This window comes from Aythya fuligula, chromosome 1 (genome assembly GCF_009819795.1).
Source record: "Aythya fuligula isolate bAytFul2 chromosome 1, bAytFul2.pri, whole genome shotgun sequence".
Taxonomy (NCBI): domain Eukaryota; kingdom Metazoa; phylum Chordata; class Aves; order Anseriformes; family Anatidae; genus Aythya; species Aythya fuligula.
The window spans coordinates 176,915,067-177,200,030 of NC_045559.1; the positions used below are offsets into that span (position 1 = coordinate 176,915,067).

The following is a 284,964-nucleotide window of genomic DNA, read 5'->3' on the forward strand; positions in this document are numbered from 1 at the left end:
TGCCTAGAGCTCCTGGTGTCCCTCTGCCTCCTGGACAGAGGAACTGGAAGTCATGGAAGGGAACATGCACAGCATTGCCATTCCCTGTCTGTTTGGTTTTTGAGGTTGTTGTTATCCACTGCTATTGTTCCATGTGGCACCAGTGATACTGCTAGGAGCGATCTGAGGAGTATCCCTGAGTTTCATCAGGGACCCAACTTAAATGTCTCTATGGTAATGCACGTAGCATGGGGAATAACCAAGAGGAGTTAGAGATCTGCTTGGTAGAGCACCATGGGGACAAAGCCCTGGAGGGAAGAAGGACCCAAGAAAGCTGGTTAATATTCAAGGAACACCTCCTCCAAGCTCAGGAGCAATGCATCTCAACAAAGAGGAAGCTGGGAAAGAACGCCACATGGCCTGCATGGAGGCCTGCATGGATGAACAAGAAGCTCCTGGCCAAACACAAGTAGAAAATGGAAGCTTACAGAGGGTGGAAACAAGACAGATCCTCCTGGAAACTATGAATGGATTGAGAGCAGCCCTGAGGAGAAGGACCAGGAGGTGTTGGTTGTCAAGAAGCTCGACACGAGCCAGCAGTGTGTGCTTGCAGCCCAGAAAGCCAACCATATACTGGGCTGCACCAAAAATGGTGTGGCCAGCAGGGTGAGGGTGTGATTGTCCCCCTCTGCTCTGCTCTTGTGAGACCTGGAGTGCTGCCTTCAGCTCTGGGGCCTTCCATGTAAGAAGGACATGGACCTACTAGAACAAGTCCAGAGGAGGGCCATGAAGATGATCAAGGGGCTGGGGCACCTCTCCTATGAAGACAAGATGAGGGAGTTGGGGTTGATCAGTGTGGAGAAGGCTCTGGGGAAACTTTATAGTGGCCTTCTATTGCCTGAAGGGGGCCTGCAGGAAAGCTGTGGAGGGAATCTGTTGGGGAGTGGAGGGGTAGGACAAGGGGAAATGGATTAAAACTAAACGAGGGGAGATTTGGATTAGATGTTAGGAGGAGATTCTTAACTGTGAGGGTGGTGAGGCCCTGGCACAGGCTGCCCAGAGGAGCTGTGGCTGCCCCATCCCTGGAGGTGCTCAAGGCCAGGCTGGATGGGGCTTTGGGCATGTGGGAGGTGTCCCTGCCCATGGCAGGGGGGTGGGACTGGGTGGTCCTTGAGGTCCCTTCCAACCCCACCCATTCTGTGATTCTGCAATACCCTCAGGGCGCACCCACCCTCCCACGGCCTGAAACGATACGAGCACGATGCTATTTATTAATATTTTTGTATTTATTTTAACGAATAGATATTGTAATGCACACACTCGGGGACGTGAATTCTCTCTGTGGTGTTTCCCCTAACCCCTCCCCTCCCGGCCGCCATTTTGGGCGTCCCCGGGGCGGGCTCCCGCAGCCTCCACCCCCGTCCCCTCCGTTGGCGGCCGGGGCCGTTTGTCCGCCGCGGGCCGCCGTCGGTGCAGGGGGGCCGGGGGAGGGCAGCGGGAGGAGCCGGGGCAGGAGCGGGGCCGGTGGGGGTCGAGCCATGAGCGAGAAGGGCGAGCTGGACCTGAGCGGGGCCAAGCACAACACCGGCATGTGGCTTGTCAAGGTGAGCGGGGCGCGGGCCCGGGAGCCGCTCGGTGCCATCTTAGGGCTGGAGGCGGCTCCTGGGGGCAGGCAGCAGGCACTGGGCGTCCTCCTGAGGGGATGTGAGAGGGGAAGGGGCTTCCCTAATGCTGGGTCTGGGTGCTGAGGGGTGTGACACAGCCAAAGGGCTCGGTGTGCCTCTAAAATAGCGCTGGGGGGGGGGGTCAGAAGTGCTGCACAGCAGGGCCAGGCTGGGGGTGGTGGGTTTCTACATCCTCCTTCCTCTTTTTTGCTGATAGCTGAGTGCTTGGTTTCAGGAGACTGCTGGAAAGTGCTTGGTGCTCTGCTTGGGAAGGATGTAGCTGGCCTAGAAGCAGCTCGGAGGACAGCACGAGGAGTGATCAGAGGAATGGTGTCTGTGCAGGGAATTCCTGAATATGCTGTTACCTTTCGTGCTAGGAAGGTGATTGATTTCTTGGCTATACATACAGACTGGGGGGTGAGAGGCTGAAGAGCAGTCCCACAGAAAGGGATGTGGGGGTTGTGGTCCCAGCGAGCTGAACAGGAGCCAGCAGCGTGCCCTGGCAGCCAGGAGGGCCAACCGTACCCTGGGGTGCACCAGGCCCAGCACTGCCAGCCGGGTGAGGGAAGGGATTGTCCTCCAGCACTGTGTGCAGCTCTGGTGCCACGGTGTAAGGAGGGCACAAAGCTGTCAGTGCCCAAAGGAGCGGCTGAGGTCCCTGGGTTTGCTCAGCCCCGAGCAGAGCAGGCTGAGGGGAGGCCTCATGGCTGCCTGCAGCTCCCTCACGAGGGGAGCGGAGGGGCAGGCGCTGAGCTCTGCTCTCTGGGGACAGCGACAGGACCCGAGGGAACGGCATGGAGCTGGGACAGGGGAGGGTCAGGCTGGGGGTTAGGGAAAGGGTCTGCACCCAGAGGGTGGGCGGGCACTGGGACAGGCTCCCCAGGGATGTATGTAGTCACACCACCAAGCCTGCTGGAGTTCAAGAAGTGTTTGGGCTGCGCACTTAGTCATAAGGTCTGAATTTTTGGGTAGACCTGTGTGGAGCCAGGAGTTGGACTCAGTGATCCTCATGGGTCCCTTCCATCTTGGGATACTTTGTGATTCTGTGAAATCTTACAGATGTCTGTAATGTAGTAAGTGACATTACAGGTGGATAGGAGAAACGTGCATAGGAGAAGGTGAGTAGGTAAGAGTCGGTAATACAGCAAGAATGAGGGGTGAGACAAATTAATTCATGTGGTGGGCATGAAGAACAAACAAAGCAGGTACTGTTTTGCACAATATTTAAGTTTTGGAGCTTTTTTTGCAGTAGGAAGGTGTGATTGACATTAGACAAACTTGTTCCAGGATAATGTACTGAGGTATTAAAAGTGAAGGTGCTCCCCTACTTCAAGACCACTGAGTCAAAGATCACAGAAAGCATCCTAATTCCCACATGCTGTGGAACATTCCTGTTCTTGTCATCTTCTGCTCTTCCTGAAGCACCTGCTGCTGGCCACGTGTGGGGAGAGGATGCTGAACTGGGCTGACCTTCAGTCTGCTATGGTTTGCTGGTTCCTGCGGCGAGGCGGGAGCTCTCAGGCACAACAGAGCTTGCAGTTGTCACGGCTCTGTGAGCACGGGCTATTGCCTGCTTTAATGAGAAAAATGAACTAAAAGGAACGCTGAAATACAGCAAACTTTGCTAGACCAAAGCAAGGTGCGTGCAGGATTTTATCCTTTAAATCCTTCGGACCTGAACTTGGAGACAACCAGCCTGTTACTGGGATCTTCAACACGCAGAGTGGTGGCAGCGTGTAGCACCAGTACTTGCTGCCCTCGCTAGGTGGGATAACGAGGCTGACTTTAGCCTTGCTTTCAGGGAGAGAGCAATCAGGTCTGCTGGAGGAGGGGGGAAAAAAGCTTATTTAATCGCCCTTTAGCATGTATTATGCTAGCACGGGAAGTATTCCAGAGGGACTACTTAACAGGCAATAAAAAATGTGGTCATGAGTATTTTAGAAGCACGAGACACAAGAAACACAGTGGGCTGTTTTAGTACAAAACCAGAAGGCAACTTCGATAACTTTGTTTTGTGTTTTTAGGGAAAGCTGAGAGCATCATGACAACTGTTGGGTATGCATCGGTAGCAAAGCGAAGCCCATTTAGTGTTAGCCGTTAGGGTTGTTAATTACTTGCTCCCTGTGCGATGTGTTTGTGTTATCTTTATTTGTTGTAATTTAATCTGCTGTATTCATTTATATTTTAAAGGATGAGAGCTTTAACTTCTTGTTTATATGGTCAAAAGAAAACAGAATCACAGGTCCTGAGATCAGCCTTACTTGATTTCCGATACATGCAGCATGCAGATAACTAGATAACTTCATCGAATGCAGAATATAGGCAGGAGTTTATTAAAGGTGGGGGCTGCTTCTGTGTTTTGTTCCAAAGGTAGCCAAGCAGTTGAGAAAAAGCTGAGAGAAGGCGCGCGGAGCAGGGGCCCTTTTGTTGTACAGCACCTGCAGGGCTCCTCGTGTGCTGGAGCCCTGGTGTTCCTGTGAGGTGAGCAGCAGGAAGAGAACAGCAGTCGTAAGGGGTCTTGAAATGGTGTTACTTAGGATGACAGATTTCTTTTGTTGTTATCTTGTATGTGTTTTTGGAGAGAGTTTTTATCTAGAACCCCAGATTAAAGGCCACTTGCCTACAAGATTTCAAGTGCTCTGTCAGAAGGGCAGTTCCTCTGTCCCCACATCGCTCGTTCCGTGACTCCGTGTTTTTCCAACTCCTGTTTAGGATTCTTTGAAATTTCTTTTTGTTCTGTATAAAACAGAACGGCCACTCTCGTTTTCGGTACATTTATTTTCAGATGTTGTTCATTGTTACATTTTCTGTACATCATCTTAAAGATTGTGAAAGCTGCCTGTTGTCAGGAAGTTACACTTTTATCATGCTAAACTTAAAAGAAACTGGCCAGTTAAGACTTCTGTAGCGTGTAAGACATTCCTTTCCTCTCCTGTGGTTGCTTACACCATTAGCATGGAGCTAGCAATTTCTGAGATCATTTTAATGGTTTTGAGAGTGCCGTCTCATTTGAACTGAAGTAACCACGAGCAGATAGAAATAATCCTTTGATCTCAGCCCTTCACAACCCCTTTTCTTCTTTTTCTCTGTGTAGCCATTGAATCCCGATGGGCTGGCAGAAAGGTAATGATTAATTGCACTCTTTGAGGCAGCTGAAAGGCGCGGGATTGATCTGCAGCCTCCCAGCCTGAATAAATTCCCTGTCTGATCCTATTATGTGGCAAGTCAGCGACGTTAATGGCAGCAGAATCCTTCAGTCCTTCTCCACTGATAATGTGTGTCTGCCTTATCACCTGGCAGTATAAATTAGACAGAGATGAGGTGCGAGCACATCATAATATTGCCATTGAGTCAGCCAGAGCACGTGCCACAGCATTTATCTTGTCTTTAGAGAGAAAATGAGGCCTGATTTGGCATGAAATCTGCTGTAGGAAGTCACCACTTCAAAAACTATGAAAAAATATATCAGTACAGTGTGCCCATTCAGTGCTTTGTCACGCATTTGTGACGGGTTTGACCCAGTGCCAGCCTGGATTGACATTGTTTGGCTGAATGGTTGGAGGGCATGAGGATTTCCTAGGTATTCCCCAGTTATCGGGGTGCTGTGAGACTGAAGGCAAGTGTTAAGCCCCAGTACTAAGATGTTTTCTGTGGGTTTTGTTTGCTTGTTTTGATTTAAGGAAGGATGCAGGATAAACGCAAGGTTGTTATTAAATTAGTCAGAGCTTTGGGAACTTTGCAGGCTACTGTTTGTCAGCGAGTTCCTGGGATAGACTTCGCTTCCTCAGTGTGGAGTAAAACTTTGCTTACTTCTGTTCTCTGCAAGACAAAAATCAGGCTGCAGAGAAACAAGTTGGTGCCTGAAACATACCAAGGGCAGCATGTGGTATGTTCCTGTTTCTCAGTGGCTGCACCTCACAATGTTTTTCGACATGGTCACGGATGTTTTCAGTAGCTGAGGACTGCGTGAGCTTTGTGGTGCCAGGAATGTGAACTAAGCCAGGACTGCGAAATTAAAGAATGTGAATTTGTCCAGGTGTGTCGTGAGCACGTAAAGAAGGAAGTTATTAAATTCTGGTGTTAAAATACTTTTTTGGTACGTGGTATTGGAACAGTACAGGGATTTCTCCTTTAATAATTCACTATTTTGGGTCTTTGAGGTACGTCCTTGCAGTGACTGCTACATCCTGAGCAGAGAGGAAGGGTTTCTGGGAAGCAGGAACTTCTGTTAGGCTGCTTTCAGCTATTTGCTTTAGAAAAGAAATAAGTAATTCTCATATCACTTGAACATCTTACAGATAGCTGCAAACAGTGGGATATGATTGCCCTTGCTGTCTCGGGTCTATTCCATCTCTTGATGGAATCAAGGAAGCTCCTCGTGCCCCTGGGGCTGAACTGGCGGGGGGCTGAAGGCACCAAATGCAGGGGCTGGGTGGGGAGCTGCTCCCCAGGGTGAGGCTGTGGCACCTTCTGAAGTCCTGTGGAAATGTGCACTCCTCTAGTCAGCGCTCAGCTTTTTGCTAAACAGAGATGGAGGATGTTGACACAAACACTTAACCTTCCGATTTCACATACTAAATGTTATTCATCTGCCTCAAGCTCGTCTGCTCTGTGAGAAGAACCCGGTAAGGCTGCCGAGCGCTGGGCGCGTTGTCCTGGCATCCTCATCCCCAGAAAAACGAGGCGCTGCTGCAGAGGCACAGCCCTGCCTGCTGGGATGCGTGTGGGAGGCTGAGGAGCGTGGGTGGACGGACACCAGCTGCAGCGAGGCACGAGGCTGGCCGTGGAAGCGCTGGGTTTCAGAGCCTGGCTTACCCCGCAGTACTGAGCTGGTCTTTTCTGGCCAGGGAGCAGAGAGGCGGGCTATGATTTCAGCTCACACTGCGGTAGGAAAAGGAGAAAGCCAGCCTTCGGCTTGTTGGTTCATTACTTGTGCCCTGAGGCACCTTGCTGCCCACCAAGAGCCCAGGCTGCCTGAGGCTGTGGATACCAAAAACTTTGTAATTGAAGGGATCCATGTGGCTCCCAAGCTCTAAACCTCCTCTTCTGCAGCACCTTTTGGTCTCTGAGCTGCCTGTCTTCTCACAGTCCTCATAGTTGTGGTGGTGGTGTTTTTTTCCCAAAGAGATGAGAGTTTCTAGTGAATATTTAAAAGTATAGTTTTATCTGGTAGGATTACTGAGACTCCTTCATTTAAGAACACGATGCTGATCTTTTTTGCTTTTTATGATTGCATAATAGTATTTGAGATTCAAGATAGTCCAGTTTTTCCCTCATTTGGGACAAATGTACTGTACGCAGGCCTTATCTTTATGCTGCATTGTTGGGGAGTGAATCTGTCAGGGAGTGGAGGGGTAGGACAAGGGGGAATGGATTAAAACTAAAAGAAGAGAGATTTGGATTAGATGTTGGGAGGAAATCCTTCACTCAGAGGGTGGTGAGGCCCTGGCACAGGCTGCCCAGAGGAGCTGTGGCTGCCCCATCCGTGGAGGTGCTCAAGGCCAGGCTGGATGGGGCTTTGGGCAACCTGGGCTGGTGGGAGGTGTCCCTGCCCATGGCAGGGGGCATTGGAACTACAGTCCCTTCCAATCCAAGCCATTCTGTGATTCTTTTTGCTCTCCCTACTGGAATATATTGCCTATGATGTTTAAGTGATACCATATTTTGAAGTGGTCAGTGAGAAAGCATTTAAAGTATGTGCGTGTACATAAATTATATAGAACTTTAAAATCTGCTTTTCCTGAAATCTGTCATCTTGCTTTAGGTCCCGAAATACTTGTCGCAACAATGGAGTAAAGCATCAGGAAGAGGTGAAGTGGGAAAACTAAGGATTTCCAAGTAAGCCTTTACTGTACCTTTCCTGGTTGCAATTTTTAGACTGTTGACATTGCACATAGAAGAAGCCATCAGCAGTAAAATAGATAACGTTGCACCTTTTATATTACATAGTCCTGTTTCTCACAAACACCGTGTGCATATTTCTCTGCAAACTGGAAAATACCTTCCTGTGTAGTGTTATCAATACCTAAATACATGAAATTATACTGGGGAGTGGCAGTGTGCCATCATGTGATGTCTGATTTCTTAAACCTAAGAAATATGCACATCTAACTGGAGAATCTCCTTTAATTTATGCTGTTTTGCTACTTCTGTTCTCACCTGCTGACTTCTCCCACTTATTCTTGGGCATCAGCATCCAAAAAAAAAAAAATTGAGCAGTTCGGGAGTGAAGATGAGTAACAAAACCAGAATTTGCTTTTTGCATTTTGATCAGGGAAGCTAAACTTGTGGAAGTAGATCATGGAAACTAAAACATTAAATATTTTCTTTTGCAGAAATCAAGGAAGAACAGAAGTAAGTAACTACCACATCCAAAGGCTGTGGATGTGTTATCTTTTGATTTCTAACAATTGTTTAGAGCTTTCTGGGTTCTAATATCGGATATTTTTTGTTACACCTGTAATTAAACGTTGTACCAGTGAATTGGGAGTAGAGAATTCTGTTCCTACTTATGCCCGTAAGTTTATTGTGGGACTTCTCTTTCAAGGGGGGTTCAGGTTGGATGTTAGGAAAAGGTTCTTTATGGCGGTCAGGCAGTTGGAACAGGGTCCAAGCGCTCACAGCGCCGAGCCTGCTGGAGTTCAAGAAGCATTTGGCCATCTCTCTGACACGTGGTCTGATTTTTGGGTGGTCCAGGAGGTGAGAAAAGGAGTGTTAGTTAGAATTACTTGAAAGATCTCCTAGGTCTGTCACTTTGAACTGGAAGAAACTCTGGACCAAGCAATGAGTCCCTCTGTAGGATTCTTGCTGTGCCTGGCACTGGGCATTCAGCGAGTTCCTTTATGGGCATTGCTGTGTAAATAGGGCAGGGGAGCTGGATTTGGAGTTCCCAGGCTAATAACGCTTGTGGTGCCCTAGCGCTTTTCTTGGGGACCAAGCTGGCTGTGTGAAACTGTTTAAATCACTGAATGATGCCTGCAAGCCTATTATGCCTTCCATTTTAATAAGGAAGATCAAATTATTCTCTGACTGCAAGAGAAAATAATATACTTAAAAGATGAGTAAATTCCATTAAATACATTAAAGCTTTGAATGCTTTATTTCAAAACGCAGTCAATGTGTTAAGATTCTTACCCACTCTTTTTTGGAAATGTTTTTGAAGTAGGAATGTTCTATACTACTTGTCTTTTCTCTCTTTCTGTTTCCCCATAACTCTTAGAGCTGTGTCACTGAGTCTGTTTAGTAACACTGTGGTCATTGTGACTGTTAGGTGTCATTTACTTTGAATGAAGAACTTGCCAGCATCAATGATATTGGAGGAAAACCTGCTTCTGTCAGCGCACCAAGGGAACATCCTTTTCTTCTGCAAAGCGTGGGAGGACAGACCTTAACGGTGTTCACCGAAAGTTCAGCAGGTAAGTCAGAATTTGTTACAGCCCTAGCGTACCTGATTTCAGTAAGCTGGGTGCTGAAAAGGCCAGAAGACTCAGAATAAATTTTGGCTTTGTTTTGTAGTAATCTGCATATGTATCGCTGTTGTTTTTGTGTTATCTCGTACATTTCACCTGTGGGTCTGCTGAGCAGAACACAGAGTGCAGTACATTGTGTGTTTCCTTCTCGAATTTACACTGGAAAAAGTGTTTTTGTGTTGTTTCACCTCAGAAACACATGGGAACACATTTTCCTCTTGATCTCTACCTTGAATTTAGATTTATAAAAATGATGGTTCTACCTCTGCCCAGTTGATCAGGTTCATTTTAGCAAACACATCTGTTCACCACGTTTTCTTAGAATCTAACTGTGGTTTAAGCGTATTAAATCTGAACAAGGTCCTATTACCACACACTGCAGAAGTAAGGTTACCATTTTTCTCACTGGATTCCACTTGGTTGGCCTGCCTTAAGTAAAGCTGAGGAGCTGAATGAGTGGTTAGGATGTTTGAGGTAACATGTCCTAAACTGCATGTTAGATTCAAGGTACGTGGCAGTGTTACAGTGTACAATATGTTCAGCAGACCGGCTTGCATGCAAGTCCCACGTGTTGTAGGGTTTTCAGCTGAAATTACATGGTCATGTTTTGGATGTTGGAAACAGAGAAGGAAAGTAAGATGTCTGCAGATCTCATCTTACTGTCTCCATTTCAGGTACTTAGGTTTTGGTTTCCCTAGGAGACAAACACTAATTTTTAATACTTCTGCCTTATGTGGGGCAACAAACTCCACAGCTTCTGATGTTTTCACGTTCATAGGCTGGCAGGTAATTGCTATGATGGTAGAGTGATGCTTTATCAAATAAAGGAGGGTGCAGAATCATAACTCACAGGACAGAGTTAGAATACTCAGTAAGTTTGACCACTTCCTTTTTAAAATCTATTTTACAGATTTAATGGCTGGTAATAAGGTATAAGGAGCTCGACTGTCGCTGTTGGGCTGGAAATTTAAGCTCTTCACACTACGACTCAGGCACTTTTCAGTTGCTATCCCTTTCTCTGAAACTAATTTAATCTTTTAATCGTTTTTTCACTTAAAAAAAAAAAGATCGTATTTTCATGTGCATAACATACAACACGTAAATATTGTTTTTTATATTCTATAGATTATAGATGTGGAAAGAGATAGGGGGACAAGTTTTCATGAACCTTGTAAGCATTTCAGTTGCGCCTCGTGTTTTTTTTTTGTTTGTTTCTCTGTGCCCTGCCCTCAGAACGCTTGAAAGAAGAGAGCTACTTCAGGTGTGAAGATGTTTCAAATTTGCATTCGGGTCCCTATCTTTTAGGGGAAAAAGGATCCTGGGCCAGGAACGCTTGAAAGAAGAGAGCTACTTCAGGTGTGAAGATGTTTCAAAAATTGCATTCGGGTCCCTATCTTTTAGGGGAAAAAGGATCCTGGGCCAGGAACTGGCAGGGCTCATTGAGAGGGCTTTAAACTAGGTAGGAAGGGGGATGGGGCTGAGGCTAGGATTGTTGGGGCTGTGCCAGGGGGAACAATGGCAAGGCCGGAGGATAAGGCAATGGCCCAGCTGAAGTGCATCTACACCAATGCACGCAGCATGGGTAACAAACAGGAGGAGCTGGAAGCCATCGTGCGGCAGGCAGGCTACGACTTGGTTGCCATCACGGAGACGTGATGGGACCAGTCTCATGACTGGAGTGCTGCAATGACTGGCTATAAGCTCTTCAGAAGGGACAGGCAGCATAGAAGGGGTGGTGGTGTGGCTCTCTATATTAGAGAGTCTTTCGATGTTGTAGAACGCGAGGCTGGGAATGACAAGGTCGAGTCCCTTTGGGTTAGGATAAGCAGGGACAACAAGGCTAGCGTCCTGGTCGGGGTCTGCTATAGACCGCCGAACCAGGATGAGGAGACGGATGAGGAATTCTACAGGCAACTGACAGAAGTTGCAAAATCATCAGCTCTTGTACTCGTGGGGGACTTCAACTTCCCTGACATATCCTGGAAGCACAACACAGCCCTGAGAAAGCAGTCTAGGAGGTTTCTGGAGAGCGTGGAAGATAGCTTCCTGACGCAGCTGGTTAGTGAGCCTACCAGGGGAGGTGCCCCGCTAGACCTTCTCTTCACAAACAGAGAAGGACTGGTGGAGGACGTGATCGTCGGGAGCTGTCTCGGGCAGAGTGACCACGAAATGGTGGAGTTCACTATTCTTGGCGAGGCTAGGAAGGGGACCAGTAAAACCGCTGTATTGGACTTTCGGAGGGCTGACTTTGAGCTGCTCAGGACACTGGTTGGTGGAGTCCCTTGGGAGGCGGTTCTGAAGGGCAGAGGGGTCCAGGAAGGCTGGGCGATCTTCAAGAGGGAAGTCTTCATGGCGCAGGAACGGTCTGTCCCCACGTGCCCAAAGAAGAGCTGGCGGGGAAGAAGACCGGCCTGGCTCAACAGAGAATTGTGGCTTGATCTTAGGAGGAAAAAGAGGGTTTATAAGCTTTGGAAAAGTGGGCAGGCCACTAAGGAGGACTTTAAAGAAGTAGCGAGGCTGTGCAGGGACAAAATTAGGAAGGCCAAAGCTCATCTGGAGCTCAATCTGGCTACCGCCGTTAAAGATAACAAAAAACGTTTCTATAAATACATCAACACAAAAAGGAGGACTAAGGAGAATCTCCATCCTTTACTGGATGCGGGGGGAAACTTAGTTACAAGAGATGAGGAAAAGGCGGAGGTGCTCAATGCCTTCTTTGCCTCAGTCTTTAGCGGCAATACCGGATGTTCTCTGGATACCCAGTACCCTGAGCTGGTGGAAGGGGATGGGGAGCAGGATGTGGCCCTCATTATCCATGAAGAACTGGTTGGTGACCTGCTACGGCACTTAGATGTGCACAAGTCGATGGGGCCGGATGGGATCCACCCAAGGGTACTGAGGGAACTGGCAGAGGAGCTGGCCAAGCCACTGTCCATCATTTATCAGCAGTCCTGGCTATCGGGGGAGGTCCCAATCGACTGGCGGCTAGCAAACGTGACGCCCATCTACAAGAAGGGCCGGAGGGCAGACCCGGGAAACTACAGGCCTGTCAGTTTGACCTCAGTGCCAGGAAAGCTCATGGAGCAGATCCTCCTGAGAGTCATCATGCAGCACTTGAAGGGGAAGCAGGCGATCAGGCCCAGTCAGCATGGGTTTATGAAAGGCAGGTCATGCCTGATGAACCTGATCTCCTTCTATGACAAAGTGACGCGCTGGGTGGATGAGGGAAAGGCTGTGGATGTGGTCTACCTTGACTTCAGCAAGGCTTTTGACACCGTCTCCCACAGCATTCTCCTCAAGAAACTGGCTGCTCTTGGCTTGGACTGGCGCACGCTTCGTTGGGTTAGAAACTGGCTGGATAGCCGGGCCCAAAGAGTCGTGGTGAATGGAGCCAAGTCCAGTTGGAGGCCAGTCACTAGTGGCGTCCCCCAGGGCTCGGTGCTGGGGCCGGTCCTCTTTAATATCTTCATCGATGATCTGGACGAGGGCATCGAGTGCACCCTCAGTAAGTTTGCAGATGACACCAAGTTAGGTGCGTGTGTCGATCTGCTCGAGGGTAGGAAGGCTCTGCAGGAGGATCTGGATAGGCTGCACCGATGGGCTGAGGTCAACTGCATGAAGTTTAACAAGGCCAAGTGCCGGATCCTGCACCTGGGGCGCAATAACCCCAAGCAGAGCTACAGACTGGGAGAGGAATGGTTGGAGAGCTGCCAGGCAGAGAAGGACCTGGGAGTGATGGTGGACAGTCGGCTGAATATGAGCCAGCAGTGTGCTCAGGTGGCCAAGAAGGCCAACGGCATCCTGGCTTGTATCAGGAACAGCATGACCAGCAGGGCTAGGGAGGTGATCGTCCCCCTCTACTCAGCTCTGGTGAGGCCGCACCTCGAGTACTGTGTTCAGTTTTGGGCCCCTCGCTACAAGAAGGACATCGAGGTGCTTGAGCGGGTGCAGAGAAGGGCGACGAAGCTGGTGAGGGGCCTGGAGAACAAGTCCTACGAGGAGCGGCTGAGGGAGCTGGGCTTGTTCAGCCTGGAGAAGAGGAGGCTCAGGGGCGACCTTATCGCTCTTTTTAGGTACCTCAAGAGAGGCTGTAGCGAGGTGGGGGTTGGCCTGTTCTCCCACGTGCCTGGTGACAGGACGAGGGGGAATGGGCTTAAGTTGCGCCAGGGGAGTTTTAGGTTAGATGTTAGGAAAAACTTCTTCACTGAAAGGGTTGTGAGGCACTGGAACAGGCTGCCCAGGGAAGTGGTGGAGTCACCATCCCTGGAAGTCTTCAAAAGACGTTTAGATGTAGAGCTTAGGGAAATGGTTTAGTGGAGGGCTGTTAGCGTTAGGTTGGAGGTTGGACTCGATGATCTTGAGGTCTCTTCCAACCTAGAAAATTCTGTGATTCTGTGATTCTGTGCATTCTGAGATTTTTGCATGTTTGCTATCTCATGGGATTTTGTTTTCCAAGACACTTTTTTATACAAAATACTGCTTCCAAAATCTCTCATGGTAACTTGAACGTCTGCAATGACTGCAGCTTAACTTGAATACGGAGTATTTGCCATCAGTTATAATGGAAGTCATTAGACTGTGGTAGCCAGAAGATGCCCTTTTATTTCTGTTTCACTATCTGTAATGCCATTGTCTTGAAGCCTTTAGGTACTTAGAAGCTATCCTGTTTTTATCTAATCAATTAAAAGTTTGGCATTTCTTAGCAACTCCAAGATGTTATTCAAGGACCATCGACCTAGTGAGTGGAGTAGAAGTTATAATATTAATCAGGGGCAAAGGGAATTTATTGAAGTGAGAAATATTTGGAGTGAAGCACTGAATAAGCACAGAACCTGTCAAAGTTGTTTTTGCTTGAGTTTAGCAAGCATGGCACGCAATTAGTGAGTTTTCAGGAAACCGTGTTAAACTGTGTTGCTGTTGTGTTAAAGCTGCTATTGGCAGTACAATCCAAAATAAACATTAGTGTACTTTTCTTTCTTGATTTTGTTTGTAAAAACAAACGTGACAAATATATCCCGAATTCCAGCCTGGTTGCTTTCAGACACTGTGTTCCTGCAGCCACTCTGGTCTTGGAATGTGGATCTCCAATATGGTTTGAGCTCCGTGGCCAATTTCAGCAGTGTGAGAACAGGTGTCTGAAGAGCAGAACAAACGCATGGATATACTGCCCAAAAGAAGGGCTGCTAAACTATTTAATGCCAGAAAGTCCACATGGAAAAGAACTCTTAAAGTTGTATCAGCCATGGGAAAAAGGCTCAGTAAAAGCTTATCCCTCTTTACACACCAGTCAACCCACAGTAAGAGGCAGTCCTAAGAAACAGAAAGGCATTAATTCCTATTCTCACAGACCAATGCTTGTTTTCAAGTTATAACTGGCATATTTTTGTGGAAAGCACAGGCCATCTTGCTGCTTTGTCTTTTACAAAGTGTGCTGTGTTACAGATCTGATATGCCAGCTTGAACCATGGTTCAAAGATTAAGCTGGTGTAGAACTGCAGGTGGCATTTCTGGCGATGTATCTGGAAGGATGTATTTGACGGATAATGGGGGTGAAAATGGATTAAAAAAAAAAAGTGCTTTGTGTGCTGTTGCTCTCAGTCAGTACCTTTCTTGAGGACTGAGCTCAAGATTCCCTCCTAAAATGGAGGGAATTCATATAACAGTTTCATTTCTTTTATGAAGAGGGTTTTGTTTTTTTCTGCAGCACATTAAAAGCCCTAAGGTCTTTTATGTCTGCTATCCTGATATGCTTACGTAGTGGCCATCTTCACCCAGAGGGTGGTCGGGCACTGGGACAGGCTTCTCAGGGCAGTGGTCATTGCACCAAGCCTGCTGGAGTGCAAGAAGTGTTTGGACAGTGCCCTCAGACACATGGTCTGATTATGGGTAATCCTGCTTGGAGCCAGGGGCTGGACTTGATGATCCGTGTGGTTCCCTTACAACTTGAGATATTCTGTGATTTTTCTGATTCAGAAAATGAATGAGAGATGCCAAAGTTTGCTTCTGAAATCTTCAGTAATCAGAGAGGATGCTGCAGGGAGTTCACCCATCTGACCAGTTCAGCACTTCACGTTGACTTATCCAACCACTTAGAGCAAGCAAAAGAGATGAAACTTACCAAGTAATTTAGTATTTTCTGCATGGTGTGATTTCCAGATTGCTGAGTGGGTCTCCTGTGGTTTTTGTTTTGTCTGAATCGCAATTGGTTCTAATACCTGTTGGAGTTGGAAGAAATTCGTTCTTGCATTGTAAATCTCTGCATCCTTGGCAGTCCCCAATTAGTTAATGGATGGAAACAGGCTCTTCTGAGGTGCCTTTTGTTACGTCCAAAATCTAATGAATTGCAGTTCCTTGGTCTTCTACTGCTTGTACCAGATCTGAGCTGATATAAAGTTGGATAAAGTGGATCCCATCCCAGATACTGCTGAAAAGCTGGTCTCTGCTTTCACACATGGCACTCTTTCTGTGTAAACTAGCTCTGTTTTTTCTCTTTGTTTCTTTTCTTTTGCTATTTGTGTATTTTGAAACAGCTCTAGTGAATTACAGAGAATGAGCAATATGCATTCAAAAATACTGGTTGCAAAATAACACGTTCAGCTGCTGCCCGGACAGCTGTGAGGAGTGGCTACATCGCAGTTGTGTTGGTCCAGGTTAGGAGCAGATGCTCATTTCCCAGAAATGATCCTCGGCTGATCTTCCGAAGCCTCGTTTTCTCTCCCCATCTCCTTTGCAGTGCTGTTTGCATCTGCGAGACGTTGGAGTCCTCATTGCCGGGCAGATCACCGAGACCTGCAGCGGCGTTCCTGGCGATCAGTTCAGCACAGCTAGTGGGAAGTGTGGCTTCCCTGCTGACTGCAGAGGGACCCGAAGCATGGTTGCCTCTCGCTGTCTAGGTCTTGCCGTCTAGGCTGATTTCGGTATTATTTTTGCATTAGCTCTGAACTACATTCTGTTCCATAAACATCACCATATGTACATCAACAGTTGCTATGCAACAATGCTATTTGTGCTTCCAGGCATTTTAGCTTATCTTTGTCATCAGCTATCACAGTTGTAATTTTTTGGGCGGGAGGAGAGGAGAGCGTTTTGCATATATTTCAGTGTTCTGTATCGAACAAAACGAATTTTCCTTCTGTGTATGGCTAAGAACTATGTAGGGGCAGATCATGAACTTGGTATGGGATATGCTGGATGAAAAGTGTTTTTTCTGAGCTTCCTACTGGCACTCCCCCTGGCATGAGGAAGTGCTGTGATTTGACAGTTTCTGTCTTGGTTGAAGAAAAGAGAACATGCTTTTGTTAAACATTTAACAGCAAACTTTTCAGATTGGGGCTATAAATTTATTCCCTTAACTGCTTTAATTGCCTCTTGCTTATTTTTCTGTCAGCAGGTAGTTCAGACTTGCTGGCTCTCAATACAAACAAAACACCACAGCTACGTTACAGACAGTGAGAAAAGTTTCGTACTGAGTTGTTTTTTGGGGGAAACGTGTTACTAATGTGCCATGGGAAAACACAGACCTTGGCAGGCGATTGCATCCCTCCTGTAAAGGACTGATGGATGGATAGAAAGATTTCATGCCGCAGGAAAAAATAGCGTTAAGATATTTCTGTGAAGTTGGGTGAGATGACTCATTTTATTGAAGTTTCGAATATATATTCGCAACTCCCCCTTCGTAAGTGGGATTGCCTTGATGCTTATTTTAGCGATGTTCAATTCCTTCCTCCTTGCCCCAGCTCGCTGCTGTTCGAGTAAAATGTGTTCAGAGAAATCCGTGAGGTGGGAGAATGACAGGCAGACCTTTGGTTCTTTCCGAGAAGCAGTCGTGCATGGGCCGTTTCGCTGTTTCATGCCTCGCAGAAGATCGCTGGCTCGTAACGTGACATTCATGTCCAGTTTTCTGTGTCTTCCTTCTCTTCTTTCAGAATCTCATTTCATGAAGTGCAACTGTTTTTTTTTTATGTTTTTGTAACGCCGTTCAATAATACAGATGAGTCTGCCTGAATACCAGCTCCTGGATTCCCACTGCCTTCCAGTATTCTCCTCTTGTTTGTTTTATTTTAACACAACCACTAATGTGAAAGTCCCCTTTTTGGGCTGATACATGAATCATGCCTGCTGCATGGCTTACAGTGAGCCATTGTATTCCAGTGAAAATAATTATTCAGAGTTTGAGTTTTGAAAGCAGATGTATCTAGCCATTTAAAGAAATGTTAAGGGGAGCAATGGCTAATAACAATCTGGGAAAGGTGTTTCTTTCTTTCATTAAAGCAGTTACTGCTGTAATTACATTTAATTATTTCCATAGTACTCAGAATCTTGCGATACGACTTCCAGTCTTATTAGATGCATGTTTGACTCTTCACACTTTCATCTAACTGTTATTTGGGAAGTAAATGCCCTCATCTGCTGCCTTAGTTCTGCCTGGTCAGGTGTTTGGCACGTACCCGTGTACCTCGCCAGCACTTCCTGATCTCCTCTATTTATTTGGGCTGTCACTTAACACGTATTCCAGGCTCCAAAGTGCTTTGCAGTCTTACTTGATGCTTCCTTCTTCATTTATGTGCTTCAGTCTTTTATGGGCTGGCTGGAGAGTATTCAGGTAACAGCAAGAGAGGAAAGCCTCTTGGCAAGCCTAAGATCAAAAGAAATACAAACAGCCGCTGCCTTTCAGCTCTCTGGCATTTATGCAAATTTCAAAGTATCTGTGAGGATCACGGAGAGGATGCAACCCATCATCAGAAAACCAGAATATGTGACTTGGACTGGTCTAATTACAGACAGCAGCTTGATGGGTCAAGATTTCGTAGGTATTATTGTGACACATTGTCCGTTAATAAACAGCAGTGACACTTAGAACATCTTTCTTCTCAGTCTCTGAAAAATGGAAATGATATTTGCTTACCAGCATTGTGAGGATTAGAAAATTAATGTAAAGTGGCTTCAGCTGGTTGTCAGGGGTAAGCTAATTTTCTTTTCATTTTTGCTACTAAAACTATAGCCTGTTATATCCTCAAAACATTTATATTTGTACAGGAATTAATGCTAAGAGTATATAGAATAATATATAAAGTAGATGGTACAGCTGCCCTTATCTTCTTTGTGCTGTTTGTACTCAGAAGATTTGTAAAGCAGGGACACATGACCCAATCATAACAAAAACAAATTGTCTGATGAGGAGGAAAAAAAGGGCAATTTTTTGCAAGGTTGAATATTTATTTATTGTTTGTCTCTGTTAAAGGCAAATTCACCTGCTGCATGCAGGCAGGCTCACTCACTCCTCCTGTAGACATGGTACACATTTATTGTTATTTGAATCAGAGATGCAGTAAACAATTTTTAAGTGTGATGGCTTCTTATGCAGCAGTTACGGTTAGGTGGCAAGTCTTTCATTAAAACAAAATTAAAAAGAAACAGCAGCAGTATCTGAATTTGAAAACTATCTCAGCCCAGTTAAGGGCTGATGTCTCAGTGTGTTTGCCTGTTCTTCTTTTTGCTTGTTAGGTAGGTTGTGAATGTTTCCACAACTAAATTAAAATTGAGTTAGAATATTGGGTGGGTAATAACATCATGCTGCATAAATATGCCAAATACACTCAAAAAAGTAAGTCAGTGAAAAAATAGATGCTTTTCTTCAAACAGGCTGTCCTATGTGTATGTCTGGGATGTTACCAGGGTTTATAAGTCACTTAGTGAATGCTTATGGGTGGGAAGAGGCCACATACGGACATTTTCTGAGTGAGAAGATGTATGCCTTCAGCTGCTAGGACTTCACAACAGCCTCTGCTCGGGCAGAGAAAAGCAGCATCTCTCAGATCCTTCTATTTGCATCAGTCCCTTGGCTGTCAGCCTTTTCAATGAGAAAATAGGGCCGTCAACCATGAAAGCCAGCAAGAACCAGTGGCATGAAAAAGGTTCTGTAAAACATTTCATGTTTTCAAGTTCTGTTAATACCCAGCCTGTAAATGGCAGAAATGATCAAACTAACAACTCACAAATTTCTCTCTGGATTATAGCAGTAAGTCCTCCTCGCCTGTGAGTAAATTGTCCATAATGATAGCTGTGACACGGCTGAGTTGGAAGCAAAAGACAAGTATATTTTACCATTTTTAACTGTATTGCAGATAAGTAAAAATGTTCTTCTTGTTCTCTGCCGTAGAGGAGGTGCAAAAAGAACAAATAATAGGAGAAGCAGTTGAACTTGAGGTTGAGAAATTTATGTAGGAGTTTATCTTCATAGGACTTTGTAGGTGTTAGAACTTGGTTTACCAAAATACATCCATTGGCTGCTGTCTCCTGAAAGGCTGGACTGAAATTTAATGTGGAGGGCTGTTCCTGATTTTCACTCTGCCATTCACCTGAGTGATAAGTATTATGGCAAGCCACTTTGCAACATGTGTCTTTTTTCTTTCATGCATACTGTGCATGAAAGTGCATGCATCGTTCTCTGTGGAACAGGATGTGTTTCTGATTTTTAATCAATATATTTTTATCTGACAAGTCAGGCTCTAGTACCAGCTGCGGGCCAGTGATGAGAAGGAAAGAAGACTGAAAAAAAATAAATCCTTGTGTGATCTAGAAAGCTGCAGAAAAGCTAGAGAGGAGGTTGCCCATGTTCAAAATTGGTCTAGTGACAAGCACGTTCTTTTGCAGAACTTTGTTTTTGTTTTAAATACGCAAAAATGATATTTATTTGTCTACAGAGACTGGTAAGATAAATGGCCATGGTTTATTACTTAAGCATAATCCCACAACTGATTTTCTATAGCTGTGTAACTTCATTTGTGCAGCGCTCAATTAGAGGTGTAATGGAGTTTATCCCATTTAAGTCATGAGTTTGGGTACTAAAGGGGACTTCTTGTTGCTCTGTGTGGTAATTTTTTCTTCAAAAAGCACATCTATAAACATTAATCAAATCCAGTAAGTATGGTTTTTATCCTTCTTTGCAGCCCACTTTTTAGTTGTAATTTCAAATAATCAACACAGAAATGTTATGTTTCCCTTTTTGTTCATTTGTTTGTTTTTTTTCTTTTTTTCCAGAAGGTCAATCAGACGAAAAATCTGAAAGCAGCGGTGCTGGTGAGTGCGAACACTTTCTCTGAAACACTTAAGTGATGACTTATAGCTGCAGCTTTTCAGTTTTACTTTCCAAGAAATTGGTAGCTTAAAAAAATGGTTCTTTTTGTTATATTTCTCGGGCAGAGTGTCATAAAATTGACAAACAACTTAATAAACTGTATGCTGTAACCAGAAGCTTAAATTATTAATATTTTTGATTTTAATGGAAAAAATAGAATTCTGAAGGAGAGCATTAGAAATGTAATGTTCTTTAGAATGTCATTGTAGGTTTTTATTTGGTGTTTCTCATCTATTTTTTATGTTCATTGACTCACAGATGAGTTTGGTTTCTCTCCTCTTGGTTGGAAAGTTTGTAGCCGATTTCCAAATCTTTGTTATCTGGTTTTAATTGCATAGGCTAATCAGTCAGAAAAATACTGTTCTAGTATTGTGCTTTATTCAAATTGTCTACTGCTTGCAAAAAATTTATAAATTCCTTGGAAAGAGTGAAAGAAAAAGTTGTAGTTCACTTGTGTCACCTACCAGTCACATGTTAGTCAGTCTAACAATGTCTTGAATGCAGTTAGTACTTCTAAGGCTGCTTCCCAAACTGCAATTGCTCTAGTAAAAATGGTTCTTTGCACAGTTCAAAGACGTATTTTTTATTTTTTTTAATGAAATGGTCACCATGCTTCTAGGAGATAAGATATCAGGCAGGCTTAGGAGTGTTAAGATTTCATTTCAGGTCTAAGCTAGTCTGAGCAGGCTTCTTTGACAGTGAGGTGGAAGGAGACAGCCCCATGAGGTATCTTAGAATGAGACAGGTAGGTGCAAGTGCAATTCCCCAGCAACTCAAGCAGAGCTCTCTTGGGGCTGTGAGATCCTAGGCTGCTCCTATCTCTTCTGCTAAATCCTTTGGGCTTACATTACTGAAATTGCCAGGTATTACATGACAGTACCAGAATCTTGGTGTCAAGCAGCATTTAATAAAAATTCCCCTTTTTGCTTTTATGAAAGATGTTTCAAAAATATCACTAATGTACTAGCACGAGTAAGTGCCAGGGTAAGCAAGAGCCTGTGATCCTGGGAAACTAGACACAGCTAATGTAAAACACATAGACAAATTTCAGGCTTGTTAGCAGAAGGATTACCCAGGATGCATGCAGATTAGATAGTACTGGCACTTGGAAGTAGTAATGGCAGAGACAGCAGATGGACTAGAAATAGTCTTACAACCCTGTCCTTCTTAAAAGCACTTCCTAAATATAAGTCTAATGCTAGTGGCCTTTCCAAATGTCTTCTGGAATGTAATTTTTCATACACTGGAATATGGAGATGCTTGTTTCTTCTGTGTTCTGTTTTATTTTTCATGTATTTGACTTTTATTTGAACTGCATTTAAGCTTCAGCTGCTGCCAAAAGTGTATACTTTTTGTCTTTTTTTTTTTTTTTTGGAAGGAATTCTTTTTAACACTGAGATGCTTTTTATTGTAGTGGCTTAAATCAAAAGATTTATGACTAGTTTTAGAAATGTTATATCTGCATCCTCCTACTGAATCCAAGGTATGTTTCTAGCTTGCAGTTTTCCCCATTGTTAAAGCCTGTTCCCTCTGATTATCTGGCAATAGTGATGTGACTTTAAGGTGATGAAGGGCGACTTTCTAGAGATCAGTATTTTTATACCCCTTGAACAATGAGACTCATTGCTGTGGGATGTCACATTTTAAGCAGATTTTAAGAGTTTAACTTCTGAAATGAGTCAGAATTTTAATATTTATATTGCATTTCTCTGCTGTTTTTTTTTGTTGTTGTTGTTGTTAGCACGTGTGCATGTTTTTGCTTGGCTTTGGTGTTTTTTAAAATCTGTTTTGCTTTGGTTTTGCATTTTGAATGACTTACAATTGATAAGTATTGATATGAACGATAGTTATAGATCACCAGTATTATGTAGGATATTTGTAATAACATTTATCATTGGACCAGCATTGCCACACTTCATTCCATATGGAGGGAGACAACGTGATACAGATTCAAACCAGAGTTCATGTACCCAGTATCTTGTCCTCAGTGGTGGCCGGGAAGTCTTGAGAAGAGTAAAAGAACAATGCAAAGTGTAGTGGTGCCTTCCCCAGAGTACTTCTTCCACTCTTCAGTGATTTGAAGGTCAGAGAGATAGAGCCAGGGGTGTTGGTTCTTCTCTTTAATAGGACTTCATGGATTTTTCTTCTGTGAAGTATCTCTGTTGGTTTTTGCGCCCATGTAAACTGTCAATATCCATAATACCTTGAATGATGCTAAGGTTACAGTCAAAATATTCAGGAATTAAGATATAACGTGAAACAAGTTTACCTAAACAAAATAAGAGCTCCTTCTGCATATGCAGTTTGATAATTTGAGGTCGCTCTTTCCATACAGAGATCCTATTTGGTTAGTGCATGTGGTAACACTGCTCAGGGATTCAACCAGTGCCCTAAGGCTGGGTTTTGCTGAATGTAAAAGAAAGGAGCAAATAAAGTGTCAGCTGAAGGAACGAGAAATGAGAACTGGCTCTGCTTTTTCCCATGTGATGCCAAGCAGCACCATACACTTTCTGAACAAATAATTTAAATCCGAACGTGTGTGTATAGTTCCTGTTTACTTATGGCTTCTCTTGCACCTACCCATAAGTGCTGTCAGTGGTGACAGAAGCTGTGAAAACCAAGTGTGTACGCCACTTAAAATCTGACCTACCTCCCCTCACCCCAAAGTAAAAATACCCAGAAGCTGCTGCCCTGAGTCTGTGTTGTCTTTGAGGAAAGGTATGGTAAAGAAGTGTGTTCTTCATGTGCTTATGCACTATCCTTGTGGAAGCACGTTCAAGTAATGTTGCACAGCCAGCAGTTATTATTTATACATCTATATATATATATATATAAAATCATAATATTATTATTCATAATAATACTATTATAATATTTAATATTATAATGTTGCCTAAGCTTTGAGAACATCATTTTGAAGGCACGCTATTTCTTTCATAGGGGTGTGTGTTTGTTTCAGTGATGCACACAGACTACAGATGCATATTTTTCTTCAAGGATGTGTGCATCAAGCAGCATTGCATGTCTCAAACCTGCGTCTAGCCAATTGCACTCCTATTCTTTATAAATTTCCTCTCTCAAAGTCTTTGACATTAGTTGATAGCGAATAGCAGCCATCAGTACTTCACAAGCTTTAGGACAAGGTGTTAGTCATCTCTTTCCCTATACGTGCTGGTGAGTAATACTAAAGCCTTCTAGCGAGGGGAGAGGAACCGCTGGGACCATTTCTTATTTAATTTTGGGTAGAAGGAATAAATTACCTGAGATACTGCAGACAGTGGAGCACGAACCTAGAATTAGCATTTTGCCCATTGCGAATGTACACGTTTGGCTGCATACACAAGTATCTAATGCTTGAACTGTCTGAGGATCACACTTGCTTCATTTTTCGGTGTCACAACAAAGAGTTTCAGGTATTGATTATACATACGTTGGTATGCTCAACATTCAGTGTAAGCACTTTGCTTAATGCTGAGCAGCGTTGCAGTGAAGTCAGCAAGTTTTTGGGAAAGGCACAGAGTTCTCCTGTTAGGACACAACTGCAGGAAGCTGCAGAGCGCACACTTGATTTCATCCGCTTCCAAGCAATTAATGTATATTAATTGCACTTCAAAAGCAAAATCTAACTAAGGACAAAAAATATAATGAGGAGGAGTAGAGCCATAATTCTTAATTTAAATATTAGCGCAAATCTCAGTGTTGAAGATAATTACAGAACCTGCCATTTGCAAGCTGCGGAAACAGTTTTTGTCTTGGAAATTAAACTTTGCTGTTGGCAGCTGAATGCAACAAAACTTAGATAACGGACCTCTTGGTGGTATTCCAAAAATCATAATCAGTAATGAGGCTCCATTTGGTGCTGTTAAAACAAATAAAGACGCAACCATTCCTGCGTTATGGTATGTGGAGTCAGTCTATCATCCTGGTTATAACAGATAATCTGGAGAATTACAGAGGGTGCACTGGTAGAACAGCAAAAAGGACCTACAACTTGATGTAGGTCAACGCTAATTGGAACTACTTTTTTTAAGAAACTTGCATAAATATTGCCCCTAATGTCTATTTATTTTAGAATGCTGTATGAATATTCTAATATTTGCTTTATTGAGCAGTCCTGATGAATTTAGCTTGCTTTTGATTGCATTTATGATTTGTCTCAAATATAATGAGAACAGAACCACAGAACTGAAGGGGTTGGAAGGGACCTCAAAAGATCATCGGGTCCAACCCCCCTGCCAAAGCAGGTTCCTTGGAGCAGGCTGCCCAGGTAGGCGTCCAGACAGGCCTTGAATATCTCCAGAGAAGGAGACCCCACAACCTCCCTGGGCAGCCTGTCCCAGTGCTCCGTCACCCTCACCGTGAAGTTCTTTTCACATCTTGGTGTGGAACTTCCTGGGCTCCATCTTGTGGCCATTGCCCCTCGTCCTGTCCCCACAAACCACTGAGAAGAGGTTGGCCAAATCCCTCTGTCCCCCACGCTTCAGATCTTCGTGACTCTCAAGGAATCCCAGGAATTTCAACCACGTCTGGCGTTGCAGAGGATGACTCCACAAGTTGCTTTTTGTCTTCTGCGAGGGATTTTGCTGCTGATTGGAGTTCACCCTCCTACCAGCACGGTCACATCGCACGGGCTCCATCCTCAGCCCTTTGCAGTGCTCCAGGACTAAACCAGAGCCTTGAGTGGTGGCGGATCAGAGGGGCAGAGGGAAATCTGCTGTGGCCAGTGCAAGGCTGGTGTGTAGCAGCTGTAAAGCTGGCAGGAGGCAGTTTCAAATAAGAGGTAGTTATGCACACAGAATGTAATTAAGCTATTAATTGCTTGCCAGAGGATGCGTACATGAAGATGGGGTTTACAGGGCTTTAGAAGAGACCACAGATGTGCATGAAGGAATATCCACTGAAGGGAGGGCTGAGGAGACGTCTGGTTTGAGAGAGCTTTGTGTGCCTGAGCCTGGGAACAGTCTAGCAGAGCTCATGTGGTGTTTTCCCAGAGCTAGGCGGCTTTTCCAGCCCCAGCACCTTGCCAGCAGGAGCAGTGTGTAGCTGTGCGTGTTGTCTTCCACATGCAGGCTGTCCTGGGAATTTCTGCACTATAATCTGTGGGCAAACCCTAAAATCATCATCTGTGCACAGCAGAAGAGTATCACAGGTGGATTTTTATTGTCCTAGGAGAAGGCATAAAGCAGTTTATACGTTAGATTTCTGCAGTGTAGGGGAAGAACAGGACTTGCTATTCATTTTAGAAAACGTGTAGGAAATCTCACGGGACCTGGCAGTGCTGCCGGCCTCAGATAAAGTCAGCTGGTAACCCGAGAGTGCCTTTTTCTCTGTTTAGCTGATTCTTATCTGCCTGGCTTGCAGGACCTTCAATTTGTTTCCTACGAGATGACCAGGTTCAGATTGAGAAAATGTACTGCTTTATCCCTCGTGCTTGCCAAAGGCTTTATTTAAGTAGGAAAGAGGCAATAAACGACTGGGTTTGGTGTTACAGTTGCTTATTCTGTTTACGTTTTTTGATGCTTAGGCTGTTCATTGCTAGTTTGTTTGCCTAATTTCTCCTTCCTAATTGGGAGAGTCTGTACCCACCTCTGACCTGTGGGGTTTTTTATTCATCTGTTCGCTGTGGTACAAAATCAAGAACCTTCTTTGAGTTAACGAGCAGCTTTCTGCGGAGCTACAGCAGTCGCTTTGTAGCTTGATATTTTTCTGTTAAATAAAGAAATGTATTTTTCCATTCCTCTTATTGCTGCAGAAAAAGAAAATTGTCCTCCTGATATGTGACACGTGAAAAGCCAATGGAGAATTATTAATAGCAGTAATTTCAGGATAATTAGAGTTAGTTTCTGGTGTTGTCCAACCTCACTGCTGTCCCGTGCCTTCTCCGTCAACCCGAGGTGGCTGTCACCCTCACGGAGTCCTTCTCCCCTCCTCGGTCCTGCTGCTCAGGTATCGTGAGCTGTCTCACCGCACTGCCTCCTCCCAGCCCTCGCTGCTCGGGCAGCCCCTGTGGAGCCTCATCTTCCTGGAGCTGCAGCTTTCCCTGGCAAGCAGCCTTGGATTTTAAAACCTGTTGTCATCTCCTTGCTCTTTGGTCTTCATCTCCAAAAGCTCCTGCAGCGGGTGAGGTGCCACCCTCCCTAAAGAGGATGCTGCTTCTTTCGGTGTCAAGAGTGGTGGTAGTGGAAGTGTCTTGGAAAACCATATGGATCTAGGTTTTCAGGTACCCGAAATAATGCTTGGAGTGGAACTGTGGGAGTCCCCTTTTAATGTCCAGACAGATTGTGGGCTCCATGAGTGCTCCATACACCTCTTGGATTCCCCAAAGCTGTAACGCCAGTAACCAAGGCAATGCTGTACTTATTCCTAGCATTAGCACAGGTTTTGCAGACCTGCAGAATGGCTTCATTTTGAAGTCCTCTTCTAATTGCTTGGTTCTTAAACCTTAACGTGCTGAACTCGCATGTCACTGTGTAATAATGTTTTAAATGAGTGGCTGTTGTTTACGGCTGTAATTATTGTACCAGTTCCCTGACTGGTTTTGTTTCTGAAGCAGCGGAGCAGTGCTCCTTTCTGAAGCTTAAAATGAACAAACGTGGTGTTAAATGATAATGGCAATGATGTTAAGCTGTTACCAGCGCGGATAGAAACAGCTTTTTGGTAGACTGTTGCTTTTAGCTGTGTGTGCTACTCCTACCACACACATTTTTAGGAGGAGAAGTCAACTGTCTCGTTCTGCAGGATATTATGCAATTTCTTTCAGAAAGGAAGGCAAGTGTGTTTTCTTTTGCAGAGTGCTTGCTCATCCAAGTTCCTCAGGTGCCATTAGACATCTCCCTCCTACCGTCCTTGCCGTGCTGCTTATTTTCTGACATTTTATTGTGAATGGTGATTTATAGAGGCAGTGCTTTGAGGCAGTGTTCTGTGCGATACCTCATGTATGGTACTTACGGAATGGCCATTTCAAAAGAAGCTGAAAACCATAATATTTTCTGATCTTAAATTCCTTCTACCTTATCAGTTGCTTTTGTTTCAGCCTAACCACTTACACAAGCTTCTCTCTTCGTGTGAAGATACCTTTATTTTTTAACTAGTACTCACTTTCCTGATAATCTATGAGTTCCTGCCCTGTGTTATAGGACAGCAGACAAGACTTGAGGTTAGGTAAGTTATTCATCAAAGATGAATTAATTCTTGCCTAAGAAAATAATATTTACTTTGTCATAGACCCAAATGAACCTGCCTCTCCCATCCCTGCTCCTCATTCATTACTTGAATCAGGACACCATGACCCTTCTACTTAAATAAACAAATTAATGGATGAGGCACTTCCATTATTAAATTGCAATAATTTTTGCAATTTGTCCTTATTCTGCATGTATGCTAGTGGGGAGGGGACCTGAGTTTCTTCATATCCTACCATCTTATTGAATGGAAACCTTGCAATGCTTCAAAGAAAGAGGTGAAAACAACATCACTGATTGCTGCAAATGAGGTTGTGATATTTTTTTTCCTTTTAGGATCTAAATAAATATTCTTTATCTTAGAAAAGAGATGGCCAGTTGTCACTTGCACAGTCATACCAAGTACAAATGCAAGAATACAGTTAAAAATACAACGCAAGTACATGGAAAGGTCAGTAAGGCAGTTAAGGTGCTGGGAAACACTGCTCACGGGGCAAGCAGGTACTGACAGTAGGGAGAGGAGAGCTGGAGCTTGACCTTGATGCACAGCCTGTGGGTTTCAGAGCATCAAGGCTCTCTGTAGAGACCACTCTGGAAGTGGCTGGTGATGAAGTGACTGGCTCTAGAAGTCACTGGGCAGTGAGCTGTTGGAGTCTGGCAGCATACTTCAGGGGAGCATTGCATATGTTCCTCTGCTTCCTATATTTTTTCCTAGGCACCTGCTTTTAGCCACTGCCTTTACTTACTTGCCTTGTAGGAGAGGGGAAGGTCAGAGGATCAAAAATGGGAATCGTCACCAGAGGTATGAAGAGATGGAAACAGAGTTCACAGTTATGGGTAGCACTGGGCTAGACACATCTTAATCTGACCTAGTGCAGCCACTCGGAGGTTATGTCCTCACATAAAAATAAACCAAATAGGTGAGTGCTATAATACCATGCTGCCAAGTGTGATCAAACAGCTGTTGCTTGCTCCTCCACCAATGGAGAGTATGGGCACGCAAGCGTGGGAGGAAGCAGTACAATGGGTGTTTTGATCAAATTGACATCAGTGTATACATATATTTTTTCCACGAGCATTCACAGGGGCCAGAAAGTTTTTTTTCTGCAGTGTGTGTTGGTCAGCTCTGCCTTCAGCTCCCTGGCCTTTCTCAATTGCCCATTTGATGGCCCTTTTCTCACCAGGAAAAGAGGCAGGGAGGCAAGTGGAGGTGTCTTAGAGTGAGAACAGGTTGAACCCCCTCCATGGGGAAGTTACTTTTTATTCCTACCACTGCAGTTGAAGGTAATTCACAGAAATTATAAAAATTACAGTTCCTATATGATACTTGCAGGGTTATACTGGTAAGTCATCGTGATTCAGCCCTTAATGAGAGGAATAGAAGTACTTGGTGTATATCATACTCAAAGTGATGTTGTTAAAACAACTGGTGGTATTTCTGACTTAGGCGCTTGAATTTGCACCTTTATCATTGTCATAACAGTATTAAATATGCAACTTCCAACTGAAAGACAAGGCAGAAAAGGTAAGCATGCTGTTTAACTTGCTTCCTTTTCTGGCAACCCTACAGCGTTGTAACACGAGCACCCACCTGAGTGAACATATGCAAAATAGATTTGTTATATTAAATATTTATGGAGCGAAGAGGAAACATTATGGAAGCTTTATGTGGTCAGTTTGTTTATATATAAAGCAAGCCGCTGCCATCCTGGTTTGATAAATTATTCAAGTTCATCACTAGATCAAAGCGTCTGAACAAAACCACAAATACATCGAATTATCTCATATCAGCTACAATGTGAACTGGGAAGCTTTCAAGTGTTCTTTTTTTTTTTTTGTAAATTAAGAGGGAATTAGGTACTCTGAATCAAACGCCTGGCAAATGAAAGTTTTCCAGTAAATCTTGTAAATACAAAAGCTAAGAAGATATTTCAGGTGTTTTGAATTTTACCTGTGATTACCAGCTTGTGAATAGCTCATATTCCAAAAGTATTTCCTAGAACAAATGCAGAACTGTCAAATTCTCTGCTGCTTTCTCACGGGTGAAGTCACGCTACGGTGACCAAGTGGCACTGCTTTCTGATAAGACCGTGCTAACGGTTCCTAAGAGCCCAGCTGAAAGGCAAGGCAACCACAGAAGGTTTTTATTAATTGTTTGGGATCAAAATTGATTTTATTCTCTTTTTCTTTCTTTTCAACTCTAATGGCAATTTAAATCTCAATCAAGAATTAATTATAAGTGAAGGTTATAACCAAAAGCACTTAAGTGAAAATGGATGATGTGACATCTGAGGAGCAACAGCCTCCTCCAGACTTTGTGCTCATACAGGCTGTGTGTTTGACAGCACTGAGAGCACGCTTCTTTAAAACTTGGAGATTAGTTGAGAAGCTCATTAAGATTGTCTCGTCACTTCTTTTTTTGCTCATGTAGAGAAATGAGTCCACGAAGGGCTTTTCATGTCATCGTTCTGTGTGATGACATTTCTAGTTCTTGTCCTAGCAGATCAGCAGGAATCTGAGTTTCTCTCAGGTGAGCTTTCACATTTACTTTCTGCAGAAGTCCTAGAGATTGTTTTAGGTACAAGATTAATGGTTAATGAGAATTTTTGAAGGCACCACTTTGAAAACAATTTATTGTGGTGCGTGGAGGGGAAGGAGAAGGGATCATTATGTACACAGTGATAGAGTTCTAGTTGGAATGGCTTAAGAATATAAAAGAGGTGAGCATGTAAAGAATTGTGTTTTCCTATGTATCTTTTGTAGATGGCAAATGTATGTGGACAAAGTCAGAGAAGTTCTGGGACAGGCAAACTCTTCTTCAGTTTGCATGCCTGAAATTTCAGGTGATTTGATTTTTAACAGTTTGGGAAAACTCAACTTAAAAGTACGTATTTTCCGATGCTTAACTTTGTAATACAGAGAGGTTAAAGAAGTTGATAGTTTCTAGTCTGTGGGTATTCCGGAGGGATCAGACTTCCCCACTTGATAAAACCATAGTGTATTGTTTTGCAGTCACTGCTACCTGGTCTCCCTCTGAATTCATCCCAGCAAGGGACCCAGTTACCTACAGTCATTGTGTGTTACAGGTGAACTGGGGTTTCAAATGGGATGATAAAGGGACATTGAGTTTGTATTCCCAGTCGCTATTACTGAAAATGGATTTGTTCCCTCTAAAAGCCGAGACAAAATTGTTTTCAGCCTACCAAACGTTAGCTCTTTTCCTCAGTTGTCACTTCTGGTATGCATTGCAGTGCATTTCACTTGGACAGTCCTAATGTTTATTTCCTTTTTTCTCTACAAAACGAGTATTCTGGGAAAGTTAAGAAACTGCTTGGTTGGATTTTCTGTCTTTAATGGTATTTTACTTGAATTTTGATTTCATTTGAGCTGCGAATGATGGTAGAGCCCAGGGTTGGATGAAGCTTAAACTTTGAGTTAGTGCAGCTTCTTTTTGTGTGGCGTGTTGATTTTTCAGTCTGCCTCTGTGGAGTGACTGGTTTGTAATGCTTGTGGTTAAATTAGAGCTGTTCCGCCGAAGCTATTAAAACCTTGTTTAAAATATAAATTAGCAGATTTGATAAATTGTGAAGATGAGGAGAAAGAAGATATTTATTCCATTACTTACATTGATGCATCCTAAATGCCAGCAGGTGGTCTATTCAAAACTAATATTGCGAACTGCTTTTAGAAAGCTATTGTGCAAAGCAAGGGCTCTGTTAATTGCCTGTCTTTATGAACACCAATGATTAGTAGAAAATAGTAACTTGAGCATTGTAGGATGTCATTGCTGGAAGCCTGTTATGTCAAACTTTCTGCCAAACATTTTTATTAGCCGTCTGATAACTATATGGAACCAGAAAATGTTACGTTCTCTTCAGATTCAGCTCGTTTCCCAGCACAGAAGTAATCCCTCCCCAGCATTATCTGTTGGTTCACGTGCTTTAGCAATTGTTAATGCAGCAGCACAGCTGTAAATTTGATTTTAAGCGAGTTGAAATAATGAGTTCAACTTTCAAATCGAGTTGATTAATTTTTGAACCCTCTTTCAGTGTCACGTTTTTGGCAAACCCAGTACAATAGCATGAACACTAACGACTGTTCAGAAGAATTTATTCCATTTCAAATCCAGTCTGAGAGACTTGTTAGAAGCAGAACAGATTTTCAGCCTGCCTGTTCTGTGGAAATACTCTCCCTGCTGCTTAGCAGAGCAGTTAGGTGTGTGCGTGGCAGTCAGACAAGTACACAAAAAACCCAGCTAGACTCTCCGGCTGAACGACAGCATGAAGAAAACATATTACAAACAGCACAAAGCATTCAATCTGCGTTTACAGTGGTTAGCAGGTAATTTTTTTATTAAATTCAGGCATAAAATTCTCATTCAGCTTTAAGTAAGCCAGAGATGGATGTCGTTATGAGATTTACATACCATTAGCTCACATTAACTGATTAGCAGCCGAGCTCTGTGGCACGGGGCTGGTTAGATACGGTGTTTGTGATGCCAGGACGCTGTAGTTACAGGAGGTTTGCTGGCTGCATGCTCGTTTCCTCTGCCTTTTGCAATTACTTGATAAAATGAAGTGCATCGCTGTGAACAATAGACCCTTTCGAGCAATCCAGGCTGGTCAGCAGTCTAAACCCACATTTTAAAGCCATCATGATAGCCTCAAACTTAAGAGTCTCCAGGGTGCAGACAAAGGTGTTGTCCTCCTTCAGCACGAGCCGCGTACCGTTTTCGGACTTGATGAAGTATTTGAATTGGATGATATTCGAAGACACAGAAAACTCCTCGGGAAAGCCATCCAGCCTGCTTTTGGACACCAGCACGATGCGGGATTTAATTTTTGCTATGAAATCGGGAGCGTTACAAAAGATCCTGAGACCCTGGGAACGGTCGTGGCTGTCAGTGATCTCCAGGAAAGTAGTCTCTCGAGACGCGAGCTGCTCCTTCTCCCACTTGGATTTCACTGCGTCTGATAACACCTTAAGCTGAAAAAAATCTGCTTCGTGTGCCAAAAGTTGATTTTCTCGAAACCCTTCCGGGAGCAGAAGTTCTCCATTTCGGAGGAAGTTCAGAATGTGCCTGAACAGGAGTCCATCTCTGTCTATGAAGTAATGTCCATCTGCATCGAAAGGGCACATTATCTTGCCGTTGATGATACCTTCAAGAAACGAGTCTGGATACTTGGTTAGCGTCTGTTTCTGCGTGATGTACAGATAGCCACCGACGTTCAGGGTAACCAGAGACGTTTTATAGTCCTTGTCTTGCTCTGAGCCTTCGGAGGCGCCGTGTTTTTCCTCAGATTCCTTTGCTCTTCGGTTTGATTTTCTCTCCATTCTCCAAGCGAGGACAAAAAGCCAGCAGTCCTGCTTTGTTCCCGTCAGCCTGAAAAGACGATTTTTTTTTTTTTTTTTTAAAAGCACCTTTCTTCAGCTCCGGCACGATGTTGGAATGGAAATGCTGCTAGCATTGCTTGGTCTGTCAGCTGGCTTTTGCAGTAGGTGGCGTATCAGCTGTGTATGCAGGGAGATAGCAGGAATATGACTGTAAGGGGGAATTTGCATTTAACTGTGTAAGGGAAGAAGGGCATAGAAAGCATTTCTCTCCCTCCTTTACCTTTAAGTCTCAGAAGTTTTGAGGGTTCCTGACTGAAATGAACAATGCTGTTCTGAATGACACCTTGCTTTTAGTACTTTGAATGTATTTATAGTAGCAGCTGGCCAAATCATGTGCAGTGCTTATGGTGTTAAACAGGACAGCTTCATTTATGTTTCAAGGGTTTTAATCTCCTGTTTTCCTTGTACTGCTTATGGCACCTGATGGGTGCACCAGGACAAGGCTGAAATTAAAAGCATCCCCCTTTGTAGGAGGGCGGGGGGGGGCTCATTTATCAGGTGTGTGCACATACTTCTCACTTACAGCACACGTGCACAGCACCAGGATGTTTCCCCAGCAGACGCTTTGGAAGGGATGTTGAAGACGTGTTGGGCTGACTGGTTTTAAGTTCGTGGCAACAGCTTCCATCCTCACTGAGGGGAGCATCTGCACCAGTACAAGAACTGCAGCCTAATGAGGTTTGGCTTCTTCCCTTCCCTATGCCATAGAAAAAAACTGTTTCAGGGAGGAGAGAGGTTTAAAATGGTGATTTTCTTTAACCCACCAAGGCTGTCGAGCATCAATTCCTCCCCTCTCGGTAGCAACAACTGTGGAACAAAAGGTTCGTGTGCCTACAGATCCCGTGGAGCATCGCACAGCGCTATAGCTTAGCAACACTTCTGCACGGGGGGGAAGCAGCAGAGCACGCGAACCAAATGGCTGGCTTCCCTCTGCGAGACTCTGCTCTGGGGCTCGCCTTCGGTGCCTTTTAGAAAAGGTTTCCCCTTTAAGCACTGGCAGCTCGGAGCAGGGAAGGGAAAGCTCTGCACTCCTCTGTGTGTGCATTTCCTTGGGGACAGGGAGGGGGGAGCTGCATGCAGCCAAAGCAGGGGCAGGAGCGAGCACCTACCTCGGGCTGGACGCGGGGAGGAGATCCCATCTTCTTCCAGATCTATTGTTCACTTTTACAGGTAGATTCCTCCTGCTTTGCACAATTAACGACAGAGAGACAGATTATCCCTTCAATTCTTCCACCCTATTCCTAAAGATATTATTCATACCGCTCCCACTGTCTCTAAGGCTGTTTATTGATACCGTGGAGTCATCACTGTAATATTTTATTAATTGGTAATTGAATCTAGTAGAAATAAATGCACTTTTTTTTTTTTTTACTCACTATTCTACTTGCCAGGGTGTCCCTAGCACTGATACGCTATTTTTTTTCTGCTGCTGTATGTGATATATTAGGAAGATATTATTCATTAGATTTGATTTATCAGGAATTAGTCATGGTTTTATTTTTAACTCTTTGATGCCATTGAAGCGTTTAGCATTGCTTCAGTCAGAGATTTCAACTAATTTCTTCCGATTTTTTTAAACATTTAGACTTTTTTCCAAAATTAACTTATTTCGTAATTATTGAGTGAATAATCAAGGAAATGAAAGAACAGAATAGTTTTAAGTATTTCTTCTTTTTTTGCCATTACAAGAGGCTTCTGTTCAAATTCAGTTTAATGTCAAATGATGGAAAATGTGGTTAACGTACTTAAATCATATAGAGCTACAGCGTTGAACCACGTTAGTGGCTGTTAAACCCCAAGAAAATAATTTCTATGACATTTTTGTCTTACGCTCTGATCTTAAAATACTTTTGAGCTGAAAAGTGATGTCCTGGCAGAAGTAAGCAGGGATTTCCAAGGAGAGCTGGGGTTTCTAAAGGATATGACTTTTTTTTTTTTTTTTTGTGGCAAGCTGATCTCTCTACATTTTACATGATCTTCTGAATGTTTTAACACTTGCAGTTGAAATTTTCTACTTTCCCGAACGAGTACGTATTCTTCGAAAGATCACGCAAAATCATTTTATCATATGAACCACTAAAATATTCAAAGTCTATCTGATGTGGCAAATATGCTGTGGAGATCATGAATATTTACATTCAAACCTTTGAGGCTTGAAAAATGTGGAGTTGACGTAAAACTTTCATTGTAACAAACCCATGTAACTTTACTTCACATGCGTCTGTAACATGAAATTTGAAACAGGCACATCTCTGTGAAAAGGATATTTTGAAGGTGTTTGTCTAGAAAAGCGGAATTTCCTTTTTTTCTCTCTTTGTTCTTCCTCTAAAATATTGTCCAGAAGTTCATTTTAGTAAAGGTTCACAACTTTAGAGACGTTTTCCCCAGTCTTTTCACCCCAGAGTCTTTGCGTGGTGCACCGGGAGAGCAGTGAGATGTGCTCGGTGTGTCTTGGTCCTTTCTGCTTCCAAATGGACCATGAGGGAGCGACTTGCTGCTGAATGCTGTCCTGTGCTGTGAGTGAGCTGCCTGTTTCTGCCCTGTACAGCTGAGTTGTGCTTGCTGCTGTGGGTAGGTAGCAATCCCAAAATAACCATTGCTTCACAAATCGCTGCTGTGTCACCTGGCTGCTGGGGTTGGCCATTCAAGCGGCGCTATCACACCAGTTCAGCTCCTTCTCAGGCAAGCCAGCCCAGAGACAGTGAAAATTGCAGTGCTGCTATCTGTCAGCTACACAGAAAATCAAATCTGAGAAGCAGGGCAGGGATCTGCCCCTCATTTTGTGATATGTGCTTCCTTTTGGAGAAAAAAAAAAACAGCCTTGCTCCTTCTCAGCTTCCTTCTCCTCCTGAACCTCCTGGTCTGGAAGTAGCGCTCAGTGGAGCTGAGGATTCCGTGCTGGAGCACACGACAGAGAAGTCAGCGGTTTACCAAGGGTTGAGCTTACTCATGCATCTGAACAACATCAGCTTCACTGAGAGACTGTTACAAGTGCAAATGACCCAGGTTACAGAAAACAGCTATTTTTATTTATTACAGCACAAAAGGCTATGAGGAGAGCTCTACAGCTGAAAGAGGTGGGGAATTTTAGAAGTGTGTTAGGAAACCCTCCTAATAAAGTCTGTTTGGGTTATCAAGGCAATGTGCTAGTTATTTAATGTCATAACACAGAAAATTGGCCAGGTTGTGGGATAATTAAACCGTTCAATAGTTACTGTCTCACAGTAACAGTAGCACAGGCATTCTCATCCCAGTAATAACTCCAGGATGTTGCTTAACAGCTATTGAAGACAAGCTCTACACGCTAATTAAAATTGAAGAACTTCAAACAAGGAAGTCTGAACAATTTGCATTCAAGAGTTTTAAAGGAGCTGTCTAGGAAACTCCATCAGCAGTTGCTGTTGATATTTTTCAGTAAATTTTGAGCACTGCAGTGCTCCAGGACTGAAGAAATAAATCCTGTGCCCGTGTTTGAAAGGTAAATCGGACGACTCAGGTACTCAGGAACAGAAAGTGACTATGAGAAACAGTAGAACATCTGACTTGGAAGTCAATTAGTTGAAAATTAAGGGAGAGTAATATAATGCTAATCAATGTGGGTGGAAGGAAAAGGGACTGTACCTTTTCCTTGTTGTTTTTGCAATTTATTCAGCAAGGAGGTAGTGTTTTTTTTTCTGTTAAATCTCTGAGTAGGTCCCATTTGTCAAAATACAAAAATTATATAAATTACACAATTACATAAAATACCAGAATTATCTGCCAGGTTTCAAACTGGTGCATTTAAGCAGCGAATTATCTCTAAAGTGTTGCTGTGGTTTGGTTTCTCAGTCCTATTTATTTTTAGTCAGCAGGAGACAGCTACTGATAAAGTCTGGAGATGATATAGACTGGGAATGTAGTAGACAAGGAGACGCTTACTGATGCACAATCATTTGGGTAGCTGGGTAGGGTATTTTAATATGGCCAAGTAGGAATTTTTATGCCTAGGAATACACCGTAGGTGGAGCTTGCAGTCCATATGCTTGTGGGAGGGGTAGGGCAAAGGCTCTGGCCTGTGGGCAGTGGATGCATCCCCGACAACTGAAGTGAACTGCTGTGGGAAGTGGTCAGCAAACTGGATCCTGTCCCGTTCACCATCAAGCCTGCCTGTGAGGACGATGGCTCAGGAGAGATGGTAATAAATGGAAATTTCTCAGACCAATTAAGAAGCTGAAAAACATGGCTATTAGAAGATTTGAGGAAACATGGTTTGTTAGGCTTAATAGAGGGTGAGAGTATGTAAGTGCCTGGATGGGCAGAAAACTTTTATTCCCAGCTCTTCAACTGAGCAATTACAGGTCTAACAAGATCTAGGGGCTGAAAATTAGAGCTAGGTGCAGTCGGACAGAAAAATTACCACAAAAAATCTGCAAGGCAAGCTGTCTCTTTCTTTCTTTCTCTCAAAAAATAAAATAAAAACATCTTCTGCATCGTTCCAATAAATTTCTCCAGTGCCTGTTTACTAAGATTTCCTTAAGTGTTTTCACGGAACCATGGACTAAGTGGGCTTGGAAGGGACCTTAAAGATCATCTAGATCCAGCCCCCTGCCATGGGCAGGGACACCTCCCACATGCCCAAAGCCCCATCCAGCCTGGCCTTGAGCACCTCCAGGGATGGGGCAGCCACAGCTTCTCTGGGCAGCCTGTGCCAGGGCCTCACCACCCTCTGAGTGAAGGATACCTGAGGAACTGAGGTATTTTTAAAGGGAAATTGCTACTTTCAAGCCTTATTCATCCTTTGGATTCTAGGTTAACGTGATACGAAAGTGTCAAGGTAGACATATAGCACTTTGCATGTCTTTTCATTGCAGCTCTGGCCTTGCAGCAGGTGAGAGGAGACCTGTTTCTGAAGTTACTGAGCATCAGTTGGTGATTTAAGGCTAAGTAGGCTGTGAAAGGAGTAAAAATAGTGTTTCCTCACTAGATCCTTGCATTTGGCAGTTTGTGTGCATCTTTGCAGATTTATTCCGATAGCATCTCTGGATGTTTTCAAATCCCCAGGAGAGTCCAGGGAAAGTGGGACACAACCCTCAGCTTCTGGACAGGGGATGGGTTTTGACAGCAGGCTGGGCTAGCTGGAAGGCCACCTTGTCAGACACTGTGGGCAGCCTTGTACTGGGAAGCAGCTGGAGCATTAAAAACCAAGTCCAGACCATTGGTAATTAAAAGAAGTTATCTCTGAAGACATAAACCATGAGGTAGTACTAAGGATAAGCATGGTTAATGGGTAGGTTCAAACAGCTGTTGCTTCACTTCCTGAATAGTTGGTGTGGGGGACCTATTTGGTCCACTGATACTAATTCTTCAGATTTTAAGAGTGTGGCTTCAAAATAAAAGATTTAAACTTCTTTACCAAAATGGTTGTGAGGCATTGGAACAGGCTGCCCAGGGAAGTGGTGGAGTCACCATCCCTGGAAGTCTTTAAAAGATGTTTAGATGTAGAGCTTAGGGATATGGTTTAGTGGGGACTGCTAGCGTTAGGTCAGAGGTTGGACTCGATGATCTTGAGGTCTCTTCCAACCTAGAAATTCTGTGATTCTGTGAAAATTCAGCAAGAATTTTGTGCAGAGATTGACAATGGCTTGTCGGTATTAGACAACTGGCCCAGATGGCTTGGGTAAGTACGGGCTAATCAGCCTTTTTCCATGCAGACCAAGGGAAAAATTGTCATTGAGTTGAATGGATAGAAGAGAACAGCAATAAAACGACTAGCATGGCTTTACGTGAAGGTTTTCCAGTCAAATATTTCATTTCTAGTTTCAAGTATTCAAGTCAGGTATTTAATTTCTAGTATTTTATTTCTGGTGTCGTTTATTTTGGAGCTGACAAGTCCGTCTCATGAAGCACCAGCACGTTTGCAGCCTGCTTAGCATTTCGTATTGCACGTAATCTGAAATCTTAAAACGTTCTGCCTTTTGTTTAAAAAAAAAAAGAAATACCAAGCATGGAATAAGATGAAAAACTCGCTGACAGTGATCAGAAGGCAATTACCAGTCGGAAGGCATTTGGGTTGTAGTTTGAAGGGCTTCCTCCAGCATTAGCGAGGAGGACAGTGGGAAGTGAAAATCCCTGCTTATAGGATGTGTCGTGGTTGACACAAACGCTGGTCAGACGGTGAATAAATATGGCAGGACTGTCACGGTGTGACCTGGATCACTTAATTCACAGAATCCGGTTAAAGAAAATGCATTTTAACCAAGCCAGAGGCAATTACATACCTAGGAACGGGGAATGCAGAGCACAGAGGTAAAACACGAGGTTTTGAAAGACTCCAACTAGATGCATTAGTGATATAATCAGCACTCAGCTCCATCGAGCTTGATTTTCAGAGAGCAATTGATCTTGGGGGGCAACCACCAACACGGGGCAGTTCATTGAATCCTAAAAGTGATGGGGGAATTGCCTTCTGAAAGTCGTCCTCCCTCTCTTGAATTCAGTCTGCTGAATAACCTTACGAAGGCTAAGGTGAGGTGAGATAAATTGCAACCTCATGTCCTCTATCTGTTATTTTATATCCATCTCTCGTTTAGGCAGGATGAGTACAGGAGTATTACATCCGTTTTCTGGCCTCCATATTCGTAAAATGTCAGCGAAAGATTGAACAAAGTGCAGCTATGAACCACGAAACTTTAAGTGTGGCATAAAGTGCCTTATGGGGAGATAATGCACGAGCTTTAACTACTTCATTTATTGAAAAGATGATTGAGAAGTGACTTGATTACAACGTCAAAGCGCTTTCCCAGGGTGAAAATACCAGGTACTAAAAGGCTCTTTAGCATAGTATAGAAAGACATAATAAGAACCGAATGCCAGAAGCTGGAGACAAATTCCTATTAGAAATTAAGCACCGATATTAGCAGCACTTTAGTCACACGCAGGTTGCTAGGTTCTGTGCAGAAGAAAGAAGATAAAATTTAATTGCCTGTAGTATACGGGAGTTCAGGCAAATTGGCCGGGTTGTTTCTCTTCCTCATGAACCTCAGGAACCAATAACAACAGAAATGTTTTCATAAAAATGTTGCTTTGTGTTCAAAACTACCTGCAAAAGCGTGGTATTCTTCTTCCTTAAAAGGATCTAGTGAGTTTCTAAGCCAAAGCAAGAAGTTTTAAATTAAATCATTTTTTTAAATAGTTGGTGTTGAAGTAATTGCTGTCTGCATTATTCAGGGGGAGCAGGCTTAGAGTTCCAGATGTGGTAATATTTCAGCCGATAAGGCATTGGAAAAAAATTACAGGCATCTCAGAAAGAGCCTTGTGTTACTTGACATTACTTCTTTTAAGTGTTTCTGTCCTTTCGGTGACATTGTCAGCAGGAACTGGCAGTGACGATGTGCTACCCTACACCAACAGCAAGACGAGAATGCCTTTTGGAAGGAAATCTCAGATCATGAGAGTTAATCAAGCTATTAAAGTGAAGAAACTCATATTTTCTTGTTATCCAAGGCTATTCCAAAGGTGTACATTTTACACATATTGCACTGGCTATACTCAAAAGAAACGGTAAAAATTGACACCACCACCCCCGTCCATGCACTAGAACATCGTAGTAGAAATTCAGACCCCAGAAATATTTTGCCACGGTCATTTCTTTCTTCCCTTCTGCATAAGGTTGCTCTTAGTTTTTAGACTTTTAGACTTTTTTTTTTTTTTTTTTTTTTTTTTTTTTTTTTTTTTTTAGAGTAGGCTGGTACTATTGTACTGCTCTGGTAGGCGTTGTTGCTTTAGGCAAAAAGGTGTTCACATTGGATGACAAAGTGACTGTTAGAGAGGTGAATGTGGGGAGAGCAGTATTGACTAGAACCTGGTGGGTGATCTTCTGTGTTGTGAACAGCAAGATTTTATTTCTTTTTCCCCAAGTGTTAGCATATGTATTACTTGTTTTTTATCATAATAAGATGATTTTTTTTTTCTGAAAGTAAAGATGAAATCAAAGCTTATCTTTTATACCATTACTTTAGGATATTTTGGTGGTTAGGTTCTCTTTGTGTTTTTTTTTTTTTTTTTTTTTTTTTTCTTTTCTTGGACACTGTGACTGTATTCAATGCACATTTTTGGAAAACTCTTCCTAGGTAAGTTGAGTGCAACAATCTAAAGAAAGGAAGACCGCCCAGTTACCAGCCTTTTATTTAAAATTTCATCTTTGTGATTCATTCTTGCTATGTAAAACATCTGATGGCCAAATAAAGATATGTTGGGGATACCTGCTGTGCAAGCATGTTTTGCCTGCTTCTTTCTTCGCTGTCAAAATAGCAGAGATTTCAGAATATGATTTGGGAACTTACATTATATTTCCTAAATGCTGAATTAGAATGCTGAAACAGAATTCAAATACTGACCGTGTTGGTGACTTTTATTTTAATGTCCAATTTTGCTTTGTTTTTTCCTACTAGATAAACTTTCCCTGGAAGGAATAGTGGTGCAACGTGCTGAATGCAGACCTGCAGCTAGTGAAAATTACATGAAGCTGAAAAGGTAGGACAGCTCTATTAGACATGGATATGTAATATCTTACTTCGATGCTTTTATTATTGTCTTCCTAGGGATGGACAACTTCAGCATTTTAGTGGTTTTATGTAGGATTTATATAGGATTGGAACTGTTCTTGATTATGGAGTGGATTTACGGTAAAGGAATGGAGGCTGGCGTGAGGCTTATGCCTCCCTCTGGTGTTGTCTGGTGGGGTGATGTGGACTTGTGTGTTTTGTTGTGTACAAAACTCTTATTAGAGCACTCGTATAAATGCATGTCTGTATTTAAATGTGATCAAAACAGAATTTACTGAAGCCTTAAGGGTTTGTTTGTCTGGTTATAGGAGCAGCTTCTGGTGTATAGGTGTCTGTGTGGATTGTCCAAAGTGAATTCCACTGAACATTTAAAACTGTGCCATGCTAGACAAAGAGCACCTCTGGGAAGATATTTTAAATAGCCGGAATAGGAAAGAATTTAGGGAGAAGTGCTCATCCTAAACTGGGATGCTTGATAGAAAAAGTAATGGAAGTGACATGGAAATCACAAGACACAAATTTTACAGTCTCAGTGACTTTGGAAAATTTCATGCAGTGCATCTAGAAGTCACCATGTGATTCATGTATCATTTGCATAATTAACTGGCGATGCTCTCTATTAATAAATCAGATTTGGAATTCAATCATGCACTATATTAAATACATACTTATATATTTTAAATGTGAGTTTTCATTACATCATCCTCTTACGTTGTTAGTTGGTTGTATATGGAGAAATGCAAGGCAGGACATTTCAGAAAGACAATTGCCAGTGTTACAGACTTGATTTAAAAACCTTCAAAATAAATGCAGAAAAGGCAAAATGATGTTTTGATGTTTTTCCCCAATTCCTGATCTGTTTGCTGTGCATCGTATACCACATTTACAGCATCTTATGTTTTATTAACTTCCTCTGCGATCCAAACTGCTCCAGTATTTCCTGATTGTGTTTATTCAATTCGGAGACGTTATGTTCTAGCTGCTGGCACATCAGTGCCATAACTTTGCTCATGTGCAGTGAGCTAGTTCATTTCAGACTGTGTTCTCTGATTGCTGTCATGATTTTTGTCATCAGTGTGAAATGGAGTATGAAGCAAAGGCGATGTTACTAGAACAGGACTCATTTCAATCTGGCTAATTTAAATGTATATGAATATCGTCTGTGCAATGTATTTGCTTCATAATTGTTTTAATCACAGGTTGCTTGATCCAAGCGCTTTTCTGCATTTTGTACACAGCCTTCTGTTCCTCAGCAGAAAAGCTTCCATGGTAAGGCCACAGCAGGAGGCCAAAACCAAACTGACACATTACCCAAACTTCACATTTTTCAGCACATGCATACCCCTTCTGATCTCTGATTTTCTTTGTGTGTAGAGCTCCTACAGGAGCAACAAAGATACAAACCATGAAAGCAGGTTCTGTCTTTGGAAGCGCTGAGAAGCTGAAAACTGACTGCACCCTTTTTTTTTTATTATTTTTTTCCTTTGCTGTGGAGGAATTGTCAGGCTGTCTATGCCTAGTTTCTAACTTTGCACGTTGTTAGAAGAAAAAAATAATCTCATCTGGTGGAAATCAGCGTGAGATTTAGCAGATCTAGCAGTCAGAGCCTCAGAAGAAATTGGTTTATGTCCAAATACCGTTTCTGGTATTTCAGCAGCAGAATCTAACTTTTCTCTCCCTTTCTATTCTCTCCCACCCTCAGCATGGTGCAGTGTGTATTTGTACTGGGGGAAAAAAATAAAAGCGAGAGCATTGAAGATAAACCACATAAATTATAGAATTGTGTTATATTAAACCATTTTTATTCCCTTTTTTATTTACTATTGTGCTGTACGTGAGAGAGACTCTCCAAAGGTGGAATTGATAATATTGAGAAAACAGCAAATCTGTTGTGTAGGCTTCGAGTGCTACAACAGCAAATTGACTTTGGGAAGGAAATAAAATTAAATGATAAGTGCAGTTGCTTCAAACTTGGGAGACCTGGAAAATGAAGTTAAGCTGCACACTCCAATAACTCTCATCGTTTGTTTTCCGAGAGCTGGCAGTGACCAAAAGGAATTAGATGCCTCCCTGGTATCGAACGAAGACACGGATCCCTTCTCTTTTACCCTCTGGATCTGGGTCAAGGAAATAGGCTAATGGGGACGACGTGCTGCCTCCCGTTTGGTTTCTGTCCTGTTTTGTCGAGTTTTGACTGGAGGACGGAGCGATGGTCTTGTGACGGGCCTGCCAGCAGTTAGGTGGGAGATGAGTGTGATACGTGGGTTTTAGGATGGGTAATGAAAGCACAGAATTAGACACATGCATAGGGGTGAAAATGTTGTCAAGCCTAGCAGATGATGGCTGGTTTTCCCTTTGGTTTGATTATGGGAAGGCTGTAGACAGCTTAAGTTCAGAACCATTTAAATACAAGGTGCAGAGGGGTCTCCTGTCAGGAAGGTTGAACAGAAGTTGCGTGACCTTCACTTGGTGTTACCTATTTTGTTATTTATTATCAGGTTTTGTTGTTGGCAGATTTATTTGTTCCATTTCCCTGAACTTCAGGCCCTAGAAGGGGAACAAATGCCATGAAACACTCGCAGCACCCGAGGCAGGCTGCCTTCCCCTAGGCAGCCTCCAGATCCGCCCAGCTGGTCCCACCCAAACTGGATTATGTTCTCCATCTCACCGTGGTCGGCTTTACACCACGAGGAGGTGTTGTCTGTCACTTAATGTTGTCTCTTAAGCTTAAGAGATGTTCATTTGCATTACTTTCATTCCGTGGTCCCAGCGTTTCATTGCCTTGGAGTTAATGACTTCCCCAAGAGAGAGGCCCCCCAGGAGGCTAGAACTGGGCACAGGGAGAGAGGAGGCCCCCAAGCAATTGCAAGGTGGTAGCTGGGGACCAGACTAACAGCTCTCGGAGGAGGCTTTGAAGGCACGTGCAAGTGCTGCTCAAGTAGATGATGAATGTGGTGTTTGATAGAGCTTCCCCAGCAGCAGTGCACGGCACGCAGAAACTGGGAGAAAATCCCAGTCCCTGTTTCATTCTCAGTGCCCTCCTCAAACGCTGATTGCCTTTCACGGGTTTTTTGGAGGCTCTGGCTCAGGTATACGTAATCTGAATTACTGAACTCTCCCAAACTGCGTGCCGGATTAAAAAAAAAGGAGTCAGAAAAAAGATTTCGGAAGGCGAGACTTGACATTTAAAACTGCAGTGGGGTTGTAATCTCCACGATTCTCTCAAACAACTTAAAATACAACTTGAATTATTAGTAGTGAAAGCGGCGTTTGCCAACGTGGCAGCTCGTAACGAGGTTACACGAATTTTGTGTCGTCTTGCTTTTTCTGTTCAAAGGTTTCTACAGAGAATGTGATGGAAATCCATAGAAAAAACTCCTGGAATAAACATGTATTGGGGGCTTTTAGGCAAAATACACTGTTCTGGAATAATTTATCATCTTCCACCTTCGAAAAGCCACATTTCTTTATAATCATATTAGATAGGTTGCCAGTAGTCCTGACATTTGCTGGTCTAGGCCAGGCAAGTGAAATGTAATTAGTGTAGACCAGCTGAACTATTTGCTTGTCTTCTCAAAAACTACTGCTGAGAGTATTGACTGGCAGTTCAGAATATTGCTGAAAATGAACATTAAGCCAGCTTTTTCTTTCCTCCTTTTTTTTTTTCCCCATGTACCCCCTACTAGGAAAAGAAAATGAATAATTTGACCAGCATGCCACTTCGTATATATTTTGGTAGATGTGCTCAGTTGGCTGCGCATTCCCTTTCAAAATAAATATGTATGAAGAAATGCGTGCGTTTTGCGCAGCAGCTGACGTGCTCCTCAGGTTGCCTGCAGTGGGAGGCCGTTCTCACGCCCAGCTGAGGCTGCCTCTCCTGGAGTCGGTGTCACCACGATTTTCGAGCACTGGAGATCAGTTTCTTCGGCTTGAAATGAAATTCAGCTTAGTTCATGAAGGTGTTCCCTAAGATGTCTTAAGTAACTCACCCAATACCGTTCCAGTTGTGAACCATTGGACTGCGACGTCTTAAATGCTTGATTTCTTGGTCCATTTTTTTCAGATTTTTGGAATAAAGGAAGGAAGAGAAGCAAGTTAGAAAAACAGGGTCAAAGTGAGATGAGTGGAGCAGCGTGGAGGAGCAGTTATTCCTCTGTTCAGAGTTGGTAGAGTTGATTTTGTTGGTTTGCTATGTATTGCGTTGTAATCTTAGGATCTTTTCTCTTTTCCCTTCCATTTTGTGTGTCATCTTCTACTGTTCTTACAAGTGCTGTTCAGAGATTGGATTTTAATAGGCCTGTTACATTACCATGCTATTTGGTGCAGTGATCTGAAACAGTTGTCATTTTGGGCTCTGCTTCTGCCATTATAATAATGTTAATAAATAGGGAATAACGTACTGTTTGTAACACAGCAGGTAATTTATCACATTTCTCTTAAACTCGCATAGGTCAACAGAACTTTTATGCCCCATCATTGTCTTCAGCTTCTCTTAGCCCGGTGTATACAGGCTATTTTAGGAGAAGAAAGAAAAAAACATCAATTTCTTTTGTTCAATACACTGCCTAGCATATGAATCATATTACTTCTGGAAAGCAGCTACTCTCTTAAATTTTGCATAGGTAATTGTTGGATCTCAGTTTCCTTCCCCTTGCAAATGCACGGAGACACAGGATGAACAAAGCGGGATTCCTTGCTGGGTAACCTCCCCTTCTCCTTTCTCTTTTGCCTTCAAATGGCTTTGTTACCGTGCAGCATGAAACGTGTCTTCTTCATGGCTTAAAATGTTATCAATTCCAGGTGACAGGCACGCCTGCATCTCTCTGGAACTGCGGTCGTGTGATGAGATGCTGCTGGGATGCTGTCGTGCTTCTCCACAGCTGGCATACAGAATGTTTCCTGTGCTTTTTGGAGGAGCCTGGCATGAAGGTCATTTTCAAAAAGAATTGAGATGGTTAGGGGCGGGCATTTAAGAAGGGCTTATGGCAAATATTGCATGGATTTTTCCTCATTCTCTGGGGAAGGAAATCAATAGTTGCAACTGTGGAGCTCTCCTCGCCATGTTTCTTTCATACAGGCTTCATGGAACAGCGCTCCTCTTCTGCTGGTTGCTCTGATCCTTTTCCCCTAGCTAGCACGGGCGTTGCATTTAAGAGCATATCTAGTTTGCCTTTGTGGTAATTAGCCAAAAAGCATCCATTTCCTTGTTATCTGCTGAAAGGGGCAGGGCTAAAAATAGTCCCTCTGTAATATGTTCCGGCTGGGGTCGTAGCCAATTTCTTCAGGCTGAAAAAAGCCGCTTTCGGTACCAGCACCCAGCACCACAAGTTCTGGGTACTTGTGTTTCCAGCAAGCCTAAATGTCACTGACACAGAGTCCTTCTCTGGGAACTAAAATCTTTGGGGTCATGCAGCGCTGGAGGTCTTTTTACCTTCCTGCTACCAGCCCTACAATACTTAGAAAGATGTCTCTTCCAGTAGGGTGCTCACCAAATTTCAAGGAGATATTTGGTTAGTAGGAGGGCCACCACTTAGGGACATCATTCCCAGGGCGTAAGCAGCACTGATTCCTTCTTTTCATCTTCCTTCCCATCTGTAGCGTGGATGTCACAGCGTGGTGGGTGAACACCTCTAAAAGGGAGCGTCATGACTTACCCCGTGTGATTAGCCACACTAACCTGCTCTTTTATTTGTTTACCAGCATGACTGACCCTGTCAGGGGAGGTGGGACAGCTCGTTGCTGTACCGAAGGCCATTTCTCCGTCGGGGGCAGAGTTCAGATGTTAATCTCAGGTTTCTGTGTTGCAGAGCAGAGCCCGGGGAAGCGCACGGATCTCTCCCCAGCCACCGTGCCAGATGCTCCCGTCACGCTGAGCACCGCGGGTGTTCTGGGTTCTGCAAAACTGCTTTGGCAACCACCAGCCTTGACGAGCTTAAATTTACACAATATGTAGAATGTCAGCACCATAGTACATCTTCTATTTTTAAGCAACTTTGTTCGCATACTACTGATGGTATTTGCAATTTGGGGAAGATCAGTAGACTGGGATCATCCAACAGCTCCCCTGCTGCCAAGGAGCTCCAAAACTGAGGTGATGTCACCGAGTACTAAAAAGTTACCCTTATGCAAAATCACCAGGTGGCGAGCTCTGTTGGTGCTGTATTGATTTCCTGTCTTATTCAAAGATTGCTTTTTTTTTTTTTTTTTGACAAAGACACCGAAACAACTGTCAGAAGAGTGACAGGTAGCACGTACCCTCCAAGTAGCGCTTGTTACTTGGGGTATAACCATGTTCAGAACAAGTTCACGGATGACAAACCATCCATCCTCTGTTTCTGGTTCTTTTTTTGCAGGAATGTCTGTTTGTAGAGCTCCAGTGCTTCTCAAACTGGGGTTCCCTGTGAGCAAGAGTGCTTTAATTTCTTGAGACGTGGGCAAAATTCCAGCGGGAGCTCAACTGCTCAAGTCCCATAGGGCCAGCTGCGCCATGTGGGAAGCAAGCGGAGGTATCTCCTGTGCTCCTCACAGGCTCTGTGGGTGGAAAAGATCCCAGCTTTAGAAATTAATTACAGCATTTCTTATTATGGGAGAATCTTTCATTCTCTGACAACCTCAGATACTCATACGTGATGTTGAAACACTGCGTCAGTTAGTACGCAGACACAATCCAGAAACGTTTGCAGAGGGAGAATATTATGCAGTCACCTGCCAGTGTCTAAGTCTGGGACATTTTAAAAAATGTCTTGGGAGCTGAATTCAGATGAAAACCACAAAGTGAAAAAGAATAGTAAGTTTTGTGGGTTTTTTTTGTTTTGTTTTTAGAGTTGTGTTGTAAAATCCTTTGATTATTAGTAATCCAGAATTCTTCAGCTCACTTTTTTACCCCCAGACTAGCTGGATAGGGAAAATGAGACTGCAAGTCTCAGAGGCCAGCAAGTTGTGCTGAAGTTGCCAGTGTTGTAAAAGGAACTTGTAAACTCTAGTGTGGCACAGATCTACCTTTCTAGTGAAATAATTTTCAGTGTTATTTTTCACAAAATCTCTTCTGCAGAAAGTTACTTTTCACAGCTTGAAAGAAGCATAAATGACTAGAAGGGACAAATGCCTAAAATATTTCTTACGTAGGTTCGTTTTAAGCAAAATTTAACAATTCCATAAAAATGATGGTTTTCAAGCTTTCTATTTTCCACGTCTTCACTTACATACAGACACACCAGCTTATTGCCTTAAGGGAAATACACACTGCTATTTTAATTCTGTCACCACTGCAGAAGTAGCATGGCTGTGAGAGAATGAGACGGTTTCTCTTTTAAATGGTATTTTATCAACAGAATGTAACTTAAATGTCAATGTTAGTGATGTGCAAACCATGAAATTATTCTTTAGTTATGAGTCTATACTGAAGCTTGCAAGTCGCTTTATTTATTTCTTTATTTATTTTTTAATGGAATGCATTTCTTTAGTGAACCTTGTAGAAAATAATCCTACAGTTCCTTATTATGAACGACTGTGGTATTTCTGCCAAGCCATCGCCTCCTTTGTTGGCAGTTAGTGGTTTTGGCTGGGATCTAATCATTGACGGGTCAGTATCTGTGATGCTTCACAGAAAATTTTATGCTATGTACCATCAGTGGAGCTGAACACGCATGTATCTGCAGTGGTAGAAAGAGTTTCTGCAAATCTGCACAAAGGTACGTTTGCCATATAGTACAGTGTGAAACCATTGTGGGGCTTTATCCATAGCTGAGGATGGAATGGGAAGTTTTTCCTGAGCTACCCTTGTGCCTTGAGTCATGTATCCTGCCAGGAAAGCGTAAGAACACTGTGGGCTTTCTGCTGCTCGGCTCCTTCCTTTCCTGCTGCCCGTGGCACAAAGCTGGAGCTGAGCAGTCTTCTGCCAGCTCCACATCTCAATCTCCATTGAGCAAGAGATTTCCAGAAGCCTGGCTCGATGCTTTGCAGTGCCTGAGGCACTTCTGGAGAGCCTAGCCTGCAGGTCAGGCACTTTACAGTGCATACCTTCATTTTCCTTTTGTGTCTTAATAGGTTAGATACCCGATTAAGACAGTCCTGTAATTGGTACCAGTTCTTCTCCTAGGACCTTCATAAGGAGATCTGCCAGGTGTAGTGGGACTCACGGCAACACGTACACAGAGAGGGGAGTTCCTTGTAGCACAGCAGGTGGAGAACACGAGCATCTGTCTGCACTGCTGCTGAGCACAGTTGTGTTAGGGTTTGTACTGGCTCAAAACAGCCAGCAGGCTGTCTCCATCCTTTTATGTTCTAAGACATGCACTTTGAGAGCATCCAGGTTTTGGATACGGGCCTAATCGACGGTGGTGGCAACAGTAATCCAATCGTTTGTTTGTAAAGTGTAGACATTTCCATGTTTCCAGTGAGATCTCTGTAGACAAAATATGCAGAAAAAAACAGTTTCTGGATAGTGCAAAACTAACATTTTAATGGATATGTCAGATTGTGGCTAGGAGAATCATACTGCTTGTATGCCTTATTTTCATCCAAGTTTCTGACACACCTGAACGTTGATAACATTCTGCATCCGAAGTGATTCTCCACAACTGCCTGCATATGCTATTGATATCCCTGTATATCATTATATATAAACATACACATATGGTCAACTGCTCTGTCAAAATTATTTCATTTTTTTCTCTCTGGGATGTGTTCTCTTTATTAAGGTCTTGTAATTTAGCTCTATAAAGCCATTTCCAGCTGGTCCATCTCTGAACATCCTGTGTGTACCCTTGCAAGGCAGAGGTGGGTGGCAGGGCAGGAGAGGGACTAAAATCGGGGTGTTTTGGAGCACATGCAAATTTTTCCCTTGCGCTCCCTGTCTGGCTCTTTTCTTCTGTCCCTCGCTTTTTCTTTCCTTGTCAACCTCCACAGTTATCTCACTCAGCCTTTAGGTGTGCCAGATGCTCCCACTGTTGCCAAGCAACACCAAGATTTGCTGATAGGAATTTTGGGTAGCCCTTTCTTTACTCGGATGGAACCGCAAGTGACTTTATCCACGTTGACTCCTACAATGTACTTTATTGATGATTCATATTTCATTTTACAAATTACTAATGACAGAGGTAACAAACTTCCAACTTTATTAATGTGTTAGTGCAGCCATCCTGGCAGACATTGATTGAGAGCAGCCCTGAGGAGAAGGACCTGGGGATGTTGGCTGGTGAGAAGCTCACCATGAGCCAGCAATGTGTGCCTGCAGCCCAGGAACCAGACGTATCCTGGGCTGCATCAAAGGACATGTGGCCAGCAGGGTGAGAGAGGGGATTGTCCCCCTCTGCTCTGCTCTTGTGAGACCCCACCTGGAGTGCTGCCTTCAGCTCTGGGGCCCCCAGCACAAGAAAGACATGGGCCTGTTGGAGTGGGTCCAGAGGAGGGCCGTGAGGATGACCAGAGGGCTGGAGCACCTCTCCTGTGAAGATGCACTGAGGGAGTTGGAGTTGTTCATCCTGGAGAAGAGAAGGCCCTGGGAAGACCTTATAGCAGCCTTCCAGTGCCTGAAGTGGGCCTACAGGGAAGCTGGGGAGGGATTCTTTGTAAGGGAGTGGAGTGAGAGGACAAAGGGCTCTCACAAAGTTTAAAGAATGGCTTTAAACTAAATGAGGGGATATCTGGATTAGATGTTAGGAGGAAATTCTTCCCTCAGAGGGTAGAGAGGCACTGGCATGGGTTGCCCGGAGAAGCTGTGGCTGCCCCATCCCTGGAGGTGCTCAAGGCCAGGCTGGATGGGGCTTTGGGCAACCTGGGCTGGTGGGAGGTGTCCCTGCCCATGGCAGGGGGGTGGGACTGGGTCCCTTCCAACCCATATCATTCTTTCATTCTGTGACATCCCACAGAATCCTTTCTGCTGCAAGCCCCAAAAGACCTGCCAGAAATTAACAGGTACATCACCATCTTTTAGGTCCCAGACACTCAGGAACAGTAACTGAGAGAAGCGTGAACAGTCTCTTTCATGCAGTCCTAGCCAAAGTTAATGCCGATTACGTATCTGTGTTAGGCTTTTGCATACTTCAGTATTTTTGCAGAAATATCTAGCTAACCCTGTTTCAATCCTAGTGGCAGAATCAGGAGGCACTGTACCCTGCGACATGTAATACAAATTTGAATTACTGTCCTGCTGTTCCCTCAGATTGTGTATGTGCCTGAGTGCTGACTGAGACCTTGCCAAAGAGGAAGATAAAAGAAGTAGTAATGCATTAGGAAAAGAAACAGCTCACCCAAGAGCTTTCCTCTGCTCCTTCTGCTCTTGGACTGTTTTCAATTCCGAGGCTTTGTACAGAGCTCCCATTAATAGACACAGAAGTTGGGGATTTTACAGGATTCATTTTTTTGACTAACTTAAGGCTCTGGCGTTAGGACTCCAATCTACAGATCATGGAGACAAATGGGACGTCCGTCCTCCTACGTAATCAGCTGAACTGCCTTAATTCAGGTTAGAATAAGGTAGAAATGTGATAACAGCTTTAATATGAAGAAGCTAAATGGAAGAAATAGGCCTATATAAGAGCTTGACTTCTCACAAGTCCAGCCTCTTTTTCATCCCCAAACCATCTCAATGACAGCAACGTGACTGCTTCGAATTCAAGAGCTGAGGGAGGTGGAAAAAAGATGTGAAATCGTTCTGGTTAAAAAATAAAAATAAAAAATGGTTGGGGCTAGAAGCAGTGAGACGTCTTCTGGATGCCAGGCTTATTTTTAAAAGTTCTGGTGTCACGTCTGAAAGAAGGAAAAGAAAGGAGCCTAGTTGTCTGACACTGTTAACTATAGCTCTGTTTCTGATGTGAGGAGAAAGCCCTGTGTTCAAAACCCGGTATAAGGCTGAATGTTACCTGTATTGTAGTTCATTTTTTCCAGCTGGAAAACAGACAGGAGAAATGAGAACAAAAAATCTTCGCGGCTAGATTTCTTTATGTGAAAAATGGAAGAAAATCCCAGCTTTCTGGAAGATGTTTTGAATTGAGAAGTCATCTTGAAAGAGACATTTCAGTGTATGTGAGTGTAGGCGGGAGTATAAAAACGTGCGATAAAAATAGCAGACTACATGGAAATCAACACTGATATGTGGATACATACCTGGAGATGTTATATGGCAATATCTGAGATAGAAACATGTCTCGGGTCTGTATTTGTGAAAGATTTTGTAAAATGGAAAGCTCAAATGATTAAGTCTCAAATTATATTTGAAATCATTTATTTTGAGTTCTGATTTCAGCTCCGACATTGGCTCCCGTTGTCGCCTTTGGGAGCTATTTGGAAAAAGCAAGATCACTGAGCAACATCACATTTGGTGGTCCATTGTGGAAAAAGGACTTTTCAGAGAAGTTCTTGAAAAGTAGGTGCTCTTTCTGGGAACGCAGGGAAATAAGTACGGCACCTTAAAAGGCCGAATCTGTGATCAGGTTGCTCAGAGCACTGAGAAATAGCTGCGGTGGAGAAATGACCTTTTGGTTGACAAGAGGTAAATAGATCAAAATCGTGGCTTTCAAAACAAGTGGATGTTTTTGTAGGCTCTTGTAAAGCCTGTACGGATGCAGCAAGCGGAGGCTTCTCATGCACGGTATTTTTGGTATCAGGAGCAAAAAGTGATTTCTGTAGATAGATGTAACTTCGTGAAACTGGAAAAGGTTGATTTGTTTATATTTATAAAATAAGCTGCCCTTCAAGTCGATACGGTAAACCAACTGGGAAAAAACTATCGGTACTTTTATTCAGCACTACTTAACGATTCTCTTACTGTAATGTCTTCAGAAAAACACATTTCAGATGATGTCTTCAGTGTCAGTTGGTCTTTGTTATTATCAGTGTGATGCAGTAGCAGCAGCTGTCCATGGGAATGAAATTTATGATAAAATATTGCTAATTATATCCCTAGGGAATTTATATTCACACATCTGATGAAACTGAATCATACCAGTACTTCTTGCTAAACTGTAGCAGAATTAAAGCGTCCATTTTCATTTCTACCTATGTAGCAAAAGTCAAACGTGCACCTAACGCCTTTTCCCTGTCACAGAACCAAAGAACTATTAAGGTTGGAAAAGCCCTCCAAGACCATCTGGTCCAACCATCCCCTGCCACCAGTGTCACCGCCACACTGTGTCCCCAAGCACCACGTCCAACCTCTCCTTGAACACCCCCAGGGACGGTGACTCCACCACCTCCCTGGGCAACCCGTTCCAATGCCTGACTGCTCTTTCTGAGCAGAAATGTCTCCTCATTTCCAACCTGAACCTCCCCTGGCACAGCTTGAGGCCATTCCCTCTGGTCCTGTCACTGGTTACCTGTGAGAAGAGGCTGACCCCCAGCTCCCCACCCCTTCCTTTCAGGCAGCTGCAGAGAGCAATGAGGTCTGCCCTGAGCCTCCTCTTCCCCAGCCCAAACCCCCCCAGCTCCCTCAGCCGCTCCTCACAGGCCTTGTGCTCCAGGCCCTTCACCAGCTTTGTAGCCCTGCTCTGGACACGCTCCAGGGCCTCAATGTCCTCCTTGTAGTGAGGGGCCCAAAGCTGAACACAGCACTCCAGGTGCAGCCTCACCAGAGCTGAGCACAGGGGGACGATCACCTCCCTGCTCCTGCTGGTTGCACTATTCCTGATACAAGCCAGGATGCCTTTCTACCACAAATCAAAAGTAATATAAAATTCACTTTATTACTGTAACACAGACCAGAAAAGATACCCTGGGTAACGTGAAGAGGAACTCCTACAGCAGTTACACTGCTGCATAACGGAGTAGGAGTAATGGTGTAGGTTTTATAAATTGGTGCCTAAATCATCCAATCCAAGTAGTAGATTATTAAAACTTTTTATTGCTTTTTAAAAACTATTTTTAGCTCTATTTTGTATTAGTAGATAAATATCCAATGCAGTGTCCGTTGTAGGCAGAAGATGCTTCCCACAAACTTCATTAGTTTGTGGCACCATAGCAAAGAAAATGCTAGCAAATAGTTCTTTCAGATTTGAAACATTTATTTATGAACACATATTTTTCCTCCTTCTCTGTCCTGAGGACTGAAAGTTCCATGGTGTGGCACCATGAATTATCAATTAATACATCCTTCTGTTAAAAGAAAAAAAAAAACACACCTATAACTCTGATTTTTTATCTTTTTTAAGCTTTAATTTTAATTTCATTAACGTTAAGTTAGGTTAGGAAATATTTTGTGTACATGTGCTGATTGTTGTTTTGAGTGTGCCCAAGAGTCAACACGTGGAAAATGATCTGTATTTTTATGTATTCAGTGAAGTATATTAGCTGCTGTGTAGCCTGTGCCTTTATAATCAAATTTGTCTGCACACAGATTGGAATATGGGAATTACTTCGTTTCATTACTTTGTTCTTTTAACCTAAGAAGTTGTTTTCTATTGCACACCTCTTCAGATTTATAAATGTTCATAGTACAGCTGGGAGGTTTCACATGCCTTAATTATCTAAGCATATAATTTGTGAAAGTGTAGAAGCTGGCAAAATGGAGGAGATGGAATACAGTTCTGGGGAAATAAATAGAATTGTATTTTTATCTTCTGTGCCTGCACTGGGACTTCCAATGGATGAAGGAAATCAAAATTTGTGAGGGCTGCTTGAAAAGCAGCTGCCTGGCCTGAACAGGGGTGCAGTCATTCATTGAAATTGATGAGAGGAAAGCCAGTAAGTTATGAACTGACCTATTGATACTGTTTTCCAACAAAGATTTCAAACTTCAAAGAGGTAAAAGCAGAGGTAAAAGAGGTAAAAACAGATTTTTTAAAGATAAGTAAACAAAAAAAAAATGTAAACCAGTATTTTTAGGCATCACAGGTAAGGTGTTGGCAGCCTTAGTTAATTAGGTTCTAGATAAATATACACAAGTTAAGGAAATAAAATGGCATGTATATTTTATTTGTGGTCAGTAAACTCAAATGAATTCATGCACCTCAGTGACTTCATGGTCCCTGAACATCTGGGCTGCGAGGAACAAGGCCCTTGAAAACAATATCCTCTCTTGTAGAGGAATACAACCAAATTAAACATCAGTAATTAGTGATATGTTCCAATCTGTACAAGGGCAGCTGTGTGATCGGTGCTGTGTAAACATCACAGAAAGAAACACGAGTAACGAAAACAAGGAAGTGCCTAATTATGCATGAAGTAATTTGGAGTGGCACAGATTATGGGTAGATCAATTTCAGAAACTAATGGATGGAGTACAGGTGTCCTGTATATCATCCAGAGAAGATGATGTATAAACATATTTGTCCAAGCCTTGCATAGGCAATTGTTTTAATGAAATAATAAACACAGAGTTCAGGCCTGGGTTTTAGGAGGTGTGGAGAGTGCAAAGTAGAAGTGATATTTAGTAGAAATACTTGAAAATTGCTAGAAAACAAGCACACGAGCTCATACTAAATTCAGAAAGACCAATGTCCTTTGTAGAAGTAAGGGAAAAATCTTGTTAATCCGTTGGCTTGGATGTTTCTGTGGGCCTTTGGTGTATTTGTATGTCTCTATATAAAGTGACTCATGTGCAAGATATTCGTGTGGCAAAATTTAAAGGCAAAGATTAAATGATGTTTTGAATTTACTGCTGTGTCGTGACATCCTGCACCAGTGAAGTGGTTTTGATCAAGGAAAACGTCCATCAGCTGCAGCAGGTATTTAGTCTAACTCTTCAGTGGTGGTACAGTCACACACCTGAGATGTATTTCGTGGTTGTACAGTACATACTGCTGTCCGTACTGGTCTGCCTCCACGATGTAAGTGAAGAAAATAGTGCTTTAAGGTTGTTGTGTTTTATTTTTTTCCCCTGAAACAAACTGCAAGATTGAGGCCACCCGTGCTGCAACGCAGAATGACTGAGCATTGCTTTGTCACCCGAGTGCTCTTCAGATAATCCGGCTTCTCACACTGGCTTGACAGATAATGTCTTTTCTCTTCATTGATCACTTCAAACACAAGCAATTGCCCTGGACTCGGCTACTGTCTGAAGCAAACAGATTGAACCTGGCTTTGTTTTCAGTTTTGAGTACGAATTGAAAGACCCCAGCGAGAGGAATTAAGGCTGAAAACAGTTATCTGATCAGAGCTCTTGGGGAGCAGGCAGTTAGCACACGCTTCCTTATTGCCCTCTATTAGGAGAAATTAGTGGGTTTCATCCAAATAATAGACATCTTTCCGACTTTAAAAAAAAGTAAATGTTTGGTTTCGTTCAGAATGTTTCCTAAGTTAAAGAAAAAAAAACCATCCTGAAGGTTTGGCATGATGGAGAGGTATTTGCACTTCATGGCAGTATTAATAAAAAAAGGGAAAGAAAAGTCAGGCTTTAGCTATACAAAACCCAGCTGACAAGAGAATCCCTCCCGTTCAGGCATAGCTCCTGCCTGCAGCAGAAAGGAGCCTTTTGGAAAAACTGTCAAAGTAAATGACTCAAAACAAGCAGCTAGTAGGTGATCCCCACGGAAAATGAAGCTGTATATATATATATATATATATATATATATATATATATATTCTTTTTTTTTTAAATAAACAAGATTGCAAGAAAGGAATATTTGATGCCATCAACCATTCCCGTTCCTCATTAAGAAAGCCTCCAGCATGCTGCATTTTGACTTCTGGGTGGAGAATAAAGGGCAGCAGCAGCTTCAGTGTCTCTACCTCCAAGTGGATGTGTTTCTCCTAAGAGCCCCTAGTACAACACAAAAAATCTGTCTGATCTCCCCAATCTCCCACGTGAAGTGCAGAGGATTAATATCCTACAACTGCTGCCTGTTGGCCCCTTTCTCTATTTGTTGGTTATCTTTTCTCCTCCATATTGCGCCGTTACTCCTTTTAGAAGAAATTACCTTTTTTTTTTTTTATTTGCAGCATTGTTTCTTGGCTATTTAAAAATGCTCTTCTTGAACTCCTAGTCTTCTGCAGCATCTTCTGACTGCATTTTCATTCTTCATGAGGCTCCTGTCCTGAGGAGATTCCCGGTGAGAAGCCACGCGGGTGTCTGGACAGATACACAGGGTTCCCTGCTTGAGGCATTGATCTGGTTACAAGCACGTTGCTTTCTCCTACCTAAATGTAGTAATTCTTAAAGTTTTGTTTTAAACTTTTAGTTCTTTGTCATATCAGAGTGTAAATACCCAGTGTTGACATGGATGTACGCCCTGAGCAGGTAATTTCATTCCTTTACAGTTTCATTGGCAGGCAGGAAAAAAAATATTTCATGTTTTTATCCTTCTACTTGGTTTTGGCTGAATTCTTTAGCCTGCTTGTTATTCCAGAGTGGTATCTGTCTATTCACTTAGTCAGGGCATGGCCCAGTGGGGGTTGTTAATGCTCTGTATCGTACGGCTGTGTTCGGGGGTCAGGAAAGGCATCGCGTTTTAGGTGGTTGATTTTGTGCTGCCTTTTCAGCTGGGGAAATAGATACACAAAGAAGCCGACCAGACCAGATTTGAAGAGTGAAATGATGGCGTTCCTCTGCATGTCTTACCAGCAGCTCTGTGGCACAAGCATTTCCAAGCTTCAAGCAAAACCAGATTCATCTTTTTTTTCTTCTTTTTTTTTTTCCCCTTTGTCCATCTGTGTCTTCTGAGATTCTTCCCTCTAAGACTCCCAAGTCAAGAGCCACGCTTCCAGAATAATGCTTTCCCAGCTCACAAAGGCTTCCTTTCAACGTCACTCTCAGATTTATTTCCAGCCATAGGACTGCAACAATCTAGGCCTTTGTATCCGTGTATTAGATCCCGTGCTTCTGTTGAGATACCTCCGAGCAGCAGCTAATTAAATCCGCCACACATTTGGAATGACATTCAATTCTTTTTTTTTTTTTCCTACTCTACTGTGGCTGTTTATGACACTTGATTACTGGCCCAGTAATTAACATTTCTCAGGCCTGTCATTTCAAGTGAGTGAGAAGAAATCACATCGTCTTAGGCTTTCTCTTTCTGGACTGCCAGCTTTGTGTAGCCGGAGTGAGCACGTAGCACGTCCAGCTCGTCAGCTGCTGCTTACAGACCCGCGTGGAGCTGTGCTGGAGCTACAGAGGAGGCACCGAGGTGGATTTGTGCTCACTTTAACTACATGATCATGAGTTGTCCCAGTGTTTAACAGCCCTCTATACTGTTGTCCCCTCTCATTTGTCTCTTCTCCAGGCCTGAACAGTCCTAGTCTACTCTGCTTGCTCTTACACCACTTCTTCCATACCTTTAAGACTTCATATTTAAGAATTCCTAAAAGTGGATTATTTTTTTTTTCTTCACTGCCTTTACAAAGAAAATTGCCGTTCTTAATGAAATACTGTTGTATTAATTAATCTTCCTGGCCTATCATCCCCACTACCGAGAACACACAGAATAATAACCTAGAAATCTCACCCTGGCCTCTCAGGTGTTTAACTCAGATGCATTTTTGCAAAGCTGGCGGATCAGGTGAGCACTTAACCAACACATCAGCCTGCTTTCTGCAGCAGGCATCGAGGTTTCTGAAACGATCTGGCCAGCTGCCCTGGGACCGCTGGGCTCTGGCATCCCTGCGCAGCTCCTGCGGTGGGGACAAGTCACCGTGCTGGGGCCAAGTCTCCGTGGAAGCCTTTGGAGGGGCCAGGCTGGAACCTAACCCGCTTTTTGTCGCTTTTGTCACCACAGCAAGACACGGAAATGACACTTGTGAAACGACAGGAATGGCATTAATTTCAGTCGGCAGCTGCCGTGGATACTGGGAAAGCATATTTTGTTTTGGGAACATCATGTTTGGGTTTCCAAAACAAAATTTTGAAGGATTTCTGTTCCATGAAAACTTTAAATGTTGGCTTACCTCCTGATTCAAGATTTTTTTTTTCTTGAAAACACAAAAATCATGTAATGAAAATTCACATTTCCAGCCAGCTCTACTTATGCTTCAGTTGGGAAATTATTTCTCTTCTTTTTTTTTCCCTACATGTTATTGGTTAAAACTTTATTACATCTATGCTTCTTGCACTTGTAGTTCTCTCATCAGTGCAATAATGGGTAGTATCCCAGCGTGTTTCTTAATTTATTTTTATCTTTTTGCCTAATTTCCTCTCATTACTTCATTGCACAGCTTTCACATAACCTAACTGCTTTTTGTGTGCACCCCTGACATCCACAAATGATAATGTTTCGCAGCTATTCCGTAGCCAGGCTCTACCTATTTATCTCGCAGACTTCTGATTAGAGAGTAAATAAGCAGCTATGGAAAATACACATTCTCTAATGTATATTAGTAGAAGCAGATGGTGCAATCTGTTCATCGATGGAGTTCAGTTTCGAGAACTGATCCCAACTCATTTGCAGCAAATACCGCTCTGGTACCGTCTGTCGCGGAACATGTGCAAAGAGAGAAAAGTCCCATTTCAGGTCGTTTGCGTTTCATGGCACTAAGGTGTTTCTTTTCTGTGTTACGCTGGGTGTTGCATGCGAAAATACCCATTGTAAAGGTATGTTATTTAAATTTACAAGTGTGTTCTTCGTAATTTGGCGTTTTCTTACTCTATTTCCTTACTCTTTTCTGCTTAAAGCTGTGGATTGCCAGTCGCTTTTTCAGATTTAATTTTCATGCAGCCATTAATAGAATTTGCACTTGAGAAGAAGTGATGGCAAATTATTTCCTTAATTTGTGGAGAGAAATTTTAAATTAATTATAACAGCATTTCACATAAGTTTGGTGTTTTTTCTATAGTAAAAATAAGAAGTTTCCCCTTTCCTTTGCAATGGAGGATTTTCCAAAATTATTCCATGACCCTAAAAGCTCTTTGTGTTCTGTTTTTGCTAAGGCAAGTACAGAAAATAATGCAGTGTATAGGATCTATTTCCTGCAGCTCAGACAGATCCTGTGACCTCTAAAGCAGGAACTACTTAGGCTGAAATGATGAACTGCCATAGAAGTCTTGATCCTGGGTGTAGCTTAAAGAAGCAGGCTGGCAGAGACAGCTTTCTCTATTCCCCACTCACCACAAATACAAAGTGTTTGCAGCTCTAGATACAGATGTTGTAAGCAATACAGCTGGGAAAGCAGTACATGATAAATAAATAAATAGGTGATTTATTTTCCATTCCCTTCAGCACTGAAAGATGTAAGAAGCCTCCAAAATCCCGCGTAGTTAATACAATTAAAGGATGGTGGTGGAGTAGAGCAGGTACTCTGAGAAGTATTGCAGAAATAGTACAGTACGAAAAGATCTAATTGGAAGAAACTTGTTGGGCTTTTAAAGCTATTTTCTGCATTTTCAGAATTAAATGTTTGTTGCAGCTGTTTCTTTCTTTTAAGCGATTCTGTTTTCCAGTTCTTTCCTCTAGAGCATCCTTAGCTCCTCTGGACTTCGGGCTAGAATTTAAAATTTCATCTCCCACGCAATTTCAGCACTGTCCACCAGCTCCAAAGCTGTCAAACATAACAACTTTGGCCAAAGGTGCTTTGCTTTCCCTGTTCTCCTAGAGATGCTCTTAACTTTATTTGCGTACAAAGCCAGTAATTAATCCAGGAGGAACGAGTGCTTTAAGCTGATGGCATTGTATAAAAAGAAAGGAACGTAGCAGGGGACATAATGAATTGGGAAAATAAAAATGATCATTTTGTTAAGTGGCAAGTGTATGGGATATATAGTGATTGTTCATAAAAATATGTAATGTATGCCACTGGAAAGAGGAATTCACGTCACTTTGAGCTCACAAAACATTTTGATAAAATTTACTGCCGTGTAACCTCTACAGACAGTGTATTATTTAATACAGGATGCTCTTCATGTTGGTGTTAAATGTCTCAGTATCTCGAATCCCAAGATACTTTTTATGAAGTTACACATCAATTAGCATTTCTAAGATGCGCTGCTTTAGGCTGCCATTTGATACGGATTTGCATTCTGAATTAAAAATTGAGGAATTCTTATTCTCACAAATAATAGTATTACAGCTTATTATATTTCATGCTTGCATTACTGATTGCTAGATTTGATTCCATACAGTTTTGTGGCAAACAAATGAAACTTCCACAAAGCATCTCTTTTTGTATACGTATATATTTTGAACTGCAGCTGTAGGTGTAATTAGGAAAAATTATGCAGGGCACTCTAAAATACAACGGTTCTGAAGCTTCTTTCTTGACTTTTTTGTCCTTTTTTTCTTTCTTTCTTTCTTTCTTTTTTTTTTTTTTCTTCTGTGGAGGATTTACTCAACTGAATTATCCTTGCATAGAGTCTGCTTTCACACAGATCTTAGGGACAAACCCAATTATACAGCTTCCTATTAGGGAAGCTAGACAACATTTGTGCCTCAGCCATTAACCGGTTTTGGAATTTGTCATGCCAGATGAATCTGTAATCAAATCTGTTAGGTTTTTTTATTTAATAACAGAATAGGTACAGCTTCACAAAGTCTGGGTGAGTTTCAGTGTATTCACAAATAACAGACACTCTTCTGAAAGTCTCTAATTAAGAGGAGAATACTGATGTAGCAGAGCTGACTAGAGCATGGAGCTAAGTTTATTTCTTAACAAATAAGCTCCCTAGGGAGTGTTCAAAATATAATATTCTGAGCTACCAAGCTCATGTTTTTTTTTTTTTTTTTTTTTTTTCCCCAAAAACAAAGGCAAAGTTAGTTTTAAAAGTTATATTATTGAAATTCAGAATTTTGTCTTATGCTTCTGTGCTCAGTTGCCAGAAAACCTAGCCGTTTCTTTGTTGTGCCTTCTGGTCATCGGGGCGTTTTTTAAGAAAAAAAAAAAGCATTGGAAAGCTTTTTTAAAATAACTTTGAGAGTTGCAGCAGAGCTTGAAGCTGAAGTCTTGAGCCAGAGCTTCCACATCCTGAAGGTATTTTCAAAATCTTTGGGAGATCTTGTAACAGGGCTAGGGTCGGTACAGCTGTGGCTGTGATGAGCGCTATATGCCTCAAAGATGCTGCGCAAAACCCAAAGTTTTTATTTATTTACTTTTTAAAAGAAAATAACACTAACATTTGCCCTCTGCAGCAAGATTTCAAAGAGCAGACCTCCAGGAAGGTGATTGAAGCTGGGTTGAACGATGCAGGGCTGGTGTAAAAGCTTCCTTCACGTAACCCAGAGAGCAGAACATGTCCCCTTGCTCGGCTCGTGGGAACACGGTCCCCAGGCAAAGGACAGGCGAGGAATGGCACAGCAGCGGCTTGCAAGCGGAGGTGGGCAGTGTAGTAGGAGAGGGAGCTGGGGAAGTGCCGGCCTTGCAAAAGAGGAGGAGGTAAAATGTAATTAAGCCATTTGAACAAATAGAGCACAGCGGCAGAGTGCTGTACAGTTGGCAATGGACATACAGTTGGCTGAAAGAATGACGATCAAATTTAAGAAAAAATCTCCTCTGCTTAAACTGATGCGTCTTTCAGTCTGCTCTTTGGTTTGCTGTGCTTCGTTTCTTTTTGGCGGCTAGCACCAGAAACTGGTAAGTAGTTTTTCCCATTAGAGGATAAGCAAGACTGCTTTTTCACATGGACTAAGGAGAAGGATGGGTTTCTCTCCCTTTGTGTGGTTGCTCATTTATAGCGGAGGATTCCTAGGCTTGCTGAGAATACGCACCTCGTCTTTTAACCTAATGCTGATTTTGCTTTTAAGGGTGTTTTCACAGCTCAACAACTGGGTATCTTTGCTTCCTGCAAAGTGTTGGGTGGGTTAATTCAGCAGCTTAGTATGAGCATAGGATTAAGCTATTGAACAGTGATGAACTGTGCAGGTTTACCTTTTCAGCTACCAACGGCACGATGTAGTCATGGGCACATTTATACACATGCACGCAAAGTGCTTCCTTGGAGCAGCTTCATTTCAGTGCCCTTTGCAGCAGCCCCTTGCTGACTGTATCCAAGTCTATTTTAGCAGAAGTGAGTGGATGTCCTCAAAAAGACAATCCGCTTATCTGGCATTTTTAGGTCTGCAGGCTAAGGAAGGAAGAGGCAGGGGAAAACCTGAAGTGTTTGGAGGCAGCGAGGTTTTCTAGGGCAGTAATCCAAATGCTTCCCAGCTTGCCACAAACTGTTAAATTGTTTACAGTAAATTTTAACTGGAAGATCCCCAATGGAGCCAGATGCTGTGGCTGTTTGCAGAGCTACAGGGGGAGTGACGAGGTATCTGGTAAGTGGCATTTTAGGGATGGAAGTGCCTAGCTGGAGGCAGAGCGCTGGCAGCTGCAGCTCCCTGAAGACATTGCTGAGCGAAGGGGAGCGCTGTTCCTGTTGTCACTGGAAGAGGAGAGGTAGCAGAGATGCTGTAGATTTTATACATATATTTTTTTTCATTTGGGGACTCTTAGCCAACAGTCTGTCTCTTTCATTATAGCTTTTCTTCGGATATCTGAGCAATTTCGTCAAAGAATTGCAGAGCGACTTGACTGAGCTTGTAAACCATCTACCTTTTTACCAATAATTTTAGTCTTAGGCTTTTTAGGATTTAGTAAAGACATGGCTCTTCTGTCTAAAAGACTCCTTCCTAAAATTATTCTTTCCCGTTGCCCATAGCGAAATGAAACAGCAATTCTGGAGCTGCAGACACCAGGTTGGGGGCTAACCCTGGTAGCAGCTAAGCACCAGAGAGCCGTTCATCCTTGGTGGGATGGGGGAAGGGGAAAGAAAGAGTAAAAGCAAGAAAACTCATGGGATGAGGTAGAAAATGTTTAATAACCAAAGGATAAGTGGAAGAAGAGAGAAAGAAAACAAAACAAGGCAAAAGTGATAACGCATCACCTCCCACCAGTAGACCGATGCCCAGCCAGTTCCTGAGAAAAAGGTTAACCTACCTAAAACCCCACTTTTCCCTTTTTTATTGCTGAACATGATGTTGTATGGCCTGGAATATCTTTCTGAATAGTTAGGGTCATCTGCCTTGCTTTGTCCCCTCCTGATCTCTTGCACACCAGAGGGTGAGAAGCAGGGATACCCGGGTGCAGTGCAAGGACTAAAACACGGGTGTGTTATCAGCTTTGTTTTGGCCACAGAGCTAAACCACAGCACCATACAAGCCGTTATGAAGAAAATTAGCTCCATCCCAGCACACTGGCAAGAAATGTGTAGCTTTTTGTTGACTGGATTTGCAAGTCCCTATTACTTACTACCACAGTTTTCCAAGCAGCAAGTGAAAACAGATTAGTTTGGGCAAGAAAACTATTTATGATTTTTCAGACTATGGATTTTTTCTTACTTTTTAAATTTTAGAAATAACTAATAGTTAAGAATTTAAATTTCATCTTCTAAACTCTGAGTCTACGTAGTGTTTAACAAAACCACCCTTTGTTATGAAGAAATTTGGGGACTGAGGAAAATGGGATCGGGAAAGGAAACTACATTTGAAAATGGAAGTGGGAAAGGAGACTATCTTTAAAAAACACAATAAAAAGGCACAAGCATATGGCGATTCTTCATCATTTTCATTTTTTTATTGAATCATGACAGGACGTTTTTCTAAAAATGATGTAGCATAGCAAAATTGACATAATGAGCATGAACTATCACTAGATACTCTTCAGTCAGCAGTACAACAGAGAAAAATTTAGATTATCATTTCATGAATATAATGGCCATTTCTGCCTTTAAAATAGATAAATACCTGAAGGTAAATTCGTTTTTATAGATCTATTTTGTCTTGGTTTTTACAGCAGGAAGTCAGTGTTTTCCTCTTATCTCCTCAGACATCCAGGTCTAATGCTGGAATCAGTTGCTTTATGATACCCAGGAAACTCTTCAGGTTGAAGTTTTTCTTAAAACAGTAAGTGATTTAGAGGTGCTTGTTTCCATTACAGGCACACACGCTTTCAGACAGGTTGTTTATTCGTGTCAGTGGAAATCCAGGGTCGGATGGGCCTGAGGCACAGGGCCTGGTGCAGCTACCAGGGCAGGGCCCCTCGGGTCACCTCTCCTGGCCTTCAGAGGCCTCCTCGAGGGGTGGCAGAGGGGGAAGGGGACTTTGTGGTGCAGAACACATCAGTGGGAAAGGTTGATGGAGGGAAAAGGGTGGGCTGGGGGTGGTTAAAAATGAACTCAGCCTTGCCTTTCTCCTGCTGTAGGTGGGGCAGATGGGCAGCTGCCCCTGATGGGAAGGGCAGGGTAGTGCAATGCAGCTGGTGGCCATTGTCTCATAGCACAAAAGAGGAAGAAGTGGTGTTGAATAGTTACCTTTTTTTTTTTTTTTTAGTAGGAATGACTGTGAAATCTATGTGTTCGGATATGTATGAAGTTAAAATTGTATGTCATCCTTTCTAAAGGAATTCAGAAATTTCTAATGTCCCAAATCCCACCTTCACTCTGATTTCTTCCGACGTGTTGCCTAATTCCTTCTTCCCGGCACACCTTGTCACCCTGCCAGTTTTCTGCCTCGTCTCACGTCACTGCTTGAGGTTGCCTGCGTGCGCTGGGCAACACAAAAGCACGCTGCTTTTACTTCAGCCTAGTTTTTAGACCTTTTTGTTGCTGGAGCGAGTGACAAACATAACAACCCAGTACAGAAATGCATTGTGTCCTGCAGCTTTACCTCCTTAGAATTTAAGCTGAATTGCAAACAAATTTGTATGCACGCAATGGTGCTTGCAGGGATGCACCTGTGCCCTGGTTTAAGCCTCAGAGAAGACCACCCCTTGTGGTTCTGCTTTTGTTTGTTCTTGAATATGCTTTTCTCACTTCTGCTGGGATTTGTATCAGGCTGAAGACTGGACAGAGACATTTGTGGTGTGTGTATTAATAAGAAAATGTTGAAAGTATGGTAATAAACCAATAAAAAAGGTTTTGTTTCCCTTCTGGGCACTAAATGATTGACTGTGATGATTGTGGTATAGAGAGGACTGCAAAATCTTGACATTTACAGCAATTACCAAGCCGCAGACTTCTCTGCCCTTCCAGCATATGTGAATCATAATAAGAAAGTGTTCATTTCTTTGCAGTAAGTATGACTGACTGCGACAGGCCTTCCCGTTGATGCACAGCATGCGTGACAGCTGTGGAAGGGGCTTTTCACGTGGCTCAAGGTCCATGCTGGCTTGAACCAGGCCCTCCAGGGAGGACAGGGAGGGCACAGAGTGTTTTACAGGGCTGAAGGGTCATCAGGAAGGCATGTGGATGGAGAGAGCATCTGAAAAGGGTCCTTATTATCCCAAAGAGGGATAATAAGCGAAGGGAGGAAGCAACAAACAAAATGGTTGGAGACAGCAGCCACTTACAACCTTCATTAACCTTCATTAACAGTCATATTTCAGGAAAGATAGCTGTGAGTTAGGATTCCTTCTTAAGCTTAGCCTCAGATGATAAGCCTCTACCACATCCCCAGTATGGACCAGCAACCACCAGAGCCCATCTCCGTCAGTATCCTCCAGAAGAATACAAGAGACATATGTGAGCTTGATTTCAGATATCCAGGATGCCAAGCATTTTCTTCCTGCTGGTTGCGTTAGGGCATCGCTTAAAGTGTTTGAAGTTGAGCATCAAACACTAGGGAAGGTTATTGCATTGTATCATGCCTAGAATGCTAAAGGCTGTCTTACTTTATCCTTGCATTATTTATCTTCACAACCTCAGCCCAAAAGGTTTTCAATCCTTTGCAATACTAAACTCAGAGGAAAAAATGGGAGGTTATTGGTTTTAATCAATTATTTCAATTTTATCAAAACAAAACCCAAGCCATATAAGAAATGGCTACTTCTTGACAAATTGTCATTCATATCATCTTGTGTTCTGTGCTGGAGAAAGATGCGAAGAATTGGAGTCTCAGTGATGACTGTGGTGCCTGTCTCAATATTAGGCCTGAAAATATCTTACGTTCAAATGATTCATTGCTCAGCCTTCAGCATACATCCTTGGAGATGACAACTTCAGAAAAACCTTACAGGTTTCCTGAACGTAAAATAATCGCAGCACTCTTCTTGAAATGCCAAGACTTCAGGACTTCAAATTAGTTACAAATCATGTACCGTGCTAATAATCTGAAATGTTTCAGTACTTAATGCTGGCAAATGCACTTCATAACGCCACTTCCATTCAGCTCATCCTTGTCTCTGTCTGTTCCTTACACCCGGGGCTGGGCTCACGTTGCCTTGACTTGGTGTGTGCGCTGTGTCTGAAAGAGAAGGATAGACAGAGCTACACAGCGGGCTGCAGTCACCTGCTTCCATGTAACAGGGGACGAGAGGATTTTTCTGCTTGCAGCGAGACGAGACGTGCTGAATTTGCATCTCGCTAGTTGTTAGCTTTCAGAATAAATGACAGATGGCTTCGCGTGGCAACAGGTTGTCGTCGTTCTGGTCTGCTCGCGTGCGTTTCTGCAAATGAAGTCATTCTGGTGGTTTCTGGTGCTGCTGCTGGTGGTTGGGTGCTGCCGTGTATCAGGAGGATGAGCCCCACAGAGTGATGAGTTTCCTTAATTCCCACAGAAGTACAAAAACTTTGTGAAATTTCAGCATCTCTTAGGAATATTTGTCTCTTCTCTGCCATTGACTCTCGTGCAATTTACTCCTCCTTGGAAGAAAAGTCAGAAAAGGTGCTACCTGAACCTAAGCAAGGTGTGGTCCACATAAACACAAGACAAGCTTGTGGGAAGCTATATTATTATTATTACACATATATTTAACTTCTTAGCTTGTTTTCTACATGATGTTGCAGGACACAGCTACCTCTGTCACGTTTGGGGTGCTTAGCAAAGTATGAAGGCAAAGAGAAAACCTTGGTTGCCTTTTTCAGGTATTGTGAAGCTCATGTAATGCAGCTGCCTGTGTCTTGTTCGAGTACAAAATTGGTACAATAAGGTACAATAAAGTACAGTAAGGTTGGCTCCTTCCTTGCTAGTGCCCTGTATAAATAAAAGCAAGCCCAAAAAGGTATAGAAACTTTTCGGTCCCATCCTCACAACAATTTCTTTAGAAATGTCAAGAATTCAAACGCTAGCAATGCTTCTGATTAATACCTGTTTCTAATCTCTGAAACATTTGTTGTGTGACAGAAGATTAATCAGAGGAAATCATATATTCTAAAGGTTTACTTTAAGGCTTATCTGTGTTTTATTTTCTTGATGCTGAAAGATTCGTGCATTTAAAAGCCAGTAAGCATCTCTTCATACAAATGTAGATATTGCCTTCATCTGTCTTCCCCAGAGAGTCTGCTGCATGTTGACAACTCCTATACAATTATTTCCAGCCTGCTTGAATATTTTTCCCTTTATTCAACTCTAGTCACAATGACAAATCAGAGTTGCGGTATAAAATGTATTTTGCTGGGAAATGACTGTGGTGAATTTGATGCCATGCTGCTTACTTGCTGGATTTCAGGGCAGAAGAGCTATATTTGATTGTGGGGGTGGAAGAGAAAAGCCACAGTGTGCAAGCTGGTGGCTGCTGTATCGTTAATTTATTGGCAGTTTTAGAAAAAAAGATCTGCATTCTCTTTTTATTTTTTATTTTTTTTAGGCCAGATACTAGCATGAGTTATGGTGTTAGCTAGTGCAACAAGAGCCATGTGGAAAATTTAAGTCCTCGGAGAGTTGTGTGTAGTTCTGCTCCACGGCTAAGGCTTTTAACTCTCGCACGCATGCAAATCATAATCAAGAGTAATAGGTAAAAAGCCCCTGCTCCTTTAAATCAGTGCCACCAGTGACTCAGAAAGTCTATCGATTTTTTTTTTTTTATTCCTACCAACAGCTTCAATTAAGATTCAGCAGATCCACTCTGAGAACACCCTGTCTAAAATGCTTCATAATATTTTTGGTTTAATGTTGTTTTTTAAAATTCTGTTTAGGAAATGAGCACTCTGAAGTAGTGTTATCTGTTACATATTAAAACAGCAGTCTGAAAGGCAAAACTAATGTGTAATTCACAGCTTTTGTTATAAATTTGTGTAATTATTAGAATATGTGAATATATATGTTTCCTTAACTTTCTTCAAACAACAGCTATACAAATTAAAACAAAAACCAATTATATTCACCCAGACCTACTACTTTTTGAAAATGGGAAAATGATGTCATAGTTTTGAACCCCCCCACACCACATTTTCACCACAAAGAGCATCTCTACCAACACATTGCCTGGATAAAGCGATTGCAGGGTATTTGTTTTTACCCCGCAATGCACTAAGCAAATTTCAGCGCTTCAACACGCCAACAATTTGGTAATTTGTGACCATATTCAGCCCGGAAATCTGGCAGAAAGAAGGCAATGTGAGGCTCTGTCATCCTCCAGGAGATTGTGAGCACTTCAGAAATGAAATGAGAAGGGCAGCCATCAGGGAGACGAAGAGCAGCGTGCATGGGTAGAATAAATGCATATTAATAAAAAGGTTTGCCTCGTGAGTCACCATGCTTCCCATTTATATTTCCATAGTGGCATGTGGCAACTGCTGTAATTGCTGGCATTAAGAAGTGATCCCAGGGATGTGATGTGCTCTTGCTTTTCACCACAGCAGTTTGTCAGGTGGGAAGAGGAAGAAAAGGCAGCACCGTAGTGTTGGCCAGCTTCCTGAAGATGGGCTGAGATCTTTGGATTAAAATTTGAAAACCATTGGCACAAATGCAAGAAATTTTGAAATCTAACACCGATATCTCTGAAACTTCCACTTGAGATGGCAGACGTGAGATGTAGATATATTTGTTAGTTGGTACGTGGCCATCTTTGTGAATTTTTCTGTCATTTCACAAACTTAGATAACCATTTTATCACTCGGTAGGCTTGCAGCCTGTTTCCTCAGAAGGCCAGAAGTTTTCCTCTACTTTCTCTGCTGTGTTCTGGGGAACTGTACATGTTATGTGTAACTTAACTGCCAACAAGCCTTTGGAGGCCTCTCAGAGATATACTAGTTCGACACTTTTGGTTTTCTACATTTTGCAAATTAGCAGTTTGCAGGTTAAAATAAAAACACTGAAATGTGCTTCCTGTGCAGCAAGTCCTCCTAAGTGAAAAATGTGAAGAGATAAATTGCTGGTGTTCTATGCAAAAAAAAAAAAAAAGTAGGAAAAAAAAATTAATTTATGGAAGCTTCACTGATGAAATTTCCTGTGGTGTAATTTTCAAATGCCAGAACAGGGAGAGCCCTTTAGCATTCGGCGGTGTGAAGCTCTCATTACAGGCTCTAGGCTAAAGAGCTCTCCGTTGTTTGCATGCTTAAATATCTAATTTATTAAGAAGTTAGAGGGGGGTTGACACTACCATTATAAAGCATTTTCTTCTAAGGAAACGTGTTCAGTCCATACTTGCAGTCTTCTGGCATTTCGTTATGGAAGGGCTAATATTCTCTGGCTGCTTTCCTGAGGAAATGGCGGATATTGGACGGTGACCCTGTTAAGAGGAATGAATATAAAACCCTATGAAAGGGGGATTTAATCATGGAAAAGTGCCACCCTCCTAAGCCACGTGCTTCCTGAGAGCATGAAGGAGACTTTCTGGTGGACTTCAGTGTCGTGAGTCTGTTTTGTCTCTTATCTGTGTTGTAGTGAGAAGGGCTCTGCAACAACATCGCCACACAAATATAAAATTCTGGGCCACGTGAAGGTGGTGCAGTGGCCTAAAAATGAAAAGGAGAGACGAGTTTCCAGGCTGGGGCCTTCAGCAGTCACGGCCTAGCTCTTTGGTTTTGTGTGAGCCTTCGAGTGGCACTGGGGTGTGAAGGAAAGTAGGGGATGGCTGGTTGTTGGGCCTACTAAATGTCCTACCAGAAACTTTAAAGCATTATGTAGGTGTTCCTAATTGCTAATACGGAAAATCTTGTAAAAAATGTATAAATAAAGTTTGTGGCTTAATCCTCAAGGTGGCCATCCTGATGCTCCTGATGCTCCCCTTCTCCTCTCCTGTTTCAGAGGCTACCCTGGAACTTTGGAAAAGGGCAGGGAGGAAAAACAGAAGAGAAATGAAAGCTATTAGAGAAAAAGAAGGATGCTAGGATGTCTGGAGAAGGTTATTTTGGAGGCTTAATGGTGGGTTACCACCATTAGTCCTTTGCAGTCAGGTGATGGGACATTTAGATGTGTAATTCTTCTCCAGGAGCCCCTGTCTCGTGAACAGAAGCAATATCTGTAAAAAGATTTAGCAGGAAATGTATCTCTGCTTCCTACACTGAAGGAAAAGACAGAGACAGGAGAAGTGAGGTAAAAGATAGGAGGGAGAGGGAGAACAGAAAAACTCCCCGTGTAACAAAAATTGGAAAAAAGATAACTGCAAGAGAAGATTTTTTAAAAAGACACGTCATATAACCAGGCTTTTACAATAATAAGTAATAATAATTAAGTATGTATATATATATATTTATTGAGACCACAAAGAAAAAATCTGGAGATGAGGACATGGAGAAAAAAAATTTGGACAATATTGATTTAGCTTTCCTGTAATGTCTGTGCTTCTTTCTGAAAGCTTAGAGTTCAGGAGACCTTTGGCAATGAGGTCAATAAAATCTTTAAAATCATTTAGTTAGATTGAAGGCCAGATGATAAACTCTTGTGATAAAAACTTCTACCTTTATTTCCTACAGCAGTAGTAAACCCAGTCATTTACCTTCAGATTGATTTTACTTCAAGCTTAGAAGAAACATGCTACGTTTGGGCAGAAGAAGGCATTGATGTACCTTCTGCTGATTCAGAAATCTAGAGTACAAGGCAATGGTCCATTAAGGCTAATTAAATCTATAGAACAGATGACGAGTTTGCAAAGATTTTTCAAAAATTTTTCTTTTTCAAAACCATCCTAAGTAATCTTTAAGTTACAAAGAGATGAACTTAACAAAATCTGTTCAACCTCTCTGCTTCTTATAGTCCAAACAGGACTAAAGGTCACCTTTTGTCAGCTGTTTCTTTGAGACTTGATTGCACATTGTTTTGAAACTGGGTGGATTTCTCTGTCTTCATGTTTGTAAAAGTGCTTTTCAAATAGTTATTTGTGCTCTGATGCTATATTAGAGTGCCAAAAGAAAGGTCACGGAAATCTTTATTTTTACATTAAAATATCTGAGAGAAGATCATGGAGTCTGATTTTGCTGTTGTCTGGCTGTCAGCAGAGGTAAATTGAAAGCTTTTTCAATTCTCAGCCAAGTAAGCTGATTTGGGGTTCATTTGCTTTGGTTTTGATAATTTCTATATACAAGGGCTTTGTTTCCATGTGAATGTGAGGCTTTTGAAGTCTGTGTTCAGACACAGCTTTTAGTATCTTCCCTTCACAACTGCTTGGTTTTCAGTATCTTCAGTAACATCTAGTGTCCTAATAATCCACAGTGTCCTCAAGCAAAAGGAGTAGGAAAAAAATCAGAAGCGTTCTTTTATTTTGCCTTATTATTTGTTTGCAGCTCGCCTTCGATAAGGGATGGTTCATACTTGCAGATTTGGGGAATTCATTTTGAGTGTGTGCTTGTCTGAAGATTTTTATTAATTCTATTCTTCTTTTCTTTTGAAGATTACAGATAGAAGAATCTTCTAAACCTGTAAGGCTATCACAGCAGCTGGACAAAGCAGTAACCACCAATTACAAACCCGTGGCTAATCATCAATATAATGTAAGTAGCTTTGAATATTTGCCCTTCTTCTAGCCAGGAGGTGTCTGGCTCAGGACTCCCAAATCATGGTGCTGCTATTGGCAGTCCAGGCTTTTGCTTACAGTAGGACAAAGTCTTTGGAAATCTTCCATGTTATCTGTTTTCTCTCATTGTTTTTCTTCTGGGTATCTTCTTTCTCCTTCAAGACCCACACACCCTCTCTTGTTACCTGGTAGAGGATAGACTGCCTTTACCCAAACCTTTTCTAATGTCTTTACTGCTTTCTTCCTCTAGTCTTTTTTTTTTCTTTTTTTTTTTTTTTCTTTGAAATGTAATTTTAAAGTTTGGGGATAAAAGGCAATTCTTGCTTTGTGCTATAAGACGTGGAAGCACTCCTTTGAGCCAAATAAAATATCACATGGAGGTGGGCAAAAGGCTTGAATCTTTATTTTCTAGTCCTCTGCAGGAACTGGCATGAGTAGGAAAGAATAACAGCTGATAATTTTTCACAGTTTCATACCTTCATAGTACGTGTTATTTGCATCATTAGCTTTGTCAATATTACACCCACGCTGCTGTTCCAGATCAGTTGATGTACATACAAACTATAATGTCCTTTTTCTTAAAGATCCTCTTTGAGTAATTTGTATGTATGCATGTATAATCACTGTTAGTGTTGAATGTGAGGAATGTTAAGTCATACCAAAAATGAGTCAGTGTGTTAGTCATTTAAACTTTTACACTTTTTATTAAGATTTTATTTACATAAAACAAATGATAATATACTGGGTGATATTTAAGCATTATTCTGAAAGGCATATCTACAGAACCCAAAATAATCATTTTTCTCTCATGGGACTGTTTTATAGTAGTTGCTGTACAAAGTCTGATCTATACGGAGATGATCAGAGCAATAAAGCTATTCCAGCTAAGGGAATGACATTTAATCAAAATAGTCACACTGGTGTATATACAACCGTATAACTTCACCCTGTAGTCAGTCTTCAAATCTTCCTGCCGGTTTCAAACAGCTTTGGTGGTATTGTTACAGAAATGTAAGTCTTGTGGATAATTCAGGCAATATAACTGGGATGTAACCAGGCCTCTTAAAAAGTTATGATGCCCTGGTGTACTAATTGTAATGTTCTTAGCAGTTACATAGCTGTCCCTCTCCATATCCATCACTGGTTTGGTTTTCCTATCTGCCTTAAAGATGTTCTGATGGGAAGAGTCTAATGGGACATTCACTTGAATCATTCTTGGCCTTGCCTTGACTCTGAAGACCCAGGCGGGACTACTTCCTACCACATTTTTCTTTTCATTAAGTCTTTTATTAAGGTTCAGCTTAGATGACTCAAAGGATATAAGACTGGGAGAACAAGTCCATGGACTTTTTAAACCTCTTCATTACATCTTTCTGGTGGTTTCAACAGCAGGTAGTTCTTACACTTAGTGCATTGCTTGTAATTATATGACAGACCTGTTCGGGACAAGACTTCTCACAAGAAAAACAGGAAAAATGTCCAAACTGCTGTACATGCTGATGCGTTTGGTTATCTTCCTGGGTGTTTCTGAGGAGAGAGTGAGCATCTACTATAGTAAGAAACAGGTAAAATTTCCTCAAGAGAGAGGTGATAGAATATTAGATAGGGCTTAAGTGTGACTGCTCTGTGTACTCCTAAATTAACATACAAATGGAAGGAAGAAGGAAAAAAAAATACTTGTAGATGAGGAATCACAGAATCGTGGAATCACAGAATGGTTTGGGTTGGAAGGGACCTTAAAGATCATCGAGATCCAGCCCCCTGCCATGGGCAGGGACACCTCCCACCAGCCCAGGTTGCCCAAAGCCCCATCCAGCCTGGCCTTGAGCACCTCCAGGGATGGGGCAGCCACAGCTCCTCTGGGCAACCTGTGCCAGGGCCTCACCACCCTCACTGCAGCCCCGACTGCCTCCAGGCTAAACCTCTTCAATGAGTTCATCCCCACTGGTGAGCACCAGGCCCAGTGACGCTTCTCCTCCCGTTGGGTTGTCTCATACCTGGGCCAGGAAGTTATCCTCAACACACTCGGGGAGTCTCCTGCATTGCTCATAGCCTGCTGTGGGGCTTCTCCAGCTCACAGCCAGGTGGGTGAAGTCCCCCATCAGCTGAGAGCATGTGAGCATGATGCTTTTGCAGATAAAGCAAGAAAGCCTCGCATGATGGGGTTGCCGTTGCCTTGCATAGAGCTGAAACCTCTGATATTCAGTCAACAGAGCAAAAGAAAAATGGTTTCAACGATTATCAGGTAATTCCTTAGTTAAAAAAAAAAAAGAATGAAATGAATTTAAGACCTTTTAAAACTTCCTTGAGATGTCTTCAGATGAAACTATATATTTGGTCTCACTTACCAGGCCTTCTCTATCTTTGTGCTATCTGTCTACCAAAGAAGTGTAATGCATAAGCTTCCCTATTAATGATACCTTCAAGAAGGCAATTTTGGCAGCTTTTCAGCAAGCTTAGCAACATACTGCGAAGGTAAACAAAGAGAAATTGATTTCTCTATGAAGTCTTGCAGGGATAAGCTAGCAACTTCTCCATTTGACAGCTTGTTTTAAAATGGTTCGTCCTTGAAATCAAAGCGTATTTTAATGCTCTTTAAATTTAAAATCTACGCAGTTTTAAATAAATCTAATTAGTTCACGGTGCACATGTATTCTGTAATGTGGCTCTCAGGAAGTGTTTTAAACCTGCTGCATAAAACATCTTGTTTACACAGAAAACAGAAAGGGGAAAAAAAAATGAAAGGATGCATTGTAACTTGCTCGGAGCAGCGTGAGTACAAGACAAAAGAAGAAAACAGCAACACATAACCATGTTTTTTTAAAACACACTTCACAATGCACTCAGTGTTTCTAGACAACAGTGGGAGCTGTTGCTGAAGCTGGAGGTAAACGCCAGTGTTGCTAATTAAAACACAGACGACTGAGACACCAGTTGCAAATAACTTGTTTGCAGCCAAGGAGGGGGTTGACAACCAGTTTTGTGTGCGAGTTGTTTTTATACATTAAAAGTGAAGAATTTTAGAATATTCACGTTGCGTTCTTATAAAAAATGCAAACACTTCTCTTTGATTTACTTCAGATAATCCAGAGGATGTAAAATAGAAGCTCCTACCTACTGGGGAGGGTTTGCTGAGCCACTAAAATAACAGAGAAAGAAGAATGCTGAGCAGTAGCTTACTAGCAAAAAAAAAAGATTGTGCTTCAGTTCGAAATACCACTTTGTGTTATTTTACTGGAGACTTTTATTCATATAATTAGGATTTAATACCCAATCGTGAGATAATCCTGTCAGAGACCTAACATCAGCGGAGACAGTTTTGAGAATTTCCTTATTGTTACTTTTTCCCCGTGCGTAGGAAGCACCAATTTTATAAGGATTATTTTTTTTCCTCCACATGGAGAGAGTTGTAGCTGGTTGCTAGCTAGGCACATTTTCCCTGTCTCATTTGGAGAGGTATGAACAGCCCTGTGGATTTTTTGTATTGCTTTTAGAGGTAGTCTTGAGAGTCACAGTAGCTTTCCTCTTTGCCCCTGTAACTTACCTGCTATTCCCATAGCTCTGCCATGTACAGAACAAATAACCTCAGAGCCTGGCTCTTGTTCTTTCTCCTTAAAAACAAACCAGAAACCAGAAAGGGATGAGATTGGTTTCTTCCATCCCTTCAGCTTGAGCTTCCTACTTGAGGAGGTTGCAATTAGTTTCTGGTTTTCTTCTTCTTACTCATTTTGGTTTTGATTTTTTTTGGAGGGAGGTAGAAAATCACAGAAGGGTTGGGGAGGACAGACCTAACAGCTGCTCTTGCAGCAGACTCATGCAGCCTGTAACGGGCTGCGTCTCTCACACATCTTTCAGCTGCTGTACTGTGCAGTCAGAGAGAAGGCACTAACCTCAGAAACAAATTCAGAGGTCTTTAGACTGAAAAATGTCCTCAAGTGTTTGCAGGGACCCAGAACTCAGTCAAACACCGCAAACAGAAATGCCTTCATCTCTCCTACCATCTCCTGAACTTGACCTTTGAAGTATCAGCCCTTTTCTGGCACGTAGTTAAAGCTGGATGATCCAGCTCTTCCTCCTGTAAAACGTTAGCACGTGGCTATCTCCAAAACCTTGTGATGTCCCCATAACACCAGCCTCTCAGATGTAGTAGTGCTCTATTGACAGCTCAGCAGAGTGTTGTTTACTGCTGCCAGCCGTGACCTGATCAGCAGCTGCACAGAAAAACTGGAAAATACGTGGATGCCTCAGTCAAGGAAGATTGAAAAGTCAGGCTCAGGAAAGCCCGTTGCGGTTGATTGAAGAGACTGTTCAGAAAAGTCTGCTGCCAGGAGGATACAGTGTCAGCGTCTCGGTTTTTGAAGAGGATCTCATAAAGGTGTAGCTCTTCCTTTCCTTCGGATGTGGAAGGAAACACACAATACACCCTACGGAACAGCGGATCCTGTGCTTGACTGTGAACTACCAAAGGGAAAGAATCTGGACCAGTTTTTGAAGAGGAACAAAAAATATTTGGTGTACCCAGCTAGATTAGTGTATTTTCAGCAATATTTGGGTCGCTGCTGTTTACTGATTTTCTTCTGAGAACATAATATAACACGGCACTGCCTGCAACTTTGTGCTTGCCAGGTATTTTCTCCGTCTTGGTCTCATTCCATGGAAAATGCTGCTGCTGCCATATTTCATGGTGATCTTACTCATTAGGAAGCAATTTCAGTCTCATTACCTACGTTACAATGGGTTTTGCCATTGGCTCTCTCCCGCTTACAAAGCAAAGAAATGGATTTCAAATACAAATGCCACTAAAAAATAGAAACCCAAATGGTTGCTGTGGATGGAGATACGGCTCCCAGGCTAGACATTGTGATGGGGTTCTGATCACAAACAGCCCCTTTTCAGCGCTAGCCTGGAGTATAAACTTTAGACTGTAGCCTGGGATGTGACATTCATGTATTTTTCAAGACCAAAGGGACAACTGTCGTACTAAAATAAATTAAAAATGCATGTCCTGAAGTCTGCATGCTTTATTGCCCTCAGTACCCACACACGTTCGAGTGGCACGTCGCTACATTTCTGCACTGAGTCAGGACTGTGGAGAGCTGGTTTCTCTGGCAGGAAAAACACATCATAGATCCAAATGTATCTTAGGAAATTCTGACTTGAACCAGGTATAAATTAAGGGGGAATAAGGAGAAGCCCGGGGCTTGCCTGGGTGCCCAGGACCCCGTGCAGGCGCCTTGTGCCGCTCTCCCAGGAGGAGCCCCCACAGCCTCTCTGGGCAACCCTGAGTTCCTGGTAAAGAATTCAGCCTTCCAGCCACAAAAACATTGTCATTTTATAAGTCGTATAATTATTTTCTAATATATTAATGGATCCTGACTCTTTTTTTAGGCTTGTAGTTTTAAAACATCTAAACCGAGTAGACTTTTTAGGTACATTTCAGCATCTCTGCAGTTTTGCTTCCTGCATTTGCAGCGAGACGCAGTCTGCTTGGCACTACCCTCTGTTGTGAGACGACACCAGCAGAAGAAAGAAATTGAATCCACAACACGGTTTCCAAAGCTTATAATTAAAATCTTTCCAAGGTCAGCAGAGGGCCCGAATGATTTGTCTGCTGGACTTTGAGAAGAAGCAAATGTTTTGACAAACTGTTATTTATAGCAAGACCGATGTCCTAGATTTATGTTCCTACTCCAGTTTCTGTGGTGTAGCAGCTCTGTTACAGATCATGCCAAGCGAGATGATGTTACGAAAGCTGTTTTATTTGATGCTGCAGTTTACTATCACTACAAAACTATTACTGTTTTGAATGGCTTTTTTTTTTTTTAATGAAGAGGCTAAATAATTTAAATAATTGCCCCAAAATGTATCAGTGGATGAAAATGAACTGGATTTGAGCAGAGATGCTGCATCCTTCGTAGCACTGGCATAAAACTGGAAAAGCAGATAAATATTTGGATGCCCGAGCCCACCCCCAAGTTTTAAGCAGAAGAAACAACCTTCAAGTTACAGGTTGGGAACCATTGCTCTGCATTCGATTTAGTGATGACATCTGCTCCAGAATTTGAAAGGAAATTTGGCTGGCCAGAGACCTGTGAGCAAGGGCAAAGGTGGTGATAGTCCTGAGCCTCTTGAGACAGATACCAAGAGGCAGGATATTATCACTCGGAGAGCAGGAGGGAGTTAGCTGGCTGTGAAACACAGGCCATAAAACTGATGTCTCTCATCAAAAATACGATTTCTAGTATCCAGTAAAACCTTAAATTTTCATTTTTAGCCGCCTTCTCTGAAGGTCTTCCTTGAGGATCAGGTTGGAGACACAAGAGGCAGGATGACTCCTGTATAAAATGACCCTGCTGGCAGCCAGGTCTTTATCCAGTGCCTGGATCTGTTCTGCTGCGTCACGCTGGTTTGCAGCCAGCCATGCAGTTTGTCTGCAAGCACCTGCTGATGACATTAAATATATTACATTCTGGGACATATTTGTCATTTCCATGGAGTTTGGGGGTTATTAGGGGTGTCGAGGGGTGGATGGGACAGGTACATTTTGCACTCGGTGGTTGGGGTTGGTTTGGCCTGTGCTGGTCTGTGCAAGTCATGCTTTTGATGATGGGTTTGGTGAAATGCAGGAGGCATTTTTGGAGACTGGCAGGGATAAAAGTTTCTGCAAAAACCTTTTTTTTTTCTGCAAAATAAATCTTACACAGATTATCACAGTTATATATTTTTTCATACACATCCTGAAATAGGATGATCTTTGGCAGTGAGGGGCCCGTGCTTGCTCAGAGTTCTCTTTTTGGACAACAAACAGTAAGTTTGTGCGTGTTAGTCACATTTCTCCTGAAGAGTTCCCAGCCGATTCCTAGAAGTGTGCTGTTACTTGGAGAAGGTTGTTGTTACCTGGACGGAGTGGTTGTCTCGAGTGCCATTTCTGGAACAGATGAGGCAATGGCTAGGGGCCGTCGGAGCGTGCTCTGAGCAGGTGATTGCTGCGGTCATGGATGCAGCCGTGTTGGTCTCTGGATTTTCCTGGTCTTGCAGGTTGTTTATTATTACTCTGTGATATCAACAGAGTGAAAACAGCAGCTCAGTTCAGATTCCTGTATTAATATGAATTCTCTCTTCAGGTTTGGGCACATCTTGCAGGCTCTGTTTCTGCTTTTTTTGTTATCCTTGTTGTTTTTTTTTACTGCTTAAAGCAGAGATACATATCTGAAAGGCTCATTGTACTGAGGACAAAATGCTTAGTCTGTGTTCATAAAAGAACATTTGAGTGCTCAAAAGAAAAAAAAATTTAGATGAAAAGCACTGAGTCATTGAACAATGTTTTATTATAGTTTTTTTTATGTCTTAATGTTCAGCACTAAGAATTACACAGCTTTCCATATGAATGTCTTTAAAACATGTTTTGTATCTAATTGGTAGATTGAATACGAGAAGAAAAAGAAAGAAGATGGGAAACGGGCTCGGGCTGATAAACAACAAGTGCTGGACATGCTCTTTTCTGCCTTTGAGAAACATCAGTATTACAACATTAAAGACCTGGTGGACATAACCAAACAGCCAGTGGTACGTACCTGTAGTCTTTTAATAGAAGCATTTTCTGTAGTTGCTCTTATGTTTGCTTTCCATACCACATCTCTAAATGTGTTTACAACAAATGGAAATCTCCAGGTTTTAAGTAGACTCTGGTAGAACTGTATAGGATGCCAAGGAAGCACTGCAATGAGTACACTTTTCCTTGGCAGAGGTGGTTTAAGTAGCCTCAGTTGTCCCTCGCTTGTTTAGGTTCTCTTTAAGACAAGAAACCAAACTCCCTAATGCTGTGATGTCTCCCGCGAACATTATTTGTTAGGAATGTATGTTAGGAGATCGGGCATCCCTAAAAGCACTCAATTTCCTTTCCAAACAAAAGAAATCTTAGAGTAGAGTTCTCCTTTAAGAACATGAACGTCCCAGTTCTTTCCTTTCTCCCCCCTCCTCAAGCTTTCCTTGTAGACTAGGCAGGAGTGAAGGGAGACAGCAGCAGACGAAGTGGGTGATTGTTGCTTGCCAACCAAACGCAGCTGTAGTTCTTGAGAAGATGGGATGACAGGTCAGGAAATTGTATAGCTGATGCTTTTATCTCCTTCTGTCTGCTGGCTTTATCGCAAACAGGCACGCAGAAGAGATAAAGTTCTAGCAGAGTGAAAATTAGAAGTGTTTGCAGGAGCTGTGTGCTTTTTCTGCATGCACAGGTTATTTGGTAGGACTACCAAAGACTTTTTCCCTGTGATTTGCATTACCTTAGCCTCACCCACCATCGTGCTCTCAATCCCTGCCCACATTCCTGGAGTCGAGTTTGAAACTGGCCTCGTTTTATGGGTCACTGGCTTCTCTTGCACAGCATTTGTAGCAGCTGCTATTGCTTGTTTTCTCCTAAGATGTTGGTATCTTTTGTACTTTTGGACGTGTTGCACAGCTGGCTTTGATGTCTGCCCACAACCCAGCTGCAGTTTGCAGCAAACTCAAGGGAAATTGATTATGTTTGAGTCTAAACGGAGCAACAATTTCAAAAGTTGTTAGAGCTAAGGGCAGAAGAAGGAGCAGTGACAGCTGGATTATGGAAAAATCCATTGCTCTGAAAAAGAGGAGGGAAAATGGACATGCTTACCAGTTTTGCTCATTTTATGCTGAGGAGAAAGTATATCCATACCAGGGGATTTGTGTAGTATAAGGTGCACAATCCGTGTGGTTATGAATCTGCACAGAGATGTTACTTAATTCAAATATATGCAGCTTCACAGTGCTGTAGTATCCTGGAAGAAACTAGCTGGATACTTTATTCATTTTTTCTATTCCATTCATTTATCTAATGAGTCAACTCCTTATCTGTGTGGCAGAGGCGGCGGGTAGATCATGGAAGCTGAGAAGGAGGAAGGAATGGGAGGAAGATACGAAGGCAGTGGCAAGAAAATGTTAGGATTTTTCTTTTTAAGTAAGAGATAGGTGTGACAGTCACTATCTGGATAATTTGGAATGCAAGTAGATGCAGATTTATCCCTCCGAACATGACTTCAGCTAGAAATAGTCTTCTGCAACTCCCACTTAAGCCATGGGAGAACAAAAGTTTTCTTCTCCCTGGGAGGCACTTACCTCTGGAACATACCTGGCGCTGCGTGAACTCAAAGCAGCCTGGAAGAACTGTGTTTCTGACACAGGTTTCTTCACTGAGCACCAAACGTGGGGCAAGATGATCCAGCTTTTGTCTTAGTCATCTCCCCAAGGATTAAACATCAAGGGTATTTTGTGTTTGGAAAATACCTCAGATGAATTTTATTACTTGATAAATGATTTTATGATAAATTTCCAGTCGTGACTGTGGATCTCTGCTGTCAGTAGATGCTCCTGAATGCCCACAGCATGGTGCACCAGCTGCATAGGCAAGGTCTGGATGACAGCCCCCCTGTCCTTATTTACCTGGGGGTTCCTGACATCGTTCCAGCTGTTAGACTTTTTCCCCTGAGTGATCTGTGCAGTCTCAGTTTCATCCTGTGTGCGAGGATTAGGATCTGCTGTTAATTCCCAGGTGGATCTTTGCAGTAGGTGTCAGTGTCCTTCCAGCATCCTCATGCCTGGATTCTCTAAACGAAGCAAATCTTCCTGATGTCTTTCTTCATTCACTGGGTAGCCAATACGCTGATAAAATCAAAACTAAGCTGTCACAATTTCCTAACTGGACTCTTTAAAAATTTCTGTAGGGACTTGCTGGTGGCATTCATTTCCATTTAAAAATGCTGGCTGTCATCTCCCACTGCGCTGCCAGCTTCCACCCCGTGTGCATATTTCCCTGAAGCTGAGGAACTTCAGCCTCTGGCCTGAAACTTTTTTTTTTTTTTACTTTTCTGAAAATAAAGTATTTGTTTCTGGCTCCCACTGTGACCCCATTGCTCTCAGGCTAGCAGTGCCTCCTAAAAAACCATGCAAATGCCAACAGGTTGAATAGGCACGCCATCCCCGTGCTGCACAGAGGTTGGCTGTTAATTAGTCTCTGCTGGGTGTTCACTGCTTTATTTTCTGTCAGAGCGTCTCAGATTTTCTGTAATTTCTCCTCTGGTTTCTAAATGTTGAGGTTATTTTCAGAAGTGAGAAAAAAACGTTGCTGCTGCTGTCTCGGCAGCTCTGGTTAAAATGAAGTCCTAGGTGCCTACATCGCTGGCTAATAATATTAAAAGTACTCTTCTCCGAGGGAATCAAAGTCTTTTTTAGGGAATTAACAAATAAATAAGGGTATTTTTCGTACCCAACGGTAAGTGCAAACAGCAAGTGGAATCCCTGCTGCAGAATACATTGCATGTTGCATGGGAAGTTGCTGCCATCTTTATTTTGAGACCATGATCTCCCAAAATGAGTTGTTCCTGAATGCAAACTGCTGTTACGTTAGGGAAACCCGGCTTTATTTGTTTCTCTTTTTAATGAAAAGTAACGATTTGCATTAGTGGGCAAATCTGTTGTCATCTACCCAGATGAAAATACAGAGCGCTCCCTGGAAACGTTGCGGTAATTCCAGATTTGGGCCTAATGGCTGAGAACAAAACCTGCTTTTTATGTCAGCAATCAAATATTTATAAGAAACGGAGCCAGTGGTCTAATAGGAACTGTATTTTTTCAAAACAGCGTATACTGGTTGCAGTTTTTTCTTACCTTTCAGCGTTAAGTAATGGTTACGCTCAGTCTGTTTGGGGTTTTCTTTTGCTGAAAGTTTCAGGAGGGTTTTCAGAGCTTGGAAGTTAATGCCTCCTTCCGCTTTCCAAAAATGCTTTTATCTCATAATTCTACAACAGCGTTTCATTTTTTATGTAAAATAGAGGATGTGTAACAGAGCAGAGGCTGCCTTAACCATACGAACAGATTACCCACAGATTAATTTATGTATTATAATTACATGTATACAAATACATAGAAACTTTCTGTGAGAAGCAGTTACAGGTCCCTGATCAGTGCTCACCAGGTTCAAACGTGTGGTTTTTGGCACTGCGGAGGAATGTGGAGGTGAGTGGCTTCTCGTGATGCTGTAGCATCAGGCTGAGCCTGCCTGAAGATGCAGGTGGGTCCTGCTGCCTGGGGAAGAAGGGATCCCACGGGAGGAACCATCGTGTCCTCTGGGCACGCCGCTTGCTCTCCAGATGGGTGAAGAAGAGCAGGATTATCCCTCGTGCTCCTCCCATCCCACCTGGAGCCCTGGCTCCCAGCTGAGATCAGCTCTCTCAGCACAGTAACTGCATTTTGCTCTACTTCACCTGCCTAAGTGCATTTTTATTCAGTTTTTACTCTCACAAAGCTGTCTGCATGGTGAGGAGTGGAGCTTAACCTTGAATCCGAGTGCCTTTCTCCCTCCCACACTCCGCCATCTCCTGAAGTATCTGGCGGTGGCACCAACAGCTAGCTCACATGCACACACGGGGATGGCAAACAAAGCCGGGGAGATGCAAGCAAACACAGCTACACATCCCCGAAATCAACAGCATCTTCACCTGCTCTCATCACCTCTTAAAAAACACGCTGGGCAACAGCAGCATTGTCGCACAACAGCGCTTGCACCCTCCTTGCCGCTGTAGTGAGCACATTTGTTTGAGCGACCCGGCTGCCAAATAATGACAGCAGCTCTACATCAGCTTGCTCTTGGAAAGGTGTGCAGGGACAAATCGATCTCCTGCTGCCACCTGCTGGGCTTTGCACGCTCCAAGACTGAAATCATCCCAGCAGTGAACACCCTCGTCTCCATTTGTGGCCACCTTGGTTGAAGAAATACCCTAAGAAACCAGAAGTGCATCCCATCTGGTATATAAATCATCCTGCTGGACAAAGTGGTCTCTTTTGGATAGCCCTCGATGCTCTGGGACAGGTTTTTAAGGATCATTTGACTACGTGCACCTAAACATCATTGTTAGTGTAGGATCAGGATGGTTTGGGTTTCCTAAATTTTCATATGTAGCACAAGTGAGAGTAACAATCCCCTTCTCTAAAAGACACTTGGATTTTTAAAGTGTATTTTTACTCATTTCCCGGTTTTTCCATTTGGCAAAGCACAAGCAGAGTGTAAGGAAGAGCCCGGGCGATTCTTTTTTGGGGTCATCGGCAAAGCTTTGCCCTGTTACAGCCTGGAGTCGGTGCAGCCACAGAAAGCAGAAGGGTGCCCGTAACTCCTGCTCAGTGTAAGCACTCGCGGAGGATTAAATTGTTCAGACGAAAGCAATTATGAATTCAACGTGGAGATGCTTAAACCGTGGCCTGCGGTTGCCATGGCGATCAGCCCAAGTCAGCGCTGATTAATATTTAAACAAACAAGCAGGCAAATGGCTCTTGAAAAAAACTGCAGCAAATTGCCTGTGTTTAATACAAGGAGGAAAGAAGGGGGGGAGCTGGGAGCTGTCTGGTGTCAAAGTTCATACTACTGGTTAGCAGACCTCTGCTTTTTTTTTTTTCCCCCTAATTTCCCTTAATGTTTGAATTTCCCTTCCTAGTCTTAATATTTGAGTGTGTTAGGAAATGCTCTGGCACCTACTCAACCCTCCTCTAAAAACGAGGCAGCAGTAAAATGCCTCAAGCTTTGCAAAAAGGCACAAAACCCAACAGCTCGGGGCTTGGGTGGGATCAGAAGAAGACAGGGTTTTGAGATACCAAAAATCCCAGTGCAAGCGAGCTGATTCCTCTACCGACAAGCCAAGAGCTTTTAGCCGGGCTCATGAAATCCCAGCAGGATTCTCCCTGCCCTCTGTGGGAGAGGGGAGCCTGGGTGAGATCTTTGAGCAGCTGATTGGGTGGCATCTTGAAATGTCTTGAAATATCTGGCGGTGATCATTTCACAGTCACAGAATCACCTAGGTTGGAAGAGACCTCAAGATCATCGAGTCCAACCTCTGACCTAACGCTAACAGTCCCCACTAAACCATATCCCTAAGCTCTACATCTAAACGTCTTTTGAAGACTTCCAGGGATGGTGACTCCACCACTTCCCTGGGCAGCCTGTTCCAGTGCCTCACAACCCTTTCGGTAAAGAAGTTCTTCCTAATATCCAACCTAAAACTCCCCTGGCCCAACTTTAGCCCCTTCCCCCTCATCCTGTCACCAGGCACCTGGCAGAACAGACCAACCCCACCTCGCTACAGCCTCCTTTAATTTCGGTGGGGTCCTCATCAAAGCAGTGCTGCTCAACTGTGTAAAGAAAGGTGGTTTTGCTGTCTGTTGGGTTATTTCCTCGTCAGTCATGCTAACGAAGTAAGCGTGCCTTTATAACTTGGGTTCATAACTTGGGTTTTGTTTCCTTTCAGATATACTTGAAAGAAATCCTCCGCGAAATAGGCATCTACAACGTGAAGGGGACCCACAAAAACACGTGGGAGCTGAAGCCGGAATACAGACATTACCAAGTGGAAGACAAGAGCGATTAACAAAACCCCTACAAAGCAGAAGAGGACTACAGAGGAGTGACCGCACCGAGGGAGCTGCTGTGGGTTTCCAGACAGAACTGAGCACAGCCCAGCTGCGCAAGGCTAAATTCAAATCCAAACAACCAATCCTTTGTAATTTTCCGTAGCCTCGTTTCTTTTTCAGAGGAGTATTTGTTGTAAGTTTCTATAAATGTTTGTCTTTGGACAAAAAAAAATAATATTTATAGAATAAACTTGTATTAGATTTATCTTTATTAGAAATCCGGTGAGTTCAGATCTTGCTTTTTCTGGATAGCTTCGTGCTTTTTCTAAGCCTCGATAACTCAGGAGGAAAACGTGTCCTGGAGGAAGCTGTAACTCTGTTTGTTGCCTTCCTGTAGAGCCGAGTTCCTGCTCTTTGCTCCTGCTGGGATCTGCCAGGGCTTTAGCTGCGAGGCTGCAGAGATGCTCAGTGCTTTGTGTAACGTTTGGTGGCACGGACGCTGTGCTCCTTTTGGGAGAAACAGCCCAGCCGTGGTGCTCAGCACAGTCCTCAAGCTTCGTGGGAGCAAATAAATAAATAAAAAAAATAAAGGAAAGGCAATTTGTGAGGGAAAGAAGACAATCCCTTCTGGGTGGCTACTGGGGAAAAAAAAAGGCAATGTCTGTCTACTAAGTACATCAAGGAACAGATTTATCTTTTTCTTTTTTTAATTATTAATATTATTTTATCTATGTTTCATGCTTCAGCACACCAATAAAAGCATTATTTTAATTTGTACCCAGCACCGTTCTGCCTCATTGACTGAAAGCAAGTTATGATCTTGATAATTTAGGTATGAATTTAAAATCAAACATGTATTTAGTGGTGGCGTTGTCACAGGGTTTCTGTGTCTTTTGGGGAAGATTTCTTAAGGTATCTGGGTCCCAATTCCCCAATTTCTGAAGTGTGCCTTGCAAGGTTGTGCATTCGGCATCCTGTAGGGGTGGAGGAGGGAGGGAGGTGGCACAGGACCGCTGAGTTGTGATCTCAAAGCTCGTGTGTTAGAAAACAGAGCAAAGAAAAATGGAATGGCAAACACCTCGTTGGTGTGCCTGTAAATGAAACAGGTGAGGTTTTGTAGCGTGGCTCTCACTTCCCCCTGGTCCTTCAGACATGTGCATCACTTCTGCACACGGTAATAAAATAATTGGGCTATTGTAAAAGCCAACACACCACTACTGGTGCACTTGGAAGGAATAAAAGCTTGGGAGGGGGTCCAATGCCCTAGGAGCTTTGTAAAACAAGCGCCCTGCTCTCTGTGCATGTTACACGTCGTGGTTTCACTCAGATCATGTTTTTCAGAGCTGTTCATCTCAGTCCCTTCCTGCTTCCTGCCGGCACCCAGCCTTCTGTCCAGGCTTCAGGAACAGCTGAGCGTGTCCCACGGACCCGCAGTGATCCCACAGATCCTGCCAGTGCCGCGAGCAGGAGGCCCCAGCCCACTGGCTGCAGCAGAAGATATTTGAAAGCTGTGAAAAGGAGCCCAGGAAGCCGGCGGTCACGGTACGGCGTGTGCTCCCCGGGCATCCTCCAGTCCCCTGCAGGGATATTTATATCTATTTATGCTAATATTTAACATTTTGGGCAACCTCGTTTGGAGCTGGCAGGTGAGAATGAGCCCAAACCTGCCGGGTCTGTACCATGCCAGCCAGGGGGGAGCAGAGCACAGAGTCACCCCCAGGAGCAAATTTCCAGGAGGTTTCTGAGTGTGACAGCTGAAAAAAAAAAAAAAAAAAACAAACAAAAAAAGCAAGGGTACAGAGGTGGAGAGGTCAACGGGAGGTGTCTCACCCACCCCGGGCAGTCAGCAGGAGCGCAAAGAGCTGAGGTGGCGTGAGGGAGGCTTTTCCCAAACGCATCACTGCATGCAGGCTGGAGAGATGTATTAAAAAGGGAGGAAATGACCCAAAAAGTGGATTTGCAGACAGGGCTGAGCCCAAGCAATCAAAACCCAGGTGGGGAGGCAAAGCTGTGAAGAGGAGGAAGAGGCACGGAGGGGAAAAGCTGAGGAGAGCCTCAGGCACACCCTGCACGGGATTTTCTTCCGCCAGCCGTGACGCGCCACGTGGTCAGGCACAGAAGTAGGAAATGATGAAGGAAGGAGGGAGGCTGCTGGCTTTTTTCTTTTTATAACCTGTCAGCTGGCTCCGGGCTGGTGAAGGCGTGCGGGGCTGAAACCTGAGCTGCCAGGGCAAAGATTGCTCCTGGAGCCTCGTCACCCGCTCTGGGGGTTTGGACTCTTCCCATGGCAGAGCCCGGCAGCTGCAGAAATGCTTTCCCGAGGAATGCAGGGTACGAGGCTGATAAGTGCATGTTTAAAACAGGAAAACAAGCTGCAGCTGCTGCCGAGCTGTCCTGCAGTTCGGTCTTTTGCTATCAGGGTTGTTTGTGGTGAGTGGGGACTCCTCCCACGGAAGCAACCCCAAAGCACCGCTACAAACCCTGGCCTTGTCCTGCCCCTGCAGTTAGCAGCCACAGCACTTCCACACCACCTTAATTGGTAATTAACCAAGCAAGGCTCACTCCCCAGCCTTTAAGGAACTCCTTTTTTCACTGGTGTGATCTTTCCTTTTTCCTCACCTGGTAAACGAAGCCCTTTGCTGGTGGAGCAAGGACCAGCTCACTGATTTTTATTTTTATCCCACATTTTGAGCGTACCTCCCCTTGGCTGAGGGCAGGGGAGCGTTAATCCCGGCTGCTCAGGTTACCCCACACTCGTACTGCAGCCAGAGCAACAGCTGCCCCCAGCCCTTCCTGGGCAGGGGCTGGGGATGTAAAAGGAGTTCCTACAACTGCAGCCGGGCGTGTTTCAGATGGGCACCCCTCAGAGAGCTCCTCGGGGCGCTCTGCTCCCACCTCCAGCCTCTATCTCACTCCTCCCAGCCCGCTCCTTATCTGACCGCTGCACAAACCTCCCTCTGCTTGTACTCGGGATATCTGTGAGGCCGTGCCCGGCCCCGTTCAGGCCCTTTCTGTCCCCAAACCCCTGCTGGCACTGCAGCTCGAGGCTGCCTCGGGGCCTTTGTGCTCCCTTCTTCAATCCGGACCGCCACAGGGGGGCAGGCGGAAAGCGCAAGGAGCCGGTTGCTGTCGCATCTCCACAAGAACCCGAGAAGCAACGGGTTTTTGCTCCAGGTCTGTCAAAGGATGCATTTCCTGGCAAGAACGGCGAGCTGTGAGCACCTGGGTTGACCCCAAACCCTGCCCCGCACCCAAATGAGGTCTGCTCAGCGCGCTCCTGGCTGCCTGAGAGGAGCCAGCGCCACCGCTCAGTGCTGGTGTTGGGCTCCTGCTCCATCCTACCTTAATCCCGCAGTCTGAGGATGGACCCAAACATCCTCACCTGACAGAGCAGCTCAGCCAGCACTTACTCGAGCAGCACATATTCCATCCTCTTTTTAAATTTTCCAATTACTTCTGGTGCCTCTCCCAGAGGTGGAAGTCTCTGCGCAAGCGCTAAAGATGAAGGTCCGCGTCACGATGGGTTTAAATGAGTTTTATTTTAGACAACCTACATGACAGATGTTTTGTTTTTCTTTTTTTTAAAACAATGCCTCCACTCCAAATCAGGGTCAAAATTAAGTGAATAAAGCTCAAGATGACATCAGTCCAGTTGTTAGACATCGCCGATTCCTGGTGTTGTGCTGATGAAGAAGAAACAGCAGCCAGCTATGAAGACAGGTGATCCGAAGCCAAACTGTTTGATCCGTTACTGCAACGAGAGCAGCGAGCGTTAGCTCAAGGTCGCGACCGGCACAGCGAGCTCCTGCAGCTTATTCCTGTGTTCCCCAATTCAATCTGAGCTGCCACGGCCAGGCAGGCAGAAAGCACAAGGAAGTTCTTTTCGCATCTCAGTGCAAACCAGAGAGCCACTGGGAAATCGCTCGTGGTCTATCAGAGGATGCTGAGCGTTTCTGTCACCCCGCGGAGCAGCTGCCAGCAGCTGCTGGCCAGGCCGGACCAAACGCTCACTGCCAGCCTTCACACACCGAGTTTGGGATTTCCTCTCAATTTTATGACAGGCTCTAAGCTGTCTCTTACAGGAGCACTCCCAGAATAAGCCAAAACGTACTGGGATCTAAATAATGTTTCACTGCTATCGTATTCAAACCCAGAATTAAAGAGAGAGCAGAGCAGAGGCGCTGCCTGAGCACAGAGTAAGGCAACACAGTCAGGTGTTACCACGTTCCCAAACTCAGGGCAGTATTTAAACAGCCCTCACATAACAAAATAAAGGCAGATAAAGCAAAAGAGGGAACCACGATAAGGTGCAGCGCTCCAGAGTTAACCAACAGCAGAGGGATCCAAAATGAAAGCGCTCCGTTTCAGTCAGGGGCATTGTTTCCAGACTGACAGTCTGAGGACACGGCCAGCTGCACACCGCTCCCCGCGGCAATTCGATTCCTCCCGCATTTCTCGGCGGTTACGTCAGGGTGAGTCACGGCATGAAGCCATGCCCCCCGTGAAGCCATGCCCCCTTCGGCGTGATTCAGTGGCACACAAGGGAAGCCTCGGCCACTTTACGTAACACAGAGCAGCCACCAACCCGTACTTGGGGGAACTTCATGTTTTTAAAGCTACCCTTCAGCTTTTAGCAGAGATACTGAAGAGCCAGTGACATATTTGGGCACATTGACCCACTTCAAGTCAGCACTTACACATTTCTCGATTTCTAAGCCATCCTTAAAGAAGATCATATAGGGGGTGACGCCGTCCTCGCGGAAATCCAGCAGGGCCACCATGCCGTCTGGATTCATGTTCTCTCCTACGAAGAACTTCAGAGAAAGGCATTACTGAGACACTCTGTGAGCTATCACCAGCAGACACTGCCCAATACACAAAAACCATCTCCAAGCCAAGATTAAAAGCCTCCCCGACCAGCTGCAGGGGGGTTGCTCTCTGAGAGCTGTCCATTTTAGTACCACACTGCCATGAACATTAAAGTATGAAACAGGGGCCAGAGTGATTCACCTCCCACACCTTTAAGCCCACAGAACTTGTAGTTGTCACCACAAGCACCACAAAAGTTGAAGGAAGATCCCCAAACACTTAAAAGTCCTCCAACTATTTCTCCTCCCTGACTCCCAGGACCCCAAACACCCTCAGAGAGAGTCCAAGTGAGACGTCCCTACAACAGGGGCCCTCAGAACTCAACAAGCCATCGAGCAGATAAACCAATCTCAGCTTGTATGACCAAAGCACTGCTGTGAGGAAGCACAAGTTGTGTTACCTGGTAGTTTTTGAAGTTGGCGAGGATGTGTTTGATTTGTTCTGCAGCCCCTGTCATGAAAGGCTTTACTCTCTCTGGCTTGTGTTCCTCAAGTCTGGCTTTGATTCTGGGAAGGAGAAAAGCAAGCTTTGAAAACACATTTTAGCCTCTTGACTTCAGCATCCCACCATAGCAGGAAATTACCAGCAGTCACTGGTTTTGTTGTGTTTCCCCCCACTCCTCCAGAAAACCAACCCACAAAATTTTAACTTCGTTTTGCTAGGGAATTAGAAGAACAGTGCCTACCAGTCACATCAAGCTCACTTTACTTGTAGCTTTGTGCTAGACAAAAAAAAGAAGTCATTTCCAGAGCACCAAGAGCGTTATCCATCAATATCACAGAAAAAGCACTTCCACCTGTAATGCCAGCCCACTAAACTCTGAGCAATAGAAACTATGATTTCAACTAGGAAACAGCTCCATTTTACACACAGCTTTGAGCATTTAAGTTGTCCAGCTCAGGAAGCTCCCCTTTGCCACCCCACCCCCTCCACACAAATGTTTGGCACAGAGGAACCAAAGAAAACAACAAGGTTACAAATAATACCCAGAGCACATGATCTGCTCTTCCACCTCAGCCAAGATAAGCTTCGATAGTCCAGTATTGATTCTTTAGAGCTTCAGTTTTGCCAGGTATTAAGACATCACCGAATTTCACAGCCAGTTTGGCACCTGCACCAGAGCTAGCATCCACTAAAAGTAAAGCTCAATGCTATTTTTGAGGTCTGTGCCCTAGAAGCCCAGCAGTCCTGCCCAGAGAACCCCCCCCAACCCCAAACTTACGCTTTCATGTAGTCCTTGATGTACTTCTTGTACGACTCCTTTGTGAAGCTGGTTTCCTGCAGGTGGTGGTTTATCACTATGTCCACACCAGTTATGACCGTGGCTTCTGTCCCCTCTCCCTCAGGACCTTCGGCAGAGGCATTGCCACCAATTAGAGAGTCATCAATTTGACCCTCTGTCCTGGTGACCATCTAGATTTAGAGACATCAAAGAACTTCAAGGCTCTGCGGAAAAGCCCGGCCCTCCTGCCCTTCTCACACACCTACAGACAGCAGGGCAGGGCTGCAGAGCCACAACCAGAGGCAGGGGCTCTGCAGCCCGAGGGGGGGGTGCCCCGAGCCCAGGTCCCCTTTTGGTGGCCTCACCACAGCCCTGTGGCGGGCTGTGGGTCCCCCCAACCCCTCTGAGGCTACCCCATTAAAAAAAAACACCCTAAAAACAGCTTTTCACCTCCCCCTTAAATAAAAAAGGGCGGTGTGCGCACTCACCTTGCCCTCCACTTCCAGGCACAGGCCGTTCGCCACCTCGCGGATCTTGTAGATGTCCGAGAACATCTCGTCCTCTGCGGGGACAGACGGACAGACACACACACGGACACACAGACAGACACACACCGGGCCCGTCAGCCGCCGCCATTTCGGGGCCGCCCCCCCCACCTCAGGCATGCGCGGCCTCGCTCCCGGCCTACACCCGAGCCTCTCCCCCCCCTCTCCCTCCCCCCCCTTCCCTCCCTTTTTTTTTTTTTCCCCCCCCTTTTCTCCCCGTCCCCTTACGGCTGATGCAGTCCCGGTAGATGATCATGGTGGCGGGGGCGAGGCGGAGGGCAGGGCAGGAGCGGCCGGAGTGCTCTGCGCGGCGGCGGGCGGGCGGCGGCGGGCGGCCGGCAGCGAGGCGGAAAGGGCCGAGTCAGCGCCTGCCGGGGCTCATATAGCGGGCACGGCCCCGGCGCGTCACCGCGCCGCATGCGCGCTCCCGCCCCCTCCCTCAGCCGCCCGCCCGCCCTCGCTCCCTGGGCCCCGCCGCGCACGCGCGCGCGCGCGCCCCCGCGCGGCCGCCATTTCGTGACCCCCCCCCCCAACTCCCTCATCTTCCCCTCACGGCGATGCCCCCCCCCCCCCCCTCGCCAAGGGGCTCGGCTGCGGTTTGGAAGTGACAGTAAACGGTCGTAATGAGCGAGTTATGATAATTAAATTATGATAATTAAATTATGATAATCAAATTATAATAATTAAATAATGATTAGGAGGTCGTTAGGCTCCTCCTCCTTCCCTCAGATACGTCGGTTTGCACACAGACACGCCACTTCTTGTTGACGGAGTGACTGGGGAAAGAGAAATTTTCCTTTCCTTTCCTTTCCTTTCCTTTCCTTTCCTTTCCTTTCCTTTCCTTTCCTTTCCTTTCCTTTCCTTTCCTTTCCTTTCCTTCCCTTTCCTCTTCCCTTTCCTCTTCCCTTTCCTCTTCCCTTTCCTCTTCCCTTTCCTCTTCCCTTTCCTCTTCCCTTTCCTCTTCCCTTCCCTTTCTTTCCCCTTCCCTTCCCTTCCCTTCCCTTCCCTTCCCTTCCCTTCCCTTCCCTTCCCTTCCCTTCCCTTCCCTTCCCTTCCCTTCCCTTCCCTTCCCTTCCCTTCCCTTCCCTTCCCTTTCCCTTTTCCCTTCCTTCCAAGGATTAGGCCCAGAAATCTGCCTGAGGTGAAAGGCAGAATGCTACGGGCAGTGATGCTGCCCAAGGCCTCATTTTACCCCCCTTGTATACACTTCCACATCTCACCTCAGCTCCATTAAAATAGACATAGACCTCCCTTGAGCCCTGATTCTTTGGGGACGTTGACAAAAGACCTTCAGAAGACATCATGGGGCTTAAAACACTTCATGCTGCTAGCAATCCCAGACTTAAAGGAGCTCTCAGAATCACAGCATTGATATACAGAGTACCAGGGCACAGGGTGCAATTCTTTGTCCCTCGTCCTCCTCACAGGTTGCAGTTCCCTGTCCCTCACCATCCTAGGCAGTAAATAACTCATTGCTTTCTTCGTGGGGGTCAGAAGAGCTCCTCTTTATATCTCCTCCTCCTCTGCTATCCCTTCCTTTGCTCCATATCCCAGTGCCTTTTATTTTTTTTTCCTTTTCATTTTTTTTTCAGATGGCCCAGCTGCTTACATAATCTAAATCTCTACGTGTTTGTTCTCCACCGTGTTTTGCTTTCTACGACCACTTCAGACCCAAAGAAGGGGCTTCTGCCCCCAAACTCGTGCTTTTAATCGGTGTCAGCTGGCCTGATAAGAGCTATTCCCTGTCTTTGCGAGCCTTGCCACAGTGGAAGAAGAGCAGCTTACGTCTTTAGCAGTGGGCTGAGTGACGGGAGAACATTTGGCTCCTTCTCCGCAGCTTAATATGCAGCTAAAAACATCCACTTTGTAGGTGTGCGTCGACTTGGTTTCATCTTGAAGAGACTGTTCTAGAAAAAAAATGAATATTTCTATAGTAGCATCAATTAACCTCATACAAATTCAGTGGTTGCCTGTTTATTGGAGTGAGGGTAGAAACCCTTTGGTGCTCCTGGTAGAGTAAATGGACCTCCAGGTGGTTTTGCCTGCAGCATTCAGACCTGCAGCCACGAAATGGGAGGATTTGTTTAAAATGCATCAGTTAAATAGGTCAAGGCTCCGGTGCGAACACCAATTTGTTGTGGAGTTAAGCTAAATTGATGTCAAATATTAAACGCTTTAAATGAAACCAGGAGCGTTGACAAGGTTTTGCGTCCTGTTAACTTGAGTTGCTTCTAAAACTGATTTAAATGCAGACAACTGTGAATAAATCCTGGGACTAATCCTGGTGATGTTTAAATTGCTGTAGGCTTTGCTGTGGTCTAACCCGGGTGGGCAGCTCAGCGCCATCCAGCCGCTCGCTCAGTCCTCCCCCAGCAGGATGGGGCAGGGAATGAGGAAGGTGGAAGTGTGAGATCCCGTGGGTTGAGATAACGCCAGTTTACCGGGGAAAGCAAAAGCTGTGCGCACAAGCCCAGCAAAACAAGGCATTGATTCACCACTTCCCATCGGCAGGCAGGTGTTCAGCCACTTCCAGGCGAGCAGGGCTCATCACGTGGATCTGTTTCTTGAGAAAACAAATGCCGTCTCTCCCAACACCCTCCCTTCCTCCTGTCCTCCATCTTCTATCGCTGGGTGTGCTGCCACATGGCGTGGGACATCCCTCGGGCCAGTCTGGGCCAGCTGCCCTGGCTGTGTCCCCTCCCAGCTCCTGGGGCACCCCAACCTCCCTGCGGATTAGAAAATGCAATAAAAACATTTTTTTATATATATATTTTTTTCTAGAAAACAGCATTGTTTGAAGAAAACTTTAGTGTTCCTCACGTGCTTTCCATGTAGACACCTCACACATGGAGCCAGGGTTAACACATTTCAAAGCAGTTGTTGAAGGAGTCAGTCCCTCTGCAGCAGGGGGCATTTTAGATGCTGATTGACATCTAAAATGACATGACAGGTTTTCCCGACAGTGCATCTCATCTCTGGAGACACATAAATCCCCAGAGGCTGGCAAATTCCTGTGTTTTTATAGATAAGCCTTTGAATATCGCTTGAGCAGGATTTTCTAGGCAGGTGCCTGCAGAGTTGTGCGAGAAGCCTCTTGCATGGAAGATGCATCTCAGCTAGTCATGAATTGCTGCAGTGCTACTCAATTCCACTAAACATTAGCATCTGGATATGGTTGTGCTCAGCTAATTACTTGTGCCTTGGATTAAAATGGCAGATGACAGCTGCTACTTTGCTGTTCTTTCTCTAAGCAAGCAGTATGCTTTCAGCCCATCATGGTGACTTGCCTTGAATGGTCTGGAAAGCGAGGAGATCCTGCCCACAACTGAGCCTCCTGCAAGGTGCAGTGTGTTAATAAATGAGATGTGAGGCTGAGGAAGAGAGGTGAAGCAGGGCAGTGTGTTCTAACCTTTAAGGAGGCTGTGAAAGTCGCGTAGGAGTGATAACGTTTTGTGTCCAATACTGGATGTGGGGAGAGGGCCCTGAGATGTGTATGGCCTGGTGGAGAAAAACTGAAGGATTGAAGACGAACCAACACAAGACGAGTCAGGCAGTCACCATGGTTCTTTACGTAGGGTTTACACTGGACTTGATAGGACATTTTTGGTTCCCCAGGACTTGATGTCAATACCCTGGACCACCAGTCCCTGCCCCCGTGAGGCCACAGCAGGGCTGAGCTCCAGCTCCCAACAGCGCTGCCCTGCCCAGCCATGGCCCCACCGTGCCAGGCCCACGTCCAGGCCTCAGCTCATTCCCCAGGGAGGTGCCTGGGGTGCCCCCCTTCAGTCCCTGTCAGTCATTGGGAACTTTTGGATTTCAAACCAAAATTTGTAACCTGGCACTCCCTTGAGAGCATACTAAGCCAGAATCCCAGACCACAAGACAGGCACTGGAAAGAGTTGTGCTGACTGTCAGTGTAGTTTGTCTGGTTCAATGTACTCACAGTGGAATATGGATTAGATAGATAAGGGATTGGATAGATAAAGGATTAGATAGATAAAGGCTCCACTGTTCAGAATGCTAGAAAGGTCTGTTAGCAATCCCACCTGCACTCAGAAGCAGTGCAGATGCCTATTTGACTAGAACTATGGTAGAAAAGCCCAATTCTGCTCCTGGATCTTGGCTGATTTTGACACATTGGACAAACGGCCTGGATAGGCAGAAGACATTTTATCAAGACCATCGGGCCAACTTTCTAAAGGAAAATCCATTGAGGGCTTTTAAACACAGAGCATGAAGTTGAGACAGGCTGTGAGCCACACGCTGCGGGGGTGTGCTGGGGGAAGTGCCGCCTTATCCTGGCCCTGGCCCTCTGCTCCTCCCCAGCCTTCCGCCGCTGGCAAATGCCAGAGGACAGCGAGCAGATGCTGCACCAGAGGGATCTCGGTTTGCCTCCGTATGGCTCCTCTGGTGTCATGTTCCTGAGCGCAGAGCAGGAACAATCAAGTGCAGGCACAGGACGGAGAACTGGGCAGTTCCAGGACTGGCAGTAGAGAAGCAAGGAGTCAACAGCATTCCCTGTCCCTGCAGGCTTCTGAGGACAGGCTAGACTAGAGGCTGCCCCAGGTGAGATCAGGAAGCATGGCAGATCCATCTTGAATGCAGATAATACCCGATCCTGCCCTGCAACAGGGAGACAGCCTGCCCCCAGGTCCTGTCTAGCCCTATTCTGTGTGGCAGGATGACTCTTAGATGAGCCGTGTGCTGTCATTTACACCTGTTTAGTATGGTTACACAATGGGGATAAAAATAATTCCCTCGTATCCCTATTCAGAATGGACAAGAGGGTTTGGAAAAGGGATGTTGCCAGAGAGGAGTGTGCTCATTGTCCTGCATGGCAAGATGGGTGTGTGTGGGGATTACATGCACAGAGGGAGAAACTTTCAGGTTCGGCAGTGCCCACAGCTTTAATCCTGGTACAGTTTCATATTTTAGCCCTATTTGAACATAAAATTATACGGTCCTTTGACTCAGATTAGAGATATGTGGCAGAAAGGGCTCCTTCCACACCAAACTGAAGGAAAAGGGGAGCGTGATTTGACTGCTTGTGCTTGCAGTGGTCAGACTCTGCCCTGTCTGCATGTAGCAATCCCTAAACTCACCGGTTGGTCTTACAGCAGAGCAGGAGAGCTATAAATTCATCCACCAAAAAAAAAATATATATATATAAAAAAAAAAATAATCGATGCACACCTGACTGACTCAGCTGCTTTGCAAAAATAAAAATTAAAAAAAATAAAAACGAGGGTATAATTCATCCATTCATCCAATTTAACATCACAGCTCCATCTCACATCTTAGCTATTTTTTCTGGAGTTTCACCCAAGGTCATGACTTCTACCTCCAGATGCAAGCAGCTTTTTTTTTTTTTTTTTTTTTTTTTTTCCTAAGGCCAAATAACACCTCTGCCTACGCTGAATTGTGTCCTTGGTTAGCCAGCCCCGTTGGGAGGATTTCAACAAGCCTGTCCCCACTAGGTGTCTGTGTTTGCCCTCCAGATGCAAGGCTCCCTGCTTCTCGGGGTGCCTGTGATGTGCAGAGATATCCCACTAGGTGGCAGGACAGGAGCCGGAGGATGGCAGGCAGGGCACTCCTCACCCTGGGAGGAGGCCAAAGAGTTTGCCACCTCATTCCCACATTACCTGGAATGCCCCAGGACCAAAGTAAGAAGAATTTAATCTTGGGCCAGTGACTGGTGCCACCTCTCTGGGCTCCTGGCCAGGTGGATGCTGCGCACAAATAGCAGTCTCCCCAGATAATTAGTGTCCTCATGGGGTCTATCGAGCTTTTAACCATTGGAGGGGCTAGTTCTGCCCTGTTAAAATCACCAGGTTGTGATTTAATGAAATGGAATTTGCTCCACAGGTGTTTTCAAGCCTGAAATCGAGTTCTGCGAAATTTTAATTCATTCATTGTTATGAGGTGTGAGCACTGGGAGGATTCGTCAGTAGAAAAATAATCTTTAGAGTCTCTAACATGTTGTTGGTGTTGTTCCTAAAATTCCGACACTGAATTCGCCAGCAGGCAATAAATAATATTAAAAATAAATAAATAAATAAATAAAGGTGCATTATAAGTAAAAGGGTAGATTAACTTTTAGGTCTTTCCACTTTAAAATAGTATAGAGGAAAGCAGGGAAGGGGACTCAAAGACTGTGTTTTGGAAAGCAGCTTCTTAAACTTCAGTCCAGTAACTTGAGTTCTTGATGCTTGTCAACTGCAAAAACAAACCTGCTGTTGTTTTCAGTGCCAAATCTCAAGACAGATTTATTATTTATTATTTTCTGATAAGGATTTTTTTTTGTGTTCTCTATTCCCATGCCCTGTTAAAATCAAAAGGGGACCTGAATGAAAAAGGATGCGTCTGAGGGTTAGGAGATATTGCCCAAGTTCTGAGAGATTTGGGTTTGTTCTGGTTTATATTGTTTTAGAAAGCCACAGAGACATTATGAAATGGGAAATGTTGATGGAAGGATGGCAGAAGAAGCTCTTTGCAAACTGTCCCCCACAGATGTGCTCTAACAAAACAAGGGTTTATCTGTTTATCTGTGAGATAATCTCAGGCACGTCCAGGCTGGGGGAGGAAGAGACCTTGAGAGGGTCAATTGGGCAGTCTTCTTGCTTCAGGGGGATTAGTCAGACATGCACCACTCTGGAGAGATGTTTGTCTACATGTTTTTTCAGGTCTCCTGATGATGGAAATTTCCATGCTCTACAGCACAAACATCCACTGGAAAAGGGGCTGGGTCCTCCCATTCCCCTACTAGTGTTGGAGATACAGGCTGGGTCACCACCTGTCCTGAAGTGGATTTAGGCTTCTGTCTGATGCTCAGATCCTGATGGAGCTCAGCCAGCCTGGACACATCTGCACAGTTTCCATATTTACCTGAAAATTTGCTGTATTTTTTGTCAGCACTTTGCCACAGGATGGACCAGGATGTCCCCCACTATTTTGTTCCTTCTCTGGGCCCACAGGCACATGGAAGCCCATCTGCAGGGTCATGATACTGCAGGTAGAGAGGACATCCCATGTGCTTCTACCAAAAAGTTTTACGTATAAAAATCTTGGACACAGAGTAAATTTATATATATATATTCATTTATATATGCACACACAGGTTGTATGCTCACATATCAAATGGTATGTGGAGATCTGGCTTCCCTATGTCAAAAAGGGTGCGATAAAGGTCGTAACAGTACCAGAAGAGAGGCAAGGAGTAAAATAATTGACCAGAACAGGGCATAACACCTTTAAAAAAGGGTGTGATGGGGGTCCTTGAAATTAAAAGTGGCATGGAGAAAGTTACAAAGGGCCAGTTATTCACCGCTTCTGCATAGAGGAGCTGCGGGAACATGGAGAGGATTGTGAGGCGACAGGCTCAGACCAGCCAGAAGAAGGTCACCTTCACCCAGGGTGTGGTTATGCTGTGGAAACTACTGCTCCCGGGCGCTGTGGTTATTGCAAAAGCAATTACAGAGAGTCACGGAGCTCTTCCATGGAGAGTTAAGGCCTGGGGCCTACAGAGGCCACTGAATTACGGCCTACAAGGACCCCGATAAATGCTACCACCGTGAAGGAGCAGCAAAGAGGATGAGGGAGGCGAGGATGAGGGAGAATAAGGACATGAGAAGCGCAGGGAATCGTCTCTGGCCGCCTGCGTGGCCTGAGATCACCCTCGGCGAACTGCGGGGCCGCGCTGAGGTGAGGGGGGGACACCTCTGCCGCTCTGCCTCGCCAGCTCCCAGCTATGCTGACCACGTTGGCGGCTGCCCTGAGGACTTTCCATCGGCTGCTTTTGCTGTCTCACAGCTCTGACCTGCTTCTGACATTTGAGGGAGCAAGCAAGCCCTCCTGCGTGTCAGGTGAACTGGCCGCCGCCAGCTTCCTTGCTGTTTAATTAAAGTGGCCGAGAGCCCGGCCAAGGCGGTGTTGGATATCCCTGGGCAAGCGAAGGATTGCAGGGGTGCCGTGAGGTCAGGCTGCTTTGTTTGAGCCCTGCCAAGAAATCATAGCAATCCTTCACAGACTTTTGGGCAGCCACAGGCCCCCTCCGACTGGATTATTTTTGAGTTCCTCCCTAATATCGTCTACCCCTGTGTTCTTTTACACTCCCCACCTGGACCATCCTGACACACATGCACACCTCACCCCACATACATTTACATGTGTGCAGGTGAAATGTGGTCCACCAGAGGTAGAAAAAACATGTATCCACACCCAAACTGAGCACACGCATTTCTCTGCTGTAAATGAAACCCGCTGGGGCCGTGCTGCACGCGGTAGCTGCCATGTTTTGTTTTTTATTTTCCTTTCTTTTTCCTAAAAGCTTATGCTGTCCTTCAGTTTCGAAAAGCTCAGCAGAGCATACCCCTGGGAGGCCACAAAGCCATCCCTGTGTACCCAAACCGGTGCCCACAGCCGCTCGGCCCCGTGCCTGCAGCCAGCACATCGCCCCTCTGCCTCAGATTCCCCATGCGTGAAATGAGGCCAGTAATGTTTATTCACCCACTGCGAGGGCTGATAGGACAAATCATCATCGCTCTGCAGGGACAGGGAAGCAGGAAGAAATCCCGTTGAAATAATTAATATATACGGGAGAAAAGAGAGGCCTGGGGGCGTATGCTCTTCGAGCACAAAGCAAGCTCTTCTCCACCAGAAACAGCATGAATATGGAAAGCACACACCAGATGCAGCGTGCCGCACATCAGATGCATGTAAATTATTCCCATCGTCTTTTTGGTGCATTTAGGTTTCGTGCTTAACATCCCAGAGAGAATCAGCAGGGCTGCTTTTGGTCACGGTGGGCACTGCAGGCACACAGGGCGGTGCTGCCCGGAGCCGTGGTCGACCCCAGGAGCACCAGACCTGCTCTGCTTTCAGACTCAGAAGAGCTCCTCCGTGGCAAGGCAAAGGGCTTGAGTCATGTCCAGGCTCTTCAGAGCGATGGCACGGGAATGAGGGCTGGTTTTCTTCCCGCTAATCTGTTTGTTATCTGCTCCTTTGGATCCCCCCACTGGTGGTCAGCGCTATTTAGAGACTCTTGGCTGTTAGCCAAGGCCTGCGCTCACATGCTTCATATAAGAGATGCTGGCAGAAAAAAAAAAAAAAAAAAAAAAAAAAAAATCTGTTGGTTCCTCTGCTGCTGAACACAAAAAACACCATTTCGTATTTTTTTATCATGCATCTTCCACTTAAATAGAAGCAACCTCCCTCAGGGTCAGCTTCTCCACTGGAACGACCTGACCGCTCCTGGTGCCACGTGGCAGTACTGACACAGCTGCCTGTACACAGCCAGTGATTTTTATTTTATTTATTTATTTATTTTAGGGTTTCACATGAAAAGCACCCCCCCAAAGACCGCATCTTTTGATTGTCCTTCACTGAGAGGTTGGATGTTAGGAAGAACTTCTTTACCGAGAGGGTTGTGAGGCATTGGAGTGGGCTGCCCAGGGAAGTGGTGGAGTCACCATCCCTGGAGGTCTTTAAAAGACGTTTACATGTAGAGCTGAGTGATATGGTTTAGTGGAGGACTTGTTAGTGTCAGGTCAGAGGTTGGACTCGGTGATCTTGGGGGTCTCTTCCAACCTGGATGATGCTGTGACTCCGTGAAAGTGAAGGGCCATGAAAGTTCTTCATCACTTCCCTGATTTCTGCTGATATTCCCTGTGCCTGAAAACAACCATGGCAGCCAGCAGGCACACTGACCTCACCTGCTTATTCATTCACAGCCTCTACTTTGGTTTAACACAGTTGTGACCAATTATTACATTTTTCCATAGGCAGGGAAACAAAAATACAAAGATCACAGTTATTCAAGGATAATAAGAACGTGAACTGCTACCGTGATGAAATTTATCAGGGGTGCTGTTGCAGGAGTTAAACCTTCAGAGAGCTGCAGTGTTTTCACAGTGTGGCATGTGGCCTTGCATAACTAACATTCAAAAGGTTAATCCTGAAAGAGAAGGCTGAAAAGAGGGCTGGGTTTTGGGCTGCCAGCTGGGAAGTCCCACGTCTCAGCCCTGCTGGAGCTGCTTTCTGGGGGCTCGTAAATCTGTGGTTAGGAATTAAAGTAATTTTCCTCTACTTGGAGGTGGTAGGGGCTTCTTGTGCTGTTTGGATCTTGCTCTTGGCACTGAATCTGCCCTTCCTTCTTTTGGTTTCAGTCCCTTTATTCATCAAATGTGCCCGTTGGCAGCAACTTTGACCACACAGTGCCCTGAAGACTCACTGCTGGCAGCTCAGAGGCGCCGTGTATCGGATGAGATCTCCCTAAAGCCTCGAGGCAGAAGGCTGAGCACTGCCAAGCGTGTCAGACGCTCCTCCTTCATCCATGCCCAGGTGCAGAAATGTGAAGAGCAGCGGGCGCTGCTCCAGCCTCTTTGCACTATTCCTGAGATCTCAGTCATGGTCAGGGTTTTGAAGTCTTCGATCTTTTAATCTTTTGAAGACTTCAATCTTTTAATGCAAGTATCCAGTAGAAGCCTGAGAGAAGGAATGCTGAGGAGATGTGTTTTGTTTTCGTCTGGTGTGTGATACAGCAGTAATATTAAGGTGCTTTTATGATTTCCTGCTTGTTTTTCTATGCTTCTTCTGCAAGGTAGTGTATTTGGGCATTTTTAAGCAGAGTAAAAGGTCTGAATTATTACTCTGTTTGATCCCAGTTGTCACAACATGTTGGTTGATGCATCACCATTATTGCCACGGTTATTTTTAATTAATACATTGAATGGCTTAAATGTGGAATGAGTTTGTATTCCGTAGACAAGGTTTATGCTAAAAACATGTGGGATTAATGTACAGCTGATACAAAACCCAGCACTACATTACCAAAAGTCACGCTCCATTTGCTACGGGATCTGGTGCATTCCCTACAAGCATGAAAACAGCTTTAATTTGCACAACTCGTTGCAGTTTTCTTGTGCTCACACTTTTATTTTGTAGGTGCTGTATTTACTTCTCTTTACCCTGCTTGCAGTCACCCAGACGTGGATCTATTAATGTAGTTACACAGACGTGAGGCAGAAAGCAAAAGGCTTACTTTTTAATGTGCCAGCACGGAGTGACCCACCGTAAGGTCATGGCGCTTGCACTGGCTCCTGCCTGTGGTCGGGAGAGGTCTCTGGGAGCCGGTTTTGGAACCTGGCACAAACTCACTCTGTCATGTGCTACGCGGGGAAAAGTTCAAAGATGCAAATCTGGGCTGAAAACACAGGCAGCAGGAGAGAGATGCAGTCCTTAAAGAGAGGGCTGATTGTTTATTTTTACCTGTCCCACGGATCTCCTGGCTGCCCTTTGGAGGCTGTGCCTTTTAAAGTTCATGTCTGGAAGCACCTCTTCGAGTGTGAAGTAGGTTGGGGAGTGGGGTGGAGAGTATCAGTGTCTGGGAACGTGGCGTTCAGCGGCGAGGAACATCTCAGGGAATGCTCCAGAAGATTTGAGGATGGAGACATACAGGATCCCACGTGGACCAATGCACTAGCATGAATACAACTGGCCAGCCTCTGCCATCAAACAGCCAAACCTCAACTAGAATCCACAGAGCAAACCCTCTGTGGGCTGTGTTTGAGCCTACGTCCCCGTATTTACAGCACAGGACTCAGCAGTGGTGCAGCAGCGTGGCTTCAGGCTGAGTGTACGCGAGGGAGGTGCAGCTGCCCTAAAAATTCATCTCCGTCTTCTGCAGCAGCTGCTGCAGTGTCAGTGCACGTGAAATATTTTAACATTACCATTTCTAAAACAGTATTTGAATATCCTTGGTTTAGGATGAGTGGTGGTTAGCATCCGGGCAAAAAGCTTTCCCTGTTTTCACTCCCAAAACTTCTGCCCTGAGAACTTCACAAAATAATAATCAGCTTCCTGCCTGATTATTAAGAAATTATTAAGAAACGTTTATTATAATGAAAGCTCTGACTTGCCAGGTGTTCTTGCAGTACGCTCCTCACAAGGCTAAGAGAGATCAGCTAAAACTAGGTATGTTTAATGAGCCTTTTGTTCGTTAGCATTTACGTTGCCTGTTGTTGCAGTGCGATTGATGCTGATGAAGTGGGAAAAAAAAGGAGAAAGCAGCAAACAACAGCGAGAAGGCTGAGGGCCCGATCCCATCACCACTGGCCAGCAAATGCTAAAAAAACCTTCAAACCTGGCACATGTGCTCCATTGCTAAAACTATTGTGAGAGAGCATGGGATGGGAGAAAAAATGTTGTGGCCTGTTTTCCAGACAGCTCATGCGTTTTGCAATGGGTTTAGAAGAATCAGGAAGGAAAGAAGCTATTCAGCTTTCTGAGTTAACTTTTGACCAAGAATGTTGTTCACGAGGATGCCAAATGCTCTCGTTGTTTCTAAGGCGAGACACCAAAACAAAAACCCATGGCACAGACAGAGGGGCTTTGATTGTAAGAGCCCCAATTCAGATTTCTGCTGCCACGAGAAGTGCTGCACTGATGCCAGCGTGCCGAGGTGCTAATGCTGTCCTCTTGCAGCATGTAAAGGAAGTTTTGGAGGTCTTGCTGCTGCCTTTTATTACCCTCCATAGGGCATCACAGCGCTGCTGCAGGAGCTACGATGTTTTAAGTAAGCTCTTTGAACCATTTCTGGGCGGCGATCCAGAAGGCAGTGTCTGACTGAGCTTGTAAATCTTTTCAGGCACAACTAACCTGCTACTCGACACCCTTTGAATGTAGGGGTGTTAGCATTTAGATCAGAAAAGGCTGGCACATAGGAATGCGTGGCATGGTCAGATGAGAGGGCAGCTCGGTCTGCGAGCCGTATCCTTCTGCGGTTGTGACGCAGGCAGGGCTTAAACAAAGACCTTTTTTGCTGATTAGAGACTTGCTGAGCTAATTGAACGAGCTCTGTTCAGATAAACCAGATGGAGCTGCAGGAATCTGCACCCCACTGAAGCTTTTCCCCACCACCTACTCTTTAACCAAACCATTTTAATGCCTGTGCTTTGTGCCAGACAGTATGGAGAGGATAAGACCATCTATACTGTGCACTGCCTGCATCTATCTACCTGCCTCTCAGGTAGAGATTGCAATTTAAGATATAAAATAATAAAAGCCGTGGATATACATCTTTTGGAACCGTATAAAAACCCTAATGTATTAAATCACAAGAGCTGGGCTAGTTTCCCATAAAATTTACAAATATTGCAAATCCTCAAAGTTTAACTCCAATCCAGGAGGAAACACATAACTTATTGCTAAGTCCTGCAGCCTGAAGGGTGGCTGTGCTGGGTCTCCTGAGGCGTGTCTGCATGGTGCTGTGGCCCTCTAAGGTCCCTCAGGAGCTCCTCTAAGATGTCCAGCTCAGCCTCCAGCCACTTTCCTTGCTGTATTTTGGCTCTCACACTGCAAAAGAAGTAGCTTTCACCAGTAGTGCTTTCCTCTGGAGCAAACTACCTAAAAACCTTGATACTCATGCCACCTTTCGCAGATCTTGCAGCTTACCTGTTTTCAAAAGATCCCTTATTCTTTTCCTTTATGCAAAGCATCTACTCTTTTGAGAGTCTAACACCACTGAAAGCTCCTGCACAATTCATGCATACCTGTTCCCCTCATGTCCCCTGACACAGCCTTCATTTGCACTATCCAAAGACTTTACCTGAGGTTTTAAACCTGCTCCAGCTGGTAGCCTACAGGCTCCAAGCTGGCTCTGCTTTGTTTGCAGTTGCCGCTTTCACCTTGAAGATGGCTGGAAAATGTTAGGCACTGTGTGAAGTCTGGTGGTTAATGCTACCTCCTGCCCAGCCAGGAGGCCAGAGGTATCAGGACGTGGCTTTAAAGGCAGGATGCACACTGCAGCCCCCCAGACTTTTTCCTTTTTTTTTTTTTTTTTGTTCTCTGCCAGGCACCTGCAGCTAAGTCCTGTGAGCTGCTGAGTCAGTCCTAATAGCTAGATGCTTCCAAAAAGGGTGAACTCAGTGCAGGTCATGCACTCCTGCTGCTTCTGTTACACTGGCTCCGGTGCCAATTTCAAGGCAATTCAGGTCCATCAGCTGGCAAAAGGCTATGTTGCTGAGGGGTGCATAAACTTAGGGAGCTGCATCTGCTCACGTATCAGACCAGAGCCATCTCTGGTATGAGCATAGGGTCAGGACTGTGTCTGGGAATAATGGCTGAAGAAGGATAGTGAGGCTCTTTTGTACCCTGTAAAGTTCAGTAACAGCACCAAAAGTTTGAAGTTTTCCTTCATACGCATTTCTGCAGCCTAAATCCGGTACTGGGATGGGCTTGGCTTGGGGTCATCTGCCCCCACATCTTTCTGTCTATTGTCTTATACGAGTAGTTATTTCTGTTCTTGCAGAATTACTTCAGCTGCAACCCTGTTTTCACAGGACTGTCAAGAAATGTATTTCACCCAGCAGATGCTTCCTATTCCCAAATACTGAGTGCTGCCAAGAAATGGGTAAAAAGTGGCAGAAAACACACCATTTGTGCCACGTGTTTTGTGGCGTAGCACCCACTCCTCTGTCCTTCGTTCAACATTAGATCATCTCCTCTTGTGCAAAAGGCTGGGCCGGGATCTGACACCATGTGATGCCTGGCTTTTCGTAGGGCACAGAAACGTGTTTGCTTTCCTTTCTATTACATCTGCTGACATTCAAGTTGGCAGCATTTCGTCCAGCCGCTACCTATTCAGCTGCGGTGCCGTGCTGGACAAAAGCTTCCGTGAAGCAATTGTGATTGATCTTTATTTGACAAACAGTCAGAGGACAGCAGCATTTCTCAGATCGCCCGCTGGAGTTGGAAAGCACTGGATAGTAGCGAGTAGACCTTCTGTCACACCTTCCTATTAGATAATCTTTAACACCTTTTCATTTGCTCATTCAAATACCATCAAATCCAACCCTGTGACATACACAGGAATTATTATCCCTGCAGGGAGTCTCCGAAATGAAGAGAAATCAATCTCCTAGGACCTGCTGGATGATTGCAACACTTTCAGAAAATTTTGTCTGGATTACAGGTTTGCATTTACTAGAATTGCCTTGCTGGGAACTCATGCTGTATGACCTCTTCCACTGAAAGCCCAGAACTAGCCTCAGTTCCTTCACCCTCTGCACATTAAAAGCGAGTTAACACGTTCCTGTTATATCCACAAAAACAGGACATGATAAAGACTTTTGGCTCCTGCCAATGCAAGAGCTCAAATCAGGTCATCAATATGTATTAATAAAAAGGCTGTGAAATAGCATTTCCTGCTATTCCTGCTTTCACTTTCCTTTCTCCTTGAGCTCTGTCACTATGTCAGAAACTGTAAGATGGCATCCACGGTATGCCTGCATGACATACGTGAGAAGCTGGAGCAGAACACCAGGCTATTTAACATTATATATTTTTACGTATGCCAATAACACATCAAAAAAATATATATTTTCCCAACAAGGTCATTTGCTGTATGACTAAAGGCCAGATTAATTCCTTCTCAGTCAATGCTGTGGCAGGGCAGGGAGCACTTGACTTCCATGTGCCAGGTTTGCTTTCACCATGCAGCCAACGTGACATGAGCAAAGCCAATGAGTTATTTGAGTAATGGTTATGATTATGATTGAAAAAGAAACATAAAAATGTGTGAGGAAAACCGGGAGCAGTAAGGCTAGGGGCCTGGGAACCGGGAACCAACGGGTCAAACCGTAACACCTACACAGTCCTGCAGAAAAGAGCTGGCTTTTGGACAAAAGCACTGTAAGAGCGGGTGACCAGTGGCACACAGGGATCGTGCAGAGCCATGTGAAGAGATGCTGAGCACCAAAGTCAACTGCTGATATGGCCCTGATGTCAGGCTCGAGGCAGCTCGCCAAGATCGTTCTGCTGGCAGCTGATAAAGGCATTACGTATTTTGTAGCACAAACTGGGCTGAAAAGGCAGGGAAAGAGGTGATTCAGAGGACCCATCCAAAAGTCGGTGAAAGCAACACGAGGTGGCCTGAATTCCCTTTTATCTGGAATTACATGGGTGAGTACTAATGGGAACTTAAGAAACGCGGCCAGGTGCAAGCTGCAATGCCTGAGTGCCTGAGCAGGACCCGCTTCACATATTCGAGATAATAAAAACCGGCTGCCTGCAGAAGGAGCTGACAGAAACTCCAGGGACAAATTAAGGTCAAACTGGAAGCCAAGCCTTTCTTAAAAGGAGGCAGCAGCCTGCAAAGTCTGAACACAGCACCCTACCGCTCCGTGTGGTGCCCCCAACCTCAGCTCCCTCAGGGCCACCCCAGCACGGGGCGGGGGGGATCCTACGGGCAGGATCCTCCTCTGGAAGCCGTGAGGAGAGGCAGGGGATGGGGACAGGGCTCTCACAAGGCAGCCTGCCCCACATGGCCCCTTTAATGTCCCCCTCCTGCTGTCCCCGGGAGGCGGGGAAGGGGGCACGGCTTGGGGCGGGCGGCAGCCTCCTGAGGCCGCCCGCTGGCGGGGCAGCCGCAGCGTGAGGGCGGCCGGAGCACGGGCTTTGGGTTTTTTTTTCCACCTCTTCGTGTCTTTTAATCACCGACCCGGCGGCTTTGGCAGAGGCTGTGTGGGGGAATCTCCCCGTTCCCAGCCTGCTGGGGACGGCAACACCGCCCTCGGCACCTCAGCTCTTCCTCGGGGGGCTAAGAGTGACTCCTTGAGCCGCGCATTTGTTTTATTTATTTATTTTTTTTTGTGGGAAAAACCGAAGAATCCGCTGCGTTTGGAGGCTGAGAGGACGCTTAGGTACTTCGCCATTGATGCATCAGACGTGGATATTTTGGAGAGGCTTAGTACGTTTCTGAGCAGTGCCGGGAAGAAATTCAGACTGAACGAGCAAGAATTGGGAAAATGAGAGAGCTGCAGCAATAGGGCTCGGTGATATCTGTCTGTTTGGTCGTGTGTCGCAAGATAAGCTCTGCTCTCTGCTTTAATTCCTTCCCATACTGCTGGGCGAAGGGCTGAGAGGCTGAAATAATCCCAAATTGGAGGAGAGGAGAGTGGTGCGGGGAGCCCTTGAGGGGCACAGGACCCTACTATGTCTGTAGGGTCTCGGCTCTGTCAAGGGAGCAGCACGCTGTGGGGTTTTTGGGGTCGGTATCCTATATGTGTATCAGGACTAAAGCCAGCGTTAGTGAGTCAGTGTGTTAGCGAGTCAGTTAGTGTGTAAATTAAATCCTATTTGGCGGGGCTTGCACACTTCTGCGTTGTGTGATTCCAGTGGGCTGACACAGAAACTGAGGAGCCTTCATTGCATGGGCAGGCTGAAATACGATGCAGGCAGAAGTTGGGCTATACTTTGGCTTTATATCAGTTAAATTATATCTGTTGTAAGTAAAAAAATTGTCTTGATGTGTTGAGGGTGGGGGGAAGTTAACTGCTGTCTTTAATTTTGGCAGTGCAGCCTTAAAGCAAAGGTTGTGTCTGTGGCTGGTAGTGGGGAAGCAAAACTTGGTTTTGTTTTAATGAAGCAAATCCCGATCCCGATGGCAGGACTGGGGGCTGTGAGGAACTTGGAGCCGGATTTGCTCCTTCTCTGGCACTGTGTCGTGCATTCCTGTGGCTGTGGCGCTTTCATGCTGAGGTGCTGGTGGTTCATCTCTGAACTGTTTCTGACAAAATAGTGGGTGCCCTTCCTTGCTTGTATTTCATTCTTACATCAGCGGTGTGCATTGCAGAGGCCTGAGGAGTAAACTGGATTACCCTGGGCTTGGTGGCAGAGTATTTGTTTGGACTTCTATGGTTTGAGTTCCTTTGTGCCTCTTTTGGTTTGTCGTGTCAGAAGAGTGAACACCCAGGTAACTTCCACATGAAGGAAAGATGAGAAAAGGAAAACCAGGGCTGCAGTAACCACTCATCTATGTTCGGTACCTGCAGCTCGTGCTAACTTCATTTGCACGCCGGATTAGCAGCATGTCTAGAGGGAGGAAGTGGCCCAAAGCAAGTTCATCTTTCTGCCTGGTTTTGCACTGCTTCCTGATAACATTAGCAAGAAGGAACCTTGTAAGCTGGTAGCAGAAACAGGCCTTAGCAAAAGCAAAACGCCTTCATATCTTCTGTCTAAGCCTACCAGGTCATGCTAATGTTGATAACATCGGGAAAAAGGGGAGAGAAGTTTAATAGTGACCGTGTTCAAATGCCATTTGATGTCAGATGTAGTCAAACTAGTTCGGCTTGGTGAGAACCACTGGAGGTGCTTTGCTGCAGTGCTCCTTGAAATCCTGCCCGAGGGACAGACTGCTTTCCTCCTGTATGATGGGGGTAATGGTTGTCCAAATACGCAGTGGAGACAGATTTGAACTCAGATGCCTTTAAGTGTTATTGTCTTGTGGTCGTCAAAGGTATTAATTAAACATTTCTACCCTTAGCATGTTTAGAAGGTCCATCATAAGAGGACAAGGCACAGCACTTTATTAAATGTTAGCATATACATTCATGTAATGCTAGTTTTATTTGTAGAAGCTTTAAATCCTTGCTTTCTTTCACAGAAAGAAGAGTCAATAATGTCAGCGCTGAACTGGAAGCCCTTTCTCTATGGAGGTTTAGCATCAATCACTGCAGAATGCGGTAAGCATTTCTGGAGCTGTTTATACGATTTCCTTAACTGAGATGGGTGCTTTTAATGTAAGCTTGGTTCCCAAGCTATTAATGACACAGTATTATAAGGTGTTTTTTAGGGTACAACACAGGAGTGTTGCTTTAATGCTGTGCGATGAGTTGCTCAGAATTTTGTTAAAATTTTAAAACTTCGGTCTGTAAATTCATATACCTCTCTTGTTTTAACGTGACCTTTGTCTTTGGATTCTATTATTTGGTGTGTACAGATTTGGTCATAAGTATGCACAGCTTTTGTTTTGCTAGAGTGGATAAGCTTGTCATGTTGCCTGTAAACATAGTGAACACAACAATTGGATAGGAAGCAGGCATGGCCTCTGGCAAGCTGTCTAGGAGAAACAGGGTGATGTAGAATGAACTGCTTTAACAAAGTCCTGGTAAGAGACTGTATGCTTTTCTTTTCGGGACTGTTTTTATATATTCTGGTATTTAATAAAAGCTGCAGTTTCTTAGGACATGTTCTTTGTCTCCTTTGGTTAGGTAAGTCCTTGCTTAACTTTCTCTAAATTTCTCTCTTTAAGGTACTTTCCCAATTGATCTGACTAAAACACGTCTGCAGGTTCAAGGTCAAGTTAATGATGCTAAATATAAAGAGATCCGCTACCGTGGAATGATGCACGCACTGGTCAGAATATGCAGAGAAGAAGGACTGAAGGCCTTATACTCTGGGTAAAACAAACTGACTTGTAGTATTAGCTTCTGAACGCTTTATTGCTGATTATAAACCCATAGTGGTTAAGCTCATGGGTTTCAGATTGACAGGTATTTAGAGAAAATGCAATGTTCTCCTCAGTGTGCAAGTGGAAAGCCCAAGCTTAGATTACTTAAGACTTTCCACTCTGCAACAGCACTTGATGTTTCTAAAGAAAAGTAGGTTTACTTGAGAAATAATATAGTGAAGCATAAAGTTCTTCTGTACAATAATGCCATGGTTTTTCCATCAATACAATGCTACTATAGTGGTTCAATCATGCAGCTGGAGAAAAATGGCCTTAACCTTTGTTAATTTACTTTTTTCTGCTTTGCACATGTATCAGTGTGCATGCTTCTCTTTAGAAGATGTAAGATGGGGGGGGAAAGGTGTACTTTGCAGCTGTCTGGGACAAGTTTGCCAGCTATTTTAGAGATCCCAGGTTGAGGTATGCCCTAACAGCAATCCTGCCAGAGTTCATTTATGTTCTTACAGTCTTTATTTAATAAACAAACAAACAAACAAACAAAAAAACCTTGCTTTGTCTGCAGTGAGTTTAAAGTATAGATTTAAATGAACAAACCTTTAATACATGTCTTGTGTTCAGTCCCCTGCTTAAAAAAAAAAAAAAAAAGTAGTTTGCTAATCAGTCTTTTTTCAATTTTGAGCATAAATATTATCATTACCTATTTTTACAGGATTGCACCTGCAATGCTACGGCAAGCTTCATACGGAACTATAAAAATAGGCACTTACCAGAGCTTAAAAAGAATGTTTGTTGAGCGTCCAGAAGGTGGGTGCTTTTTTCTTCCAGTTTAAATGAGGACTGTTTTACTTGAAGCTGGTTGTTTACCATTTGCAGTTTTACTGTAGAAGTTTGAAGAGGTCTTCTAAGAAGACATTCCTTGTACCATTTAGAACAAAGTGAGCCAGCAAGGAAGTGGCAGTGCTGATTTTAGGGCTTTTGTAGTCAGCGCCCTTTCTGGCTAAAGCAGAGGTGGCATCATCCTGCCTAGATGCATCTTAAACTTTGTAAATCTGCAGCTAATCCCTTTCTCTTGTTTTTGGAATAGATGAAACCCTGATGATAAATGTTCTATGTGGCATTCTTTCGGGAGTAATTTCATCATCTATTGCCAACCCTACAGATGTCTTAAAGGTAATTAATTATGCATTCTGTAGAGTTTGTCCTTAGTTTCTTCTGTCTTTTAATTGAGGAAATACAGAAGTTGATGAATACAAGATTTACTGTTTTGTAGCACCACTTGTTATAGTCTCTTATATCTTCAAAAAAATAAGTAAGGCTGTTAATTCTTTGAACTTCCTTCAGATCCACACGTATTATTTGGAAGTATGCACTGAGAAACTAATGGTTGGGGAGGTAGCTCAATGCATATTTTTTCTTGGGAGTGGGCTGGGGAGAGAGTCATATAAGATGACTCTAATTTTCATGCTGTAGTGTTCGTGTGGAAGCTCTCCTGTGTCTTTTATCTGTATGGGTTGATGCTTGGTAACATTAAAAAAAAAAAATAAAAAATTCTAGAGTGCAAAATAGGTAAGCATCAATTCAGAGGTAAGAGTTTCAGCATGTGAGTGCTGTTGTGCTATATTATTCCTGAAATCCTGTAGGAAAAGTTGTTTCTCTTAGAGGCTTTGCAATCCAGTGTCCTGTGGAAATAGTGCTGCCACATCATTCACTCAGAAGTGAATTTGTGAAAGCATCACCTCTTTAGAACCTGGTAACTTAATGGTAGATGGTCGAGGACTTCTTTTCCATGTACCTTAAGGGGTTGTTGGTATTTAAATTATAAAGCTATAGCATTTGAGTTAATGGATGCCTCTAATGAAAAATTAAGACAATTCTTCAGGTAGTAGTTTTGAAGATATTCTTCTAAAACCACTAAAAACTGAACTTAATCCTTCATGGGGCTAGTGTGGTTATTTAGAGGCATTTCTAAATAACCAGCTTGTGGATGATCCTAAATGAGGCAGAGCTGTTAGAGGGTGCCCAAAGGAGGGCTATAAATGTGGCGAAGGGTCTGGAGGGCAAGGTGTGTGAGGAGGGGCTGAGGTCCCTGGGTTTGCTCAGCCCCGAGCAGAGCAGGCTGAGGGGAGGCCTCATGGCGGCCTGCAGCTCCCTCACGAGGGGAGCGGAGGGGCAGGCGCTGAGCTCTGCTCTCTGGGGACAGCGACAGGACCCGAGGGAACGGCATGGAGCTGGGACAGGGGAGGGTCAGGCTGGGGGTTAGGGAAAGGGTCTGCACCCAGAGGGTGGCTGGGCACAAACTCCTCAGGTTTGATTTCTGGATGGTTCTGTGTGGAGCCAAGTGTTGGACGTGATTATCCTTGTGGGTTCCTTCCAACTCAGGATGTTCTATGATACAAGAACTTGGTTGTCACCGAACTTGTATTTGGTTGTTACCGTGCCAGTGTCCAAAGGACATTCTCAGAAATCCACAGAGTTGAAGAACATGGCTCCTAGTAGCTGAAATCTTAATCTTTTTAACCTTTCATTTTAAGGTGCTCTTGTGAGAACACTGTAAAGGATATCCTGCAGAACCCAGCTGTCAGTCTAATCTAAATGGCGTAGTGTGCAAGTACAGAAATAGAAGTGACTTAATGCAGCTAAAAACTGCACCCCATAGTGATTCAAAATTAGCAGCTGCATTTAGATGGTGAAGGTACTTGCAGAGATTGCATCATGGCAATGGTAATGTCAGCTATTACCTTGTATGCAGAGAAATTGACTTTACTATTTCAAAGATTATAACTTACCATGTTTGTAAAATTGTATTAAACTGTTACTGGTCTTCTGCTTGAAAAGCATTTCTTTTCTCTTTCTCTTTCAAATAATCTCAGATCAGAATGCAAGCCCAAGGTAGTGTGATTCAAGGAGGAATGATGGGCAACTTTATACAGATCTACCAAACAGAAGGCACTAAAGGATTATGGAAGGCAAGTTTTTTGAACTACTTCTTATCTTACTCAGGTGAATTTCATATATTTCTACAGTATTCTCTAACAAAATATGGGTAAGTCAGTAGCTAAGAAGTGTGTAGTTTGTGAGGACTACTTCACTGCTGGCGTCTCGGTGCATTTTAACAGTGTTGCTGTAAGTATTGTATTCAAGCATTAGTCCAGTCTTATTTAAAAAAAAAAAAAGTTAGGGTGACTGGCTCTAGCATTAGTTAAAGAATGCTCTGTAAAACACAATCTGTATGCTCTGGTCTTTTTATAAAAAAAAAAAAAAAAGCCAAAACAAAACTAAAAACAAACAAACAAACAAACAAAACAACACACGGACATTTGGAATATTTGGAAGTGAAGATACTAATGAACATCTGCTGGAGCTCAGGAATTTGTGTACTCAGTCTTGTAGGTTGTTCTGCTGATTACTGTCAGCGACTACAGTAAGTGAAGGCTGTAAGAATGGACGATTGTTGTGAAACAGCTGGAAAGTAGAAAAGATTTTGCAAAAGTTTCATCATCTCTGTGTTGCTTCTCTGTTCTTGTTCATCACCTTGTCAGTTTTTTAGGTAGTGTTAAGGGGAGCTGCTACCACCTGGCTGTTGAGGTCTTAGTTGACAATTGATGTACAAATTTGGAGGTTAAGCAGAGAGATGGAGCAGCATAAAGGAACTGGAATTAACATTCAGTGTGGGCAAGTGATTTACCTATTAATTTGAATCTGTATTTTTGAGCACATATGTCTAAGACTTGCACTACTTAGTGCTATGTGAGCATACAGTGTTGTAAATCTATTTGTTGTGTGCTGTTTTGTAGTAGAGAAGCTAGGCTTGTCTGCTGGTGCATGAATGTAAGCTATACTTTTTTTTTTTTTCCCTCCTCTAGGGGGTGTCCCTGACAGCACAGAGAGCTGCTATTGTTGTTGGAGTGGAACTGCCGGTGTATGACCTTACCAAGAAGCACCTAATCATGTCTGGCTATATGGGAGACACAGTGTATACTCACTTCCTGTAAGTTTTTATAACAAAAGCTGCTTGCATCACTCTCCTTTGGTTAGTTGTCATTATGTGGAATGAAACTTCAGATTTTTCTCTTCTGAGAAGATAGGTATTCACCTATCCAATTCTGTTTTATCAGTTGAGATGTGTTTGTACACCTTAGTGCAATAACACTTCAAATAGCCCATAATGTGAAAGCTAATTTTATTTAGGATTTGAATTTAACCTTTCTCAAAGGTTCAAAATTCTGTATTATAGTAAATGAAAAGTGCTTTCCATGTCTATTAGCTGATGTAATTTTTAAGCATTAAAAACACTCATTGCTGCACTTTATTTTTTTTTTTTGGGGTGGAGTGATTCTTGTGCTTCTTTAAACGTAGTAGGTGAACCTTTTATTAAAACCTTCTTTTATTAGCTCCAGTTTTACGTGTGGGCTGGCTGGAGCCCTTGCATCCAACCCAGTTGATGTTGTGAGGACACGCATGATGAATGAGAGAAGCCAACAAAACGGGGCACACTCAAACTACAAGGGCACTCTGGATTGCTTGTTACAAGTAAGTAGCTCGTGTATCAGCTTAAGTAGAAACTGGTGCCCAAGCAATAATTCTGGTGTGGAAGTTGAAATTGTTCTAAGTTTCCCTAAAAATGAAAGCAAATCAAGATTACAGCACTAAGCCATCATTCAGTATTGTGGATTCCCTGTAGCTGACATGATGTCTGGATTTCTCTCACTAGTAGAGTTCTGTAAATGTGTTCTTGTTGTTTATGTGGCTATATTTATTTTTATTTTATATTTTTTTCAGACCTGGAAGAATGAGGGCTTTTTTGCTCTCTATAAAGGGTTTTGGCCAAACTGGCTAAGACTTGGTCCTTGGAATATCATTGTATCCTTTTAAAAGGCATTCAAAAGTGATGAAACAAGTCATACAACAGCATGCGTTGACAGACAGTTCCAAAGCTTTGTATGAAAGGTGTCATGTCAGCATCATTTTTTATTAATGGAACATCATCTAGTTGCCCATTTCCTTAGTCAACTGCTTCCAGTGAGATTGCCTACGTGATGTTACACAGCGAATCTTATAAGATCCTGAAAACCCCTTTTCACTTACTCCCTCAATTTCCTACCTGTCCATTTCCTTAATTTGGAGCTTAGTTTGAAATAAATGAGTTGGGAGGGGGGGTTGTTTCTGGACCTGAGGAAGCTGTAGGCAGCCTTCCATTTATCTTGGCCTAACACAAGTTGGTGTAGTTGTGCTTTAACGGTCAAGTGGTCAGAGCCCTGCCAAATGAGTTCCTGGTAACCATGCCACCATGCTCTTCCTGTGAGCAAAGCTACTTAAAGCCAAGTAAAGAGTCTGAGGGCTCTCAGAGGGGTCCCCTGCCTCCTCAGTTCCCTCTTGAAGATCTGTAGAAATAGGGCTGAGTAAACAATTGGCCTGGCCAGGCTTGAAGCATTCCTTTTACTGCAGTGCTCTGAAGCAGGTTGAATTATTCCGCATAGAACTGCATGACAAAAATGATCAACCAGCACTACTACAAAGGAGGGAACTAGAAGGAAGTTTCCATGTTCCAGCACGTATGCTGCCGTCCTTTAGTAGTGAAATAACCATTTTGCACTGAGTGAATGCAAAAGTTTTCCTTAATAATGGGTTCAGTTCTTCCTGACATACGAACAGCTGAAGAAACTAGACTTGTGACGTACTGAAGCCTGTACTGCATTCTTCTACCACACTGTTTGAATGTAGAGCAACTTGTAAGTTATCTCGAGTATCTTCTCTTCTTCCTGCCGGAGATCATGACCAAAGGAAGAGGTCATCACAGGACTGTGGCCAGTCACCCAGAAGTGATGTCGAGGCTCCTGTACCATTGGCTTGCTCACATGATGAAGTGGATGACGTGCACTATTTTCTAGACTGAGCCAAATGGGATGGTATTCCTTTCCAGCTCTTGAAGTATTCCTGAATGTGAAGATCCCTAATGTGACTTTCACTGTCGAGACCCAGATGCACAGTGTTTTATAAGTGTCAGAGGTTGAAAACCATTTTTATTTTTCTAAAGGAGGATAGGTACTACCAAAGCATCGGGCTTTTACTGTTTTCAGAAGAGTACAATATTTGACTGCAATAGTTCAGTTCTTATTTAACTGCAAGTGCCGTGCGATGTCTTTACAGCCTTCCATTTTACCTGCAGCAATACAAAATCTGCTTCTGATTTTATAGATTACCTGTGTTGCAAGTTCTGCTGAACTTGCTGGGAATAAACCAGCTTCACTGGCAGGTGGGGTTGCTACAGCTCTCGGTTGTGCGTGGCGTGAGGAGAGCTTTTTCCACTGTATCGTTCTTGGTTTTCAGAGTAAGTGGTTTCTGAACATATTCGTATGTAAACTTGAATTAGGAATGAAGTTCAGACAAGCCCATGCTCATCTGCCTGTCCTAGGAGGACATTTCTGGTGTTGGGAAGAACTGCTTTGATGTATAGCTGCTATGGGCAGTTACAAAGGTGGGGAAAAAAAATTTCTGGATGGAGCAGTTCAGGCCAATTAATGTAGGTGCAAATGTGAAAAGAAGAAAGGTAAGTCCAAGAAAGACTGCTTTCATTACTTAAAGAAGTAAAAACAAACAAACAAAAAAAAGCAACACCAACAACTAACAAAAAAAAAATAGATTTTGACCCATCCTGGAAAAGAAAAAACAAAAAATCTGACAAATCTGCCAAAAAATCTTAACAAAAAAAGGCTGGTTCCCATGCAGGAAAAAAAAAAAAAAAAAAAAAAAGCAAGAAAAAATTGAAACAACAGAATAATTGCATCAAAAAAAAAAGACAATCAAAAATGTGCATCAAAAAATGAATCCCCCAAAAGACTCAACCAAAAAATGTCTGGCCAGACCAGAATAGTTCCCCTCAGAAAAACTCAACCCCCAAATGGCTGGGACCCTGACGGAAGACACCCAAAAATATCCCACCTGAAAAATGGACCAACAAAATCTCCCCAAACCCTAACCTCCAAAAGGCTAGACCACCATCAACAATCATAAATAAATAAATAAATAAAAATCCAGAAACCTAACCTAATGAAAGAAAAAAGGCCCAGCCCCCCCCCCCCCCCAAAAAAAAGCTGCCCCCCCCCAAAAAAAACCTCAAAAACAAAAAAAAAACAATGAAAGAAAGAAAAAAAAGTGCCCTAACTGAAAAAAATAAAAGGGCACTCCCCCAAAAGACCTGCTTAAAAATTAAAGACTAATAATAATAATAAAAAAGAAGGCGGCCATGCAGAAAGAGCTCCTTCTCAGAAAAAAAAGAAAAGACCCAAAAAGGGCAGTCCCCTCAAAAAAGAGCCCTCCCCCCAAAAAAAGGGAAAAACTCTTTCCAACAAAGGGCAGCACTCAAAAAAGAACCCCTCAAAAATAGGTAGAATCCAAACAAAATAGGGCAGCCCCTCAAAAAAAATAAAAGGACCCAAAAAAGGCACATCCCCCACCAAAAAAAGCCCCTCAAAAACAACAGAACAGAGGCCCCAAAGGAGCAGCTCTCCAAAAAGAACCCCTGGGGGAAAAAATAAAAGAATTGGCTCTTGGATTATTCCTCATTATTGATTTTTCAGTTAGGCAGTGATGAACTTTTGCTCATAAATAGAGAAGGACTTGGTAATGGGAAGGTTGGAGGCCGTCTTGGGCACAGTGATCTTGAATTAAGTGTTTTCAAGTCTTGGAGAAGTAAGGATTGGGGTTATAAAACTTCTGGAGGGCAGATTTTGGCCTGTTAAGGAGTCCTGGCGTGTTGGTGGAGTCCTGAATGAAGGGCAAAGGAGGCCGGGAAGGCTGGGTGCTCTTCAAGAAAGCCTGCTCCTATGCTTTTAGGATTTGTCCCCACATGCTGAAAGATGAGCCGTCTTGGAAGATGACCGGCCTGGCTGAACAGAAAGTTTGGGAAGAAGAAGAGGGTCTGCGACCTTTGGAAGGGGTGGGTCACTCAGGAGGACTACGAAGATGCCGTGAGGCTGTGCAGAGACAAAATTAGAAGGGCCGAAGCCCAGCTGGAGCTCCATCTGGCTGCTGCTGCTAAAGACAATAAAAATATTTTTATAAATACGTAAAAAAGGAAAACTGAGGAGAATCTCCATCCTTTATTGGGTGTGGGGGGAACTTGGTGATGAGAGATGAGGAAAGGCTGAGGTGCTTCATGGCTGCTTTGCCTCGGCCTTTGGTTGTTCTCCAGGTACTCAGCCTCAGGGCTGGCAGAGGGGGACGGGGAGCAGAATGAAGCCCTCAGAGCCCACGAGGAAATGGTTGGGGACCTCTTACTCCACTTAGGGGTACGCAAGTTGATGGGGCCGGGTGGGATGTCCCCGAGGTTTGTGAGGAGCTGGCTCCTCTCCAGGCTTAACAGCCCCAATTCCCTCAGGCCATTGTGCACCATGTTCAGCTGGCTGTGCCCATCTCCCCCATTTCCTCATCTCCCCCAGTTCACCACTTCCCCATTTCTCCATCTCCCCTATTTCCCATTATCTCCCCCGTTACCCCATCTGCCCCATTTGCCCATGTCCCCTGCTTCCTAATTTCCCCCATTCCCCCATCTTCACAACTTCCTCATCTCCCCTATTTCACCATTATCTCCCCCATTTGCCCATCTCCCCCACTTCCCAATTTCCCCATCTCCCCCATTTCACCTAACTCCCCCTTTTCCCCAATTCCCCGTTTCTCCTATGCCTCCATCTCCCCAATTTCCCCATCTCCGCCATTTCCCCAATTCCCCATTTCCCCATCTTCCCTATTTCTCCATTCCCCCATCTCCCCGTTCCTCATCTCCACTATTTCCCCATGTATCCCATTTCCCCATTTCCCCCATTCCTCAATCTCCGCTATCTCCCCATCTCCCCCATTTCCCTTAATTCCCCATTATCTCCATTCCTCAATCTCCCCCATCTCCCCCATTCCACCATTACCTCCCCCATTCCCCATTATCTCCCCAATCTCCCCCATCTCCCCATTATCTCCCCAATTTTCCCCATTCCCCATTATCTCCCCCGTTTCCCCATCTCCCCCATTCTATATCTCCCCCATTCCCCCACTATCTCCCCATTTCCCCATTATCTCGCCCAATTCCCCATTTCCCCAATTCCCCCATCTATCCCATTTCCCCATTATCCCCCCCATTCCCCATTATCTCCCCCATTCCCCATCTCCCCCATTTCCCCATTATCTCCCTTTTTTCCCCATTCCCCATTATCTCCCCCTTTTCTCCATTATCTCCCCAATTCTATATCTCCCCCATTCCCCCACTATCTTCCCCATCCCCCATTATCTCCCCATTTCCCCATGATCTCCCCATTATCTCCCCCATGCCCCATTTTCTCCCCCATTCCCCATCTCCCCCATTTCCCCATTATCTCCCCCAATTCCCCATCCCCCATTATCTCCCAATTCCCCCATGATCTCCCCAATTTCCCCCATTATTCCCCATTCCCCCATTCCCCCATTCCACCTCCGACCTCCCACCACCAGGGGCCGCTCCCTCCCCCTTCCCCTCCCTCCCCTCCCCTCCCCTCGCCACGCGTCCTCCCCGCGCTCCCCCCTGCTCCTCTCCCCCGGCTCCCCGCGTTCCGCCGCCGCCATGGCGGAGCCGCCGGGCCGGGAGCCCCGGGACCGCCTGAGCCTCTGGGACCGCCGCCCGCAGCCCCGCGCCCCGCTCAGCGAGCGCCAGGCGGACTCCGTGCTCCGGCTGAAGGCGGCGGCCGAGGCCCTGCCGCTGCCAACCGAGGTGAGCGGGGGCTGAGCGGGGCGAGGCGCCGTGTGCCGCTCCCCCAGGAGGAGCCCCCGCAGCCTCCTCGCCTCACGGGGGGTTCAAGGGGTGCCCCGCGCCCGGGGAGGGGTCCCGGGGGGCTGAGGAGCCTCAGAGGGGTAGGGGAGGGACCGGGATCCGCCACGCATCAGATCCTGGCTGTGCCTTCCTGGGCAGAGCAACGCGACCAGGAAATCACGATTTTTTAATTAGCAAACGACTTGCTGGTGAGATACCGGGTTGTTTTGAGCTAGCACTTGGTGGTTTTATGCTAGTCATGTGCTTAGCAATGGCACTGCTGTCAACTGAATCCAAAAGCCTGTTTTCCTAATATCACAGAATCCCAGAATCACAGAATTTCTAGGTTGGAAGAGACCTCAAGATCACCGAGTCCAACCTCTGACCTAACGCTAACAGTCCCCACTAAACCATATCCCTAAGCTCTACATCTAAACGTCTTTTAAAGACCTCCAGGGATGGGGACTCCACCACTTCTCTGGGCAGCCCATCCCAATGCCTCACAACCCTCTCAGTAAAGAAGTTCTTAACATATATAACATAATCATAATAACCATATTCATATCATAATCATATAACAACGTTTGTGTTTTTTTTTCCACTTGTTTTCACCATATAATCATCTCCAGTTGAATTCAAATAAGATTTCTCTCAACTTACTCCTTTCCATATTTTTACTGCTTAAAAAATAATTGTGGCTGCTGATTCCTATCAAGCCAGCGCTATTCCTTGTCTTCTTAAAAAAAACAAAAAACAAAAACAAACTTTAGTTTGACTTCTTCACTAAAAAGTCTTGGAAAGAATCTGAAATGATATTTCCCAAATGTATAAAGTTACAGATTTTCTCAGGACATCTGGCAAGGAGATTTGACCATTCCTGTGCTGTGGTCTTGCTGTGTAGCACAGACAGTAATGGCATTTTTTTTTGCTTCTACATAATTCTGAGTTCTTAGGTTCTCAGATACTTTGCTAGGACATTTCTCTGAGTGTATAATCAGATAAATTGGAAATTAATGCAGTGATATGTCAAGTACATGCATATTCAGTTTCAGTTCTTATACAAATAAGTACTTACATAAATTCTTTTATTTTTTTGACTCTAAGTAAGTACATTTGTGGGTGTTTCTGAGTATATAGCTGTGCTGGTGGTTGGTGTGTTATCATATTGATTAATAAAACATCCATTGCATCGATTACTTCAAAAGTAAATGCTGGTAATTTTCTTAAATTGACGCTTTGGATTCTGTAACTGTAGTTGAGCTGAATATACGCATTTTTAATAAAATGCCTGACTAAAGTTTGTGCGTTTTTTGTGAGCAGCTTCCAATCGAAGACTTGTGCAGCCTGACATCCCAGTCGCTGACTGTTACGCTGACGGCCGCGGTGCCAGAATCCACAGAGGATGTTCTCCTGAAAGGATTTGCCATGCTGGGGATGGAGAATGAAAGAATTGAAACAGCACAGCAGGTAAATGATTCCGGATAACGTCCAAGGTGCAGTAATCTTCTTCAGAGGGTTCTTTGATTTTCTTTTTTGTCTCTTGCTCAGCTTTTGGTGGCTTCATTAAATTTTTGTTGTCAGTTATTAAGAAACCTGTGGAAAAAATCATTGGAGTCTGAGCTCTTAAGTAACAGATACGTTCTCCATTTTGAGTGGAGCCTTATGTGAGAGTAAGGTGCTGTGGCTCCTAATGTAGAAGAATGGCAGATCTTCCCCATTTTTATTGTGAAAACTTTGCTTGTTCTCGTGCAAATAAGAACAGACAAAATTCAGTCTTTCATGTTTTCCTACTAATGGTGTATTTTTTCTTGGTTAGTAACTAAGCTCTTGAACCTCTCTATTTTTTACAAAAGCTTGTATTCTGAATTTCTGCTTCCTAGATCTGTTGTTTTGGGGGGTGAGAGGGAGGGTGGCTTTTTTTTTTTTTTTTTTGTTTTAATCAATGGCATTGCGTGTGAGGTGAGTTGTTCACACTATAAAATCTCTTCTAGTTCTTCTCCTGGTTTGCTCAGCTACAGACGCAGATGGATCAAGATGAAAGCGCCAAGTACAGGTAAGTGTTCTTCCCCAGTTTCTTTAATTGTGAGCAGTTTAAATCCTGAAGGACTTCATCTTGTCCCTGTAATCTTAGCATGCACTTGGGGTCACCTGCTGGGGAATGTGTTGGAACAGCAGAAGCTCTCTGAGGCCGAATGCCCCGCTCCCTTTCTGAAGCCTGTTGCCCTTGTGACAGAGCAGTTAGAGATGCAGATTTCCTTCCAAACTGCCTAGTATATTAAGAAAATTTGGAATTAGTTCTGGCTTACAGCTCACCAGCGCCTGTATCTGTGAGGGTGTAGCTGCATTGCCAGCATTCCTTGACACTTTGTTTGGCTCCGCTTTTGAGAGGTGGCATTCTCATCTATTTTTGTCTGCCTGACTTTTCGATCAGCCTCAGGAGAACCCCTTTCCACTGGCTTTCGTGAGAGTCAATAGCAGGGCTGAATGGTGTAGCCAAGCCTGCTGTGGCTTCTGTGGGAACTGGCCTGGGTTTTGAAACTTTACAAACCTGCTCTTGGCTATAAAGAGATTGTGCTGAACTCCTTCTCTTTTTTTCTATTTATCTTTGGTCTGTCTCTTCTTCTCTTGCTCTGACATTTGAGGATGTGGCATTTCCTGAAAGCAGAGATTTAGGCATACTCTACAGCCCACGTTCGGATCATTAACACCCTGTAGAGAGTGGCAGCCTTGCCCTTTGGTAGTCGGCACGTTCATGATGCGCGCAGACACCTGTGTGTGTCGTGAACGTGGAGTGGTTTGTAGGATGGCCAGGGGGAGTAGTTACATGCAGGAGGCCAAAGGACAGGAAAAAAATAAGTTGGTTCTTTGCCTGTTGTATGTTAACGGTGAGTGGTTCACCCTCTGGTGAACTGCAACAACTTTGGGAGGGTTCTAAAAGGAAGCTGAAAATTGTGTTTGAAAAGGAGACCCAAATTACTATGCCCCTGCTGGACACAAGGCAGGTAGAATTTGGCTGCTAGCAGCAGCCTGCAGTAATTGCTACATTTGTTCTGTCCATTTAGGCGTTATTTGCATGCTCTAGACAGGCTGCTGTTCCAAATCCTTTAGCTTTGTTATTTCTGCAGGTCATGAAACATCTGCTTACTGTGCACGTGAGCTTGGTGCCAGTCTCTTATTCCTCGAGTTAATTTGTCTCAGGGAAAGGTACCGCCAGCGTCCCTGTGGGCAGCTGAATTTGTAAACACGAAAAGTGAAATCGTGCTCGTTTTCTGTTGATTCTCCCCCTTTCTTCTTTTTTTTTTTTTCTAGGCAGATGAGGGATTACTTGTCTGGGTTTGAGGAGCAGTGTGATACTATACTGAACGACGTCAACAGTGCCCTCCAGCACCTGGAGGCCCTGCAAAAACAGTACCTCTTTGTGTCCACCAAGACAGGAACGCTGCATGAGGCCTGTGAACAGCTTTTGAAAGAGCAGGTAAGCTTCCATGCGAGGATTACCGGAAGCTTCCAAAATACCATAAACTAAAGTTTCTTAGGCTGAGGAAACTCGTGAGCTGTGGTGACAATCCCTCCGTTTCCTCTGGAGCACTTTTTCAGTGCTTCACCTGCAGCTTTAGGGTGTAAGGCTCTGCCTAGTGAAACGTTGAGCATGTGTTGATACGTGCTTCAATCAAGAAGGGAGGCTAGCTGACAGGAGCTTTGGTAAGTGGTGCCTGACAAGTACAAATCTTACTGAGATCAATAATTCGTGTCACAGAAATATTTTGAGCTGGTTGCTTTAGAGAAGAATTTCTCCAGTTATTAGCTTAATTCCAAGGTACTCTCTTTCTCTTTCCCTTTCCCACAGGGATAAAAGCAAGCAAGCTTTCTTAGCCCTCAGAACTTTAGTGATACAAGGTTATTGAGGCATGATATCACACGTAACTTCTAATTATAAAATATCCTGCTCCGAAGTTACTCTCAATTCATTGTTGCTTTTCAGGGGGAGGAGAGGGAAAGATAAATCAGAAAACTCTTTGTCTTTGCTTTTACTCATGAACTACAGCCTCGTTTTAAACAAGGCATGATTATCTTTAATAAATAGCAGAAACATAACGCATACTCATGGTGGAATCAGAATAGCTTTAAAGGAATGGTAAAGGAAAGAATTACCTTGTAAAAGAGGGCTGGTAGAGAAGATGTACTTGTCATCTCTTTTGAAAACAAAAACTTCAAAGCAAATTTATGGTGGTGTGTGCTGCCCTCATCCCCACCTGCTGTAGTAGCTCTACAGCTTTGTGGAAGAAACAATGCCAATTTCAAATGAATCAATAGAATAAAGTTCATAAATACATAGATGAGATTTAGAAATAATGCTTACAGTGTTGAAATTGCCATTTTTGTATACTGAGGAATTTTTGTTCAGAGAAAAATCATCTAAAGACCAAAATGTAGTTCCAAAAACCTTTGACCTTCTCCATACTTGCTGGATAGCGTGGGCTGTTTTGATGTACAGGGAAGCAGGATTTACAAGTTCAAAGAGAAAGCAGCTTCCAAGTTACTGTCTCTGCATCTCTGTGCTGACTTTTAAAAGTTCTCCATTTTTGTGGGTGATCTGAGATGTTCCAGACTGGAAAAGGGAGAACTTTTAAAGGCTCCAGTCCTGAAATACAAGACTTGGAGTTCTCTGAAATACTGATGTCAGCACTGCTATTTGTATGCGGGAGTATCTGTGGAATGGTGACAGACCTGCAGAAAAGACTCTTTAAAGACACTTCTAAGAGTAATGTGTCTTTGATGAAAGAGGGAGACAGAGAGCGTGCACTGTTGTGTTCTGCATATTTTGTTGTATTTATTTAGGTGCAAGTTATTTGGAGATAGTTAATATTAGTGTGTGTTGAGATGCTGAGAGCATTTTATGTCTCAATTTTGGGGAAAGGGATGCTGATTTTTTTTTCCATATTTAAATTACTTGCTGGGTTATTGGTTTTCTGTAATTTATTGCTTTTTCTTAACAGTCAGAACTAGTTGACCTGGCTGAAAACATCCAGCAGAAACTTTCTTATTTTAATGAGCTGGAAAACATCAACACAGTAAGTATATTATTTCACTGGTAATAGTTTCAGAAAATGAAAGCGTACTAATCTTTTGAACTACATCACTAAAACTAAGTTACATTGGTTGTTGCAATGATGCTTTGTCTTGTTTTCCAAAGAAACTGAATTCCCCCACGTTGTCTGTGAACAGTGAAGGATTCATTCCCATGCTGGCTAAGCTTGATGATTGTATTGCATATATTTCATCACATGTAAGTAATTCTGAATTGTTTCCAGTTAAATCGAGACTATGTATTCAAACTATTGTTTTTTTTTGCCTCTACAATATTCTGTTTGCCAAATACAGTCGGAAAACAATGATGGCAGTTTATATGCTTAAGAATATATATTTTTTGTTGAATATACTCAATGTTCTTTATAGACTACTGCTTTTAGTTTGTGTAAATTAGCATTTCTGGCTAGTAAAAGTATATTTTGATAAGCTTTTGACTCGTTTTGTTCTTATTTTAAAATGGATTTCTTGTTTCTTTCAGCCAAATTTTAAAGACTATCCTGTATATTTGACCAAGTTTAAACAATGCCTTTCTAAAGCTATGCACCTTATCAAGACGTACACTGTGAACACACTACAGAACCTCACAAGCCAGTTGATGAAAAGGGTAAGGGGGATCAGTAAGTGGTGACTCAAGCTGTACTGAAATGTGTGTTGTAAGTCTATACTGTTTTCTTCTATTGGTTTTATTTTGAGGGTGGAAGGTGTCAATAATTCTGTGAAAATAGGCCAGTCCTATCATGGGTACCACAATGTTTATGTGGATTGGCCAAGTTTCAGCCAAAATCTGGCAGAGACTGGGTGATCTAAAAGGAAAAAAAAGAAAGGGAAGTTGGAGACTAAGCAGATGAACTTGCCAAAGGCCAGGAATGGCTAAGCAGCTGAGTTAAAATTGCTGTGAGGCAGCAAGCAGCTTGCCAGACGGCTTGCTTCCCTGAACTGGTTTGTGCACAGCAGCTCTGAGTCAGCCACAGCACGTGCTGCTGTCTGTGTTGACAAATGGGGTGGTGCACAAGAGAAGTATGGTGCTGTGGGGATCAGCTCCGGAGGTGAATAGTTATAGACGTGGAGAGGTTGAGGGGAATATTTGAAGGGTGAATGCAGGAGCCAGGAATCAAAATAAATCCTGTTTGAAAGCACAAAAGCTTTGAGTTCCTGACACGAGTCTTCCACTGCCATACCAGAATCTTGCAGCAAGAATTTCGGGGTGCTTTTGGTCATCTAAATAATTCTTTTTTTAATTTTTTTTTGGTAAGTCTGCGGTGCTTAGCGTAGCTGCAGAATAACTGACAGGTTCCTCTTGGTTTTACTCATATCTTTTGGTCAGTTTTAAAACGTTAACAACGATGTTCAGGAGTCACAGGGAACAGTTAGGTGCTTCATTCCCACTCACTCCAGGGAGTTCAGGCATAAAGGTGAGTAGGGAGGTTTTTTGGTCTTATTAAAACGTTAATAATCGTGACACAGTATTTTAGCAGAGCAGAAAGGAGAGGGGAATGTCATTTTCTGTCACAGCTTCTGCTGGGCTTTTTTAGTGCTAGAGTTTTAGCTGTCTACTGAGATAATGTAAGGAGCCACAGGAGCAAGCACCTAAAAACCTGATCTTCTGGTTGAAGCTCAAATGTGAGTTGAAATTTTTCTTCCCGGGTCCGGGACTGAGAGGTACAAGGGAAATTTTGTTCCATTGTAGTACCATGGGTCAAAGAGCAATACTCAGCAGTACTGTGGCAGGTCCAGAGGAAATGGTTGTCTCAAACGGAGAACATCCTAATTACTGGAAGTTACTTTTGCTGTAGAGACTGCTGGTTGGAGCTTTCACTGTGGCTTTTGTTCTTCTATCTGCCTTATCTGAGTTCTGAAACAAGCACGCCTTTCTAGGTGGAAGTTGTCAAGGACTGTAAAAATCCAGTTCCCTGTTTTAGAGCCTGATTGTCTCAGATGGTTGATGCTAGAAGCCAAATACAATTTTCCATTTTAACCAATTATTCACGTCTTCTTCCAGGATCCTTCATCTGTGCCAAACTCTGACAATGCCTTCACGCTGTTTTATGTAAAATTCAGAGCAGCTGCTCCCAAAGTCAGAGTAAGTAGACTGGTAGTTAACTGTTGGACATAAAGCTTTGAAAATGGGTTTTGAATTTATTGGTAGTGTGAATACAAGGACTGCATATTAACTGTCCAGGGAGAAGATAATTCTCAACTATTGTGCAATGATAAGAAAAACTCATTTACTGCTAATAACTTTTTTCTTTTTATTGATTAGACTCTTATTGAGCAAGTAGAGCAAAGATCTGAAAAAATGCCAGAGTGAGTATATCTATGGAATTTATTTTCAACTCTTTTAAGGTTTGAAAATCTTTACTATATTAAAATAGTTTAACATGTTATTTGCTCAAAAGAAAGTTTTAAAAATTGAAATTGTGTAGACTTGAAAGAGGATATTAGAATTAATTTTTTATTTTACCAGAAAATAAACGTTAGGATGCAGTCAGTGTTCTAATCTCTCGATTGTTTGGCCTAGGTATCAACAAGTTCTCAATGAAATCCATCAATGTTACCTCGATCAGAGGGAGCTTTTGCTTGGTCCCAGTATCGCCAGCACCGTTACAGAATTAACCAGTCAGAACAACAGAGATCATTGTGCTTTGGTAGGCAGAGATGGTCATGTGTTGCATTTTTGTTTGTTTTTTAAATATATTTTCATTTTCCCTTTCTCTCAGTAAAACGCATTTATTTAATTTAAGTATTTACACACACAGTTAACAAGGTTTTGTTTGTGGTTTTGAATCATATGAAGTTCTTAGTGATTTTTTCAGTTAATGTGTTTTGTGAAAGATTCTTCTGTAGAAACTGCTCTGCTACAAACCTCAGAAAAGGTTGTTTACAGAGAAGCATGAGATGTGGTTACTTAAATTGCATAAGAAACAAAAAGGGGCAGTAGCTGCACAATGAGCTTTTATTTGGCTGGTAAAAACTTCTTAGATTTGTAGTTGATTGCAATTTTCAATTTCTTTAAGCTTCCATTTAATCACAGCTGTGGTGATATAATCCATGTCCTTTGGTATCGATGCAAGGAAAACCATTTAATAATCAAGCCTTTGTATTTCTCTGAACACAGGTGCGAAGTGGTTGTGCCTTCATGGTCCATGTCTGCCAGGATGAACACCAGCTTTACAATGAGTTCTTCACAAAACCAACACCAAAACTGGAGTAGGTGGTACATGCTGTTTTTGTTTTCCTGCATATAGAATTTACTGTGTGATGTAGCAGCCAACGTTATACGGCAAATAGGGTGGTATTGAAGTGGTTTGGTAAGAGCCAGTGTGAAAAAAAAAAATATCTTGGGTTCCTTTATACATCAGAATTTGATGTTCTTGTGTTTCTTCCTTCAAGTGAAGCTGATAATTGATATTCTCTGTAGTAATCTGAGTAATGTAAATGGTCAGAAATAGGTAGAGACACACAATTTCTGTGGAAATAGCTGTACAAGTTTTCAATTTTAGAGCCAACAGCTGTTTTTGTATTAAGCTGATAAAGACACACAAAGCCTGGCTAAAAATCCACCGTATTGCAGGGTTCTGAAAGATGTCTGAACCTTACGGATGGACTCCAAAGCCTAAGAAATTCATCAAAGCATGGAGGTGTATTCCTCTGAGCAGGAGCATGGGAGAAGGGGTCATAGATAAGGGGTCACGGTTACTTTTGAAATATATATCTCGGGAAGATAAAGTTCTTCTCCCAGCTCTCTCATTCCTTTGTTGGAAGTCTGAGCGAAGAGTTGCAGTAGTTGTGATGCTGCTCTTTTCTTTTTCCTTCCCTGAGAAGGAACTGTTCACTGAGAAGCTGAGGTCTCATGTGAGATGTGCTCAGGATTTGAGGAGACCTAACTCAGTTGACTTAAGAGCCAGTTTAATCCAACTCCTAAAGTAAATTTCAAGTCCTTGTTTGAAATCAGTACAGAATATTGTTCAGACAGAAGTTTTATCACTGTTGCACTACATGCCAAGAATGAGAATAAACTTCTGATTATTTTTGAGTCAATGGAACATAGTTATCCCCTGTCATAAAAAAAAAAAAAAACCTGTTTCCCTTTCTTGCTTATATTTGAGGGAAATGTTTCAAATACATTTGAAACATTGTACCTTTGGTACAAAAGTACCTTTTTAGGTTTTTCTTAAGTGCATAATAAACAACCTCATTTTTTCTAAAGTGCTGAGATACTGTGAAGAACTAATAGTAAGGTGTCTGTATACAGTTGCAAGAGTCTTGATAAGAGATGTGAAATCAAGTGATCTGTTTAATGATGCTGATGAAAGTTTCTCCTTCGTTCCCGCTTTTAGCGTAAAGTGGGATAGTCTTTTTTCAAGTTCCTTGTAAAGCTATAGAAAGCTTGATGAGAGACATTAATTTTTTTTTTCTGTGAGCATTCACTTTTTTTTTTTTTTTTTTTTTTTTCAAACCCTGAAAGGAACTTGGAGTGTCCTGTTTCTGTTGTCAGAGATTCTTATTGAATTAAAAAATGTGTACAGTGCAGTAAACTTCTTAACTGTAGTACACTGTGAGTGCTTAAATTTTCTTAGTCTTTGTATTTCCTAGTCCAACTGGGAGACTAGCTGATAAAGCTGTTGACGTGATCTGAACATTCAAATAATCTGTGACTAATGAAGGGGTCACTGAGTGGCAAAAATGCCTAGAATGACTGCTGTTCGTATCTTAACCAAGACACCCATCTATGTGAGCAGGAAAGAAATATTTAACAAATGGAAGTGGAATTTTTGTGTTTCGTACTGCCCTGATTCCATAACTTCTGCTAGATTGGGAAGTGTGTCCTGCGATGTTGGAAACAGTTACAGTAGAGGTCAACAAGATTTTCCCCCTGTATTTCCCCTTCATGTGCTCGTGGTTCTAATGAACTGTTGAGTAGATGGAATCAGATGAGCCTGTCCTCACTGGAGAGTGTGGGTATGAATGTGAGGTTAGCAGGAGCATTTCATTACACAGAATCAGCCGGGGGTACCTGCCCTTTTGTGTGTCTTTGTGTGTGTGTGTGGAGGGTGTCAAGGTTTTTTGTTCTTGTTTGTGCTCTTTGTTTTTAGAATTCAAAATTGTACCCCTATTTTAGGGTACCTTGCCTCTCTGAGAAGACTTGGTAAGAACTTGGGCTTGTTTTTCAAACAGTCCTTTATTAAGACTCTTGTGATAGCATTTTGCATTGATTTCTCAAACTCATTTAAAAAAAAAAATCTTTGCCATAAAATAATCAGTATTTGTGATAAGATTTTAGGTTGAAACCGAGGGATCCTGAAATGTTTTGCTGTGCTTTATTTTTTCTTCACAGCGAGCTCTTGGAGAAGTTGTGTCTTTCGCTATACGATGTCCTGCGGCCAATGATCATTCACGTTATCCACTTAGAGACACTGTCTGAACTCTGTGGGATCCTTAAAAACGAGATGCTGGAAGATCACGTCCAGAACAATGGTAACTCAGAGAAGGAATCTAATTGCTTTTAACTGTCTTCCTAACTGATAAAATTATTCAAGTGCACAGGCAACAAACTCCCTAGATTTTTTTTCTCTCTAATGGGTCTTAAACATGTCAAAGATGAGGTAAGGTTATTTTAAATAAATTATGGCTTTTTTTTTTTTTTTTTAAATAATAGAAAGGTCTGTGTTTTATCTTCACTTAAATTAATATCCCAGTGTTTTAGAGTCCCATTTTCAGTAGATTGTACAAATACAAGCAACCATTCACCCAGCAAATGGCAAACTCCAAGACTGGTATAAATGAGTCTTTTCAAATGAATAAAGTGCTTCATTTGGCTCTGCTGATGCAGCATTCGTACAGCTTTCTGTATTTCTTGTCTTTTATCAATGTGTATACCTGATTTTTGTTCATTTTCCTCAACGGAGTGGTTCCCAGGTTAGAAATTGTAACTTCAGCAGTGGAGTTGACAGAGGTTTTGGAATTTTAAGTGTTCAGTGTCCATGTTCTATTAGAAGTGGGCTGAAATTCAAAAATACCTGGTGACTCATTTCCTTTCTCATTACCTGTGTGTGATGGAATAATTTTACAGTCTTAGCCTTGCACCAAGTGATAAATAGAGATCAGACTTGGTAGCAGGTATATAACAGGGTAGCTCTGTCTCTGAACTGTGCCAATATCATGACAGATTGTAACACAGTTGGGAACAAGGAAAAAAAATTGTAACATAGTCTTTAGGCAAATCTTAAGAAGTGATTGAATACTGTTAAACACAGGCTGATACAATAGTTGTGAAGCTGGACTTGAGCTGCTTGGGATCATCTGCTCTGTTGGGTAGGTAGGTGAGTTAGCATGTCAGCTCTCCGTAGTCATACTGCAGGCATTGGCTATGATAAAACCAAAGCACAAAGGTCTGGTATCCAGGCAGAAATGCCCCTCTGACCAGCTTTTAAGTAAGCAGAACTCTTAACTCTGACATGGTGTCTGATATTGTGAGTGGGAGATCGCGTTTTCACACATGATACAAATTTGGAGAGCTACAACGACTGCAGTATGGAGTTCAGCAATTCCTCATTTGTCACCAATTTGTCTGCATGCCACTAGTCCAAAAATGGTCTGCCTTCTGCAGCAAGTCAGTTTTGTAACGGTTCTAAATGTGATGCTTAAACTTCTGCATCTAGAAACTAGCTACGTAATGAAATTAACTTTTTTTTTCTTTGTAAGCTGAACAACTGGGTGCGTTTGCTGCTGGTGTCAAGCAGATGTTAGAAGATGTACAAGAGCGCCTTGTCTATCGGACACACATTTACATTCAGACTGACATCACAGGCTACAAACCTGCTCCGGGGGATCTTGCATATCCTGACAAGTTGGAAATGATGGAGGTATCCGATCAGCTTCTATTGTCCTTGATTTGGTTTTCTTTTTATATGCAGTATATACATTTGTGTGGTACAGTGCTTTGCAGATGGGATTTTCTGGTTTTTAGGTGTATTTAGTATTACTGGCGCTATCAAAGAGGCACCTGCTGATGAAATTATGACCCTAAACTAGATGTCAGAAAGCACTTTATGTCATGCTCGATAAAACTGGTGATAGTTCTCACAGTGAATGGTTTCATTGAAACCTGAAGCTTCTAAATTTTCTCTCATCACAGTAAATTTTTATTTACTTTCAAAACTAGTAGCTGGTATTTGGTGTTCTTCAGTGGGAGCTGGAGTTGAGGAGAAGCTTTAGACAGGCACAGTTAGCTCCTGGTGTGTTTTCAGAACTACTGGTCAACTAGTGTTTGGCATGAATGTTGGTATGCTATGCACAGATGATATATGGGGAGACTTGGCTTTACCTATAGATATTTTAACATATTATCAATGGTTTTCAGTTGCGTTTTTCAAATTCTTCCCAGTATCAGCCATTTTAGCAGTCATCCCAAGCCCTTTGACTCAGTGGTCCTAGTGAAAGGAATCAGACTAACTACTTAGTTTGAGAGATCGATACTATATTGATGAAATATTCAGAATGAGAGTACTCACAAGATTAAAAATGTGTCCAATGAAAGACTTTAAAATTGATTTTTTGGCTAGAGGAATCTGTGTTTTGATATGCAACTGGAAGGTAGCATTACTTGGAAGGGATTAAGCATCACAAAAATCCCTCAAAATAGCTGTTGCCATTCATTTCATAATGAGGCTCCGGAGCTGTCAAAGGATGGGGCTGGCAAAGAATGATAATTCCAGCCCGGATTGGCAAGATGCAGATTTCTTTGGTCCATTCTGCTTCCCATTATCTACCAGAACAGCTGCTGGTCCTTAGAAAATCATAGGACTTAATTGCAGCTGATGAGTCAGTAGAGAAGCTGTTGTTTGACTCTGGAATCAGATCATTACTTAGCTCTAAAGCTTCCGTGTTTTACGTATATGTACACATACAAGTGTGTATTTCTTTGGGCTGGAAGACATTAACTTTGTAGAACTGTATCTTACTGTGTTCAATTCTTGCCTCTAAACAGACAAACACAGTGAGAAACCTCTTAGTACTGAATTTGCATCGCTATAATCTTGTCATTATATATGTTTAAAACTTTCTGCTATGTTACAGTTTGTGCCTTTGTGACTATAAATGGCATTTGTAGGTTTTTAGGAAAAGATTTACAAATCCTGAAGATAGTAAAGGGCAAGGAGTCTACAAAATTAACTATGAAAGTTCAATGATCAATAAGTTTTTGAAGAGGCAAAACTAGTAATTGAGAAGCCCACCACACAAAACATAGCTAAATGGGATCCCTACATTCAGGGTAGCTCATGGTCGGAAGTTTTACCAGTATGAGTACTTGTAGTGCAGTATGTTTACTAAATCTGAGTGCATATAGCTGAATGAAAAAATGTGATAATTTTCTAATGTTAGCTATACCTTCCTTAGGCTGGGTTTCTGTGTTGTTTGCTTACATAAGGCCTTATTTTCATAGAATCTGAGAATGGTTTAGGTTAGAAGGGACCTTAAAGCCCACCCAGTTCCACCCCCCTGCCATGGGCAGGGACACCTCCCACCAGCCCAGGTTGCCCAAAGCCCCATCCAGCCTGGCCTTGAGCACCTCCAGGGATGGGGCAGCCACAGCTGCTCTGGGCAGCCTGTGCCAGGGCCTCACCACCCTCTGAGGGAAGAATTTCCTCCTAACAGCTAATCTAAGTCTTCCCTCTTTTAGTTTAAGGCCATTCCCCCTTGTCCTATCACTCCATTCCCAGACAAAGAGTGCCTCCCCAGCTTTCCCGTTTGCCCCCTTTCGGTACTGGAAGGCTGCTGTAAGGTCTCCCTGTGGCCTTCCCTTCTCCAGGCTGACCATCTTCTGACAGGTCCATGTCCTTGTGCTGGGGGCCCCAGAGCTGAAGGCAGCACTCCAGGTGGGGTCTCACGAGAGCAGAGCAGAGGGGGACAATCCCCTCCCTCACCCTGCTGGCCACACTGCTTTTGGTGCAGCCCAGGATACGTCTGGTTTCTGGGCTGCAGGCACACATTGCTGGCTCATGGTGAGCTTCTCACCAGCCAACACCCCCAGGTCCTTCTCCTCAGGGCTGCTCTCAATCCATTCTCTGCCCAGCCTGTGTTTGTGCTTGGGTTTACCCCAGCCCAGGTGCAGGACGTTGCACTTGGCCTTGTCGAACCTCATGAGGTTCGCACAGGCCCAGGTCCCCCTGGGTGGCATCCCTTCCCTCCAGCATGTCCGCACCACTCAGCTTGGTGTCACTGGTAAAAGTGCTGAGGGTGCACTCGATCCCACTGTCCCTGTCACCAACAAAGATGTTAAACAAACATCAAGCAGTGCTTTTTCAATTTTCTAATGTGTTCTCTGGCCATTCAGTTAGGAAGAGAAAGAAAGTGTGCTTTACAGCTCGTTCTACAGAGAACTGTTTGCTGTTGAAAGTATGCTGTTCTTCATTTGTCCTCATAAGACTGTTTTTACCTGGTTTGGGACTCATTTTGCTGTTTGATTGCTTTTAAACCTCAAAACCTTACTATTTAGGGAGGCCTTCTGTCTGAGTAAATTAATTATTAAAATGTTAAAAGCATGGGGCAGAAGTATTTCTTGTGCTGGTCTGCTCAAATATTAATGCAGTTCTCTGCCCATTCCCCCTGCCTGTAGTTGCTGTGACGCAGACCAAGCGGTGGCAAAAGGTTGAAGCGTGCAAGGGTTGAGTAATATTAGCAGGAAGCTCTTTCTTGAACTCCTGCAGGGAATAAACTAGAGAGCACTTCAGGACCATCTGCACGTAACATTCGTAGGAATAAAGCCATCATAGAGATGGTCTGTATGAAATCCAATTAAATGTTGAGTTGGGTTCCTCTATTTTGAGTTTCTCTTTCTAGGTGTCTTGACTGGTTAATCTTTAGAGATCAGTTAAGACAGGCAAAAATGGAAAGAACAGTACTTTGCAGAGATCAGTTCAGTGCTCATGAATCTTTTAAGTTTGTACTCTAATATTTCATGTACTGTTTTGGAAACCGCTGTCTTTACTTTTTTTTCATTTCTTTGAAGTACTGGTGACAGTCAGTATAGCTGACTCCTCTCGCAATTTAGTGTTCTTTACTGTATTATAATCAAAGCATAATGCTGCTTAAATAATATATATATTGTATCTATATACATACAATTTTTTGTGGTGTGTCTTCCTCTGCAGCAAATTGCACAGAGCTTAAAAGATGAGCAGAAGAAGCTGCCGTCTGAAGCTTCATTTTCAGATGTCCGGCTAGAGGATCCTGAGTCCTGCAGTTTAGTGAAATCTGGTATGAAATGTATCTCTTGTTGTCAAATGAACGCATAAAGCTCACAGAGAGTGAGCATTAACTCGAACCATCAGTGAGAAACTTGCACGTATCTTAAAGGGCTGTTTCCCTAAAGGTTTGGAGGGGAGAGCTTTGTCTTGGAGTTCTTAACATTTTATTTTTTGAAAGAGGAACAACTTATTCTTGTTCCTTCAGTGGCTGTGGTGTTTCCTTGTGCCCTCAACTCAATCAATTCTTTGCAGCAATTATTTTTGTAGTTGTATATAATTATTGTTCTTGGAATAAAATGGAGCTTCGGTATTCTTTACTGCAAAGTAGCCCTGCCATCAAGATGTATGCTTAAAGGGTGATGTTTGTTAGCTGTGCTAAAATGAAAAAGGTGGTTTTGGTGTCAGGCATGTCTCTTAAATTAATGCTTTTAACATTTAGGAGTGTTTTTTTTGTGTGTGCCTTTAACTGGGAAGTCAAGTTCTTTCTTTGAATGCTTTTCCACTTACTGAAATCAGTTAGTAATTTTAGCTGTTACAATAATTCGTGGTACAGTCCTTGACTTTTTAAATGTGAACTGTGTGCCTGTAAATTACAGTGAACTGGAAGCGTATTCCATGAAACCCAGTTCTTTTAATGCCAGTGATAAGTGTTACAACCCTTTAAATTTTTCCCTAAGGTCCATGAAGGATTTCTTCCTTTATTTTATCAGCGTTCAGAATGGTGTAGTGTTGTGTTTCGCACAGTCCCATATGTTTTCCTGAAGATCTTTCTGGCTGTTTCTAGCTGGACTCCACAAATGCTATTAAGAGCAGGGTCCCTCTTGCCTCATGCCAAGCGTGTGGCGTTAACAAGCCCTGTAAACCCCACCTGCAGTCAGGAGGAGGAAGGGACCTGTGTGGTGTAATTCGTCCCATTACGAGATAAGTGCCTGAGATAACTGGGGTTATTGGCCCTTCAGAATTCCTCACTCCCACTTCAGTGCCTGCAGGAGTAGCTGAAGTAACTAAAAAGTAGCTTCAACCTGATAGCTGAGGTCTTACGGGCCTTCTAATTAGTGACAATAAATACATGGTTGCAAAAGGGAGAAAGATATTGCTGATTTAATTTAGACAGTTCCCACACTTACAAAATAAGCACCACACAAATGCTTCTTCCATCATTAGGTAAAACGTCAACATTTTTACTTTTTGAGTGGTTGCTGATGGCAATCTGAGTTACGATGCTATTGGCTTAGCTATTTCCCAAAATTTTAGGAGAGAACAAAAATTATACAAGGCTTCTGTCTGGCAGGTGTTGTGGAAATCCATCTTGAGCATACAGAGGTATTACAGAGGTTACCCAGGAGGAGGGCTTTCTTATTTTTACAGTCCTACCCCTGCCCGCCTCTCTGAAATGTTTTTGCCATCAGTTTTGAGGTTATTAACATGATGTTCAAACCCTACACTTCCTACAGATCTTTAATCCATGTAGGATCATCCCCAGCAGAAAAGAAAACATGAAGAAGTAAAATTTATGGAATGTTTTTTTTTTTTTTTCCTTTTTTTTTTTTTTTCTGACCATCCCTTGTGGTTTCATGATCACTAACTATTTGTTTTTCCCTTCTACACCTCTCAGTAATTGTTTGACCATTTCAGCTGTTGAGTTAAGGCGGGGGAGCCACTAGAGACATGCCTGTAAAACTAATTCATTAAAAAAGATTGAGCGGGGCCATTGCTGAAAGCAAAATTGTGTCTTTCACAGCCGTGTGTGCTCTGTACACGTCAGTAAACTAGTTCTGACCTGCTCAGAAAGAGAAAAGCTAACCTGTTTGGGTGCAATATGTCATGTTACTGTGGAGTCAGTATGAAGTGAGTTGATATTGCAGTTGAAAGGACAGATGGATGAGTTTTTCACATGTGCATTTTACTTTTAAATAGGTTCGGCGGAATCCCTTAATCCCAGACACCAGTCCACGGTTTCGCCAGCGGATCTGCATGGGATGTGGTATCCCACCGTCAGAAGGACGCTAGTGTGTCTCTCCAAACTGTACAGATGTATAGACGTATGCAAAAATTTCTTTATCTAATATTTTTAGGGAAGTTATGAAGCTTATAGCACTGGTTCTGAATGTTTTTATCTAAGAGGAATGGACAGTTTCTGGCCCCTGTTATCTCCTATTAGGCTTTTTGCTGATATCTTTACGTAAAACGTGAACTGACAAATTTTGGTCATTATTTCCAAGACAATTTTGGAATTTTGTAGAATTAGAAAAAAAAAATAATGCTGGTTTGTACATCCATTCCTTTTGCTATTACGGAGATATTTCAGTGTCTGATGCTTAAGTTATTTACCACACCAAAACTGAGGAGTGAACAGGAAAGGATAGAAAACTCAGGCTCAGTTACACAGAATGATCTTATTGCTGAAATCATTGGGTGAATGTGTTTTTTGCTATGTGCTTTTCAGCACATCAGACAGGGTGATGTTTCTGGTCTTAAAAATGCTGGCTCTGCTGCTTCTATGTTTTGAACGTGTTCCCAGTTTTTTTGTGTTGCACATCTTTAAAAAAGTAGGAAACTGACATACCAAACAATGTTTAAATTTTCCAGAGTTTAAGACAGTAGGAATCCTCATGTCTAAGAGAAACAAATGTGTTATTTACTTCACAAGTATTTTGAGATTTGCACTTTAAAGTCTGACTTTTGTCTGTCACCTAACAGAGCTAGTAAGTCTGAGAAACGTAATGTAAATGGTTTTGTTTCTCTGTATGTGTTCTATCTTACTTAGTACGTGCTTAATACCCAGGTACAAATTCAGAGCTGGATGGTGGTGGACACAAGCATACGTTTAGTGTAGACCTGTATCCAGTCTAAGTGCTGTAACAAACTTTTATGTATCAAGGCTTTATTCTATTGGATTGCATTTGTCAGTATGTTTGTAACTAACTAATCTAGAGTTTTATGTGTTGGTAAGCATAACCTTCACAAGCCACAACTCTTAAATTCTGTTTAGGCTTTGCTAATGTTTTATTTTTTGGTCTGATTTCTTCTTTCCTGCAGAGGGCAGTGTTTCAGGGATTATCGCAAGAGGCCTTATCTGCCTGCATCCACTCACTGCTGGGAGCTGCTGATTCTATCAGCAAAAACAAGGTCAGAGTCTGTGCTTTGGGGATAGGGTGGTTTTTCTCCTTTAACTTTTCCCCATGTACATGTAAAGCCATGAAGTAGTCGTTCCAAATTCCATTGAAATCTTAGTGAAATCATGTGGCTCTGACCAAATTCCAGACTTGATGGAATTGCTAGCTGATTAATGTATTCTAAAACGTGCAAACCTATCTGAAAAGGTAAAATACAAATCACAGCAATCATGTTTACGGGCTGCTATTACTCATGTGAATTCATTCAAGTGATGCCTGAATAAAAATAGTGCTGGAAGTCTATTCTGCTACCAATTTGCCTGTTAATCTTTTTTTTTTCTTTTTTTCCTGCTTCTTTTTTTTTTTTTTTGAGTTTTCAAAAATCTTTCCAAGTATTAACTTAACTGGCAAGATTTGATAAGTCTTTTCTGCTCAGAACTATTTATGAATCGAAAGCTTTGATCTCGTGTGTGTTGTTCAGAATCTGATGCAGTTTCATCAAGTCATTTTTACCTTACGTGTTACTTTAATTGGAGTAAACCTGTGTGGGTTTTCTTCTCTTGCAGTTTCCTGAATACAAATACTGTAGTATTTACTAATTCCTAACAGCCAGGAAGTGAAATTTATTAAAACAAACAAAAAAAAGAAAACTCTTGATAGGATAAACTTGCTGGATTTGTATAAGCAATAAATACGTAGCAATGAAAACAAAATAGTTGCTATTAGAAATGAAGAATTATTTAGAAGTATTTGTTTTGAGTGTCTCATGAAAAATACCTGTTACATGTAGCACCTCTAAAAAGAAATTCAAATTCAAGCCACATTTTCCTCTCGCTTGAGCATGTAACTGTTTGGTATGTAAATGATTCAGATTTATACAGATCCATTCCAGCATTGTACATCAGGTCAGAGAATGAAACTGATCCCACAGTGAGCCCTGAACAGACTGGCCTGGGACTAGGATCTGTACCAGTTTGCTGTTGGTGCATGTTAATATAACATTATCTGATGAAATTCTGCATATAAGAAAAAAAAGCCTCAAGAAACCAGTGCACCACGTATTTTTAGTGAACGCTTCCATTTGTTAAAACTGTAGATTTAAACCTATTTTCTTGACTTTCTCATTTAACATTATATCAAGGAAAGATCTTTTTCAGCTTGCAAAGGCAAATACACCTTTAATCCTCCTTCATTTGCCCCAATGAGCCATGAACTTGAAAGATTAAAAACTGCTTGTGGTATAAAGCATAGCTGAAATAACAAGCAGTGCAAAACTGATCATCTCGGTGGTGTGAACCTGGCCTTGGTTTATTCTTTCTATCTTTGCCATACAGTATAGAAATTAACTAAGCTTTGTGTTTAATGATATGAGAAAAATGCCTCGTAAGACCTTTGCACAGTAGCAAAGTTAATGTTTCTGTAATAACCTTGATTATCTGTCTTTCTGGCTTTTTTAAATCATCTTAACGATGGCAAAAAAAAAACACCCTTGCAATTTCGTATTTTTCAACCTAAATCATATGAATTACATGAAATAATTCCTGGCTTTTATGAAGAATAAGTTTGTGTCTTTCAAATACTGGATACCTGTACCTAATGTGGACATTTAGAAATAGAGCTGTATATAATCCAGGTCTAAGAAATAGGAATAAAGTCAGCTTCTGCAGGGCAGTATATTCAGAGCAGTACAGAAGTGAGTCTTGTTGATCCTAGAATGCAGTTAATGGCACTACAGACTAATGTAAAAAGCTTGTTTGGAAAATTATTGGTAATAATTTTGTTGCAGGAAATTAACTAATAAAAAAGCGAAGGTGTTGAAATTGTGTTCTTCATTTAATGGTTGCTTTTTACATGTAATGAGTATTTTTTTTTCCTTGTGCTGTAGACCCAGGTTGATGGACAGCTTTTCTTAATAAAACACCTTTTGATTCTTCGTGAACAAATTGCTCCTTTCCACACTGATTTCACCATTAAGGAAATTTCCCTGGACCTTAAGAAAACTAGAGGTACTAAACAGTTGCTGGCTACAGAACGGGATGGCGTTGTCATCCCTTCATGTGCTAGCAAAAGTTCTGGGTTTATTTTATGTTCACCTGCAATGACCTGTATGCTTGTGCTAATCTCTTGCTTTGTTCTTAGCTTCTCTGAGAGAAAAAAAAAACAAACAACAAAACAAATGTTCTTTTTTAAAGGGCAATTCAAGATGTATCTAACTAAAGTTCTTTATTTTTGTATGGAATGCGTTTGACTGCCTTTTGCTGCTCACCTAACTTCTTTATCCAGTCCTTTTTAAGAACAGCTAAATAATCTCTGTTTCTGCACAGAAATGTCTCTTCCCTCTTCTGATCTTTTAAATGAATATCTGTTGTTATTGCTGTTTAACAGGCTAATTTAAAAAAATACATAGCTGACTTGCCTGAAACAAATTAAGATTCCCTAAACTTTTCTATTTTGTTTAGGAAGGAATTCTTTTTTATATTGCAAGTCAAATAAGCAGTATTGTTGTATGTTTTTTTGTGGCAACCATGTCTGTTTTTAGGAATAATAGAAATTACGTGTTTGTTTTTTTTTTTTTTTTTAAATTGTGCTATGGCTCCTTTGTGAAATGAAGGAAAAAAAGCCCTACGAAAATAAAAGCGAACAGTTGTGGAGTTGTCAGGTTTATAAAGATAAGGGGAAGAGTAATGGGAAGCATGTCAAGTTTCTCCTCTTCTGTTCTGGAAGAGAAAGCTGAAGAAATAACTTTTCTTTCCTGCCATCTAATACGCTGCTCTTCTAACTCTGAAGCGAGCGATTCCCACACTAACCATTTCATCTGTTGCATTTGAACATCAATGAAACCACGTACCTGTTGAGTAGTTTCTAGTTGACTGGAGGTTAAAGGGTAAATACGTCCTTTTGGTGTCTCTTCCTGGCTGACACACGAGTTTGTTCTCCCTCTTTAATTAACTGAATAAATTTCTGTGCCAGCCAGTGCTTCGCACGCGGTAGTGGTAAGTAATGGGAAATGCTTTCTTTATGGTGGGGGATGGAGGCTGTTGAAAATGTAGACTGAGCTTAATTCTTAATGTAGCGTGGCACAGGCCAGCAGGGCTGTTATATTTGGGATGAGTTGTAGTAGAAAGATAGCATGGCTAATAAGAGTTTTATTGTCTTCCAGCCAAGCTCTCTGCACATAGATTGTACTTTGGGATTTATATCTGAAAGGAACACTGCTTAATGTAAAAGTCATGCTTCCACTTTTTTAAAGTAGTTTAATACTAAGGTTATTGCAACTGGAAAATATAGCGGGGAGAGGTGGCTTTCACACTCTCTGGCTTGTAGGCATCTAATGAAGAACTTAGGCTCTCTTTGGAATCAGAAGTAATTCAAAGAACAGAATGAATCTTTCTCTGCAGTCTCCTTTAACTGCACGGAGTTCTTAGTTTGGCATTTAAGTGCCTGGCATTCCCTCTTTGTTTAATGCACTTTGACAGCACTTCTTTAACTCACACATCTTCTTTCCCTCCCGTTGTTTCATCCAGCACCAGAGGCACAGAATTACTTTTGATACGAAAGAAAGCAGATGGAGGTGTAGGATGGTAAAAGAATGACACTGGGGCAACAAGCTACACAGAAACTGTATTGATGATTTTCTTTTTCCCAATTTGATTAGATTTCAGGTTGACAACATTCCTTTAATTCAGTAGGAATAATTTCAGGATGATGTGTTAATTGCAGGCATTTTTGTTTTTATTTCTTGGTACCATAAATATGAATGTATTTCAATATGTTGATGTTTTTGGTTTAGTCTTAACTAAAAAATTAAGCACACAGGAAAAGAGTGTCAGTTCTGAGTCGCTTTGTGCAACCATGCTTGGTTTTCCCAGTTTAACTGCTCAACTACGTAGCTTATGTAAAAGTCTTTCACTTGTAGATGCTGTTACAAAAGGAAAAGAGCTCACACACTTTGCTTGCTGATAGCCCTACAGTTGTTATCAGTCATTTTTTAGTTTGATGTAATGAATTTTTCTGTTTGAACTGTGTTAATTGTTAGATCCAGGCGTACTGTGTGTGTTTCTGTGTGTATGCATTTGTGTGTGCACGTGCATGCACACCTACTGGTCGTGGGATCTGTAGTGTTACAATGATGCTAATGAGGCTTGACCATCTTAATGAGTAAATAAGTGAATAAAGCTTTGTGTTCCTGGAGCTGAAGCCCATTTACTTACAGTGCGAGTGATTTTCTGATTCACAGATGCGGCGTTTAAAATCCTGAACCCTAAAACAGTTTCAAGATTTTTTAGACTAAACAGCAACAATGCCTTGATACAGTTCTTGCTGGAGGTAATACGGAGTCTCGTTGCATTCAGAAAAAATTGGTCGTTAAGCGGGTGGTGATCTCTGGCAAATAAAAAGGAGGGATTTGTTGTCTTCTCTTCAAGGGTACTCCAGAAATCAGAGAACATTATATCGACTCGAAGAAGGATGTAGATCGTCATCTGAAATCAGCTTGTGAGCAGTTTATTCAGCAGCAAACCAAACAGTTCATAGAACAGCTGGAGGAGTTCATGACAAAGGTACAAGCATGTTGTATATTTGTTAACTTAACTGAAATACTGATAGGTCAGTGAAATTAGTATTTAAATTGGGTACAGGAGAAGCTGTTAGATCTCTCTGATTAGCTGAAGATGTTGGCATTTCCCATTTTAAAACTGATTCCTTTTAAGTTTCAACAAGGAACTGTCAAAGCATTTTCAAAATTAATAGTTTAAAAGAACAAGGCATAGTTTGTTTTTAAAAGCAACTCTTACACTCTTTTGTTCAGAAGCTGTACCTGTTTCAGTGAGTTGAAATAGGGCTATGAAAGTCAGCAGAAGCTTTTTTCTGTTTGCAGGAAAAGCACTCTCCAACCTTGACTGAATTTGTAAGCCCTCAATAAAAGTCTCAGGTTGTGCGTGTTCTTAAGAGAAATCTCAGATTATGGCAGCCATACTCCAGTATACTCTTAGCAGCCAGCTAAGTTTGCTGAAGGTTTTTATTTTCAGCATATTTTACAGCAGTGAAGTGATTGCTGAGCAGGGCTTTCCTTCCAAGTCTTGTTTTGTCAGGAATTTCTGTCACAAACTGAGGCAGGAAGATTGGGCATCCTAGAGGACAGGAACAAAAGCTGTCCTGGTACAATACACTTTTTTATAGAACCTATCCTAGGGCACAGGATTCGAGACACCTTGAGAAAAGCACGAAGTGTGAGCTATTATTTCTGGAAAACAAAGCACGATGCGGATCCATGTTGCACTAAGATGTGTTTTTATAGCACAACAACTCAGAAATTGGGTCCTACAGCATTGCTGGACTTCAAAAATCTTCCAGCTGCTGGCTTTCTGAGAATTTAGAAGATTACAATGTTAAATTTACTGATGCCTGTGATGATGGGGCAAGGGGCCAATACCATGCCTAAAATACAGGTGATTAAAATGCAGATGATCCACTGAGATTGCTAGATTGTTGAAGTTATTCCAATCTGGGGAGTTTGACTAACGTGATGAAGTATAATTCCCTTTTGAGGTTTCTTTGGCACCTAAGGACACAAAGAATTTTTGTAAATTTAATCCCATTTTGATTTTTTTTTTTCAAGACATGTTTATGATTGTAATTTTGAACTGCATTTCTGTCAAGCTGTTTCCCCTGTGTATTAAGTCAGGACCTAGAAAAAAAGAGAGTTCAGTAACTAGGAGACTTGTGCAATTGTTACTTGGTCAGTATGTTGTGACTTCAGCTGAAAGAAACATCATTTTGTTGATTGTCATTGTTTTAGGTGGCTGCTTTAAAAACAATGGCTACTCAAGGAGGTCCCAAATACAGCCTTTCACAGCAACCTTGGGCACAACCAGGTATTTGCTTTGTTTTACTTTCATACTGCTTCAGAGATCCTTGTAGGCTGCTAAAGCCGTGATCATTTACCTGTTTGAGACTCCCACAGGAAACTCATCTTCAAAAGATGACTTTCTCTTCAGAACTTTCTCTTCAAAGTCCTGGCTTATATTTTTACTTGTGTGCCAGTTTAAATGTCGTCAGATACTTCTAAATCAAAACCTGACAAACTTAAGAATATGCGTTTAATTGGAACAATAGCTGAATGAATCGAGTGTTTCTCAAGCTGTGAGTGCTCTTGCATGAAAACAGCATTTTCACAAACAGATGCAGAATGTGCCTATGGAATTACTTGATCACGTTGAGATGAAGCTTTGGCTTTTGTAGAAAAAAATCCGAGTCTGTATTGAAGCTTTTATTGTCTGTAGCTGTGGCAAGTGCTTCCTTTTCAGAACTCAAATGCTTCGTAGGAACATTTGGAGTAGTTCAGATGTTCCTGGGTTGCTTTGCTGTTCGCATTACCAAGTTGAGCTTCTCGATGACACTGAGAAATCTGTTTATTCCAATTCATACATCGAAACCTTCTGTTGCTGCATCACGTTCTTAAAATGCAAAGCCAGCCATATTCATTCATAATTCAGTGCTGCTCCATGGTCAGACACTCTCAAGGGCTAACTTGAGCTTCTGCTTAATATTTCCTGTTTCTTCAGGGGTATTTTTAATGTTTGTCTGGAGATAATTATGTGTGTAGAGGCAGATCTAAGCAGATCTTCTGTTGTTTCTTGGAGTCATTTGTGTGGGAAGCAGGAGTAAGTAGGAGAAAATTGAGGCACTGTAGAAAGAGAGGAAAAACAAACATAGGATACTAACTTGGGGGATTTAAGGCTACAAAATGTATGTTGCCCCTGCCCTTTAAGCAAAGATCTTGTAAAGCCATTAAAATACCTAGCAATAAAGAAAGAAGGTCTTGTCTGAGAGGGGATTCCTGTCTGCTTGATTCAAAATGCAGAAGGCTGTGCAGCCCTTCTTCTTCCAGACACAGCCTGTGGACAGTAAGGAGAATAGGTGCTGCGCTGTTCTGTTTACTAGCAGTATTTATTCCTGGCAGTTTGACGTGGGGGTGGCCTGTGTAAAACTTTGTTGCTCCTTCAGTTGGAAGGCTGCAACTCCAGGAACCTGAGGAGTCTGCGTTAGCTGGCAGAAATGGGTTGGGTGCTTTTGTTGCAGAGTAAGAGGCTGATGTCTCGAGGAGTTCCTGAGAGGTGAGCCTGGTCTGGCGTGTGCTCATATGATGGAATGATGCTGTGCTGCCCAGTCTGCCCCCCTATTTCCCCTTCAGTCCACCCCGTGGTTGTGATCACCCCTAGTACAGGGGAGATGCTGTTCAGGGACGTAGATTTCCAATTGCAGCATGATCTTCTGCTTCATTAAGTATGTTTACTCTTATTTTCAGCAAAGATCAACGATATGGTCTCTTCCACGTACAAGACAATAAAAACAAAGCTGCCATCAACGTTACGAAGCATGTCCTTATACTTGTCCAATAAAGATACAGAATTCATTTTGTTCAAGCCAGTTAGGGTGAGTACTGCTCTATGTACCTCAGCATGATCTTCTCTGGGTGTGAAACCTATTGAAAAGGCCTGTGAAATCAAAAAATCTAACGGTATCTTTTAGCCTAAAACCAAAATTGTCCTGTTTCCTCTTATATTCAGCCTGCATAGTATACATTGCAGGGATGGAGGTGGGTTCTGGTACTTATTCTGGTCAATGTTTGGGGTGAGTTCTGTGCGTTTTTTTTTTTTTTTTTTTTTTTTTAATAATGACTTTTTCCTTCTTTCCTTTAAAAGAACAACATTCAGCAAATGTTTCAGAAACTCCATGCTTTGTTAAAGGAAGAATTTAGTAATGAAGATCTCCAGATCATAGCCTGTCCTTCAATGGAACAGGTATGTACTGAATATATTGAAACTCCCTGTTTTATTAATTGCTTTTTCATGTGACTGTCGTTATTTTTAAACGTTAACTTTTCACTTTTACTATTTTTAGTCTTCAGATTTTTTTTTTAAATCCTCCTTAATCCTGGTTGATTAAACTCAGGACTTTCTCTGAACTCCAGGGTGTCAAATAAAAGGTTTTGCTTGTTTGTTATGAATATTCAATACAGTTTTTTTAAATTGAAGGCAGTGACTGATGTTTTTGTGGATTGGTTTGTACAACATCATGGCAGTCTTGCCATTTTTGGGCATTGTCTTTTTGAAGAGATACCACAGCTAGTGAACAAGCTTAAAAAAAAATCTGTGCACGTGAAATTGGTCTTGCTTTTGACAAATACGAGAAGCAGCAACTTTTTATGTTTGGGAAGTAGGGGAAAGAGTTACAAGGGTGCATTTGGAGTAAATTGGATTGGGAAAATGTGTGTTTTTTTAATTGAAATTTAACCCTACATAACCCTTCTCAAGAGGTGAGTGGGGTTGGGAATTCTCTGACAAAAACAAGGAGGTTTTCAAAAATCTGTCTTTGACTTCAGGAGTCAAGGGAGTGTGGTTATAATCTTAATATCATGGGCTGCCAGTATTCAAACTGAATGTGGTAGAGGAGTTTGCCCACAATGAACGTGGCCACAGGGATGTGTGTTAACTATCCTAGAGCACAGAGTATGTGTGATGCACTGGAAAAGGTGGGGTTGTCCTAGAGCAGTTGGCTTCTTCTAATGTTGTTTATCTGTTGATCCTGAGGATCATTTCCACAAGCTGAAGTGCATCGGAAGCAATATTCTAGTTTGTGGGAACCAAGGATTGCAAAGGACCCCGAATGTGTTTCAGATATCTAAGATGGATGTTGACATTTTCTCCAGTGCACAGATTTTTATGGAGTTCCTTGACAATGCCAGAAGTCACCCTAAAAAAATCTGAAACAATAGGTTGTGACTGCTGAAAAGACTTGTCAACAGCTGTGTTTTACAAAGCCTGTGAGTTGGGATTTGACTGGAAGTTTTGACCAGTTCTATGGGTGTTCTGCTTCATATAAGTCTCTGTGTGCTTCCATGAATTCCTGTTTAAAGGTTAAAATATGAGACATCAGCTCCTGAACTTAGCTGTTCTGTCTAATGTGGGCTTTTGCTTTGTCTTCCAGGTCAACTTACTTTTGTCGATGTCCAAGTAGCCAGTGAGACTGCTTCAGACAAACTTCAGCTGAGTGGCAGACAGTGAAGGGGATGTGAAGACATTTGCAGACATTTTGAAGTAAATGAAGGATCCCCCCGTGCAGTCCAGTCTGCATTAAAACCCTCCAGGCTGTTTCACCCTGTTTTAGGAAAAAGTTTAAAAAAAAGAAATCAGTTTTATTGATTTGTTAAAGGTCTTCCTATTTGCTGGCTTGAGAAGGGGGGGAAAGCAAACAAACCAAACCTTTTGCTGATCACTCTTATGGAAGCTCAGTTACTGCCTTCTCCAGATATTCTTGAAGTCCTGTTTTTTTTTTTTTTTTGGATGTAAAATCCTTTCATACTTTAAGCTGATGAATGGAGTGAAGAGAAGCACTTTCAAAAAACCCACTGGAAGTAGAGTGCAGGGAATAAAATGGGAGCAGTGGTAGGTATTTGCAAGGCTTGGAGATAAGCACGTTGATACGACCGTTTGACTTAAGCAGGCATGCTCCAATTTTTTAACACCCCTGAGAATCCTGATAACTTACCAAGTGTGTGAACATAATTCAGAGGTTTTTAGCTGGGAAAACTTTATTTTCTACATCTGAAGCGTTTCTTGAAACACTGGATGTGCTGTTTTTTTCTTGTACCCTGGTGATTAAGAGCTGTGAGGCCTGGCGTGAAGTTTTATGCTCTAGCCTTACTCCGTGTAAAGAATCTCGGATTCTTGGGATTTGCAATGGAAAGCTGTGCAATATAATTTCTGTTGTTTCTGAGGGAACTGCATGTTTTCAGATGCTTTACAGCAAAGCGTAGCATTGAGATTCTCAGGTACTTAGAGTTTTAGGTTAGAGGTGTTTTTTTTTTTTTTTTCTTGTATATTTTTGCCGTACCCAAGATCAACTGGTGGTGTCGGATTAGTCAAAGCGGGCACTGGGACCGGAACTTTTACAGCCTCTGTGGGCTGGAGCAAATGCTAGTGGGGGTGTGCAGGGGATGCCAGAAATGGATGTATAAGCACTGTCAAATCATCGTTGTTAGCAGGGGTTAAGTGCTCAGTTACTGGTAAGCAGCGTGCTGTGATCAGTAGGCATTAATTGATCCTTATTTCGGAAAGCTGAATGCGAACCCCTCTGTCATTAATTGAGTGAAACACTAAAAGCAGCTCTAGAGTATCTTGGTGTGCAACTCTCGATCGTGCAGCACTGCGAAAGAAAACCACGGTGAGGTACGTGGCAGCCTTTCAACTCACTCGTAAAAACTCTTTCTGAAATATTTAATTGCGGAGACACTTCCATGCACATCAGTGGTGTTTTGATTTAATGTTTTTCCTCTTATGAATCACGTGGCTGGAGACTAAAACAGTAGGATTTAAAGCTACCATGAGAAGTGTTGCAGCAGTGGTGCTGAGGTACGCAAGTGGTACTCATAGGACCTTACATGACTCCTTAAAATTAACTAAAGGAACTAACAAGGAAGCAAACCTGCCCTTTTGTTTTTTCTTTTTACTTACGTAGAATCGCAGGCTGTAAAATACTGTCCAGTGCATTGTAATATATGTATATTTGTTTTTTTTTACGAAGTTTTACAGAAGGATTGCATGGTCACTGCACAAAGCTGTGGCGGACACAATACATTGTACAGAGGAGATGTGAAGGGTAAACCCTCGCAGGAGGCACTCTCGGGATTTGGGTCTTTTCTCTCCTAGAATACCTGGACAGCTCGAGGTCGGCTGGCTGGAAGATTAGCAGAGCAATCAGTTTATACAGCCTGTTTGCTAAACGACCATTTGTTTAAACATGTACAGTTTCAGATATTTACGTTTACAAATAGTGTAAATACTTTCAGAAGATTAATTTAAGATGCTTTATATTATCTGACTAGAAACTTGCCGTTTTTAATTTTTTTAAATAAAAATGTTGCCTCCTATTTTGGTCAAAGAGTAAAGCTTTATTCTGTATCCCGAGGCTTGTCTGTCAAGATAACTGTAATACAGAGACCATAAACACCCTGTAAGCACAGGCAGGGAGCGCGTTGCTAAAGAGAAGTGTTCTTTGGCAGTAAGAGAAATGACTTTATTTGGCACAGATGTATACCTGAGTGCTGAGCGTACAGCTAATTGTTGAAATAATCCCTCTTTATGGTTATAATAAAGTAAATTTGTATTTTCTTTACTGACAAATTGGTATTTTCTTTACCGACAAGTGGTCTTGCGTGACTAAATGCTCTCTTTGCTTGAAATTTTATGAGGGGGGGAAGAAACCGTGACTGTAACAAAACATATTTTATCTAGTTGGCCCTTACTCAGAGTAAACTTGGGAGGTGGTGGCTGAAAGCACAACGATTATTTTATTTGATAGCTGTTCCTGTTGCTTGCAGGCTTCTCTGCCCATCATTTCTTACTACCACAACTGTTCTTCTGGCCCTTGGTATTGTAGGAGCGCATCCTTCAGAGGCTCCTGGTTTGTTCCCTGTAATGTCAGTGTGAGGCATCCCTTCACCCTCTGGCTTTGACAGCGTCATCTGAATGAACTCATCTCAGGACAAACGCCGCTTTCTGGTGGAATTTATCTGCTGGCTGACTGGCACAGGCAGCAGCGTGTGACCACTGCTGCCTGAATGCTTGAAGCCTGCTAAAAAGCTTTGGCCCTTTGGACTGCCTATCTTGGGAAATGCAGTGAATGCCAAGGCAGTTTTGCAGGCATTTATGCTTTCTTTATTTTTCTTTGCACAACAATGACACCCTCAGCAGAGCTTATACTGGGCTGGGTGCTCTCCAAGCAAAAACAACCCTCCCTTCCTCAAGCCGTGCCTGTTTGGTGTCGATGAAGTGATGTGGGTAGGAAAAGGAAGAACGTCTTTGCCACTAACACCTTGTGGTCACTGCAGCAAACTCCAGCCTTGTGCCTGTGAATGCTGCTTTCTCTTAACCTCACATATTTTTAGCCTTATTGAACCCTAAAACCAAGCCAAGACCCTACAGCGAATGAGATCTTGGAAATGAAGGTCTCAGAATACAATATGAGCTCCACATGTCCTGCTCATTAGCTGAAGGAGAAGGAGGGAAACCATCTCCTCCCTCAGTGATCAGTGTGGTAACGTTCAATGTAATCCCCCTGATGGAACTGCAAGCCATCAGGTGTTTTCAGCTGAGGTGGGCCTGGTGTTACAAGGACTCAATGTACAGGAAGGTGGGCTTGGAAAAAGGAGCTTTATTTTCATGGCTGAGTGCCAGACTTATCCCCTTGAAGAAGGAAAAGTGGATCTGAAGCGCTCGTGTAACTGCTGCATGTCTTGAGATCTTCGTTCCAGTACTTCATGCAGGTAGAAGATGAAGCGCAAGGAGTGATATCACTGAGGCACTGCCAAAACTATTGCAAAATTGCCTCTATTTTGGCGAGCAGGCTCCTGAGCTGAATCTTTTTGGACTGCAGGAAGAGCTCCTCTTTGCTTTTGAGCCCTTTTAGGAGGTGGCTTGGGGTCTTGGGGTCTTTCAGCTGCGAAGAGAGCCCGAGCAAAAAGAAGAGTGTCAATGCTGATACCCCTGAGGGGAGGCTGTGTGGGAGAGCATCGCTTCGAACCCAACCTCATGCTTGCCCTCATCCCGGGAGGGTCAGAGGTGGGAAACTCGAGTGCCAACAAATGCCGAAGGGTTTTTGGTTGTCCCTGTCCCCAGATGCTTGTTTCACGTGAAGTGAAACGCCGTTCAGATAAAATCAGGAGCATTGTGTTTGTATTGACGTTTATATTAAACGTTTTGAGAAGGGAGAGTGTCTCAAAATGAATTTGTGAGACGTGCTGTCCTCACCCGTCAGCGGCAGCATTTCAATCTCGGCTAAATGCTTTCCCGAGGGGGAATTTCATTAAGATTCACACGGGCAGGAAATTTGCTTTTGAGCCAAACGGTGACTTTTTCACCTGAAAATCCGTGCCCGGGCCCCGTGCAGCAGCCCCTGGGCAATGGGGCTCATCTCAGGCGGGCTGCTGCGGGCACGGCGAGTGCTCACCTTGAGCCGGGCCCCCATGTTGAAGCGGATGCAGTGGCTATGGCTCGTGAACCACAGGTGGATCTGGTCCTGGGACACAATTTTAAGGGTGAGGTGGCCGTTCAGTGTCGCGGTGATGGGCTGGAAAGGGGGGCCGTGCACGTGGCGGCTGAGTTCATGCCAGCTCCAGTGCTTCTGGCTCCCCCCTGCCTGGTCAAAGCAGATCCCGGTGTGAGGGGTCAGGATGATCCTGGGGACAAACACGGGGTGAATCCAGAGCCAACAGCTTACCCCTAAATGCCACCTCCGAAAGCCCAGCGTTAACTCGTGCTGCTGCTTGGAAGAAACAGCGGGAATAAAAAACAAAAAAAAGCTTTTTATAGATGCATGGGTAGTCACTAACTCCATGTTGCCCTTAATTTATGGCTGCTGGGAGAGCTGTCATTGAGCCTGGGGCTTGTGCTGATGGGAAGCGGTCCAAAAAGTGTGGTCCAGCGGGGTCGGGAGTGCCCTGGGGTGGAGGACAGGACTAGGCTGAGGGGTGGGTGATGCTGCAGTGCTGCTGGGGATTGCAGTGGTGTCAAGCTGTGAAAACCCGGCTGTGATATGATGGATGAGAGAGCAACGTGGCTGCAGGCAGGACCTGCAGTGGTCTTTACCCCTGTGCTGTAATGGGACCGAGACCCCTCTGAGGACGGTTGGCCCTCTGGGCCTGCACCTACCAGCTCTGTCCGTCAGGGTGGAAGCAGACCCCGTGGCCGCGGCTCCCGAAGGCAGCCCTAACGCCCAGGTACCTGCTGTCCTCCAGGACGAGGTAGGTGAACCGGGCCTCCTCGGTGAAGGTGATCAGCACGGCCACGTTGCCCGACGGGTAGCTGGGAAGCGGTTAAGGAAAGACAAGCCAGCCCCAAATTCAGAGGCAGGTTACCCCTGGGGAGGAGGAGAGCCACGGTGGTCCACCCCGAGGTACGGCTTTCCCCCGTACACGAGCTACGTTGGTTCTGGATGCTAAACCTGGCCGCTTCCATCTGGGAACAGGAGAAAAAAGGTCTGTCCATTGGAATAGCATCTCCTCACGGGGCCGGGGGATTGGCAGAGCTGCAGGAGCAAAACCAGGGTGGTGAGAGGCAGGCGGGGTGCAGGGGAGCATCGTGGGGACACCTGCCTGGATGCTTGGGGTGCGGGTGCCCCACACCATGCCTTCCTCTCCCCATGCCTGTACCAACCCCAAAACATCACGTCCCACACTCTCCACCTGGCCTTGATATTTCCATTTGCTTCCTTTTTAATTAAAGCCCTTTAAATAACCAAGGGAAGCTCATCCTTCAATCCTGTGTTTTCACGTTTCACATGCAAAGCTCAGCTCCTTTTATTTTATGTTATTAGCTGCTCCCCGATGATATAATTTGCCAGGAGCCCTCTTTCCATCAGACACACGAGTAATTTATCCCGCAACGTCCTGACAAGTGAAACAGAAACATTTCTTTGCTGAGGGCTTAGCTCCAAGCACTGCAAAGGAGCTGTGGTGCTTTCTAATAGGAGTAAGAAGCATTACTGCTTGCTTCTCCTGGAAAATAAAAAAAGGAGAGCAGCTTGTTTTGCTTGAGCTTCTCCCCTTTAACATCATCATTAAGAGCAGCAGCTGATTATCAGGTGCAGAAAGGGGCCTTGCTCAGATTTTGCCTCTCAGGGGGAATTGAGGGACTCATCCATGGCAGCTCCCGGGGACCTGAGCAGTGACTGATTTCAGCCCGAGCTGCGGCATTCGTTAACAACCCAAAGGTGCACATTTTGGCTCTGCAAACTGGCTAAAGATCACCCCTTGGTTGTAAGGGATGGAGGGGAAGAGAAAAGCTACAAACTGACAATCTTGCGCCTGCTTTCATTTTTCAGGCTTTTTATGAGGCTAAAAAAGACAGGCAGTCCCAGGCAGGAGGATTTGCTGCCCCTATATTTCAGGAGGGGAGAGCAGTATAATGCGCTTCTATGTCGAAAATAAAAAAGCCAACAACATCGCTGATTGTGTGATAAATCACGGGCAGTTTTCTTGTATGCCTGTGGAAAATGCAGAAATGTTTTCTGGTTTGGGGAGGGAGAGGAGAGGCAGAGGAAAGGGAGAAGAGAAGGGCCGTGCTGAGGTGATGGGGGGCCCAGCAGCCACTCTCTGGCTGTTAAGTTGTTGGATTTGGCCTGGGACCAGCAGCTTTCCAAGGGGTTCCTAGCTCAAGAGCCCAGATCCATCCCCACCAGGAGGTTTGGATAGGGCAGCCTGGCTCAGAGAGTGAGAAGGATGAATGGCATGGAAGCGAGTAGAGCAGGGCTGAGGTTTCACTTGGGGTGGAGATGGCTGACTGGTGGCATTCAGCCTTCAAGCTGCACAGGATGGTCCCAAAGTAAAACATTTACACACGGACGTCATCCTTGTAAACCTCCAGGGATGCCAGGCTCAACTTTCCAGGTATGTCCCATTGCCATGGTGCACTCACTGGTCAAGGTTTCAACATTTTGCTGAAGCAGCATCTTCCCCACATCTCATAAGTGGTATCTAAATGTGCTGTAAGTGGTGTCTAAATGCGCTTTACTGGAAAAGACATGCCTCTTATGGGATATGAGCACACTCAACACCGTACAGCTCTCTGTAATCCCTGCCTGAAAAGCACCGAGAAGAGCTCCAAGAGGCTACCCCCACCTTCAGGTGCTCTGCAACACAGTCACTGTCCATCTCAAACAGGTCTTCCGGAGGGGCTGATGTTGGGCAGTGCTTTTCGGAAGTCTTTGGTCTGACAGTGTATTCACTTGGTCTTGAGAGTCTGAAAGAGATCCTGGTCCCTGAAAAAAAAATAATTGGAAGGTTGGTGTTGAGGAAAATGGCATAGGTCTGTTTCTTCAAGCTTTGTGTATTGGATTATTCGGAAAGGAGAGGGAATTGAGGGAAAGGTTGGGGAATTTTTGCTTTGTTTGAGAAGAAACAAGTGGGAAGGGAAAATCTAGCCTAAATAGTGTGGGGTAGGGACTGTGACACTGTAGGATGGTTTTCCTAAGAGATGTGAGGAATCTCCTTGCTAGAAACATCTAACTGAGAATTACTTATAGTGAAGGCTGGACTGGATATGAGTTAGCAAGGTTCTTCTGCACCCTCCCCTGCTCCTCTCATATAGCTGGCAGGCCTCACAGGCAGGGAATTATGTGGACCTGTGTTTTGAGTAACTATAAAGGTCCTTGATCTCTCCTCATGAGGATTACAACACCTTTTACTACATTAAGGGCTGCAATCCCTGCTTCTTCTCTGGGTGCCCTGAAGCTGTGCTTCTGGCTCCAAATCCAGCCCAGTGATCACAGCAGCTCGCTAGCAAAGGTACTCACAGGAAACAAATCTCAGGTACTGCTGAAGTAGTTCCCTGTAGCTCTCAAAGCCTCCCTCATCCAACCTAAGATTAAAAGCAAACAAACAAAAATAACAACGGGGGTTGAAAATAAGATCAAATTGTTGGCTGATGTTACTACCCACAAAATCTAAGGGGAAAAAAAAAAGGTATCTTGTGATGTTATTTCAGGAGAAATGCCCATTTCCCTGTCTGTTGTGCAGGGAAGCTGCAGGTGATGGGTGAGGGCTTGCAGAGGTGAGTCCCAGCCCTGAGGACCTCCTGCTCACACAGCTCATCACACACGTAGCTGGCCCCCAAGCCTGGCTTCACCTACGTGTCATGCCCCTGACTGAATTACTCTTGTAATTTAAGGGGAAATTCAGCTGGTAGGACCAAGTGCTGCGTGCCACATACACTGCTGCACCCTACAGGCCCCACAGACAGCCCAAAAGGCTCAAATCCCACCCAGAGATGCCCTGTGTGGCATTCAGACCTTGTGTTGTCCTTCTGAACCTGAGGGGAATTTCAGTATGTGCTGCTGATCCCATGAAGATCTCCTGACACTTACAAGTCAGACCCCAGAGGACCAAAACAGTGGGAGAAAAGGGAAAACAGCAGCAAAGGGCAGATAACTCAACAGATGTGGCCTGGTCCATGCCCTCCATGGTGAGGTGCATGTGCCCCAGCCGGTCTCTCCGATTCCCTTACTGTTGCAGCAGCTTCTCCTTGATGCTACTCCGCAGCTCATCCTGCGAAGGGTTGGCCTGGGGAGCAGCCTCCATCTCTTCCTCTGCCTCGTCTTCGCTTACCAGGTCCTGGATGACAGTGTCAAACACCTTCCTGTAGCTCCGGCAGCAAAAGAGCTGTGGGGTGCAGCACCCGTCAGGAGCCGTGGGGCTGGCAACAAGCTCCTGGGAGGACCAGGAGCCCCCTCACCCTTCAGCTCCCTCCACCCACCGGCTTCATCCCTTCCTCTCTGCCTCTGCCACGAGGTGGTTGCTCTCCCTTTTGCCATGAAAAAAAAATAAATGTTTATATGGCAGACGCCCTCACACCGTAGTGGTAGACTCACTTTTTCCTGAGGTTGTTCCTTCAGGTCAGCCACTGTTGGGATTGGCTTCTCAGGGGTGCTGCAGAAGGTACACCTTGCAGGAGGCTCTTCAGTTACAGCAGTTTCCTCAGAGGACAAAGGAAATTCAGCATCAGGGTCATTTTTTATTTTTATTTTTTTAAAATGAATTGGGATTAAATCTAGACTGCTCCATAAAAGCAACCAAACCCACTGCATTCAGCGTAACACCAAACCTCTTATTTTTTGTGCATATATATATATATATAAAATATATATAAATAGGAAACTCAGGCTATATTTATTTATGTATGCTCCCAAATAAGTGCAGTTGTTACGTGCACTCTTCCCTTCCTAAGAGCTCAATGGAAAAATATTAATTGATTTTCATGTGAAAATGGGAACAACTTAATTTGCCTCTCTTTTAAGATCCTGTGAAGCACCGAGAAAGTAAAAAAAAAAAAAAAGAAAAAAAAAAAGAGCAAAATAAAGCTCAAATGAGTTTTAAAAAGCAACTCCTGTTTCTTCTTTAAAAAACATAACCCGGAGAGAATACACTAAAAAAATACAAGACGTGCTCTGTTTTTTAGGCAAACTTCAAGGGAAATGAGGATGTTTGCATTTTGGAAAGAAAAAAAAAACTGTTTGCAAATCATTCGTGATGGAAATATTTGTGATCAGCTCTTCTCCTGCCTCATAATTGCTCAAAAGTGGCTTAAGGTCTAGCTGCAGAGCACACCAAGCTTGCCTGGTTCTCCAGCAGCTGGTTGGCATTGGGTACCCTGCATGAGAATTCGAGCCCCCAGATTTAACCTTGAACAAACAAGGGATGAAGCTCCTTGCTATTTCTCTGAAGACACAGGGTCTTAGCACAGCCCGAGAGATATTTTGTTCCCCAGCCACTGCTGCCTGTTCTTTTCTTGCTTTGTCAACCTTTAGGATGGTCAAGTCTCTTAAAGGTGGGAGCTGCTGCACTTTTGAGCAATTTTTACTTTCAGAGAAGATATCAGAGAAGAAACATTATCTTTCCTTCTCCCTTGAAAACCACTTGCAGCTCGAGGAGTGTCCTTTCTGAAAGGCATCTCCCCAGAGTGGGCCAATCCTGCACCTCCTGGCTCTAGATACAGCCACGAGAACTCACCAGGGCTGGCAGGAGAGGGAAACGAGCCCCTCCGAAATCCCTGATGGCCAGATGGAGCTACACTCAGTGTGACCCTGTGTCTCAGATGTGCACTGCCAGATAACAAAAAAAAAGCAAAAAACCAAACAAGCCACACCAAAAAAGTGCTTGTCACAGTAATTCCTGGTCCTCGTGCTAACCTCACCTCATCTGTGTGGAGGAGAGCTGCTGTCCCGTCATCCTCATGCTCTTCTCCACCAGACAGTGGCTCCTCCTCTGACTCTGCCCTTGGACTTCCCTGGGCAAGCTCGAGAGGCTCACACACTGCTTTTTGCAGGGAAGAGCTGCTGGTTAGCTGTTATTCATCAGCACCCACGGCTCCAAGATTTGTGTGCTGCACTTTTCTCAGATAAAGGCTTTTGCCATCCTGTGCTTCCCTTCTGTCTCCTCTCTTGGGGCCTCAGGGCATTTTTGAGCTTATTTGTGCCAGGGCCCAGGAAAAAGGGCCACCATCGGGTCTCCTGCTGGTCCCGCACAGTCTGGAGGAGGGGGAAGATGCATAACCCAGCAAGTAGCATCACCCCCCCATCTCTTTGTGCAGCAGGGAGAGGGAGATGTGCACATCAGGCACATCGCCCTCCGTTCCCAGAAGCAACAACTAACCCCCAGTGACATCCAAAAAGTTTGGGAGGCTGCGTTTCTACCCTCTCCTTGGGACCTGGCACTTCAAAATTCAGAGAGGAAGCTGCTCTCTTAGCCTAAACGCCGTCCCATGTGTTTTCAAAGTATTCAGAAGTAATCTCAAAATAGAGGTGGGCAGAGAGAGGAGAATTTTGCTGATGATATTCAGGGTGGCTGAGGCAACGAGCTGACTGTGAAGAGTCACAGAAAGACCCCCCTGGCACTGAATAGAAGGGTAATAAAATCACAGGTAAAATCTGATGTAGATAAATGTAAAGTGATGCGCATGGGAAAAGACAATCCTAGCTTTACACACAAAATAATGGGCTCTGAGGTGGCTATTTCCACCTGGGAATGGAGTTTTCGGGTTATAATAGATAGCTCTATGCAAATGTCAGCTCAATGCTCTGCAGCAATCAAAAAAAGCAAACAGAAAGCTAGGAATTATTATGGGTAGGGAGCAAAACAGAGGAAATCATTATGCTGCCGTATAAATCCATGGGCTCCCATCTCTTGAATGCTATTGTGCAGTCCTGATTCACCAATCTCAAATATGATACAGAAGAAATAGAAAAGCTACAGAGAAAGGCAATTGAGGATGATCAAAGGCATAAAAGGGCCTCCATTCAGGGAACGACTGAATAGATTAGGACTTTTTTATCTTGGAAGAAAAACGACTGAAGAAGAAATACGACCGAGTTTTGTGATGGGAAGAGTGGCGTGACTGGGGAACAGCTGTTCACATCGTTCAGTGCTCTTCAAAAGAAAAGGACAATCACCAGCGAAAAACATCAAGTGGCAAGCTCAAAATAAACAGAAGAGATTCTTTTTAGCTGCCATCCTCCCTGCCATGGGGTACGGTGGCTATTTAAAGTCTACATTGGTTCAATAGGGTGGCAGCTGATCGATGGGAGAAGGATCCATCAAGGGCTATTAAACGCAGAGATGGTGTCTGCAGCGCAAGGAGCTCCTGAGCCTCAGATCACCAGGGGATGAGAGGGTATTCTGGGAAGCATGCAAACAAATGCTGGCTCTATTTTTGTATTTCTTCCTGAGCATCTGCTGGCTCCTCTCCAGGGCAGCATGCTGGGCCAGGCGCACTTCTGGGCTCCTTGCAGTCATTCTTACGTTCATGCTGGACCTCAGGCAAAGCAGCTTACATATAGCCCGAGGTGTCTTTGCTGCCTGATGTAGGAAAAGGGACCTCTGCAGACACCAGACTCGCACCATCTCCTCCCATGGCCAGCTCTGGGACCTGGGAAAGCCTGTCCAGCCCTCCAGACCTGCAGGGACATCAAGTGGCTGTGTCTCAGAACAAGATGTTTGCTCTCCTTCCTCTGTCCTGGCCCAGGTTGTTGTTTTTTCTATAGTTCCAGGGTAGCACCCAAAGAAAACACCTCCTCTTCTGCTTGTTATGCATGGTTACAAATGATGGGATAGCAAAAAAAAGCAAATACATATTGGATTGAATGTTTAGATTTCATTCACTCAGGCTTTCCCCTAGTAAATTAAAAAAAAATAAAAAATAAAAGCACTGGGAGACTTCAGTTGCACAATATATAAGAGCTTCTTCTGGCTGAAAACTCAGGCTGTTAATGACAGGGCCTCATATACATTCCCGTCCCTGTGCACCTTTCCAAGGTTGCCTTAAAACTCCTGCCTTGGCTCTTTACCAGCTGATGGATACGAGCCAGGAGCCTAACTTTGCCCCTCGTCTCCAGCCAGACGTGAGGATGAGGGATAGTGGCTATTACAAGGTAATCACGCCCCGGGGGAAATTACTGAGCTCAAGTATCTCTGCTCCCCAGACCATGGTAATCTCCTCGCACTCAGCTAGCCCTTGGCAAAGCTAGTCATGGCAGGCTGGCTTCTCACTCCCAGCATTTACCGGCCTGCCCCATTTCTGGAGGCGGCCGCATCTCCCAAGCAGCCTCGTGTTGACATTGCGCGCTCCCTAATGTGGAGGTGAGGTTTATTTTCTGAAAACCTACCATTTTTTTACCTATAAAACCTTATCTAAAGCAACTGTAAGGCTGAATTCTGTTCGTATTGACACCTGGGCTATTTTGCAGCAGCTCCGAAAGGAGTAATGATGATATACATTGAAACAGGAGGGCAATTAGACACCTGTCTGTTCGATTGATCTTCAGGAGAGGGAGCACAAAAAGCTCTATTACACAGCCCGAAGAAAATAATCTGATAGTGATTGTTATGGGGGGGAAAAAAATAAAAATCTTGCCCCTAGATTTCCATTAGGAAGGAGTTCCTGCTGTGTTTGGCTCTGTATGGAGATGGAGGAAAGCTGAGGCCTGAAATGAGTGCAAACTGCAAGTGGGCAAGAGTAGAAAACCTCCTCCTCCTCCCCTTCCCCTTCCCCTTCCCCTTCCCCTTCCCCTTCCCCTTCCCCTTCCCCTTCCCCTTCCCCTTCCCCTTCCCCTTCCCCTTCCCCTTCCCCTTCCCCTTCCCCTTCCCCTTCCCCTTCCCCTTCCCCTTCCCCTTCCCTTTCCCCTTCCCTTTCCCCTTCCCTTTTCCTTTCTGACTCTCCCTTTCACCCCCGCCTCCTCCTCAGTGTGCTGGCCCCATCCCACTGGTGCTAGAGAGATCGTTTAGCCGTGGAAAGGCTAAACCATAAATAATATTTGTCTATTTATTTATTTATGTGCGTTATGTATTATGTGATGTATTTTCATATTATAAATATTTTTTCTTTATTCATTGTTATTAAAATATAATGAATAAATAAAAGCCGGGCACCCCACAGCCATACACCTTGTGCCTAGGCTGCCCGTGCTGGCTCAGGTTCCTAACTCCCTTGATTGCCTTATTTTCATGTGGTTGTGCTGAATAATACATATTTCTCGGGAAGGAAAAGCAAGCATTTCTGTGCAGGGGGAAACTTGGCAGCTCTGAATACTGAGCAGCAGTTTCCTCAAAGCAGTAGGATTCAACCTGGTAATCAACACTATTAGCATTAAAAGGAACTGTCTAAATGTCAAGCCCGTTCAATACATAAGAGCTAACACACTTAGAAATAGCTTAGAATGGGGAATTAAAAGTTTTGCTGCTAATTATGTTTCTTATTTTGGATTTTCTGTCAATTCCAGCTCTTCCATTCAAATGAGACAATCATTTGCTGCCAAGACGAAGGAAATGAGATGGTCTGAAAGTGGAGTGCGGGCAAAGCTGTTCATCCATAGCAGAGCTAAAGGGGAACACAGTTCCTCTCATGAGCCCCTGGAAGCACCGTAAGGGTAGGATCTGCAGACCCTTCGGTCAGAAGCATCCTTTTCTGGGGCACCGATCACCAGAAACACTCCTGAGGAGCACATCCCCCATGGCCAACCTCACTGCTGTCTGCCCATAGCAGCTTCTGACCCAGCGTCATCTCAGCAGGATGGGGAAAACTATCTGGAGCCAGCCTGGATGGTCTTATCTTTGATGTCCAGGTGTAGCACAAGCAGTCAGATGCCCCAACATCTCAATACCATCCAGCCCACCAGCTGTAGCAGCTCCTCCAGTACCTCTTGGTCCCATCAGAGTTGGGAGATGCCAAGAGATGCTGCAGGGTTTTGGAGGAAATCATCTTTTCTGTGACTGCAAAGCCGCAGATCCGTGAGCCCCAGGAACCCACGCGTGATTCGGGCTTGTAAAAAAATGAAGGTATAGGATGATGTTTTACAGCCACGGCCTCCACGTTGTAACTGCAGGATTCAGTCCTTGGCTCTGAGCCACAGAAACCAGTGCTGGGGGAACATCATTTGGGTTAGGGGGGAAAAAAAGAAGGGTGATGGGCTGGGGATAGCTGGATCCTGCAGGGCTGAATCTGGCCATAAGAGGGGAAGGGGAGGAGGGAGAGCTCCTCAGCAGAAGCAGGGAGTGCAGCTTGCTGGAGGCAGGTTTTCCAGCAGGCTTAGGAACCAGCGGTGGCTTTAACAATTGACCCAGCTCCTCCAGACCCAGCCACCTGCAGCGCTGCGCGGGTGGAAGCGGCTCGCCCACGTCTGGTGCTTTGATGCAGTAATGACACGTAACTGATACTGATGGCAGGGGCTAATCTGCTCTGCCCTGTAATGTCCCCAGTCAATCATGCAATATCCCGTTATTGGAAAAACTCATTTTTGCCCCTCCGATGGTAATCAGCGTATGCCCTGAAGCACGAGGCTTGATAGCCCGCGTAATTTGCAACCCAGCTCAGTGTAACTGCGGATGTTAATCCTATTTATATGAACGGCTGACAAGCCACCGTAGGGATGGGGGGATGAGCTGCGGGGTGGGGGGAATCTTCCAGGCATCCTCCTGCAGATTTCAAGCTGCTGCACCCCACTGATAGGAGATGGAGAGGCTTGGGGTGGGCAAAGGGGAGGAGGGAGGCCAGGCAGCAGCTCTGCGGTGGTGCCTTGTGGTTTGCTTGGCACCCAGCGCTGGAGCAGACCTCATGCTGAGTGCAGAAACGTGTGCCAGAGCCAGTGGGACTGTTGTGAAAATGAAAACATCCAAATAAATGCATTAAAAAAAGGAAAACAGACCAGCAAGATACTCCTCTTTCTGCCCTTTCCCCTTTTCTCCCCTGTGCAAGTGCTTTTTATCCTGAGCAGAAAGGAAGTGCTTTGCTGTCCCAGCTCTTTCTTTCGCAGCCTCTGAGGACTGCAGATACCCAGACAGAAGAAGAAGAGAGGAGTTATGTTTTCTGCTACATTTTGCCACCGAACTTTCAATGAACAACAAGCAAAATCATCTTGCTGAGCCTATCCCCCCCGGCTCTCTGGCATCAGGCTCTCTGCTTTTCAGCTTCCACTTGGCTTTCCAGATCAATTTCTTCTCTCCTTGGTTTTGCTTCCTTAGTTTATATCCACCTCCTCCTTCAGTGTCTCTCCTTCTTCTTTTCCACCTTCCTTCCCCACTTATCTCCTAACCCCGTTCTTGTTTTCCTCTGCTCCCGGAGTCCTTCCTCCTGAGTTTTGCATTCATTCCTCCACAGCTATTGATATTGTTTTACTTCTCTGATCCTATATTTCTTGTTCTCTTTCTCAGATTCCCCTTTTCCTTTTTTCATCCCATTTCCCATCTGTTTTCTTCCTCAAAAACATTTTCTTCCCTTTTGTGGTCTCTGACACCCCTTGCCCCACTCAGCTGAGGTGGGTCAGAACTGGAACCCATTGAAATTGGGAAGACCATGTGAGGAAGAGGGCCGAGACCCCCCAGTCTAAGGCTGGTGCTGCCAGGCATTTGCTTGACCCTTTCCTAGAGACTACCTCCAGTATTCTGACAAAAATGCTCCAATTTGCATTTCCCTCCTCATTTTTATTACGGCTGCACCCAGCATCGCTAGTCCTCTGTTCCCACCAACCATTGCTAACCCATGACCCGTGGTGGCAAATGCAGGACTTCAGTGGTTTGGCCTTCCTCAAGAGCAAAACAATTTCTAGTTTAGCGAGGCTTTTCTACGGGCCATCACCAATGGCAGATCTTGAAAGCTCAGATTAATCTCGTGGCTGCTGTTATTAAGCGAAAGGTCTCGCTGTACCTTGCTCACCCATCTCTGCTTGGTTATCTTCCTCTCCTTCCTCAGCTCCTGCCTCTTCCTCGGTTTCAGCTGGCTCCTTGCTGTCTTCTGCCTCGGAGGACACCTCGCTGTCCCTGAGGAGAACCACCACATCTGGAGGGAAGAGCAGAAATTCCCACAAGGTGAGGACACAATGTCGCTGTGACTTCCACGGAGAGCCATGTGGACTACGGATCCCATATCTCCAAATTCTGCTGCGTTTCTGTGCCCATCAGCTGCCCAGATGTCACCGCACTGTGCCCCGAACCATTGCCTGGCCATGAGCACGGTCTGCAGCCTCCTTTGCTGATGACTCTGCTTGGCAGGGAAATGTCAAGGCAAAGAGACCCTTGGAGGCCCTGGGAGGAGGCAACAAAAGGGGGAATGAGATGGGGACACAAGAACTTGTTCACTTATAAAATGTCTGGAAAATGTATTTCCTCGCCAGGGTGTATCAATACCTAAATACATTAAACATCCCACTTGCTGTGGTTCCAGCTGCAGGGCACAAGGACAGAACTGAGGTTGGGCTGGTAATATTTTAATTGCATCCGTTAATATACATGGAAAGGAACAGATGAGCATTTGAGCGTGTTTGCTGCTTTCTTTTGGGCCTGAGAAAGAGCAGTTGCAGCCAAAACCACATTTTCCACCCCAGCTGTATACTACAATTGGTCTAATAAAAACGAATTTCATTTGCCTACAAAAGAAAAATCACTGTTCTGGGCACTTTACAGCAGTAAAGCATGCTGTTTGCTATTCCTGGCCTCCTGTAAAAGGACAGCTCTTGCTGCCTCTATGAGTGGATGCACGAGACACACGTTACAGCCAAGCGAGCACTGCTGTAGGAGCCTTCACGTGGTAGTTTTCTAGGCTTGATCCTCCATGCACTAAAATTGATTTTACGGTCATGGTCCTCCCGGGACACAGGGCCAGCTGCTTCAGGTTTTCGCCAGTTTAAGTAAGATTAGGTCGGGATGCACACGCCAGCAAGTAGCATTTGCTTCCCTCTGTGGTCCTTTAGCATCCGTGTGCAGGCAGAGGTACGGTCTAAAAAGGTGTAAAAGCCAGAACCTGCATCTTCTGTGGACTTGGGGCTGCTCCTGCCGCTGACAGCCCCGGAGCTCTCTCCTCCTATTACTGAAACAGCCTAAACATCATGTTTTAGTTATAAAGTGAGTTTAGTGGGTGGAAGGGTGGGAGGGGAAGGGGGATTAAATTTACTGCTTCTGTGACTACAGATCTGAAATAAATCTCCGATTCAATGATAGATCAATAACACCCAGATTGGGTTTAAATTATTAATAAACTATGAGAAATGAGGATAATTATTCTATGAGTCACAGCTCTCTAATGCACTGCACATTTTTTTTTCCCCGAGACATCTGCATTGAAGCACGACCTGCCTATCTCTTGGCAGCAAGCTGTAGCCAAGAAGCGAGTGCCTTTTGTTTTGCTAGCTAAGCATTAATAAGCCCTCGCGGGCTGAGGCAGATTGGTGACAAAGCAGGGCTTCTCTTATGGATAAGCACGTAGACCAGGAGCCCCTAAAACATTTAGGTGCCTGGTGTGCTCCTGGAAACCAAAGCAACCCCAGCTCTTGAGTGTCCTTCTGAAAGTGGATGGCTGGAGATGGAGGAGTTGCATTAGCCTAAAAGGGGATGCTGCCCTTGAAAAGTGACCTTGGGCTGCTGCAGAAGGTGTGTGCTGGTGGTGACCAGGGTGAGAGCAACCCCTGGCTGCAGGAGGCATGGACCTTTTTGCACGTTGCAAACCCCTGGCTGCAGGAGGATGGCTTTTGCACGTTGCTGGTAGCCCACAAGGGCAGCAACCTTTCAGCTTCACTTCAAGTGAAGTTCAGTTCAACCCCTCTCTTGGGGCAAAGAGAGAGGATTGATTCATCAGCCCGAGGAGTCCTGTGGAGATCAAGAGGCTGAAAACTGGAATATTGCCCCATTCTGGGTCAGGAACATCCCTGTTGACTGAACCAACTCACGTGGACACAGCATGGCTTGGAGCAGCAGAGCACCCCTGGATGTCCTCCCACATCAGCACCCTTCAGCTCCAGCACCACAGCTTCTGGTGGTGACAGAGGACAAACCCAGCATCAGGGCAGTCCCAGACCTAAACACCAGCACCATCTCCTTGAGGAGGATTTCCCCAACTCACCACAAAGCCAGCTTTTCCCTGTGCCTTGGCAGAGTGGGATGGGGATTTAGGGGCTCAGCACGCTCCTGCTGGTGCTCATCAGCCGCGGTGCCACCAGCTGAGGTGCTGAGCGTGGTTTACCGCTGGGTGCTCACTGGTGTCTACGTGAAACCCCTAATAATGTGGAAAGCCAAGCAAAGCTGGATCTAAGGAGAAACGCCGCAGGGCATTTTGAGCCTTAATGACAGGAAGGGAACAGAACTTAGGATATCGGTAATGAGAGGCATTTATCCTTGTCAAAGTGCTCCAACTGCATCAGAATTTCCGCTGAACAAAACTTATTTCTGAATAATATTATTTTTAAAGCGAGCTGATGCCAAAAAGCCGCTTTCCAAAGCAAAGCCACAATTCTGGAGTACTCGGGACGTCGGGGAAGGTCACTTCAAATGAACTCACCGTCCTCCCCGGCAGCCAGGGGCTCATCTGAGTAGCTCCACTCCGTCTGGGTCATCTCGTCCTCCACCTCATGCCTTCTGCTATGGTCACTGCAAAGAGGTGACACCGGGTGGGATGCTTGTGGGCAGTTCATGGCCACAGGGGAAGAGGGATTTGGGCAAACCTTAGGCAAGGTTTCCCAGCAGTGGCTCATGGTGGCATCATTTTGGGCAAGTAACGCCAGTCCTAAAGCCCCTGCTTTGCTCATCTTGCCTTGTACTGTTCTGCAAACAGCATTAGGCTGGCGTGGTCCACCATGCAGCATGTTTTTTGGGCCACCTGGGGCATGGGAAGCAGGACTTCTCCCTTGTCACAGCATGTCCACCACAAATGGTGGTTTTTTTTTTTTTTTAATTTTTTATTTTTTTTCTCAAGTTGTCTGGCATGAAAATGCCAGAAATGTCTGCATGAAACCATTTTGAGGTTATGACACAGAGCTATCAAGGTGTCCGTGCAAAGCAGGAAGAATTTTGTGATTGCCTCTGATCTGCTAATTCAAAGATGCCTGTGGCCTCAGCAAATGGAAAAAAAAAAAAAAGCATGGTAAAAAAAATAAAGGATGCTGAACAACCTGTGATTGGGGCCTGACTCAGACTGAATCAGAGAGGGAGCGAAGAGCTTTTGATAATTTTGTTTACCTGCAGTAGTAACTCAAGGAAGCTGTTACAGACTGCTGCTTTTTTATTAGTGACCTAAAAAAATTAAAGTTTTTTTGGGTATGGCATCTGTGGGTGAAAACCTGAGGGTATTCTGGGGAGCAGCAATGCTCTGGTGCTTCCATCGCTGTCCCTCCCTGAAATGCCCTCATTTCCTCTTTACATGTAAGGGGCAGAGGCCCACAATCTTGGAAACCCAAGGACTAATCCTCCTTCATGTTGCAGTGGGGAATTTATGACCCTGTGATGACAAAACCTAGCTGTGTGCTCATACAGCAATACGACAAGCCTTCCCCTAGACAGCTGCTTATATCCCTTTTCCCATGGTGCCAAGCACACGTGGTAATGTCATTAAGGAAAAAAGCCCAAACATCAGTCAATTAGTAACAGAAGGAACGCTATCAATGGCACCCAGCTCATTGGTGATATTACCAAAAACTCTAGAGATGCTATCAGTGTCCCTTTGAACACAGCAGACATTGACGGGCCCACAGACAACCAGCGGGACAGGCATCGCTTCCAGTTTATTAAGAGGAGAGGCAGAGCAGCGGCTGCAGGGCTGTGGGTGTCTCAGGCATCCTGTAAATCTCCAGCTGTTTGGTGTTCCTGCTGCCAGCCCACGTACGGCATAAATACAGCCTCACCTGGCTGCGCGATACAGAAAAATTGCTACCAATTACTCTCCTTACTTGGACTCCCTTGGCTTAGAGCCAGTGAGACGAGCTGATGGGGAATCTGTCGCCAGTGCTGGAGGGGAGAGAAAATGGTTTATCTTAAAAAGAAATCATCTTTTTGTGTAGAACAGCAGGGATTTTCTTTCCCTTTTTCTTTTCTTTTCTTTTCTTTTCCTTTTTTTTTTTTTTCTTTTTCTTGAGATTTCTTGCCATTTCATTATTTTGTATTTCAGATAAAACCTCCCCCACCTTAACGAGGAACATTTTTCCCCTATTGCTTTTAGAGGTATAATAAATTGCAGGCGAGCCAAGAAAAAAGCTCCCGAAGAATGAGCCTTAAAAAGTGGCTGGCGACTGAGGGCAGGCTTTGCAGAGGAAGAGACAAGAGTTACAAGCTAATTCCCTTCACCTTCCCCTGCAGGTTTCATCTTGCAAACAACTGCATGCAACCTCAGTGCCAAAATCCCAAGGGGCGTTATTTCCAAAAAAATCAGGAAAGCCTGAGGGAGAGATTTGGGGCAGGCATTTGGAGGAGGTGGTGGGAGAGGAGAAGCACCCGTTGGCATATGGAGGCTGGGGAAAGGACATGGACGTGGAGGCATTTGGGGAGGGTGAGAGGTATGGGTGCTGTGCAGTGGGGTGGCAGGAGAGGTGGTGGAGAAGAAAACGTGGAGAAATAAGGGATGTGGGTAAAAGAGAGGCACGGCTGTGACAGGGAGCCAGAAAAAGCATCAAAATGAGGCTGTGCTGCTCGGACTAGATAAGCCATTCTTATGAAATATGAAAAACAATGAAAAGGGATTGAAAAGGGCCAAAAAAGCCCCTGAATTGCTGCACTGTACAAAGTCTTGAAGACATATTAACTGTTCACTCTACGTCCCTATTAAGGCATTCCCAGCTACACTGGATTTTCCTTGGTACGCGTTTCTAAATAGTGGTCCTTTACCAAAACCAGCTGAAAGAAACCTCTTATTTCACCTGAATTTTAAATTCCACTTTTAAAATCTGTGGAAATCCACCAAGAGGTTTCCTGGGAGAGCCCTGCGAGAAGTTTCTGCACCTATCTGCTTCCAGCCCCTCGTGGCTGCTATTTCAGATCCTTTGACGTTTGCAGGAGCAGGTTTATCCGCCAGGATGCTGCTCACGTGCATGCCCACCAAGAACACTTGGTTTCCATGCGGAAAGCTCTTCAAAATAAATAAACCTTACGTGTGCAAGCAGTCAGTTGTTCTCATTCTCGGGGGCAGGAAAATTTGCATTAAAAAAAAAATAATACAGAAGTGAGCAGAAAACATTTCCGTTGGCCAACCCCCAAGGAGGAGCGATGCGTGAATTCTCTAGGAAACTGCTGACCCTTTACGTGAAGGGTTAGCCCGGCTCTTTCATGCCAGCTGTGCATTTCTGGCTGTGCGAGGGGCTGTCCCACAAGTAGGTGGAATGCACAGTCATAGAGTGTTCAAAGAAATACGGAAAAAAGGCCAAACTTTCATCTAAAAACCTTGCTTAGGATGAGGCTAAGCTGCCTGGCTTGGGTCTCGGTTCAGCACCCAGTTCCTGCACACAGCCACAAGACACCTCCTGGCTTGCAAGGAGAGATGGGCTGTGTCATTGCAGTCAAAATAAGGACAAATTCTTCCCATCCTTAAACAATCTTTTTTTTTTTTTTTTTTTTTTTTTTTTCCTTTCCATGGATTAACCACATTTCTGTCTCTCTTATCTGCCTCCAAACACTAGTTAGATTACTTAATGAGCTGTAAAATATTATTAAAGGCATGGCGTATGGAAAAATAAAAACAAACTGTAAACATAGCTTGAGATATCTAGCGAGAGACAGTTGTCTAATATACATTTGCTGGCATATGCATGCAACAGAGCAACTGTGACTGCTCCAGGCAAGCCTAAATCATGGTATTTTGAACACCTTGGGCACTCTGAACACAATGTTTACTAAAATGAATGTGTGGGTTTTCCAGTTGCACCTAGAGCAGTGTTTTCCATTTGTGATGAGCTGTCCAAAGGCTGCTGTTAACAATACTTGTTAATAGCTTACCTTTCTTTGAAATTACTGCAGAAGTCTTCCAGCAAACATTGTTGTTATTTTCTCTCCATTTTTCTGGAAAGGATGAGGAGGCTCCTTCAGGCTCTTCTTTCCAGACAAGATCTGTGCTGGTTTTCCTACTTTTCTCTTTGCTGGAGAGAGCAAGATTACTTTGCTTAATATAATCTTGTATTTTCTTGTTATTGAAGGCCTCTTTAGAAGTTGCATACTCCTTTTCCAGCCTTTTTACATTTTCCACTGTGAGAGCAGAGCTGGAATCTGATGAAACGGTCCCAGGGGGAAATATTTTTGGTGGGGACTGGATACTGCCAGACCGTGACAGCTTGCGTCCATTAGACATATCTGCAATGCATTAAGGAGATGAGACTCTTCAGCAACAGGCAAAGTCAATTCATCATTCTGGTAACAAAGAAAGAAAGAAGAGAGAAATCCCATTAGTCATTTACTCCTGACGGGCGTATTGATTGATGTAGTTAAAATGTTCACACTAAGATAACCTTATTAGATTGAAAATCACTTTCTTTTCAAGAGGATCTACTAGGGCCACAATTCAACAAAGCACTTAAACGAATACCTGGTATTAAGGGCGGGCTGAAGTCCCATTGGTGGAATTTTGTTAAACAGATTCCACATACCACTTAAACACCAAAGCTTAAGACACTTAAAAAAGCCTAAACAGACCACAGATTGTCTGCCTCTGCTCAGAGAGACCCAACGGTGAGCAACCAGACACCTTGTGTCGTAACACTCAATGGCACCCTCGTCCCCACTAAGGCTGCACTAAAGATTGCATCAGTGATTTTGTTATTAACCCAGTTTGCTTTGGCTGTAAAATGCTCTACGGCTGAAACTTACCATAGGCAGGCTGGAACGGAGCACATTTTATACTCATTACCTGTTATCAGACAAATTGTTTTGGATATTTTATGCTACACACTGATGAAGAAAACAAGCAAAAAACAAAGCAAAACAAACACAAACAAAAACATACAATGGAATCTATTGACTCTGTTTATTTGGACCTGCTGGTGGCCATCTGACCATGCCAATTAAATAAAGGCAAACAAGAGCAACTCTCAAAGGACTCACAGTGAATAAACCCAGGGTAAATGCCACATGATTTTTGTTATTGCATTATTCTGTATAGTTGTGTGTGTCTGAGACATAAACTAGTTATAAAAAGCGACTCGCCCTGCTGTTCGCAATATCTGGTTAATTGTGTCTGCATCTTCCCTTCATCCACTCGGCCTGTTTAATGTCAAAAGAGAAAGGAGGGAAAAATAATAAGGTTAGTTTGGCGGCACTAGAGCTTCGCAACCTCCCCTTCCCCTGCCTACTTCTCCCTTTCCATTTCCCACTGGGCATGATGCTCCTCTGCTTGCCATGACTGCCAACTAAGACAGCTCTTTCCAGCTGTTTTACAGATGCAGGAGGCCCACAGCCTTCCTGTGACCTGGGTGTCAGCTTTGGGGCAGCCGTCTGGATCACTTCCAGACTATGCAGCCCTCTACATCCATGTGTGCAGAGTGGTCAGGGGACCCTTCAGTTGGACCAGAATTTTGCCTCTTGGTTGGGCTTCTCTGGTGGGAATCACACCAGGAGGTACATCTCACTATGTGGACACCTGGTGAAGATCACTAAGTCGAGTCCTCTGCATTTGCCTTTCAAAGAGCAGCACCATGGGGAGGGGTGCCTGTCTGGGAAGGTTGTGGAGTCTGAATTATTGGAAATTTCTAGGAAGAGACTAGACAAATGCCAAGGAAAACAGTGCAGCACCATTGACAGTGCAGACATTGATGAGGTGGGGTCACAGTCAGCTCCATTTTTGAGAAGAAATTCTTCACTGTGAGGGTGGTGAGGCACTGGCACAGGTTGCCCAGAGAAGCTGTGGATGCCCCATCCCTGCAGGTGTTCAAGACCAGGCTGGATGGGGCTTTGGGCAACCTGGGCTGGTGGGAGGTGTCCCTTCACTTTATCAGAATTCCTTTTATCAGTTAAACTTATAAATCTTATTAGAGAATGTATCTTTTGTCCAACCAGCTCACTGATTTCTTCTAACTGCATATTGGTTCACATTAAGGTTTTTCTTTAATTCTCCTCTTATCCTTCTCTCAGGATATATTTTATCAGTTATCTAGAACTTTTCTTCTGATCCAGGACATCCAAAAAGCAATACCAATGGTGCAGGGAGACCACCCAGGTTTTTCTTTTAGTACTATTTGATCTGGGCTACCTGTCTACATCTGCTGATTTTAAAGCATCTAGCTTTATTAGTGGCAGACTAATACTTCATCCTTCATTGCTGGGAAAGGAAATATCTCATTATCATACCGTCTAACTACACTGCTTGATTTTCAACTTGTTAGAAAACCAGCTTTTTTGGAAAGGTCTGTTATTTCTGCATTTTATGACCAATACTACCATGTATATATATTATATACCATTATATATTTATATATAAAACTATACATTTCTCTTGTAAGAAAATGTTCATATTCCTTTGCTTTTTAACCATACTTTAAAGCATTTCTGATGTCTGTAACACTACTGATCATTGTACTACTGTCCTTTTCCTTCTTTTGACAAGTTTTCATGGTCAAAAACCCACAGAACAAGTCAGGTTGGAAGGTGCCTCTGGAAATTGGCTGTCCAGATCCCTCCTCAAAGCAAGTCCACTAGATCAGGAGGCTCGGGGTCTTTCTCAGTCAAATCATGAATATCTCCTAAGATGGGGATCCTACAGCCTTTCTGACTCCAGTACCTAACATGTCTCGGTGGCTCTTTGCTGCCCTTTCTCCAGTATGCCCATGTCTCTTGTACTGGGGAGCCCAGAACTGGATAGAGCACTCCAAATATGCTCCACCAGTGCCAAGCAAACAGTGATAATAATGTCCCTCCACCTGGGGTTTGGAAGTCAAGGCACAGAATCACAGCATGTGGCTGAGGCGGCAGAGGAGCTCTGGAGGTCACCTGTCCCAAGCCCTGCTCAAGCAAGTTGCCTCATGTCAGATAAGGGCCAGTTTCAGCCAGCTCCAAAGGGACCTGCCACTGGTCAGAGCCAAGCCAAAATGCAATGTTGTTTGTGCCACAATGAGAGCAGATTTAAGAAAGGGGGAAACAAAAAATCTGCTGCACAACAGCAGCTGGGAGAGAGGAGCAAGACCCAGCCCTGCAGACCCCAAGGCAGTGCAGCAGGAGGGCAGGAGGTGCTCCAGGCAGGCAGCAGCAGTTCCCCTGCGGCCTGTGGGGAGGCCCCTGGTGGAGCAGGCTGTCCCCCTGCAGCCCATGGGTCCCACACGGAGCAGATCTCCACGCTGCAGCCCCCCCATGGGTGAAGGAGCCCCCGGTGGAGCAGGTGGATGTGGCCTGGAGGAGGCTGTGGCCCATGGAGAGCCCCCACAGGAGCAGGCTCCGGGCCGGAGGACATAGAAGAGGGTGAATGGGGGGAAGGTGTTTTTAGTTTGTTTTTCTGTTTCTCACTGCTCTAGCTTGTTAGTAACAGGTAATATATGTTATTAATCTCCCTGTGCTGTGTCTGTTTTGCCACTGGTGACAATTGTTGAGTGATTTCCCTGCGTCCATTCAAATGGACTTTTTCTCCCTGTGTTGCTCAGCACCAAATTAGACAGCTAACCCTTTGATAATCTTGTATCTAAACCTTCAGGCCAGACTGCCTCTGTGCTCATGCTGTACCTACAAGGCTGAGCTTTCACCCTCATTGGGGTGGTCCTGCTGTATAATATGCATTACAGTAGTTTCTAGAAGACCCTCTCCTCGTTTTTGGCTCATCAAAACTGTGTAGCTAACGGATCAGCAGTTTCACCACCACTGGTAGAAATGCAGTACTTGTAATGCTCATATTGAACTTTTCCAGGAAATTGAAGAGGATCAAATGAAGCATTTTATTGAATTCTAAAGAGGGTTGTTTTTTGTGCGTGTGTGCATGCTTGCTTTCATCAAAAGAAATGTTTGAAACAAAAAGCCCATGGCAAATTAGAGGGATGACATGCCACATTTTGAGAGTGCCAAAATTAAAAAATTCTGCTTTGGAACTTTGCCTCCCTCTCTCTATCATGAACCATTCTGGGATTTTGATATTAAGCCATCAGATTTTTCACTTGATCTGATACGTGCTTTCCTTACAAAACCTAGCCCTTTTTTTTGCACAATGCAAATAAACATTTTCCCAGGTCTGACCAAATGCTACCACCACACAAAGAAGAGTGCTCTTGCTTCTGTGAGCTCAGAGTTCATGTATTAAATAGAAAAATCAGTCACATCAGAATGACAGGCTTAAAATCTAATAGATAACGGTAAGCTGCCCATTACAATGCCACAGGAGATCGTCCACTAAGCATTCACAAACACATCTGCAGCAGAGCAACGCATCTCCTCCAAAGCCATATCTGTCCATGACATCAGAGCTCTCCATAAAAAGCAAGTGAATTTAAAGCCACATTTATTGGCTATTTCCTCTCTGAAGCCTCACTTTCTGTATATCTCTTCTGTTCTCATAATAATATGCTGAAATCTAGTCAGAATATTTGAATCTTGGAGAAACAAAACACAGCTGAAGTAGCTGGAAGGCTAAGGGCTTGGGAGGCAATTTCCTCTGATTCATCAGGAGACAAAGGGAGAGTGATGATTTTGTTCCTGTTAATAAAAGCCAATTTGCCTTGCTGGCACAGTTGCCCCCAAATTTCATTTGCTCTTGCTTTCATGCCCCACCTCAACCACAGCCCTGTGACCATGGCCCTTGGGTCGTGGTCCTCCTGGGTTTGAGTGCAAGGACCAGGGAAACATTGCCCAGCAATTTTGTTGATGAGACCCAGCATCCCTGGCCAGGTGCTACAAGGACATGGTCAGAGATGATGCCTTCCCCACCAGATCACCCCTAGGGAAAAGGTATTATTTGTATGGCTGTAGCTCCCCAGACAGCTGCAGAAAGCACAGAGCACAATGCCATCAAATGAGGATTAAACTCAGTGCCGTACCAAGAAATGTCAACTAAATTAATTTCAGTCGTAAGCTCCCAGCACATGTCCCAGAAGGGCTGCTGTGTACACAAGGCCAGAGAGACTTTCATGCACAAACGGTACGGGGGGATTTCCACTCTGCAGTGGGTCTGGAGAGAATACCGTGTAAATATGAGCTTGGTCAGCCTCTGCTTTCTTTGGTATCTCAGGGTATTTGTGCTTGCAGAGGGAATCTTGCGGACTACTTTCCTAATACAGTGCATAATATAAACACATATTTAAAAGATGCACATATATATATTTAAGTATTCATGGGTTTTAACTAGAGAACAAGCCCATGAAAAGAAAGCAGAATGCATTTCTGCCACTGCAGTTGTGTCCAGACTAGATCTCCAAATTCCATGTTATAACCACCACTTGTGCAGAGAAAACAATTTCCTAAAATAACTCCATCTTGCACTTTCAAAGACACTTGTAGAGTAATCATTTGCTGTAAATCACAGAGACAAATCTGGAGTGGGATCCTGTTGTGCAGCCCTGGCACCTATGGCACCCCATACATCCATAAATGCCAGTGGGTCTGGCAGAGCTGGCTGTGCTCATCACAGCAGTGCACTGCCATCTCTCAGCCTCAAGGGTGTAAAGACTAGACTACTCCAGTTGACCAGCACTCACCACCTGCAAATTAAGAGTTAAAGTCATTTATTCTGGTAAATTGGAAAAGAAACTTCTCGTCCTTTCCATTTGTAATATGTAGGTGCAAACAGCAACCCTGCTTAGGAGGGGCATGCACAATCAGGCTATCAACTACTGGTGTTTTAAAATAAACCTGGTTTTATCAGATCCCATCATCTGGGCCACGAAACAGGTAGGGCACGTGCTGTACAGCTGAGGAGCTACAGTTCATGAATATTCTTCAGCAAGCTTCCCTGTTCAGTGGGACAGCAATTACACGACACAGTAAAACGTAACAGCTTGTGTTGTAAATCGTGGTCATTAGTGCGTATTCTGGGGTCTGTGTCACAAGAGATGCAAGAAGCCAGCTGAAACGAGAGTGAATACACAGAAATCCTTCAGTAATACTGCTCTGCAAGGGCAAGGACTTGTCCGACAGTGCCACGGGAGATTTGCTGTGCTGGGCTCGAGGCAGCGTGGAGCTGAAGTTACTGCTATCTGCAGTTTTGATTTCTAGCACTGCAGCAAGTTGCGGGCAGAAATGTTTTGTGCTGGTTTCTGCAGGCAGAACCTGACCCTCTCAACCACACGAAGGTCTTCTGCTGGCGGTGGTTTTAGCAGAGTCCCTCCTGCTTCACACTGAGTAATGTGTGAGGGAAGCCCAAGCAGCACTGCCTGCTGCCCTGCCCTTGGCAGAAGCCAGATATTTTAGGAGAGATCACAACACACTTCTTACAGATGCCAAATCATACATAATTAATCCATCAGTCCCTAAGCAATAAGCTAGAGGTTGTAGTCACAACACAGCCAGTGAAACACCAATGGTGTAAATTTGCAGCAATATTGGCTAGCTGAAGTTACTCCAGGTTTAGAGCAGGATAAATCACAGATGCACAGGCAGTCACGCTGTGGAAGAGCTAAGAAGCTATCTGATGCCTCCTCCCTCCCCTGACAGAATAAACTATACTTATGCTATTCAACTGAGCCTCTTTTTTATGCTGTGGCCTCCAAAGTATGCATCTGGAAATACAAGTGCTATGGTAAATCTCGGGAAAAAAAACACATATATTCACAAAACTCTCTATTTATGTTACAAGTTCTGAAGCAGAAATTTATGAAAGCATAACCTAAAAACAAACAAACAAACAAAAAAAAACCTACAAAGAGACAAATGAATGAGAAACTTATTTATGTAGAGATAGCAGAGAATCAGAAAGAAGCCAGGAGCTTCTTGACCCATCTGAGACAGTCATACCAAATCCCCTAAAATCCACGCACTGCTCTAAACAGCCTGCACACTGCCAGCAGGTGCCTTGGGAAGAGGTCACCTGCAAGACTGTGCTGACCCCATACGCTGTTTGTAGGGTCTACCAGCCCCAGGGTCTCACCTGCCTCCAGCTCTCAGCAGGACCAGATCTGGGTGGGAGACAGGCATTTCTTTTTGTTTGTTTGTTTGCTTTTAAGGTATGTTATAGTAGGGTCTGGCCCACAGTTGTTCCTTATTTCAACTCTGATTCCAGGGAGGGATGGGGGATGAAGAAGGAGGTCGACTCCATATATCTCCCCTCTCCCATCCCACCTTCAAACCTGCCTGCAGGGGTTTGGTTTTTGTCAGCTAGGTGAAAGGGAAAATGGGAGAAGAGCAACAAAACCATGATCAACAAGGAAACAAGAAGGCATAAAGCAGCATCTGACAGTTGTGGCTGGGCAACCTGTAGTTTCCCTCAGTAAAACCCCAGGGGACAGGTTTACCTCTCTGGGCAGGAGCATCCAGGAGAGCAGGCGTGGAAACCACCCCTCTCCAGGCCAACCATGGGCAGACAGAGACCCAGCGGTGGGGAGATGTCCAGGACACCCCCTGGCCCCTGGTGGCCCTGAGGGTTTGTGGTCTTCGGCCTCTTGTTGTCTCCTTGTCCTATTGTCCCCCTGTTCCATCACGGTCCCTGGGGCCATGGCAACGGTGCTCCCCCCTTGCTGGACACCCCTCCATTGCTTCCCCAGTGCATCCCAGTAGGTGAGGAGATGGTGGCTCCTGCCAGCTTGCAACCCACCCCAGATATTTCAGCAGGGCTGAGGGTGAAGTAAGGTTACTTCTTCTTCTGGCAGCTGAGTGTCTGAGCTGGAAGGGCTTGGTGTCCTCGGGAGCTCGCAAAGGTCAATGACTCAGGCAAAAATTTGCTTCTTCCTTTCATTCAGAGATTCCTTGAAAGGGAGGCCACGTGGTGAGGGAGGGCCTGCTGAAATCGAGCAGTGAGCTGTGCTGTCTCACGACATGATGTGTGCAGCTGTGTCTCTGCTGTGTTTTGTTCTTTGCGGCCAATTTTGTTTTACAGGGAAACAAAAAAAATGACAACAGGTGAAACCAAACGAAACGTGACAAGGTCAGTGACCATGAAGGCGGGCTGCCTGCGGAGCTTTACGTGCCCTTCAGCTTGATGGCACAGCCTGGTCTTCCTCTTTGGTGGAACAGCGGCAAAAGCTGCACTGAAATGTCACTGGGTTTGACCTTTTCATGCAGTCTAAGAAGTTAAAATGGATAAGGGGGAAGCCGGAGGAGCATTTTCTCCATGTCTGTGGCCAGGGGCACTACTCCTCCCCTCTGCTAGACAGATATGACAGAGAATTGCACCTCGTGTCCCCAAAACGAGGTGCCCTCAGCACCCAGATGGAAGAACCAGTTGCATGCAATGGAGCTGTTAATGGGGTCTGGGAGTGGCTCTGTGGGGCAGGTGGGGTTCCCCAAAATGCAGTAATTTACAGAAAAATTATGTATTGTAAAGTATATACCTCTGATATACTATAGATTTTATAACTGACTCAAATTTTACAAGGAAAAAGTTGGTTCTGCATGGCGGGGTATCCAGAGGAATGCACACTTTAGTCTGCTCAGCAAACAGGGACCTGTTTTTAATCCAAAGGTCCTCCGCTAGTCCTTACCCATTTAATATAAAAGCAGGATTTACTACGCATACAACTTAATCCCTTTCTTAAATTTGCATAGAGATCCCGGAGCATGTGTACGAACAATTTCTGAGATAAGAGAGGGAAGGCCTCGGGAGTCAAAGTCATTATTTTTGCATGAAGTATTTAATGCTAAACATAAATATTGAGAGGGCTGAATTCCCATGCACTTGCAGACTTCGCTGGTGCTCCTGAGAATTTTGCTTTACATCCGACTATTGAGCGCATGGTTGTAAGTGAATAAAAAAGAAAAAAGAAATTACAGGAAGGCTCTAAAGCAAAGACACTTAGCAGGCTTCGTTTTGCACTTAACAGGATAGGTCACAGACAAAACAGAAGGAAACGGTATATGCCTCATCTCACCCAAAAAAGTGTGGTTGAGGACTGGATGTGTCAGGCAGTAGGATACCAGCCCCAGGACCTTCTTCAGTGGTGACCTCAAGGTGGATTGAAGCTGGAGTTCCTGCAGTGCACATTCATCAATCCCTCTCATGGCAATTTGCGTGATTTACGCTCTCACCGTCGTGATTAGGTGGTGAAAAAAAAAAGCTCTACACCGGTGCTGACTTCAGAAAGCGATATTCTTTGTCCAAATCTAATCAAGCTCCGCGGCAGGCAGTCCTTCTGATTTAGCATTAATTTGAATATGTGTGGCCCTGAAAATAACCCTCCTGGCTCTGGAAACCTCGGAGATGAAAAGACTATCGGGTAAATGCTGGGTGGAAGATTATCTCCGAGAGCTGTCTCCTTCCTTACTCTGGAGGCAGTTTTGCTGGAGGGAAGAACAGGATGCTGCGCTGGCATGAAATTAATTTCAAAAATGCAGTCAAATTCAGCTTGGTGGGGAAATTTACTTTTCCAGCCTCAAAAGCTGGTCTGGAGGAACCCCACCAGAATGGTTCACGGGGTTGCTTGGGCTCACAGCACGGTGTAGCAAAGAGCAGACTTTTGCCTGGGAGGGGGGCAGTGTAATCAGATTAATTTTTACTCTGCTGCTTCTAATAGCTTTAATAAAACTGGCAAAATGTGCCTGCCTCTGAGTGTAAAATCCCTGCTTTTTGTTGATGCCGTTGTGACTTCAGTCGGCCAACATTTTACGCTGAAACCTCCTCCTGCTGTTACGCAGAGCTTTCCAAGATGCTCAGATGACAGCCTGGCTCTCACCTGCCGACAATCGGGCTCTCCAACTGCAAATCAAAGAACAGAAACCAGCAAACTGTATGCATATCTGGTCTGATTCCCACTCCTAAACTGGGGCAAAATAGGAGGGTAGAAACCTTGGCAGCATCTCTCCTGCGTGTCTTTCTGTGCCACATTGCTCTATCAGACTTCAAAAGCCAATCTTGACCAGTGCTAATGGGAAGGAAGTGTCCGTGGCCAGTCGTTCAGCTCATGGGTAAGGAAGAGGAAGAAATCAGAAGAAACGTATTCTTTAACTACTTCAGGTTGAGAGAATGAGGTTGAACCCCAAACCTGAGTTGGATTCAATCAGACAGACAAATGAACAAGAGCGTACTTATTAGCGTGCTGCATCACAGAAATAGGGAACTGTTCTCTCCTAATGACGTTTTTGAAACCGCTAACCAGCCACACTACACCAGTGACAGCTTTTCCCTATGCTCTTGAGTGGTTCTCCCACCCTATAATTTTTCTCCTATGAACAGAAAGCTGTAGTGCTGATTGCGAAGGACAGATACCTAATTATAGGGCTTGCTATTAGTAGATTCTGGGAAATAAAAAGTCTGCAGCTTATATGGTATTAAGAATGATGAAGCATCTCAAATCTCTAATGTGACTTAAAATTGGATCTATTGGAATTTGCACATTTTCCCCCCATTAAATCCATGGGGAAGCCTACTTGCAGCAAGATTTGGAAGGCTTTGCAGTTCTTTCTCTTGACTTTTGGTGAAACTAAATTTCTGATGTTTTTCTGATGTCTTTATCCCATCACTCTGTCAGTCAGGCTCACAATGCCCTTGATGCAAAGGTAGCTGGAGATCTTACAGTCCAGTGTTTTCCTTGTGCCGCTCTTCCAGGAGGAGCCCCCACAGCCTCCCTGGGCAGCCTGGGCCAGTGCTCAGCCGCCCGCCCAGCACAGAAGTGCTGCCTGGTGCTCAGAGGGAGCCTCCTGCCTGCCCCTTGGTGCCCACTGCCCCTGGCCTGGCCCCAGACTTTGTGATGAAACACAGCGTTTGACAATACCCCAAAGGCTTGGGGTCTCACTGTGCTCAGGCACGCATCACAGCAAATTTCTGGGGCACATCGTCCCTTTTCTGTCCTTCTCTGAGGTTTCCCACTGGGCTTGGTGTCCTCAGATGTGGCTGCAGAGGAATGACCTTGGGAAGGGATGGGAGCTGGGCTGTTTCCAGTCAGCACACACCTCCGTTCCTGTTAGCAGTCTGCTTTATGGTCACATTCACACTAGATATATTGTTTAGACTAAAACAGAGAGAGAGAGAAAGAGAGAGAGAAAAGAAAGTGTTCATCAGTAAAGATGTAAAGTGAGGGGAAACAGACACTTCTTTCTACATTGCTGAAGGCTTCGTAAAGATAACAAGCCATTAAACTTTATGACCAAAGTCTCAGTGTAGTACTGGTTTGTTTTTAAGGCTTCGGCTGTCTGTGCAAGTTTTGGACTGCTTTTGACCCCTCTCATACCCTCCTGCATTTTCCTCCCTCCTCCCCTGCCCGTTTCTGAGGTATTCAGTCCTTTGAATAGAACTGCACCTATTCATTTTTAACGGGATCCTTGTCAGTTCTCCTAAGGCCAGTCCCTCAGGCTGAGTTAACCTCATTTGGTGGTGCTGTAAAGCCCATCTGGGCTTGTCTCTTCTCAGTAGATGCTCCTAGAAATGTTCTGTGCTGGTACTTACTCAGTTAATGAGAGCCACGTCTTTGTAGGCTGAAATACCTGACTCCAGAGTCCCTGTTATGTGGTACCTGGTATGCATGGGGATAAATCTGTGGATTTGGCCATGATTTTATTCTGGGCAAAAATACAGAAGAAAGGGTCATTTATAATTTCAGACTTATAGATCCTGCAGCCCTTCCTCCTTCTCTCACCCTCCTCCTGGGCTATTATATCTTAGGTTAGTCCTAAACTTTGGCCAAAACCCCAAAGAGGCACAAATCATAATCAGCAAGTGATGACTTGCTCATAGAGGTGTTAAATGTGAAAGGGAAAAAATGAAGAAAAAGAAGAAAGAAGTGTGGTAAGTTTTATGGGAAACCTGGAGGGGTCTCTCAGAAGAGGAACAACGTGACCTTGACATTACTAATGAGCTGATGCCTGTGGGACTCTGAAGCAGCTGAAAATGATATAAAGAGTTAAAGAGTTTACAAAGAAAAACAAAAACAAACACACAAACAAACAAAAAAGCAAGAAACCACAACAAAACAAACCCACAAAACAAAAACCACCCCCCAAACCAGCAAGTAGAGAGAGAGAGTGACAAAATTATGTTTCAAGGATTCTGGTTCTCCTTGACATAACATGTCAAAAGCTGGAAATATCCAGGCAGGGCTGTAAACAGCTTTGACATTCTGATTGATGTGGGCATTAACAGAAGTTATGACATCAAATATATGATCCTGCAAGGGCTTATTTTTCCACATGAAAATGATTACCACAAGCACTCTGCCCAGTGACATGTGTGTGATCTTGTACCTGTGGTTTCTCAGACACACTGCAAGATGTCAGTGTAATGAAGAGGAACTATCTCTGTAATTTATTTTAAATGCACGTGCAAGCGACAAGGCATTTAAAACAAGTATCTTTTTAATAAACTTCATCATGAGACCAGATTTTAGTTCAATTCTTATTACTGCGTCTTTCTTTTTCACTTAGGTAGTTTCTCAGTGATTCTGCTGTATGGAAAAAAAAAAAAAAAAAAGTAAGATATCCTACAGAAAGAGACAATTTCATTCAATATTGACATTCAGCTGTATCTCTGAAGCAGTTTCTTTAGGAGGCCTCCCCAGAGATCTGCAGCTCAGCCCTAACCATCACCCATAGATATGCTTTGGTGGCAGTTGCACATCAGAATTGGCACATTTCAGTGACAGGAAAAGCAATTTCTGGTCTCATTTGCTCAAGCAAGTTTCTTGCATGCAAATTTTTGCCTCTGAACAGAACCGCCTGGGGCTTCCTCAGAAAGGGAAACATGAGGGTTACGTGTAGGTGTAAGTGGAGATGGTTGGAGATGGTTTCTAAGGGCTCGTTGTTTGGTGGGGTGGAGCTGGTGCACAAAGGAGGACATGGAGGTAGTGGCAGGTAACAGAAATTATAAGGTTGTAAAGGCTGCAAACAAATGCACTGGTTGGTCATTTAACTGTCTTTTTCTTCCGAGGCAAAGTTGAACGACATAGAGGCTCATAGAGTGAGCATCCATTGCAGCCTGCTGGGCTGGCACAGCCATGGCTCACCATGGGCCTTCTGGCAGCTGGCACGTCCCTTCCAAGCTCAATGGGGTTGTAGCAAGAAAGAAATGAGAGAAGATGACCTTCTGACTCCCTGGGGTTCAAGGGAAATTTAACCTCTAAATAGATCCAGAATCCAGATGTCAAGCAAAAAGACCCCACTTTCTCATTTCTTTTTTTTTTTAAATCAGTCTTTGTTTTTAGCCAGTTTTATCATTTTTGAAGGTTTGGGGTTTGCGAGGGTAAGCCTAGTCAATGAGACTGTAAAGTCCAGCAGATAACAACATCTTTGATCAATCAGGCAAAGAAGATAAAGACGTGCCGCAAAAAAATTGGTCCAAGAGCCACAGAAATACCTTCCCTTTCTGTCATTCATCAGTTCTTGTGATGAGACTTGTAGAAATTAATCAGCGTTGGGGTGGAAGGTGAGGGAGATACGGGCTGATGACATGTACCTTGTCTGTGAGCTTCTGACAGGCTTTGGTTCAGTCATTTCAGATGAGGCTTCCCAGGTCACCCGAGTGCCCCTTTCTGCCTCAAAAAGGTGGTGTCGAGCTGCTCGCTTCTTATTAGTGTCAGGTAGAAATCTTAGCTAGAGATAGGAGGATGGTCTCCAGGTGCCTTGTTAGATAGAGAAGATGTGACAATCACAGCAGCAAATAATACAAAACATTTTACGGCTCAGGAAGGACCTTACAATCTCATAAAAAATAATAAAAAATAAAAATAATAATAATAAAAAAGGTTTTGTAGAGATTTTCAAGCCAGGACAACTGTTCTTTCACATGTGGTTCAAACCTGTGAATAAACATGCAGGCTGGCACACGTTTACAGGAGCAGTTGTGCAGCTTTCCACAAGCTACAAACTAAAGTCAGTATGACTTTAGGTGGGATCTATTGTCCTAGCACTGTCTTTTTTGCTCTGAGAGGCAGTATCTTGGGTGTTTGTCTATTCAGCAGTGAGGTACCAGTGCACTTGGTCCATAATAAGTTGGAAAACATTAACAAAAATAAGCAGTAAATCATATTTCTGATTTTATTCTGATTCTGTCTATGCAGAAAGCAACTTTGATGAGATGGGAAGAGTGCGATCAGTATGCTGTGTAGCCCCAATGTTTGCCTTATGCAAAATGGAGTTTCAGTTAATGGGGTGACTGCCACATGCTGTCTGTGCACCTTGTACCAAAAGCCCAGGTGGCTGATAATTTCTGTGACAATACCCAGGTTAAATATGAAGAATTACCATGCAAAATATTTGTATGGAGATTGTGTATTTCTGCCATTTTTTCCTTGCTTATGGAGAAAGAGAAAAACTGTCTTTTCCCCAAGAAGAAGTTTGCTTCTTGCACAGGCAGGAGTGATGCCTGCTGGTGTCTGATGTGGCTGGCAGCTGGGACAAGTCAACACTTTGGCCCTGACGCTTTATGTAGTAGAAGACAGCGATGGATGAGAGCTCCTGCTGAGCTACACCTTACTATGAAGCTTATGTCACTGATGGGGCTGCTCATTTGAGCGAGGCAAAGAAACCGGGACATCATAATTAATAATGCTTAGCAGGAAACAACTTATTGTGCTCGGGGCGAGATGGGGGAAAACCGTTCTCTATTATTTTTTGAAGAGTTAATTGGGAGTAGGCAAAGATTTGCTGCGTCGAGCCAGCAGGTGCTGCTTTATGACTACATTAATGTTAATGATATCCTCCGGACACGTGTGAAGACAGTTTAACCTATTTCTTTCTCATTGCATCACTCTGATGGGGTGCATGTTCTGGCTCTGGTTATTTTCCCAGTGTCACCCCAGGGTGCGTGGACAGACAGTAACCCCAAATTTGCACAGACGTGTGCAGGTAGCTTTACAACAACAGGCAACTTTTGCAACCTCCAGTCACCCTGGGACAAACTTGGCAGATTGAAAGTAGAGGGAAATGGATGAAAAGGGCTGTTTCTCCGGCATAAAATCCTTCCGAGGGGTTATGTAACATTTCTAAAATTGCATTTTAACTGTTCCTAGGTGTATTTAACGGTAGTACCTGAGATCTAACTGTTTATTCTCTTCTTTTATTGCTGAGATCTCTCGACTCCTGGCATACCATTAAAAAGGTGCTCCAGCAGCAATATAAACCCTGAGATGAACAGGTGTTAAAATCACATTCCTCTGAGAAAAGTGTGCTGTGGCCCATCAAAACATGATACACGCTAGACAGCTGAACCATTGGCTCCAAAGAGCTTGAAATTGTCTAATTTCAGCACCTCTCCATGTTGGAAGTTTTATTATAATCCTGTATTGCTTTTTTTTCTATGCTTTCTGTGTATTTTTGGTAAGCCTACTCTGTCTAGCAGTCAGCTTGAAAGACCCTTCAAGCTTTTGTATTATTATTATTATTATTATTATTATTATTATTATTATTATTATTATTATTATTTATATTATTATTATTTATATTATTATTTATATTATTAGTAAGATGCTTGTCAAAGCCTGGGTGCAATCATAGGCAAAAAAATACGTGGAAGGACAGTCCTTGGAGCTGGGTGCTGAGCTCCTTGCTAAATTCAGGCGATGAAGCTACCGCTACAGAAACCCACTGGGTAGAGAGTGGTTTTGATTGTAGTGAGATTACCAAACAGTTCCTGTGCCCCCAAAGACCTGGTGGAAAAAAAAAAAAGAGAGAGAACAAGTCTTGAATGCCTGTGAACAGCAGGAGAGTTGTACAGAAGAGCGTTTGCTCATTAGAACATGAGTGCAACTCCAAGTAAGATATTTTGCAGTTTCTTGAAGGATGAAAGGTGGTTACCTGGTGTATGGAATTTGAGGGAGACAAGCAGCAAAGGGGTGGTACACGGAGTTAAGAGCAGAACAAGCTGGTTCATAAGGCAGGGAGGGAAGAGGCTTTCTAAAGTCAGAGGAGGGAGACTGGCACCCTATGTATTCGTCCTTTCTGACAATGGCATCTGTAGGATGAGCTATACAGGAAAAGGAGAAAGAAACCTGGGGCAGCAGTGACTGGGGAAGACACAAGAAGAGGTGCAAAGTAGCTGATGGAGCAGGGCTGTGGTGAAACACCAGGAAACCCTGTCTATCCCACAGATCCCAAACTGGAATTTGGGGGTCTCCAGGTTTCTTGAGCATCAGTATGTACCTGTGAAATTGTGGAGATGCTGACATCCTGCAGGTGAGGTGTGAACGGCAATGTTGTATCAAATCAAATTTTCTCCATTCTTCTAATTGACAATGTCAGAAGCACAAGCACAGGTCAGCTGAGCATTACGGCTATAAAGTCAAAGAGTCAAGGGGCAGGAAATGCCTGGGATTGGCAGTGTTTCTGAATGAGGGACATCTTTCTTCCCTTGGAGGTTCCCACTGTGCTCTGCTGTTTAATCTTCTAGGTTAGCATCTGAACGGATTTTTTATGTGGCTTTCATCATTCCTTGTGTAGCCTTGTTTATAGTATACTGTCTGGTAAATCCTAGTGGGATACTAATTTTTAAAGGTCTTAACTCCCTTTTCCTTACAGCTTTTAAAACAAAATGCAGTGGTTGGATTTCTATAAACCAGCTCCCTGTTAAAGCAGGAGCTAGCCTGATAATGACTTAAATTGGTACTACGTGGCCATCACATGTTATTTGATAAGCATTCCATTATAATTAAGAAGTGGCTAATAGACAATTAATATACAGGATTACACACTTAGCTAATTAGGTGATTTTCATTTTTTTTTTCTAGATTAAAATGTACAGGACCCCATAAATCACTATTAGCGCTTTCTTAATAAGCCTGAATCCTCAATTTTCTTGCTGTCAATCAAAAATGGAGCTTCTGACTTTTGGGCTGTGGGTATTTTGTTGGCAAGGATCACGAGTCATACACCACAGAGACAGAGTGCAGAGGAGTAGCATTGACAGGCAATGGCTTAGAGTTGACCATCAGGCTGCACACAAGAAATATTCACAGCTGAAAGAAGCTGAAAGGCAAAGTGGGAATGAGATCTGAGATGGAACCACTCAAAGCCTGACATCTCTGTAAGATGTCATTTACTGGCAAACATCAATTTATTATTATTTTTTTCAACTTGTAAACACCGTGTGTATTACAGTCGTGGAGATAAACAGGGCTGGTGCATGGGGCTGCTTCACCAAAGTGCTCTTCACGCTCAGAGCGCTGTACAAATAAGAATTAACTTCTCTTGACAGCTCACATCAAAAAGTCAGCATCCCAAACTCACTGCATGCTTGAGGAAACAGGGGTAAGGAAACAGATGGCTTGATCAATGTCCCAGAAGAAACTTTTTTTTTTTTCTTTTTTCTTTTATATATTCCTTATAGAGAGGTGAGCTATAAAGGGGGCTTTCCACCTCTTAGTACAGCTCTCAGCTGACCTAGCCATCCTGGCCAGTAGTGGCATGGGCACGCAGAGATTTTTTTTTGCAGAACATTGTACGTTTGAGGGTTACTTAGGCACAGTGACAGCAGTGCTGTGGTGCAGTCCCTGGAAGGGCAATTAGTCTGAATACATCGTGACATAGGTGTGCCCCTGGAGCCATTTATCATTCTGAAAAAAAAAAAAAATCCATGCTCTGGAGGCTTTCATTACTGATTTCACACTGCTGACCAAGTGCACTCAGCTCGTCCTGGGCAGAGTACAGCGCTGACATATCACTCCAGGCACATCGCTGCCACGAAAGCTGACAAAACATCATTTTTACTCCCTACCCAGTTATTCAGGTCAGGAGAGGATTCGAGATCACTCATATATGCAGGAATCTTTTTAGTGACTCGGTGGGATCTGCATGAAGGCATAATGCCCTGGAGGACGGGGGATCAGCGTGGGGTCAGCAGCCTGTGCTGACATGAACAGAGGCAGGAATTTCAGAAGCACAAATGTGTTTGGGGTGATAAAAAGTGCAACTTTGGCTTTATTAAATAAAGTTTTAGGATTTTAAAACATTTATAAAAAAAAAAAGAAAAAGAAAAAGAGAGAGAGAGAAGAAACATTATGCTTTTATTAAAAAGCAGACTGTTTTGATTGCAGGCACTTTAGCAGGGCTTTTAAGCCCAAAAGCAAAGGAAAGCAAGATCTGAACTTTGCTTTAGGTACATGCCACTGTTCTGAATGGGAAGAGGGTGAGATGGGGTCTCCAGAGTCATTCCTGTTAAATCTTCACAGCATCACTTTAGACCTCCACCTGCTCCTTTTCCAACCCAGCACCTGCTGGTGATCTCTCACAGCCCAGCGTGGAGCTGGGTTTCCAAACTGGAAGAGTATCATGTGTTTCTGTGTGTGGGGTGATCATCCACATGCTCCCACTGGATCATTTCCAGAACTGGGTAAGCTCTGAGAAGAAGCCTGGCGTAGGGTGTGCAGTAGAGAAGAGGAATATGCCTTCGTTTCCAATTAATTTTGGGTTCTTTGTATTATGAAACAGCTTCACCTGGAGGAATCGAATAGTCTGGAGCAGTGGACAAAGCGCTCAGCTGGGAAGTTGGTTCAAACCCTTCCTGCAGAGTAGGGGTTACTCATCTCTTGGCAGGGAGGGGAACACACTCAGCATTATTTCTGCCCTTGTAGTCTGGTGAATGACATCTATGTCCTTTGGAGAGTCCAGCTCAGACATCGGTGTAGCTGCTATGAAAAATTCTTTTATATCAGAATTGCAGCTTTTGCAATTTTGATATATTTCTCTGCAAATGTGGGTGCACATCTGATGATATTCACTAATTTTAATCCCAATTTATTAGTATTGGAAACCATGGTTTTCAGTAAAGAAATAATGTGCCAGGAGTACTTTGTCCAACTTTCAGGAAAACAAGAAAAGGTGAAGGTACGCTGCTAATTTAGCTCTCAATACCACTGGATTAAGCAGGCTTTACCTGCTAACCAGTATTATGCTGCGCTTGTCTCTGCTAAACCAGTTCCCAACCAGCTCTTGGACCTTAAAACTTTTCATCCAAGGTCTGCTTCAGTGGTCCAAAGCCTCAGGCCCTCAAAAGTTCACCCACCCCTCCTGGGAGCTGCTGCACCTGGAGAACATCCTGAAATTACCATCTGATGGAAGGCCAAGCATGAGTACCCCAGGATGTCTTTTCCTTTCTCTGTAGGGGATATTTTCCTGCTTTCCTTTGCAGGATCCTGGAACTGGAACAAAGGAGGATGCAGCTCCCTGGGGAGTTGCCATAGTAACCCCTGATGGTTTTTTGTTGTCTCAGATGAAGTAGAAACAAGGAAGAAATTACAGAGAAGAACTTTATACCTGAGTTTATTACCTTTGCCTAACACCGAAGCTGAACTATACCTTCAACTTCCTAAAGCAGTAACAGTCACCTTGGGGGTGATATCAAGATGGTTATTTTCACTGGAAATGAAATTAATTGCTGTACTTATTATTCAGGAACCCTGATTAAAAATAATAATAATAATAAAACACATCTTAAAGAATGTAGCAAATAAGAAAGAGAATAAGAATATTAGGAACATAAAGATATAGAAGTGGGAATAGCTGATATAGAAGTGGGAAAAGCTGCTTCAAATAATACCTAAACTTGCAATGCATGGATGCCTTGCATATTCTGTTTTTTTCATAATAGGGTTCAGTGAGAGTCTGTCCCTTAACCTATAGACAAACTCCAAAGCTACATTGTCCTTGGAAAATAATGTCTGCTGTCATAGAGCATAGGAGGAAGTGGTTTTTGACTGTATCAGCATCAGCTCAGCAAGTGACTTAATTTGAAGGTTCAGAGTAAAAACAAAATCTGTTTTAGAAGGGTGTGACGGAGACAGAAATCGTCTAAACTGCTCTCAAGTTATGAGCATCAAAGGCAGAGGGAAGCCTTTGGGTTCAAGAAAGGGCATGAGAGCTGAGCTACCAGAAAGGTCATTTCCATGAGAAATGACCCAAAAGCACAACACTGGGAAAAATCAAAGGCGACCCTTGGGAAAAGCTCGATGTCTGGAGGGAGGGTGCGAGGGAGCGGCCGGCCCCAGCTGGGGTGGGGGCTGGATTTAGGGCGTGGTGCTCGCATCACAGTCAGTTCCCTTTGTCCCCCTGTCACCACAGTGTCCCCAGGATGCCCCAGCTGGCCGCCTGCTTGTCCCAGAGCAGGACTTCAGGCTGAAAAACCAAGCGGGGACCAGGCTGCCTGGCAGCGGAGAGGGAAGGTCATCTCCTCCAACCAGCAGGTGAGCACGTGCAGGTACGTGGTGGAGTGCTGCCAAAATGCCCTCTTCTGCTCGATTCCATGTGTCTTCCCCCAGCCCTGCCTGCCCATCCCACCTCCCCGTCCTTTTGTAGGAGTTTTTAATTTGGGAATATGGTGAGGGAGGTGGGAGAACTTGAAACGCTCCCCTCCCGCCATGGAAGCCTGGCTTGACATCTCCCCTGCAGTGCAAAAAAAGAGCAGACAGAGATGCTGTCAAGTTCAGTTGTCCCCAGGATAATGTCCTTTGATGATGTATATATTATACTCTCTCTGTTTATCCTGAAAACATGCCATGTAAACACATTAAATATAAGTGGCTTTAGCAAATCTTGCTTCCTCCCCCATGAAACTCGGTGACAGGTAGGGCTTGGCTTATGATACTGGTTATTTTCCTCCTCTCATCTGGATGTTCAGGGATTAGACGCACCTGTGGCTGATTTAGCTCTCCATCCTGGGGCTGACAATGGAAATTCCAAGAATACCAACAATTTGGTTTTAAAAAATATTTTATCCTTGTTTCGTATGACAAACAGTTCAACCTTGTTTTGTATGACTTCATTGTGAAAATCAAACTGATGTAATTTTTGTAAGTACTGCAGAAAATAAGACCTTTTTGGCACAAAACGTTCCTGTTTAATTCATGCCAGGAGACTGAAATCCTTGATTTGCTCAGGCTCACTTATGACCAGAAGGTGATTTAAGCAGCAACACTTTGGGCAGAAGGAAGGAAGTGTGCTGAGCAGATGAGCCTAAGGTTTCTGGGACTGGTATATGAAGCACTGGTGGTACGACCCTGCAGTTTGGATTTTAAAGAGAGGGCTTTCTGGTGACATGAAAAAGAGGCAGAAGGCCTGTAGGAAGAAGATGAGCAATCACTGTTGCAGGTCTAGAGAGCAAGAAAAATAATAGGGCTATCAGAGGATATCGAGAACAGAGTTACTGGGGAGAAAGGAGAAGAGAGATGGAGAATTATCTATGGGTTGTGACAGTTTTTAGAAAACGATGATGGGAACTTGTCAGAAAAAAACATGTGGAGAGCAATAAAGGCCTCCTGGTCCTGATGGCCTGGTGCTGAGGTTTGGATTTTAATTAGTTGTGCATTTTGTATCATTCAGTCCTCCCCCTGTTTGTTCTTTTTTTGTAGATTTTAAGAGTAAAGAGCACAACTGCCACCATGATTGTGTGACATCCTGTTAACAAAGGCTACTGAGCACCAATGAGAAAAAGATGCTCTTAGGGCCAGTTTCAAAGTTCGTTTTTTTTTTCACTGAGACAACATTTCTGGTGTATTCTTTACTTTCCAGTGTCAAAAGCCAACACAGCCAGCTGTGGGAACAGAGTTGTTTGTTTGTTCCTGTCATGTAATGTAATTTAATTCTGACACCAAATTGTGACATGTAAATCTGTGCATTTATGTTCCCTGTTCTTTCAGTCCCAATCAAGCTCTGCCAGCTTCTGTGTCATCTCCAGCTTCTGTCATCTGCTCCTCGCTAGATCAGTGGCCTCTTGCAGAAGTCCTGGAAGAAACCTTTCCACAGTCTGCCTCAGCTTACTAGAGGAAGGCCATGTCTGCTTTCGACCTGACAGACCAGAGCATGCAGTGTACAAGGCCCGAGACCGATTATGCCATCCCGAGGATGAAGCTGAGGGATGAGACGTTTGTCTTTATGGATGGTAAGTGGGTGAACGAGATGTACTGCCAGCCACCTTTTGCTCCCCATCGGAAACTCTTTGGCAAGAAGGCACAGAATGAGTGGAGCATCTGGGAGGAGAACAGAGCACTCTGGGAGGAAAACCAAGTCCTCCGGATTGAGAACAGGATGCTCTGGGAAGAGAACCAGGCTCTGCAATGTCTCCAGTCCCAGAACAAAACTGTCCAGGTTATTTACAATGATGCCATCCAGCAAAGCCTCCAGAAGGAGAAGCTCTTCCCATTCTTCCAGGAGAGGAACTTAGGCTTCCAGGTTAGCCCGAGCAACAAAGCTCTCCAGTTGGTCAGGGAAAAGAACAGAGTCTTAGAGGTTTTCCCGCAGGAGAATAAAACTCTTTCCAGCATCTGGAAAGACCAAAAAGTCATGGTGGTCCATGAAGAGAGCAAAGATGCCAGCTCAGCTCAGAAAGACGCTGAAGCTTCCACAGGTGTAGAAGAAGGCAACCTTGGCCTGGCATCTCAGCAGGAACAGAAAGCTAAAGCAGAGAGCATCACTCCACCCCAGAGCGAGAGCAAGGCTGCCCTGAGCACGCAGGATGATCATGAGATCCTCCAGGCTCTCCACAACCTATACCAGATCCTCCAGGTCTTCCTGAGAGAGAACCGCCTCCCTGGGGACAGAGAGAGACCTCATCCTCCCCACGACGAGGGGAGATTCTACCAGGAAGAGTACAAGAAATTGAAGCTCCAGCTGAATGCTGTGAAAAACACCGTGTCAGACATTACGGCTCAAATGGAAATGCTGGAAAAAGAGCTCATTGCCTTCACTTTTCCAATGTACGAAGAAGCAGGACAGAAGCTGGCAAATAAGTGTCATCTTGGAGACATCTGAAACTTGGTGACAAACCTGCTGGTTCGGTTTCCTGGAAAGGATCTCTCCTCGTTTCAGGGAACTTAAAATCTCAGTAGAGCCTGAAAGAAAAAGAAAAAAAAAAAAGAAAAAAAAAGAAAAAAAAAAAAAAAAAGAAAGTCTGGGGAACATTGTGTTATTTTTTTATTCTGAAACTTATATTTAGGTATATTTCACCTTCTGGTAACATGGTGTGGGTGACTTATGAATTTGCCTAGTGTCAGGAAAACATGTTTTTCAGCATTTTTTTTTCAAAGTTTTTGATAATAAGGCCTACAAAGTCAAAACATAATTCATGCTTTTAACACTTCATGTGAAGTACCTTAGGTTAGCCATACTTTTCAGAAGGGTGAGCTCTTCCCTAAAACAAGGAGCCCAGCTGGGAGATGAGTTTGGGTTCCCAGTTGTCTCTGCTGTTATGGTTGGCCACGTTCAATGCCTGAACTGTGTCTTCCGTCATGTGCCAACCTTCCCTCTTTCAGGGAAAATATAGCCTCCAGGAAGAGGCAGGACCATGAAAGACAATGGGACACAGAAAAATGAACTCTGTGTCCCATGAGGCACTGTATGCTAGTGCAATCATGGTAAATACTTTATATTTTCTTTAAGGGGAAATAGCGCAACTACATGACATTAGGGTTTTGTCTAAAAACTTCCTAACTTCCTTTTTTTTTTTTTTTTTTTTTTTTTTTTTTTAGAATGGAAATACTTCCCATTCTGTAGATATCAGCTAAGACAGATCTGCCTTCTGCACTTCTTGTGGATAAATAAATAGGCAGACAGACAGATAAATAGATACATACACGGATAATGGAAAGCAGATACCCACCCATCTCCATTAAAATTGGCCCTTACCATATTCTTGTTGTTGCCTTTTCCCAGTACCACGTCCCCACATATTTTGTTGTCACTTTCCCTTGTTTAAAGCTCTTCCTCAGAAAAGAATCTGTCTCTTGCCTCAGAGCATAACAGGACCATAAAGCAAACATCCCCCAGCAGAACAGCATGTCCCCTTCCGCCTTGGTTATTTGTAAATTGCTTTCATCATTTTGTACCTTAATTAGTCTTAATTCTTCTCAAATGGCCTTGTTTTGGTACACTTGAATAATCCTACTGATTCCAAGTGAGATTATTATTTGCTGATAAATGGCACTTTTAGGTTGCAGTGTAAATAGGAAGGGCTGGGTTTTGTCTTATTTACAGCTTGCAACTAAAAAGGAAAATTCCCGTAGACTTCGGTGGTCTTCTGGGACAAGCTCTTCTTTGAGGCCAGGAATTAAGCATGTCTTTGTCTGTAAATAATCATGAGTAGTTATGGCGCTAACAGCGTTCAAGCCTGGAAGAGCACTGATATTTTTAGTGGTATCACAGGGCCAGGGAAAGGGCAATGCTCTGCCCCTGTGCAACTGAAGCCCCTGGGAAATGTTGTGAGCCTGAGCTGTCGTTCAGAAATCTTGCTACTAATCATTAGCTGCTTTCAACAGAACTGGCCCATTGATGGAGAGCTTACCTGTGGTGGGAGGAGGGAGAAAGGAAAGAGGTGCCCCCCTCTAGTGGAGGGCTCAGACTGTGGGGGACACCACTTCTGGAGTGAACTGCTGAACTGCCATACCCAATTGTAGCCTGGGAGGGGGGGCAAGAAGATTACAGCAATAAAAGTGTATCCTGAGGGCATAGTCAGCTACAAAGTGCTGGTGAGTGAAGGAGAATCCCTGCTCCAGCCATCATGGTGGGGTCACATGGATGGAGCAGGCAGCAGGACCACCTCTCCTGCACAGAGCAGTGAGGTCTCTCTTAATTTCTTGAATGGCCAAGTGAGGCAGGTTTTCAGCTGGTCCATAACAGAGAAGTAAGTTGTCAAATTCAGCCTCTTGGAGGCTGTTCCGTGGCTTAGGTTGGTACTTGGATGTGTATACGCTCACACAATGAAGAGTGATCCTCTGTCACAAGGAGACAGAGAGCCTATCGATATCCTCATGTTTAAAAATCGAGTCTAGACTCCATTGTGTGGCCAGTGCATCTGGAAATGCATTTTTCTCTCTGTCTCGGACATCCCTGATACAGTGCAAATTGTCTCAATCTTTCAGGCAGAATACTGGAGTCTTTGGGTAATCGAACAAGACAGGCGCAAGGAGACTTCTGCAGTGTAATTGTGCAAGCGTTATTTCAAAGCAAAGGAAAGGTTATGGTGAGGTTTACCTTTCGCAACAGGACCCAAGAAACATCTTGTCACTACAGTTTATAGGTCTCTAAGTGATTTGGCACCAAATTACTTAAAGGATGAATTATCTTTCACCTTGTATTTCACTCAGACAACACCAGGCCAAATACCAGTAATGACTGTTTATTTCAGAGGCTTAAAGCACAGAGCATTTTCTTCTGCTGTCAGGATTTCAGGATGCTGAGGCAAATCTCCTCTCACAGTAAAAGGGGAAGGGCTGGCTCTCAGCGATGCAGAGGGCAGGAGGGCTGTGTGTAAAAACAGTAAAAACTGGAAGGATGGCCATTATCAGGAGGATGTACAGAAGAAAATATCCTCCTTCTCTAAGGCAGGATTATAACTATTGTAATATAGATAGATGCCACAGACCCATGGTGGGGAATATGCTCATGTTTCTGTGCCTTCAACTTTTCTCCTAGCTTTATCTTTCACTGTATTTTAATGTAATATTTGTTAGAAGAGGTGGTGGTGGTGGGTCTACAAGGACCCTAAAGCTGAGCTCCAGTGGGGAGTAGGGGTAGTGGCAAGCTTCGGTTGTATTTTATTATTTTAACAAAGTGATTTGTGTCCCATTGGAAATGCAGTTCTCCTTTGGCAGTGATCAGGGCACTGACTCATGCTGTGTCCCTGTAGGTGGGCAGGAAGGACACACAAACTGCAGCTCTCCACCGGATGGCTGGGAGGAGACATCTCTGCTGACACCGGGTGTCCAGGACAGGACATCCAGATCTCACCTAGCCACTCTGGGCTCCCTTTCCAGTCTGTAGGATGAAATATGCACCTTCAGAACTGTGTGCAATAAGCAAACTTGCAAAATCCCACAATGTGCCAAATCTCTAATCCGCACTTGTTTGCTTACAAACTGGAATGAGTTGGTGGCAGCTGTGGAGGATCGCTTCTAGATGATGGGAGAAAGCAGATGACCCTAAATATTGCTTGTTCTCCATAAGCTGCTCTGTTATTCAATGTCAAGAGCACGGATGTTGAGACTTGGCCAAATTGCTTGTGGAGTGTCACAGGACTGCCTGGGGACAGCCCTAATTGCTGCCCACTCTCTACTTTGCTCCACACCCCAGGAGAGTGGCATTAAACACTTTTCCTTACCTGCAGTGGGGCCACCCCAGTGTCCTACAGGTCTCTATCTTGCCTCACCTTTCAGGGTGTGTGCTGGTGAGGTGGGCTATGCACAGTGCTCCTGCAGCTTATTTAAGGTAAATATGGAGGAAAAATGCAGCAGTAGGTGTTTACAGGGACAACTTGCTAATTATCGTAACATTTAGGCAGAGCTGGAAAAAAATATGGGGTAAGCTTCTTTTTTTTTTTTTTTCCTCTTCTCCTTGATTTGCATGTTCCTGGAAACTGATAGCTATTCCAGTTTGATATGGATGGATGTCACTCTAATGCTGCCTAATTTACCTTTTGCAGAGAGACAAACTTTCCGTCCCTCTCTCCTTCTTACTGTTGCTGATTATCTCCTTATTTTTACACTACTCATTTGTCAGGACTATTTTTGGAAAACTGTTCTTTTTTTTTCTGCAAGGTCACCATCAGCCTCTTGCTTTCCTGTAAATTGGATTATAGCCTGTAGCTGGGCTCTCTGCAAATGCTGACTTTCCTGTTCTTGGTTCTTCTTAGGTAGTCTAAAGTGTTTTGAGTTTTTTTTTTTTTTTGAGCCCTGGCTTACCACTGAAGACAGGTTTCCCAGAGTTTCCTTTGTGATTTCATGAAGTCAGGGATGTCTTCCAGAAGCTGTGGCACTTGCCAAAGCCCATGCTTGGTGGTGGGGGAGGATGTTCAGGTTCCCAGCAGCCTGGTGTGATCTTCCCAATAGAGGTCCCACTTCACAGAATTAGCCATGGCCATACTTTTCAAGCCTTTGTGCTTAAATAGGGCTAGTCCTATTCTCTTTTTTGACATTCAAATTTGAGCCCAGACTGCTCATAGTACTCATGCAGTGAAATACAGAGGATGGAGGAGCAACTCTTTGGACGAACTGCACGAAGGAATTGTCACCTACAGAGGCAGTTCATTGGTGTTAAGGCATTGGTGTTAAGGTTTTCCAAGGTGGTATCATCCCACTGAAATGGAGGCTCCTAAGTGAAAATGCTAATTTAGGACCACGGCCACCTGAGGTGGCTTCTGCAAGTGACAGAAAGAGGAAAAACTGCTGCTGAGCTGAGGATGAGCAGTACGGAGCGTTGTGGTTACACAGCACAAAAAGCACAACCAAATTTCACCAAACTCATTGAAATATTCCCAGCTTAGCTTTTTTCAATCTTTCTGTGCCTCTGGGTTAATGGATTTCAGTGTTGTTTAGGAAAGGTAAACTCAGAACTTTCAATTTTTTGGAAAAGTGTAATTGGCAAAAATATTTTCTAAATACAAATAGAACATCTCTCCTTGGATTGTGGGCTATGCCAAAGCTCTAACATACATCTTTGATGTTATGGCAGTGTCTGGAGAAATGATGGGATTCTAATATGGAATAATAGATTCTCATCAAGACTTCTAGCTTTAGGAAATTGTTTAATATCCATTCTCAGTGGCTGTTTCTTTGATGCAGCTGTGACTGAAGGGTCCCAAGTGCTGAAGAAAACAGCTCAACAGCTCAGAACAAAGCTGATTATGTAAATTATGCATTAAGATTCAGCTTCGATTTAATTTTATTCTGTAAATAAATATCCCATTAACATCCATCTGCTAAAAGTCAGGTAAAACATTTTCAAAACCACCACTGCTATGGCAGATGTGACTGTGCCATAAATAGTGGTGGGGTGGTGGCATGTGGACATCAAAGTCTGAAGTGTGAAGCATGTTTTAAGAAGCAAGGCAGGTGATAACATTTAATTATAATGAAAAGGACATTGCCTGATTGCCTGAGACATTCAGTGCCTTCTTTTCTGTTTGTACTGGTTGCATCACACAAAATGTGTTCTCTAATCACTGTCTTGGAGATCATTAATAATTATAACTCATTAATTCACTTAAAATATAAAAACATTTCAGCTGATGAAGGTCATTACTGAATGATGCCTAAACCTTTTGCTTAATGGCTTTTTTATTTCAACAGCTTACTTGTGAGTAGTCGTCTTCCCTGAGTCTAGCTGGTACATCAACAATGTAAAAGATTACACTGATCAGGAACAGAATGACGAACCTCAGGTATCCTGCATTACTATTTTAAGAGTATGAAAGATTCAAGTGCTCTTAACCAACAGCTATTTTTAACTATTTTAAATAATCAGCGACTTCATGGACACTGCAGAAGAGCACTTGACAAAGAAGCAGCTAGGGATGTGCAGCAGATTTCATTTATACTGGAAATATAAGACTGAGTGTCTGCGTCAGCTGGAGATCAGAAACAGGTTCCTTAAATATTCTTTAACATCCTAAAGGAGGAATTGTGCACTAATTGAATTCTGTAAACAGGATGTAAAAATCATTTTCTGAGGGACATGCTGCAGGTAATGGTTAGAGGCAATGCATGCTTGTATGGCTCCGAGGTGGAACAAGCAAGGGCGAAAATGCAGTTCTGCAAAGTACCTTCCAGTTCTCTGCTATTCCATCCAAGCACCTTGTTTACAGGCAGTCTGCACCATATGTGCAAATGCCTACTGCTCGGCAGAAGCTAGCCTTAGGCATAAAATTGCATGTTTGTGAATACACAATTGTTGGTAAAACAAAATACCATATGTGACACTAAAGTTGACAGTCTAATTCCCAGTAATACCAGTGAGCATTAATGCTGTGTTGAAATAAAGCAGAATCTGGCACCAAGTTTCAATATTTTTTTTTCCTTTTTTAATTATTTATTTTATTTTGCTCAATTCAAATCTGTTTGCAAATCTGAGATAACCCACTGGTTCCCCAGGTATCAAATATCACAAGTTACATCCTCATTCCTGTCCAGTTTTCCAAAGAAAGCGTGAGCAGGTCCCTTATTCACAGCATTATTCTGGCTGATGTGCTCTGCCAAGATTTGGGGTGAAGCAGCAAGGTGACCCTGCTAGAGAACATCTCCAGTGCTGGAGCATTAACCTGACCAAGACTGACCAAGAAAATAGTTTTCTGGCACGGACACCAGCTATTCTGTAAGTGGAAAACTCAGACTCCTGGGAATAAACACAGCATGGATGCACACAGTTCATGGAATTGTTCTTCTGCAAGCAAACAAACAACCACAAAAAAGCATGTGCTGCATGATCTGTAGTCTCTCACAACATGTAACCGAGGTTCCATCTGATCTGGTTTTCACAGGAGTCATATATTACCCATTTCCCTGTTAAGTTCCTAATCTCTCCTCAAATCCTTGCCCACTCTCACCTCCCAACCTCCAAGAGACTTACTTGGGACAAGTTACTGTGGATCACATAATGTACATATGAAATCCATACTTTGCTGAGGGACGAGGTTCCTGGGGACCCTTTGATGTATCACCCCTTTTGCTCGAACCTAAAACTGGGCTTGGATTTCAAAATTTTCAACAAACAAACAAACAAACAAACAAAAGCCGAACAACCTGGGCTTAGCTTTTAGGGCCCAAAATTAGCTTCAGAAAATTACTTGAATACAGGTCTTATCAGAGCTATTTCACTTATTCTTGCCTGGGAAGAAAAGATTTGCCATATCTGGTGAGTTTTCTGTCTTGTGGCAGGGAGAGAGCAGTAGGACTCCTGGGGCAGGGTGAGGCTGTCCCCTTTACCCCATGCTCACAGAGGGATAGTTTTGAACACTTATGTGTTGCATATCCTAAATGAAAATCCTTTCAAAAGAGGATTGCTAGAAGACATGCATTATTCTAATCAGATGCCTCTGTGATCTTTGCAGCAGAGAGGCCAGGAATTGCTGGCAAGCTTTATTGAGTATGACTTAAATGCATTAGATTAGAAAGCACTCAATTTAGCTGGTTGTTTTTCCTGATTTGCTTGGCTACTCTAACCATCTCCCCCTCCCACTCCCTCATTGTGATGGAGATGCCGTTAGGCTCTGGCACGCAGCAAAGGCAGCGTGTCAGCATATTCCTGAAGGCGAGATGTGTCCCTGATTGCATGGCGCGGTGATGAACAGAATTCCAGCGCCTCCTAATTAACCTATCTAATTTATCTTCCTACCGTATGGTGAATCAGAAGTTAAATGCAGGAGACGAGTAATTCCTGGCCTCATTTCCAGAAGGTCAGAGTTGCATTTTACACGCTCTTTCCACCTGGGGTCAAAATGCAAGCTCAGAAAATAAAACCTGATGCCACCTCCAGCACTTTGCTGCGGAACAGGAGAGTGGGGAGAGGTGCACGTCCACTGGGAAGCGTTTTGCAAGCAAAAGCACAAAGTTGCAAAGTTCATGGGTGAAAAATGTCATCGGGAAAAAGAGAGGGCCAAGCCTCATCCTGTTTGAAATATTTTCTGCAACTGGGAGTCAATCTATAGGGTTGGGTCCTGCCACAAGTCTGTCGCTGCAGTGTGGTGGGACATGATGTAGCTGTGGTTCAGGGTGGCACAGCTACGTCAGGAACCTGCCTTCTTCTAAGCCTGCTTCTTAATGTCTCAGCAAGGCAGACTCACTCAGACCTGGGGCGGCACTAATTTCTTTAGACAGATGTTTATGAGAGCTGCTTTCCACCCCCAGACAGGTCGGCCTGAAGTCCTTCGTGGCTGCCTGTACCCAGCTACGTTCTCCATTAAAATGGGAGACGTCTGTGATAGGAACATCGGTACACTGAGGTCCCATATGGGTTACAAAGTCCTCCTGAAGGTGACAGGTGTATTAACTGTGATGTGTCTTACCTGAGGGCTCACCATGCCCTGGGAGACGGTCAGGAGATGTGGGTCCTTAACAACTTCTCAGTCTTCAGAAAATGATTTAAGCGTGTAGTGTGCCCAGCCTTACAGAAATGGGTCCCAGGTCTTGGGATGCCACACTGCGTCCTTACCCACAGCTAATCCTCACACACTGGCTAATTTTTTCCAGATCTTTTAAAGGTAACTGTGTAATGACCCCTCACAAGATGAATTTCACGGGTGTGTGCAGAGGACAGCAATATCCTCAAGTATACAGCCATAAGGCTGGCAATGGGCAGTCTTGAGAACACAGTCCCAATAATACTTACACAGCACTTTGAAGCTTCAGAGTGTGCTGAAAACACAAATAAATCCTGTGAGCAAAACAACTCAGTAGTGCTACCTGACTCTTTCAAAAAGATTACAAAGGAGGAAACGCTGCCCTTATCAGCAAACCACTTCAGTTGTTCACTAAGGAAAGAAATCAATGGCTTGAGCTCAAAGCTGAGAACTTGTGGGTATTTGTTTGCTTGTTTTTTCCAAGTTTTATGGAAGAAATAAGTTTCACCCTTGAGGAAGGCTGTGGGGACACATTGTGGCTGCTGTGCAGGTCCCTCACATGGGTGGCTGCATGCTCCCCACGTCGGTGTGAGTTCAGGGGTCTCCTCCTCAGCTGTAGAAAAAAACATAGTAATTGGCTTAGATGTAAACATTTGCATCGTAAACTATGAAGTTGTCTGAGAGACCTCTCAAAGACAAGATCTGCTGCTTCAAAGTCCAACTTTGTGCTTAAGAAAAGCATCAACAACAAAAAATAAATAAATGAGGAGCTTCCACATTTGCATTTGTTTCCCAGTGCTGTAGAAAGAGAGGACTCTAGACCAGCCATATGTTTCTGTCCTGAAAATGTTTACAATCCATTCCACTGATAACCCACTGAGTATTAAACACGTGTTTGAGCACTGCTGAATCAGGACCTAAAGCAAACAAGTTCATAGAAAATTCAGCTGGTGAAAGGGAATGAAAAAGAGAAAGTAACTTATCCATTTTTACCTTGCCTGTGACAACGACTAAAATGAAATCCCATGGGATTACATTTCACCGAAATAAAATTTACAAGAGGGGTAACAAAAAAAAACCTGTGGCGAGTTGGTGAGACGTTGTTTGATCGCTTTTGGCTCTGCCTACATCGGGAAACAAGAGCCCTGCAAAGGCCCATCATTTCTGTGCGGCTCTGTGACTGATGCCTCTGCTGACGCAGGGAGGTTTTTCTGCATGATCCATGCCTGCAGTGTTATCTCCTAATATGCAATTTGCTGTTAAGTAGGAACTGCTGGAGAAATTAAGTTGCAAGCAACCAAGCTTGAAGCAATGCTGCGAATGGCAATAAAGGTTCCTTGCAGGGTGGTGTACCTTGCAGGGTAATATACTCCAGTTTAAAGGGCAGGTGACAAACAGGATCTACACTGCATTTTTCCCCTTCTGCTTTACCAGTGAAGATCATTTTTAACATCTCCTGCACTCCCTTCCCCTCAGAGCGGAGCTTTAATTTTAAATTTCATAGGATGCCAGGAAGAAAACAAACAAAAGCAAATGAGAGAATAAATCTACTGGGGAAAACACAACGATGGAGAGTCACTCTGGTGACTTCCAAATGCTGGAGGTGTCCACTTGATTTCATGGGCAGTACAGTTGGTCAGAGCTATCTCAGTGTATTACAATCACTGCAGTTCAGGCATGAAGGTTTGGCTTCCAGTTCTCATTTTAACATTTTTCTTTCTTTCTTTTTTTTTTTTTTTTCAGTCCAGAATGGAAAAACATAAAAGAAAAGAGCTTTGGGCTTTAGCCTGCCAATACACACATAGCCCACATTGGGACTCATTCATCATTGGTCTGAGTGAGCAGAAAGAGGGGGAGAGAGCACTGAACAAAAAATTAACAAATCATTTAAGTCTGACAGGGCTTAAGTTTACTTTTGCTGCAAAGCGTGACCGGTACTTAAAAAAAAAGGACACCACAGCAGCACCGCTCCTGAATACTCTCACGTCTGTGTTTTCTCACTGGCGACCTCAGAAATGCACTTGGATGTCCTCCCAAAATGTATGTGCCAGCTCAGCAAGGAGTCCTGAGCTCGGTGGAGGAAATGAAATGTCCCTGCACTCCGTCAAGGAGCTCAGACTAGACCATTAGCTCACTTCTGGCCCCAAAATGTATGACTCTTTTACCAGCAGTGGCTGGCACCAGAAGCTTTATCCAGGAGAAAGTCTTTGCCACAGGGGATTTTTCTGCTGGCTTACTGCCATGATCCAGCCTTTTTTGGGGGCCCAGAGATGATTTGAGAACATCAGAAGGTGTCTCTTTACACCAGTTACAGGACCATGAGAGGGTGAGAAGATATGCTGGGTGTCAGGCTTTGGGAACAGCAAGAACTGCCTCTTTTGGGGCTGTGTCCTTTCAGATGCGTGCAGATTTCACTGTGCTACATGGATACAGCTTCTGAAACAGAGATTTATGTGGGATTTAGGGAGACATGACAGAAGACCACACCGATAATACCTCTGTTGGTTTAGGGTGATATCTTCTTGCCTCACAGGGCCTCAACTACAGTGTACAGTATGGAAATCACCCCAACTCATCCCCAAAACTGCAGCTTTCTTGCTCTTTACGTGAGTCCCTGGGCTTTGCTAATGCCATCGGCAGAGAAGCGTGATGTAGGTAGATACACCCAGTTTTTCCTCAGAAGGATTTTGGGAGGACTGACCATGCCTGTTTGGGCTCACATAGCATGTTTTCAGGGTAGATCTCAATTCCCCATAGGGTCAACGATGTCTTCAGTGAGGGTCAGTAGGCACCTTCGAGGTACAGGACATCACCTAGTGGGGAGGTCCAAAAGAACTCGTGTTAAATGTTAAATGCCATTTCTGCTTACAAAAGGGGTTTCTAGCAAAGAGGAAATGTCTAAAAGGGTGTGCACATATGTGTGAACAGTAATGAGATCCTGTGAATAACTGAGTTTACACTGAGGATCTAATTAGGTGCTCGTGCTTCTGGAGGATGAGGTGCCCTAAGTCCAACTCCAGAGGAGGAGGGTGGGTGACTCCAAGGACAGATCAAGAGAGATGTGAGATGACGAGCAACTAGCAGCCAGTGGCCAAAGCACATCTGAGAGCTTTCCCCTCTCTTCAGCAGGAAGGAGGTGGTCAGGCTGCTGCTTCTCAACCAGGCAGATGGTAAAATCCCAAGCCATGTTTCCCATGTTTCTTTTCCAGGACAGGCACAGATGTGGCCTGAAATGTTCAGTGTCCTCAAGTGCATGCACCTCCCAAGCACATCCCACCAAAGACAAAGCTATTTGGGCTAGTCAGATCAGGGAAATAATCATTACTTGTAAAATTACTGCAAGCTGATTTTCTCATTAAACTTTCATTAACGTTTTTTGTTTGTTTGTTTGTTTGTTTGTTTGTTTTTTTCCTCTGGCTGTGATAAATCCCATACTTTTAAAGTCATCTCGTTCCACTACATTTCCATCAACATTAGCCACCATATTAATAGCTTGAAAACACATGATGGTACATTTGTGCTGCTAATGAGCACGGCATCCCCTTCCCAAAAGAGAGTTGTTCCACGCCGTACAAATATTATGGCTAATGCTTCGCATTCCTCCCATGAAAGAATTTTAAAGATGACAGCAGGGTTTCCAGCTGATTGCAAAGGTCTTGTCCATGTTTAGTTTGGGAAAAAATATGATACCAGGTTATTACTGTCTCCATCAAAGCACAGATCCCAGCTGACAAAAGAAAAGTGTCACATCAATGCAAGCTGTCATCTTCTCCTGGCTCCTCTTTTGGGAGCTCCTCCACAAAGTTCTGCTTCACCAGGAAGGTTTCTCTGCTCCACCTCACCCTCTGGAACTTGTCTTTTCCTGCTGAACTCCATAATGACCATTAGGTCCTTATGGAGACATCACCCTGAGCCTCCTTCCTGCACCCGGTGGCTCGAAAAGTCAAGTGAGCCAAATCTGCCAAGGCTGTGCCTCGCTGGGCAACGAAACCATTGCCCAAAATAACCCCATTCTAAAAATTTGCTCCTAATGACCAGAGAGACAGTGGGAGGAGGGCGTGAGGCCTCCGCAGGGAGGAGATGAACCATCTCCCTATGGATTTGCACTGGTGTGAAGGGGAGGAGAAGCGGACAGATTGCTTCAGCATCCTGGCAAGCACCATGACCCCCAAAGGCTTGAGTAGGCTCCCTTCGTTCAGCTTCCTTGGCCACGTTGGTGAGCTGGGTGTGTTAATAAAGCAATCAGCCAGCACAGGGACAGCCTGCTCTGCTGTTCCTGCTACCAGGCAATCAGCGGTGTTTACTTTCTTGTACTTTGCTAATTAGGGTGAGAGAAAAAGCAATATCCACGCACACCGTCTCCTGGGAGGAGACTGAATTTTAACACATAACTCGAGCAATAGATAGAGTTATCTTTTCCAGGATCCAAGCTAATCTTCCCTTTCCGCAGCAGGGGATTAGGGTCAGGGTTGTAGGATTTGCAGGTTTAATCAGCAGAGCCTTGACAACTTTCATTGCCTGCTCCAGGTCACTCTGGTGACTCCATATCTGCCCATCCCTCTGAATAATGAGGAGCCACGGACTGGATCCTGTCTTACCAACACTGCTGAACTTTTATGGCTTTATGGAAATTAGCAGTTATTTAGGCTGCTGCTTTTTTTTTTTTTTTCTTTTTTTTTTTTCTTCTCAGAGTAAAATGAAGGTTTCATTGGTGTTGGACTCTGTACCCTTGAAGAAGATATTTTGTAGTCATATGTTGTTTTGATTGCATTTTCTCATTATACTTCAGTGAAATTTGAGGTAGATTGTCTGGCTGTATCCTTGAGGGAGGGAAACAAAAGGGGAGAAATATGGAAAGACCAGAAAGACCTGACCTTTTCAATCTTCCAAAGGACCTTTTCAATCCATTTTGACATAATCCCCTGCAGTGAAAACCTTCAGAAGCTTTGGGATTTCCTCTAGTGGGAAAATTAAAGTAGATTTCAGGAGTTCTGGTTCTTGTGACACTGAAGTGAACTGTCACCCTCCACTTATCCCTCCCAGCCTTACCTTACTTCACCATGAGACGAGTACTTCAGCTTATATTTAGGAGGTCTGTCCCAAAGGTGACAATATCAGCCCCAAAAGCAGGCTGAACTGAGGAGTTAGGGGATGCCTAAGTAGAAGGAAGTAGAGTGTGTTTGGGAAAAGAGTTTGGTTGGGGCTCCTGAAGGCAGGACACACGGATGTGCGGCAGGATCTGGGATTTGGGTCCAGTTATCTAGACGTATGCATGGTGAAACCACCACAATTTTACCCTTGGGGGGCTGTGAGGCACCTGGTGTCCCACATGAGGACCTCCTGTTTGCTGTGGAAAATAGCCCCAAGTGATTTCTCAAGACCAGCAGTGATCCAAAGAGGGGGAAAGCACTTGAATAGGAAGTTTTCTGCATAAAAAATTAATAAAAATAAAAATGACTCCTTCATCTTTTGAGATATTTATGTTGATTGCACACAGCTGCGTTTATGTTTAGGGTTGGATACTCAAGCCTTTGGACAACAGGATCTCCCTCCACTGGTACACAGGGGCTGCTCTGCATTCCCTGAAGTGTCCTGATACAGGCAAAAGGGTCCGAAGAGGCTGGCATCATACTTCCTACAAGAAAAATGAAATTTACACAAGGCTCTTTTGTAGCTGTACAAATTGTTTTGGATTAATCTCAGTCCTGTGAGTGATTCTGGCTGGATGATAACCAGCTTTTTTCTAATTTCTCCCGCATTGTTTGATGTAGGACTGAGCAGCTTTCAGTCAAAGCTGATTTTTTTTTTTTTTTCTTTTTTTTATAAATAGATCTGGAAGCAAATTGAGTTTACATTCAGTCTCTTTGTCTATTATGCAGTTTTCATCGATGCAATAAGTTTGCAGAACAAATTTCTTCTGAGAATCTTTATTACGTTTGTTAACAAGAACAAGGCTATTCCACTGGAGTATTTCTACCATAGTATTTGAAATACAGAGACGCTTTAATTTCTGTTGCTCTCATTAAACTTAGTGTCTTAAAAATCTTATCTCCATATGGACAGTTTCAGGATGAAGACCTTATCATTTGTTTGAAAAGAAACCCTACACGTATTCTTCCTGAATTCACCCTCATCTTGCCTGTAGCCCTGGGAAAACCACTTCTTTTCTTACAGATGTCTGCAGCCTGCTGCATTACCCTGTCACTTCCAGAAAATAGGATTTCTCACCTACAGATGGTGAGGAGAGAGGAGGATAGCCGTGAACATTAGGTTGAAATTACTTGTCAGGTTTGATCAATTCATAGAAAGACAAAAATCCTTTCTGAAAAGGCACAGTTGATTTCTGAAGATTAGTAGCGGTGTCCTCGCAGCTCCATTGTTTGGCTAAATTATACAAGGCTGCAGTTTATTACCTAAATGAAAGATTCATTTGCATGTAGATGGTACATAAATTATTTCATTCTGCACTGGCTGGTGCAATAAACAACCCCTCTCCCATACACATGCCCACAAAAATGCACACACGTATTCACCTGCCCCAGACTTATGGCACAGGGAGTGGTTCTTCCTTCTGTGTTTTCTTTTTGCTTTTATTGCCTTGTAAGTATTATTATTTGACAAAGCACTAGGGAAGGAGTACATGAATCTATTAAAGATAACAAAGCTCCATTATGACCTGAAACTCAGGAAAGCAGATGAATAAATCTTTCATAATGTGGAATAGCTGGTCCCTTGCTCTTCGAGCAAAGGAAAAAAAGAGTCGGTCTCAAAATGAACACTCATCCGAATCCTGCTGTTCTTGCGGTGACTTCTTCTTGCAGCAATTTCTTCTTACAATTTAGGCATGTCATGATGCATTAATTACCATCTGTGTGGCTGTGTTTAATGGGAACATTAAGAGACAATACCTGTTTTGCTCCCTCCTGGAGTAGTATTTATAGGAGATGAGCGTGTGTGTGCCAGAAAACAGCTCCCGATCTGCTGTATGTTTTATGGTTCACCAATGTAGGCTGCTAACAGGCAGGTAGTTGGCTGCCTCTGACAAGCAAAAAAGATATGTTTCATAAATGCTTCCTGCTCTGATTTTCAGCCTGGTTTCCTCTGAGCTGTGGTTTGTGCAGCCCCGTGATATGCAATGCCCTATCTCCAAGGAAAGCCCATGTGTGACCTGCATGGGCAGCTGGGGAACTGGGTGTCCCATAAAAATAGGTGTCCTGGGATAACCAGGAGGGCTTCAGGGGAAAGGGTAACAAAGCTGGGGATGGAGCTCCCTGTGATGTTTGCGACAGAGGGCACGATGCATCATGTGTGCTCCTGGGGGATGCTGGAGAGTTTGGAAAAGTGGATGCTGAGATGCTGCAGACAAGCCACCTGCCCAAGTTTTGGGCTGGAATAAAGGTGTAGATGCTTCAGCCCTTAGCACGTACAAATTGGGGAAGATCAAAGTTCTTCTGTGTATGAAATATCTCAGTCCCCCATCTGGGAGCGTATGGAAAGCCATCTGAAATGTTATGAAAGCGCTCTCTGACCCACTTTGTTTGCTGATCACGTGCGTGCAGCTTCAGGAAAAATAAAGCAACTCCTGCTTCTAGTCATTTTCCCCTTCGTCCATTAACATTTCATTTTCCTAAGATTAAGGAGGAAAAAAATCAAGGCCTGAACAGCCTCATGTTTCTGAACACTTCGCAGCAGCAGAAAGAAACAAAATGAAATAACCCCTTAAATTATTACATTTTCAAAAAGAATCATAATCTCGTTGTACGTGTGGTGTGTGCCAGGCCCTCATTAGCATCCCAGGCTATTTTTAGCCCCTCTTCTTGCTGTACGTGATGTTTGGCTGTGTTAAAGGAGGTGACGCGCTGCCTTCCCCAAGCATCATCTCAGTCCACAGAAAGCCAAAGCCCTCTGACCCTTTCTGCTCAATTTTTCAAGGCACAGCAACCATCTCTGCAAACTAGCGACTGCTCTGCTACCACTTCTGTAGAGGAAACTTGCCAGATCTTCCTCCATCATCAGCTCATCTTTTTTTTTTTTTTTTTTTTTTTTTTTTTTTTTTTTTTTTGTGAGCAATACAATGACTTGATTCCTTTCCTCCTTATAAAGAAAACTAAGGGTGACCAATTCAGGTGCAGGCATGTACCTTCCAGATGTCTATAGCCAAGGGAGATGACATCCACACTTCACGTCCAAGGGCAGAAGTTGGTTTTTGTAGTCCTTTCAAGTCCCCTTTCATTTGCACATATGGCAGGAAATTTCAGGTGAGTCTAGCCTGAATCAGGTACAGTTTGCTTTCACTGTTTTGCTGAATTATTTAACACGAGCTCAATGTCCCTTGCAGCCAGGCTCCAGGAGGAATGAATGGTAATGAGGCTGTAATTTGTATGAGAGTCAACAGGTCAGCTGGAGGTACCCTGCTCTGGGAAGAGGGTGGGGGTAGCTCCAGTAAACCATGAATATTCATCTTGCACATCTGGTCAGTTTTGATCACTCAGCTCTTTTCAAGGCAATTTCTATCAGGCTTCATGTGAGCCTGAAACAGGTTTTGGCAATAAGAGAGCAAAGAAGAAGATTGATGTTAAAAGGAATTGACAGGCAATAGGGTTAGAGATCTTTCCCAATTCTGATCTTGCAGATTGCCAACCTGAAATTAAAGGGTTGGTCTCTGAAGGTCCTTGACAACTTATTCCTTGTCAATTGTGCCAGAAGAATACTCACACACACACACAAATAAACAAATAAATAAAACACAGCTCCCAAAGCCTCCAAGCCCTGAGGAGCAGCCCGGGGTTGTTTCTACTATTTAGTCAAACAGCAGGAAGATAAGAAAATGCCAATGCCCCTTTCTTTGTTTCCCCCCCACCCCATGACCAGCTTTGGGCTAGACACGGAAGCAGACTGCAAAGCCCAGATTCCCATGTGGGTTTTCAAGCCCAGATTCCCATGTGGGTTTTCAAGCTGCTGACACCGAATGCTGAGGGTGCTGAATCCAGCTCATGAGCAGCCCAAACTGGGCTTTACCTTTGTCATATATTGTGGCGGTGGTGACACTTTTCTTTTCAAACTGATTACGACTGTAGAAGATTAAAGGTAGGCAATAACAAATTGCAAGGCAGGCTCTTGCAGGCAGTGTACTTTGGCAATTGTTCTTTTCTTCCTAATATTTCATTTCTACCCTCTCATGATGCACTACCCTCTTCATAGCAGTAGCCCTCCAACGCAAGTGGGTGATACAAGCTGAGAATACCAACTAGGATTTAACGGTGTTTTTCTGTGGCAGACATTGTCAAATGTTTTACAGATACCAATAGAAGGGTTTATTGCTGCTCTTTCATGTAGTACATCATCATAGGAATTTATAGAAAATTATATATGTCGTTACGGATTAAGCAATTCTTTCTGAGATATTGTTGCATGTTAAAGCAAAGCACTTCATACAATGCAATATATTAGGTCAATGACAAAAATTTGAGGGTGGACAGTGGAATATGGGCTCCAACAAATACAGGTATATATCAGAAATGTGTGGAAGAAAACATTGCTGAGGATTTGTACAGAAAATTCCTTACCCATTGCCATGTCAGTTCCTTTACTTAAATTCCAATCTAGCATAACTCACCTGGGTTTGGGCACGTTACTCATACCTATCTCTGTGCTTAGTCCTTCCCTGTTCAGTGAAACATTTAAGCATAATTCGTAGGTCTCGTAACTAAGTCCTATGAAAGAGCTGCTATGCATTGGTCCGGAAAGCAAGCAGCTGCCTAGGGGTTTTGCCACCATAAGGGTCTCAAGTGGCATAGCCACGTACTGCCCATGCAAAAAAGAAGTAGATTCAGTTTCTCAGAGGATTAATTTTGTTAATTAACATTAGCAGGGCAATGACGCTGTTTGAATTTTGAAAGGAAAAAAATGTGCTTTTGCAGGTACTGTCTTTGATGCTCACAGATGGGCACACCTCAGCATCTCAGAGGTTAATTAAGCATTTAGATTAGGTGACCCATGTAATTAAATCATGGAGTCCTCATGTTCCAGATCCTCTCTTCTTCTCGGAATGCTTCAGAATTGCTCACTTTTCCAGTTGGAGCTCAGATCCAAGCACTCCTTGCACTCCTTGATGCTTCTTTCTATCTGAAACTGGAATCCTGTCTCACAGCCTCTTGCTGTTTTTCTGCCTGCTGCATGTTTTGCGATGCCTTGTGCTAGTTTGCCTTAGGGTTAAATGTGTCTGTCCTGGGAAATGACATTGTGTTATGACATGTGGCATCTAGCACAAGGCTGAAGAGATAGCCAGGATCCCCTAACCCTTTGGGAGTAAGAAGTCTTGTGCAATTACAGTGACAAATGCAACCATTCCCTAAAAAAAAAAAAAAGTGTCTCACAGAGCAGAGCAGGGGCTAAAAGCATCACATGAATAAAAAAGCCTAGAACAGGCTGTGGTTTCATTAGGGACAAATGAGGGAAGCTGTCCTGCAGTTTAATATTGCCCTGAGCTGCTGGGACTTTCTGCACACCTGCAGCAGTGCAGTATTGCAAACCAGCATGGACAGGCTCCATCTCAGCAGTGAAAACCAGGGTTAACCATGAGTGACTTGAAATTGCCTCGATCACTGTCTGCAGTAAGTGACAACACATGCTTAGCATATACATTTTGTTAATTAAGCCTAACGTCCCAGTGGGGACAGGAGCCATTTAAGGTTTCCTCATCTAGGAAGACTTGGTAAAGAATTGAACTGAGCATCTTTGAGCCCTGCAAGGGGGCAGAGCTGCTGCCTGTGGAGGAATAAGGAGTTTTGTAGGCTAGGTGTTTGCTCTGGAGGCAAGGCAGCCTGCCAGGGAAGGAGACTGCTCTAGGTCTGTGGTTACACTGAATATCTTTGGCACCCAAGGAGTTAGAAGAGGGATCTTCAGCATAGATGCTGATAACAGGGTGTTCAGGAGCATCAGGACTGGAGATGGTCATGGGGGTTGCCAGCCACTGGGAACCACTGGATCCAGTGTTGTGAGTGGGATTTAGGTCGTCTGATTGCAGTGGCAGCGAGAGGGCTCAGCCTTCAACATCAGCAGTAGGGGAGCAGGGGATGGGATCTGATGTCTGAATTGTTTTCTTCCCCCTCTTGCTGGGATGATGAGGGGACAACCAGCTCTTCTGCCTCAGGGATGGTGACTCCCTACCCACCCGTGTTTGAGCTGGAGCTTCATCTGAAGGCTGCAATGCGAGCGATCGATGATGATGCTGAGGATCGCACATCACCGTGATCAAAATCAAAAACCTCCCCTGGCTGAAGTGATGTCAATGAGCAGAGAGCAGTAAGCAACAGGCATTTTAGTGACAATGAAAATGTTTCCCACCACCACCACTCTTTTCTCTGCCTTTCCCCAGAGGACACGAGACCAAACATTTGTGCAGCTGAGTCTGGAGGGCCTCTCCTGAACCGCAGGCCCTCATGTGGGGGCCAAAATCAGCTTCTGTCTACACAGCTCTGTCCCAACACACTCTTGTTTCGTGACAAATAAGAGCCCAGGCCAGCTCAGTTAGCACTTCTCGGATGGGGGATGACTACCATCAAGTCTTTTAACATGCAATTATACTTCGAAAGGTCACTCTGTGCAAACGGTACCGTGAGGCTCCATGTTTATTGACTCTCTCTCTTCCCCAGGCAATTTGCTCAGTTTACATGTAATGAGTAAATGCTGCTCTTGGCTGCTGCCCAGCCAAAGAGGTCTGAAAGCCAAGCTGTGTCTGCCTTCTGCCAGGGCATAGTGACCAAAACTAAAGGGTGATCCAGGAAAAAATGCTGACCTTTAGCCCGGGAGTGTATTTTCTTGTCATGTTTGCTTTCAGACACTTTGCTATAATTGTCCTCATCAAAATCCTCCCATTTCTTCTAATTTTCAGCCATGGGTGAACTCCATCACTTGTAGTTGAGCTAGATTTTGGGTGACTTTTTGTCCCACTGACAACATTCACCTGCCGTGTAGCTCCTACCCTGGCTGTGCAGGTTCAGACCTGTTTCTAGATGTGTCTGTTGTGTCTGCTTGAGGCAATCAGGGGAGGAAAATGGGGTTTATCACACTAGACAGTAAATCAGTCTTGCAGATGGCTGTGATCTGTAGAGTTAGGTTAGCTCCAGGATGGATGGCTGAACTGCTGTGGGCTGAACAAGTGGCTTAGCCTAGTAAAGTGGTGGGACTGTAATGCCAGGATGGTTTCTGATGCTTGTGGTGACTTGGCTCTGATTCCTCCAGGCTTTCAGCTGATGGAGGAAGAGCAATCAGGAGACGTGGGTGTGATGCAGCCCAGCACAGACAGCACGGTTAAGTTCTCACCCTCAATACTCTAAGGACAGATCAAATGCAGATGTGTTTTTAATATTATTTTCCCCTATATGCACAACCAACAATCATGTGTCGGTCCTCCTAGATAACAGTATAGAGCTGGTGAGTTTGCTGTAACCCACAGCCAACACCAGCTGGTACAAATGCACACCGCTGGAGGGCCTAGGCTAAATCCCCACTGTTTTTCAGTGCTGGAGGTATCACACGGAGTTGCCGTACAACAGCCACAATTTACAGGCTGTCAGGAATCCAGCCAGCCCTCCTCAGACCCAGGGCTGTCCCTGCCTTCTGCCAATCCAGCAGAGCAGCAACTCTGAGGCTTACCCAGCGGAGGCTGAATAAATCTCCTTGGCAGCTCTCACATTGGTCACACCTTTCGGTGGATATTTATCCTCTTCTTGCAGTCCCAGTTAAATATTTCTTTGAAAATACTCCAGAAGTGGCTGAGTGGGGGCTATCATGCGCCAAAGTTCAGCCCTCTCTGGCAGCTGGAAATCCTTTCCCAAGGTCACGTCACGAGAAACCACTGCCCAGAGGCAACAATGCTATATTTCTGCTTCACTCAGGACCCTCTTAGCTCATTTTTTTTCATTTCAACATTTCAGTGAGTAATCAGGGTAGCCCTGAGACTGTCACTCTTCAAGATATCTTCTTCCACATCTCAATAAAGCAAAAGCACAGCCATCACCTGGAGCTCATTTTGAGTAATGATCCCCTTCAGGATCAGTTGCTATTTTTAAAGATGTTATCAGCCATGAAAGGTCTCACTGTATTATTATTTTATGCTGCTGTATTATACTGCTATTTATTTATATTACTGTAGTTCCCAGAGACCTTTCTGAGGATCAGGACCCCACTGTGGAAGACACAGGGTGACCTCCCATGTTTTGTAGCCTGCTGTCATTGTCGGAAGCCAGAGAGGAACCTGTATCCAAAAATAGGAGCCCTCTCATGGAGATCTGAAACAGCCTAATGTTTTTGTGCAAGATCCTATTTAATTCTCAAAGCTAAGGGAGGGACTATCATTGATTTCATCTACTGTTGGGCTGAGCATCTCTAAAACTCATCTAGTCTCTCATCCAGTTCTGTGGTCCAGTCCTTTGCCAAGGTTTACTAGAAGAGAACCAAACAGATCCCTGTGGGTATATTTTGTGTTCCTGCTATGAGAGGCAAAGATATAGGGCAGAGGCATCCCTCTCAGGCACACACACTGGTGAGTTCAGCAGAGCCTCAGTGGAGCCTTGGTGTCTCAAGCCCTAAAACCATCTCCGTCAATATTAGTAGGTTTTTAGGGAGAAGTCTTAAAATCATCTAAGGCTTTGAGCCAGCTACCTGACAGATGTTATTTCCTATAGGTGAAGTAGGGATTGTAACATGAGGGAAATGTCTACATTGGTTGTGCTTGCAGGTCTTTATCAGGCCAAATGAGACTGGGGCTTCACCCTGAATGAGTAGGAAATGCAACACTGTCCCCACAGTCTGCTGGCCAGGCAGTCCTGTCTGAAAAACAAGATCCTCTCCAGAGTTGTTTCATGCCTAGCAGTATTTGCTGACTTTTTAAAGTGGTCTCCCTTAATGGAGAAAGCAAGAATATCTGCATTTCTCTTGAGCTCAAGCCGGTGGGACTTGACTGGCAGTGAAACGACTCTCGCTAAGCAGACATCCAGTCTGTGGCAAGAAGGAAAGTGCTTTTAAGACTCTGCCCCACATCTCACATTTTCTTTTGAATAAGTTTTTTTCTTTGTCTAAAAGCCCCGATTTTTTTCAGCCTGCACTGTATGGATGTTAAAGCAGTTCGTCATTGTTGCCATGAAAGTTCAAAGCCATTTGTCTTCAATAAGGTTACTTGATGCAATTTCTAACTGCACGAACCCCTCAGTCCTGGGGCTTTCTACAAGATTAAGTGATGTATTCAGATAGGCAGTGTCTCGGGAGGATTTTCAGTACCTGGAAGATATAAAGCTCATTCTACATGAAAGACAGCAGTCTTTGTAATTGGTGTTTCCCATTTCCCTCCCACTAAGGTATGTTAGGCTCTTTTTTGGAGCCTGGTATCCCTTTGTGAAAGAAAGTGCTGTGGAAACAGCCATTTTTGCAATGAATGAGTGCCTTCATCCTTCTCTTGAAGATTATCACTGCCTGCTTAATCCTTCACATGTCTGCTGTGAAGGGACAGTGCCAAAAGGGGGATAAAGAAGCTATGCACTAATCTATTGCCTTTGTGGAGATGGAAAGAATGACTAGGTGAGAAGAGTCACAACAAAGGGTAGGAGGTATACGTGTAATTTTCGGTTCTTCCAAAGACTTTTTGGGTGGTTTCTTCTGATACTTCCCTACCTTGGTGAGAGCTACAGGGGTGAAAGATAGCAAAGTTGGCTGCAGGTGCTGCCCTGTGCTACCCCACTCTGAAACCCCCTGGTTTTCCTCAGGGTCATCTGGAAGACGCTGGGGACAGAACTTTTTGTTAACTGTTCTGGTGATGGTATGTGCAGCAGAATACAGGCTTTGCTTTTTGTCCTTTGCTCAGCTGGTGTGAGCATGCAGCACTAATTCTATTTAAAATAAATAAATAAAAACTCTTGCTTGTGGCTGGACTGCACCTCCTCTGTGTGAAAGTTGTTTCCGATCCATCTGGAGCAGAAGTACATCTCTGTGTCCTTTCTGACAGACCCCACTCCCATCAAAGTGTTCTTCAGCTGTATGATGGGCTGGAAAAGCAGATAAATCACCTATACTGCAGCGCTGTCAATCAGACTTAATTCCTCTGAAGCCCAAAAGAGAGAGTCATGTAACAGTTCCCAGCAATTTATTGTAGCCCATTCATTTTATTATAACCTTTTCATTTTCCAGAATTTACCATCGCTCCTTTCTTTAATAGCTTACCGGCCTGTATTCATAAAGGATGGCTTGAAATGTAGGATATGATATCGCAGTCCAGTGGGAAGGGGACTACTGCCCTACTTCTCAGCAAACCCCGAGGCTGGCACTGCTACCTTGCACACAGCAAGATCCTTTGTCATCTTCAAGATGATGAGACCCGGGACGCTTCAGCTGATTTATAAGGAGTCGTGGATATATGATGCGAGCTTAATTCATAATGGGATTGAGCTAAAAGCACTAATGCTGTTTTACTGCGGACCTGACATTAACATTCACACTGTGCCTGATGGATAGAGCAGAAGAACCAGAGTAGGTTTTCTAGTGTGTCTGGTGGCAATCCATCTGGCTCAGCCTGATGAAATTATGGTCGCAATTTGCTAATCTAGGCAGAAGAAAATCCGTCAATGAACGCAAATATGTAAAAACTTTTAAATACCCTATGTTGTCTATGTAAAATAAATAAATAAATAAAAAATAGGACCGATACTCTCAGGTAGGTAGGAAAACAGAATTTCGCAACACCTGTGTAGCAATTTTTGCAAGATCTCATTTTCATCTGTATCAGAATAAGGGTAATTCCTTGCTTCACGGAGATTTAAAGCTGTATTCGTCGTGTTTTTGAAGGTGTTTGGAGTGACTGGTCATAATACATTATAAAGATAGAAAATATTATAGTACAAAATTAATTCTAGAATCTAAAAATTCAGAATCTCCTTTGGGAAACCAAGTTACAAGTGCCTTCCAGCCATGATCAGATAACTGTAAAAAGTGCTACATTATGGGCACTGAAAGAGAGCATGTAAACCAAATTTCATTGTTGATCCTACTTGCCAGCTTTTCAGGATTTATGTCCCATCATGCAGAATATTTGTTCACCTTCACTTTATGGCAGTGAAGAATTGCTCATAGGCTTTGAATTATGAGGGAATTAGAATGTCTTACGTTGTAGAAAGTCATTAAATATACCCTTAAGCTTTTGAGTTTTATGTGGAAATGCTTATTAGGATTGGTTTTAGGTACCTGTAGTTCTGTTCTTCCCTAAATGTGTCCCCCCTTTCTGTCCTGGGAGTCTTCCTGGGCATATTTTCATCAGCACTCAGAGGTATTTGGATTTCTGAAATCCCTGCCAGAGGATTGCAGCTCCAGAGGGAGACAAGAGGATGTGTGAGGTGTGAGGAGGTCTGTGCTGGAGAGGTCAGACTTCCACAGGACCTCCAGCACCACAGAAATTAGAAAACCAGGACACTGGCAAGGGATGGAGATGCCCATCCCAGAGAACTGCCGCCACCACGCTCATCCTGCCAGAAATAGACCGGTTCTTTGGAGAGGGGCATGCCCCAAAATACAAACACTGCATTCTTCATTTCAAGAAAAGGTGTCAATGAGTGAGAAGTAAAGGTCTGGAACAAGTGAACACCTGAGGAATACACCTTCCTCTGGAGCTGGTTGTGATCGGACAGCACAAGCAGCTTGATGTTAGGTCACTACAAAGAGCTCGGGAAGTTTAAGCTAGAGGAATTGTTTTTCTTCATGTTTTATTGCTTTTGCTTTTAGTTCAGCAGCAGAATATTTGCCAGAGGAGCTGGAGAAGCCAGTTTCAGTCCACAAAAATGCCAATGATTTATTTATTACCATCATTTAGGGAAAGGGCAGCAGTTGCTGGTTCTGAATATTTAACATCTCAGGGAAAAAGCAAGCCACTCTGAAGCCTGCATGTTCCAGTGAAGTGCTGCAAACCAGCACATCCCCTGCAGGATTTGGTGGTGGGAGAGCTGTGTGGGTATGTCTCTGCATACTCTTAGAGGGACCGAGACTTCTTCAGACCTCAGCCTCCATTCTTATGTGGTCATGAGCAGCCTACTGAAGAGGACCTGGCTCCCTTCTGAGAGGTGACCTGCTATGAAAGCCCAGGTGAGGAGGTAACTCAGAAGATGCACTACCTGCATTTCTCAGGAAAATTGCAATTTGTTTTACTTCATGCATCATTTATAGTAATTCCCAGGAGAGCATCAGGTGGGAGAGATTGGCATCAAGGTTTTTCTCTACCCAAAGCTGGCTATGTGAGATGCCTTTTGAAATGATGGAGGACTGTTCTTAGCTCACTCACCCCCCGCCCAAGGGACGAGTGCCTCTGACCACTGCTGTCTGTACACTCAGGAGAAGAAAGGGACCATCATAACCCCACAAGTATATAGAAGAAAAAAAAATTAAGGTCCTTTTTAAAGGAAAACATTCAAATCTCATAGCCAATTTGCAAACAGCTATTCCAGCTTTGTTGTTTTAAATCAACCAATGCTTAGCAGCACAAGCTGGGGGGGCTAAGGGGCACAGAATTCAATAATAAGATCAGTACACAAATTAGGGACTTCCTGCCACTTCATGTTCTGAAAATCTCATTTGTAGTACATGAGGAAACAGTAGATAAAAAGGTGAATGTCCTGTTTGTAGGTTATGGTTATCTCCATCCTGGCAGCAGACCATCTATCAGGACTCTCACTCTGCATTGTGACACATGAATGAGATTCAGCCATGCTCACAGTGACCACCCACTAGCTGTCGTGGCTGATTTAATGCAGGATGAAGCTTCCAAGGCCCCGGCTCAGTGGAAAGAATGACTTTTTGTTCTGAAATGTTCACAGTCTGTCTGGTGAATGCTGCCTCTTCAGGAGATAAAGGGAGCTCTGAAGCCACAAACTCGCTGGGGCTTGGTTGCGATCATAGTACAAAAGTTAAATCTCTGGTGCTGGTGTGGAAAAACCACAAGGAGGTCAGTAAATGGTGCAAAAGGAAGGTGGGGGGGAGGCACAAACTTCCTCTGACAGTCTGAAACCTGCTGCAACTCTCTTGAGGTCATTCACTGCAGTGCACCAGTTCCTCTGAAGCTGCTCTTGAATCAGTGATGAAGGAACCTGTTGCAAATTGGGTGCTCCTGTATCTTGGTGGAATACTTTACCTTTTACCAGGCACGGGGGCCTCCTTAAAATACCAAACGAATCAGGCAGACAACAAAGGAAACCCATTTTCATGGCATTCTCAGACCAAAGGTTTCTTTGGGTCACCCCTGGTGCACTCTCCAGGAGAGCAGTGTTAACCCAAAAGGCTCCAATATTGCTGGGAGGGCGCCAATAAATGGATTAGCCTCTTTAAAATTTCTCATAAAATTGTATTAACAAAACAGTGAGTACATTACACAGAGACCGTAACCACAGGATGTTTACATAATGCCCACTGTGGACCAGTACTAAATACCATAAAAGACCTGAGACCCCCCCCAAAACGTCTGCAAGTTCTGGCTCTCACGAGGCAGCAGGAGCACCGTGATTCCTCCTTCTCCTTCTCCTCCTCCTCCCCTCACATTTCAGCCTCGCCGTTGTGAACTTTGCTGGTGCTTATTGCAATTCCTATCGCTAGGCTCCCATTATCGGAGAAGAGCTGAGCCAGGGAAGTGTTCAGCACGAGGCAATCCCCATCCGAAATGACGGAGTCCACGCACTCCAGCACCGACCTGGGGGTCGCCTCCCACTTGAGGCGCCTCTGGTTCCTGTTGAGCTCGAGCCGGTAGGTGAAGTTGTCGGCTTGGGTCGGCGTGCCGATCAGCATCATCGTGGCGAAGAACTGCGGGTGGCCTTCGTACTTCTCCTGCTTCCTGAGGACCAGCAAAAACTGGTGGCCAAGGCAAGAGTGCATGATGATCCAGTCTGTGGGTGCGGGCAGGTGCATGTCCGTGGCCAGGAAGACAATCTCTGCCCCCTGAAGGATGTTGATGCGGTGGGTCTGCCTCAGGTGGGACACCACCACCTCCAGGTGGCCTTCCCACGGGCAGGAGAAGAGCGGGCATGTGCAGGGAACCAGCTGGGGGTCGTGCACGGCCTCGTGGTGATGGCAGGGAGGAAGGCCGCCTTGCTCCGTGGACGTCTGCGCGGCTGCGCAGCGGGTCGGTGCATACTGCGAGAAGAGAGAAATTACACATGATAGCAGGACAAGAAACACATGCAGGTACACAATATCCCACCTCAAACAGCATCAGAGGCACCATCTGGAACCCAGCCTCCTGAAACCAGACTGAGAGCAAGGGCAATCCAGGCCTGGATTTGCATGGCAAAAGGTGCTTGTGGCTGCCTTGCTCTCCAGGAGACGAGAGAAATCCATTTGAGCCATGATAAGTCACTTTAAATGAAAGTGATATATGTGTTTAAAGAGCGATTTCATTAGTTCAGGGGGGGAAATCTGATTAAAAAGAAAGAAAAGCCCAAAAATACTAGGACAGCATGGGGCATTTTATATAGTTATGGCTCTTGCAGCTCAGAACAAGGAAATGAAATATGTATGGCTTTATTATTCTTTAATGAAACACACTGGCAAATACAGGCATTTCTCCTGAAATGATATGCTTTATAACACCCATAATTTGTGAAATAAAAGTCAGTTTTTATTGTATACGGTGCCTTCATTTTTTTTTTCTGGTCAATGTATTTGTGCTTAACTGATGAGCTCTCCTACATAAATCTTAAACGGCTCTCAAAGGTGGATAGATGGCAAATTTAGGGCATTTTTATGCTAAAGTTAATTTGGATTAAGGTAAGGCAGCTAAATGGAAAGGCAGAGGCTCTTGCAGAACGATTGCATGTGAGGACTAAGAAGCAAATCGCACTGCTTCTGTCAGGCGGACATCGCTGAAGAGAAATGAGTAAGTCTTACTCAATCCAAAGTGTGTCCACATGTAATGCTATTCAGGAAGAGTAATGGCTCTGCTGCAATAACTCTGTGCGTAGACAAACCCTCAGGCACGAGCATGACGGTCATGATTCATCCTACCTAATTTTAAGCATTTACTTCAGCCATCTGAGACAGAAACCTGGTTACCTAAGACTGTCTCTGCAGTCAATAGAGGGATGCAGCCCTTTCCACCGACTGATTCAGACCTTAGCTGGAGTAATTCACCTGCAAAACGTGGCACCGGCTGCTGCCAGAGTGACCGAGGCTGAGATCCAGTCTGTCTGTCTGTTCCTCAATTTTAGGTGCTTATACATAGGAGGACACTGTCTCCTTCTGAACTGCTTTGGAGATGCTTATAAAGAGTGTAAAAATTAAGGGTACATATATAAATATGTACATTTTGTTTTAATATATGTTTTAGGAAGATTCCTGTAATTCCCCAGGTACCCAAGTGAGAGTGACTGCAGTCTGCTGTGGGTTTATAACTTGGAGTGGTTAGGTGGGATAAACCAAGGTTTTTATGTCCATGCATGGATCCAACCTCTTCATAGCCTGCACTTTTATAAGCATCTTTCCTTAAAAGATTGAGGAGGTTTCTATACAGGTACCTATAAGGGAAGGCTAGAAAATATGAGATGGTTAAAACCCTGCCATGTACACATTTGCACAGCCTGGAAAAGAAGATGTAGGAGGTGTAAGCCATGAGACGTGTCCATGCAATGCAGTGGGGAGTGCAGGGAGTACTCCACCATGAGCAGCATTGGGGGCAGTCACTACGGGGGCAATGCCATACCTGAGGTCCAACCTCTGTTTTCCCACATTACACCATTACAACTGCCCATAAACCAGAAGAAACACCAAAAAACTGAAAATTCAACTGCTAGCCTCATCTATGTAAATTACCTCAATGTTGTGTTTTGAGTTTTTCTGCCCCATGTCTACTCATTTAAACATTTGTACCCAAAACATAAAACAGGAGCAACATGGATCTAGCATCTAACAGTTGTCCTTCTCAATGCCACATCCAAACTCACAGTGGTTCTTACTGCCATCAGTTTTCCCCCCAAAACTTGCATTTTTACTTTCCAGGACATTTTGGAAGGCAACCTCATGGATCAGCTGTCCAAACTCTTGGATAACTGGGGTTTCCTTGCCAACCAGGATGACCCGTTTCTGGGTGTCTATTCAGGATCTCCATTTGTCAGTAGCTGTCTGAGGGACAAGACAGATAGAGCAGGGTTATGATTGCTGCTGCATAATGCATGGCTCTTCCCAAGACACTAAAGGAAGATGTTTCTACTTCCTCTGACATTTGCTATGAAGAATAATTGACAATTTAAGCACTGTTACTGGACTTCATAGCTTTTTCTCTGGAAAATTATTATTGAAGTAGTTCTGTCCTACTTTTTGGCTTTCTTATTTTTTTAGTTGTTTTGCTGTGTAAAATTCAGGAGTATAAACTTTTCAACAAGATAATGAATTGAGGACGGATAAATGACTATCATTGTCTGGGAAATAAAGCAGGTCATTATAAACTAATCGAGGTTTGTGGCTTTAGCTGCCTGCTTATCGCGATGGGATCGCTGAAGAGGAGTGGTTCACGCTTAATTCTACATTAATTTTTGCATCCCATTACGATGAAAGTTATGGTTAATTTAAACTCTTTTGGTGAAGGAAGCTACTGCAATGCTAGATCGTAAAAGCTTTTTAAAAAATCCCTGAAATGCTAATTGCCTCGTAAAATGAATTCTAATCTCCCAATCTAATACAGTGGGTGTGAGCAATTACTTTCTCTCACCAAACTGTTAATGCAACATTAGTGATTATACTAATTAAAACTAATGAACTCATACTCACATGCTGATAAACCTCTCAACCACTCGACAAGTTCCAGCCTTCTATCAGTTTTATTTAACTCCTCTTTTGGAAGATGAATCTTAAATTAACCTCTTGAATAACATTCAAAATTAGGTTTTGAAATGCGAAGCTTTATAGACTGTGTATAATTCCTCTCCAAAGATTATCAGAGTCAGAGAAACCATTTCCACTGAGGATGTAATTGAATTTAAAAATGCATTCTCCTAATTTGATAAGCTTGGACAGCAATGGTAGCTCATCCATCTAAGCTGTACTCAAGGTAAGAAAATACAAGTGTCGTGATATGGCAATCATGATTCATGGCTCAAAAAACTGGAGAAATAATTTTAAATGATCAATTTATTCACTGTATCTAGCATCTTTCCTTTATTTTTTATTTATTTATTTTGTGTCTGTGTGTGCACAAACAAATGAGAATTCCCTTCAGCGTGTTTCAGTTTTGAAAATTTTTCATGAATCACTTCAGGAAAGGATTTTTTGCTCTAACAATTCAGGTTTGTTGAAAATTCTGGAATTTCTGCACAATCCAGATGATCTATTTTTATTTTCAGACTAGGTGAGAATAATCTTCAAAATCTGGTTTCTGAATCACTCAACATTCCTGTTTCTAACTACTGAATTTTGTAATAATCTGACAGAAACATTTTAAATTTCCCCATCTCTGTGCAAAATGTTTCACAGAAAACTATTATTTCACTTTGGGGGATAAGTGGAACTACTCGGGTGCCTGTGCCATTGTTGGTCTTTCATATGGCTGTGAATTGAACCTCTAAAATCAAAAGACAAAAGAGGCATAAAATGGTCACCTTGAGTGCATTTAAATACTTAAATATTTATGGACTTTTTTTTTTTTTTACATGTTTAAGCTTCCCCAATATTTACTTTCTATAATTTGTTTCCTGATTACCTAATAAAATTAAGTTTATTGCATTGTTTTATTAGTCCAACCTTATTTTCCATAATCTTTTAGCTTGTTGGCCAATTTCAGTCAAATTTAACCATGTGATAGAAGTCTCAAAGACTTTAGTTTTTGACTACTTTTGTGAAAAGATGCAGCAGGGTTGAAAATTACGACCCTTTTGTGTCTCCAGAGAAGAATAGCTTGCCACATGGGCAAAATCGCATTTTCAAATATGAGAGAGCCTAAACAACTGCACTTTGAGTCCAAATGTAATATCAGACAGCAGAAAATCCACATGAGACAGCGTCTTTATGAGCAGGAGAAAAGGCTTCAGTCAGAGTACTCCTCATTAGACCTGCGATAATCCAGTCACAAGACACAAAACCCCAGGAAAGCAGGATCTGCTGCTCACAGAACAATTTCTTTTTAATGATGTAGCTTATTACAGTGTAATTCTTTGTACATTTGGCAAAGAGCGATTTACAAATGCACGGCACTTTTCTTAAACACACACTTATGTCTGAACCTGGGACACAGTGCTTCTGGGTCCTGCCCCATCCTTTCTATAGACTTTCTAATAAAAATTCAACAAATTGCTCCAGGTATGACTCATCTGTTCTAACTTTGACATTTGAGGAGTGGGTGGCTAAGTCTGAAGTGTATCAGCTCCATTTACAACCCATGCAGAGCTCCAGAGTGCAGTGCTCTTTATCTCAAGACAGACCAAAGGGAAGTCCCCCTGTGCACTGCTCTCTGCACACAGGTGGGATCACTCCCATCCTCAGGGCAGATCCATGTTTCCTTTTCTCCTTTATATTTTATTTTATTGTTATTAATTTTTTTTCTATTTTTTAACCAAGGAGCAGAAGGGCAGCCCCCTTTTAGACAGGAGGAAGTTGTAGCACTACAGGCTTCTTCTGCTGTACTGGAGACAACAGAGTATGTGGAGAGAGAAACGGGTGCCTGTCCACACATGAGGGTAAATCTCTGTGTCCTTTGCACTGTTACACTTCTGGTCACCAGTGACTTGATAGAAAATCCACTCAGAGCTTGTCTGAAGCGTGGTTATTAATCCATTTTGTAAATTTGGAAAAAAATAAATCTAGCACATCCTGAAAATCAGTGTGTGCTGTCTACTCTCACAGTAGTTTCCCAGTTAAAGACTTTGATTAGAAAAGGGTTCAAATCCCCTGGAATTTGCCTAGGAATGCCTTAGCCACATGTGGAATAACTGGTGGGACTTGCTCTGGAGCTTGGTCACTGTGAACCCCAAAATTCAAACAGAGTCAACAAGAGGTAGAGAAGACAAACAAATCTCTGAGTTGAGATTTCAAAGCCTCAAAGACAGGGCCTCTACCCAAGAGAAAGGGGTTTGGTACTACTCTTCTTGCTTGGGGGATCTTTTGTGTTTTATCTAGCAAACTCTTTAGGTCATCTGTGGTATAAACAGTGGAAACAGAGGGAGCAACCCCGGCCAGCTGAGCTCCTGATCCAGTTGGGTGCAGACACCAGCTACTTCGTGGCTCCTTGAGCCCCCATTTCTGCTGTGCATTAGCACAGCTTCAAGCAGGAGGCTGTCCCAAGCAACCCAACTCCTTGCAATTAAAGTCCTGATTTGCAGATGAGAGGAAGATTGAATCCAGGCCTCCCACCCCAAGGGAGAGGACCCACACCTCGAGGGTGTGGTGTGAAAGGAGGGCAGACAGCACTGACAGATTGTGGAAGAAATATTGCTGCTCAGTTCTTCAAATAAAAGGTTAAACGTCATCTTTCTGCAACTTCCAGTGTTCCCCAGTGCTAGACAGGGAGCCTAGATGGCTCATTCATACTTTTAGTTACAGCAACACATATAGTGTGCAAAAAAATGAGCTTTATGTGCCTGTGAACACCGCAGCGAGTGCCGAGAAGAAGATCCCAAGGAGTGAGGACAATGACTTGTTCACTGCCTAGTCAATAAACATTCCTGACAGCAAAGCAGGTGCTGTGAGTAATCATCATTTTCCAGACACTTCACACCCGTGCAACTGCATTTTATCTGGGGATCACACACAGCCTTTTAAATGCTCATTAATTCACATAAAACCTGAGCTATTTGCTTGGTGAACTCAGTGGTGTAGTCTGAATGCCTGGACACGGCAGCCATCCCAGACCAGCAGGTAATGCTCCCTCTCTACCCCTGCCCAGCTTTAGCACACCCTGGGACACTGCAAGTTAATCCTTCTCCTGAGAGGTAAGCAGTATTTGCTTCCTCCGTGGATCCAAACTCATTCCTCCTCAACCATAGCTTTTTAGCTGAATTACGAGGGACTTGGTAACAACAACTCAAGTTCTTGGGATAACACCTCTTCATAGGAGGTACTTGATTCAAAATGACTTTATAGTATGTATTAAAATATACACAAACAAATACACCCCCCCCCCTTATCGTACATAAACTCATAACATTTGCAGATCTCTATCGAGCATTTCTGAAAATAACACAGTGGGTAAAAACGCATCACTTTGTCCAGGTTAAACCATCCTAGTACATTTTTATTTAAAAAAAGTCTGCAGGCGGGACCTGGTGGATGGAATCCCATTTATTTTGACAACGTGTTTATTTTTGCTGTCCTTGGAAATCACCAACAATATGAAGTTTAACAAGAGCAAGTGTCGGATTCTACCCCCCAGGTCCCTTAACCACAGTAGATGCTTTTGGTGAGAGCTCCACAGTGACTTTCAGAGTTTCTATTTAAACAAATTGGCAGTGAAATGTGTTATTTACTCATTTTTCTTACCATCTTCCTCCTTTTACCTGTCTTTTTTTTGAGAGCCTGGCCCCTTCTCATCTGTATGGAAACTGCTCCAATAATTTCCTAACTCTCAGCTTCTTTCTACCTCATAAAAGCTCTGCCACCCACTAACATCCACCCCCATGCTACTTACACCCACCACACAGGGACAGATGCTCCAAGGAGCTATAAAGGTGACATGAAGAAACTAGTGAGTCTTTTAATCCCGGTCTCCAGTTAATTTCTCCTCTGCTATTTTTTAGTATGCTAATGAGATTTTGTAAATCTCTCAGATGAAAGAAAAGAGAAGAAAAGAAAAAAAAAGCCCTCAACCTATTTTGTCAAAAGCTCTACTTCCATATCTGAAATTAAGAAGTTCAGACCAGGGCTCATGTTGGGGATTTATTTAAAATTTTAATTACACAGAATCCTATTCATTATGAATGCATCAGTTGAATTTCTTAAGTACTGAATAATAGCTGTGGCTTTGGCAGTGGGGAAGTAGTTGTTTTCTGCACTATCTAGTGGCAGCGAGAGGACAACTCCAGGCTCATTTTGCTAATCTCACTTTGCAACATAATCAAGCATGACTTGTTGACACGGCGCACAGTATGTGTTAATGGCTCTCCTCATGCTAATGACACACCTCTGAGCATGCAGAGAAAATCCTGCTTTAGTCCGCGTCCACACTGTGGCAACCACACATCCTGGCAGCAGAGGACCCTGAATTTTAGTTGAGGCCACACGTTTTCAGTGATATTTTTGAAAAAAAAAAATAAAAAAAGAAAAAAGGAAAATTGTTTTTTAGTGTTAGCTATCGATGTAACAAAAATATGTTACAGCATTTTCAGCGTATCCCAGATGGAAAGAAAGACATTATTCTTGAATTAAAATGCCTTGCTTGCTTCTCAAAAATCAGGCTTTTCAACATAAACTGTCATGCAGTTTTGAAATGCAAGCAAGAAAATATCAAGAAACTTGACATTCTTCAATACATTGCAAACAATGTAATTATAATGAAATATAAACAGGCTCCACACTAAAGCATTTCTGTCTCAGACAGACTTTCCTAGGGAGACCCAGGCAAAGACATCAGCGGGGTGGAATGAGGTCATGAACTCCATCTCTCCTGCTCTAAAACCAAGTTTGACCAACCTCCCATGTGGATAACTTCTGAAACTTCACAGATTTCAGGCTGGAGACAAACCACCTCAGCCAAAGCTGCAAATGGGAGGTGTGGACAGCAGACAAATGGTCCCAGTTTACCAGCTGTGTTTGCTGGATCCTACTCTGCAACTAGGCATCAGATCACTTTCTGTGGTTTCTTTGAGGAACAAAACACCTGGAGTATATGCAAGCAAAATCACATACACGGGATGATTCCTGTGAAGAATCTGGCACAGATATATATGTGGATGTTTATATATCCTGGAAATTCTGTAGTTTTTGAAACGAAGGGGAGTAATAGAAGATAATAAACTGCTCCTGCTCCACTAGGAGGATCCTGCAAGGCCTCAAGTGTCCTCTTGCTTGTACCCTTTAAGACCTTTGCAGAGGCACCCCAGCAAGGATCTGAACTGAGACTGTTTTGGTTGTAAGTCTTCTTCTGCAGGAGCTGGTCTACCATGACCATGGCAGGAGTGTAGACAGACTCTGCTTCCAGCACGGGGAGCTTCCCTGATCTGCAGATGGCTGCTGGGGGCAAATCCAGGCCCCAGAGCCTGGACTGCAGCTACCAGAGGTGGAAAGGGTGGGAAGCTGGCAGTCAGAAACATGATCTTCCTCCTCTCTTGGAAATTTAGAGATAATTTGAGCATTTGCCTCTCCAGGTTAGTTCTGGGGGTCCCTCTGCAGCAGCAAATGGTGGCAGACTGCCCAGCCTCACAGCAGGGCTGGAGCCATTATGGATTTAGGAGAAGCTAGGAAGGAGGGTGAGATGTGCACTCAGGAACTGAACTGCAACTTGAATTCGCTTTGCTGCATTTTAGGACTGGGCACAGTGCAGTAACAAGAAACCACAGTACAGAGTATTTGGTGTAACATTACAGCTGGTGATGGGTAGGGGCATGGGGATGTTTACCCTCTTCTCTTTGGACAGGATAAAGATTTTATATCTTGTTCAAAGGAAGGGGTAATGCCTCTAAACACCATCCCCTTTGGCCACACAGGGAAAGAATCAGGAGCCAAGGTACATGGTATCAGCTCTTGTTCCAGAAGAGTGGTATATAACCACTGCTTATCAGCAGATCTCTCTTGATGCAGTGCTGGTTGTGGCTCTGGGTGATGCAGTGAGCAGCCTGCATATGTAAAAGGAGATAATCCAAAATGTAGAATTATCTTAAGATTCACTTCATGCTTTATCCACTTTGTATTTTGTATAAAGCCTGTTAACAAAGTGCAAAACCATTAAAGGCTTTAATTAAAAGCAACGTGATAAAGTAGTTCCTGGCTGCATCTGCTCTGTCTGATAGGGAAGGCAGAGTTCATAAGAGCCCTATATCTGACCTGTTGATTTTGTGTTTTACATTCGCACCGAGGAAGAAATTAATATGGAAAAGAAAAAAAAAAAAAAAAAAGAAGAAGAAGAAGAAATGATTGCCCACTGTGCTCATAAACTTACCAGTTCAGACTGGCTTTAATAACTCATCATCCAATATTCATTTACAAGTTACTACAGTAACAGCATGTCTCCAAGAAGAGCAGATTCGCTGGTCTCATCTGAGATAATTAGACCAAATCCACCCCTAGACAATCAAAATGCTTCCCTTCCATCAGGCAACCTCCAGCTATCACAATTATATGACATTTAAATTCACTAACTGCTCTTTCAGGAGCGCCGAAGGACGGCACAGGCATTGCGGATCTGCTGGAAGGAGATGAGGGGGTGGTTGCTGAGCAAACCTACAACCTCTCTCGGTGGGAGAAATGTCTCCAAGCCCATCCCAACCACACAAATAGGGCCAAGGGTGTGCTTTATGGGTTATACATTGCATTTTTCTTGCAGCTGTCATGGGGTAATGCACAACTGCCCTGGGCTGGGGCAGTGTAGGTGGAGCAGAGAGAGCATGGGGCATACAACACCACTGACATCTTATATGGCCTCATGTGGTGGAGATTGTGCTCAGGTTTTGGGAACATTAGAAAGAGAACAGAAAGGGAAATAAATCATGCTGTACTCAGAGTAACTCTTCTTTCTCCTCCACATCCCTTTTTGTGGACACATGTGGTTTTGTATCACAAATACTTCTTTTAATTTTGTACAAATCATAGCTTGTACTTTCTTCTTCCTCCCCCTCAAATTCTCAAAGAATAGTTCTTCTAGAAGTTTTCTTCATACCGGGAGGATGCAGGTGGAGAGAAAGAACAGAAAGGGAGGCTCAACTTAGCCAGAAAGACAATGTTCCACCTACGGTAGGAAAATTATCTCTATTAATAGAGTCGAAGTTTAAAGCAATAATAATAATAATAAAAAAATCTAAGTTAACATTCAGGCTTATGGAAAGGTACCAGCCCAACATCTCCCAGGTTTGCAGTGCTCTCTCTTCCTGCAGAACTAGCAGAGCAGAGAATGACAGTGTTCATTTTTTTCCACCCTGTCCTGTCAAAATGCCTTAAATCTGAGACAAAAGTCTTCCTTAGCCAGGAGAAGTTAGGTCAGTCACCACGCTTCCCATCCTACAGCACTGTCTCTTGGGGGAAGGAAAGCCCTGGCATCCTCTGGCCTCACCACCACCTCTGCTCTGAGAACCAGCAAGAGGGATATCACCAGGGGGTGATGATGTTGTTCTTGGGAAACAGTGAACAATCTAGATGCAAGACACCCATTGCCCAACAGAGCCACATCTCATGGAGTTTACTTAATTTTAAAGCTGGGGAGACCCTTGCTGGAAATCCACTGGCTAGGCTGTGTAGGTCTGATTGCAGCACCATGGGCTCTTTTTGTCAGCTTTGGTCTCTGGATCTCCATCCTACACTTACCATTCCTGAGGATTAAGGTTGGGGTTGGGGTTCCTCCAGTGGAGGAAAGGGAGCGGTTTCACAAGACATCTCAGCTACCAAATAAGATGCTCTTGTACTTTCTGCCTCCTATTTTTCTGGCATTTTGTTGACCTACTTGGTGAGTTGATTCAGCCTCCTAAACCAGCAGAAAATGATTCCCTTTTTAAAAACTGATTTACTAGCCCATTTTCATGCTGTCCTGGTGGGATGAATTGGTCATCGAGTGGTCAGAAGTGCCCCAGGAGCAAGGTTGAGCTAGGAAAACCACTGGAATGGGTTGGAGATATAGTGGGGTGGGCAGGAGCTACTTGCTTAGTGAAGGCTGTTAGGCACTTACAAGTCTCCATGTTGTGTCAATATATCTTCCATCTGTCATTAAAACTCTTCATTTCCCTACTTTCACCCTATAAACATATAGCGATGGCTGAAGTTTCAGCCATGGCCTGAAGTTTCCAAACCCACAGTAAAACCAAGTAACTCACCTAAATGTATTATGTCTGAAAGAAAGACGTTCAAATCTGAGCTACTCACTTGAGGTTCCCTTAATATAGAGACAAGATTTACCTCCACAGAGCACTTCATCATCCCGTGTTGAGCATCCCCATCTTCGGGGAAAGAGGAAACTACTGTGTGGTGGCTACAGGAGATGTTCACTTCTTTTCATTGGGTAGAAGTAGAGCTGGGGTCACCGTCCAGAACTGGACATCAGCCCCAGAAAGTTTCCCACATTCAGTACAGCAGGAGAGTCATGACTCGGAGCAGCGAAGGGTGGTGGGAGACAGCCACCGTGACTGTTTAATGGGTGATTATGAGCTGCCTATTTGCCTAATGCAGAAAACCCCTTGAGCTGACACATTTTCTTCCTGGATAAGGACTGGGAATCCTAATTTTCAGGCTTCTAGGTTTAACAGTGAAATAAAACTAATTTACAGCTCGTGCCATTAGGAGGACAAATTTTCATCTCCGTCCTTCGGGTGAGAGGCACTGTAACAAATGAATGATTACTGACCCATGATACCTATTAGAGATTACAGTTGGGTCATCTCATTTGTTGTTTTAACACATGAAATTAAGAGCCCTAGCAGGGCTGTCACAGAAATTGAATTGATAATGAGGTGAACACTGCCTGTACCACAGGCTTTTTCTGGAATTGCTTGTGGGAAAAGCCCAGAGACAACAGGACCTTGAGCTTGAGGCCTGAATTGTGGGAGCCCAGCGGGACTTTCCACTTTACCACTTGCACTGGCTTCCTTCCATTATTACCTGGAAGTGCAATCTAGCCACCAGGAATTAGATTTCACACAGACAAAGGAACAGTTAACCACATACTTACTTGGGCCTTTTGCTTCTATCACTACCTGCAGCTAAATTGCACACCAAAGAGGTTTTAAATCAAAAGGAGGTAAATGGATAGGCCAGCTCATTCCTAACACCAGCCGCCTTGCCAGAGCCTGCACACTTAGCATGATGCTGATTGCAGGCTGGTCCCTGCTGCCAAGTAACATAGCTGATCTCCTTCAAAAGCATCCTCGGTGCTGGGAAACAAATAATTTCAAGTTTTAAGGGAAATACCAAAGAATGCCATGGATCTTGCTTGTTCTGCTTGATGGAACATCATGACCTACTTGTTCATATGGACTCTGAGCTATGAGAAGGCAAAAGCAGACCTTAGGAGTCCTGCTGAGTCTCATGTCAAGATGTATTTAGCTTTTGGTCATCCCCTCCTGCCCTCACAGTTTGCAGGCTGTACATCAAACAAGTGATCTGTGGTCTCATTGTCTGAGACTCTGGACTCCAGCTGCACCATGGACCCTTAAATCTGACAGCCATCCATGATCCAGCAGCATCATTCCTCCCTGCAACCTACCCCAGTGCACCAGGCATTTCCAGTCATGCCAACGTTGTCCCATGTATTGAAGAAAAAGAATTTGTCAGAATTGTAAGAATAGGCTGCCCCTAGCAACTATCAGCTAGTCATTAATTTTTGTTTGTTTGTTTGTTTAATTTGCTAATCTAATGCAAGATGGAAAACTATCCAAAGGCCCTTAAATCGTAGATGTCTCCTTAGTGCATCAATAGACAGAAAAAGATACTCTGAGAAGTATCCTACCCTTACTTTGTAGAGTTGGGTTGTATATCTTCCTCTTTCTTTTAGGGTTTCATCTTAGCACTGGAATGGAAGGAAATTAATACTATAACCTCTTGCTGACTGGTCTTTCTTCTGCAGCACATCGGCAGAACTAGCTGTCCTGTTTTCATGGGCTCAGGAAAGCACAGGAAACAAGAGGCTCTGCAAGGTTGTGGTTTGAAGCTACACATCAAGAAGAGCTTCAGATTTATACCATACACCAAAAGTTAAAGGATCAGTGAAGGACTTTGTATCTTCACTGTTTTCTTCCATCCATAGCTCTTAGGCCAGTGCACTCAAGCACAGAAGAAGGCCATAGGAACACAGCTCCTCTGCCATTGCAAACTCAGCAGTCCCAGTTCTTACCAGTTTAGGATGCAGATAGTTTACCTTACCCCTGTCTGGGGCTTTGTCAGCACCAGTGTGAGCAGCTAACTTCAGGGGAGGCAAAGGAGAACCTGTTCTCACTGAAAGTGCTGATGCAGTTATAATGGGAAAGCTCCCATTCCTTTTCTGTCCTTGCAGTCCCAACTCATTTATCACAAAATGCTCTGTTTCCCCAGAGCTTCTTTGTCTCTCTGGAGGACTCTCGAGGCTGCTAGGTCAGCATTGCAAACTCAGACCTGTAAGTCACATCTCCATTTTGCTTCCCACATGAGCTTTCTCCTCATTTATGCTCATTGTTTCATTGTTCCATTTTATTTTTTTTATTTTTTTTTTCCTACATGAAGATCTGTTTTAGTTTTTGGGCTTGCTCCAGCACCATTTTCTGAGATTATAACCAAGTATTGATTATTAACAGATATATTACAGGGGCAATGCTATTGAGGATACATTAAGTAAATGGAGGAGCCGGCCCTGAATGATTCTATGATTTTATGCTTTTTCTTCCTTTTGCTCCATTGCTGTTTATCAGAATGGCAATTGGCAGCAGCAGAGGATCTAAACCAGCTGTGGCTTAAACTGGCCAGAGATCATCCAAATCAATAGGTTATGGAGAAGAGTCAGTGTTGTGTTAAATAGCTGTGGGTTGGTACTGCCCTAGGTTTCACAGTAGTTGCATGGATGACCTTGTGAACTGAGAATGATTCAAGGAAAAAAAAAAGTTATGATTCAAGAACCTCATCATTGCGGTCATCTGCCATATTGCTCAGTGTTTCATTTACACTTATTATCACTCAATATTTTATTTTCTTCTGCCCTTAGAAAGGTGTCAAACACTGGTAACAGTGAAGACTGGCTACTAATTTTCAGGCCATGTAACCTGGGCGGTGAAGTAGAAAGGTCAGTACAAGAGCATAAAAGGGGAAACACAACCATAATGCCAAGCAGTGGACATCATGGTAGAAGATGGAAGTGAATGTTTCAGGATGAGGAGTGGAAGTTAAAGAGATTTAAGCAGCAAATTTACATTAATATATGAAGTAAGTTACAACTCTTTCTTAACAGTCAAACGTAAAAATGAACATCAGTGACATCAATATCACCCCAAAGTGACTTGCAGATGTGTTTTTGCTGGAGATCCTTGCTATTGGCCTTGCATTGGTGCTGTTGGTAGAGGAACATATGTGGAAAAGTTAGAGAAGACTATGTATGAAATAGCACCATATGCAGTTCAGATAATCAGTAGCTGTAAAATGGCAAAGTTATAGTTCAGCATGCCCTTCCAGTTCAGCCTGGCATAATTCTGATGCTGGCATCACCAGGTTATTTCTTTCCTCTGACTGTAAGGGGCACCGAGGGGGACTAAGTTGAGCTCAGAGGCAGACATTTGTTGGTCAAGGCCCAAACCTCAGACTCAGGCCTTATCTCTAATTTATGAGCCTAAGCTACATTTATACAGGCTTCCCTGGCCCTGTGGACAGGTGGTTCATTGATTCAACTCACAACTCACGTGGTGTGGCCTGCTGGGAGCAGTCCTTGGTCTCTCCCAGCCCTTGGCCACCATTTAGGAGAGGCACCTGCTGGCATGGGTTAAATGTGGAGACAGTGCCGGCCATCATGTATCATGGATGGCAGCCAGCAGGTGGCTGGGCCTTGGCCTGCTGTGGTTTGGTGGATAAAGCCATACCAAAATTTCCTGAGCTCAAAGAAGGCTCAGCTTGTGCGGTCACATCAGGAGAGTTCATGTGCTGCCTGAAGGTTAATGGTTGCATTGAGTCTGTCAGCCTTCAGGGTCATCTTCTGACACTTTCCCTAAGCACTTGGGCATTTGGAAAGGAAAAGTAATAAGCCCTTTCCCATCTTTCTTTTGACATCTCATGTCAAGATGCAGCTACATGTCGGGTACGTGTGTGTTTTTATAAGGAACTATGTAAAAAAAAAAGCATCCCTTCCTTCAAGTGCATGCGGTGTCAGCAGCTCTTTTGGAACAGTTTCAGCTCCTCAGCTGCACCGCAGCCCTTCTGTGGCTAGAAGAGGGCATTCGGGCTTTACCTTCCCTGTCAGCTGAAGAGCACTGCTCTGCAAACTGCCCTTGAAATCAATGCAGCTGCTATATTAGAAATACTTAACACATAAATTGTAGGACACGGAGGCAGTGCGCGTTCCAAGGCATGATAAGCGTGCAGCGAACCTGCTGTACAAGCTCATTTCAAAACCCAGCACGGACACCTTGCTCTCTCTCCTGCTTGGTTCAGAGCTTTAAGGGTGGATGTGCTTGTGAAGGTACGTGGGCAACCCCATCCAGACTCTGCTTAGCCAGAAATGGGGCTGAGCTTCCTCATGTCATATATATATTTTTAATGCTGATGTACCCACACTGCAGATTCAATGGTAAAATGAGATTCCCTACCTAATTTGGGCGCTTTAACTTGAATCTGAGGATGTCACTGGGTGGGCAACAGTTAAAGAATATTAAAACAGGAATAGAAGTGCCATACCTACGTTCTAGTAAGTGCTACCATGGGTCTTGATTGTGTATGAAGTAATAAATAATTATAAGTGTGCACTTTACTGTGGAACAGCTAGACAGTGAGGGTAAGAATGGGAGTTATCTGTGCAAGTTTTCATGTGCCTGGGCATGTGAAAGCCGAGGAGACCACTGTAAAGATATATCCAGACGGCGTTTTTATTTCCAAGCCCACCAAGGAAAACTACATCTACGTGTGTAACTGTTAGAGCCATATCATCTGTGTTCACAAACCTGAGCCTATAAAAAGACAAGCTCGTTTGCTGGGGAAAGGATTTCTCCGTGAAAAACCTAGAGGTTCTTTCGACGTGCCAAATTGATTTCTTTGTCTTCTCTTCAAGCACGAATATCAATTAAGCTGAGGTTATGTCCTAGCTTAAAAGCAGGGTGAGATTTATGTGAACAATCAGTTTCAGTTACAGGGAATTAATCTTAAGTGTATAGTACAGGCATAGGACTGCATTACTTTCCTTTTATGTCATTTGTTTCCTGATACTGGCACTCGGGAGCAAGGGTATCTCAAGTAAAATTGGCTCCTCATTATACATCCAAATCCCATCAGCACAGCTACAGACACCTGGCGAAGGGTCACATTCAGTTGAACATGCTCAGCTGCACGCAGGGGACATCGTGCTTCAGTAGAGGCACCTCAAGGTTTCGTAGACATCGCTGGGGAAGGAGCTGCATCTCTGGGGGACAGCAGCAGATGCTGAGCAGCCGGAATGGGTCTCGTTTGTGCTGGAGCAGTGCATTTCTCACATGGCTGCTTTACTGTTGTGCCACCCTCATTATTTATGCTGTTATTATTTCTCCAGTGCTGAATATAAGAGATAACCTCATGAAGGACTGTATGGAAAGGGAGAACCACCATAAATCCAAATTCTTGGCTGAACAAAGCCACCACTGTAGCCATTGCTCCTACTCGACTGAGCAGTGCTGTTACAAACACAGGGACCATGGAGGCTTTCACAGTTTGGGTAGTGACATGAGGGAAGATAAATTTAGGATTTAGCCCTAGTTTCTGTGGATTGTGTTTTAGAGGAGACAGTAGCTGAAAGAATCCAAGCTGAAGCTCACTGTATCCACAAGAGACGTAGGTAAGGACTCATGTTTCTTCTAGCCCCAAGAAGCTTCTCTTGGCTGTGTGATGACTTCACTTCAACAGGAACAGTGCAGTGTGATACTGCTCCCAATCCCTCCTACCTTTAGAGGACTCCTGTGGGAAGTAAGAGATGTGGTTCCCATCCCATGAGAGGGATTTTTATTTTCAAAGTCTCTCTGCAAGTGGTAGATGAAAAATAGACTGAAAGCTGCTGCCAGGGATTGGTGTCTTCTGCCTTCCACGCTGTCACCTTACGTTGGCTACACTCACAGGTTAAATACAGGATATAGACCTTCAAGGAGCGTGGGACTGCCTGATTTTGCACCCAGAGAAAGTGGGACAAAGGTGAGCTGAGCAAGGTGGCCTCCTAGGTTGTCATTCCCCTGCTAATGGGTCTGAGCCTGGTGTTGGTTGTAGCTGCAGAAGGGGTGAGAGGAATGATACTAGGCTCAGCAAGAGCAAGGATGCAGTCTGAAATGCTAATATGGGTGTTCCCTAACTATGGTGCAGACAATACCAGTGGCATGCAAGCCTGGGATGGTGACATGACCTCTCAGTAATAAGACACAACCTCACCAGCACTGAGATCTTGGCACTAAGCAAAAAAATTGCTTGCGGATGGGTACATCCATGTCATTTATGCCCTGACACACTTACAACCTCCTCTCTTCCTCAAAACATCACTCTTTGTGATCCCAGAGTCTATCTCCTGTCTCTGGCTCAGCTCAGCTACACACTCTCGGCTCAGACCACTGAGGAGAAACTGGGAGAGCCTGCAGAGCAGAGACTCACAAAATGAGAATGGTGAAACAGAAGAACTTGAGGCAAGGATATGCAGTAGATAAAGGGTTCAGGAAGAAAAACGTCAACATGGGAAATTATAAAGTACTAGGAGGCCACAAAGAGAGATGGAAAGTGGAAACACAGCAGCAATGCAGTAGACGTGCTCTGCCCCACCTGATGGCTCACTGCCTGGCCAGCAAGGACTCATCAGGTGTGTTGTCTGGGACATTGTGCATACTAATGCTTAGCCTGGTAGCACATTAAATTCCAGCTGTCTCTTGTCTGTATCAGCCAATAAATAACTGTGTAATACTTCAAAGTTTTGTAAATCCTCCTACTTACAGAGTCTGTCTGTGCATAGCAAGGGTGCCTGAACAAAGATGACCTAGAAAAGAAGGGTTACACTTTTCTTTTTCCAATGTAGAGAGCCAGCAAGACCAATAGAAGAAAATTCAGTTTCTTTGTTCATATACCCTCTCTTCATCTTCATCTTCATCCTGTCTCCAGCCAATTAAAAGAAGAAACTTATTTTGATTTGCTGGTGTATGGGGGTAGCCACAAAGGCAAAGGGGTAAAAGATCCAGCTAGGGCTGTATTTGCACTTGCACACAAGTGGGAAGTGCTGCAAATGGCATGCCATGATGTTGAGACTTCTTAAGTAGAAAAAAAAATCAGATTTTACTAAGTCAAAAAAACAAAATACTTTCGAAGATCTAGACTATTTAGTTAGTAGAATGTGACAGCCTGCTGGGCTACAGTATCTATAATCTCAACAGGAGAAGTCTGGTAACATTTCCATACTCTGTGTTTCAAAGTTTGGAGATCACAGAAAGAATTCCAGAACAACTCAAAGAAAAATGTGATTCATCTAACTGAACATCACAGGTTTGCAGGCATATGAGCTAGCCAATATAGGCTAAAAGTCAAAGGACATAGCAGGTCACTGAGCCTGTCTCCTGATCTACTTTTGCATTTAACCTAGGTGTGCCTATTTCCCTCCACTCAGTAAAATGGAACCTTGCATTTAGCCAGGTATCTTCTGTATTTGGCAGAAGAAAAGAGCAGAGGACAAGAAAAGAGATGTCACCAAGACTGTGAAGTGAAATCAAAATAAGGGTGAACTGGGTCTGGCTGGAAAAGAATGAGCTTTCTTCATGGTAGTCCCTATGGTGTTGTGCTTTGGATTTGTGACCAAAACTATTTTGATAACAAGCTGATGTTTTGTGTCTCTGAGCAGTGCTTGTACAGCATCATGGCTTTCTTTGTTCCTCACCCTGCCCCTGCAGCAAGCAGACTGGGGGTGGACAAGAGGTTGAGAAGTGACACAGCTGGGACAGATGACCCCAGCTGTCCAAAATGATGTTCCATGTCATATAACATCATGCTGACCAATAAAACTGGGAGAAGTCTTGCCAAAGTGGCCTTTGCTTGGGGACCAGCTGGGCATCAGTCTGCTGGTGGGAAGAGGTAAGTTGTAGCTTTTGTATCACTTGCTTCTTTTTCTTTCCCTTCCTTCACTTACTAAACTGTCATCTAGACCCATATAGACCCATGAACTGTCATCTAGACCCATGAAGGTCTTGGTGATATTACTACTATAAACCCAAAAATCCTCTTAGAGTGGCACCAGCTGTGGAGGCACTCACACTTACTGAAGAGCAGTTTGGCAAACTAAGCTGCAGTGTGACCCAAACCTAAGACTGAAAAAGCAGGAATGTGAACATTTCTGTAATGCTGAGAATGACACAGTTGGAAACAAACACATTTGTGCTGTTTATGGAAAAAACAGCCCAGAGCACCAAGCCATCTCTGTGCTCAGTTCAGCGGTGGGGAAGGACCTTCGTGAAACAACACTAACACAAGGCAGAAGTGACAAACAACAAACGAGCTGGTCCCTGCCATCCACCACTGATAGATGTGCGATCAGCCCAAATGGCAGCAGCAATCCCAGCCCTACAACAGAAACAGCTAAAGGGAAAGGGCAGCAGGAAACACCTGATGCACACCAGTTGGCTGCAGCGGAGGAACCGTGTGAGCAGCAAGCGGTGCTGAGCATCGTCAGCTGGGATTGCCAGGGTTATTTTGGGATTTGTGTCAGGATGACCAGAAAATAAATTCTTGAGAAGTAAGTGGCATGAGGCCAAGATTTGCACACTGGCTTTGTAGGAGGCATCCCCCAAGGAAATGGGCTGAGCTGGTAGTGAAGACTCGACCTGTGGTCTTCATCCCAGCAGATGAGGGTTAACTCATGCTGTGGTGGCTTGCTTATGTTTCAGGTGTGATGGTGAGCATCTGCCTGCTGCCACGATGAAGAAGGGGGCTGTAGGCACAGGATAACACCATCTTTATAAACTTACACAAACTTCATCCCACTGGCCAACACTGCAGCAAGATGTCTTCAGGGCTCCCTCCTTGTCCCAGTTGCTATTATTATTTCACAAGAGCTCCTGAGGGTCTGTTGGCAACCTGGTGTTTTCTGGCCTTAAGCCAGCTTCCTTATGAGTGTATTAGCATCTCCTGGTCCGTCTGTGTGTGATGAAAATGCTTAGGAGGTCTGGCAGGCAAACGTGTTGCATCATCATTTTAGCAGCTTGCTGCACTATGCAGTTTGGGTTTCTTGCTGTCCTCCACCTCACTGAGGGACCAAGTGATAAATAAACCCAACCTGGTCTGGTGCAACTGCAGTGACAGGGTTTGGGAGTGTCTTTTTTTGCATAAAGTGCACTTACGGAAATGTGGCAGCATGTTGCTTCCAGATAAATGCAAATACAGAAGGAATAGCTAATGTGGGTCACTCCCCCCTGCCTTTGGATGTGGTGAAGGACACTGCGTTAAAGTCTCCTGGCCATCACACTGACATTTCTGAGTATGGAGCCAGCTCTGGCACCCTCAGTGTCTCCTTTCCCTGCCTCCTCTGGGACAAATTGACCCTGCCTAAGTAAGAAACGGCTTTCCTAATCACATTAGGATCAGCTCAGATGGTGGAGAGGGTAACAAAATTAGAGCTTTTAAACCATTATCTCTTCTCCATGAATGTCTGCATTAATACAAGCCTGCAGAGAGGTAAGGGAAGCTGAGCTATGGCTGATCTCATTATAGCTTAAAAAAATAAAAACGTGATGGAGAGCTGGTCCATGGCTGTAAGAAAACCACCAGACTTTTTGTAAGAGACAAGAAGTGGCTGTCTTCAAGCCCTGGATGCTTATATTCTGTTTTTTTTTTTTTTTTTGATTAAAAAAATAAAATTATCTCCAATTCCTCATATCTTTTCCTAGGACCCACATACAAACTAATATATACACATATACTTAGTCAAGCAACACGCCTATACTTTCATATTATATGTGTCATGCCACAGTGTTTTAATCCTGTTGTCTGCATCCTGTTTGATGTAATAATTTATTGTAATATTTTACATAACCACCATTGATATATTGTATAGAGAAGTCAGGGAGCGTGTCTGATCTCCTTACTATGACAGGCAATAACTGAAGTGATATGGTTATTGTACTCTGAGAGAAACACAAACTCTGCAGAAAAGCTGGCCTGGATGAAATGGGGAATAGGACTGGATTTTGATAATTGCAAACTAGACAGCTATCTGGCAGATGATACTGTGGTCAGGAATCTTGTCATGCACCACATTTCTCTTAAAAGCATCTATTTCTCACATAGAAACCACTCACATATTTATTAACATAAATAAGGAAAAAGTTTATAGTCAGGACTACCCTTTGACTTATTCAAAGTGCAATTTACTGTAGAAAAAAACAACACTCTATAAATGTAAGCTAAACTTAGAAGGTCAAAAGTCAAACCAAAGTATTCTGAAGATGTCACAGTCACATGGGTTCATTACAACACACACAAGCCCAAAACACAAAGTCAGTGTGCAGCTGGGGATGTTCAGTGATGTCCAACCAAAGATCAACCTGTGAGCTTGGACACTGGACTCCCTGTTGTCTTCATGGCTGAGTTTTCAGCTCACTCCCTGGCTCTGCTCAGACCACTCTGGCTACATCTCTCCAAGGTGAAGTTGCTACAGCAATAGCTAACCGTAACCAGGTGGAGAAGCCAGTGGCATTTAACTTCAGGCAAGAGATTGGTCCCTACTCCTCCTTTATTTAGCGTCACAGACTTAACCAGTGAATCTTGGACTTTGATACTGTGCTTTCTGTGTGCAAGCATCACTTCTGCAACACATTTACGGAGATGTGAATAAATGCATGCACGCACGCTTAACACGCACACACATCTTCTTCATTGCTCCAATTTGGCAGAAACCTGAGCCTGTTCTTGAAATGCCACAGCTCAAATATAATCCCCTGAAGGATTTTGCAATGCAGATCATTCCAGCAATCTGGTTTACAGCACAGCCCCCAAAATGGTAATACTGGTAACAGACTGAGATGGGAGAGTAGGAACTTTTTAAACCTCACCACTGAAGTCTATTATGAAACTACTCTCTCCATCTACAGAGATTTAATTGCTACCTGACTTTTGGCCTCATTATATTCCAGATAATTAATCCCCAAGTACTAGGTTTTCACTCTGCCCCAAGACACTTCAACAGGTTTTCTTTGCAGGGGCCCTGAAATGATCATTTCCTGCTCTCGGCGCTGAACATGCTGTGCCAAGCAGTTTAATGCATGCCCATTAATAGCAGACCACTTTGCTGTATTAAAGAAAAAAAAAAAAAAAAAGAAAAAAAAAAAAAGAAAAATACAAGCCCTGCACTATCATCAATTTCGCTGTAAATTTGAATGATCAGAAAAATGCAGATTCGACCACCTGCTGGAGCATTGCCCTGTTGCTTTCAGGAGAGCTGGGTTTGCAGAAGGGCCAAGGAGCCACACGGAGCTTCAGAGCTGGTTTCTCTCCTGTCCTGGGTCATCCTCTGCCCAAGGGGAAGTAACTATACTCATCCAGAGTAAGGGACCCAAATCCAGACTCCCTTTTTTGGCATTTGAAACAGCCTTCCATTTCCATTCTTTCACCTTTATTCAATTCCAGCTCCCAACCCCAGAGGACACCAGTTCTCCAGGTTCAAAGGCAGCTAAAATCTCAAGGAAATGAGAATAATGCACTTCCAGTTGTGAAAAACATAAAACTCAGCTGCCATTTGGTCCTGAGTCAATTCTACCACAGATGTAATTCAGCCAAAACTTCCCCCTTTCCTCATAAATAAGCAGCAGAAGGCAGTTGCTGCAGTTTTTTCCTCTATGGCTATCACTCAGCAGAGGCAGAGCTGGAAAGCATCATCCTGCGAGTGATGCCCAGGGGCAAACAGAAGGCATCTTGCATGAAATTTGCACTTTGGCCCCTGGAGACCCAACAGCATCTCTATTTTGTCTATGGTTTGGGTGACAAGTTGGCTGAGATGATGCCACACAGACTTGAAAGTAACTTTCACGATTTATTTTCTAGGCTGTTGGGGCTGGCATGAGCACCCCATCAGGAACTGAAATGTCCTCACAAAGCTCGTGGTTCATGAACTTTGAGGAGAGGTAGGGAATGGGGTCTGTCCTCCAAGGGGCTCATGTTCTTGTCTATAAATGCAATCAGCTTACATTTACTTGTCATTTCTTTTAGCAGTGTATCTCAGTTTGTTGTATGTAGCAGGTGTCTGGACTGATTATCTTTTAAAACAGCATAATTAATGGATTTCTATGCCTTCAAAATCATATCTATTTTGATCAGCTTCAAAAATAAAATAAAATAAATCCCCTTGTTTCTGTTCATACGAGGTGTGAACCTGTAAGCGTTGAGCCCCTGAGACTTTCCCTGACTTCAGAAGAGGTTTCATCTCTCATTCCACAGAATTACTCAGGACGCCTCCTTCATTAACAGAGAGGAGACTGGGACCTTCTCCTTTCTGCAGCACAGACCTTGCTTTAACCTCAGAAAGGCTTTAGTTTTTCCAGCTCTAAAGTGAAGGTAATGGTATTTATAAGCAGGCTAGGGGTTTCTACTTGAGGAACATTTGATGAAAGCCTGGCTATTTGCCAAAGACAAGCATGATATTTTCCAGACCAATGAGCCATTGCCTCTCTGCTGCAGAATGAGAAAAAAAAAAAAGAAAGGAAAAAAAAAAAAAAAAAGAAGCACATGAAGATCCAGCCCCTGGAAACAGGAGCTGCAATATTCATTTAGAAATGGGGCATTAAGGCTGGTACCAAAAGGATGAGGGAGTGGGAAGCCCACAGCTGGCTCTACTGGTGGCCACAAGGAGCGGGACAAGAGATACTCCAGGGGTAGATGCTCTGCAGGGAGAGGTGCTCTCTGGCTGCTTCTGGCTGGAGAAATTGGACATGTCAGGGTGCTGTTGTGGGTTGAAAAGTAAAAACAGCAGTCTGGCAAAGTGTGCAGAGAGCTGTGACTCTGGCGCATGAGATAAGTGGCAACTTGCAGACTTTGCTGCTTTTTACAGAGTGCTGAAGCACCGCTACAGACAGTGGTTTTGCAAGCTGGGGTGACTTTCATGAAGCCTCAGAGGGCAAGAAGTGCTGATCCAGCAGCTGAGATGGGCTGTAACCACACCTGCAGAGGCTGGAAGGGAGAGGAGCGTGGGGAACAGCCGCTGAGGAGGGAATGGGTTGGTGCAGAGAGCACCGAGGGAACACAAGACTCCTGCAAAACTATCCCGAGGAAGAGGAGTCTCACTGAATCGATACCAGCCTCTGCTCTCGATTAGCTGCGATTGATTTTTCTGGGGTTATTTCATTGCTTCACCCATCCCCAGCAAAGTTAGCTTGAGTTTTACAACAGACGCAGCCTTTCTGTGGGAATATCAAAGCTCCCCTGAGCAGGAAGGGAGGGATACTTGAATTGCCAGGCTGTTGTGGAGGATGCCAAGTTGCTGCTGTTTCTTTAACATTCAGAAACAAGCAAAAACACTGAACAGCTCCTCCCCAGTTTCCCCCAAATCCTTCTGAGGCAATCAAGTGTAGTCCTTTTTCTGCTGACAGTGTCATTTCTGTCATATTTTGCCCATAGGCATGTTGTGATCTCTATCAACATTGTGTCTACCCTGGAGACCTTTTTAAAAGATGTCTAGGACCTGAAGTTATGGCCTTATGCTCCTGAAAAAGGATTTTGGCTTTGAGCACCAAAGCTTCACCCTGTTGATCTGTCAGTGATGTTTCAAAACAGGAACCCTGCTTTTGCCTACCCATCTCCAGCTTTGCAGGCTCCTTCCATATGCCTCTCCTCAGCAATGGATGAACCGTGCTGTGAGAACACAAAGTCACTGGTGAGAAGTTGAAGATGCTGTCTTGCAACTCTCACTTTGTTTAGGCCAAGGAAGGCACAAATGTGCTGCCCCACAGTTCCTGGGGTTGGTGGCTGAGACCTCTCGGTGGTCCCCAGGGACAGTGGGATGACCCCCACATGAGAGATTGGTACCAGGAGGACTATATCCCTGAGCACTTTACAGGAATGGAGTAGACATTTAACTCGTTCCTCAAGGAACCCTTGAAGAGCCATGCTGGCAGACACAAATTCCCTTCCCAATTAATATTTGTTAGTGCCTGTGCATCACTTAACCCAGAAATGGGTTGTTCTTGATAGCAGTCACCTCTTTTTTGGCCGTGATAGGCCAGGAGCTTTATGAAAGTCTTTGGTACCTACTGTGTCAACAGAAGGGTTGATTTATGGTCCACTTAATGAATGCTGTTCTATTGCATATTGATTTGCTGTGTATTTAATAGTTGAACTTAAAAATGATGTGAAGGCCGTAACTATGTTAAGCCTGTGTGCATAGCAAAACTGTGCGACATAATAAAGCCAAAAAATTGTTACTGACCTACAGCTGGTGTATCCTCTCCCTCAGAATCTACTAAGCATCATAGCTAACACATTCTTTGAAATATTTTTTTTTTTCTCAGAGGTAAACTCATAAGCTAGCTAATTAAATACCAAATTGGTTATTGCGGGTGCATTTACTGGGCATGAAAAAGTGATGCACCTCTGACATGCCTCTGTAAATATGTTTTAAATAAGTCATTGGTAGTTAATTACCATACTGTAAAATTAAGGCAAATAGATGTTTTTTAGATGATATAAGGCAGCTGCTTCATGGTAATTAAATAACATAAATGGATTATGCTTAGATAAAAATCCTGGAAAAGTGGGAGCCTCACAACATGGTATGGCATTTATTGCTTCCCCAAGCATCACTTCTGGATTAGAGGAGGTACAAAAGATATGTCCATGTTAACAATGAGGGCAGCACATGAAGGAGGTGAATCCCAGGTGATTTATGGTTATCTTCCCAAGAGTTTGGCTTTGCTAGGGAAAAGCACAGAGGTTACTGCACTGACGCATGCCTTTCCAAGGCATCACCTTCAAACTCAAAATAGGTGGCTGATTTTTTCTCTGTTTGGAAACTGAAAGCAAAAAGGCTCTGATTCTTCTGTCTTTAGTAGTAAAAAGTCCAGATGTTGGTGCAGATCCAACCCAAAAACCCAGTGCTCTACCAGAAGGGCAGTTAGACGGCTATGCATGCCTCATGGTATTCACCTCTCACCATTGCTTTCTGTCTGCCCCCATGTCCTCCCGCAGCCCCAGGTGGAGTGGGCATCCTCTGCTTCCCTCCTGAAGGCAGGCAGGGGCGGTGTGATGCGTAACGCTGGGGCAACGTGATTCCTTCATTCCCTCCCAGTGGTGGCTGCATGCTAACAGTGGATTGATGAGACCTCGAAGTATTACTTAACGCTCCTAAAGTGCTTTATATTTTCTAAGTACAGTATAGAATCATAGAAAAATTAAGGTTGGAAAAGACCTCCAAGATCTTCTGGCCCAACAATCCCCCTACTACCAATGTCACCCACTAAACCACGTCCCTAAGCACCACGTCCAAAATTCCATTGAACACCCCCAGGAACAGTGACTTCACCACCTCCCTGGGCAACCTGTCCCAGTGCCTGACTGCTCTTTCTGAGAAGAAATGTCTAATAATTGTTTTAATTGTTGAAGAGTAGTGCTTTTTGTTCAATACTTGGTTTTCATTGTTGAAGAGTAGGGGCATGATGTTTCCATTTTTCCACTCATCAGTGACGTTGCCTGAATGCCAGGACTTTTCAGCTATGATGGAGCGAGGCTTGGCAACTCCATCAGCCAGTTCCCTCAGGACCCTGGGCTTCATGTCATCAGGTCGCATAGACTTGTACCTGCTTAGACTCACCAGGTGGTCTCGAACCTGCTATTCAATTACAGTGGGTGGGACTTTGATTGCCCAGCCTCCATCTATGATTCCAGGGAAATGAAAGACTTGGGAAGGCCATCTAGCAGTGCAGACGGAGGCAAAGATGTTGCTGAGTACCTCAGTCTTCTCCATGTCTGTCATTACAATTACTCAGATAGAGAAACTCACTCCTAATACAAGAAATTAGCCACCTATAATCGCTTATACACTACTATTTTCATCCCTCAGTCTATTTTCACAAATGTTAAAGGCACATGGTGGCCCTTGGGGTCTCCTCCTGTCACTCCAGTGTAGCAGCCTGAAGGAGACTGGGTCCTGTCTTGTGCTCTTCCTCGAGGCTCTGTGCAGAAGAGATGCCACCTCTCGCACCAGGGCTGGGGGATGGGAAAGAAGCACTCACACCACCCCTGAGAATTGACAACAGATTTCTTTATTGCCGGGACATCTTGCAGGTGAGCCTGCAGGATGTCCATGTTGTTTGGTGGCTCCAAGCTAATGCTTGGGATGGGGCCTGCAATACGAGTAGGGTTCATTTCCATGAGTGGGTCCAACGCTGCCATCAGCTTTATGACTATGCCTGGAAGATGCCCTCACGTGGAAGAAGGAAGATGGTTGGGGGGCTGAGGACCCCTTTTCTGGGGCTGGCTCCCCCAGGGTATTTGGGTTGCCTGAGAGAAAGGCTGCCCCTCGGCCACGGGGACTGCCCTCCACCACCCATCCCGTGCCCTGGGTTTATTTTTAACACTGTTTTTTAGGTAATTAAAATTAATTTATGGGAAAGAACAGAAGCAAGATGCATCTTCAGCCCTAATTCCCATGTGCAGTTTGTACTTTAAGTGAAGAATTTCTTCCTCACATCATACCTAATCTAAACCTCCCCTCTGTTTCTTCAAAGCCATTATTCCTTGTTCCATCACTACACTCCCTGACAGAGTCCCTCTCCAGCTTTCTTTTAGGCCACTTCTGTGGGTTAGGTTAGGTGGTAAAACTACAGGACCTTTCAAATTTCAGCCTTATCCACCTTGTTCCACATGTTCCACATGACGTTTGCCAGCTCAGGCTCTAGCCTCTCATCAGTGTAACACAGAACCATAGAATCATAAAGGTTGGAAAAGCCCTCCAAGATCATCTGGTCCAACCACCCCCTACCATCAGCATGACCCACTAAACCATGTCCCTAAGCACCACGTCCAACCTTTCCTTGAACACCCCCAGGGACGGTGTCTACCATGATCCCTGATACCTTTCCTGCAAACATCACTTCCAGCCATCTGGCTCCCAGCATCTACTAGTACATGAGATTTCTCTCCAGGTACAGGTCTCAGCATTTGCTTTTGCTGAACTGCACAATGTTCCTGTCAGCTCATTTCTCCAGCCTGCCAAACTGAGATTATTTAATTTCCATAATGATTAAAATGTATTATTGCTGAAGAGTCACTGCAAAACACATGAATTGCTTAACATGCTTTAAAGCTCTCTCTTAAGTACAAGAAGATGTCTTAAATGGGCTTCTAACATTTTACTGTTATTATGTAAGATACATGAACATGAAGGCAGGTATCGTCAGTCTTAAAGACTTATTTTGAAGAATTAATTTAAGAAGTCTTTAAGAATTTGATCTCCAGAAGTATAAAATATTCTCGCCTTCAAAAATGGTGATAGGGATAGCTAATTCCTTGCTAGATAAGGCTAGGGCTAGCTTTGTGACTCAAGGTCACACAGGCTATGATCATCATTAAGTGATTAATGAACAAAATAATAAACTTAGGTGGCTGCTATTAAGCTTCAGCATCCACATTTTGAGCCTTACATATTTACGGCTCAACTGTGAGATTGGAGGAGCACACACCCCACCCTCATTGACACCAAAAGCATTATCAGCGTCACAGGATTTATGGCAACAGGGCTGTTTTTTGCAGATGGGCCCCTCACACACATACAGAAGCTTAACCTATAGCAGAGGATTCAAGTATTTTGTCTTCCATCCCAAACCTCCTACCTGATGGCAGAGAACAGCAAACTTCTGATCCGAGCATCAAGCCCCAACCCCCCTTTTTTTTTTTTTTTTGTGAAAAGCAGAACAGAAGCTACTTGATCTGCAAGTTTCTTCTGTGCTGTAAAAGTCAAGAAGCAAAAGTTACTATTACAAAAAATGCTGAAATTTTGCTTTCGGCGTCAATTAATTTTCCCTATGAGTGAGTAAAGAAAAGGTCTTCCTTCCCCAACATCTGCTTCATCAAACTGCGTTCTCTTTGCTATAGGCTGTTGATTGGTCTCTGGCAAATTAAAGTTGCTTTAGTTAAAGCAGCACAAAGCAAAATGCCCAGATACAGCCTGGATTTATCTGTGAACTAGGACGTTTTTTCCTAATCACTGGCTTATTATTGAAAAAAGAAAAGTAAAAAAAAAAAAAAAAAGAAAAAACATTTAAAGCTTAAAAATTATTAAGAGATGCCTCCCCAGTAAGCTTGTGTTTAGCTGCAACACTAAATTATCTCCAATTGCCTTGTGAAGCTGCTGGAGATTAAGCTGGCTTCAGATCTGTTTTGCGATAGTGCTTTCATCTTTTACCAACAGCCTGAAAGAAAATTCAGCCTTTATAATCAGTTATTTACAAACCAGTGGTTATGTTTGTGCAACCTTGCATGACCTTAACATTTTTGAGTCGCCTTTTTGAAATGTTTTCTGCGACAGAAGAAACACGGGAAAAGTTTCATTTATTTTTAAAGCTGCATTATTTCCCGTATGAATTAGACTTGGGAGATTCCAGGCAGGAATTGCATCTGGAAGAAAGATTCCCGTTTGCTTCTATGGGACAAACCAGATGAAGCCATTGTGAATTCCTATGAGTCTTTCTATCCGTTTTCCTGCAACACTTTAAATCTCGACGTGGGCATAGCCGTGAATTGCCTGCAAGTAAAGACACCTCTGTTTGCAAGGAAAGTGCTTGTGCTGTATTGCTGCCTTCTTTGTGTTTGAATTCCACCAGTGTTGGCATGTGGCTATGGAAAACGTCTTTCCACCCAGTCCCAAAAGCTTACAGAACGAGAGGTCTAAGCCTGTGTGCATGCCTTGAGATAGCTATTTATGGGGGATACCACTTGACTTACCAGGGGTAAAGTGGTCCCCCCAAAATATTTGCCATAATGATGGCAGAGAGGAAATTATATGAGCCAGACAAACCTCTGGCCACATAATGACTACTGGGAACACTGGCCCAGGCTGCCCAGAGAGGCTGTGGGGGCTCCTCCTGGCAGAGCGGCACAAGGTGCCTGCACGGGGCCCTGGGCACCCTGCGCTGGGGGCCCTGCTGGAGCAGGGCTTGGACAGGAGGTTCCTTCCAATCCTAACCATGCTGTGATTCTGTGAGCAAGCCCAAAATCCAGGCAGGGAAAGGAAACCACACTACCTACACAGCCCCTCTGCTTTGTACCTCTTTGCACAGCTAATTAACACAACTCACGCACCAAAAAGCAGGTCTGAAGCATTAGGGATCCTGCTGGAGGGGGAAAGTAATCATGAAGCAGTTAATTGAATAAACCCGGGGAAAGTTTGTTCTGCTGGCAACCATCCCATAAGGAGAATGAAAGGCAGGTTTGGCTGAGGGGATTATTTGCTCCACGGTAGTCTCTCAGTGCTCTTTAGGAACATGTTTGCTGTTGTGCCAGGGTTTCAAGCCTTTGCAGATAGATGTTGAACAGTCTGTCCTCTCTCCTTCAGGATTTATTTCATATTGCTTGTAATTACCAATGTGGGTGCTTATCCCAAAGCGTATTTTGAAATATATCTTACTCTCTTTTGCCACTGTTTGCCTGCCACAGTGACCCTCTTCTCAATCCAGGTTAATTCCATTAACTGCTAATATCCCTGGGCTTCGGACTACTGTAAGGATTTAGAAGATGAGTTTAAATTGTCAGATACTTATGTAACTGATATAGCTCAATCCTTTTCCACCATTGCCAATCATCTGTGCTGACCCTTGGATTCCCAAGTACCTCCCACATATCAGTCTGTCTCCTGTCTTCTTTATTTTCATATATTTCCCACACTTTGTCTTGATTGTTGCTGATGCAAACATTGAAGACTGCCCCTGAGACCCTTGTAATGCTTTACCCTTCCTTGTGCACCAAGCTCTGTTTTTATGTAGGATTGTAGGGTCAGAACAGTTCAGATTGGAAAGGACCTCTGGGCACTGTGTTGTCCAACCCCCAGGCTATGTCAAGATGCTTAGGGCTTTGCCCCATCAAATTTTTAAAATATCCAAGAATGGAGATGGCAGAGACCCTCTGGGCAGCCTGTGCTAGTGGCACACCCTCCCCTGGGAAAGACTTTTCCCCTTGTATCTTGTCAAAATATCTCTTGTTTTGGCTTACGTCTGGTCCTTCCTGTCCTTCCAATCTGCATCTCTGGGAAAAGACTGGCTCTGCCTTCTCTGTATGGTTCGATTAGTTAATTGTAGACTGCAATTCCCTTCTCTTCTCCAGGCTGAACAAGCCTGGTCCTCTCAGCCTCTTCTCCTGCATGCTGTGCCCCAGCCTCTTGACCAGCCTGGTGCCCCCCTTTCCAATTGGGATCGGGCTCCCAATACTGCACCCTCGGGCACATTTCAACCTGGAGGTAACCTCAGCTGTCCCCTTGTCCCCGCTGCCCTACACAAACCCCACGTGGTGGTGAGTCACTCTATTTTCACTCCTATTAATTATTTGGCTTATTTGCCACACAGCAGCCCCTGAGAGAGGAAGAACATTTTCACCCGCTGCTGATGTGGTTTTCTGCTCCGTGGCAGCCGCCTCCTTGTTTGCCTGAAGTGTTTATTTGTTTTCTGCACAAGGGGAAGTTACTGATTTCATCTTTTTCTGTCTCATTTGTGCTCTATCTCTCTATTTCTCTTCCCATTCCTGCTGACACTTGATGCGAGAGAGTGTGTGATCTTGTGCTTAAGATATTCACAAGGACCCATGTCTCTCCTCTGCCATGCATTTCCCAGAGGCTGGTGGGTAGTTCTCCAACCACTCTGAGGCTTAATATTCCATGTGTAAGATACCAGCAACAGCACTTGAGCTGTGCAAATGATTTATTTTGTTTTATTTTTTACTGGGGAGGCCATACTGGAAGGAAAAGGGATTTCAGCGCAGGGTGAAATTGCTCTAGAAAAAACTAACTAGCTAACTAAATAAAATAACAGAACTGAAAGTACCACATCTGGTGTGGAAAGAAGTGGTTAATCCCTTTCCAGAGTTGGTTCAAGTATTTTTACCTAAAAAATAAATAAATAAAATAAATGTGCAAAGCACTTGGAGGTCTCTGCCACTCTCCAAAGATGGTTTCCTGCTGTTACTGAGACTAAAGGGGAGAGGGAGAGCTAAAGATAAACCCATTAATGTTATATAAGGTGCTCAGAAATGCCTCTAAATAAATAAAGCTGCTGTAAATTGTACACGTGTGTGTGTCAGGCAATTCGTCTGCAGTGCCCGAGTGCTCTTCCCTCCTTAGACGAGAGCGCTGCGGGAGAGCTGAGCAGTGCTGCAGGTGGCTGCGAGCAGCAGGTCACCCAGAGTAAATTCTCAGGAAATCCCCATGCAGCACTGAGATTTTACCATTTTACCTACATTTTACCTACAGCATTGTCCTCAAAAATCCCTGGGGGTAAGAGCTTGGTGGGGGGTTGTGAGGGCCAGTTGAAGCCACTGTCCTGCTCAGCTGTTTGCTGCTGCAGCACGGGGAAGATGCTGAAGGTGGTTTTGCACCGCCAAATCAAAGCAGAGAGATCTTTTTGCAGCACTGATGAATGAATCGTGATCGTGGCTCCCCACATTGGGTGGACAACAAATGGCCACGACCCCACCAGCAGGACCTGCCTGCTGGAACCACTGCCCAGTGCACCTAAACAGCAAGTTGCAGGCGTGTAGAGCACTTGGCTTCCTTCCTAATGAGATCAGACAGAGGTGACTGCAACCTATCTCTTAATTTTGCAGCACTCCCTGTCTTGCCGATGATTGTTTTAAAATGGGACTTCATCAGCCAATATGCAAATTGATGTCAACAAACAAGTTGGTGTTTGAATTTTTATTATTTTTTTTTTTTTGAAGGAGCTTAAAGACAAATAAGAGACTTGAAGTTGCAATGAAGCTAGTGATGATTTCCTTCAGCAGAAGTACAAAAAAAAAAAAAAAAGAAAGAAAAAGAAAAGAAAAGGAAAAAAAGAAAAAAAATAAGCCCAAATTAAGGTTGTTATGTAACAGACAAGGAAATCTTTGCCTTCAGGATTTTGTGTTACCAGCAATGAGCAACATGAGAATGCAACAATAGCTTGGACAAAAAGGCACTCAACAAAGAAACAAACTGAAAAGAAGGAAAAATCAAGCAGCCTGGTAAGGTGTTTAACTTCCCAACTTCCATCCTTTTCACTTCCAAAGCACATACGTGCACAGGTGGGCTGAGAAATAGCTCCCATGGTCAGAGGGAGCAGGTGGAGGAGAGGCACAAGCCAGCACTGCAGCGCAGCAGTGGTCCTCATGACCTCCAGAAGAGCTGGCCTTCATCTCCCACTGCCTCTCTCAGTCCTGGGTAAAGCCGGGCAAAGACTGCCCCTCCTTCCCCATGAAAATACTGCAGGATTCTCAGTTTTACCCCATTCCACCCTGAGCCAAGAGGTGCTGATGGAGGAAGGCACTGGGGGTGCTGTGCTCCCTTTAAACTCCATTTTTTGGGTTTAAGAATCTTTTTTAAATCCATTTTTTGTTTAAGAATCTCAAATTCTCTCTGAGAAAAGTTTCTAAGTGTCCCCACCTCAGAAATATGGAGAAAAAGTGTGCTGGGGGGTCTCCAGAGCTGTAGCATGCCAGGGAGCACCAGTTAACACGCATTAAAAGTAGTAACACAGAAACTTTGGAAACGTCTCTTCCCCTCCCTCTGCATCCCCCCAGGAGGTTTTGTGATTTCTGATGCTGAAGCTCGAAGCTGCTCTGCTTTCCAACAGGCTCGAAGGGAAGCCTGTGCCACCCTACAACCAGATCCCTGTGCTGTGGACCCATGTGGTGTACATGTGTGGGTCTGCAAGCTCCAGGTCAGTGGGTTTGGGGAGGGGAGAGCTCCTGGTACCCAGCATCAGCTGCTTGCTGCATCCGTACAATCCTGTCCCCAAGCTGGGACAGGAACCTGGGCTTACAGGATTCAGGGGGCTGCCAAAGCCCCTCTCACCCAGGTTATCAGGATCCTATTGTTTCAGATGGGGAAATGCCACTTGGCCCCCAGATTCCAGTCCTAAATCGGTACCTGTGCTGAGATGGTGGTGGAGGATGGCGGCGGGTTGTGAGTCGCACATTTCAGTGCCCATCTCCTCCCTTACAGGACATATATAAATAAGTCTTGTGGGGGTATAATGCACCACAGCACTTTAATGCTGCTGGGGATTAACTGAATTACAACGCTATTTGGCTGGCCACTGTGCAGAGAGACAAGCTGGTAGGGCAGGATTCAAACCCTTCCCCTAACTCAGTGCAGACTTTCTTCTGGCTTTAGAAAACACCTGGAACACAAACTGCCCTGATAAACCACATTGTAAACCTTTTTAAGTGTAAGATTAAGCTACTTATGCCCTCCTTCATGTATGCATTACCTCATAACTTAATTAATTCCTTTAAATCCTGTGGGGATGACTGGCCATGGCTGCACTGTAATCCTGTGTTGTGCAGGGTGGATGGGGGCTCCCCTGCCCTCTGCTGCTCACCAGGTACTTCACATGGTGCCAAATCCCTTGGTGCATGCTCATGATGTCTTTGGTGGGAGCTGGATGCCACCACACTTCCTGAGCACTGCCCTGGGCAGCAGGGGTCCTGCTGTTCACGTCCCTCTGGGCATTCACCCAAGTCAGCCCGGAGCCCCCTCACTGGGGTGCTGCAGAAATACAGGATAAGGTGATCCCTTCACAAAGAGCACAGCTCTGGGGTAAGCACAAACATTTAAGCCTTGAAGGGAATGGAGAGGAATGACATTGCTCTCAGCCCTCGTTTCCTAGCAGGCTCGTATTCATCGACCACAAACCTTAATACAGTTTTCACTCCACTTGTCAATTGTTAAGATAGATTTGGGGGCTGTCAACAAAATGTTACAGACGAAATGACCCGGCTAGAAATAACAGACTCTGAAACACCAAAGAAGTCATCATACTGCAAGCCACCACGGAGGGATAGGTCCAACCCCAGGGTGGAAGCAGGTCACCTGGCTGGTCTGTGACACCAAATTTTGGACAAAACACTTTGCCCACTGGACGCGACCCCTCTCTATGGCCAGGGAGGAGAAGATGGGGTGGCTGCTTCCTGTGTAGGTAGCTCGCTTGTTGTTTTTTTTTATTTTTCCAACCAAGGTTTCTTGTCAATTTGTCCCACCTGCCTGCTTTCAAGAGCCACCAAAACAGTACTGAGACTGCTCATCTCTCTGCTGGGCTTTGAGTCCCAGCAGTGAAGAGCTTGGCCACGGGGATTTTAACGTGCTGAAAAGCCCCATGTGTTTAACAGAGTAGCTGAAGCATCAACTTTTCCTGGCAAAATGCTGCAGGTTCTGCTGGAGTGAATCTGCAACTCAGGAGGACATGAACAGATAAATTCAGGTCCTGTCCTAGTTACCGGGGGAGAGACCAATGGGCACCCCTCTGTGTGCTTGTGGGGTGTCTTATCCGACAGACATTGTAATGTCACCTTCAACAACCATTTGCTGCTTAGATTTTTTTTTTTTTAACTCATAATTAAAATTAGAGATGAAAGTAGCGGGAGAGTCACATAAAAGGGGTCAAGTACAGAAGCATTCATTTACCAAATCTCTCCGTGCACTCGGGAAGGCGGGTCTGTCTCTCTGCAAAGTGCTTTACCCATCTGGGCAGGCAGATCCCTTTAAGATAATGACAGGGCTGCGGGATTTTTAAGCAGCTCATGTCAGTGGTGGCCGAGGATGTGATGACACCAGAGGCGAGCCTGCACTCCAGCATCCCCTCACAGCGCTCACTGGAAATCCTCCCCAAGCTGCTGTTGTGCTGGAAACCACCTCTCCCTGCCTGAGACTGCAGATATAACTCTGGAAATCTGCTTTTTAGAGGGTGCTGCTGTTTGCACCGGGGGAATGCTGCTCCGAGGCAGGGGTTACCCCATCAGCAGACTTCCCGGTGCAGAAAAGCAGAGCCAGAGATGAGTTTTCCTGAATTAAATCCCCTCCTGAGTTTGCATCAGCCACTCTGCGAGTCAGGTCTGCTTCCAGCAAGAGAGGATTCACTTTGGTGAAGTTGCTTCTTTGCTACCATCATAAAGTAATTCAAGCCTCCCAGTCACTTTCTTCCCCCCCCCGCTACATGAAAGCCTCAGTGTTCTGGCATAGGCAGAGCTGTTGACACTTTGTCAGTAAAAATCCAGAACCGTGCTAGTGAGAGAAATGTTTTATGGGGGCTATAAATAGTTTTGCATTAAGGCAAATGTATTCTCCCACCTTAAAATAGCTTCACCTTGCAAAGGACGAAGGAGGCTTTCAACACCACAGGAATGCCTTTAGCCTCCCCTCGGCAGCAAAACCAGCTTTTTTTCACCCCAAAAGTGAGCACGACCAACAGCCAGAGACCCCTGGGCTGTGTGTGGGGGGTCTCATGCCCTGCTCCCTGCTGTTAACCAGCAGCACATTGTCACACCACCAGCAGCACTAGCTGTGCCAGAGCCCTTTTAACAAAAAAAATGCTAATTCATCAAACTAACTTTTTTTTTTTTTTTCTCTCTTTTTTTCCCAAAGGCTCGCAACATGCCTGCTTGTCACAGGGATGAAAGGAACAGGGAAACTTTGGTGATCTGGGGAGCAGCGACTTCCCGCGACCGCTTTGAGCAGCGGGATGCTCTCCCTTCCCTCTGAAGTGGCTCCTGCAGCAAGGACAATGCAAACACCCCCTCCGCCAGGGCTGTGAGGTGTTAACAGCACTCTCCCTCTGCTGCCGGAGCATCATTTCAATCCCTGGGTAGAGAAACGCCGGCGGGAGGGGGTTGGGGATTAGGGAGAGAAGAAATCGGAAGAGGGGAAAAAAAAACATCTTTGGCTCACCTTCAGGCTGTGCGTTGGGTTGACGACGCAGACAAGTTGCCCGGCGGCCGAGAAAACCCTCTTCGCCTTGTAGTGCTGAAACCGCAGGTGGATGAGATCTAAGACAGCCCCAAAGCACTGGGTGAAGAAAAGCATCACAACTTTGGTCGTTGCTGCTGCCGGCGGCGGGCAGGGGAAGCGGCCAGGCAGCCCCTGAAGTCCTTGAGGCCGGGGAGGGAGTGCGGTGGGCGAGCGCTGCGCTCCGGCACGGCTCAGCGTGCCTTCATATTCATCATCAAAACAAGACGGGAAGAGGCTTGCAGCAGCGGGGCGGCCAATGGAAAGGACAGGAATGTTATCCTTGAGGTCCGGAGACAGCCAATAACGAATGCCTCCCCTCCAGAAAGTCCCTGATGAATTGAGCCTGGCGGAGAATGTATTATTGAACATTACCATACATCAGCACATCGCATTTATCTTGCGATTACAGCCGGGCGTACGGGAGGCTGGGGAGATAGGCAGGCGAAATTGATTGCTTAACGTCTCCATTTATTAATTGGCTTCATTTAGCAGCAAGCGCCCTCATGCCGGAGCTAAATGGAAGGGGTAGGGAAGAAGCCCACCAGCGAAACTGTTGGAAAGTAGCGAAATGAGGTGGAGCAGGCTACGTTTTGCAGCCCGGGAGGAAAATCAAATATGCAGAGAGAGTTGCAGCTCCTTGCAGGGGTTAAGCAGAAGTAGAGCTCGCTATATAAATAGATTCACGCCTGTGCATTTGCAGGCTTCGCTTTGGCTTTTTATCACTCTGATGCTTTCTAAATGTTGCATTCTGCTGCTTCATAACGGAGACATTCCCAGCACGCAGACAATGTGCCCCCCACCCCCCCAAAAAAGTATAGGAGACATCAGGTCTGGGGTCTGGTGCAACTTGGTATAACTCCATGCCAAGTCAGCAACATTCCCCCTGATTTACACCGGCTGCATCGGGTCCGCTGGGCACCGAAGGCGATTGCTGGATGCTGGACCTGCAAGAGCGTGGAAAGGCACGGAGCTGGCTTCTAAAAATAATGAAATGCATGATGCATGAGGGCACACGCACGGAGAGGAACTTGCACAGGGGGACAAGTGGCTTCTGGATCAACAGAATAATTAAACATGCTGAAGGCTTTCGCTTGTCATTCATCTGCGTATCAGTGGCTGGGAAATGACTAATTAGCCATTGAGTTGTCCTAGGTATTAAAAAAAATATATAAATTAGGGAAGGACAAGGAAAATAAGATGCTTTTGTGGATTGTTACCAGCGTGTGTCTGTGTTGGTGGGCAGGGATCCTTTTCAAGGCACTGGGTCTCATTAAACAGGGTTCCTCATGATCAGGTTTTCCAGGAGGCAAAAGTACTGAAGCAGCCAAGGGAATCAGAAAGCACATTTGTTTCATGGGACAATCCTGTGTGATGTGTTGCTCTGCTTGTTAATAAATCAAAGAGAGCTAATTTAATTAGCTCTCTGCCAGAACTTCCTATTAGGGTGCTATTTAGGATTGCTAGCTAAGTACTCAGATGGCTTATTTAGCCTTTGTAATCCTTTCCCCCCTCTTCAAAGCAGCTAAAAGTAGTTTTCCTTTCTTCTTTTGCCTCTCTTTAAACATGATCCTGGCTCTGGGGGGTGAGGTTTCGGCTCAGGACGGAGCAGCCCACGTACAGCACCAGTCTCAGCCTGGAACCGGATTGTCACCACTGCAAGCTCCTAAATCAATACTGCAATACCAGCTCTGCCAGACTGCAGAGAGCCCGGGCGTAAAAACAATAAAATAACATAAAAAGAAGAAAGAAGGGGCTCGGGCAGATAAATAAGTGGGATTTTGCAAATAGCGAAACAGCTGACGACACAACCTCCCCCCAAAAGCATTAAAGATGGGAGGAATATGTATCTTGCAGCTCTTAGCATTCACTTGTAGATGAGGAGATAATTTTTGCAGCGTTGGAAGAGATTCGGAGAATATTTTCAGGCAGGCTTAAGGACAAGCGAGCGAATTGATTTGCTTAAATGTATCCTTTCCTCTGTTCCCAAAGTAACTGCAGGCATCCGACTGTTTATTATTTATTTATTGCCAGTCTGTAGCTGGTGGCTGCACAAACACTTCAAACCAGTAAAATTCAGCCTACAAATCATCGGTGCAAGCACTCTGCTGCTCAAGTCCTGAATGAGCAAAAGGTGCTCAGCATTTCTGTTCATTGTCGTCACTGGGAGGGTTTGCAAAAAAATAAAAATAAATAAATAAATAAATAAATAAACAAGAGATGTTTTTCTTGTAAAGAAAACACCAAGATATTGGCTGCATTAGGGTGCATCTTCAGACCTCCTAAGGAAGAAGGATCCTGCCCCTAGAAGAAGAGTTTCTGCTCTCACCCAGAGCCTTGAAGACCTGGTCAGAGGTTGGAGGCTACGTCTGCTGAGCTGGGTGGTGCTGTGAAGGTCGTGGGGAGGCACCTGGCCATCCTTGTTCTCTGCATGGTGAATGCAGGTCCTTCTTCTGCTTGCACATGCAGGGACTGCCCAGCAGCTCTCAGCCAGCATAACTCCATCAGTTTGAGTCAGGCTTGTGGAGGCAAGGTCTGCTGCCCTACCTGGCCTCAAATCAGGTCTGGGTCCAGGTCGGCTTTATTTATCTGCATTGGTGTACCCAGAGAGAGGAAGAACAAGTCCACGTGCAGGAGTTAAACTCCCATTTAACTGCTTACTGCTCATTTCTGGAGATTATAGTCTCTATTTCCAAGGGCATTCATTCTGTAATATGAGTTGCGTGGCACAGCAAAAGACCCTTGGCTAAATCCTTGCTATGACCCAGATTTGCCAAATTAGCAGCTCTAGGGACATCATCATAATGTGAAGGAGATTATAATCCTCCAACAGTTCAACTACTGGTGCGGCTGCATACTGTTAACATATTCATAGGATCAACCAGACATCAAAACTTTGTGGATCTCGAAAGTCAGGGTTAAAATTTCTCATTCACTGAGACACCAGAAAAAAAAAAAAAAAGAGAGAGAGAGAAAGAGAAGAAAAAAGAAGCAAGAGATGGAGATGTGCCCAGGGACACAGCAGCTAGCTTTCCACTTTGCCAGTTTGCTTTTGGTTGGAGCTGCCATGATGGAAGGGAACCACCCATAGGAAACTGTAGGTGTCCAGGAACCACACAAATTCTCAGGCCAGGAGTCCAGGAGACACATCTCTCAAAACTGAACATTAAGTTGCAGGGCTTTGGTGAAAGCCACAGCGAACCCAAATTCCTTCCCATCCCTGTATCTGTGCAAGACACCAACATCCATGGGATGATCCCTATTACACCCTCAGCCCTGCTTGTTAGGGATGCTAGCTGGCTATTTAAAAAAGCCCTTGGCCACTTCTAGCCAAGTCCATTTTCTACCTGGCAAGGAGCTGCAGAAGCAGGATTCAGGCCACTTTGGCACCTCTCAGTGTCTACATCTGAGCACGTCACCCCAGCTTCCTTTATAGTTTTGGCTGAATGGGACACGTTGAGGATGGATTTCCCCTGAGCTGGCCGGGACATCAGGCAGCATTCCTCATCCTTTGGATGCAAACTTACTGTATGAAGCTCCATCTGCTCTCCTGGGTCTCACGGCAGGTTTTGAGGAGAGGTGTTTGCACTGCTAGATAATATTTTCCTCTGTTGTCCACCCAGCGTTTTAAGCAGGAATTTAAGAAATGTCCCACTGGCTCAGGGCAATGGTCCCTCCTGCCCAGTGCTTTGTCCCCAGCAGTGACTGCAGGAGGTGGCATTTTGGTTTGGCACATAAGCCAGAGCCACCACCTGCCTGGTATTTCCCCATTGTTTAATGCTGTTGAATTGGTACCTCGGAAGGTACATCATCAGCAAAGCAGAACCAATTTTTAAAACTGGAAGGAGTGCTGTAGCCCTCCACCGTATGCCCCTGTAAAGCATTTGTCACTCCATATGACTGCTGTGCAGGCCCATCTCTGCCACACAGCCTAGGTTTGAAATTTCCCGTGAAGGAGACCCACAGCACCTCCTGGCAGGTTCTTCCAAAGGTGATTTATCTTCACCACTAACAATTTGCATCCTAACTCCGGTTTGAATTATTTTCCTGCATAAGCTTCTATAATATATAGAAAGTCTTTGTGCTTTCTCTTGCTGGGCTAAGGCGGTCTCTGGCACCACACACCCTCATGTGAAGGTGCAGCTTTTGCCTGAGCTGTCCTTCAGCAAACCAAAGAGATGGATAGTGTTTCCCTTACATAGCACCTTCAACCTGAGATCAGATCACTCTCACAGCTTCTCTATGCATTTTCTCTGCATATCACTGCTTCCTGAGCCTGACCTGCTCCTCCCAGCTGATGCATGCAGAAGTAAAATGGTCCATCCAGCTCAGGGCTTCAGGGTTATGGGTGCAAAGTCTTGCTCCCATGGATCCCATTCCCACAGCTCCCCTTGGCTTCACCCCACTCACTTCAGCACAACCACGTGAGAGGCAGAGCTGCCTGCCTGAGGACAACTGAAAACCTCCCTGGAAAATGCCCAAATTGGACTGCATGGAGGTATTCCCTCCTCTCCCCTTCCCTGGTATCTACAAATCTATTTTATTCTTCTTTTTAAAAATTACTTGTTTATTCCTGCTTTTTTTTTTTTTTTTTTTTTTTTTTTTTCCAAAGCAAAGTGTTGTCCAAATCTGTCGGTTTTACCAAAATACCTTTTTAGCAGTGAATTCTTTTACCAAATACATGTTCAAAAATCCATTTAGGCTTTATACAAAGTTATAAAGAGTAACTGCACTGGAATTTCAGGGATGCTTTCACGAAACCACAGAAAGGTTGAGGCTGGCAGGGATCTCTGCAGGTCATCTGGCCAAACCCCCTGCTCCAGCAGAGACCCCTAGAGAACTTGCCAAGTTTCAATCAGAAGGTGATCTTAAACTTCGCAACAATTTTCATTTTCTCAAAAGGCCATTTTTTACAGGGCAAGAAGTATCAGAAGTGGTCCTTAATGCAGTTAAATAACATGCCAATTAAAATGCCCGTGATAAATGCCACAGATAATTTTACAGATCTAGGGAGGAAACTGAACCTGGTGAACTGGAACTGATTTCACAGTGCTGAGGCTCTTTGTGACCTTTCTTTTCCCCTTCAGCCACATGCGGTCATCACTCTCAGATCTGTCCTTCCTGCACCCCATGGATGCTTGCAGAGCATGGTCAGTGTACAGCTGCTGAGCTGGGCTTTCCACACTAATCTTCCTTCTGCAGAAGCCTACATTTCCCTCTGGCTCTGAAGGACAATAATATGGCAAGAGGCTTTTTTTATGGTTCCTTTCAAAGACATCCTTCTTACATTATTATTAGTCGTACATGAGTTTTCTAGTCGCCGGGTCAAGAGGGGAGTTCTTAATTTCTCCCTGGGGGACATCTGCTGCCTGGGGAAGGAGGTTGCTGCCGCCACCTTCTTAATTTTTCCCTTCACACTGCAGCAGTTGGTATGTTCTCCTTTCCTCTCGTTGCTTATTAGCAGGGGAGTTTATGGCAATATCTCATGTCACTTCTCTCTGCAAATGCTATACCCAAGAGAGCATCTCCTTCAGCTCTCACCAGCAAGCCAGCAGCTCAATAAAGACACATTACATTCTCGTGCTGTTATTAGATAAAGTAACTGCCATCATTTCCTATCCAGAGTGGCTGCCTGCTGCCCACATTACCAAAAGGATGTACTGCTTTCCACCACCAGCCTAATGCACTGGAGAGTCCTACTGCGTTGGGCCATGCCAGAGCAGAGGACATAAGGACCATAGCCCCCTCCATCACCCTGTACTGAAGTGAAAAAGCACCAGGAGCCAGTGGTGAGGGGTGGAGGAGACTCCTTCTCCTCTTATCTGCATGGCCAGCAGCTTGTCCAGCTGCACCCACTAACTCTGAGCGGGTTTTAAGGGATGGAGCATTTCTTATTTGCTGGGTCATGAGAATAATGAATAATTCAGGCTCACTTCAGAGTTTCAGGTTCTATGTTCACATTTTCCTAGCCTTAGATTTTCTGTCTTCAAAATCTGGTCCAGGCAGATTTAGAAGATGTTCACTGAATATTTTCTGGCTATCAGAGGTGATTTTCATCTTCCTCTAAGAGATGTTGATGTCTGAGTTACCTGGCTGTGCTTCCAGAGATACTGTGAAGAAGCAGGTCTGGGGCATCTCAGGTTAAAGCAGATGTCTAAAGTGGGTTGGATGACTCACCACCAAATCACCTCCACTGACTGCACATCTGCGACTCTCACAGGCCATGCTCCTTTCTGTAACCAGGTGAGATGAAGGCTGTGAGAGGGGTCAAGCCTGTTGTACATAGTCTCCAGCTGTGGCATCACAGACTCACAGCACCACAGCACAGCTGATGCTGTCAGGGAGCTGTGGAGGCCCCCATCCCCAAGCCCTGCTCCAGCAGTGCCCCCTGCGCAGGGTGCCCAGGGCCCCGTGCAGGCGCCTTGTGCCGCTCTGCCAGGAGGAGCCCCCACAGCCTCTCTGGGCAGCCTGGGCCAGTGCTCAGCCGCCCGCCCAGCACAGAAGTGCTGCCTGGTGCTCAGAGGGAGCCTCCTGCCTGCTCCTTGGTGCCCATTGCCCCTGGCCTGGGGGCAGATCTCCCCCCTTGCATCCTCCTACAGAAAGTCCCGGAGCCCTGGTGACCCCAGATTACTCTGGGTTCAGTGGGTATATCCCATTGTAAACACCTTTGTGTCCCCTCCAGATGAGAGTCCCTGGGACAGAGTTCTCCAGGATGAAGCCCTGCAGTAACTTCCCCTGAGGTCATGGTGAGCCCAGAGGCCACCACCATGACCCGAAGACCTCCCTGCTTGCTACCATCTCAGGGCTCGCAAGCCCCACTCACAACCACAGGCCAGGCAGGACATGTAGCTCTCCTTAATCTGTCTTTACTCATTTATAAAACATGCCTGACAATGCCAGGGCTGCTAAGGCATTGCTGCAAAGCCCAATTAGCTAATGGCATGGAGATTCAGAGAGTGATGTGGACAGGAGGCAGTACCTGGCGCCAAGCTCTATTACAGTGATTACCAGGCCTCAGTGGCATCCATCCCTCATGGCTTGCACCCGAGGCATCCATCCCTCATGGCCTGCACCAGCTAGCAGCCTGCCTGGACCACCTCCCTTCACATCTACACTTGGCACCCTGGCAGCGAGTGGCATTTTTTCAAACCTTAGATAGTTGAGGTTGAGCCCACCTCGGTCAGAGACAGTGCAGGAGATATTTTTGCTCAGAAAGCATGAACAAGAAGGATACTGAACAAGAAGGGTCTCATATTAAGCACCAAATCCTCCTTCCATGATGCTCTAATGACACCAGTTGCAGCTGTAGACAGGTATCTGATGGTAGAATTTCACTCTTAGCCCATTTATTTCACCTTCAGGATCTTCTCATCAATAAAGAAGAGGCTAGTCCTCCCTGAAGTGGATTTTTGGGCTGTGCCTCAGGCTAATAAACCCTTGCAATTATGCTAATGTCAGGAGAGATGAAGCAGACCAATGCCTGCCCTTGCCAGCTGGCCAGCCCTCTGGGCTATGTCCTACAGTCACTGCTTACTTTCTTTGCATCAGGACAAATGACTTTTGAGCTAGAAATAGGCTGTGATGTCCAGGATGTCCCCTTAGATATCGGGCTTGCCTTGGCTGACACAACAAACACCGAGGTGAGAAGCACTGGGGAGGTTTGTTGAAGTACAGTTTCTTCACATGGCAGGTGGAAAAGTGATGCTGTGCCCTGCTTCAAATGTAGTTGGAGGCATGGACAGGGCAGAGGATGCTGGCAGAGCAGCGGGGAGGGGCAGGAGGTGAGAGTTTGGGATCCAGAATATGTGCCTATAAATAATCCATCTTCCTTGTGCGGTGGATATATTTGGAGTTATTAACCTTGGTTGCAGACCCTTAATTCACTATTTCCTCGGAGCAAGAGGACATAACTCGCCTTTGTAGTGGTGAGCCCATCGCTCCACCTGCTCCATCTGGGCAGGTAATTGCTCACTGATGTAGGTGTTTGGCTCAACAGAGCCTGAAATAAATTATAAATATGTAGCACTGGAAATGACCACAAACAAATAATTACTTGCAGCCACATCGCACTGTCAGGCTCTCTGGGGAGAGCTGTTTTAATATGGATGGCGTTGCCTCTGTTTTGGGGCAAGCCACAGGAACAGACCTTATTGCTTTTTCTTCCTTTCTTTGTAAATTTAACTAAATTAATTTTATTTATATAGCCAATTAACAGGAGCTTCTGACCCTTGCTCTCAACCACTGTAGTCAAAGGGGCTGTTCATGCAGCCACTACTCAGCCAGCAATAACGCTGTGTTTTAGCTGAAAATAATCATGTAAAGGGACTGTCCTAATTGCCTAATGTCTTAATTTCAGGTCTGTTTTCCAGAGAACTATTTTCATAATGAGATGGGTTTCCTCTCTACAGATACATCCACCTACTACTTCCTGGCATCCTTTTCATGCTGGAGGACACAAGTTGAAACCAAGAGCCAGATCATTGTCTCAAATCTCAACTAGGACTGTGTTTCATATCCTGTGTTGGAACCAGCCCTCCAGAAGAAAGCAGAGCCTGAAATCAGCACAGCCAGCAGAGATCAACGCTACTGCTCCCTGCCTGGGATTTACCTCTGGTGCTTGGTGCTGAAGTGGAAACTCTCACAGCCTTCCTTCAGGAGGATTTTCAGCAAAATGGCTATTTGGAGTAGGATGGGATAGGATAGGATAGGATAGGATAGGATAGGATAGGATAGGATAGGATAGGATAGGATAGTTCCAGTTGGAAGAGACCTATGAAGATCATCAAGTCCAACTAAAAATGTCTTAAATGAATTAAATGCCTTGCTATGAAAGCATCCCTCCGATAGCAGTAACAGCTTGGGAAGAGTTCCTGGAGTGATGTGCGTGTAATAGCACTGGGAATAAAATTACTTGTGTTGCTCACATGCAGTGATCATGGCCCATCACAGAGTCAGGCAGTAACTCAAGGTTTGATTTCTTTTTTTTAGGCGGGTGGGTGAGTGGGGGCCGGGGTAGGACTCAGTGTTTAAATTTCAATTTGGCATTTTTTACCCCCCAAAATCAGAGCCTTCAGTGCCCAGCAAAATAGCATACAGATAGCTCAATACAAAACATCAAAGACCATCCATCTCTGGGGGGTCTCCAGAGACTTCATTTCAGGATGCAGGGTATTTTACATTTTAAATGGCAATTTATAAAACCGTGATACACCCAACACTGAAAACCCAACTTGTTTGAAAGCAATTTCTGTGCGACAATGGCACGCCTCGGGGTTTGCCTTTTTTTCCTTTTAATGTAAAGATATCAAATCATCAGATGAATACCCCCATGTTATTTCACCTCTCTGTATGAAGCAAGCCCATCAGAGATACTTTTCTTAATTACTCAGCAATCCCACTGAGATTAATTTATCTCCAGGGTTAAAATATGCCAGACATTTAAAGTGCAAACCAAATGATTGTATTAAAAGTTTGCCAGAAGGACTATCAGCGTTTTATGTGTGTAACATCCCTGTTCAAATGATTTGGAAAGGTGGCAGTGATATATTCTGTTTAATTATTTCTTTCGATGGTTTTATAAATGTGCCCTCTACGGTCTGCAGGCAGCGTACATCTCGATTATATATGACATGTTTGTTTTTAACTAAGAGAAAATCAATAAAGAGACTGCACTTTTTATTTAATGTCACCATTGGATTGATGCTTACAATGAAAAAAACCTACACAAATATTAGTCGAATCATAAAAGTCCTAACAGGCTACTTAACAAAGCATAAAGAATAGATGCCATCCTTTGTTTTTGGAATTAAATTAGAAGTGCAAGAGCTGGAGGGAAAGGCACAGAGCCACCCTCTGCTGCTGATGCGGTGGCTTGGTGAGCCAAAGCACATGAGAAACCATCCTGTGGCTCCTCAAGAGCCCATCACAAAAAAGGACAGAGTGACAAGTTGCCATCCTGAAGTTCAGATCAGGATTTTTTAAATTTTTATTTGAAAATTTTGGCTCCAAATCTCATTCAGTCCCTGGGTGTGAAGTCCGCAGGTTTCCACCTCGTTGGCATTTCTGCCTTCTGAAGGGGAGATGTTCCGAAGTGGTTAATATTCACACGTGGCTTAGCACGTAAAACATTAAATGTTGTCGTCAAACCAGCTTGGAGGAATCTGGCAAGTCCATGCAGCTGCATGTAAATCAAAGCACCGAGCTGTTATTCCTCTGCTGATTCGTGATGCTCAGTAAGGTCTTGTAGGAGAAAACACAGGCGGAGGAGCAGGACCAGACGCCATGCCTTGGCAGAGCTCTCTCACCCTCATCATCTGCAAGAACCCTGCTGGCTCATCCCTCTGTACTGCTGGGTTTGTGGGTTCAGAGCCATCCCAAAGGACATCCATCATGCCATGTCAAGGGAAAAAATAACTACACTAGAAATCATCTGTATCCCAGCTGTTGAAGGCAGGCTGCTGGGGTTGCTGTGAGGCTTTGCTCGGCTTTTTAAATCTATCCCAGCTTTATACCTTTTGAGATGATAGTAAAGGGCTTCTCCAGTCTGTGTTTCCCATTTTGCCACCCTTCTTGTGATCCGTTTTGAACACAGTCGTGCACGGTTGTGCTGTCCCTGTGATGCTGGCACGGTGTCACCACCCGTGTGGGACAGAGTCATGACCCCCGACCCCTCACCTTGTCCTGGCTGCCAGATTCATTTCCTTTAAAATGAAATGAAAAAGAATAAAAATAAATTCTGGCTCTGGATGGACTTCTTCTTGAAGGTCTGAACAGGGAGAGCTGTGGAGGAGGAAAACAGCTCCCAGATGAATTCACACTTAGCAGTAATTGTTAATATTGCTGGTGTGCATCATGAGAAAGCATGAGGAAAGAGGATTTAAATGGTTTTTGCTTCTTACACCACTGCCTTTTCCACTGCTTGTAGATCCCTTCAATTAGCTTCTCCTGGAGAAGAGAAAGCCCTTCTAGATCATTTTCTAAGGCTTTGTAATTAATGTAAGCAGAGCCCTAGGGGCATTCGATTTGTGTTAGAGTGTCAGTCTCATTCACAGTTAATTTGGGACATATCCACTCCACTTTGCTTTGCTGGACTATAGCATGGAGTCAGATCTGTTTATGAGATGTACTTTATTACCAGCAGAGATACCCTCAGGCCACTACATCAATTTACAAGTACTTAGTTGCTGCTTTCTCTTAACCCTCTGCCTGCCAGCCTATTTGTATATTTTGTAAGGTAAATAAGCAATAATCTGTGGCCATCTGTGGCAAATAGCAATTTCATTAGGTGGTGGATCTTAATGAGATAGGAGCAATGGGACCACCTGTACCCTAGCCATACTGTCATGGCACTTCAGATGAAGGTCCTGGTGCTTTTTAAGTGACAGTGCATGGGACAAAGAGGGCATGGGGGCAGCTTGGTGGTGAGTACATGAGCTAGTGCTGCCTGCAGAACCTGGGTGGTGCCTGGAAGACAGCCTGGAAGACAGCCCACAGCTCCCTGCGGTCATTTGGGTCACTCTGCATTTCAGACTGAAGAAGTAAATGAGGAATTGTTTAGGTGGTTTCATCCCAACACCAGGGAACCATGAAATGACACCATTATCTGGGCTGTTTGAACACCCTTGTGCACTAAAAGCACTGTGAGCACCCTTGCTGCCTCATCGTGGCATTGTCAGCCTTAGTGGGACAGGGACATTTTGGGGAAAAGGAGGCAAAATCAACAGAAACAAAGCCACATGGAAAAGGAACTCAAGCTCAGGTGCGACTCGATCCGCTAGAGTGGAGAAGAAAATTGTCCCTGATATTTTCCAATGAAAAACAGCATTTCCACTCAATAAAAATTTCAACTACATGCTATTCTCAATGATTTTCCGTGATCTGAAAGTCTTTCATTGCCAAGAAACTCCAAAATGTTTCTATTTCTCAGGCTCTGGGTTTCTCAAGGAGAAACCTGCACAACATCAGCACAGACAGTGAAAGTCCCTAATTCTGTGGAGAAAAAAATAAATCCGTCCATCACCTCTGGCTGCAGTCTAGAAACAGCTCTGCAGATGGGACCCAGGAACGATTTCTCATCCTGTCTGCTTGCTTTATTGGCAAGGAAAAGTTTTGTTTTGGTTAAGCCTGCAGAGCAATCTCCCTCCTACTCCATCATGAGAGAAAGCAATGGTTACACTGCGTGGCACTGGGCAGAGGACATGACTTGGTGCCCTATGTCAAGGTCAGGCCTCTAGGTTCTTAACAGAATAATGGGAATGGAGAGAAATGAACCCCCATGCAGCAGCTTTTGGGCCGTTTTTCTGTTCCCATCACACTTCAGTCAAAGTTAGGGCAGGAAAAGCCCAGGAGAGAGGGGAGTGAAGCAGGGATCTGCAGGAAATACCAAGAGAGAGAACATGCCAAGAGGGTTTAAACAGAGAGCTTACATCGGATGGAGGAGTAAATACAGTTAACACAAAGCATTTTAAAGCCAATGGCAAATGGCAGCTATGTTCCTTTGCTCTTTATTATTAAATCGCATTGGGTTAATCTGGCATTAAGTGGTATTTCTGTCTCTCTCCTCCAACACACAGATGCATCATTCCTGTGCAGTGCTGTCCTTGATGCATTTCACGGGATTTTCAACCAGCAGCATGGGATCAACCTCCACCTGCAGGGGTTAGAAAGAGGTTTCTTTTCCCTCGTCTGAGTTTCTAGACACCATGTGGGGAAAAAAGTTTGTAAAACTGGGTTTATATCCTGGCTAGACCCATCCAGGCTTCTTCTCTTCTTCCTGACAAAACCTGTCTACCCTGGAGAAATGTTCTCTTTATGAAAATTGCAGTGTACCATCACCAGCCCAGACAAAACTGTAATATTCCCCTTCAGAGAAGACAGTAATGAAGAGGTGACCCTCTGGGATGTCTTGGGAAATGAGGAGTGATGGGCTTCAGCTACACACAGAAACAAGCAGATCCTTTACGAAAGTTTGCTTTTTCTATAGCCACCCTGGAAAGTGAAAGGAACGGCCCCAAAACTATGCTGCTTCCCTGGAAGTGGTGCTAAGATTGTAAATGAAAAGTCGTGGGTGCTCTGCAAGATTTTCCACCCGTTCCTCAGATCATTTAGATAGCTTTCAATTATTCTCTTCTTGACCTCAAAGCAGAACTAAAAATAAAAAAAAAAAAAAAAAAGAAAAGAAAAGAAAACTAAATAGCAGCAATTCCTGGAAATTCTCCTGAGCTTTCGGGTATGGTCCTAGTAGCATGTGTCCAGAAGCGGAGAACGACTGCATTCAGCATTCAGCATTGATTGAATATATAGATTGGTCCTGTCTCAACTTTTGTTTTAATCTTTCCATTACCTATGGTATTTTTTACAGGGAAAGCCTTATTATTTCAAAAACAATTTCCATCAGCCTTCAAATAGATGAGAAGCTGCAGAATCCTAATGGAAGGTAAATTACTGGTGTTTTCACAGCCAGAGCCTCTCCGTGGTCTGATGGAAAGGTTAACCATTTAGCACCTCCTCAGTCTGAACTCTGTTTTCTAAGTGAATGAGAATCTGGCAGGACTTGTCCTGGTAGATTTAACAGCAGGACAAGCTTCCCACCCTGACAGCCCAGTTCAGTCCCAGCTCAAAGTATCTTCTGGTGGGGTGGAAAGACAAAGCAGGTTTCCTGCTTATCTGTCTGCTCTCCTCTTGGGAGAAGCATTGCAGGTTTATTTAGGGAGACCTGAATGGGCACCATCTCTTGTTCATCTTCCATATGCTACTGTTGGGTGTTTGCTTTGTGCCAATACAATATTTCTGCCCTTCCTCTGTGCCATTTCCATGCCCTTGCTTTCCCACTGCTGGCAATAGGGCTATCTGCCCCAAGGAATGGTTACTCCGTGCCATAGGAAGCTACCTTTTTAGAAGTGGGGAAATCCCATATGACGAGGCCATCTGGCAGGTGATTTATTTACAGGGACATGTGCATCAGCAGGTCAACATATCCATCAGCCCTGAGATGTGACAGGCTGTGGTTCTACAGGACCAGGGGCTTGATTCCCACCATCCTGCTCATGGTCACCCCACAGCTGCTCCACGGGGGCTCTTGGCCACTGGGGCAACTGGGGTGATCTGAAGCAAATGAGAAATTTCACTCGTGTGCCGAAATCGGATTCCCACCGAGGTGTCTCGACGGTGAAGGCAATTGCTTTAATCCATTAAGCTACTTTAGCTCCCCGCCTTTATCTGAAACTCACAGACAGAAAGTGTCACCGGGAACTTGATGGACTTAAACTACTTAGTGCAATCAGCCTTCCTGGGTGCAAATTGTGTTTTCTGGGTTACCCTTTTTAAAAGGGAAATGGACCAAAAAAAAAAAAAAAATCAGCATTTTAGTACTGAATCTTCATCAGACAACCCGTGCCAGCCAAAAAAATTTGGGGAGAGTATGGGGAACGGAGTGGTGAGTGTTGCTTGATTTGAGAGTGGCTGCAGCCGGAGAGCCCTTCTGCTTTTAAAAGCAAAGCTAATCCAACACACACACACTGAAAAGTGTAGAGCTTGTTAAATCAGTCGGACTACCAACAGACACTCGCATGACATGTTGATTTTCCTGTCTCTCCCTGTTATCGGGGGAGAGGACAAAGCTTTCCACATCTATGTGATGAATCCAGCTGTCACAGGTGTGTAATTTAAGGTGTGCACCGGCATCACAGCTTTTCAAAGACTGAGAGCAGGGTGACGCATAATAAGAGCTGCTTTTGGTGTCAGGCTTTTAAAGGCCTCAAGGCTATTATTATGCTTAGATTTTGACGAGGGGGAAAGCTAAAATGCAACCCTCAGATGACCCCCTCTACCTGCTGCCTGGCAATGCCTCAACCCCAGATACCCACAGCCCTTCCATGGGTTTGTAGGAATTCATGGGCAGACTACAGAGAATTTGGGAAAGGCCACGGAGCTATCACTGAATACAGGGGCAGCTCCCAGGCTCCTAGTCAAAAATCCTACAGCAGCAGGACCCTTTCCCCCCCACTGAGCTTTGGGAGCCCTTGCTCTCTGTGGGCTCCTACTCAAAGTCATCTTGAAACCTTGCCCATGTTCTTGGTGACCAATAAAGTACGGGGTGAGACAGAGCCTCAGCGACAGCATTTTCCCAAATGATCCATGTCACAGCTGCTCCTTCACAGCAGAGATGGGTCTCAAGTGTGGTGCCAAAACGACGAGCACTTGTCTCAGGTGTCTGAAAGCCCTCGTGTCCTACCCTCACCATACTGGCCATCTTGACATGAAACCTAAAATGCTTCATTACCCTTCATGATGTTATTAAAGGCAATGAAGTGGGAGACTGTCAGAGGTGAGGACTACTTCCAGCATCACTAAATCAGGGAGGGGTGTAATATTTGCATATCATGCCCTCTTACAAGGCTTTAAAGTCAAAGGCAGAGGCTCCAGAAGATTTGTCCTTATGCTGCCCTTTGTAATTCACTTAGGCATTCTCTTCCATCTCTTTCCCTTTTTATGGGCATTTTGATCTCCAAAAGGCCCTCTCTGCCACCTGAACACAGCACAGGACATTGGGTGTGTTGTTCTGCATTAGAGTCTTTCAGATTTTGTTTTTTATGGGTCAGAATTAGAAGGGTTGATATTTTACCCAAATACAAAAGGAAGGGTACAGGGGATGGGTGCAGGATAAAGTCACCGAGGAGGAATATGGAGACACTGCCCAAACATGCGGGAATGGGGCTAGGAAAGCCAAAGCCCACCTGGAGTTGAAACTCTCAATGGACTTGAAGGGCAACAAGAAGGGCTTCTGCAGATAAATCAATAACAGAAGGAAGACTGGGGTAAATGTAGCTCTGTTGCTGAACGGGACAGGGGTCCTGGTGAGGAAGGATATGAAAAACGTCAGGGTCAATGCCTTCTCCACAGTCTTTACTGGTAAGATCTGCCTTCAGGAATCTCAGGCCCCTGAGACCAGCAGGAAAGTCTGGAGCAAGGAAAGTCTTTTTCAGTGAAAGAGGATCAGGGTAGGGAACACTTAAATGAATTGTACACAGAGAAGCTGTGTCCATGAGTGCTGTGAGAACTGGCTGACAACATTGTGAGGCCACCCCCAACGAGCTTTGAAAGGTCACAGCAACTGGGAGAGGTTCCCATGGCCTGGGAGAAAATAAATATCATTCCTAACTCCAAGAAGTGCAAGAAGGAAGTTCTGGGGAACCATGGGTCAGTCAGCTCACCTTGATCCATGGGAAGGTGATGGGGAGTAGTCAGCATGGATCTAATTGAAAAGGTGAAATCATGACTGATTGACCTGATCCAGAGGAGCAGATGTTGTTTATCTCTATGTTATTAAGGACAAAGACGTTGTATCCCATAATATCCTCATAGCCTGATGAAATACAGGCTGTATAAATGGACAGTGAGGTGGATTGAAAACTGGCTAAGCAGATGGGCCTGGAGGGCCCAAATTCTTGTTGGTGGCAAGTTACAAGTGGTCATAGAATCATAGAATCATAGAATGTCCTGAGTTGGAAGGGACCCTTAAGAATCATCAAGTCCAACTCTTGACACCGCACAGGTCTACCCAAAAGCTCAGACTATGTGCCTAAGTTCACAGTCCAATCTCTTCTTAAATTCAGACAGGCTCGGTGCAGTGACCACTTCCCTGGGGAGCCTGTTCCAGTGTGCAGCCACCCTCTCTGTGAAGAACCCCCTCCTGACGTCCAGCCTAAATTTCCCCTGCCTCAGCTTAACCCCATTCCCGCGGGTCCTGTCACTAGTGTTAATGGAGAAAAGGTCTCCTGCCTCTCGACACCCCCTTACGAGGAAGTTGTAGACTGTGATGAGGTCTCCCCTCAGCCTCCTCTTCTCCAGGCTGAACAGGTCCAGTGATCTCAGCCGTTCTTCATACGTCTTCCCCTCAAGGCCTTTCACCATCTTCGTAGCCCTCCTCTGGACACTCTCCAACAGTTTCATGTCCTTTTTATACTGTGGTGCCCAGAACTGCACACAGTACTCGAGGTGAGGCCGCACCAGCGCAGAGTAGAGCGGGACAATCACCTCCCTTGACCTACTAGCGATGCCGTGCTTGATGCACCCCAGGACACGATTGGCCCTCCTGGCTGCCAGGGCACACTGCTGGCTCATATTCAACTTGCTGTCTACCACGACCCCCAGATCCCTCTCTTCTAGGCTGCTCTCCAGCGTCTCATCGCCCAGTCTGTACGTGCAGCCAGGGTTTCCCCGTCCCAGGTGCAGGACCCGGCACTTGCTCTTATTGAACTTCATGCGGTTGGTGATCGCCCAGCTCTCCAACCTGTCCAGATCCCTCTGTAAGGCCTTTACGCCCTCATTTGAGTCCACAACTCCTCCAAGTTTGGTGTCATCAGCAAACTTGCTCAAAATACCCTCTATTCCTACATCCAGATCGTTTATAAAAATATTGAAAAGTACCGGCCCTAAAATGGAGCCTTGAGGGACCCCACTGGTGACTGCCCGCCAGCCTGACGCAGCCCCATTTACCATAACCCTTTGGGCCCTGCCCGTTAGCCAATTGCTCACCCATCGTATGATGTTTTTATTTAGCTGTATGGTGGACATTTTGTCCAGTAGGATCCTATGGGAAACCGTGTCAAAAGCCTTGCTGAAGTCCAAAAAAATCACATCAGCTGGTTTCCCTTGGTCCACCATACGGGTGATCTTATCATAAAAGGAAATCAGGTTAGTTAGGCAGGACCTACCCTTCACAAACCCATGCTGGCTGGGACCAATGACTGCTTTGTCCCCCAGGTGCGCCTCAATAAGTCCGAGAACCAACTTCTCCATGATTTTACCAGGCACTGACGTGAGACTGACAGTGCCTGGTAAAGACAGAGACTGAAGTGGTGTGTCATAGCACTGGATACTGGGGTCATTACTGTCTGGGGTCTTCATTAATGACCTGGATGATGGGACCAACCACACCCTCAGCAGGTTTGTGGATGTCCCAAGGGTTAATATTGGGGCCAAAAGTGTTTAATATCGTGATTAGTGGCCTGGATGATGGGACAGATGCATCCTCAGCAAGTCTGCAGGTGAATAGGAGGGACAGTGGGTAGACCAGGTGTCTATGCTGCCATAAAGGGGACTTCAACAGGCCGGAGAAATGGGCCAACAGGAATGTGATGAAATTCCACAAAGGAACATACAAAATCCGGCAACTAAGAAGGAACAGCCCCCGGCACCAGGACATGCTGATAGCTTTTCTCCTGCTTCTCTTCTCACCTGCAAAGAAGTTCTCCATCACTTCCTAACCCTGTGGTTGTCACAGCTATCCCCTCCCAAAACCAAACCCTACCATGATTTAGAAGCCTTTATTCCACAGCCCAGCCTCTGTTCCCCAGACCCAGGGCAGCACTAGCTGATGGTTAATGGTAATGGCTGTGTAGATGAGAACCAGGAGTAAATTGAAGGCCCCCTTGAAAACAGTGGAAACAGATGTTCATAAGGCTCACACTCCTCGTCATTAACTTCAGAATGTAAATGCCTGCTAATTCCTTGTTTTATTGCACAGCCTCACGCTCAATGTCAGAGAGAACAATCCTGCAGGGATACTCCATATATCAGCTGTGAAGGTCGTGGCAATGGTGGAAATGTACCCAAACTGGAAAGGGGGAAGGGGACAAGGGCTATAGTGGGGAGCAAAAGGGTCTTCTGAGGGACTATGAGAGAAAATGAAGTAATAGGGTGTGAAAGCAGAGAGGGGAAGGGGGAGCCATGTCCTAGCCAAACAGGACTATTGATGATTATCTTTAGCTGGATTCCTGACCTCTTTTGGTGACCACTTTTCTTGGTAAAAAGCCAAGGAATGTTTTTGCTTGGGATGAAGCTTGTAAAAGACAATCCCATGACTCCAACACGACTTTGCTGAGAGCTGGGTCCGTCCTGGATACCAAAGGATTTTTCCACGTGCAGAAGGGAGATTTTTACTACCTGCAAAACAGAGACTTAATGATATTGTTTCTGTCATTTTCTCACCCACTCACTTTCCTTTTGGGACATTTATTCAAACTGTTTCCCCTGCTTTTCCAGCGCAGCTTTCCTCTCCCCCTCTCTTCAAGCATGGTCACTGCTCAGTGCCAGCTGACAGTGCTCAGGACCACAGATACCCCTGAGACAGTGAGGTGAGCTGGACAGGGTTTTGCAGTTTTGACCTTGTCCCTTAGACCTCTACGCTGAAGCTCACTCTCCCCTGGGATCTAACTCCATCTATACAGAAAGGATGCAGCCAGAGGGGCATTCATAAGGAGATTTTACTAAGGACAATACATAAGCAAGTCAGTGGTGCTGCATCTAGGAGGTTCCTGACTTACTTTAGCAACTCAACTGGCCACCACAGCAGCAAGAGGGACCTGGAAGGAGGTATAGCAGAATGTAAGAGCCTAGAAGATGCAGGATGTGCAATGGGGCCTCCAACACACACTACAGAGGAGGGGTTTGCTGAAACCTGATGCATGGCAGGGAGCACTGCCAACAATATTAAAGCTGGGTTTCCAATGCCAAATTTTAACTGTTGAGGCATATTCCCATGCAAATGGATTTTTGTGCATGCATGCATGGCGAAACAGAGGCATGGATGAGTGGAGTGGAGCTGGGACAGGCAGGTGCAGGCAGTATGAGCAATTTACTGTGTTATTTGTGAGACCAGCAGAGCCTCCTCTCATGTTCTCTTAATGTCTCAAGTTTCGCTTAATAAGCAGAGAAAACACGCATATTTATTCTAACCTTTAGCTGTGCGTATGAAGTATAGGTCAAATGTATATTTGAAGACAGCATGACCACAGCGGTATCCCCTGGGGATCTGAGTAATAAAAAGGCACCTAGAAGTTTTCCACTTAAAAAGCCTCCGTATATGATCATGGACACTTGTCTGTGCTTGAAAATGTGACAGTTTAATAACTACGAAGCAACTGGAAGTAATAATTGAGAACATGGCCAACTAGAGCAATATTAATTATCTGTAACAAACACATCAAATCAATATGCTGTTGTATCCATAATATTAGCTTCAGCCAGTACATTAAAAGGTCAGCAGGAAATGAGGGATGGGAAAACATGTCTGATTTGTGGACATACGCTGTTGACAGTCATAAGTGAGGTATTCCAGCCCTCGTCCTAATGTTTATAAAAGCACAGGAGTATGTTATTCCAATCAATCACTCCCCATTTATGAATTCCAACTCATACTCGCCAAACACAAATCGTGTGTGCTTGTACAAAGACAATTTTTGATTAGCAGCTAAGACCTGTTCCTGAGAAAGGCCACAGGCACAGAGAGACTCCACAGCCGTGCCTACACCCATGATAAAATCTTGGCCAGGAACAAACCTCCATTAATCTTGAGGAATAAAAAATGCACAGTAATCTGGCAAGGGAAACATCCAAAGTACAGTTAATTTTGGCGAAGCATATTGATCATTTTGCAGCAGTAATGAAGTGAGGCGATTTTTAGAGGTCTCCAAGGGTATGCTAAACGAGAAGGCTTTGCCTTGGTGCTTTGCTGTGATGCATTAGAGACAACATGGACAACAGAGAAAACAGTCAACAGACCACTGAGCGATGATCTGTACTATGACCACATCCCATAAGTGCAAGACTCTCATCAATATTCAAGTGTGCATAGCGAGAGACCATAAAATAAACCTGTAAGATATCAAGTGCTAGTCACGAAGGAGTCAGCCCTTAAGTTAAAGACTGAACCTCATCTGGACACACCCAAGCTTTTGGTGAGAGGATGGGATGCATTGTGCTACTCCTGAAGCCACTGAGAATTCAGACAAGATAAAACCCTAACATCAAAAATGTGGGTATGCATGAATGCATTTTACCATATTTCTGCTTTCATGTCATAAATGCTTTCCCTAGTCTTTTTGAGATCATTTTGTACAAAATAAATGTAATCACGCATTGATTATGATATTCAGATTGTGGGATACAGGGTAGACACCTCAGGTGTAAGGAAGGAAGCTGGCCTCATGAGGAACAAGAACAGGTGTGGAAGTGACTGTGGTGATAGACCAACATCCCTCCTTATTTACTAACACCAGACATTCAAAGGTGAATTATCCCCTTCCAACCTTTCTTATTACAGAATCTTTCTGTTCTCCCAAAAGAAGTAGCACATATGTTGAAAGGCAGCCGAAGACAGTAGATAACTTCTTACACAGGGAATTTTAATTCCTTTCAAAACAAAGGTTTCGTGTTAACTATGGGTACCTTCCTTTGTGGCTAAGACCTGAGCTCTCCCTACAAAAAATGCCACAGCACCCAAGGACAACCTGTACACTGCCTTTTCCCGTTGCATTGACTTGTATCAAGTAGCAGGTTTATTTGACTCATTAACATGAAGAGATTTTTGATCTTGTTTGTCTCCTTATGATAAGCAGGTGACATCAGAGTTTGCTTCAGATGCTGCCTTCTGATCACTGGGACCTGCTCACTGGAGATAAGTGCGGCGACTTTAATTTATGCTGCACCAGAAGAGCGATGAAAAGCGCTGAATCTAAATCAGACTTTTGGTATAGCTTCCGCACCAGAAGAAGAAAGAGCCTGGTAATTCACACAAATACTCAGATTCACAGGCACTGAACCTCGTGATGTTACTGAGGAAGGTGCTTGGCTTTGTTATTTTTAATGCCAAGACGATCTTCTTTGTTGGCTGGCTAACTTTAATGTCGTATGGGTCTCAGATTTCCCTTGAGGGAACTTGCAATCTGTCTTAACAACCCACTGCAACAGAGAAGCCCATTTAACACTCTTATTAGCTCAGTACAAAGATTAATTAAGCAATAATCTCTTTTTCCAAGCAGCTCCTCATCAGTGGTTAATAACGTGTTTGTTAGTTAACTTCCTAAGGCTAGATCTGAGATGGGGAACATTTGAGCGAGCTGGTTAACTCTTTTAGCAATAGCTAAAGGTTTTATTGCTAATATAAATTGTACTTCGGGATTTGTAGCAGGAGCACTGCTCGTAAAGAGTTACCAACAGAAGGTAGATTTCACCATGGAGCTACAAAGCCAGCCATTTAACCAGAGGGGGTCTAAGAAAATTAGAAAGGAGGCCACGCTTAAGACAACTATATCTCTGCAATGGCCCTTGCAATAGTCTTCAAAATGTACTTTTAAATGTATCTAAGACTTCTGTTGTTTTTGGCTTACCAGCAGCCGAGGGATGGAGTAGGCTGGGGGCACAGCTAATAAATCATTAGGACCCGGCCACACATTGCTCTGCCCGCCACTTACCCGGGTCAAAAGCTACGTACAATTTAATTTTTGTAAGGCTGGAAAACCTTCCCCAGCTCTTGATCAGGAGCTTGTGATGAATTGCAAAGCTACTCGAGTCTTGCAGAAGGGAGAGGGGAACAAACCAACAATTCAATTTAGTTTAGGTTTACATCGATTTTCCCTCCATCCCTTTATGGGACAGTGCCAAAATATATCAGATTATGCTCCATTGCAACGTCTCGAGATAAAATATTTCACCTGGAGCTGCAGAGCTCGTGCCTTCATGCTGAGCCCACCACACTCTAAGGCCTGTAAATGCTCACTTTCTGCTCTGTCCTGTGGCCAGACTGGACAAATTACCCACAGCAAACTGCAGTAAAGCCACAGATAGCTATTTCAGTAACCATCAGGGAAAAGACTACCACCTTTTTAACGCACAAATCAGCACAACAGTGATTAGGTGCTTCTAGACAACACAAAATATTTCCAGGTGTGAAAAGACACACCAAACCCAGCATCTGATAAATCCTCCTCTGTTGTTCTCGGATGAAGAGCTGAAAACCAATTTCTACGGTTCAGAAGCAAGCAGGGAAGGAAAACATCTTTCCAGATACTGGATTTATCACTTTGGGAGTATATCAATTTAATCATGTCTTTCTCTTCACAGTTCACATTGGTTTGTACAGGTGAAAATTAGAGTTGAATCTCCCATCCATAAATGCAGTTGTTCCTTTCCATCCAGATGTACACGGCTGGAACTGATATATGCCTGTTGCCAGAAGGAAAAGAAAAAACCTCTAATTCCAAAGTTCTCCATCGACTTGCCTTATTCATTAATGATACAGCACATTTTATTATAGGCTTCAGCAACTTTATGTAAAATCAGGCCATTTTATGCTACTATGGTATATGAGCAGTATTAAATTGCTTTTGCTATAAAGGTGTTGAAGTGGGACCCTAGCTCGAGCGTCTCCCTGTGAGCAGACCTTGTGGTTTTGCAGCCCTCCTGCGATGACATTTCCATGTACGTGGCGATGCCATGGGGCTGCCTTCCAGGGAAATGCTCGTGTGCCCATCCAAATCCATACAGCGAGCATAAAAGAACAGTTCACGCATTTGGAAACTCTTTAAAAGTAGTGTTAATCACCTTTTTTCTTCTTTTTTTTTTTTTTTTTTTTTTTTTTTTTTTTTTTTTTAAGCTTCAAATCTAATGGGATTCCACGCTTCCACCTGGGTCGGAGGGAGCCCTGATTTATGTGAAGATGTCATCAGATGGCACCCTCTATTTTTTGTGCGTGGTTATGAACACGGCGTTAACCATATCAAACAACAAGCCAGGACCGTGCATCACACACCACACATTAGAGGCTACTGATGAATAAGTGAGGCAGTCTTTATAATTTGTGCACAAAAAAAAAAAAAAAAAAAAAAAAGTGGTTTAGATTATAGCAATAAAAATGTAAATTAAAGGGATGAATACAGCAAACAGATTATGCTATCATTCCAGAGCAGACAGCAGAGAAGTCACAGTTGCCCATTTATGTTTTGACAGTTCATGCATCAGATGAGACTTGCAGAGAGGGGTACCACTCTTTAGGGGAAGCAGAAAGCGGAATAGACACTGCTAAGTGTGAATTTAACAGCGCATTTATTATTTGGGCAACTCGCTCTTCGATAAGTTGGCAAGAACGCCTTTTGAATAAAGCAAAAAAAATAAAAAAATAAATAAAAAAATCAGATTATGCTGGAAATATGCTGCAGTCAGGCGTGTTGGCTGTCAATTTGCGCGTCTCTTACAGTGGCCATAGCCAGACAGCTCAAAGGAATATTGAGAAGCCATCAAACGTGGCTTTGAGTACCGGGAGTTTGCAATGCCCAGAGCCTTCCCCTGTGTGTACAAACACAGACAGACAGTGAGAGGGTTGAGACACCGTCAGTTTACCTCCCAGGAACAACTCCACGTACTTATAGCATGCTCGATCCCTTCAGAAACCTTGCTAAGTTTCTGCAGCACTGAATTGTAAGCCTGATTAGGCACTGTAAGGAGAAGGAGAATTTGTTTTGTTACTCAAGCCTGCCAGCTTTTAATTTTAGTGAATACGGCTCTGTCACATGGAGCAGGAAAACAGTATCTCCCATCCTACTTTTTCTGGTCCACTGTTTCATACATTTTAATCATATCCGCTCTTACTCCTATCTCTTCTGAAGTCCCAAGAATTTTAATAACTTCGATATGAGATCTTCCGACTTCTCAGCTGTTTTGCAATAAGCTTTCCCGAACTAGGAACCTATCCATATAACATTTTTCTACCTTAGTATACATTATATTTTTCTGCGTATTTTTCTATTTTTGGCTTTACGCGTTTCTCTTTACACCAGGCTGAGGCTTTCTGTGATCTGTAGGTTTCCTCCTGGCATGGATTGTGCTAACTTAGGGCAGTGTGAGGTGTGGAAGTTGCTCAGATCTTCCCCTTCAGCGACGTGTCAATTTGCACATCGTGATGCTGACTGGCAGAAGGATGTGAGAGGAGCCAAACGAACAGGCCACATGGCAGCAAACGAAGCTCCTCGTGTTTTTCTCCCATTTTAACTGGGATTTGCCAGCTTTTCCCATCCTCCCCCTGTCAACTCCTTCCCAAAACTGCAAACGCACTTGGAGGTCACCCGCTGTGAGCTGGTTGTACAGCGATGAGACTTGATCATTTAATCCTCTGTTTTACCTTCTGTTTCCCTGTTAAAGAAATGACATGAGTTAAAAAATATCCTTCGCCCACTACAGCTTAATTTCTCCAAGTAACCTTGTGCAAGACATCCCAAATTCCTCGGCAGCCTCTTGCTGATGCATTTTTGGGAGCACACAAGAAGTGGACAGAGGAATGCTTGTCCAAGACAGTGGCAACCACAAGTTTGTCTCATGCTGACACAAAGCAACTTTGCAGCTCGGGAGGAAGGTAAATCTTGCATGCACCTATGGGGTCCTTTGGGGGTTTCCAGCTTCCACCTTAAAGGCAGATATGGGCAACTTAGGTTCACATTCTTCCAGTTTTTCTCATTTTTCACTTGCCCATATTTTATTTTATTTTATTTTATTTTATTTTATTTTATTTTATTTTATTTTATTTATTTTATTTTATTTTATTTTATTTTATTTTATTTTATTTTATTTTATTTTATTTTACTTTATTTACCCAATTCTGCTCAATTTCTACTACTCCCTTCTCCCCCTAATTTCTACTACTCCCTGCTCAGGTACTTCCCATACTGTGTCCAAAGAACCCCTCATACACATAATAGGCTCAAACAGCAAATCTAATCCCAAAGTAAATTAAAAAGGGGTTTTCATTCCCACTAAACCCATAAGCTTTCTTAAAATCCACTTCAATACCTGTTACTCCAACAATCCCTTGTTTAGGAACCGTGTTCGCAACCAACACAACCCTTTCCCACGTGAATGCCCCCTTAAAATCCAGCAACACTTAGGTTTGTACCTTAGCAGTTTCCTCTAGCACGCCTTCCAACACTTCTGTCTTTCAAAACACAACTTCATTCCTCAGGAAAAAGCCAGTCTGTGGTAGGCACATCCCTGACAGTGACTGCTGATATCAAGAAATTAAACTCGCCCAGCACCCACTTATTTTCCCTCTTTAATCTCTTGATCTCTTACCGATAGGGTAGAAGCAATGGAACTGTCTGTTCCCGTATAACACTGCCTTCTTCCCAAAACCTTTAGTTTTACTTACTCTCTGAATGCCATTTTAACACTTCCCTCTCCTGCACATTCCAGTTTGGACATCGATTTTGATGGAGGCAAGTTTTCAAATCCAGAAGCCTTAATTTAGTAAGATCATCTAAACCCTGTCTTCTGAGTGCACCATACAGATGGCCCAACTGAGATAATAAACTCGACAGCATCCCAAGGTACAGGCATCAGCCTCATTTGGCCCTTGAGGCTCTAAAAACCTGCCCTGCCTGGGAATTTGTCCTGGCTGCGAGAGCTGGGCACGGTGCTTCGCCTGGGTGAAAGCCTGCCTCGTCCCACCAGCTCACCTGGCAGCTTGTTCTGCATCGCCACGCTCCGTCCTGCACCTCAGGGCTGCTTAAAACCAATTTATCAAGGAGAAATTCTCCACGTTTTCAGGCTTGGAGCTGGAGCCCCCAAGGGATGCTGAGACGCATGCAGCCTTGCCCTCGCTGCTGTCCAAAAGGTTACAGGCAGCTGTGGACCACGGCTAGAGCCTCGCAGAATAAAAACTGGACTACAGTCACTACAAAGCACCGCAGATCACATCAAAACAAAGAGGAATAAGGGGCAATTCAGCACCTTTTTGGTTTTTGTACTGTTCCAATACATGGTGGCACAGGTCAGCATTGGATTTGAGGTTCAATGGGACAGTCACTTCACAAAATACTCACCGTAGCACACCAAGCCTGTCTTGTTTTGCTTCTTCTAGGGCAGTCTGAAACAGTCTTCTGCAAACTAAGTGCATATATACACTCTGACTGGTTTATAGGAAAAGTGTTTAAAGTAAGCAGAGTGTAATTAAATACCCAACAGTGAATCTATTTTGTGTACTGCAGCCTTAGACAAGGCTGCTCCCAGCTATCAAACATTTTTATGTCTTTTAGAGATGATTAAAATAGGCTGGAATGTAATTGGAAGCAATGATCTAATACTTTCAACTTAAAGGCAGCATTATTGTAGCTATAAAATAGGTGAGAATGAATTTAAATGCTGAATAGGTTTGTTAACTCTTGCTCAGTTTAAGATACTGGTGTGCTTAAGAACACATACTTCTTTTTAAAGCATGCATTAGAAACTCCAGTGACAGCAAAAACAGCCACCAAGTCTCTTAAAATGTTCAACAAGTGAAAAAACTAGGAAGATTAAGTTTTGCCTGGACCACTTAGTTTAATAAGAATCGAACCAATAGTAGAAACTTCTCACATCTTTCATATTTGAAACGGGCACATA

The 284,964-nt window shown here is 44.1% G+C and overlaps 8 protein-coding genes and 2 non-coding genes across 13 annotated transcripts; 4 read left to right on the forward strand and 6 right to left on the reverse strand.

The window, feature by feature from the left end:
• The first annotated feature begins 1,502 nt into the window (after positions 1 to 1,502).
• On the forward strand, positions 1,503 to 87,059 carry GTF2F2 (general transcription factor IIF subunit 2). Of its 2 annotated transcripts, none has more exons than XM_032197203.1 (9): positions 1,503 to 1,583; positions 7,408 to 7,481; positions 7,979 to 7,997; positions 8,914 to 9,058; positions 20,153 to 20,191; positions 41,254 to 41,335; positions 72,745 to 72,844; positions 80,290 to 80,433; positions 86,175 to 87,059. In XM_032197203.1, the coding sequence occupies exons 1-9, from the start codon at positions 1,518 to 1,520 to the stop codon at positions 86,292 to 86,294; spliced, it is 789 nt and encodes a 262-aa protein (XP_032053094.1). In that variant the 5' UTR covers positions 1,503 to 1,517; the 3' UTR covers positions 86,295 to 87,059. The 2 variants fall into 2 exon arrangements, with proteins under 2 accessions (XP_032053094.1, XP_032053103.1); XM_032197212.1 differs by lacking the exon at positions 1,503 to 1,583 and adding an exon at positions 1,914 to 2,024.
• Positions 30,835 to 34,105, reverse strand: KCTD4 (potassium channel tetramerization domain containing 4). Its single transcript, XM_032197223.1, has 2 exons — positions 33,934 to 34,105; positions 30,835 to 32,941 (listed from the first exon to the last, which is right to left on the reverse strand). The coding sequence occupies exon 2, from the start codon at positions 32,762 to 32,764 to the stop codon at positions 31,991 to 31,993; it is 774 nt and encodes a 257-aa protein (XP_032053114.1). The 5' UTR covers positions 32,765 to 32,941; positions 33,934 to 34,105; the 3' UTR covers positions 30,835 to 31,990.
• Positions 87,060 to 89,336: 2,277 nt separating the features above from the next.
• LOC116485232 lies at positions 89,337 to 89,469 on the reverse strand. The gene has a single exon (XR_004252832.1). It is a non-coding gene; the product is annotated as a small nucleolar RNA SNORA31 (small nucleolar RNA).
• Positions 89,470 to 89,852: 383 nt separating this feature from the next.
• TPT1 (tumor protein, translationally-controlled 1) lies at positions 89,853 to 93,228 on the reverse strand. Its single transcript, XM_032207742.1, has 6 exons — positions 93,142 to 93,228; positions 92,857 to 92,930; positions 92,369 to 92,559; positions 91,547 to 91,652; positions 90,975 to 91,091; positions 89,853 to 90,028 (listed from the first exon to the last, which is right to left on the reverse strand). Exons 1-6 carry the CDS (start codon positions 93,167 to 93,169, stop codon positions 90,026 to 90,028), a joined length of 519 nt encoding a protein of 172 aa, XP_032063633.1. The 5' UTR covers positions 93,170 to 93,228; the 3' UTR covers positions 89,853 to 90,025.
• Positions 90,094 to 90,223, reverse strand: LOC116485231. Its single transcript, XR_004252831.1, has one exon. It is a non-coding gene; the product is annotated as a small nucleolar RNA SNORA31 (small nucleolar RNA).
• A 15,562-nt stretch (positions 93,229 to 108,790) lies between the features above and the next one.
• SLC25A30 (solute carrier family 25 member 30) lies at positions 108,791 to 118,779 on the forward strand. Of its 3 annotated transcripts, none has more exons than XM_032195207.1 (10): positions 108,791 to 108,870; positions 111,353 to 111,431; positions 112,001 to 112,148; positions 112,869 to 112,963; positions 113,244 to 113,329; positions 115,030 to 115,125; positions 116,023 to 116,147; positions 116,551 to 116,689; positions 116,939 to 117,019; positions 117,791 to 118,779. In XM_032195207.1, exons 2-10 carry the CDS (start codon positions 111,368 to 111,370, stop codon positions 117,830 to 117,832), a joined length of 876 nt encoding a protein of 291 aa, XP_032051098.1. In that variant the 5' UTR covers positions 108,791 to 108,870; positions 111,353 to 111,367; the 3' UTR covers positions 117,833 to 118,779. The 3 variants fall into 3 exon arrangements, with proteins under 3 accessions (XP_032051098.1, XP_032051090.1, XP_032051106.1); XM_032195199.1 differs by lacking the exon at positions 108,791 to 108,870 and adding an exon at positions 109,552 to 109,610; XM_032195215.1 differs by lacking the exon at positions 108,791 to 108,870 and adding an exon at positions 109,642 to 109,657.
• Positions 118,780 to 121,744: 2,965 nt separating this feature from the next.
• COG3 (component of oligomeric golgi complex 3) lies at positions 121,745 to 151,568 on the forward strand. Its single transcript, XM_032197362.1, has 23 exons — positions 121,745 to 121,892; positions 123,252 to 123,398; positions 123,923 to 123,984; positions 125,241 to 125,406; positions 126,929 to 127,003; positions 127,126 to 127,218; positions 127,501 to 127,626; positions 129,022 to 129,102; positions 129,283 to 129,326; positions 129,541 to 129,667; positions 130,138 to 130,229; positions 132,358 to 132,497; positions 133,725 to 133,885; positions 137,174 to 137,279; positions 139,187 to 139,311; positions 140,309 to 140,398; positions 142,271 to 142,391; positions 144,623 to 144,711; positions 144,810 to 144,944; positions 146,183 to 146,258; positions 147,692 to 147,819; positions 148,089 to 148,187; positions 149,374 to 151,568. Exons 1-23 carry the CDS (start codon positions 121,746 to 121,748, stop codon positions 149,401 to 149,403), a joined length of 2,460 nt encoding a protein of 819 aa, XP_032053253.1. The 5' UTR covers position 121,745; the 3' UTR covers positions 149,404 to 151,568.
• A 1,189-nt stretch (positions 151,569 to 152,757) lies between these two features.
• ERICH6B (glutamate rich 6B) lies at positions 152,758 to 171,521 on the reverse strand. The gene is made up of 11 exons (XM_032184081.1): positions 171,158 to 171,521; positions 165,132 to 165,263; positions 159,132 to 159,253; positions 157,810 to 157,914; positions 157,446 to 157,600; positions 156,736 to 156,800; positions 156,062 to 156,201; positions 154,382 to 154,470; positions 154,095 to 154,247; positions 153,394 to 153,622; positions 152,758 to 152,883 (listed from the first exon to the last, which is right to left on the reverse strand). Exons 1-11 carry the CDS (start codon positions 171,519 to 171,521, stop codon positions 152,758 to 152,760), a joined length of 1,680 nt encoding a protein of 559 aa, XP_032039972.1.
• Positions 171,522 to 192,970: 21,449 nt separating this feature from the next.
• Positions 192,971 to 193,948, forward strand: CBY2 (chibby family member 2). Its single transcript, XM_032208292.1, has one exon. It carries the CDS (start codon positions 192,971 to 192,973, stop codon positions 193,946 to 193,948), a length of 978 nt encoding a protein of 325 aa, XP_032064183.1.
• A 25,190-nt stretch (positions 193,949 to 219,138) lies between these two features.
• SIAH3 (siah E3 ubiquitin protein ligase family member 3) lies at positions 219,139 to 258,012 on the reverse strand. The gene is made up of 2 exons (XM_032208299.1): positions 257,701 to 258,012; positions 219,139 to 221,180 (listed from the first exon to the last, which is right to left on the reverse strand). The coding sequence occupies exons 1-2, from the start codon at positions 257,833 to 257,835 to the stop codon at positions 220,587 to 220,589; spliced, it is 729 nt and encodes a 242-aa protein (XP_032064190.1). The 5' UTR covers positions 257,836 to 258,012; the 3' UTR covers positions 219,139 to 220,586.
• Positions 258,013 to 284,964: the final 26,952 nt, after the last annotated feature.

Coding starts and splice junctions, on each gene's coding strand:
- GTF2F2 (XM_032197203.1), top strand. CDS start 1,518: ATGAGCGAGAAGGGCGAGCTGGACCTGAGCGGGGCCAAGCACAACACC. Junction 1,584..7,407: donor CCGGCATGTGGCTTGTCAAG/GTGAGCGGGGCG, acceptor ATCTTGCTTTAG/GTCCCGAAATACTTGTCGCA. Junction 72,845..80,289: donor TGGCTAATCATCAATATAAT/GTAAGTAGCTTT, acceptor TCTAATTGGTAG/ATTGAATACGAGAAGAAAAA.
- KCTD4 (XM_032197223.1), bottom strand. CDS start 32,764: ATGGAGAGAAAATCAAACCGAAGAGCAAAGGAATCTGAGGAAAAACAC.
- TPT1 (XM_032207742.1), bottom strand. CDS start 93,169: ATGATCATCTACCGGGACTGCATCAGCC. Junction 92,931..93,141: donor CTACCGGGACTGCATCAGCC/GTAAGGGGACGG, acceptor CTGTCCCCGCAG/AGGACGAGATGTTCTCGGAC. Junction 92,560..92,856: donor GCCTGGAAGTGGAGGGCAAG/GTGAGTGCGCAC, acceptor CTCTAAATCTAG/ATGGTCACCAGGACAGAGGG.
- SLC25A30 (XM_032195207.1), top strand. CDS start 111,368: ATGTCAGCGCTGAACTGGAAGCCCTTTCTCTATGGAGGTTTAGCATCA. Junction 112,964..113,243: donor GTTTGTTGAGCGTCCAGAAG/GTGGGTGCTTTT, acceptor TTTTTGGAATAG/ATGAAACCCTGATGATAAAT. Junction 116,690..116,938: donor CTCTGGATTGCTTGTTACAA/GTAAGTAGCTCG, acceptor TATTTTTTTCAG/ACCTGGAAGAATGAGGGCTT.
- COG3 (XM_032197362.1), top strand. CDS start 121,746: ATGGCGGAGCCGCCGGGCCGGGAGCCCCGGGACCGCCTGAGCCTCTGG. Junction 127,004..127,125: donor AGCTGGAAAACATCAACACA/GTAAGTATATTA, acceptor TGTTTTCCAAAG/AAACTGAATTCCCCCACGTT. Junction 147,820..148,088: donor TTTTGTTCAAGCCAGTTAGG/GTGAGTACTGCT, acceptor TTCCTTTAAAAG/AACAACATTCAGCAAATGTT.
- ERICH6B (XM_032184081.1), bottom strand. CDS start 171,521: ATGTCTAATGGACGCAAGCTGTCACGGTCTGGCAGTATCCAGTCCCCA. Junction 154,471..156,061: donor GTGTTGCAGAGCACCTGAAG/GTGGGGGTAGCC, acceptor TTGCTCCTGCAG/CTCTGCCAATCCCCCGGCCC. Junction 154,248..154,381: donor GATGGAAGCGGCCAGGTTTA/GCATCCAGAACC, acceptor ACCGCTTCCCAG/CTACCCGTCGGGCAACGTGG.
- CBY2 (XM_032208292.1), top strand. CDS start 192,971: ATGTCTGCTTTCGACCTGACAGACCAGAGCATGCAGTGTACAAGGCCC.
- SIAH3 (XM_032208299.1), bottom strand. CDS start 257,835: ATGCTTTTCTTCACCCAGTGCTTTGGGGCTGTCTTAGATCTCATCCAC. Junction 221,181..257,700: donor ACCCAACGCACAGCCTGAAG/GTGAGCCAAAGA, acceptor CTCTTCTCGCAG/TATGCACCGACCCGCTGCGC.